The sequence below is a fragment of the Manacus candei genome, unplaced genomic scaffold (assembly GCF_025592945.1).
Source record: "Manacus candei isolate 608988 ecotype Guabito, Panama unplaced genomic scaffold, ASM2559294v1 h1tg000014l, whole genome shotgun sequence".
In the NCBI taxonomy this organism is placed as follows: domain Eukaryota; kingdom Metazoa; phylum Chordata; class Aves; order Passeriformes; family Pipridae; genus Manacus; species Manacus candei.
The window spans coordinates 82,792,033-83,067,030 of NW_026138062.1; the positions used below are offsets into that span (position 1 = coordinate 82,792,033).

General features: G+C 52.1%; 2 protein-coding genes and 4 long non-coding RNA genes across 18 annotated transcripts; 5 read left to right on the top strand and 1 right to left on the bottom strand.

Moving 5' to 3' along the window:
* Window positions 1–42,372: 42,372 nt before the first annotated feature.
* LOC127467794 (GPN-loop GTPase 1-like) lies at window positions 42,373–119,322 on the top strand. 5 transcript variants are annotated; one of them, XM_051780163.1, is made up of 10 exons: window positions 111,354–111,942; window positions 112,454–112,492; window positions 113,037–113,110; window positions 113,215–113,316; window positions 115,073–115,173; window positions 116,126–116,161; window positions 116,662–116,734; window positions 117,801–117,918; window positions 118,366–118,473; window positions 119,025–119,322. In XM_051780163.1, exons 4-10 carry the CDS (start codon window positions 113,284–113,286, stop codon window positions 119,051–119,053), a joined length of 498 nt encoding a protein of 165 aa, XP_051636123.1. In that variant the 5' UTR covers window positions 111,354–111,942; window positions 112,454–112,492; window positions 113,037–113,110; window positions 113,215–113,283; the 3' UTR covers window positions 119,054–119,322. The 5 variants fall into 5 exon arrangements, 1 of the variants encoding a protein (XP_051636123.1); XR_007903301.1 differs by lacking the exons at window positions 111,354–111,942; window positions 112,454–112,492; window positions 113,037–113,110; ... (5 more) ...; window positions 118,366–118,473; window positions 119,025–119,322 and adding exons at window positions 42,373–43,083; window positions 43,596–43,634; window positions 44,179–44,252; ... (2 more) ...; window positions 47,805–47,876; window positions 49,163–49,416; XR_007903298.1 differs by lacking the exons at window positions 111,354–111,942; window positions 112,454–112,492; window positions 113,037–113,110; ... (4 more) ...; window positions 117,801–117,918; window positions 119,025–119,322 and adding exons at window positions 42,374–43,083; window positions 43,596–43,634; window positions 44,179–44,252; ... (1 more) ...; window positions 46,215–47,350; window positions 47,805–47,876 and having other exon boundaries at window positions 118,366–118,790.
* Window positions 104,164–111,112, top strand: LOC127467797 (uncharacterized). Its single transcript, XR_007903311.1, has 3 exons — window positions 104,164–105,843; window positions 108,316–109,462; window positions 109,683–111,112. It is a non-coding gene; the product is annotated as an uncharacterized LOC127467797 (long non-coding RNA).
* On the bottom strand, window positions 119,147–160,390 carry LOC127467436 (basic proline-rich protein-like). Its single transcript, XM_051779382.1, has 5 exons — window positions 160,284–160,390; window positions 159,025–159,223; window positions 120,071–121,081; window positions 119,300–119,721; window positions 119,147–119,224 (listed from the first exon to the last, which is right to left on the bottom strand). Exons 2-5 carry the CDS (start codon window positions 159,173–159,175, stop codon window positions 119,147–119,149), a joined length of 1,662 nt encoding a protein of 553 aa, XP_051635342.1. The 5' UTR covers window positions 159,176–159,223; window positions 160,284–160,390.
* A 35,991-nt stretch (window positions 160,391–196,381) lies between these two features.
* LOC127467796 (uncharacterized) lies at window positions 196,382–204,774 on the top strand. Of its 9 annotated transcripts, XR_007903303.1 has the most exons (11): window positions 196,382–196,594; window positions 197,106–197,144; window positions 197,689–197,762; window positions 197,867–197,960; window positions 198,516–198,814; window positions 198,919–199,020; window positions 199,576–199,874; window positions 199,979–200,080; window positions 200,636–200,934; window positions 201,039–201,140; window positions 204,090–204,774. It is a non-coding gene; the product is annotated as an uncharacterized LOC127467796 (long non-coding RNA). The 9 variants fall into 9 exon arrangements; XR_007903307.1 differs by lacking the exons at window positions 200,636–200,934; window positions 201,039–201,140; XR_007903308.1 differs by lacking the exons at window positions 199,576–199,874; window positions 199,979–200,080.
* A 47,798-nt stretch (window positions 204,775–252,572) lies between these two features.
* On the top strand, window positions 252,573–256,320 carry LOC127467800 (uncharacterized). Its single transcript, XR_007903315.1, has 3 exons — window positions 252,573–253,004; window positions 253,474–255,381; window positions 255,883–256,320. It is a non-coding gene; the product is annotated as an uncharacterized LOC127467800 (long non-coding RNA).
* Window positions 256,321–268,143: 11,823 nt separating this feature from the next.
* Window positions 268,144–271,891, top strand: LOC127467799 (uncharacterized). Its single transcript, XR_007903314.1, has 3 exons — window positions 268,144–268,872; window positions 269,045–270,952; window positions 271,454–271,891. It is a non-coding gene; the product is annotated as an uncharacterized LOC127467799 (long non-coding RNA).
* Window positions 271,892–274,998: the final 3,107 nt, after the last annotated feature.

Sequence of the window (274,998 nt, forward strand, 5' to 3'; positions counted from 1 at the left end):
GCTCGGGGTCCCTCTCGTGGCTCGGGGTCCCTCTCCTGGCTCGGGGTCCCTCTCCTGGCTCGGGGTCCCTCTCCCTGCCGGCACAGGAGCTGCTGCCGCCCCAGCAAGAGGCAGAGGAGTCGCTGCCCAGAAGCAAGAACTCACTGAGAGCTGAACTGGGGCCGTGTGGGCAGGGCCAGAGGGGAGCAAAGGAAGGGATTTGTTGCTAAGAAAAGAAATAAAGTTTGGGTCATTTGTTGGGGAGATTTGTGTCAGTTTCTGATCATTTTTGGGGGTTATTTTTAGTGAGTTTCTGGTCATTTTTGGGGGAGATTTGGGTCAGTTTCTGGTCATTTTTGGGGGAGAATTGGCTGACGGATCATTTTTTAGGGGAGATTTGGGTCAGTTTTGGGTCATTTTTTTGTGTTATTTTTGGTAAGTTTCTGGTCATTCTTTGGGGAGATTTGGGTGAGTTCTGGGTCATTTTTGGGGGTTATTTGGGTCAGTTTCTGACCATTTTTTGGGGTGATTTGGCTGACTTGTGGGTGATTTTTTGGGGAGATTTGGGTGAGTTTCTGGCCATGTTTTTGGGGAGATTTGGGTGAGTTTCTGGCCATGTTTTTGGGGAGATTTGGGTGAGTTTCTGGCCATTTTTTTGGGAAGATTTGGCGAGTTTCTGGATATATATTTGGGGAGATTTGGGTGAGTTTCTTGCCATTTTTGGGGGGAGATTTGGGTGAGTTTCTGGCTGTTTTTTTGGGAAGATTTGGGTGAGTTTCTGTCCATGTTTTTGGGGAGTTTTGGGTGAGTTTCTGGCCATTTTTTTGGGAAGATTTGGGTGAGTTTCTGACCATTTTTGGGGGGAGATTTGGGTGAGTTTCTGGCCATTTTTCGGGGGAGATTTATATGAGTTTCTGGCCATTTCTTTGGGGAGATTTGGGTGAGTTTCTGGCCATTTCTTTGGGGAGATTTGGGTGAGTTTCTGACGATGTTTTTGGGGAGATTTGGGAGAGCTTCTGGCCATTATTGGGGGGAGATTTGGGTGAGTTTCTGGCCATGTTTTTGGGGAGATTTGGGAGAGTTTCTGGCTATTTTTTTGGGGAGATATGGGTGAGTTTCTGACCACGTTTTTGGGGAGATTTGGGTGAGTTTCTGACCATTTTTTTGGAGATTTGGGTGAGTTTCTGGCCATTTTTGGGGGGAGATTTGGGTGAGTTTCTGACCATGTTTTTGGGGTGATTTGGGAGAGTTTCTGGCTATTTTTTTGGGGAGATTTGAGTGAGTTTCTGGCCATGTTTTTAGGGAGATTTGGGAGATTTTCTGGCCTTTTTTGGGCAGAGATTTGGGTGAGTTTCTGGCCATGTTTTTGGGGAGATTTGGGTGAGTTTCTGGCCATTTTTGGGGGGAGATTTGGGTGAGTTTCTGGCCATGTTTTTGGGGAGATTTGGGTGAGTTTCTGACCATTTTTTTGGGGAGGTTTTGGTGAGTTTCTGTCCGCGTTTTTGGGGAGATTTTGGTGAGTTTCTGACCATGTTTTTGGGGAGATTTGGGTGAGTTTCTGGCCATTTTTTTGGGGAGATTTGGGAGAGTTTCTGGCCATTTTTTTGGGGAGATTTGGGAGAGTTTCTGGCCATTTTTTGGGGAGATTTGGGTGAGTTTCTGACCATTTTTTTGGGGAGATTTGGGTGAGTTTCTGGCCATTTTTTGGGGGAGCTTTGCGTGAGTTTCTGGCCATTTTTTTGGGGAGATTTGGGTGAGTTTCTGGCTATTTTTTTGGGGAGATTTGGGTAAGTTTCTGACCATGTTTTTGGGGAGATTTGGGTGAGTTTCTGACCATGTTTTGGGGGAGATTTGGTGAGTTTCTGGCCATGTTTTTGGGGAGATTTTGGTGAGTTTCTGGCTATTTTTTGGGGGGAGATTTTGGTGAGTTTCTGGCCATTTTTGGGGAGAGATTTTGGTGAGTTTCTGACCGTTTTTGGGGAGAGATTTTGGTGAGTTTCTGACCATTTTTGGGGGGAGATTTGGGTGAGTTTCTGGCCATGTTTTTGGGGAGATTTGGGTGAGTTTCTGTCCATGTTTCTGGGGAGATTTGGGTGAGTTTCTGCCCTTTTTTTTGGGGAGATTTGGGTGAGTTTCTGGCCATTTTTTGGGGAGATTTGGGTGAGTTTCTGGCCATTTTTTTGGGGAGATTTGGGTGAGTTTCTGGCCATGTTTTTGGGGAGATTTGGGTGAGTTTCTGGCCATGTTTTTGGGGAGATTTGGGTGAGTTTCTGACCATTTTTGGGGGGAGATTTGGGTGAGTTTCTGACCATTTTGGGGGAGATTTGGGTGAGTTTCTGTCCATGTTTTTGGGGAGATTTGGGTGAGTTTCTGACCATGTTTTTGGGGAGATTTGGGTGAGTTTCTGGCCATTTTTGGGGGGAGATTTGGGTGAGTTTCTGACCATTTTTGGGGGGAGATTTGGGTGAGTTTCTGACCATGTTTTTGGGGAGATTTGGGTGAGTTTCTGTCCATGTTTTTGGGGAGATTTTGGTGAGTTTCTGGCCATGTTTTTGGGGAGATTTGGGTGAGTTTCTGACCATGTTTTTGGGGAGTTTTGGGTGAGTTTTTGACCATTTTTGGGGAGAGATTTGGGTGAGTTTCTGGCTATTTTTTTGGGGAGATTTGGGTGAGTTTCTGGCCATTTTTGGGGGGAGATTTGGGTGAGTTTCTGGCCATTTTTTTGAGGAGATTTGGGTGAGTTTCTGACCATGTTTTTGGGGAGATTTGGGTGAGTTTCTGGCCATGTTTTTGGGGAGATTTGGGTGAGTTTCTGGCCATGTTTTTGGGGAGATTTGGGTGAGTTTCTGACCATTTTTTTGGGGAGATTTGGGTGAGTTTCTGGCTATTTTTTTGGGGAGATTTGGGTGAGTTCCTGGCCTTTTTTTAGGGGAGATTTGGGTGAGTTTCTGACCATTTTTGAGGGGAGATTTGGGTGAATTTCTGTCCATTTTTTTGGGGAGATTTGGGTGAGTTTCTGACCATTTTTGGGGGGAGATTTGGGTGAGTTTCTGACCATTTTTTTGGGGAGATTTGGGTGAGTTTCTGGCTATTTTTTGGGGGGAGATTTGGGTGAGTTTCTGACCATGTTTTTGGGGAGATTTGGGTGAGTTTCTGGCCATTCTTGGGGGGAGATTTGGGTGAGTTTCTGGCCATGTTTTTGGGGAGATTTGGATGAGTTTCTGACCATTTTTGGGGAGAGATTTTGGTGAGTTTCTGACCATTTTTGGGGAGAGATTTGGGTGAGTTTCTGACCATTTTTTGGGGGAGATTTGGGTGAGTTTCTGGCTATATTTTTGGGGAGATTTGGCTGAGTTTCTGACCATTTTTTTGGCCAGATTTTGGTGAGTTTCTGGCTATTTTTTGGGGGGAGATTTTGGTGAGTTTCTGGCCATGTTTTTGGGGAGATTTGGGTGAGTTTCTGGCCATGTTTTTGGGGAGATTTGGGTGAGTTTCTGACCATTTTTTGGGTGAGATTTGGGTGAGTTTCTCACCATTTTTTTGAGGAGATTTGGGTGAAATTCTGGCCATTTTTTTGGGGAGATTTGGGTGAGTTTCTGACCATTTTTGAGGGGAGATTTGGGTGAATTTCTGACCATTTTTTGGGGGAGATTTGGGTGAGTTTCTGGCCATTTTTGGGGGGAGATTTGGGTGAGTTTCTGGCTGTTTTTTTGGGAAGATTTGGGTGAGTTTCTGTCCATGTTTTTGGGGAGTTTTGGGTGAGTTTCTGGCCATTTTTTTGGGGTGATTTGGGTGAGTTTCTGACCATTTTTGGGGGGAGATTTGGGTGAGTTTCTGGCCATTTTTCGGGGGAGATTTATATGAGTTTCTGGCCATTTCTTTGGGGAGATTTGGGTGAGTTTCTGGCCATTTCTTTGGGGAGATTTGGGTGAGTTTCTGACGATGTTTTTGGGGAGATTTGGGAGAGCTTCTGGCCATTACTGGGGGGAGATTTGGGTGAGTTTCTGACCATGTTTTTGGGGAGATTTGGGAGAGTTTCTGGCTATTTTTTTGGGGAGATATGGGTGAGTTTCTGACCATGTTTTTGGGGAGATTTGGGTGAGTTTCTGACCATTTTTTTGGAGATTTGGGTGAGTTTCTGACCATTTTTGGGGGGAGATTTGGGTGAGTTTCTGACCATGTTTTTGGGGTGATTTGGGAGAGTTTCTGGCTATTTTTTTGGGGAGATTTGAGTGAGTTTCTGGCCATGTTTTTAGGGAGATTTGGGAGATTTTCTGGCCTTTTTTGGGCAGAGATTTGGGTGAGTTTCTGGCCATGTTTTTGGGGAGATTTGGGTGAGTTTCTGGCCATTTTTGGGGGGAGATTTGGGTGAGTTTCTGACCATGTTTTTGGGGAGATTTGGGTGAGTTTCTGACCATTTTTTTGGGGAGGTTTTGGTGAGTTTCTGTCCGCGTTTTTGGGGAGATTTTGGTGAGTTTCTGACCATGTTTTTGGGGAGATTTGGGTGAGTTTCTGGCCATTTTTTTGGGGAGATTTGGGAGAGTTTCTGGCCATTTTTTTGGGGAGATTTGGGAGAGTTTCTGGCCATTTTTTGGGGAGATTTGGGTGAGTTTCTGACCATTTTTTTGGGGAGATTTGGGTGAGTTTCTGGCCACTTTTTTGGGGAGATTTGGGTGAGTTTCTGGCCATTTTTTTGGGGAGATTTGGGTGAGTTTCTGGCTATTTTTTTGGGGAGATTTGGGTGAGTTTCTGACCATGTTTTTGGGGAGATTTGGGTGAGTTTCTGGCCATTTTTGGGGAGATTTGGGTGAGTTTATAGCCATTTTTGGGGGGAGATTTGGGTGAGATTCTGGCCATGTTTTTGGGGAGATTTGGGTGAGTTTCTGACCATGTTTTGGGGGAGATTTGGTGAGTTTCTGGCCATGTTTTTGGGGAGATTTTGGTGAGTTTCTGGCCATTTTTGGGGAGAGATTTTGGTGAGTTTCTGACCATTTTTGGGGAGAGATTTTGGTGAGTTTCTGACCGTTTTTGGGGAGAGATTTTGGTGAGTTTCTGACCATTTTTGGGGGGAGATTTGGGTGAGTTTCTGACCATGTTTTTGGGGAGATTTGGGTGAGTTTCTGTCCATGTTTTTGGGGAGATTTGGGTGAGTTTCTGCCCTTTTTTTTGGGGAGATTTGGGTGAGTTTCTGGCCATTTTTTGGGGAGATTTGGGTGAGTTTCTGGCCATTTTTTTGGGGAGATTTGGGTGAGTTTCTGGCCATGTTTTTGGGGAGATTTGGGTGAGTTTCTGGCCATGTTTTTGGGGAGATTTGGGTGAGTTTCTGACCATTTTTGGGGGGAGATTTGGGTGAGTTTCTGACCATTTTTTTGGGGATATTTGGGTGAGTTTCTGTCCATGTTTTTGGGGAGATTTGGGTGAGTTTCTGACCATGTTTTTGGGGAGATTTGGGTGAGTTTCTGGCCATTTTTGGGGGGAGATTTGGGTGAGTTTCTGACCATGTTTTTGGGGAGATTTGGGTGAGTTTCTGTCCATGTTTTTGGGGAGATTTTGGTGAGTTTCTGTCCATGTTTTTGGGGAGATTTGGGTGAGTTTCTGACCATGTTTTTGGGGAGTTTTGGGTGAGTTTCTGACCATTTTTGGGGAGAGATTTGGGTGAGTTTCTGGCTATTTTTTTGGGGAGATTTGGGTGAGTTTCTGGCCATTTTTGGGGGGAGATTTGTGTGAGTTTCTGGCCATTTTTTTGAGGAGATTTGGGTGAGTTTCTGACCATGTTTTTGGGGAGATTTGGGTGAGTTTCTGGCCATGTTTTTGGGGAGATTTGGGTGAGTTTCAGACCATTTTTTTGAGGAGATTTGGGTGAGTTTCTGACCATTTTTTTGGGGAGATTTGGGTGAGTTTCTGGCAATTTTTTTGGGGAGATTTGGAGGAGTTCCTGGCCTTTTTTTAGGGGAGATTTGGGTGTGTTTCTGACCATTTTTGAGGGGAGATTTGGGTGAATTTCTGTCCATTTTTTTGGGGAGATTTGGGTGAGTTTCTGACCATTTTTGGGGGGAGATTTGGGTGAGTTTCTGACCATTTTTTTGGGGAGATTTGGGTGAGTTTCTGGCTATTTTTTGGGGGGAGATTTGGGTGAGTTTCTGGCCATGTGTTTGGGGAGATTTTGGTGAGTTTCTGGCCATTTTTGGGGGGAGATTTGGGTGAGTTTCTGGCCATGTTTTTGGGGAGATTTGGGTGAGTTTCTGACCATTTTTGGGGAGAGATTTTGGTGAGTTTCTGACCATTTTTGGGGAGAGATTTGGGTGAGTTTCTGACCATTTTTTTGGGGAGATTTGGGTGAGTTTCTGGCTATATTTTTGGGGAGATTTGGCTGAGTTTCTGACCATTTTTTTGGCCAGATTTTGGTGAGTTTCTGGCTATTTTTTGGGGGGAGATTTTGGTGAGTTTCTGGCCATGTTTTTGGGGAGATTTGGGTGAGTTTCTGGCCATGTTTTTGGGGAGATTTGGGTGAGTTTCTGACCATTTTTTGGGTGAGATTTGGGTGAGTTTCTCACCATTTTTTTGAGGAGATTTGGGTGAGTTTCTGGCCATGTGTTTGGGGAGATTTTGGTGAGTTTCTGGCCATTTTTGGGGGGAGATTTGGGTGAGTTTCTGGCCATGTTTTTGGGGAGATTTGGGTGAGTTTCTGCCCTTTTTTTGGGGGAGATTTGGGTGAGTTTCTGGCCATTTTTTTGGGGAGATTTGGGTGAGTTTCTGGCCATTTTTGGGGGGAGATTTTGGAGAATTTCTGTCCAAGTTTTTGGGGAGATTTGGGTGAAATTCTGGCCATTTTTTTGGGGAGATTTGGGTGAGTTTCTGACCATTTTTGAGGGGAGATTTGGGTGAATTTCTGACCATTTTTTGGGGGAGATTTGGGTGAGTTTCTGGCCATTTTTGGGGGGAGATTTGGGTGAGTTTCTGGCCATGTTTTTGGGGAGATTTGGGTGAGTTTCTGGCCATGTTTTTGGGGAGATTTGGGTGAGTTTCTGGCCATGTTTTTGGGGGGAGATTTGAGTGAGTTTCTGACCATTTTTGGGGAGATTTGGGTGAGTTTCTGTCCATGTTTTTGGGGAGATTTGGGTGAGTTTCTGGCCATTTTTTTGGGGAGATTTTGGTGAGTTTCTGACCATTTTTGGGGGGAGATTTGGGTGAGTTTCTGACCATTTTTGGGGGGAGACTTCGGTGAGTTTCTGACCATGTTTTTGGGGACATTTTGGTGAGTTTCTGACCATGTTTTTGGGGACATTTTGGTGAGTTTCTGGCCATGTTTTTGGGGAGTTTTTTGTGAATTTCTCTCCATGTTTTTGGGGAGATTTTGGTGAGTTTCTGACCATGTTTTTGGGGAGATTTTGGTGAGTTTCTGGCCATTTTTGGAGGGAGATTTGGATGAGTTTCTGGCCATGTTTTTGGCGAGATTTGGGTGAGTTTCTGACCATTTTTGGGGGGAGATTTGGGTGAGTTTCTGGCTATTTTTTAGGGGAGATTTTGGTGAGTTTCTGTCCATGTTTTTGGGGAGATTTTGGTGAGTTTCTGACCAATTTTTGGGGGAGATTTGGGTGAGTTTCTGGCCATGTTTTTGGGGAGATTTGGGTGAGTTTCTGGCCATGTTTTTGGGGAGATTTGGGTGAGTTTCTGGCTGTATTTTTGGGGTGATTTGGGTGAGTTTCTGACCATTTTTGGGGGGAGCTTTGGGTGAATTTCTGACCATTTTTTTGGGGAGATTTGGGTGAGTTTCTGACCATTTTTCGGGGGAGATTTGGGTGAGTTTCTGACCATTTTTGGGGGGAGATTTGGGTGAGTTTCTGGCTATTTTTTTGGGGAGATTTGGGTGAGTTTCTGACCGTTTTTTTCAGGAGATTTTGGTGAGTTTCTGACCATTTTTTTGGGGAGATTTCGGTGAGTTTCTGGCAATTTTTTTGGGGAGATTTCGGTGAGTTTCTATCCATGTTTTTGCGGAGATTTGGGTGAGTTTCTGTCTATTTTTTTGGGGAGATTTGGGTGAGTTTCTGGCCATTTTTGGGGGGAGATTTGGGTGAGTTTCTGACCATTTTTGGGGGGAGATTTGGGTGAGTTTCTGACCATGTTTTTGGGGAGATTTGGGTGAGTTTCTGGCTATTTTTTTGGGGACATTTTGGTGAGTTTCTGGCCATGTTTTTGGGGAGTTTTTTGTGAGTTTCTCTCCATGTTTTTGGGGAGATTTTGGTGAGTTTCTGACCATGTTTTTGGGGAGATTTTGGTGAGTTTCTGGCCATTTTTGGGGGGAGATTTGGGTGAGTTTCTGGCCATGTTATTGGGGAGATTTGGTTGAGTTTCTGTCCATGTTTTTGGGGAGATTTGGGTTAGTTTCTGGCTATTTTTTTGGGGAGATTTGGATGAGTTTCTGGCCATTTTTTTGGGGAGATTTGGGTGAGTTTCTGTCCATGTTTTTGGGGAGATTTGGGTGAGTTTCTGACCATTTTTGGGGGGAGATTTGGGTGAGTTTCTGACCTTTTTTTTGGGGAGCTTTGCGTGAGTTTCTGGCCATGTTTTTGGGGAGATTTGGATGAGTTTCTGACCATTTTTTTGGGGAGATTTCGGTGAGTTTCTGGCAATTTTTTTGAGGAGATTTGGGTGAATTTCTGGCTATTTTTGGGGGAGATTTGGGTGAGTTTCTGACCATTTTTGGGGGGATATTTGGGTGAGTTTCTGACCATTTTTTTGGAGATTTGGGTGAGTTTCTGGCCATGTTTTTGCGGAGTTTTTTGTGAGTTTCTCTCCATGTTTTTGGGGAGATTTTGGTGAGTTTCTGACCATGTTTTTGGGGAGATTTGGGTGAGTTTCTGGCCATTTTTGGGGGGAGATATGGGTGAGTTTCTGGCCATGTTTTTGGGTGAGATTTGGGTGAGTTTCTGACCATTTTTGGGGGGAGATTTGGGTGAGTTTCTGGCTATTTTTTAGGGGAGATTTGGGTGAGTTTCTGTCCATGTTTTTGGGGAGATTTTGGTGAGTTTCTGACCATTTTTGGGGGGAGATTTGGGAGAGTTTCTGGCCATGTTTTTGGGGAGATTTGGGTGAGTTTCTGGCCATTTTTTGGGGAGATTTGGGTGAGTTTCTGGCCATTTTTTTGGGGAGATTTGGGTGAGTTTCTGGCCATTTTTTTGGGGATATTTGGGTGAGTTTCTGGCTATTTTTTTGGGGAGATTTGGGTAAGTTTCTGACCATGTTTTTGGGGAGATTTGGGTGAGTTTCTGGCCATTTTTGGGGAGATTTGGGTGAGTTTATAGCCATTTTTGGGGGGAGATTTGGGTGAGATTCTGGCCATGTTTTTGGGGAGATTTGGGTGAGTTTCTGACCATGTTTTGGGGGAGATTTGGTGAGTTTCTGGCCATGTTTTTGGGGAGAGATTTTGGTGAGTTTCTGGCTATTTTTTGGGGGGAGATTTTGGTGAGTTTCTGGCCATTTTTGGGGAGAGATTTTGGTGAGTTTCTGACCATTTTGGGGAGAGATTTGGGTGAGTTTCTGACCATTTTTGGGGGGAGATTTGGGTGAGTTTCTGACCATGTTTTTGGGGAGATTTTGGTGAGTTTCTGTCCATGTTTTTGGGGAGATTTTGGTGAGTTTCTGACCATGATTTTGGGGAGATTTGGGTGAGTTTCTGGCCATTTTTTGGGGAGATTTGGGTGAGTTTCTGGCCATTTTTTTTGGGAGATTTTGGTGAGTTTCTGGCCATTTTTTGGGGGACATTTCGGTGAGTTTCTGGCCATGTTTTTGGGGAGATTTGGGTGAGTTTCTGTCCATGTTTTTGGGGAGATTTTGGTGAGTTTCTGACCATTTTTGGGGGGAGATTTGGGTGAGTTTCTCACCATTTTTGGGGAGATTTGGGTGAGTTTCTGTCCATGTTTTTGGGGAGATTTGGGTGAGTTTCTGACCATGTTTTTGGGGAGATTTGGGTGAGTTTCTGACCATGTTTTTGGGGAGTTTTGGGTGAGTTTCTGACCATTTTTAGGGAGAGATTTGGGTGAGTTTCTGGCTATTTTTTTGGGGAGATTTGGGTGAGTTTCTGGCCATTTTTGGGGGGAGATTTGTGTGAGTTTCTGGCCATTTTTTTGAGGAGATTTGGGTGAGTTTCTGACCATTTTTTTGGGGAGATTTGGGTGAGTTTCTGACCATTTTTGGGGGGAGATTTGGGTGAGTTTCTGACCATTTTTTTGGGGAGATTTGGGTGAGTTTCTGGCTATTTTTTTGGGGGAGATTTGGGTGAGTTTCTGACCATGTTTTTGGGGAGATTTGGGTGAGTTTCTGGCCATTTTTGGGGGGAGATTTGGGTGAGTTTCTGGCCATGTTTTTGGGGAGATTTGGATGAGTTTCTGACCATTTTTGGGGAGAGATTTTGGTGAGTTTCTGACCATTTTTGGGGAGAGATTTGGGTGAGTTTCTGACCATTTTTTTGGGGAGATTTGGGTGAGTTTCTGGCTATATTTTTGGGGAGATTTGGCTGAGTTTCTGACCATTTTTTTGGCCAGATTTTGGTGAGTTTCTGGCTATTTTTTGGGGGGAGATTTTGGTGAGTTTCTGGCCATGTTTTTGGGGAGATTTGGGTGAGTTTCTGGCCATGTTTTTGGGGAGATTTGGGTGAGTTTCTGACCATTTTTTGGGTGAGATTTGGGTTAGTTTCTCACCATTTTTTTGAGGAGATTTGGGTGAGTTTCTGGCCATGTTTTTGGGGAGATTTTGGTGAGTTTCTGGCCATTTTTGGGGGGAGATTTGGGTGAGTTTCTGACCATTTTTTTCAGGAGATTTGGGTGAGTTTCTGTCCATGTTTTTGGGGAGATTTGGGTGAGTTTCTGCCCTTTTTTTTGGGGAGATTTGGGTGAGTTTCTGGCCATTTTTTTGGGGAGATTTGGGTGAGTTTCTGACCATTTTTGGGGGGAGATTTGGGTGAGTTTCTGGCCATTTTTGGTCGGAGATTTTGGAGAATTTCTGTCCAAGTTTTTGGGGAGATTTGGGTGAAATTCTGGCCATTTTTTTGGGGAGATTTGGGTGAGTTTCTGACCATTTTTGAGGGGAGATTTGGGTGAATTTCTGACCATTTTTGGGGGGAGATTTGGGTGAGTTTCTGGCCATGTTTTTGGGGAGATTTGGGTGAGTTTCTGGCCATGTTTTTGGGGAGATTTGGGTGAGTTTCTGACCATTTTTGGGGGGAGATTTGGGTGAGTTTCTGACCATTTTTGGGGAGATTTGGGTGAGTTTCTGTCCATGTTTTTGGGGAGATTTGGGTGAGTTTCTGACCATTTTTTTGGGGAGATTTTGGTGAGTTTCTGGCCATTTTTGGGGGGAGATTTGGGTGAGTTTCTGACCATTTTTGGGGGGAGATTTGGGTGAGTTTCTGACCATGTTTTTGGGGAGATTTGGGTGAGTTTCTGGCTATTTTTTTGGGGACATTTTAGTGAGTTTCTGGCCATGTTTTTGGGGCGTTTCTTGTGAGTTTCTCTCCATGTTTTTGGGGAGATTTTGGTGAGTTTCTGTCCATGTTTTTGGGGAGATTTTGGTGAGTTTCTGGCCATTTTTGGGGGGAGATTTGGGTGAGTTTCTGTCCATGTTTTTGGGGAGATTTGGGTGAGTTTCTGACCATTTTTGGGGGGAGATTTGGGTGAGTTTCTGGCCATGTTTTTGGGGAGATTTGGGTGAGTTTCTGGCCATTTTTTTGGGGAGATTTTGGTGAGTTTCTGACCATTTTTGGGGGGAGATTTGGGTGAGTTTCTGGCTGTATTTTTGGGGTGATTTGGGTGAGTTTCTGACCATTTTTGGGGGGAGCTTTGGGTGAACTTCTGACCATTTTTTTGGGGAGATTTGGGTGAGTTTCTGACCATTTTTGGGGGGAGATTTGGGTGAGTTTCTGACCATTTTTGGGGGGAGATTTGGGTGAGTTTCTGGCTATTTTTTTGGGGAGATTTGGGTGAGTTTCTGACCATTTTTTTCAGGAGATTTTGTTGAGTTTCTGACCATTTTTTTGGGGAGATTTCGGTGAGTTTCTGGCAATTTTTTTGGGGAGATTTGGGTGAGTTTCTATCCATGTTTTTGGGGAGATTTGGGTGAGTTTCTGGCCATTTTTTGGGGAGATTTGGGTGAGTTTCTGACCATGTTTTTGGGGAGATTTGGGTGAGTTTCCGGCTGTATTTTTGGGGTGATTTGGGTGAGTTTCTGACCATTTTTGGGGGGAGCTTTGGGTGAATTTCTGACCATTTTTTTGGGGAGATTTGGGTGAGTTTCTGACCATTTTGGGGGGGAGATTTGGGTGAGTTTCTGACCATTTTTGGGGGGAGATTTGGGTGAGTTTCTGGCTATTTTTGGGGGAGATTTGGGTGAGTTTCTGACCATTTTTTTCAGGAGATTTTGGTGAGTTTCTGACCATTTTTTTGGGGAGATTTCGGTGAGTTTCTGGCAATTTTTTTGGGGAGATTTGGGTGAGTTTCTATCCATGTTTTTGGGGAGATTTGGGTGAGTTTCTGTCCATTTTTTTGGGGAGATTTGGGTGAGTTTCTGGCCATATTTTTGGGGAGATTTGGGTGAGTTTCTGGCCATGTTTTTGGGGAGATTTGGGTGAGTTTCTGTCCATGTTTTTGGGGAGATTTGGGTGAGTTTCTGGCCATTTTTTGGTGAGATTTGGGTGAGTTTCTGGCCATGTTTTTGGGGAGATTTGGGTGAGTTTCTGACCATTTTTTGGGGAGATTTGGGTGAGTTTCTGGCCATGTTTTTGGGGAGATTTGGGTTAGTTTCTGTCCAGGTTTTTGGGAGATTTTGGTGAGTTTCTGACCATGTTTTTGGGGAGATTTGGGTGAGTTTCTGACCATATTTGGGGGGAGATTTGGGTGAGTTTCTTACCTTTTTTTGGGGAGATTTGGGTGAGTTTCTGGCTATATTTTTGGGGGAGATTTGGGTGAGTTTCTGACTATTTTTGGGGGGAGATTTGGGTGAGTTTCTGACCATTTTTTTGGCCAGATTTTGGTGAGTTTCTGGTAATTTTTTTGGGGAGATTTGGATGAGTTTCTGACCATTTTTTTGGGGAAATTTGGGTGAGTTTCTGGCTATTTTTTTGGGGGAGATTTGGGTGAGTTTCTGACCATTTTTTTGGGGAGCTTTGGGTGAGTTTCTCACCATTTTTTTCAGGAGATTTTGGTGAGATTCTGACCATGTTATTGGGGAGATTTGGGTGAGTTTCTGTCCATGTTTTTGGGGAGATTTGGGTTAGTTTCTGGCTATTTTTTTGGGGAGATTTGGATGAGTTTCTGGCCATTTTTGGGGGGAGATTTGGGTGAGTTTCTGTTCATGTTTTTGGGGAGATTTGGGTGAGTTTCTGACCATTTTTGGGGGGAGATTTGGGTGAGTTTCTGACCTTTTTTTTGGGGAGCTTTGGGTGAGTTTCTGGCCATGTTTTTGGGGAGATTTGGATGAGTTTCTGACCATTTTTTTGGGGAGATTTCGGTGAGTTTCTGGCAATTTTTTTGAGGAGATTTGGGTGAATTTCTGGCTATTTTTTGGGGGAGATTTGGGTGAGTTTCTGACCATTTTTGGGGGGATATTTGGGTGAGTTTCTGACCATTTTTTTGGAGATTTGGGTGAGTTTCTGGCCATGTTTTTGCGGAGTTTTTTGTGAGTTTCTCTCCATGTTTTTGGGGAGATTTTGGTGAGTTTCTGACCATGTTTTTGGGGAGATTTGGGTGAGTTTCTGGCCATTTTTGGGGGGAGATTTGGGTGAGTTTCTGGCCATGTTTTTGGGGAGATTTGGGTGAGTTTCTGACCATTTTTGGGAAGAGATTTGGGTGAGTTTCTGGCTATTTTTTAGGAGAGATTTGGGTGAGTTTCTGTCCATGTTTTTGGGGAGATTTTGGTGAGTTTCTGACCATTTTTGGGGAGAGATTTGGGAGAGTTTCTGGCCATGTTTTTGGGGAGATTTGGGTGAGTTTCTGGCCATTTTTTGGGGAGATTTGGGTGAGTTTCTGACCATGTTTTTGGGGAGATTTGGGTGAGTTTCTGACCATGTTTTTGGGGAGATTTGGGTGAGTTTCTGGCTATATTTTTGGGGTGATTTGGGTGAGTTTCTGACCATTTTTGGGGGGAGATTTGGGTGAGTTTCTGACCATTTTTGGGGGGAGATTTGGGTGAGTTTCTGGCCATTTTTGGGGGGAGATTTGGGTGAGTCTCTGGCTATATTTTTGGGGAGATTTGGGTGAGTTTCTGACCATTTTTTTCAGGAGATTTTGGTGAGTTTCTGACCATTTTTTTGGGGCGATTTCGGTGAGTTTCTGGCAATTTTTTTGGGGAGATTTGGGTGAGTTTCTGGCTATTTTTTGGGGGAGATTTGGGTGAGTTTCTGACCATGTTTTTGGGGAGATTTGGGTGAGTTTCTGGCTACATTTTTGGGGAGATTTGGGTGAGTTTCTGACCATTTTTGGGGGGAGATTTGGGTGAGTTTCTGGCTACATTTTTGGGGAGATTTGGGTGAGTTTCTGGCAATTTTTTTGGGGAGATTTGGATGAGTTTCTGGCCATTTTTGGGGGGAGATTTGGGTGAGTTTCTGTTCATGTTTTTGGGGAGATTTGGGTGAGTTTCTGACCATTTTTGGGGGGAGATTTGGGTGAGTTTCTGACCTTTTTTTTGGGGAGCTTTGGGTGAGTTTCTGGCCATGTTTTTGGGGAGATTTGGATGAGTTTCTGACCATTTTTTTGGGGAGATTTCGGTGAGTTTCTGGCAATTTTTTTGAGGAGATTTGGGTGAATTTCTGGCTATTTTTTGGGGGAGATTTGGGTGAGTTTCTGACCATTTTTGGGGGGATATTTGGGTGAGTTTCTGACCATTTTTTTGGAGATTTGGGTGAGTTTCTGGCCATGTTTTTGCGGAGTTTTTTGTGAGTTTCTCTCCATGTTTTTGGGGAGATTTTGGTGAGTTTCTGACCATGTTTTTGGGGAGATTTGGGTGAGTTTCTGGCCATTTTTGGGGGGAGATTTGGGTGAGTTTCTGGCCATGTTTTTGGGGAGATTTGGGTGAGTTTCTGACCATTTTTGGGGGGAGATTTGGGTGAGTTTCTGGCTATTTTTTAGGGGAGATTTGGGTGAGTTTCTGTCCATGTTTTTGGGGAGATTTTGGTGAGTTTCTGACCATTTTTGGGGAGAGATTTGGGAGAGTTTCTGGCCATGTTTTTGGGGAGATTTGGGTGAGTTTCTGGCCATTTTTTGGGGAGATTTGGGTGAGTTTCTGACCATGTTTTTGGGGAGATTTGGGTGAGTTTCTGACCATGTTTTTGGGGAGATTTGGGTGAGTTTCTGGCTATATTTTTGGGGTGATTTGGGTGAGTTTCTGACCATTTTTGGGGGGAGATTTGGGTGAGTTTCTGACCATTTTTGGGGGGAGATTTGGGTGAGTTTCTGGCCATTTTTGGGGGGAGATTTGGGTGAGTCTCTGGCTATATTTTTGGGGAGATTTGGGTGAGTTTCTGACCATTTTTTTCAGGAGATTTTGGTGAGTTTCTGACCATTTTTTTGGGGCGATTTCGGTGAGTTTCTGGCAATTTTTTTGGGGAGATTTGGGTGAGTTTCTGGCTATTTTTTGGGGGAGATTTGGGTGAGTTTCTGACCATGTTTTTGGGGAGATTTGGGTGAGTTTCTGGCTACATTTTTGGGGAGATTTGGGTGAGTTTCTGACCATTTTTGGGGGGAGATTTGGGTGAGTTTCTGGCTACATTTTTGGGGAGATTTGGGTGAGTTTCTGGCAATTTTTTTGGGGAGATTTGGGTGAGTTTCTGTCCATGTTTTTGGGGAGATTTGGATGAGTTTCTGACTATTTTTGGGGAAATTTGGGTGAGTTTCTGGCTATTTTTTTTGGAAGATTTGGGTGAGTTTCTGTCCATGTTTTTGGGGAGATTTGGGTGAGTTTCTGACCTTTTTTGGGGGGAGATTTGGGTGAGTTTCTGGCCATTTTTTTGGGGAGATTTGGGTGAGTTTCTGGCCATTTTTTGGGGAGATTTGGGTGAGTTTCTGTCCATGTTTTTGGGGAGATTTGGGTGAGTTTCTGGCAATTTTTTGGGGAGATTTGGGTGAGTTTCTGACCTTTTTTTGGGGAGATTTGGGTGAGTTTCTGGCCATGTTTTTGGGGAGATTTGGGTGAGTTTCTGTCCAGGTTTTTGGGGAGATTTGGGTGAGTTTCTGACCATGTTTTTGGGGAGGTTTTGGTGAGTTTCTGGCCATATTTGGGGGGAGATTTTGGTGAGTTTCTGGCCATGTTTTTGGGGAGATTTGGGTGAGTTTCTGACCTTTTTTGGGGGGAGATTTGGGTGAGTTTCTGACCATTTTTGGGGAGAGATTTGGGTGAGTTTCTGACCAGTTTTTTTGGGGAGATTTGGGTGAGATACTTGCTATTTTTTGGGGGAGATTTGGGTGAGTTTCTGTCCATGTTTTTGGGGAGATTTTGGTGAGTTTCTGGCCATGTTTTTGGGGAGATTTGGGTGAGTTTCTGGCCATGTTTTTGGGGAGATTTGGGTGAGTTTCTGGCAATTTTTTGGGGAGATTTGGGTGAGTTTCTGGCCATTTTTTGGGGAGATTTGGGTGAGTTTCTGACCATTTTTTTGGGGAGATTTTTGTGAGTTTCTGACCATGTTTTTGGGGAGATTTTGGTGAGTTTCTGGCCATGTTTTTGGGGAGATTTGGGTGAGTTTCTGGCCATGTTTTTGGGGAGATTTGGGTTAGTTTCTGGCTATTTTTTTGGGGAGATTTGGATGAGTTTCTTACCATTTTTGGGGGGAGATTTGAGTGAGTTTCTTGCTATTTTTTAGGGGAGATTTGGGTGAGTTTCTGTCCATGTTTTTGGGGAGATTTTCGTGAGTTTCTGCCCATTTTTGGGGGGAGATTTGGGTGAGTTTCTGGCCATGTTTTTGGGGAGATTTGGGTGAGTTTCTGACCATGTTTTGGGGAGATTTGGGTGAGTTTCTGACCATGTTTTTGGGAGATTTGGGTGAGTTTCTGGCTATATTTTTGGGGTGATTTGGGTGAGTTTCTGACCATTTTTGGGGGGAGCTTTGGGTGAATTTCTGACCATTTTTTTGGGGAGATTTGGGTGAGTTTCTGACCATTTTTGGGGGGAGATTTGGGTGAGTTTCTGTTTATTTTTTTGGGGAGATTTGGGTGAGTTTCTGACCATTTTTTTCAGGAGATTTTGGTGAGTTTCTGACCATTTTTTTGGGGAGATTTCGGTGAGTTTCTGGCAATTTTTTTGGGGAGATTTGGGTGAGTTTCTATCCATGTTTTTGGGGAGATTTGGATGCGTTTCTGACCATGTTTTTGGGGAGATTTGGGTGAGTTTCTGTCCATTTTTTTGGGGAGATTTGGGTGAGTTTCTGGCTATTTTTTTGGGGAGATTTGGGTGAGTTTCTGGCCATGTTTTTGGGGAGATTTGGGTGAGTTTCTGGCCATGTTTTTGGGGAGATTTGGGTGAGTTTCTGGCAATTTTTTTGGGGAGATTTGGGTGAGTTTCTGGCTATTTTTTGGGGGAGATTTGGGTGAGTTTCTGGCTATATTTTTGGGGGAGATTTGGGTGAGTTTCTGACCATTTTTGGGGGGAGATTTGGGTGAGTTTCTGGCCATTTTTTTGGGGAGATTTGGGTGAGTTTCTGACCATTTTTGGGGGGAGATTTGGGTGAGTTTCTGGCTACATTTTTGGGGAGATTTGGGTGAGTTTCTGGCAATTTTTTTGGGGAGATTTGGGTGAGTTTCTGGCCATGTTTTTGGGGAGATTTGGATGAGTTTCTGACTATTTTTGGGGAAATTTGGGTGAGTTTCTGGCTATTTTTTTTGGTAGATTTGGGTGAGTTTCTGTCCATGTTTTTGGGGAGATTTGGGTGAGTTTCTGACCATTTTTGGGGGGAGATTTGGGTGAGTTTCTGACCATTTTTGGGGGGAGATTTGGGTGAGTTTCTGGCCATTTTTTTGGGGAGATTTGGGTGAGTTTCTGGCCATTTTTTGGGGAGATTTGGGTGAGTTTCTGTCCATGTTTTTGGGGAGATTTGGGTGAGTTTCTGTCCATGTTTTTGGGGAGATTTGGGTGAGTTTCTGACCTTTTTTTGGGGGAGATTTGGGTGAGTTTCTGGCCCTGTTTTTGGGGAGATTTGGGTGAGTTTCTGTCCAGGTTTTTGGGGAGATTTGGGTGAGTTTCTGACCATGTTTTTGGGGCGGTTTTGGTGAGTTTCTGGCCATATTTGGGGGGAGATTTGGGTGAGTTTCTGGCCATGTTTTTGGGGAGATTTGGGTGAGTTTCTGACTTTTTTTTGGGGGAGATTTGGGTGAGTTTCTGGCTATATTTTTGGGGGAGATTTGGGTGAGTTTCTGACCATTTTTGGGGGGAGATTTGGGTGAGTTTCTGACCATTTTTTTGGGGAGATTTGGGGGAGTTACTTGCTATTTTTTGGGGGAGATTTGGGTGAGTTTCTGTCCATGTTTTTGGGGAGATTTTGGTGAGTTTCTGGCCATGTTTTGGGGAGATTTTGGTGAGTTTCTGGCCATGTTTTTGGGGAGATTTGGGTGAGTTTCTGGCCATGTTTTTGGGGAGATTTGGGTGAGTTTCTGGCCATGTTTTTGGGGAGATTTGGGTTAGTTTCTGGCTATTTTTTTGGGGAGATTTGGATGAGTTTCTGACCATTTTTGGGGGGAGATTTGGGTGAGTTTCTTGCTATTTTTTAGGGGAGATTTGGGTGAGTTTCTGTCCATGTTTTTGGGGAGATTTTCGTGAGTTTCTGCCCATTTTTGGGGGGAGATTTGGGTGAGTTTCTGGCCATGTTTTTGGGGAGATTTGGGTGAGTTTCTGACCATTTTTGGGGGGAGATTTGGGTGAGTTTCTGGCCATGTTTTTGGGGAGATTTGGGTGAGTTTCTGATCATGTTTTGGGGAGATTTGGGTGAGTTTCTGACCATGTTTTTGGGAGATTTGGGTGAGTTTCTGGCTATATTTTTGGGGTGATTTGGGTGAGTTTCTGACCATTTTTGGGGGGAGCTTTGGGTGAATTTCTGACCATTTTTTTGGGGAGATTTGGGTGAGTTTCTGACCATTTTTGGGGGGAGATTTGGGTGAGTTTCTGGCTATTTTTTTGGGGAGATTTGGGTGAGTTTCTGACCATTTTTTTCAGGAGATTTTGGTGAGTTTCTGACCATTTTTTGGGGAGATTTCGGTGAGTTTCTGGCAATTTTTTTGGGGAGATTTGGATGCGTTTCTGACCATGTTTTTGGGGAGATTTGGGTGAGTTTCTGTCCATTTTTTTGGGGAGATTTGGGTGAGTTTCTGGCTATTTTTTTGGGGAAATTTGGGTGAGTTTCTGACCATTTTTTTCAGGAGATTTTGGTGAGTTTCTGGCCATGTTTTTGGGGAGATTTGGGTGAGTTTCTGGCCATTTTTGGGGGGAGATTTGGGTGAGTTTCTGGCCATTTTTTTGGGGAGATTTGGGTGAGTTTCTGGCCATTTTTTGGGGAGATTTGGGTGAGTTTCTGTCCATGTTTTTGGGGAGATTTGGGTGAGTTTCTGTCCATGTTTTTGGGGAGATTTGGGTGAGTTTCTGACCTTTTTTTGGGGGAGATTTGGGTGAGTTTCTGGCCATGTTTTTGGGGAGATTTGGGTGAGTTTCTGTCCAGGTTTTTGGGGAGATTTGGGTGAGTTTCTGACCATGTTTTTGGGGCGGTTTTGGTGAGTTTCTGGCCATATTTGGGGGGAGATTTGGGTGAGTTTCTGGCCATGTTTTTGGGGAGATTTGGGTGAGTTTCTGACTTTTTTTTGGGGGAGATTTGGGTGAGTTTCTGGCTATATTTTTGGGGGAGATTTGGGTGAGTTTCTGACCATTTTTGGGGGGAGATTTGGGTGAGTTTCTGACCATTTTTTTGGGGAGATTTGGGGGAGTTACTTGCTATTTTTTGGGGGAGATTTGGGTGAGTTTCTGTCCATGTTTTTGGGGAGATTTTGGTGAGTTTCTGGCCATGTTTTGGGGAGATTTTGGTGAGTTTCTGGCCATGTTTTTGGGGAGATTTGGGTGAGTTTCTGGCCATGTTTTTGGGGAGATTTGGGTGAGTTTCTGGCCATGTTTTTGGGGAGATTTGGGTTAGTTTCTGGCTATTTTTTTGGGGAGATTTGGATGAGTTTCTGACCATTTTTGGGGGGAGATTTGGGTGAGTTTCTTGCTATTTTTTAGGGGAGATTTGGGTGAGTTTCTGTCCATGTTTTTGGGGAGATTTTCGTGAGTTTCTGCCCATTTTTGGGGGGAGATTTGGGTGAGTTTCTGGCCATGTTTTTGGGGAGATTTGGGTGAGTTTCTGACCATTTTTGGGGGGAGATTTGGGTGAGTTTCTGGCCATGTTTTTGGGGAGATTTGGGTGAGTTTCTGATCATGTTTTGGGGAGATTTGGGTGAGTTTCTGACCATGTTTTTGGGAGATTTGGGTGAGTTTCTGGCTATATTTTTGGGGTGATTTGGGTGAGTTTCTGACCATTTTTGGGGGGAGCTTTGGGTGAATTTCTGACCATTTTTTTGGGGAGATTTGGGTGAGTTTCTGACCATTTTTGGGGGGAGATTTGGGTGAGTTTCTGGCTATTTTTTTGGGGAGATTTGGGTGAGTTTCTGACCATTTTTTTCAGGAGATTTTGGTGAGTTTCTGACCATTTTTTGGGGAGATTTCGGTGAGTTTCTGGCAATTTTTTTGGGGAGATTTGGGTGAGTTTCTATCCATGTTTTTGGGGAGATTTGGATGCGTTTCTGACCATGTTTTTGGGGAGATTTGGGTGAGTTTCTGTCCATTTTTTTGGGGAGATTTGGGTGAGTTTCTGGCTATTTTTTTGGGGAAATTTGGGTGAGTTTCTGGCCATGTTTTTGGGGAGATTTGGGTGAGTTTCTGGCCATGTTTTTGGGGAGATTTGGGTGAGTTTCTGGCCATGTTTTTGGGGAGATTTGGGTGAGTTTCTGGCCATTTTTTTGGGGAGATTTGGGTGAGTTTCTGGCCATTTTTTTGGGGAGATTTGGGTAAGTTTCTGGCTATTTTTTGGGGGAGATTTGGGTGAGTTTCTGGCTATATTTTTGGGGGAGATTTGGGTGAGTTTCTGGCTACATTTTTGGGGAGATTTGGGTGAGTTTCTGACCATTTTTGGGGGGAGATTTGGGTGAGTTTCTGGCCATGTTTTTGGGGAGATTTTGGTGAGTTTCTGTCCAGGTTTTTGGGGAGATTTTGGTGAGTTTCTGACCATGTTTTTGGGGAGATTTGGGTGAGTTTCTGGCCATATTTGGGGGGAGATTTGGGTGAGTTTCTGGCAATGTTTTTGGGGAGATTTGGGTGAGTTTCTGACCTTTTTTTGGGGGAGATTTGGGTGAGTTTCTGGCTATATTTTTGGGGGAGATTTGGGTGAGTTTCTGACCATTTTTTGGGGGAGATTTGGGTGAGTTTCTGGCTATTTTTTAGGGGAGATTTGGGTGAGTTTCTGTCCATGTTTTTGGGGAGATTTTGGTGAGTTTCTGACCAATTTTGGGGGGAGATTTGGGTGAGTTTCTGGCCATGTTTTTGGGGAGATTTGGGTGAGTTTCTGGCCATTTTTGGGGGGAGATTTGGGTGAGTTTCTGGCCATTTTTTTGGGGAGATTTGGGTGAGTTTCTGGCCATTTTTTGGGGAGATTTGGGTGAGTTTCTGACCATGTTTTTGGGGAGATTTCGGTGAGTTTCTGGCTATATTTTTGGGGTGATTTGGATGAGTTTCTGACCATTTTTGGGGGGAGCTTTGGGTGAATTTCTGACCATTTTTTTGGGGAGATTTGGGTGAGTTTCTGACCATTTTGGGGGGGAGATTTGGGTGAGTTTCTGACCATTTTTGGGGGGAGATTTGGGTGAGTTTCTGGCTATTTTTTTGGGGAGATTTGGGTGAGTTTCTGACCATTTTTTTCAGGAGATTTTGGTGAGTTTCTGACCATTTTTTTGGGGAGATTTCGGTGAGTTTCTGGCAATTTTTTTGGGGAGATTTGGGTGAGTTTCTATCCATGTTTTTGGGGAGATTTGGGTGAGTTTCTGACCATTTTTGGGGGGAGATTTGGGTGAGTTTCTTGCTATTTTTTAGGGGAGATTTGGGTGAGTTTCTGTCCATGTTTTTGGGGAGATTTTCGTGAGTTTCTGCCCATTTTTGGGGGGAGATTTGGGTGAGTTTCTGGCCATGTTTTTGGGGAGATTTGGGTGAGTTTCTGATCATGTTTTGGGGAGATTTGGGTGAGTTTCTGACCATGTTTTTGGGAGATTTGGGTGAGTTTCTGACTATATTTTTGGGGTGATTTGGGTGAGTTTCTGACCATTTTTGGGGGGAGCTTTGGGTGAATTTCTGACCATTTTTGGGGGGAGCTTTGGGTGAATTTCTGACCATTTTTTTGGGGAGATTTGGGTGAGTTTCTGACCATTTTTGGGGGGAGATTTGGGTGAGTTTCTGGCTATTTTTTTGGGGAGATTTGGGTGAGTTTCTGACCATTTTTTTCAGGAGATTTTGGTGAGTTTCTGACCATTTTTTTGGGGAGATTTCGGTGAGTTTCTGGCAATTTTTTTGGGGAGATTTGGGTGAGTTTCTATCCGTGTTTTTGGGGAGATTTGGATGCGTTTCTGACCATGTTTTTGGGGAGATTTGGGTGAGTTTCTGTCCATTTTTTTGGGGAGATTTGGGTGAGTTTCTGGCTATTTTTTTGGGGAAATTTGGGTGAGTTTCTGGCCATGTTTTTGGGGAGATTTGGGTGAGTTTCTGGCCATGTTTTTGGGGAGATTTGGGTGAGTTTCTGGCCATGTTTTTGGGGAGATTTGGGTGAGTTTCTGGCCATGTTTTTGGGGAGATTTGGGTGAGTTTCTGGCCATTTTTTTGGGGAGATTTGGGTGAGTTTCTGGCCATTTTTTTGGGGAGATTTGGGTGAGTTTCTGGCTATTTTTTGGGGAGATTTGGGTGAGTTTCTGGCTATATTTTTGGGGGAGATTTGGGTGAGTTTCTGGCTACATTTTTGGGGAGATTTGGGTGAGTTTCTGACCATTTTTGGGGGGAGATTTGGGTGAGTTTCTGTCCATGTTTTTGGGGAGATTTTGGTGAGTTTCTGTCCAGGTTTTTGGGGAGATTTGGGTGAGTTTCTGACCATGTTTTTGGGGAGATTTGGGTGAGTTTCTGGCCATATTTGGGGGGAGATTTGGGTGAGTTTCTGGCAATGTTTTTGGGGAGATTTAGGTGAGTTTCTGACCTTTTTTGGGGGGAGATTTGGGTGAGTTTCTGGCTATATTTTTGGGGGAGATTTGGGTGAGTTTCTGACCATTTTTTTGGAGATTTGGGTGAGTTACTTGCTATTTTTGGGGGGAGATTTGGGTGAGTTTCTGTCCATGTTTTTGGGGAGATTTTGGTGAGTTTCTGGCCATGTTTTTGGGGAGATTTGGGTGAGTTTCTGGCCATGTTTTTGGGGAGATTTAGGTGAGTTTCTAGCCATTTTTTGGGGAGATTTGGGTGAGTTTCTGGCCATTTTTTGGGGAGATTTGGGTGAGTTTCTGACCATTTTTTTGGGGAGATTTTGGTGAGTTTCTGGCTATATTTTTGGGGAGATTTGGGTGAGTTTCTGACCATTTTTGGGGGGAGCTTTGGGTGAATTTCTGATGATTTTTTTGGAGATTTGGGTGAGTTTCTGGCTATTTTTTTGGGGACATTTTGGTGAGTTTCTGGCCATGTTTTTGGGGAGTTTTTTGTGAGTTTCTCTCCATGTTTTTGGGGAGATTTTGGTGAGTTTCTGACCATGTTTTTGGGGAGATTTTGGTGAGTTTCTGTCCATGTTTTTGGGGAGATTTGGGTGAGTTTCTGGCCATGTTTTTGGGGAGATTTGGGTGAGTTTCTGACCATTTTTGGGGGGAGATTTGGGTGAGTTTCTGGCTATTTTTTAGGGGAGATTTGGGTGAGTTTCTGTCCATGTTTTTGGGGAGATTTTGGTGAGTTTCTGACCAATTTTGGGGGGAGATTTGGGTGAGTTTCTGGCCATGTTTTTGGGGAGATTTGGGTGAGTTTCTGGCCATTTTTTGGGGAGATTTGGGTGAGTTTCTGACCATGTTTTTGGGGAGATTTGGGTGAGTTTCTGGCTATATTTTTGGGGTGATTTGGATGAGTTTCTGACCATTTTTGGGGGGAGCTTTGGGTGAATTTCTGACCATTTTTTTGGGGAGATTTGGGTGAGTTTCTGACCATTTTTGGGGGGAGATTTGGGTGAGTTTCTGACCATTTTTGGGGGGAGATTTGGGTGAGTTTCTGGCTATTTTTTTGGGGAGATTTGGGTGAGTTTCTGACCATTTTTTTCAGGAGATTTTGGTGAGTTTCTGACCATTTTTTTGGGGAGATTTCGGTGAGTTTCTGGCAATTTTTTTGGGGAGATTTGGGTGAGTTTCTATCCATGTTTTTGGGGAGATTTGGGTGAGTTTCTATCCATGTTTTTGGGGAGATTTGGGTGAGTTTCTGTCCATGTTTTTGGGGAGATTTGGGTGAGTTTCTGGCCATGTTTTTGGGGAGATTTGGGTGAGTTTCTGGCCATATTTTTGGGGAGATTTGGGTGAGTTTCTGGCCATGTTTTTGGGGAGATTTGGGTGAGTTTCTGGCCATGTTTTTGGGGAGATTTGGGTGAGTTTCTGGCTATTTTTTGGGGGAGATTTGGGTGAGTTTCTGGCTATATTTTTGGGGGAGATTTGGGTGAGTTTCTGGCTACATTTTTGGGGAGATTTGGGTGAGTTTCTGACCATTTTTGGGGGGAGATTTGGGTGAGTTTCTGGCCATGTTTTTGGGGAGATTTTGGTGAGTTTCTGTCCAGGTTTTTGGGGAGATTTTGGTGAGTTTCTGACCATGTTTTTGGGGAGATTTGGGTGAGTTTCTGGCCATATTTGGGGGGAGATTTGGGTGAGTTTCTGGCAATGTTTTTGGGGAGATTTGGGTGAGTTTCTGACCTTTTTTGGGGGGAGATTTGGGTGAGTTTCTGGCTATATTTTTGGGGGAGATTTGGGTGAGTTTCTGACCATTTTTTTGGAGATTTGGGTGAGTTACTTGCTATTTTTTGGGGGAGATTTGGGTGAGTTTCTGTCCATGTTTTTGGGGAGATTTTGGTGAGTTTCTGGCCATGTTTTTGGGGAGATTTGGGTGAGTTTCTGGCCATGTTTTTGGGGAGATTTAGGTGAGTTTCTAGCCATTTTTTGGGGAGATTTGGGTGAGTTTCTGGCCATTTTTTGGGGAGATTTGGGTGAGTTTCTGACCATTTTTTTGGGGAGATTTTGGTGAGTTTCTGGCTATATTTTTGGGGAGATTTGGGTGAGTTTCTGACCATTTTTGGGGGGAGATTTGGGTGAGTTTCTGATGATTTTTTTGGAGATTTGGGTGAGTTTCTGGCTATTTTTTTGGGGACATTTTGGTGAGTTTCTGGCCATGTTTTTGGGGAGTTTTTTGTGAGTTTCTCTCCATGTTTTTGGGGAGATTTTGGTGAGTTTCTGACCATGTTTTTGGGGAGATTTTGGTGAGTTTCTGTCCATTTTTGGGGGGAGATTTGGGTGAGTTTCTGGCCATGTTTTTGGGGAGATTTGGGTGAGTTTCTGACCATTTTTGGGGGGAGATTTGGGTGCGTTTCTGGCTATTTTTTAGGGGAGATTTGGGTGAGTTTCTGTCCATGTTTTTGGGGAGATTTTGGTGAGTTTCTGACCAATTTTGGGGGGAGATTTGGGTGAGTTTCTGGCCATGTTTTTGGGGAGATTTGGGTGAGTTTCTGGCCATTTTTTGGGGAGATTTGGGTGAGTTTCTGACCATGTTTTTGGGGAGATTTGGGTGAGTTTCTGGCTATATTTTTGGGGTGATTTGGATGAGTTTCTGACCATTTTTGGGGGGAGCTTTGGGTGAATTTCTGACCATTTTTTTGGGGAGATTTGGGTGAGTTTCTGACCATTTTTGGGGGGAGATTTGGGTGAGTTTCTGACCATTTTTGGGGGGAGATTTGGGTGAGTTTCTGGCTATTTTTTTGGGGAGATTTGGGTGAGTTTCTGACCATTTTTTTCAGGAGATTTTGGTGAGTTTCTGACCATTTTTTTGGGGAGATTTCGGTGAGTTTCTGGCAATTTTTTTGGGGAGATTTGGGTGAGTTTCTATCCATGTTTTTGGGGAGATTTGGGTGAGTTTCTATCCATGTTTTTGGGGAGATTTGGGTGAGTTTCTGTCCATGTTTTTGGGGAGATTTGGGTGAGTTTCTGGCCATGTTTTTGGGGAGATTTGGGTGAGTTTCTGGCCATATTTTTGGGGAGATTTGGGTGAGTTTCTGGCCATGTTTTTGGGGAGATTTGGGTGAGTTTCTGGCCATGTTTTTGGGGAGATTTGGGTGAGTTTCTGGCCATTTTTTGGGGAGATTTGGGTTAGTTTCTGGCTATTTTTTTGGGGAGATTTGGATGAGTTTCTGGCCATGTTTTTGGGGAGAGATTTTGGTGAGTTTCTGTCCATGTTTTTGGGGAGATTTGGGTGAGTTTCTGACCATTTTTGGGGGGAGATTTGGGTGAGTTTCTGACCTTTTTTTTGGGGAGATTTGGGTGAGTTTCTGACCATTTTTGGGGGGAGATTTGGGTGAGTTTCTGGCTATTTTTTTGGGGAGATTTGGGTGAGTTTCTGACCATTTTTTTCAGGAGATTTTGGTGAGTTTCTGACCATTTTTTTGGGGAGATTTCGGTGAGTTTCTGGCAATTTTTTTGGGGAGATTTGGGTGAGTTTCTATCCATGTTTTTGGGGAGATTTGGATGCGTTTCTGACCATGTTTTTGGGGAGATTTGGGTGAGTTTCTGTCCATTTTTTTGGGGAGATTTGGGTGAGTTTCTGGCTATTTTTTTGGGGAAATTTGGGTGAGTTTCTGGCCATGTTTTTGGGGAGATTTGGGTGAGTTTCTGGCCATGTTTTTGGGGAGATTTGGGTGAGTTTCTGGCCATGTTTTTGGGGAGATTTGGGTGAGTTTCTGGCCATTTTTTTTGGAGATTTGGGTGAGTTTCTGGCAATTTTTTTGGGGGAGATTTGGGTGAGTTTCTGGCTACATTTTTGGGGAGATTTGGGTGAGTTTCTGTCCATGTTTTTGGGGAGATTTTGGTGAGTTTCTGTCCAGGTTTTTGGGGAGATTTTGGTGAGTTTCTGACCATGTTTTTGGGGAGATTTGGGTGAGTTTCTGGCCATATTTGGGGGGAGATTTGGGTGAGTTTCTGGCCATGTTTTTGGGGAGCTTTGGGTGAGTTTCTGACCTTTTTTTGGGGGAGATTTGGGTGAGTTTCTGGCTATATTTTTGGGGGAGATTTGGGTGAGTTTCTGACCATTTTTTTGGAGATTTGGGTGAGTTACTTGCTATTTTTTGGGGGAGATTTGGGTGAGTTTCTGTCCATGTTTTTGGGGAGATTTTGGTGAGTTTCTGGCCATGTTTTTGGGGAGATTTGGGTGAGTTTCTGGCCATGTTTTTGGGGAGATTTAGGTAAGTTTCTGGCCATTTTTTGGGGAGATTTGGGTGAGTTTCTGGCCATTTTTTGGGGAGATTTGGGTGAGTTTCTGACCATTTTTTTGGGGAGATTTTGGTGAGTTTCTGGCTATATTTTTGGGGAGATTTGGGTGAGTTTCTGACCATTTTTGGGGGGAGCTTTGGGTGAATTTCTGACCATTTTTTTGGGGAGATTTGGGTGAGTTTCTGACCATTTTTCGGGGGAGATTTGGGTGAGTTTCTGACCATTTTTGGGGGGAGATTTGGGTGAGTTTCTGGCTATTTTTTTGGGGAGATTTGGGTGAGTTTCTGACCATTTTTTTCAGGAGATTTTGGTGAGTTTCTGACCATTTTTTTGGGGAGATTTCGGTGAGTTTCTGGCAATTTTTTTGGGGAGATTTGGGTGAGTTTCTATCCATGTTTTTGGGGAGATTTGGGTGAGTTTCTGTCCATGTTTTTGGGGAGATTTGGGTGAGTTTCTGTCCATGTTTTTGGGGAGATTTGGGTGAGTTTCTGGCCATGTTTTTGGGGAGATTTGGGTGAGTTTCTGGCCATTTTTTGGGGAGATTTGGGTGAGTTTCTGGCCATGTTTTTGGGGAGAGATTTTGGTGAGTTTCTGGCCATGTTTTTGGGGAGATTTGGGTGAGTTTCTGTCCATGTTTTTGGGGAGATTTTGGTGAGATTCTGACTATGTTTTTGGGGAGATTTGGGTGAGTTTCTGGCCATGTTTTTGGGGAGATTTGGGTGAGTTTCTGGCCATTTTTTGGGGGAGATTTGGGTGAGTTTCTGGCCATTTTTTGGGGAGATTTGGGTGAGTTTCTGGCCATGTTTTTGGGGAGATTTTTGTGAGTTTCTGTCCAGGTTTTTGGGAGATTTTGGTGAGTTTCTGACCATGTTTTTGGGGAGATTTGGGTGAGTTTCTGGCCATATTTGGGGGGAGATTTTGGTGAGTTTCTGACCTTTTTTTGGGGAGATTTGGGTGAGTTTCTGGCTATATTTTTGGGGGAGATTTGGGTGAGTTTCTGACTCTTTTTGGGGGGAGATTTGGGTGAGTTTCTGACCATTTTTTGGAGATTTGGGTGAGTTTCTGGTAATTTTTTTGGGGAGATTTGGATGAGTTTCTGACCATTTTTTTGGGGAAATTTGGGTGAGTTTCTGGCTATTTTTTTGGGGGAGATTTGTGTGAGTTTCTGACCATTTTTTTGGGGAGCTTTGGGTGAGTTTCTCACCATTTTTTTCAGGAGATTTTGGTGAGTTTCTGACCATGTTATTGGGGAGATTTGGTTGAGTTTCTGTCCATGTTTTTGGGGAGATTTGGGTTAGTTTCTGGCTATTTTTTTGGGGAGATTTGGATGAGTTTCTGGCCATTTTTGGGGGGAGATTTGGGTGAGTTTCTGTCCATGTTTTTGGGGAGATTTGGGTGAGTTTCTGACCATTTTTGGGGGGAGATTTGGGTGAGTTTCTGACCTTTTTTTTGGGGAGCTTTGGGTGAGTTTCTGACCATGTTTTTGGGGAGATTTGGATGAGTTTCTGACCATTTTTGGGGGGAGATTTGGGTGAGTTTCTGGCAATTTTTTTGAGGAGATTTTGGTGAGATTCTGACTATGTTTTTGGGGAGATTTGGGTGAGTTTCTGTCCATTTTTTTCAGGAGATTTTGGTGAGTTTCTGACCAGGTTTTTGGGGAGATTTGGGTGAGTTTCTGGCTATTTTTTTGGGGAGATTTGGATGAGTTTCTGACCATTTTTTTGGGGAGATTTCGGTGAGTTTCTGGCTATTTTTTTGGGGAGATTTGGGTGAGTTTCTGACCATTTTTTTGGGGAGCTTTGGGTGAGTTTCTCACCATTTTCTTCTGGAGATTTTGGTGAGTTTCTGACCATGTTTTTGGGGAGATTTGGGTGAGTTTCTGTCTATGTTTTTGGGGGAGATTTGGGTTAGTTTCTGGCTATTTTTTTGGGGAGATTTGGATGAGTTTCTGACCATTTTTTGGGGGAGATTTGGGTGAGTTTCTGACCTTTTTTTGGGGAGATTTTGGTGAGTTTCAGACCGTGTTTTTGGGGAGATTAGGGTGACTTTCTGGCCATTTTTGGGGGGAGATTTGGGTGAGTTTCTGGCTATTTTTTTGGGGAGATTTAGGTGAGTTTCTGTCCATGTTTTTGGGGAGATTTTGGTGAGATTCTGATTAAGTTTTTGGGGAGATTTGGGTGAGTTTCTGGCCATGTTTTTGGGGAGATTTGGGTGAGTTTCTGGCCATGTTTTTGGGGAAATTTGGATGAGTTTCTGACTATTATTTTGGGGAGATTTGGGTGAGTTTCTGGCCATTTTTGGGGGGAGATTTGGGTGAGTTTCTGGCCATGTTTTTGGGGAGATTTGGGTGAGTTTCTGACCATTTTTGGGGGGAGATTTGGGTGAGTTTCTGGCCATGTTTTTGGGGAGCTTTGGGTGAGTTTCTGACCATTTTTGGGGGGAGATTTGGGTGAGTTTCTGACCATTTTTGGGGGGAGATTTGGGTGAGTTTCTGTCCATTTTTTGGGGGAGATTTGGGTGAGTTTCTGGCCATTTTTTGGGGAGATTTGGGTGAGTTTCTGGCAATGTTTTTGGGGAGATTTGGGTGAGTTTCTGGCAATTTTTTGGGGAGATTTGGGTGAGTTTCTGACCTTTTTTTGGGGGAGATTTGGGTGAGTTTCTGTCCATGTTTTTGGGGAGATTTGGGTGAGTTTCTGACCATATTTGGGGGGAGATTTGGGTGAGTTTCTGGCAATGTTTTTGGGGAGATTTGGGTGAGTTTCTGACCTTTTTTTGGGGGAGATTTGGGTGAGTTTCTGACCATTTTTGGGGGGAGATTTGGGTGAGTTTCTGACCATTTTTTTGGAGATTTGGGTGAGTTACTTTTTTTTTTTTTGGGGAGATTTGGGTGAGTTTCTGGCCATGTTTTTGGGGAGATTTGGGTGAGTTTCTGGCCATTTTTTGGGGAGATTTGGGTGAGTTTCTGACCATTTTTGGGGGGAGATTTGGGTGAGTTTCTGACCATTTTTGGGGGGAGATTTGGGTGAGTTTCTGGCTATTTTTTTGGGGAGATTTGGGTGAGTTTCTGGCCATGTTTTTGGGGAGTTTTTTGTGAGTTTCTCTCCATGTTTTTGGGGAGATTTTGGTGAGTTTCTGACCATTTTTTTGGGGAGATTTGGGTGAGTTTCTGGCAATTTTTTTGGGGAGATTTGGGTGAGTTTCTATCCATGTTTTTGGGGAGATTTGGGTGAGTTTCTGTCCATTTTTTGGGGGAGATTTGGGTGAGTTTCTGACCATTTTTTTGGGGAGATTTGGGTGAGTTTCTGGCCATATTTTTGGGGAGATTTGGGTGAGTTTCTGGCCATGTTTTTGGGGAGATTTGGGTGAGTTTCTGGCCATGTTTTTGGGGAGATTTGGGTGAGTTTCTGGCCATTTTTTGGGGAGATTTGGGTGAGTTTCTGGCCATGTTTTTGGGGAGATTTGGGTGAGTTTCTGGCCATTTTTGGGGGGAGATTTTGGTGAGTTTCCGGCCATGTTTTTGGGGAGATTTTGGTGAGTTTCTGGCCATGTTTTTGGGGAGATTTTGGTGAGATTCTGACTATGTTTTTGGGGAGATTTGGGTGAGTTTCTGGCCATGTTTTTGGGGAGATTTGGGTGAGTTTCTGGCCATTTTTTTGGGGAGATTTTGGTGAGTTTCCGGCCATGTTTTTGGGGAGATTTTGGTGAGTTTCTGGCCATGTTTTTGGGGAGATTTTGGTGAGATTCTGACTATGTTTTTGGGGAGATTTGGGTGAGTTTCTGGCCATGTTTTTGGGGAGATTTGGGTGAGTTTCTGGCTATTTTTTTGGGGAGATTTGGATGAGTTTCTGACCATTTTTTGGGGGAGATTTGGGTGAGTTTCTGACCTTTTTTTGGGGAGATTTTGGTGAGTTTCAGACCGTGTTTTTGGGGAGATTAGGGTGACTTTCTGGCCATTTTTGGGGGGAGATTTGGGTGAGTTTCTGGCTATTTTTTTGGGGAGATTTAGGTGAGTTTCTGTCCATGTTTTTGGGGAGATTTTGGTGAGATTCTGATTAAGTTTTTGGGGAGATTTGGGTGAGTTTCTGGCCATGTTTTTGGGGAGATTTGGGTGAGTTTCTGGCCATGTTTTTGGGGAAATTTGGATGAGTTTCTGACTATTATTTTGGGGAGATTTGGGTGAGTTTCTGACCATTTTTGGGGGGAGCTTTGGGTGAGTTTCTGGCCATGTTTTTGGGGAGATTTGGGTGAGTTTCTGACCATTTTTGGGGGGAGATTTGGGTGAGTTTCTGGCCATGTTTTTGGGGAGCTTTGGGTGAGTTTCTGACCATTTTTGGGGGGAGATTTGGGTGAGTTTCTGACCATTTTTGGGGGGAGATTTGGGTGAGTTTCTGGCAATTTTTTTGGGGGAGATTTGGGTGAGTTTCTGGCCATTTTTTGGGGAGATTTGGGTGAGTTTCTGTCCATGTTTTTGGGGAGATTTGGGTGAGTTTCTGGCAATTTTTTGGGGAGATTTGGGTGAGTTTCTGACCTTTTTTTGGGGGAGATTTGGGTGAGTTTCTGTCCATGTTTTTGGGGAGATTTGGGTGAGTTTCTGACCATATTTGGGGGGAGATTTGGGTGAGTTTCTGGCTATTTTTTTGGGGAGATTTGGGTGAGTTTCTGGCCATGTTTTTGGGGAGTTTTTTGTGAGTTTCTCTCCATGTTTTTGGGGAGATTTTGGTGAGTTTCTGACCATTTTTTTGGGGAGATTTGGGTGAGTTTCTGGCAATTTTTTTGGGGAGATTTGGGTGAGTTTCTATCGTTTTTGGGGAGATTTGGGTGAGTTTCTGTCCATTTTTTGGGGGAGATTTGGGTGAGTTTCTGACCATTTTTTTGGGGAGATTTGGGTGAGTTTCTGGCCATATTTTTGGGGAGATTTGGGTGAGTTTCTGGCCATGTTTTTGGGGAGATTTGGGTGAGTTTCTGGCCATGTTTTTGGGGAGATTTGGGTGAGTTTCTGGCCATTTTTTGGGGAGATTTGGGTGAGTTTCTGGCCATGTTTTTGGGGAGATTTGGGTGAGTTTCTGGCCATTTTTGGGGGGAGATTTTGGTGAGTTTCCGGCCATGTTTTTGGGGAGATTTTGGTGAGTTTCTGGCCATGTTTTTGGGGAGATTTTGGTGAGATTCTGACTATGTTTTTGGGGAGATTTGGGTGAGTTTCTGGCCATGTTTTTGGGGAGATTTGGGTGAGTTTCTGACCATTTTTGGGGGGAGATTTGGGTTAGTTTCTGGCCATTTTTTGGGGAGATTTTGGAGAGTTTCTGGCCATGTTTTTGGGGAGATTTTGGTGAGTTTCTGTCCATTTTTTTGGGAAGATTTTGGTGAGTTTCTGTCCAGGTTTTTGGGAAGATTTTGGTGAGTTTCTGACCATTTTTGGGGAGAGATTTTGGTGAGTTTCTGACCATTTTTGGGGGGAGATTTGGGTGAGTTTCTGACCTTTTTTTGGGGAGATTTGGGTGAGTTTCTGGCTATATTTTGGGGGGAGATTTGGGTGAGTTTCTGACCATTTTTTTGGGGAGATTTGGGTGAGTTTCTGACCTTTTTCTGGAGATTTGGGTGAGTTTCTGGCTATATTTTGGGGGGAGATTTGGGTGAGTTTCTGTCCATTTTTTTGGGGAGATTTGGGTGAGTTTCTGACCTTTTTTTGGGGGAGATTTGGGTGAGTTTCTGTCCATGTTTTTGGGGAGATTTGGGTGAGTTTCTGGCCATATTTGGGGGGAGATTTGGGTGAGTTTCTGGCAATGTTTTTGGGGAGATTTGGGTGAGTTTCTGACCTTTTTTTGGGGGAGATTTGGGTGAGTTTCTGACCATTTTTGGGGGGAGATTTGGGTGAGTTTCTGACCATTTTTTTGGAGATTTGGGTGAGTTACTTTTTTTTTTTTTGGGGAGATTTGGGTGAGTTTCTGGCCATGTTTTTGGGGAGATTTGGGTGAGTTTCTGGCCATTTTTTGGGGAGATTTGGGTGAGTTTCTGACCATTTTTGGGGGGAGATTTGGGTGAGTTTCTGACCATTTTTGGGGGGAGATTTGGGTGAGTTTCTGGCTATTTTTTTGGGGAGATTTGGGTGAGTTTCTGGCCATGTTTTTGGGGAGTTTTTTATGAGATTCTCTCCATGTTTTTGGGGAGATTTTGGTGAGTTTCTGACCATTTTTTTGGGGAGATTTCGGTGAGTTTCTGGCAATTTTTTTGGGGAGATTTGGGTGAGTTTCTATCCATGTTTTTGGGGAGATTTGGGTGAGTTTCTGTCCATTTTTTGGGGGAGATTTGGGTGAGTTTCTGACCATTTTTTTGGGGAGATTTGGGTGAGTTTCTGGCCATATTTTTGGGGAGATTTGGGTGAGTTTCTGGCCATGTTTTTGGGGAGATTTGGGTGAGTTTCTGGCCATGTTTTTGGGGAGATTTGGGTGAGTTTCTGGCCATTTTTTGGGGAGATTTGGGTGAGTTTCTGGCCATGTTTTTGGGGAGATTTGGGTGAGTTTCTGGCCATTTTTGGGGGGAGATTTTGGTGAGTTTCCGGCCATGTTTTTGGGGAGATTTTGGTGAGTTTCTGTCCATGTTTTTGGGGAGATTTTGGTGAGATTCTGACTATGTTTTTGGGGAGATTTGGGTGAGTTTCTGGCCATGTTTTTGGGGAGATTTGGGTGAGTTTCTGACCATTTTTGGGGGGAGATTTGGGTTAGTTTCTGGCCATTTTTTGGGGAGATTTTGGAGAGTTTCTGGCCATGTTTTTGGGGAGATTTTGGTGAGTTTCTGTCCATTTTTTTGGGGAGATTTTGGTGAGTTTCTGTCCAGGTTTTTGGGGAGACTTTGGTGAGTTTCTGACCATTTTTGGGGAGAGATTTTGGTGAGTTTCTGACCATTTTTGGGGGGAGATTTGGGTGAGTTTCTGGCTATTTTTTTGGGGAGATTTGGGTGAGTTTCTGGCTATATTTTGGGGGGAGATTTGGGTGAGTTTCTGACCATTTTTTTGGGGAGATTTGGGTGAGTTTCTGACCTTTTTCTGGAGATTTGGGTGAGTTTCTGGCTATTTTTTTGGGGGAGATTTGGATGAGTTTCTGACCATGTTTTTGGAGAGATTTGGGTGAGTTTCTGACCATTTTTTTGGGGAGCTTTGGGTGAGTTTCTCACCATTTTTTTCAGGAGATTTTGGTGAGTTTCTGACCATGTTATTGGGGAGATTTGGGTGAGTTTCTGTCCATGTTTTTGGGGAGATTTGGGTTAGTTTCTGGCTATTTTTTTGGGGAGATTTGGATGAGTTTCTGGCCATTTTTGGGGGGAGATTTGGGTGAGTTTCTGTCCATGTTTTTGGGGAGATTTGGGTGAGTTTCTGACCATTTTTGGGGGGAGATTTGGGTGAGTTTCTGACCTTTTTTTTGGGGAGCTTTGGGTGAGTTTCTGGCCATGTTTTTGGGGAGATTTGGGTGAGTTTCTGTCCATGTTTTTGGGGGAGATTTGGGTTAGTTTCTGGCTATTTTTTTGGGGAGATTTGGATGAGTTTCTGGCCATGTTTTTGGGGAGATTTCGGTGAGTTTCTGGCAATTTTTTGGGGGAGATTTGGGTGAATTTCTGGCTATTTTTTGGGGGAGATTTGGGTGAGTTTCTCACCATTTTTTTCAGGAGATTTTGGTGAGTTTCTGACCATGTTTTTGGGGAGATTTTGGTGAGTTTCTGTCCATGTTTTTGGGGAGATTTGGGTGAGTTTCTGACCATGTTTTTGGGGAGATTTGGGTGAGTTTCTGACCATGTTTTTGGGGAGATTTGGGTGAGTTTCTGACCTTTTTTTGGGGAGATTTTGGTGAGTTTCAGACCATGTTTTTGGGGAGATTTGGGTGAGTTTCTGGCCATTTTTGGGGGGAGATTTGGGTGAGTTTCTGGCTATTTTTTTGGGAAGATTTTGGTGAGTTTCTGTCCATGTTTTTGGGGAGATTTGGGTGACTTTCTGGCCATGTTTTTGGGGAGATTTGGGTGAGTTTCTGACCATTTTTGGGGGGAGATTTGGGTGAGTTTCTGGCCATGTTTTTGGGGAGCTTTGGGTGAGTTTCTGACCATTTTTGGGGGGAGATTTGGGTGAGTTTCTGGCCATGTTTTTGGGGAGATTTGGGTGAGTTTCTGGCCATTTTTGGGGGGAGATTTTGGTGAGTTTCCGGCCATGTTTTTGGGGAGATTTTGGTGAGTTTCAGACAATGTTTTTGGGGAGATTTGGGTGACTTTCTGGCCATTTTTGGGGGGAGATTTGGGTGAGTTTCTGGCTATTTTTTTGGGGAGATTTTGGTGAGATTCTGACTATGTTTTTGGGGAGATTTGGGTGAGTTTCTGGCCATGTTTTTGGGGAGATTTTGGTGAGTTTCTGGCCATTTTTGGGGGGAGATTTGGGTGAGTTTCTGGCCATTTTTTTGGGGAGATTTTGGTGAGTTTCTGGCTATTTTTTGGGGGAGATTTGGGTGAGTTTCTGGCTATATTTTTTGGGGAGATTTGGGTGAGTTTCTGACTACATTTTTGGGGAGATTTGGGTGAGTTTCTGACCATTTTTGGGGGGAGATTTTGGTGAGTTTCTGTCCATGTTTTTGGGGAGATTTGGGTGAGTTTCTGGCCATGTTTTTGGGGAGATTTGGGTGAGTTTCTGGCCATGTTTTTGGGGAAATTTGGATGAGTTTCTGACTATTATTTTGGGGAGATTTGGGTGAGTTTCTGGCTATTTTTTTGGGAGATTTGGGTGAGTTTCTGTCCATGTTTTTGGGGAGATTTGGGTGAGTTTCTGACCATTTTTGGGGAGAGATTTTGGTGAGTTTCTGACCATTTTTGGGGGGAGATTTGGGTGAGTTTCTGACCTTTTTTTGGGGAGATTTGGGTGAGTTTCTGGCTATATTTTGGGGGGAGATTTGGGTGAGTTTCTGACCATTTTTTTGGGGAGATTTGGGTGAGTTTCTGACCTTTTTCTGGAGATTTGGGTGAGTTTCTGTCCATGTTTTTGGGGAGAGATTTGGGTGATTTTCTGGCAATTTTTTGAGGAGATTTGGGTGAGTTTCTGACCTTTTTTTGGGGGAGATTTGGGTGAGTTTCTGGCCATGTTTTTGGGGAGATTTTGGTTAGTTTCTGTCCAGGTTTTTGGGGAGATTTTGGTGAGTTTCTGACCATGTTTTTGGGGAGATTTGGGTGAGTTTCTGGCCATATTTGGGGGGAATTTTGGGTGAGTTTCTGGCAATGTTTTTGGGGAGATTTGGGTGAGTTTCTGACCTTTTTTTGGGGGAGATTTGGGTGAGTTTCTGGCTATATTTTTGGGGGAGATTTGGGTGAGTTTCTGACCATTTTTGGGGGGACATTTGGGTGAGTTTCTGACCATTTTTTTGGAGATTTGGGTGAGTTACTTGCTATTTTTTGGGGGAGATTTGGGTGAGTTTCTGACCATTTTTTTGGAGATTTGGGTGAGTTTCTGGCTATTTTTTTGGGGACATTTTGGTGAGTTTCTGGCCATGTTTTTGGATAGATTTGGGTGAGTTTCTGACCTTTTTTTGGGGAGATTTTGGTGAGTTTCAGACCATGTTTTTGGGGAGATTTGGGTGACTTTCTGGCCATTTTTGGGGGGAGATTTGGGTGAGTTTCTGGCCATGTTTTTGGGGAGATTTGGGTGAGTTCCTGGCTATTTTTTTGGGGAGATTTTGGTGAGTTTCTGTCCATGTTTTTGGGGAGATTTTGGTGAGATTCTGATTATGTTTTTGGGGGGATTTGGGTGACTTTCTGGCCATTTTTTTGGGGAGATTTGGGTGAGTTTCTGGCCATGTTTTTGGGGAGATTTGGGTGAGTTTCTGGCCATGTTTTTGGGGAGATTTGGGTGAGTTTCTGGCCATTTTTTGGGGAGATTTGGGTGAGTTTCTGGCCATTTTTTGGGGAGATTTGGGTGAGTTTCTGGCCATTTTTGGGGGGAGATTTTGGTGAGTTTCTGGCCATGTTTTTGGGGAGATTTGGGTGAGTTTCTGTCCATGTTTTTGGGGAGATTTTGGTGAGATTCTGACTATGTTTTTGGGGAGATTTGGGTGAGTTTCTGGCTATATTTTTGGGGAGATTTGGGTGAGTTTCTGACCATTTTTGGGGGTGATTTGGGTGAGTTTCTGGCCATTTTTTTGGGGAGATTTGGGTGAGATTCTGGCCATTTTTTCGGGAGATTTGGGTGAGTTTCTGTCCATGTTTTTGGGGAGATTTTTGTGAGTTTCTGTCCAGGTTTTTGGGGAGATTTTGGTGAGATTCTGACCATGTTTTTGGGGAGATTTGGGTGAGTTTCTGGCCATATTTGGGGGGTGATTTGGGTGAGTTTCTGGCCATGTTTTTCGGGAGATTTGGGTGAGTTTCTGACCTTTTTTTGGGGGAGATTTGGGTGAGTTTCTGGCCATTTTTGGGGGGAGATTTGGGTGAGTTTCTGGCCATGTTTTTGGATAGATTTGGGTGAGTTTCTGGCTATTTTTTTGGGGAGATTTTGGTGAGATTCTGATTATGTTTTTGGGGAGATTTGGGTGAGTTTCTGGCCATGTTTTTGGGGAGATTTGGGTGAGTTTCTGGCCATTTTTTTGGGGAGATTTGGGTGAGTTTCTGGCCATGTTTTTGGGGAGATTTGGGTGAGTTTCTGTCCATGTTTTTGGGGAGATTTTGGTGAGTTTCTGACCATGTTTTTGGGGAGATTTGGGTGAGTTTCTGACCTTTTTTTGGGGGAGATTTGGGTGAGTTTCTGACCATTTTTTTTGAGATTTGGGTGAGTTACTTGCTATTTTTTGGGGGAGATTTGGGTGAGTTTCTGACCATTTTTGGGGTAGATTTGGGTGAGTTTCTGGCTATATTTTTGGGGGAGATTTGGGTGAGTTTCTGACCATTTTTGGGGGGAGATTTGGGTGAGTTTCTGACCATTTTTTTGGAGATTTGGGTGAGTTCCTTGCTATTTTTTGGGGGAATTTGGGTGAGTTTCTGTCCATGTTTTTGGGGAGATTTGGGTGAGTTTCTGACCATGTTTTTGGGGAGATTTGGATTAGTCTCTGACCATTTTTTTGGGGAGATTTGGGTGAGTTTCTGGCTATTTTTTTGGGGAGATTTGGGTGAGTTTCTGGCCATGTTTTTGGGGAGATTTGGGTGAGTTTCTGACCATTTTTGGGGGGAGATTTGGGTGAGTTTCTGACCATTTTTTGGGCAGATTTTGGTGTGTTTCTGGCTATTTTTTTGGGGAGATTTGGGTGAGTTTCTGGCTATTTTTTTAGGGAGATTTGGGTGAGTTTCTGGCTATATTTTTGGGGGAGATTTTGGTGAGTTTCTGTCCATGTTTTTGGGGAGATTTTGGTGAGATTCTGACTATGTTTTTGGGGAGATTTGGGTGAGGTTCTGGCCATGTTTTTTGGGAGATTTGGGTGAGTTTCTGGCCATTTTTGGGGGTGATTTGGGTGAGTTTCTGGCCATGTTTTTGGGGAGATTTGGGTGAGTTTCTGGGGAGATTTGGGAGAATTTCTGGCCAATTTTGGGGCGAGATTTGGGTGAGTTTCTGACCATCTTTGGGGGGAGTTTTGGGTGAGTTTCTGACCATTTTTGGGGGGAGATTTGGGTGAGTTTCTGACCATGTTTTTGGGGAGATTTGGGTGAGTTTCTGGCTGTTTTTGGGGGAGATTTGGGTGAGTTTCTGGCCATGTTTTTGGGGAGATTTGGGTGAGTTTCTGACCATTTTTGGGGGGAGATTTGGGTGAGTTTCTGACCATGTTTTTGGGGAGATTTGGGTGAGTTTCTGGCCATATTTTTGGGGAGATTTGGGTGAGTTTCTGGCTATGTTTTTTGGGAGATTTTGGTGATTTTCTGACCATGTTTTTGGGGAGATTTGGGTGAGTTTCTGGCCATTTTTTTGGGGAGATTTGGGTGAGTTTCTGGCAATTTTTTTGGGGAGATTTGGGTGAGTTTCTGACCATTTTTTTGGGGAGATTTGGGTGAGTTTATGGCCATTTTTTTGGGGAGATTTGGGTGAGTTTCTGACCATTTTTTTGGGGAGATTTGGGTGAGTTTCTTGCCATGTTTTCTGGGAGATTTTGGAGAGTTTCTGGCTGTTTTTGGGGGAGATTTGGGTGAGTTTCTGACCATTTTTGGGGGAGAGATTTGGGTGAGTTTCTGGCCATTTTTTTTTGGAGATTTGGGTGAGTTTCTGGCTATATTTTTGGGGAGATTTGGGTGAGTTTCTGACCATTTTTGGGGGAAATTTGGGTGAGTTTCTGACCATGTTTTTGGGGAGATTTGGGTGATTTTCTGACCATGTTTTTGGGGAGATTTGGGTGAGTTTCTGACCATTTTTGGGGAGAATTTGGTGAGTTTCTGACCATTTTTGGGGGGAGATTTGGGTGAGTTTCTGGCCATTTTTTTGGGGAGATTTGGTTGAGTTTCTGGCTATATTTTTGGGGAGATTTGGTTGATTTTCTGACCATTTTTTTGGGGAGATTTGGGTGAGTTTCTGGCCATGTTTTTGGGGAGATTTGGGTGAGTTTCTGACCATGTTTTGGGGGAGATTTGGGTGAGTTTCTTGCCAATTTTTTAGGGGAGATTTGGGAGAGTTTCTGGCCATTTTTTGGGGGAGATTTGGGTGAGTTTCTGACTATATTTTTGGGGAGATTTTGGTGAGTTTCTGACTGTTTTAGAGAGATTTGGGTGAGTTTCTGTCCATTTTTTTGGGGAGATTTGGGTGAGTTTCTGGCCATTTTTGGGGGAAGATTTGGGTGAGTTTCTGGCCATTTTTTTGGGGAGATTTGGGTGAGTTTCTGGCTTGTTTTTTGGGGAGATTTGGGTGAGTTTCTGGCCATTTTTTTGGGGAGATTTGGGTGAGTTTCTGGCCATGTTTTTGGGGAGATTTGGGTGAGTTTCTGACCATTTTTGGGGTAGATTTTGGTGAGTTTCTGTCCAGGTTTTTGGGGAGATTTGGGTGAGTTTCTGGCCATGTTTTTGGGGAGATTTGGGTGAGTTTCTGGCCATTTTTTGGGGAGATTTGGGTGAGTTTCTGGCCATGGTTTTGGGGAGATTTGGGTGATTTTCTGGCCCATTTTTGGGGGTAGATTTGGGTGACTTTCTGGCCATTTTTGGGGGGAGATTTAGGTTAGTTTCTTGCCATTTTTGGGGGGAGATTTGGGTGAATTTCTGACCATTTTTTTGGGGAGATTTGGGTGAGTTTCTGGCCATTTTTGGGGGGAGATTTGGGTGAGTTTCTGGCCATGTTTTTGGGGAGATTTGGGAGAGTTTCTGGCCATTTTTGGCTGATTTTGTATCATTTTTGGGTCAGTTTTGGGGGGGGTTTTTTGCATTTTTAGGTCAGGTTTTGGGCCAATTTGGAGTTAGTTTTTGAGGTGATTTGGGCCAGTTTTGTGTCAGTTCTGGATCAATTTTTGGAGTGAATTGGATCAGTTTCTGGTCAATTTTTGGGGAGATTTGGGTGAGTTCTGGGTCATTTTTGGTGAGATTTGAATCAGTTTCTGGTAGTTTTTGGGGAGGCTTGGGTGAGTTCTGGGTCTCTCCTGATTGTAATTTTTTCAGGTTCATCTCCTGTTTTTAATTTTTTTAGGCTCCTCTCCTGATTTTTATTTTATTCGTCCCCTCTCCTGATTTTAATTTTTTAGGCTCCTGTCCTGATTTTAATTTTTTCAGGCTCCTCTCCTGATTTTTATTGTGTTAGTCCCCTGTCCTGATTGTAATTTTTTTAGGCTCCTCTCCTGATTTTAATTTTTTCAGGCTCCCCTCCTGATTGTAATTTTTTTAGGCTCCTCTCCTGATTTTAATTTTTTAAGGCTCCTCTCCTGGTTTTTATTGTATTAGTCCCCTGTCCTGATTTTAATTTTTTCAGGCTCCTCTCCTGATTTTAATTTTTTCAGGCTCCTCTTCTGATTGTAATTTTATCAGGCTCCTATCCTGATTTTAATTTTTTTAAGGCTCTTGTCCTGATTTTAATTTTTTGAAGGCTCTTGTCCTGATTTTAATTTTTTGAAGGCTCTTGTCCTGATTTTAATTTTTTGAAGGCTCTTGTCCTGATTTTAATTTTTTGAAGGCTCTTGTCCTGATTGTAATTTTTTGAAGGCTCTTCTCCTGATTTTAATTCTCTTGGTCTCTTGTCCTGATTTTATTTTTTTTAAGGCTCTTCTCCTAAATTTAATTTTTTAAATGCTCTTGTCCTGATTTTAATATTTTGAAGGCTCTTGTCCTGATTTGAATTCTCTTGGGCTCTTCTCCTGATCTAATTTTTTAAAGGCTCTTGTCCTGATTTTAATTCTCTTAGGTTCTTCTCCTGATTTTAATTCTCTTGGGCTCTCCTCCTGATTTTTATATTTTTAGGCTCTTCTCCTGATTTTCATTTTTTTAGGCTCTTCCCCTGATTTTCATTTTTTTTTTAGGCTCTTCTCCTGATTTTAATTCTCTTAGGAGAAGAACCTAGAGAATTAAAACCAGGAGAAGAGCCTAATTACACAAGTAAATTTTCAAACCACCAGCAATCACAAGCCAATTATCCGATTTCCCAAAAGAACTACATGAACAAATACGGTTATAAAACAAAAAAAAAAATGCCATAAGTAAAAAATCGCATAGCAACACTGCCCCCTGGTGACAGAGAAAAGGAATTGCACATAAATTTGAGATGAAATACTGCCACCTGCTGACGGAAAACAGGAACTGCATTGAAAAAATTTTGAACAGCGCATGCGCAGTCGTTGGCAAAACGCCGGCGATCACGTGGTAAGTAAGGGCAGGCAGGAGAGGAACCGGCGACGCATGCGCAGTGGCTCTCGTGCCGGTGCAGCGCTCCCTGCTCGAGTTAAGGGCCGGTTCCGGCGGCAGGGCGGGACTCGCGGTCTCCCGTCTGTCCCGGGGTGTGCGGGGGGGGAATAACGTGAAGATTTCTTGGGGTGAAAGCGCAGAAATTAGCGAGGAGGGACGCTAATTTGGGTAAACTCGGTCACCAGAAGTAGTGAGCGACCGGAAGTCCTCCAAGGCCCCGGCCCGGAAGTCCGCCAAGCCCATAGTAAAGATGGCGCCGCCAGGACCGGAACGACCACACTAAAGATGGCGGCCCCTGCCCGGAAGTTCGCCAAGCCCACAGTAAAGATGGCGCCGCCAGGACCGGAACGACCACACTAAAGATGGCGGCGAGAGGCTTCCGCCGCGACCCGGACCCCCACCCCGCGCCCGCAGCGCCGTCTCGCCGCGCTGCTTCCCGCTGCGGGGACAGGGCGGGGCGCTCGGCGGCGCCGGGCGCGGGCGGCAGGTTCGTGGGCGGCGGCAGGCACCGGCGCCGGCAGCCCCCGTCTCGGGGCCGCGGCGCGCGAGGACCGCATGGCGCGCACGTCGCGCCGCCCTCTCGCCCCGCTCCGCTCCCGCTCCCGCCCCTGCCCCCGCTTCTGCCCCGCTCGCTCCCGCCGTGCCCTGGAGATGCTATCGGGGCTGCGCCGCCGCCTTCCCCCCCCGGAAGCGACCCACGGCGGCAGATTCGACGGAGATCGACCCCGGGGTAAGCTGGGCGCGTCCAAAGGCGCCGCGGGTCTCGCCAAGGAGGGGAGGGGGGGGGGGGAGGCGCGCGGCTGCAGTACCGCTCCCGGCCGTGTCCGCCAGGCGGCGACTGTGAGGCAGGGCCCGGCGCTCGGCGGCGCTCTTGCAAGCGACGCCCCTGGCAAAGCGGCGCTGCTTGGGCACTGCCGGCCTTCCCCCGGAGTGCCCGGGCTGGCCCAGCACCTGGCCGAACCTCTTAGGGAAGAGGCAAGGAACAACTGCGCTTCTTCTGCCCTTTCTTTAGCCCGGGACTGGAACACAGACAAAATCAAGGGGCTCTTGGACCTGTGCAGGCTCCGAGCAGTTTTCAGCCTTCCTTAGCAGGGCATTCTCACCCTCCGAAAAGCTGAAAGGCTTTAACAGCTGGAGACGCGCCTGCAGCTGTGCAGTTTAATGTAGTTTCTTTTAGGAAATGAAGGGGAAGTTTTCCTGTTGGGAGCCTAAATACCGAGTCTACTCTGCTTTTTCAATCAGGTGACGAAGCTTAGGGAAGAAAAGACCAAAGGCCTCCAGGTGAGTACATTCTACCGAGTTCTGCTTTTCTGGCATCGGTTTGGGAAAATCACGTGAAATTCTAAAAAGCTTCTCTCCGTGTTTTCTAGTTGTTTTTTCAGCCTTGCTCTAAGTTTCATGTAGAAAAGGGCATAGAATTATTAGAACAGACAAACTAGACTTCCTCGGGAGAGATGGAAGAAAAGTCTGCTGATTCCAGTTCTGCTTTTCTTGTCTTCCCTTCGACTGTCGTTTTCTCTCCCCTGCTGTTCAAATAGGCTGCAGTTAATTGCTCTGCTGAAGAGTTTGCTGTCCTAAGTGTCTGTCAAATTGATGCCTTCAACTCAAGACAGCACCTGCTCCTTAGTTACAAAAAGTTCCTCACAGGAAATGTTCAGGCGTGCCCATAAATCTCCTCGCTGTTTGTTTGGGAGAACAGGCTTTTCTCGTCTGTAACAGAACAGTCGTGTCATCTGCTCTGGAATGCTGGTGGCAATCTAGTCAGAAGAGGACCCCGTGCTTCACTAATTTTCCCTTTTTGTTGTTGGGGGTGACTTCTTCCCAGGCATGTTATTCTTGACCCCCCGGGGCAAACGGAGGTGTCAGCGTCAGGAGCCATCCTAACTGAGGCCCTGGGAGGTCAGTGCTTTTTGTGGGACTGGACGGTGAAGCTGTCTGTGGGAATGACCTGGCTATGGCTCAGTGTAGTCCTAATTAAGGTGTCTTTTACTCCGTGTTCCCAGGCTGCCTCTTTCCCTTCGGTCGCCGTGGGTGTGCCGGACGCCTCTGGCAGGACTAACCCTGTGGCTTTTATGTCCAGCGTGCTGTGCTGTGTGTGCCTGCAGGTAAGAAAAGCTGGGAGTGCAGTCCCTCTGCTTTGGTTGCTGTGTCTCTTTGGGAGTGATTTTGGAGGGGAATCCCAGAGCGATTTGGTTTGAAGGGGACCTTCAAAGGCCAGCCTGTCTTCCGTGGGCAGGGACACCTTCCACTGTCCCCGGTTGCTGCGAGTCCCGTCCAGCCTGGCCTGGAACACTTGCAGGGATGGGGCAGGCTCAGCTTCCCTGTGCAGTGTGCTCTGATATCTCTCCACTGGCATCGTGAAAAATGTTGTCAGCGTGTTTTGTTGGACGACGGTAAGCAGGACCTGGGTGAAAAGGACATTCTCTGAGGTGCTGGGAGAAGGAGGACTCGTGCGGGCACCTGCAGAGACAGCGGGAACGGGAGCGTGCTGCGGAGGAGGGAAATTCCAGGGGGTGGGTGCCGAGAAATTTGTCCTTCCCTCGCCCTGTGCTCTGCACTTAGCAGTGGGTCAAGTGCAGAAGTTTCCTGGGGACCCTGGGAAATGATGCCGGGACTGCCAAGAAAAGTGGGGCCAAAGGAGCAGGACCTGGGTCTGCCAGCGTGGGAGAAACAAGGGACGGGTCATCCTCTGCCTCCAGGAGGGAGGGCAGCAGGAAAGGCCACGGACTAAAGCACTGAAGTGCCGTTCCCCAGGGAGCCCCTGCCCAGACCTGAACTTGCTTCTGCACTTGCTGTCCCTTTCCCAGCGGAGCCGAAGCGTCGGGTGCGGCTGCCGGGGGGATGGAGCTGCCAAGGACAAGCTGGGAGGGTGTTTGCGAGGGAAGGGGGGAGAAGGAGCTCTTGATGTGCTTTGTTTACTTCTTCATCCCACAGAATTGCCACGAGAGGAAATACTTCAGAGGGGCTTCCCTCCAGATAAGGCCTGAAGATGCCAGGAGGTTTCAGCCGGGAGGAAAGGAGCTGTGGAAGAAAAGCAGCCTAAAAACAGCCAGTGGGGATCATCAGGTTTTCCAGCCAAGAAGAACAAGGAGAGAGATGAGGGAATCGGGTTCCAATTCCTAATGCTTTGGTGGGTGCAGGAATGATTTCTGTGTGTTTTCCAGTCCCTTTGGATTCCTGAGATGATTTTAAAATGATGGCTTTAGCAATCAACTAAATCGCAGATGTTGTTCTTGAGAGGAAATGATGCCAAAGAAATGCAGAGTTTTGGGTCAGTTTTGGGGATGACTTGGGTCAGTTTTTGGGGTCAGTTTTGGGTCAGCTTTTGGGGTGATTTGGGTCGGTTTTGGGTCAATTTTGGGGAGCACTGGGTGTTACTGAGGGTTGTTGGGGAGCACTGGGAGAGAAAATGGAAAATAAAGAGAATAAAAAATAAACGAAATAAAAAAGGATATATAAAAAACAAAAGAAATCTCAAAAACAAATAAATGAACAAAAAAACCCTTTATATTTGCTTGTACAAGAAGAAGATTGTTCTTCCACTCAACCAGGTTTTGAGAGGACAAATTAATTGTTTCTCTGACAACACTATCCATTGGAGGCTGTTAATGATCCCATAGTCTGTGCTAAAGGTTTTAGCTGATTGTGTTTGTCATCAGCTTTTACTAAAGGAAAAGCAAGCCTTCTCGGCTGCGTGGATATTACAGGAACGAAATGATTCCATTCATGTAGATAATGATAAGAGCCAAAACAAAAATATTGTAAGTGTCCTGTGTGGAACAACATACAGAATTTCAAAAGGGATTGTAGTGGTCCCATATACAGAACTAACATACTTCCTGTTCCTTATTTGCTGATCAGGTCATATTTATCTGCCTGTCAGGACTGTTGGAGCACTGGATGGAGAGCAGGTCATATGAAGAGGATTACGGAGTAAAAGGCAGCTTGTACTGAAGTGCAGGGAAAGTATAAATATTTATATATATTGGCACAGCGCCTGGCCTTAATGCTTAAAATCCTTTGGAGAGCTGTCTGCATATTTACTGTATTAATGATCAATGCAAGGCTGTGTTGGGAAAGGTCTTCCATTTGGAAGTCAGTAGTTGAGACTGTCTTGCCTATGAAAAAGAGGGAGAATTTTCGTTAGAGGATGTAGGATTCTGGCTGGTAATAGTCTTAATTCAAGGTATTTTTAGAGAATTGATTTAATACAAGCAGAACAAATGGCCAGAAGTGTAATGAGAGACAAGTTGAAATTAGAAAGTAGATGTGCATTTTGAATGTATTGTCATAGCAACTGATTAAATTCTCCCTCTCTTGCTGTTCTGGGGACCTTTTAAATGTGCTTTGGCTAAATAAAAAGTATTAGACTATTTCAGAGCCAAAAGGTCAGTTCTTGTTGTCTCTTTTGCACTTTAATTCTAGTACACTGATACTTGCTAACCACTTAAAACCCTAGATGCAGAATGAGAACTTGGGTTATTAACAATAAACAAGTAAACAGCAGAAAGACTTGACCTTTCTTTTGAATTACCCTACAGTGATAAAAAATACCAAACAAACCTCCTTCCCCAAAGAAACACCCCCCAAAATACCCCAACAACTCACCAAACAGAAAATCACCGACAACCAAAAAGCAGAAGTAACAAACATGAACAGCAAGTGGAGGAAGAGTTTGAAAGCGGGCTGGACAGAAGCAGAAGTGTTACTGCCCACTCTTAGGCCACTGTGCTGATTAAATGGCTGTTGTTAGGTTTAGATTAATAGTTTGTTGTTGTTGGGTTTTTCGGTGGTGTTGATTTTTTTGTTGTCGTTGTGGGGGATTGTTTGTTTGTTTGTTTTTATTTTGGTTTTTTTTCTGTATTAAGAATCTGGCTCAGTTACTCTCTAGTTCTGGTGTGTTTTCTTTTCCAGGTGGTTGGTGTTTCTGCAGTGTTTGGCACAGGACTGGGGGAGTTTTTTACCCAGCTTTCTAAAGCTGTAGATGAATAGGAGAGGTAAGGGGATAACTTCTGGTCTGCGACCCAGTGACCACTTCCTGAAGGTCCTGATTCATGAGTCTGTTCCTTTGATTTGAAGGAGTGCACAGTTGCCATAGCCAAGGTAGCTTAGGGTGTCCAGTATCAGCATAAAAAGCAGCAGTAAAAAGGAACTATTCAGAGATGAATTTTTGTGCTGTTCCGTGAAAAAGTAAAAGCTATCTGTGCCAGCAAGTCTGTGAAGTAATTTTTTTCTTGTAATTCCATACCAAGTTTTGAATTGTTGCTGTTTTAATGAAGTATGTTCATTGATTTTGCATCCATTGGTTTCAGAATCCAAATCTGGGGAAAAAAGTACTGTTAGTCTTTCTGAAATGTCTCTCAAACATGAAAGCCTAGAGAAAACTTTTTTTTTGAGTAAAACGAAGCCTCCAGGATGATCCTTCTGCAATACAAATCATGTGTTTTTCAGACTGAATGCACTCCCTTTGTTCACCTTTTCAGAGAGTATCGGCCAGAATACGAGCGCCTGAGAAAAACACTGGTAAGTGTTTTTAGCTGTTTTACACCTGAACAGTGTGTCTTGGGTCACTTTTATGCACACAATTGCCTTTATGTTGAGAGGGTCTAACATTTCATTTACTAGTCGTACTCACTGTGGGAAAACTCCTGTCCTGAAGGAGTCCACCATTTGCCTTTTTTTTCCTAGATGTGGTGGAGCATATCTTTACAAAAATAAAGATTTTGCAAAACAGATGTTGCTCACTGGTTTAGTGCTAATATTTGAGCTAATTGTGTGAAAATGATTGGGAAATAAGATTGTGTCTTCCATTCAGATGGATAGAGAGTTCTTAAAAATAAATTTCCAAAGGGATTTGTTGAGACTATCCCTGTATCTTCCTGCACCAGTGAAGAGCACTAGTTTGCCTTAGTAAGAAAGACTGAATTGCAGTGCCAAAATCAGTAGCTCTGCTCACCTTGAGTTCTGGCTGTCCAAAGGACAGTTCTCTGCAGGCACAGCTACACAGAGTTTGGCTTCCCGGTGCTGCTTAAAATCCCACCTAGATGTCCTAGAAAATGTCCTAGAATCCCACCTGACTGGAGGTTGCTTTCCATGCTTAGTCAGAAGTTCTGTGTAACCTGAGTTGAAATGTAAGACCTGCATAGTGACTTCTGCTCTCTGACTGGGGGACAGGCTGCTGGGTTTGGGTGAGGTTTCTCTTCTCCTGATGTTTTAAATGTTCTCAGAATCCACATGGAAATCTTTGTCTACGGGAGAAAGCTCAAAATAAGCAAAAGAGAGAGCAGCTGGAACACTTGTGGAAGGACATGGGCAGCGTGTGTGTGCAGGGCAGCACACTGGCAGGTACCTCCCCAGGAGGATAAAGGTTACTGCAGAAGTTTTCTGAAGAGTTTGCCTTCTGAAGTAGTACAGTGCTTCTTTATCCTCACAGCAGACGTGTGAAAGCAGCTCCATGTTAGAGGAGTGGGGCTTTAGTTCCTGTGGGATTGGTCACACTCAGCTCTTCTGTGTCAGTCACAGGTTTGGAAGAAACCCCACTGTGTAGCTAAAGCAGGGGACCTACTAGAAATAATGCAATACTTTAGAAAAGGCGAAACAGTCAGATCAGAATGTGAGAAAGCTCTGCTGTTGGCTGCACTGTTCCTTAGATGAGGCGAGTAGGTGCTGATGGAGTCTGTCCTGTGTCTGGGATCCACAAGCAGCTTTCTGTCCCCTTAGAGCAGGTGTTCATTGCTGGGTTTCTGTGCAGACAGAAACCTTACCTTTAGCAAGCTGGTTTGTGTACAGCCGTTTCTGTTCCCTTCAAGGACCTGATGCTTCTGCAATGGGTCCCTCTGAGCTAATACTAACACGAGGAACTCTCGATGAAGAGCAAGAAGAGAGGGAGAGTGACACTGATGGCATTGACCATGAAGGTAAGGGAATGAGGTCTAAAAGCTGCCTCTCAAGAAATCCCCTCTGTATTTCATGACCTGGATGGACTGTAAGGAGAGCCTAGAAAACAAGCAAACATTCAGTCACCTGACGTGTCAGAATGTGTAGCAGAAGCTCAGCTGCAATGGTCAGTAATCAGATATCACTCTGTAACCTTTGTGAAAGTTCAATTGTAAATTTTCTATTCAAGTAATTAATAGGTGTATAACACACATAAACCAGAGAACTCGTTAGGCTTGGGGCATGCAGTGACCTCTGAACCTGATTGATGCACAGACGTGTCCATCATCTTTTTGGCCTTACAGTTTCTGCCCCTGGCTCTCTTCCCTTTTCCTGTGACTGTGGTCTTGGAGCAATCTTCTAAGTTGTTACAGTGTGATTTTTCTCTTCTATAGCTCACAGACTTAATCTTCATTCTTCCCCTGTTCCACTGATGGGTAGGATCACTTATTTCCTTTGCCCTGTAATGTAGTTGAAGATGGAATAGACTTTCTATGTTGCTTTGGCTATCCTGATTCTAGCTTTTTTTCAGAAGCACAAGTAGAACAAGTACTGAAATAGCGCTGAACTTCAGCAGCAGCAGGGACTGCGCAGGAGAAGGAGGGTGGGCAGCGGGCCTGGGGCGGGGAGGGGGATGGGGGGGGGGGCGGGCACTTAAAAGATTTCGGCCAGGGAGCTGATCTCAGCCAGCACCCAGTCGGGGCAGTTTAAGTCCCCGTAGAAGCAGAACTGCTGCGGGGGGAGAGGCGGTCAGAGGCGCACTGCCGCTCTGCGTCCTCCCCGCTCCCCGCCGCCGACTCCCGGCCCACCACGTCGCCGCTGCTCCCCGGTCCCCCATGCCGCACAGTCCGCCTTCGCGACCCGGAACCGCCCCGTGTGCCGGTGGGGGGCTCCCCGAGGGGCTCTGCAGGGGCCTTGGGGCCGGGCCCCCGGGGGTGCAGCCCGACCAAGGGGCGGGGCAGGGGACGGGGTCCCGGGGGCGGGACCCGGGGCGGCCACGGACCCGCGGGAAGGGCCCCTCCGACACGGCCCTCGTCCCTCCGCCCGACCACCCGAGCACCTCCCGCCACCCGGGGCCGCGGCCCCGCGGGCTCCAAGCCCCGCCAATCCGGGCCCGAGGCAGCGTCTGGCCCGCCAATCCCGGCCCGCCTTTCTCGGCGGCGTCCAATCACAGCCCGCCTTTTCAATCCGGCCGCGGTCCCGCAAGCTCTGCCCGCTCAGCCGCGGCGCGGCCCCTCCGCGCGGCACCGTCTCCCCGTTCCCCACAGGCGCTGCTGGGACCACGGAAGGGCGGTGGGAGCTCCGCGGTCACGTCCCGTCCGGGAGCTCTCCCAGGAGAAGGGGAGGGAGGCGGGGAGCGGGCGGGAGGGGCTCCGGGAGCGGGGCCTGCGGGGCCAGCGGCGTTCTCGGGAACGGGCGGGCGGGGATTGGCGGGGCTGGCACGGGGGGGCGGGGCTATGCGGGCCGCGGTCTATAAATAGCGGGGGAGGGGGCGCGGGGGGGGCAGTTCGGCGGCGGAGGTGGAAGCGGCGGCGGAGGTGGAAGCGGCGGCGCAGGTGGAAGCGGCGCTGGAGCGGCGGGAGCCGGGGCGAGATCGGCGGTGAGCTGGGGCGGGACTCCCGCGGCTGCCGCTCCAGGCACGTGGCCTGTCTTGGGCAGAGGGGCCGCTCTCTCCGGGAGGTTGTGGCTCCCGACGTGCAGGTCCGATCCCGGCCCGCCACTCCCAGCCCGCTTTTCTCCGCTCCGTCCAATCGTAGCCCGCCCTTTCAATGAGGCCGCGGTCCCGTAAGCTGTGCCCGCTCAGCCGCGTCGCGGCGCCGCCCCCCTTCCTCACGTTCCCCTCAGGCGCTGTAGATGCCGGCGCCTTTGCTTCCGGAGCCGCGCCTGCGCTGCCGCAGCCCCCGACAGGCCCTGTTGGGACCAGGGAGGGCGGGTGGCACAGCTCCGCGCTCACGTCCCGTCTGGGAGTTCTTCCGGGAGGCGGGGAGGGGGCGGGAGCGACGGCGGCCCTTTCAATGGGGCCGCGGTCGAACAAGCTCTGCCCGCTCAGCCGCGGCGCGGAGCCCCCCCCTCTCCACCTCGCCCCCCGCGTTCCCCTCAGGCGCCGCTCTCGGCGCCTTTGCTTCGGGATCCGGCGGAGCCGCGCCTGCGCTGCCGCGGCACCCGCAGGCGCTGTTGGAAGGGCGGGCGGGAGGTCCGCGGTCCCGTCCCGTCCCGTAGTTCTCCTGGGAGAAGGGGAGGGAGGCGGGCAGCGGGCGGGAGCGGAGCAGCCCCTGGGAGCGGGGCCTGAGGGGACAGCGGCGTTCTTGGGGACGGGCAGGGCGGGAACGGGCAGGCGGGGATTGGCGGGGCCGGACGCTGCCGGACGCTGGGATTGGCTGGGCTGGCACGAGGGGGGCGGGGCTGTGCGGGCCGCGGCTATAAAGGGCGTGGGCGGGGGGCGCTGGGGGCAGTTCGGCGGCGGGGCTGGGGCGGCGCCGGAGCGGCGGGAGCGGCCCGGGAGCGGCGCGGCCGCTGGGCCGAGGAGCGGCGGTGAGCCAGGGTGGGACCCTCGCGGCTGCCGCTCCAGGGAGCGGTGGGGAGCCATGGGGCAGCACCCCCTCGGCTGCCGATCCAGGGGGAGCCGGGGTCGGTCCCCCACAGCTGCCGAGGCAGGGCGTTGGGCAGGCGGTGTCCCGGGCAGCTGTGCCGGCCAGCTTTGGTCAGTGCTCAGTGGGGGAGCGACCCGTGCTCAGGGGTGCTCCCCCGAACCAGAAGGACTAGGATGCAGCCTCTCAGTGCGGCTGGTATTGAAAGTATTATTACAAAGAAAAGTAATAAAAGATGTTTCATTCTATTATAATTTTATTTTACTTTTATTTTCATCTTTGACTACTTGATTGTTTATTCTATTGTTTTGTTGCTCTTCCCGTTGGGATGGGTGGGACAGCTCCTAGAGATATTTAAGTGAACGACAAAGACTGATTTGTGACCTTGTCAACAGCCCCGGGCTGCAGAGACACCCAGGAGAAGATTTAGGCAGAGGCAGCAGAAAGCTGAGGCAGAGGCAGCAGAAAGCTGAGGCAGAACCTGGAGCTGAGGCAGCAGAACTGGTGGAGACATAAAGACGGTAGGACTGTGGGCAGAACAAGAGTGGGGCTGGCTTAGGGAGCATGGACCTGGCATAAATACTGCAGGGATGGAGCTGGGATAAAAATAGTCAGGCCTGGCCTGGAATGTGGGCTTGAGAGCTGGGGTGGAAAACTCAGACCTTTAACAAAAGAAAGATGCTAGGATTGGAATGTGCGGCAGCTTTACCAGGAGGTGACAGCAGGGCTGGCAGAGAAATAAAGGTTGTGGGTCTGGGTATGGGATAGGGAGAGTGGTGCTCGGAAAGGGACTGTGGAGTACGGAGAGGGACTGAGGCACTGCAGCAGATATCACTGTAGGATTGAGACAGGGACTGGCACCGTCGCTGAAACATCTGTGTGTCTGTGGAATAGGGATTGATGGGTAGAAACGTGCACTAAGGGGAAAGAGCTGAAATCAGTCTAGGGCAGGGATCTGGACTTTAGAGTTGGGATCGGGTTTCTGGGGCTGGAGGAGCACCTGGGGAACTGGGATTGGGAATGTGAAGTTGGAGCTGGAAAATCCCAGAGCTGGAGCCAAGCTGAAGATCCTGCAGCGAGAACCTGGAGCAGCTTCCCGTGGCGGCGCTGGCAAGATGCAGAGCTACTGCTGAGAGAGCAGAGCTGGCAGTGCAATAAAGCTTGTGGGTCTCGAGCTGAAATCACTGAGGGGCTGGGGTAGGGCTGGGTTCTGGGCTTGGGACTGTAACACTTGGGGCAGTAATTATATCAAGTAGTGTGAGATAGGGCCTGTGGCACTGTCGCTGAAATCTCTGTGTGTTTGGAATTGGGATTATAATTGGGAATGTGGAGTGAGAGGCTGGGGCTGAAATCAGTATAGGGCTGGGACTGAGAGTTTGCAGTTGGGCTAGGAGTTATGGGGTAGGAGGAGTAGCTGGGGGACTGGGATTGGAATGTGAGGGTGGAGCTGGAAAGTGGCAGAGCTGGAGCCAAGCTGAAGATCCTGCAGCGAGAACCTGGAGCAGCTTCCCGTGGCGGCGCTGGCAAGATGCAGAGCTACTGCTGAGAGAGCAGAGCTGGCAGTGCAATAAAGCTTGTGGGTCTCGAGCTGAAATCACTGAGGGGCTGGGGTAGGGCTGGGTTCTGGGCTCGGGACTGTAACACCTGGGCAGGAATCAGTGTGGGGCAGAGATAGGGCCTGTGGCACCGTCGCTGAAATCCCTGTGTGTCTGTGGAATTGGGATTATAATTGGGAATGTGGAGTGAGAGGCTGGGGCTGAAATCAGTATAGGGCTGGGACTGAGAGTTTGCAGTTGGGCTAGGAGTTCTGGGGTAAGAGGAGTAGCTGGGGGAGTGGGATTGGGAGTGTGAGGGTGGAGCTGGAAAATCCCAGAGCTGGAGCCAAGCTGAAGATCCTGCAGCGAGAACCTGGAGCAGCTTCCCGTGGCGGCGCTGGCAAGATGCAGAGCTACTGCTGAGAGAGCAGAGCTGGCAGTGCAATAAAGCTTGTGGGTCTCGAGCTGAAATCACTGAGGGACTGGGATAGGGATGGGTTCTGGGCTTGGGACTGTAACACTTGGGGCAGGAATGACAGCAATCCTGTGAGATAGGGCCTGTGGCACTGTCGCTGAAATCCCTGTGTGTCTGTGGAATTGGGATTCTAATTGGGAATGTGGAGTGAGAGGCTGGGGCTGAAATCCATATAGGGCTGGGATTGCGTCTCTGGAGCTGGGAGGGTGTCTGGAGCTCAGATGAGGACTGTGGCAGCGTCACTGAAATCCCTGTGTGTCTGTGGAATTGGGATTATAATTGGGAATGTGGAGTGAGAGGCTGGGGCTGAAATCAGTATAGGGCTGGGATTGAGAGTTTGCAGTTGGGCTAGGAGTTCTGGGGTAAGAGGAGTAGCTGGGGGAGTGGGATTGGGAGTGTGAGGGTGGAGCTGGAAAATCCCAGAGCTGGAGCCAAGCTGAAGATCCTGCAGCGAGAACCTGGAGCAGCTTCCCGTGGCGGCGCTGGCAAGATGCAGAGCTACTGCTGAGAGAGCAGAGCTGGCAGTGCAATAAAGCTTGTGGGTCTCGAGCTGAAATCACTGAGGGGCTGGGGTAGGGCTGGGTTCTGGGCTCGGGACTGTAACACCTGGGCAGGAATCAGTATGGGGCAGAGATAGGGCCTGTGGCACCGTCGCTGAAATCCCTGTGTGTCTGTGGAATTGGGATTATAATTGGGAATGTGGAGTGAGAGGCTGGGGCTGAAATCAGTATAGGGCTGGGATTGAGAGTTTGCAGTTGGGCTAGGAGTTCTGGGGTAAGAGGAGTAGCTGGGGGAGTGGGATTGGGAGTGTGAGGGTGGAGCTGGAAAATCCCAGAGCTGGAGCCAAGCTGAAGATCCTGCAGCGAGAACCTGGAGCAGCTTCCCGTGGCGGCGCTGGCAAGATGCAGAGCTACTGCTGAGAGAGCAGAGCTGGCAGTGCAATAAAGCTTGTGGGTCTCGAGCTGAAATCACTGAGGGGCTGGGATAGGGACAGGGTTTGGGCTTGGGACTGTAACACTTGGGGCAGGAATGACAGCAATCCCTGTGAGATAGGGCCTGTGGCACTGTCGCTGAAATCTGTGTGTGTTTGGACTCGGGATTCTAATTGGGAATGTGGAGTGAGAGGCTGGGGCTGAAATCCATATAGGGCTGGGATTGCGTCTCTGGAGCTGGGAGGGTGTCTGGAGCTCAGATGAGGACTGTGGCAGCGTCACTGAAATCCCTGTGTGTCTGTGGAATAAGGATTGATGAGCAGGAACGTGGGCTGGGTGGGTAGGGCTGAAATGAGTCTAGAGCTGGGGTTTTGACTTTGGAGTTGGGCTAGGAGTTCTGGGGTAGGAGGAGTACCTGGTGGACGGGAATTGGGAGGGTGAGGAATTGGGAAGTGGGAGACTGGGATTGGAATGTGAGGGTGGAGCTGGAAAATCCCAGAGCTGGAGCCAAGCTGAAGATCCTGCAGCGAGAACCTGGAGCAGCTTCCCGTGGCGGCGCTGGCAAGATGCAGAGCTACTGCTGAGAGAGCAGAGCTGGCAGTGCAATAAAGCTTGTGGGTCTCGAGCTGAAATCACTGAGGGGCTGGGGTAGGGCTGGGTTCTGGGCTCGGGACTGTAACACCTGGGCAGGAATCAGTGTGGGGCAGAGATAGGGCCTGTGGCACCAACGCTGAAATCCCTGTGTGTCTGTGGAATTGGGATTATAATTGGGAATGTGGAGTGAGAGGCTGGGGCTGAAATCAGTATAGGGCTGGGACTGAGAGTTTGCAGTTGGGCTAGGAGTTCTGGGGTAAGAGGAGTAGCTGGGGGAGTGGGATTGGGAGTGTGAGGGTGGAGCTGGAAAATCCCAGAGCTGGAGCCAAGCTGAAGATCCTGCAGCGAGAACCTGGAGCAGCTTCCCGTGGCGGCGCTGGCAAGATGCAGAGCTACTGCTGAGAGAGCAGAGCTGGCAGTGCAATAAAGCTTGTGGGTCTCGAGCTGAAATCACTGAGGGGCTGGGATAGGGCTGGGTTCTGGGCTTGGGACTGTAACACTTGGGGCAGGAATGACAGCAATCCCTGTGAGATAGGGCCTGTGGCACTGTCGCTGAAATCTGTGTGTGTTTGGACTCGGGATTCTAATTGGGAATGTGGAGTGAGAGGCTGGGGCTGAAATCCATATAGGGCTGGGATTGCGTCTCTGGAGCTGGGAGGGTGTCTGGAGCTCAGATGAGGACTGTGGCAGCGTCACTGAAATCCCTGTGTGTCTGTGGAATAAGGATTGATGAGCAGGAACGTGGGCTGGGTGGGTAGGGCTGAAATGAGTCTAGAGCTGGGGTTTTGACTTTGGAGTTGGGCTAGGAGTTCTGGGGTAGGAGGAGTACCTGGTGGACTGGAATTGGGAGGGTGAGGAATTGGGAAGTGGGAGACTGGGATTGGAATGTGAGGGTGGAGCTGGAAAGTGGCAGAGCTGGAGCCAAGCTGAAGATCCTGCAGCGAGAACCTGGAGCAGCTTCCCGTGGCGGCGCTGGCAAGATGCAGAGCTACTGCTGAGAGAGCAGAGCTGGCAGTGCAATAAAGCTTGTGGGTCTCGAGCTGAAATCACTGAGGGGCTGGGGTAGGGCTGGGTTCTGGGCTTGGGACTGTAACACTTGGGGCAGGAATGACAGCAATCCCTGTGAGATAGGGCCTGTGGCACTGTCGCTGAAATCTGTGTGTGTTTGGACTCGGGATTCTAATTGGGAATGTGGAGTGAGAGGCTGGGGCTGAAATCCATATAGGGCTGGGATTGCGTCTCTGGAGCTGGGAGGGTGTCTAGAGCTCAGATGAGGACTGTGGCAGCGTCACTGAAATCCCTGTGTGTCTGTGGAATTGGGATTATAATTGGGAATGTGGAGTGAGAGGCTGGGGCTGAAATCAGTATAGGGCTGGGATTGAGAGTTTGCAGTTGGGCTAGGAGTTCTGGGGTAAGAGGAGTAGCTGGGGGAGTGGGATTGGGAGTGTGAGGGTGGAGCTGGAAAATCCCAGAGCTGGAGCCAAGCTGAAGATCCTGCAGCGAGAACCTGGAGCAGCTTCCCGTGGCGGCGCTGGCAAGATGCAGAGCTACTGCTGAGAGAGCAGAGCTGGCAGTGCAATAAAGCTTGTGGGTCTCGAGCTGAAATCACTGAGGGGCTGGGATAGGGACAGGGTTTGGGCTTGGGACTGTAACACTTGGGGCAGGAATGACAGCAATCCCTGTGAGATAGGGCCTGTGGCACTGTCGCTGAAATCTGTGTGTGTTTGGACTCGGGATTCTAATTGGGAATGTGGAGTGAGAGGCTGGGGCTGAAATCCATATAGGGCTGGGATTGCGTCTCTGGAGCTGGGAGGGTGTCTGGAGCTCAGATGAGGACTGTGGCAGCGTCACTGAAATCCCTGTGTGTCTGTGGAATAAGGATTGATGAGCAGGAACGTGGGCTGGGTGGGTAGGGCTGAAATGAGTCTAGAGCTGGGGTTTTGACTTTGGAGTTGGGCTAGGAGTTCTGGGGTAGGAGGAGTACCTGGTGGACGGGAATTGGGAGGGTGAGGAATTGGGAAGTGGGAGACTGGGATTGGAATGTGAGGGTGGAGCTGGAAAGTGGCAGAGCTGGAGCCAAGCTGAAGATCCTGCAGCGAGAACCTGGAGCAGCTTCCCGTGGCGGCGCTGGCAAGATGCAGAGCTACTGCTGAGAGAGCAGAGCTGGCAGTGCAATAAAGCTTGTGGGTCTCGAGCTGAAATCACTGAGGGGCTGGGGTAGGGCTGGGTTCTGGGCTCGGGACTGTAACACCTGGGCAGGAATCAGTATGGGGCAGAGATAGGGCCTGTGGCACCGTCGCTGAAATCCCTGTGTGTCTGTGGAATTGGGATTATAATTGGGAATGTGGAGTGAGAGGCTGGGGCTGAAATCAGTATAGGGCTGGGATTGAGAGTTTGCAGTTGGGCTAGGAGTTCTGGGGTAAGAGGAGTAGCTGGGGGAGTGGGATTGGGAGTGTGAGGGTGGAGCTGGAAAATCCCAGAGCTGGAGCCAAGCTGAAGATCCTGCAGCGAGAACCTGGAGCAGCTTCCCGTGGCGGCGCTGGCAAGATGCAGAGCTACTGCTGAGAGAGCAGAGCTGGCAGTGCAATAAAGCTTGTGGGTCTCGAGCTGAAATCACTGAGGGGCTGGGATAGGGACAGGGTTTGGGCTTGGGACTGTAACACTTGGGGCAGGAATGACAGCAATCCCTGTGAGATAGGGCCTGTGGCACTGTCGCTGAAATCTGTGTGTGTTTGGACTCGGGATTCTAATTGGGAATGTGGAGTGAGAGGCTGGGGCTGAAATCCATATAGGGCTGGGATTGCGTCTCTGGAGCTGGGAGGGTGTCTGGAGCTGAGATGAGGACTGTGGCAGCGTCACTGAAATCCCTGTGTGTCTGTGGAATAAGGATTGATGAGCAGGAACGTGGGCTGGGTGGGTAGGGCTGAAATGAGTCTAGAGCTGGGGTTTTGACTTTGGAGTTGGGCTAGGAGTTCTGGGGTAGGAGGAGTACCTGGTGGACGGGAATTGGGAGGGTGAGGAATTGGGAAGTGGGAGACTGGGATTGGAATGTGAGGGTGGAGCTGGAAAGTGGCAGAGCTGGAGCCAAGCTGAAGATCCTGCAGCGAGAACCTGGAGCAGCTTCCCGTGGCGGCGCTGGCAAGATGCAGAGCTACTGCTGAGAGAGCAGAGCTGGCAGTGCAATAAAGCTTGTGGGTCTCGAGCTGAAATCACTGAGGGGCTGGGGTAGGGCTGGGTTCTGGGCTCGGGACTGTAACACCTGGGCAGGAATCAGTGTGGGGCAGAGATAGGGCCTGTGGCACCGTCGCTGAAATCCCTGTGTGTCTGTGGAATTGGGATTATAATTGGGAATGTGGAGTGAGAGGCTGGGGCTGAAATCAGTATAGGGCTGGGACTGAGAGTTTGCAGTTGGGCTAGGAGTTCTGGGGTAAGAGGAGTAGCTGGGGGAGTGGGATTGGGAGTGTGAGGGTGGAGCTGGAAAATCCCAGAGCTGGAGCCAAGCTGAAGATCCTGCAGCGAGAACCTGGAGCAGCTTCCCGTGGCGGCGCTGGCAAGATGCAGAGCTACTGCTGAGAGAGCAGAGCTGGCAGTGCAATAAAGCTTGTGGGTCTCGAGCTGAAATCACTGAGGGGCTGGGATAGGGCTGGGTTCTGGGCTTGGGACTGTAACACTTGGGGCAGGAATGACAGCAATCCCTGTGAGATAGGGCCTGTGGCACTGTCGCTGAAATCCCTGTGTGTCTGTGGAATTGGGATTCTAATTGGGAATGTGGAGTGAGAGGCTGGGGCTGAAATCCATATAGGGCTGGGATTGCGTCTCTGGAGCTGGGAGGGTGTCTGGAGCTCAGATGAGGACTGTGGCAGCGTCACTGAAATCCCTGTGTGTCTGTGGAATTGGGATTATAATTGGGAATGTGGAGTGAGAGGCTGGGGCTGAAATCAGTATAGGGCTGGGATTGAGAGTTTGCAGTTGGGCTAGGAGTTCTGGGGTAAGAGGAGTAGCTGGGGGAGTGGGATTGGGAGTGTGAGGGTGGAGCTGGAAAATCCCAGAGCTGGAGCCAAGCTGAAGATCCTGCAGCGAGAACCTGGAGCAGCTTCCCGTGGCGGCGCTGGCAAGATGCAGAGCTACTGCTGAGAGAGCAGAGCTGGCAGTGCAATAAAGCTTGTGGGTCTCGAGCTGAAATCACTGAGGGGCTGGGATAGGGCTGGGTTCTGGGCTTGGGACTGTAACACTTGGGGCAGGAATGACAGCAATCCCTGTGAGATAGGGCCTGTGGCACTGTCGCTGAAATCTGTGTGTGTTTGGACTCGGGATTCTAATTGGGAATGTGGAGTGAGAGGCTGGGGCTGAAATCCATATAGGGCTGGGATTGCGTCTCTGGAGCTGGGAGGGTGTCTGGAGCTCAGATGAGGACTGTGGCAGCGTCACTGAAATCCCTGTGTGTCTGTGGAATTGGGATTATAATTGGGAATGTGGAGTGAGAGGCTGGGGCTGAAATCAGTATAGGGCTGGGATTGAGAGTTTGCAGTTGGGCTAGGAGTTCTGGGGTAAGAGGAGTAGCTGGGGGAGTGGGATTGGGAGTGTGAGGGTGGAGCTGGAAAATCCCAGAGCTGGAGCCAAGCTGAAGATCCTGCAGCGAGAACCTGGAGCAGCTTCCCGTGGCGGCGCTGGCAAGATGCAGAGCTACTGCTGAGAGAGCAGAGCTGGCAGTGCAATAAAGCTTGTGGGTCTCGAGCTGAAATCACTGAGGGGCTGGGGTAGGGCTGGGTTCTGGGCTCGGGACTGTAACACCTGGGCAGGAATCAGTATGGGGCAGAGATAGGGCCTGTGGCACCGTCGCTGAAATCCCTGTGTGTCTGTGGAATTGGGATTATAATTGGGAATGTGGAGTGAGAGGCTGGGGCTGAAATCAGTATAGGGCTGGGATTGAGAGTTTGCAGTTGGGCTAGGAGTTCTGGGGTAAGAGGAGTAGCTGGGGGAGTGGGATTGGGAGTGTGAGGGTGGAGCTGGAAAATCCCAGAGCTGGAGCCAAGCTGAAGATCCTGCAGCGAGAACCTGGAGCAGCTTCCCGTGGCGGCGCTGGCAAGATGCAGAGCTACTGCTGAGAGAGCAGAGCTGGCAGTGCAATAAAGCTTGTGGGTCTCGAGCTGAAATCACTGAGGGGCTGGGATAGGGACAGGGTTTGGGCTTGGGACTGTAACACTTGGGGCAGGAATGACAGCAATCCCTGTGAGATAGGGCCTGTGGCACTGTCGCTGAAATCTGTGTGTGTTTGGACTCGGGATTCTAATTGGGAATGTGGAGTGAGAGGCTGGGGCTGAAATCCATATAGGGCTGGGATTGCGTCTCTGGAGCTGGGAGGGTGTCTGGAGCTGAGATGAGGACTGTGGCAGCGTCACTGAAATCCCTGTGTGTCTGTGGAATAAGGATTGATGAGCAGGAACGTGGGCTGGGTGGGTAGGGCTGAAATGAGTCTAGAGCTGGGGTTTTGACTTTGGAGTTGGGCTAGGAGTTCTGGGGTAGGAGGAGTACCTGGTGGACGGGAATTGGGAGGGTGAGGAATTGGGAAGTGGGAGACTGGGATTGGAATGTGAGGGTGGAGCTGGAAAGTGGCAGAGCTGGAGCCAAGCTGAAGATCCTGCAGCGAGAACCTGGAGCAGCTTCCCGTGGCGGCGCTGGCAAGATGCAGAGCTACTGCTGAGAGAGCAGAGCTGGCAGTGCAATAAAGCTTGTGGGTCTCGAGCTGAAATCACTGAGGGGCTGGGGTAGGGCTGGGTTCTGGGCTCGGGACTGTAACACCTGGGCAGGAATCAGTGTGGGGCAGAGATAGGGCCTGTGGCACCGTCGCTGAAATCCCTGTGTGTCTGTGGAATTGGGATTATAATTGGGAATGTGGAGTGAGAGGCTGGGGCTGAAATCAGTATAGGGCTGGGACTGAGAGTTTGCAGTTGGGCTAGGAGTTCTGGGGTAAGAGGAGTAGCTGGGGGAGTGGGATTGGGAGTGTGAGGGTGGAGCTGGAAAATCCCAGAGCTGGAGCCAAGCTGAAGATCCTGCAGCGAGAACCTGGAGCAGCTTCCCGTGGCGGCGCTGGCAAGATGCAGAGCTACTGCTGAGAGAGCAGAGCTGGCAGTGCAATAAAGCTTGTGGGTCTCGAGCTGAAATCACTGAGGGGCTGGGATAGGGCTGGGTTCTGGGCTTGGGACTGTAACACTTGGGGCAGGAATGACAGCAATCCCTGTGAGATAGGGCCTGTGGCACTGTCGCTGAAATCCCTGTGTGTCTGTGGAATTGGGATTCTAATTGGGAATGTGGAGTGAGAGGCTGGGGCTGAAATCCATATAGGGCTGGGATTGCGTCTCTGGAGCTGGGAGCGTGTCTGGAGCTCAGATGAGGACTGTGGCAGCGTCACTGAAATCCCTGTGTGTCTGTGGAATTGGGATTATAATTGGGAATGTGGAGTGAGAGGCTGGGGCTGAAATCAGTATAGGGCTGGGATTGAGAGTTTGCAGTTGGGCTAGGAGTTCTGGGGTAAGAGGAGTAGCTGGGGGAGTGGGATTGGGAGTGTGAGGGTGGAGCTGGAAAATCCCAGAGCTGGAGCCAAGCTGAAGATCCTGCAGCGAGAACCTGGAGCAGCTTCCCGTGGCGGCGCTGGCAAGATGCAGAGCTACTGCTGAGAGAGCAGAGCTGGCAGTGCAATAAAGCTTGTGGGTCTCGAGCTGAAATCACTGAGGGGCTGGGGTAGGGCTGGGTTCTGGGCTCGGGACTGTAACACTTGGGGCAGGAATGACAGCAATCCCTGTGAGATAGGGCCTGTGGCACTGTCGCTGAAATCTGTGTGTGTTTGGACTCGGGATTCTAATTGGGAATGTGGAGTGAGAGGCTGGGGCTGAAATCCATATAGGGCTGGGATTGCGTCTCTGGAGCTGGGAGGGTGTCTGGAGCTCAGATGAGGACTGTGGCAGCGTCACTGAAATCCCTGTGTGTCTGTGGAATTGGGATTATAATTGGGAATGTGGAGTGAGAGGCTGGGGCTGAAATCAGTATAGGGCTGGGATTGAGAGTTTGCAGTTGGGCTAGGAGTTCTGGGGTAAGAGGAGTAGCTGGGGGAGTGGGATTGGGAGTGTGAGGGTGGAGCTGGAAAATCCCAGAGCTGGAGCCAAGCTGAAGATCCTGCAGCGAGAACCTGGAGCAGCTTCCCGTGGCGGCGCTGGCAAGATGCAGAGCTACTGCTGAGAGAGCAGAGCTGGCAGTGCAATAAAGCTTGTGGGTCTCGAGCTGAAATCACTGAGGGGCTGGGATAGGGCTGGGTTCTGGGCTTGGGACTGTAACACTTGGGGCAGGAATGACAGCAATCCCTGTGAGATAGGGCCTGTGGCACTGTCGCTGAAATCTGTGTGTGTTTGGACTCGGGATTCTAATTGGGAATGTGGAGTGAGAGGCTGGGGCTGAAATCCATATAGGGCTGGGATTGCGTCTCTGGAGCTGGGAGGGTGTCTGGAGCTGAGATGAGGACTGTGGCAGCGTCACTGAAATCCCTGTGTGTCTGTGGAATTGGGATTATAATTGGGAATGTGGAGTGAGAGGCTGGGGCTGAAATCAGTATAGGGCTGGGATTGAGAGTTTGCAGTTGGGCTAGGAGTTCTGGGGTAAGAGGAGTAGCTGGGGGAGTGGGATTGGGAGTGTGAGGGTGGAGCTGGAAAATCCCAGAGCTGGAGCCAAGCTGAAGATCCTGCAGCGAGAACCTGGAGCAGCTTCCCGTGGCGGCGCTGGCAAGATGCAGAGCTACTGCTGAGAGAGCAGAGCTGGCAGTGCAATAAAGCTTGTGGGTCTCGAGCTGAAATCACTGAGGGGCTGGGGTAGGGCTGGGTTCTGGGCTCGGGACTGTAACACCTGGGCAGGAATCAGTGTGGGGCAGAGATAGGGCCTGTGGCACCGTCGCTGAAATCCCTGTGTGTCTGTGGAATTGGGATTATAATTGGGAATGTGGAGTGAGAGGCTGGGGCTGAAATCAGTATAGGGCTGGGACTGAGAGTTTGCAGTTGGGCTAGGAGTTCTGGGGTAAGAGGAGTAGCTGGGGGAGTGGGATTGGGAGTGTGAGGGTGGAGCTGGAAAATCCCAGAGCTGGAGCCAAGCTGAAGATCCTGCAGCGAGAACCTGGAGCAGCTTCCCGTGGCGGCGCTGGCAAGATGCAGAGCTACTGCTGAGAGAGCAGAGCTGGCAGTGCAATAAAGCTTGTGGGTCTCGAGCTGAAATCACTGAGGGGCTGGGATAGGGCTGGGTTCTGGGCTTGGGACTGTAACACTTGGGGCAGGAATGACAGCAATCCCTGTGAGATAGGGCCTGTGGCACTGTCGCTGAAATCCCTGTGTGTCTGTGGAATTGGGATTCTAATTGGGAATGTGGAGTGAGAGGCTGGGGCTGAAATCCATATAGGGCTGGGATTGCGTCTCTGGAGCTGGGAGGGTGTCTGGAGCTCAGATGAGGACTGTGGCAGCGTCACTGAAATCCCTGTGTGTCTGTGGAATTGGGATTATAATTGGGAATGTGGAGTGAGAGGCTGGGGCTGAAATCAGTATAGGGCTGGGATTGAGAGTTTGCAGTTGGGCTAGGAGTTCTGGGGTAAGAGGAGTAGCTGGGGGAGTGGGATTGGGAGTGTGAGGGTGGAGCTGGAAAATCCCAGAGCTGGAGCCAAGCTGAAGATCCTGCAGCGAGAACCTGGAGCAGCTTCCCGTGGCGGCGCTGGCAAGATGCAGAGCTACTGCTGAGAGAGCAGAGCTGGCAGTGCAATAAAGCTTGTGGGTCTCGAGCTGAAATCACTGAGGGGCTGGGATAGGGCTGGGTTCTGGGCTTGGGACTGTAACACTTGGGGCAGGAATGACAGCAATCCCTGTGAGATAGGGCCTGTGGCACTGTCGCTGAAATCTGTGTGTGTTTGGACTCGGGATTCTAATTGGGAATGTGGAGTGAGAGGCTGGGGCTGAAATCCATATAGGGCTGGGATTGCGTCTCTGGAGCTGGGAGGGTGTCTGGAGCTCAGATGAGGACTGTGGCAGCGTCACTGAAATCCCTGTGTGTCTGTGGAATTGGGATTATAATTGGGAATGTGGAGTGAGAGGCTGGGGCTGAAATCAGTATAGGGCTGGGATTGAGAGTTTGCAGTTGGGCTAGGAGTTCTGGGGTAAGAGGAGTAGCTGGGGGAGTGGGATTGGGAGTGTGAGGGTGGAGCTGGAAAATCCCAGAGCTGGAGCCAAGCTGAAGATCCTGCAGCGAGAACCTGGAGCAGCTTCCCGTGGCGGCGCTGGCAAGATGCAGAGCTACTGCTGAGAGAGCAGAGCTGGCAGTGCAATAAAGCTTGTGGGTCTCGAGCTGAAATCACTGAGGGGCTGGGGTAGGGCTGGGTTCTGGGCTCGGGACTGTAACACCTGGGCAGGAATCAGTATGGGGCAGAGATAGGGCCTGTGGCACCGTCGCTGAAATCCCTGTGTGTCTGTGGAATTGGGATTATAATTGGGAATGTGGAGTGAGAGGCTGGGGCTGAAATCAGTATAGGGCTGGGATTGAGAGTTTGCAGTTGGGCTAGGAGTTCTGGGGTAAGAGGAGTAGCTGGGGGAGTGGGATTGGGAGTGTGAGGGTGGAGCTGGAAAATCCCAGAGCTGGAGCCAAGCTGAAGATCCTGCAGCGAGAACCTGGAGCAGCTTCCCGTGGCGGCGCTGGCAAGATGCAGAGCTACTGCTGAGAGAGCAGAGCTGGCAGTGCAATAAAGCTTGTGGGTCTCGAGCTGAAATCACTGAGGGGCTGGGATAGGGACAGGGTTTGGGCTTGGGACTGTAACACTTGGGGCAGGAATGACAGCAATCCCTGTGAGATAGGGCCTGTGGCACTGTCGCTGAAATCTGTGTGTGTTTGGACTCGGGATTCTAATTGGGAATGTGGAGTGAGAGGCTGGGGCTGAAATCCATATAGGGCTGGGATTGCGTCTCTGGAGCTGGGAGGGTGTCTGGAGCTGAGATGAGGACTGTGGCAGCGTCACTGAAATCCCTGTGTGTCTGTGGAATAAGGATTGATGAGCAGGAACGTGGGCTGGGTGGGTAGGGCTGAAATGAGTCTAGAGCTGGGGTTTTGACTTTGGAGTTGGGCTAGGAGTTCTGGGGTAGGAGGAGTACCTGGTGGACGGGAATTGGGAGGGTGAGGAATTGGGAAGTGGGAGACTGGGATTGGAATGTGAGGGTGGAGCTGGAAAGTGGCAGAGCTGGAGCCAAGCTGAAGATCCTGCAGCGAGAACCTGGAGCAGCTTCCCGTGGCGGCGCTGGCAAGATGCAGAGCTACTGCTGAGAGAGCAGAGCTGGCAGTGCAATAAAGCTTGTGGGTCTCGAGCTGAAATCACTGAGGGGCTGGGGTAGGGCTGGGTTCTGGGCTCGGGACTGTAACACCTGGGCAGGAATCAGTGTGGGGCAGAGATAGGGCCTGTGGCACCGTCGCTGAAATCCCTGTGTGTCTGTGGAATTGGGATTATAATTGGGAATGTGGAGTGAGAGGCTGGGGCTGAAATCAGTATAGGGCTGGGACTGAGAGTTTGCAGTTGGGCTAGGAGTTCTGGGGTAAGAGGAGTAGCTGGGGGAGTGGGATTGGGAGTGTGAGGGTGGAGCTGGAAAATCCCAGAGCTGGAGCCAAGCTGAAGATCCTGCAGCGAGAACCTGGAGCAGCTTCCCGTGGCGGCGCTGGCAAGATGCAGAGCTACTGCTGAGAGAGCAGAGCTGGCAGTGCAATAAAGCTTGTGGGTCTCGAGCTGAAATCACTGAGGGGCTGGGATAGGGCTGGGTTCTGGGCTTGGGACTGTAACACTTGGGGCAGGAATGACAGCAATCCCTGTGAGATAGGGCCTGTGGCACTGTCGCTGAAATCCCTGTGTGTCTGTGGAATTGGGATTATAATTGGGAATGTGGAGTGAGAGGCTGGGGCTGAAATCCATATAGGGCTGGGATTGCGTCTCTGGAGCTGGGAGGGTGTCTGGAGCTCAGATGAGGACTGTGGCAGCGTCACTGAAATCCCTGTGTGTCTGTGGAATTGGGATTATAATTGGGAATGTGGAGTGAGAGGCTGGGGCTGAAATCAGTATAGGGCTGGGATTGAGAGTTTGCAGTTGGGCTAGGAGTTCTGGGGTAAGAGGAGTAGCTGGGGGAGTGGGATTGGGAGTGTGAGGGTGGAGCTGGAAAATCCCAGAGCTGGAGCCAAGCTGAAGATCCTGCAGCGAGAACCTGGAGCAGCTTCCCGTGGCGGCGCTGGCAAGATGCAGAGCTACTGCTGAGAGAGCAGAGCTGGCAGTGCAATAAAGCTTGTGGGTCTCGAGCTGAAATCACTGAGGGGCTGGGGTAGGGCTGGGTTCTGGGCTCGGGACTGTAACACTTGGGGCAGGAATGACAGCAATCCCTGTGAGATAGGGCCTGTGGCACTGTCGCTGAAATCTGTGTGTGTTTGGACTCGGGATTCTAATTGGGAATGTGGAGTGAGAGGCTGGGGCTGAAATCCATATAGGGCTGGGATTGCGTCTCTGGAGCTGGGAGGGTGTCTGGAGCTCAGATGAGGACTGTGGCAGCGTCACTGAAATCCCTGTGTGTCTGTGGAATTGGGATTATAATTGGGAATGTGGAGTGAGAGGCTGGGGCTGAAATCAGTATAGGGCTGGGATTGAGAGTTTGCAGTTGGGCTAGGAGTTCTGGGGTAAGAGGAGTAGCTGGGGGAGTGGGATTGGGAGTGTGAGGGTGGAGCTGGAAAATCCCAGAGCTGGAGCCAAGCTGAAGATCCTGCAGCGAGAACCTGGAGCAGCTTCCCGTGGCGGCGCTGGCAAGATGCAGAGCTACTGCTGAGAGAGCAGAGCTGGCAGTGCAATAAAGCTTGTGGGTCTCGAGCTGAAATCACTGAGGGGCTGGGGTAGGGCTGGGTTCTGGGCTCGGGACTGTAACACCTGGGCAGGAATCAGTATGGGGCAGAGATAGGGCCTGTGGCACCGTCGCTGAAATCCCTGTGTGTCTGTGGAATTGGGATTATAATTGGGAATGTGGAGTGAGAGGCTGGGGCTGAAATCAGTATAGGGCTGGGATTGAGAGTTTGCAGTTGGGCTAGGAGTTATGGGGTAAGAGGAGTAGCTGGGGGAGTGGGATTGGGAGTGTGAGGGTGGAGCTGGAAAATCCCAGAGCTGGAGCCAAGCTGAAGATCCTGCAGCGAGAACCTGGAGCAGCTTCCCGTGGCGGCGCTGGCAAGATGCAGAGCTACTGCTGAGAGAGCAGAGCTGGCAGTGCAATAAAGCTTGTGGGTCTCGAGCTGAAATCACTGAGGGGCTGGGGTAGGGCTGGGTTCTGGGCTCGGGACTGTAACACTTGGGGCAGGAATGACAGCAATCTCTGTGAGATAGGGCCTGTGGCACTGTCGCTGAAATCTGTGTGTGTTTGGACTCGGGATTCTAATTGGGAATGTGGAGTGAGAGGCTGGGGCTGAAATCCATATAGGGCTGGGATTGCGTCTCTGGAGCTGGGAGGGTGTCTGGAGCTCAGATGAGGACTGTGGCAGCGTCACTGAAATCCCTGTGTGTCTGTGGAATTGGGATTATAATTGGGAATGTGGAGTGAGAGGCTGGGGCTGAAATCAGTATAGGGCTGGGATTGAGAGTTTGCAGTTGGGCTAGGAGTTCTGGGGTAAGAGGAGTAGCTGGGGGAGTGGGATTGGGAGTGTGAGGGTGGAGCTGGAAAATCCCAGAGCTGGAGCCAAGCTGAAGATCCTGCAGCGAGAACCTGGAGCAGCTTCCCGTGGCGGCGCTGGCAAGATGCAGAGCTACTGCTGAGAGAGCAGAGCTGGCAGTGCAATAAAGCTTGTGGGTCTCGAGCTGAAATCACTGAGGGGCTGGGATAGGGACAGGGTTTGGGCTTGGGACTGTAACACTTGGGGCAGGAATGACAGCAATCCCTGTGAGATAGGGCCTGTGGCACTGTCGCTGAAATCTGTGTGTGTTTGGACTCGGGATTCTAATTGGGAATGTGGAGTGAGAGGCTGGGGCTGAAATCCATATAGGGCTGGGATTGCGTCTCTGGAGCTGGGAGGGTGTCTGGAGCTCAGATGAGGACTGTGGCAGCGTCACTGAAATCCCTGTGTGTCTGTGGAATAAGGATTGATGAGCAGGAACGTGGGCTGGGTGGGTAGGGCTGAAATGAGTCTAGAGCTGGGGTTTTGACTTTGGAGTTGGGCTAGGAGTTCTGGGGTAGGAGGAGTACCTGGTGGACGGGAATTGGGAGGGTGAGGAATTGGGAAGTGGGAGACTGGGATTGGAATGTGAGGGTGGAGCTGGAAAGTGGCAGAGCTGGAGCCAAGCTGAAGATCCTGCAGCGAGAACCTGGAGCAGCTTCCCGTGGCGGCGCTGGCAAGATGCAGAGCTACTGCTGAGAGAGCAGAGCTGGCAGTGCAATAAAGCTTGTGGGTCTCGAGCTGAAATCACTGAGGGGCTGGGGTAGGGCTGGGTTCTGGGCTCGGGACTGTAACACCTGGGCAGGAATCAGTGTGGGGCAGAGATAGGGCCTGTGGCACCGTCGCTGAAATCCCTGTGTGTCTGTGGAATTGGGATTATAATTGGGAATGTGGAGTGAGAGGCTGGGGCTGAAGTCAGTATAGGGCTGGGACTGAGAGTTTGCAGTTGGGCTAGGAGTTCTGGGGTAAGAGGAGTAGCTGGGGGAGTGGGATTGGGAGTGTGAGGGTGGAGCTGGAAAATCCCAGAGCTGGAGCCAAGCTGAAGATCCTGCAGCGAGAACCTGGAGCAGCTTCCCGTGGCGGCGCTGGCAAGATGCAGAGCTACTGCTGAGAGAGCAGAGCTGGCAGTGCAATAAAGCTTGTGGGTCTCGAGCTGAAATCACTGAGGGGCTGGGATAGGGCTGGGTTCTGGGCTTGGGACTGTAACACTTGGGGCAGGAATGACAGCAATCCCTGTGAGATAGGGCCTGTGGCACTGTCGCTGAAATCTGTGTGATTTTGGACTCGGGATTCTAATTGGGAATGTGGAGTGAGAGGCTGGGGCTGAAATCCATATAGGGCTGGGATTGCGTCTCTGGAGCTGGGAGGGTGTCTGGAGCTCAGATGAGGACTGTGGCAGCGTCACTGAAATCCCTGTGTGTCTGTGGAATAAGGATTGATGAGCAGAAACGTGGGCTGGGTGGGTAGGGCTGAAATGAGTCTAGAGCTGGGGTTTTGACTTTGGAGTTGGGCTAGGAGTTCTGGGGTAGGAGGAGTACCTGGTGGACGGGAATTGGGAGGGTGAGGAATTGGGAAGTGGGAGACTGGGATTGGAATGTGAGGGTGGAGCTGGAAAGTGGCAGAGCTGGAGCCAAGCTGAAGATCCTGCAGCGAGAACCTGGAGCAGCTTCCCGTGGCGGCGCTGGCAAGATGCAGAGCTACTGCTGAGAGAGCAGAGCTGGCAGTGCAATAAAGCTTGTGGGTCTCGAGCTGAAATCACTGAGGGGCTGGGGTAGGGCTGGGTTCTGGGCTTGGGACTGTAATACTTGGGGCAGGAATGACAGCAATCCCTGTGAGATAGGGCCTGTGGCACTGTCGCTGAAATCTGTGTGTGTTTGGACTCGGGATTCTAATTGGGAATGTGGAGTGAGAGGCTGGGGCTGAAATCCATATAGGGCTGGGATTGCGTCTCTGGAGCTGGGAGGGTGTCTGGAGCTCAGATGAGGACTGTGGCAGCGTCACTGAAATCCCTGTGTGTCTGTGGAATTGGGATTATAATTGGGAATGTGGAGTGAGAGGCTGGGGCTGAAATCAGTATAGGGCTGGGATTGAGAGTTTGCAGTTGGGCTAGGAGTTCTGGGGTAAGAGGAGTAGCTGGGGGAGTGGGATTGGGAGTGTGAGGGTGGAGCTGGAAAATCCCAGAGCTGGAGCCAAGCTGAAGATCCTGCAGCGAGAACCTGGAGCAGCTTCCCGTGGCGGCGCTGGCAAGATGCAGAGCTACTGCTGAGAGAGCAGAGCTGGCAGTGCAATAAAGCTTGTGGGTCTCGAGCTGAAATCACTGAGGGGCTTGAGTAGGGCTGGGTTCTGGGCTTGGGACTGTAACACTTGGGGCAGTAATTATATCAAGTAGTGTGAGATAGGGCCTGTGGCACTGTCGCTGAAATCTCTGTGTGTTTGGAATTGGGATTCTAATTGGGAATGTGGAGTGAGAGGCTGGGGCTGAAATCAGTATAGGGCTGGGACTGAGAGTTTGCAGTTGGGCTAGGAGTTATGGGGTAGGAGGAGTAGCTGGGGGACTGGGATTGGGAGTGTGAGGGTGGAGCTGGAAAATCCCAGAGCTGGAGCCAAGCTGAAGATCCTGCAGCGAGAACCTGGAGCAGCTTCCCGTGGCGGCGCTGGCAAGATGCAGAGCTACTGCTGAGAGAGCAGAGCTGGCAGTGCAATAAAGCTTGTGGGTCTCGAGCTGAAATCACTGAGGGGCTGGGATAGGGACAGGGTTTGGGCTTGGGACTGTAACACTTGGGGCAGGAATGACAGCAATCCCTGTGAGATAGGGCCTGTGGCACTGTCGCTGAAATCTGTGTGTGTTTGGACTCGGGATTATAATTGGGAATGTGGAGTGAGAGGCTGGGGCTGAAATCCATATAGGGCTGGGATTGCGTCTCTGGAGCTGGGAGGGTGTCTGGAGCTCAGATGAGGACTGTGGCAGCGTCACTGAAATCCCTGTGTGTCTGTGGAATTGGGATTATAATTGGGAATGTGGAGTGAGAGGCTGGGGCTGAAATCAGTATAGGGCTGGGACTGAGAGTTTGCAGTTGGGCTAGGAGTTCTGGGGTAAGAGGAGTAGCTGGGGGAGTGGGATTGGGAGTGTGAGGGTGGAGCTGGAAAATCCCAGAGCTGGAGCCAAGCTGAAGATCCTGCAGCGAGAACCTGGAGCAGCTTCCCGTGGCGGCGCTGGCAAGATGCAGAGCTACTGCTGAGAGAGCAGAGCTGGCAGTGCAATAAAGCTTGTGGGTCTCGAGCTGAAATCACTGAGGGGCTGGGATAGGGCTGGGTTCTGGGCTTGGGACTGTAACACTTGGGGCAGGAATGACAGCAATCCCTGTGAGATAGGGCCTGTGGCACTGTCGCTGAAATCCCTGTGTGTCTGTGGAATTGGGATTCTAATTGGGAATGTGGAGTGAGAGGCTGGGGCTGAAATCCATATAGGGCTGGGATTGCGTCTCTGGAGCTGGGAGGGTGTCTGGAGCTCAGATGAGGACTGTGGCAGCGTCACTGAAATCCCTGTGTGTCTGTGGAATTGGGATTATAATTGGGAATGTGGAGTGAGAGGCTGGGGCTGAAATCAGTATAGGGCTGGGATTGAGAGTTTGCAGTTGGGCTAGGAGTTCTGGGGTAAGAGGAGTAGCTGGGGGAGTGGGATTGGGAGTGTGAGGGTGGAGCTGGAAAATCCCAGAGCTGGAGCCAAGCTGAAGATCCTGCAGCGAGAACCTGGAGCAGCTTCCCGTGGCGGCGCTGGCAAGATGCAGAGCTACTGCTGAGAGAGCAGAGCTGGCAGTGCAATAAAGCTTGTGGGTCTCGAGCTGAAATCACTGAGGGGCTGGGGTAGGGCTGGGTTCTGGGCTCGGGACTGTAACACCTGGGCAGGAATCAGTGTGGGGCAGAGATAGGGCCTGTGGCACCGTCGCTGAAATCCCTGTGTGTCTGTGGAATTGGGATTATAATTGGGAATGTGGAGTGAGAGGCTGGGGCTGAAATCAGTATAGGGCTGGGACTGAGAGTTTGCAGTTGGGCTAGGAGTTCTGGGGTAAGAGGAGTAGCTGGGGGAGTGGGATTGGGAGTGTGAGGGTGGAGCTGGAAAATCCCAGAGCTGGAGCCAAGCTGAAGATCCTGCAGCGAGAACCTGGAGCAGCTTCCCGTGGCGGCGCTGGCAAGATGCAGAGCTACTGCTGAGAGAGCAGAGCTGGCAGTGCAATAAAGCTTGTGGGTCTCGAGCTGAAATCACTGAGGGGCTGGGATAGGGATGGGTTCTGGGCTTGGGACTGTAACACTTGGGGCAGGAATGACAGCAATCCCTGTGAGATAGGGCCTGTGGCACTGTCGCTGAAATCCCTGTGTGTCTGTGGAATTGGGATTCTAATTGGGAATGTGGAGTGAGAGGCTGGGGCTGAAATCCATATAGGGCTGGGATTGCGTCTCTGGAGCTGGGAGGGTGTCTGGAGCTCAGATGAGGACTGTGGCAGCGTCACTGAAATCCCTGTGTGTCTGTGGAATTGGGATTATAATTGGGAATGTGGAGTGAGAGGCTGGGGCTGAAATCAGTATAGGGCTGGGATTGAGAGTTTGCAGTTGGGCTAGGAGTTCTGGGGTAAGAGGAGTAGCTGGGGGAGTGGGATTGGGAGTGTGAGGGTGGAGCTGGAAAATCCCAGAGCTGGAGCCAAGCTGAAGATCCTGCAGCGAGAACCTGGAGCAGCTTCCCGTGGCGGCGCTGGCAAGATGCAGAGCTACTGCTGAGAGAGCAGAGCTGGCAGTGCAATAAAGCTTGTGGGTCTCGAGCTGAAATCACTGAGGGGCTGGGGTAGGGCTGGGTTCTGGGCTCGGGACTGTAACACTTGGGGCAGGAATGACAGCAATCCCTGTGAGATAGGGCCTGTGGCACTGTCGCTGAAATCTGTGTGTGTTTGGACTCGGGATTCTAATTGGGAATGTGGAGTGAGAGGCTGGGGCTGAAATCCATATAGGGCTGGGATTGCGTCTCTGGAGCTGGGAGGGTGTCTGGAGCTCAGATGAGGACTGTGGCAGCGTCACTGAAATCCCTGTGTGTCTGTGGAATTGGGATTATAATTGGGAATGTGGAGTGAGAGGCTGGGGCTGAAATCAGTATAGGGCTGGGATTGAGAGTTTGCAGTTGGGCTAGGAGTTCTGGGGTAAGAGGAGTAGCTGGGGGAGTGGGATTGGGAGTGTGAGGGTGGAGCTGGAAAATCCCAGAGCTGGAGCCAAGCTGAAGATCCTGCAGCGAGAACCTGGAGCAGCTTCCCGTGGCGGCGCTGGCAAGATGCAGAGCTACTGCTGAGAGAGCAGAGCTGGCAGTGCAATAAAGCTTGTGGGTCTCGAGCTGAAATCACTGAGGGGCTGGGGTAGGGCTGGGTTCTGGGCTCGGGACTGTAACACCTGGGCAGGAATCAGTATGGGGCAGAGATAGGGCCTGTGGCACCGTCGCTGAAATCCCTGTGTGTCTGTGGAATTGGGATTATAATTGGGAATGTGGAGTGAGAGGCTGGGGCTGAAATCAGTATAGGGCTGGGATTGAGAGTTTGCAGTTGGGCTAGGAGTTCTGGGGTAAGAGGAGTAGCTGGGGGAGTGGGATTGGGAGTGTGAGGGTGGAGCTGGAAAATCCCAGAGCTGGAGCCAAGCTGAAGATCCTGCAGCGAGAACCTGGAGCAGCTTCCCGTGGCGGCGCTGGCAAGATGCAGAGCTACTGCTGAGAGAGCAGAGCTGGCAGTGCAATAAAGCTTGTGGGTCTCGAGCTGAAATCACTGAGGGGCTGGGGTAGGGCTGGGTTCTGGGCTCGGGACTGTAACACTTGGGGCAGGAATGACAGCAATCCCTGTGAGATAGGGCCTGTGGCACTGTCGCTGAAATCTGTGCGTGTTTGGACTCGGGATTCTAATTGGGAATGTGGAGTGAGAGGCTGTGGCTGAAATCCATATAGGGCTGGGATTGCGTCTCTGGAGCTGGGAGGGTGTCTGGAGCTCAGATGAGGACTGTGGCAGCGTCACTGAAATCCCTGTGTGTCTGTGGAATTGGGATTATAATTGGGAATGTGGAGTGAGAGGCTGGGGCTGAAATCAGTATAGGGCTGGGATTGAGAGTTTGCAGTTGGGCTAGGAGTTCTGGGGTAAGAGGAGTAGCTGGGGGAGTGGGATTGGGAGTGTGAGGGTGGAGCTGGAAAATCCCAGAGCTGGAGCCAAGCTGAAGATCCTGCAGCGAGAACCTGGAGCAGCTTCCCGTGGCGGCGCTGGCAAGATGCAGAGCTACTGCTGAGAGAGCAGAGCTGGCAGTGCAATAAAGCTTGTGGGTCTCGAGCTGAAATCACTGAGGGGCTGGGGTAGGGCTGGGTTCTGGGCTCGGGACTGTAACACCTGGGCAGGAATCAGTATGGGGCAGAGATAGAGCCTGTGGCACCGTCGCTGAAATCCCTGTGTGTCTGTGGAATTGGGATTATAATTGGGAATGTGGAGTGAGAGGCTGGGGCTGAAATCAGTATAGGGCTGGGATTGAGAGTTTGCAGTTGGGCTAGGAGTTCTGGGGTAAGAGGAGTAGCTGGGGGAGTGGGATTGGGAGTGTGAGGGTGGAGCTGGAAAATCCCAGAGCTGGAGCCAAGCTGAAGATCCTGCAGCGAGAACCTGGAGCAGCTTCCCGTGGCGGCGCTGGCAAGATGCAGAGCTACTGCTGAGAGAGCAGAGCTGGCAGTGCAATAAAGCTTGTGGGTCTCGAGCTGAAATCACTGAGGGGCTGGGATAGGGACAGGGTTTGGGCTTGGGACTGTAACACTTGGGGCAGGAATGACAGCAATCCCTGTGAGATAGGGCCTGTGGCACTGTCGCTGAAATCTGTGTGTGTTTGGACTCGGGATTCTAATTGGGAATGTGGAGTGAGAGGCTGGGGCTGAAATCCATATAGGGCTGGGATTGCGTCTCTGGAGCTGGGAGGGTGTCTGGAGCTGAGATGAGGACTGTGGCAGCGTCACTGAAATCCCTGTGTGTCTGTGGAATAAGGATTGATGAGCAGGAACGTGGGCTGGGTGGGTAGGGCTGAAATGAGTCTAGAGCTGGGGTTTTGACTTTGGAGTTGGGCTAGGAGTTCTGGGGTAGGAGGAGTACCTGGTGGACGGGAATTGGGAGGGTGAGGAATTGGGAAGTGGGAGACTGGGATTGGAATGTGAGGGTGGAGCTGGAAAGTGGCAGAGCTGGAGCCAAGCTGAAGATCCTGCAGCGAGAACCTGGAGCAGCTTCCCGTGGCGGCGCTGGCAAGATGCAGAGCTACTGCTGAGAGAGCAGAGCTGGCAGTGCAATAAAGCTTGTGGGTCTCGAGCTGAAATCACTGAGGGGCTGGGGTAGGGCTGGGTTCTGGGCTCGGGACTGTAACACCTGGGCAGGAATCAGTGTGGGGCAGAGATAGGGCCTGTGGCACCGTCGCTGAAATCCCTGTGTGTCTGTGGAATTGGGATTATAATTGGGAATGTGGAGTGAGAGGCTGGGGCTGAAATCAGTATAGGGCTGGGACTGAGAGTTTGCAGTTGGGCTAGGAGTTCTGGGGTAAGAGGAGTAGCTGGGGGAGTGGGATTGGGAGTGTGAGGGTGGAGCTGGAAAATCCCAGAGCTGGAGCCAAGCTGAAGATCCTGCAGCGAGAACCTGGAGCAGCTTCCCGTGGCGGCGCTGGCAAGATGCAGAGCTACTGCTGAGAGAGCAGAGCTGGCAGTGCAATAAAGCTTGTGGGTCTCGAGCTGAAATCACTGAGGGGCTGGGATAGGGCTGGGTTCTGGGCTTGGGACTGTAACACTTGGGGCAGGAATGACAGCAATCCCTGTGAGATAGGGCCTGTGGCACTGTCGCTGAAATCCCTGTGTGTCTGTGGAATTGGGATTCTAATTGGGAATGTGGAGTGAGAGGCTGGGGCTGAAATCCATATAGGGCTGGGATTGCGTCTCTGGAGCTGGGAGGTTGTCTGGAGCTCAGATGAGGACTGTGGCAGCGTCACTGAAATCCCTGTGTGTCTGTGGAATTGGGATTATAATTGGGAATGTGGAGTGAGAGGCTGGGGCTGAAATCAGTATAGGGCTGGGATTGAGAGTTTGCAGTTGGGCTAGGAGTTCTGGGGTAAGAGGAGTAGCTGGGGGAGTGGGATTGGGAGTGTGAGGGTGGAGCTGGAAAATCCCAGAGCTGGAGCCAAGCTGAAGATCCTGCAGCGAGAACCTGGAGCAGCTTCCCGTGGCGGCGCTGGCAAGATGCAGAGCTACTGCTGAGAGAGCAGAGCTGGCAGTGCAATAAAGCTTGTGGGTCTCGAGCTGAAATCACTGAGGGGCTGGGGTAGGGCTGGGTTCTGGGCTCGGGACTGTAACACCTGGGCAGGAATCAGTATGGGGCAGAGATAGGGCCTGTGGCACCGTCGCTGAAATCCCTGTGTGTCTGTGGAATTGGGATTATAATTGGGAATGTGGAGTGAGAGGCTGGGGCTGAAATCAGTATAGGGCTGGGATTGAGAGTTTGCAGTTGGGCTAGGAGTTCTGGGGTAAGAGGAGTAGCTGGGGGAGTGGGATTGGGAGTGTGAGGGTGGAGCTGGAAAATCCCAGAGCTGGAGCCAAGCTGAAGATCCTGCAGCGAGAACCTGGAGCAGCTTCCCGTGGCGGCGCTGGCAAGATGCAGAGCTACTGCTGAGAGAGCAGAGCTGGCAGTGCAATAAAGCTTGTGGGTCTCGAGCTGAAATCACTGAGGGGCTGGGATAGGGACAGGGTTTGGGCTTGGGACTGTAACACTTGGGGCAGGAATGACAGCAATCCCTGTGAGATAGGGCCTGTGGCACTGTCGCTGAAATCTGTGTGTGTTTGGACTCGGGATTCTAATTGGGAATGTGGAGTGAGAGGCTGGGGCTGAAATCCATATAGGGCTGGGATTGCGTCTCTGGAGCTGGGAGGGTGTCTGGAGCTCAGATGAGGACTGTGGCAGCGTCACTGAAATCCCTGTGTGTCTGTGGAATAAGGATTGATGAGCAGGAACGTGGGCTGGGTGGGTAGGGCTGAAATGAGTCTAGAGCTGGGGTTTTGACTTTGGAGTTGGGCTAGGAGTTCTGGGGTAGGAGGAGTACCTGGTGGACGGGAATTGGGAGGGTGAGGAATTGGGAAGTGGGAGACTGGGATTGGAATGTGAGGGTGGAGCTGGAAAGTGGCAGAGCTGGAGCCAAGCTGAAGATCCTGCAGCGAGAACCTGGAGCAGCTTCCCGTGGCGGCGCTGGCAAGATGCAGAGCTACTGCTGAGAGAGCAGAGCTGGCAGTGCAATAAAGCTTGTGGGTCTCGAGCTGAAATCACTGAGGGGCTGGGGTAGGGCTGGGTTCTGGGCTCGGGACTGTAACACCTGGGCAGGAATCAGTGTGGGGCAGAGATAGGGCCTGTGGCACCGTCGCTGAAATCCCTGTGTGTCTGTGGAATTGGGATTATAATTGGGAATGTGGAGTGAGAGGCTGGGGCTGAAATCAGTATAGGGCTGGGACTGAGAGTTTGCAGTTGGGCTAGGAGTTCTGGGGTAAGAGGAGTAGCTGGGGGAGTGGGATTGGGAGTGTGAGGGTGGAGCTGGAAAATCCCAGAGCTGGAGCCAAGCTGAAGATCCTGCAGCGAGAACCTGGAGCAGCTTCCCGTGGCGGCGCTGGCAAGATGCAGAGCTACTGCTGAGAGAGCAGAGCTGGCAGTGCAATAAAGCTTGTGGGTCTCGAGCTGAAATCACTGAGGGGCTGGGATAGGGATGGGTTCTGGGCTTGGGACTGTAACACTTGGGGCAGGAATGACAGCAATCCCTGTGAGATAGGGCCTGTGGCACTGTCGCTGAAATCCCTGTGTGTCTGTGGAATTGGGATTCTAATTGGGAATGTGGAGTGAGAGGCTGGGGCTGAAATCCATATAGGGCTGGGATTGCGTCTCTGGAGCTGGGAGGGTGTCTGGAGCTCAGATGAGGACTGTGGCAGCGTCACTGAAATCCCTGTGTGTCTGTGGAATTGGGATTATAATTGGGAATGTGGAGTGAGAGGCTGGGGCTGAAATCAGTATAGGGCTGGGATTGAGAGTTTGCAGTTGGGCTAGGAGTTCTGGGGTAAGAGGAGTAGCTGGGGGAGTGGGATTGGGAGTGTGAGGGTGGAGCTGGAAAATCCCAGAGCTGGAGCCAAGCTGAAGATCCTGCAGCGAGAACCTGGAGCAGCTTCCCGTGGCGGCGCTGGCAAGATGCAGAGCTACTGCTGAGAGAGCAGAGCTGGCAGTGCAATAAAGCTTGTGGGTCTCGAGCTGAAATCACTGAGGGGCTGGGGTAGGGCTGGGTTCTGGGCTCGGGACTGTAACACCTGGGCAGGAATCAGTATGGGGCAGAGATAGGGCCTGTGGCACCGTCGCTGAAATCCCTGTGTGTCTGTGGAATTGGGATTATAATTGGGAATGTGGAGTGAGAGGCTGGGGCTGAAATCAGTATAGGGCTGGGATTGAGAGTTTGCAGTTGGGCTAGGAGTTCTGGGGTAAGAGGAGTAGCTGGGGGAGTGGGATTGGGAGTGTGAGGGTGGAGCTGGAAAATCCCAGAGCTGGAGCCAAGCTGAAGATCCTGCAGCGAGAACCTGGAGCAGCTTCCCGTGGCGGCGCTGGCAAGATGCAGAGCTACTGCTGAGAGAGCAGAGCTGGCAGTGCAATAAAGCTTGTGGGTCTCGAGCTGAAATCACTGAGGGGCTGGGATAGGGACAGGGTTTGGGCTTGGGACTGTAACACTTGGGGCAGGAATGACAGCAATCCCTGTGAGATAGGGCCTGTGGCACTGTCGCTGAAATCTGTGTGTGTTTGGACTCGGGATTCTAATTGGGAATGTGGAGTGAGAGGCTGGGGCTGAAATCCATATAGGGCTGGGATTGCGTCTCTGGAGCTGGGAGGGTGTCTGGAGCTCAGATGAGGACTGTGGCAGCGTCACTGAAATCCCTGTGTGTCTGTGGAATTGGGATTATAATTGGGAATGTGGAGTGAGAGGCTGGGGCTGAAATCAGTATAGGGCTGGGATTGAGAGTTTGCAGTTGGGCTAGGAGTTCTGGGGTAAGAGGAGTAGCTGGGGGAGTGGGATTGGGAGTGTGAGGGTGGAGCTGGAAAATCCCAGAGCTGGAGCCAAGCTGAAGATCCTGCAGCGAGAACCTGGAGCAGCTTCCCGTGGCGGCGCTGGCAAGATGCAGAGCTACTGCTGAGAGAGCAGAGCTGGCAGTGCAATAAAGCTTGTGGGTCTCGAGCTGAAATCACTGAGGGGCTGGGATAGGGACAGGGTTTGGGCTTGGGACTGTAACACTTGGGGCAGGAATGACAGCAATCCCTGTGAGATAGGGCCTGTGGCACTGTCGCTGAAATCTGTGTGTGTTTGGACTCGGGATTCTAATTGGGAATGTGGAGTGAGAGGCTGGGGCTGAAATCCATATAGGGCTGGGATTGCGTCTCTGGAGCTGGGAGGGTGTCTGGAGCTGAGATGAGGACTGTGGCAGCGTCACTGAAATCCCTGTGTGTCTGTGGAATAAGGATTGATGAGCAGGAACGTGGGCTGGGTGGGTAGGGCTGAAATGAGTCTAGAGCTGGGGTTTTGACTTTGGAGTTGGGCTAGGAGTTCTGGGGTAGGAGGAGTACCTGGTGGACGGGAATTGGGAGGGTGAGGAATTGGGATGTGGGAGACTGGGATTGGAATGTGAGGGTGGAGCTGGAAAGTGGCAGAGCTGGAGCCAAGCTGAAGATCCTGCAGCGAGAACCTGGAGCAGCTTCCCGTGGCGGCGCTGGCAAGATGCAGAGCTACTGCTGAGAGAGCAGAGCTGGCAGTGCAATAAAGCTTGTGGGTCTCGAGCTGAAATCACTGAGGGGCTGGGGTAGGGCTGGGTTCTGGGCTCGGGACTGTAACACCTGGGCAGGAATCAGTGTGGGGCAGAGATAGGGCCTGTGGCACCGTCGCTGAAATCCCTGTGTGTCTGTGGAATTGGGATTATAATTGGGAATGTGGAGTGAGAGGCTGGGGCTGAAATCAGTATAGGGCTGGGACTGAGAGTTTGCAGTTGGGCTAGGAGTTCTGGGGTAAGAGGAGTAGCTGGGGGAGTGGGATTGGGAGTGTGAGGGTGGAGCTGGAAAATCCCAGAGCTGGAGCCAAGCTGAAGATCCTGCAGCGAGAACCTGGAGCAGCTTCCCGTGGCGGCGCTGGCAAGATGCAGAGCTACTGCTGAGAGAGCAGAGCTGGCAGTGCAATAAAGCTTGTGGGTCTCGAGCTGAAATCACTGAGGGGCTGGGATAGGGCTGGGTTCTGGGCTTGGGACTGTAACACTTGGGGCAGGAATGACAGCAATCCCTGTGAGATAGGGCCTGTGGCACTGTCGCTGAAATCCCTGTGTGTCTGTGGAATTGGGATTCTAATTGGGAATGTGGAGTGAGAGGCTGGGGCTGAAATCCATATAGGGCTGGGATTGCGTCTCTGGAGCTGGGAGGGTGTCTGGAGCTCAGATGAGGACTGTGGCAGCGTCACTGAAATCCCTGTGTGTCTGTGGAATTGGGATTATAATTGGGAATGTGGAGTGAGAGGCTGGGGCTGAAATCAGTATAGGGCTGGGATTGAGAGTTTGCAGTTGGGCTAGGAGTTCTGGGGTAAGAGGAGTAGCTGGGGGAGTGGGATTGGGAGTGTGAGGGTGGAGCTGGAAAATCCCAGAGCTGGAGCCAAGCTGAAGATCCTGCAGCGAGAACCTGGAGCAGCTTCCCGTGGCGGCGCTGGCAAGATGCAGAGCTACTGCTGAGAGAGCAGAGCTGGCAGTGCAATAAAGCTTGTGGGTCTCGAGCTGAAATCACTGAGGGGCTGGGGTAGGGCTGGGTTCTAGGCTCGGGACTGTAACACCTGGGCAGGAATCAGTATGGGGCAGAGATAGGGCCTGTGGCACCGTCGCTGAAATCCCTGTGTGTCTGTGGAATTGGGATTATAATTGGGAATGTGGAGTGAGAGGCTGGGGCTGAAATCAGTATAGGGCTGGGATTGAGAGTTTGCAGTTGGGCTAGGAGTTATGGGGTAAGAGGAGTAGCTGGGGGAGTGGGATTGGGAGTGTGAGGGTGGAGCTGGAAAATCCCAGAGCTGGAGCCAAGCTGAAGATCCTGCAGCGAGAACCTGGAGCAGCTTCCCGTGGCGGCGCTGGCAAGATGCAGAGCTACTGCTGAGAGAGCAGAGCTGGCAGTGCAATAAAGCTTGTGGGTCTCGAGCTGAAATCACTGAGGGGCTGGGATAGGGACAGGGTTTGGGCTTGGGACTGTAACACTTGGGGCAGGAATGACAGCAATCCCTGTGAGATAGGGCCTGTGGCACTGTCGCTGAAATCTGTGTGTGTTTGGACTCGGGATTCTAATTGGGAATGTGGAGTGAGAGGCTGGGGCTGAAATCCATATAGGGCTGGGATTGCGTCTCTGGAGCTGGGAGGGTGTCTGGAGCTCAGATGAGGACTGTGGCAGCGTCACTGAAATCCCTGTGTGTCTGTGGAATTGGGATTATAATTGGGAATGTGGAGTGAGAGGCTGGGGCTGAAATCAGTATAGGGCTGGGATTGAGAGTTTGCAGTTGGGCTAGGAGTTCTGGGGTAAGAGGAGTAGCTGGGGGAGTGGGATTGGGAGTGTGAGGGTGGAGCTGGAAAATCCCAGAGCTGGAGCCAAGCTGAAGATCCTGCAGCGAGAACCTGGAGCAGCTTCCCGTGGCGGCGCTGGCAAGATGCAGAGCTACTGCTGAGAGAGCAGAGCTGGCAGTGCAATAAACCTTGTGGGTCTCGAGCTGAAATCACTGAGGGGCTGGGGTAGGGCTGGGTTCTGGGCTCGGGACTGTAACACCTGGGCAGGAATCAGTATGGGGCAGAGATAGGGCCTGTGGCACCGTCGCTGAAATCCCTGTGTGTCTGTGGAATTGGGATTATAATTGGGAATGTGGAGTGAGAGGCTGGGGCTGAAATCAGTATAGGGCTGGGATTGAGAGTTTGCAGTTGGGCTAGGAGTTATGGGGTAAGAGGAGTAGCTGGGGGAGTGGGATTGGGAGTGTGAGGGTGGAGCTGGAAAATCCCAGAGCTGGAGCCAAGCTGAAGATCCTGCAGCGAGAACCTGGAGCAGCTTCCCGTGGCGGCGCTGGCAAGATGCAGAGCTACTGCTGAGAGAGCAGAGCTGGCAGTGCAATAAAGCTTGTGGGTCTCGAGCTGAAATCACTGAGGGGCTGGGGTAGGGCTGGGTTCTGGGCTCGGGACTGTAACACCTGGGCAGGAATCAGTATGGGGCAGAGATAGGGCCTGTGGCACCGTCGCTGAAATCCCTGTGTGTCTGTGGAATTGGGATTATAATTGGGAATGTGGAGTGAGAGGCTGGGGCTGAAATCAGTATAGGGCTGGGATTGAGAGTTTGCAGTTGGGCTAGGAGTTCTGGGGTAAGAGGAGTAGCTGGGGGAGTGGGATTGGGAGTGTGAGGGTGGAGCTGGAAAATCCCAGAGCTGGAGCCAAGCTGAAGATCCTGCAGCGAGAACCTGGAGCAGCTTCCCGTGGCGGCGCTGGCAAGATGCAGAGCTACTGCTGAGAGAGCAGAGCTGGCAGTGCAATAAAGCTTGTGGGTCTCGAGCTGAAATCACTGAGGGGCTGGGATAGGGACAGGGTTTGGGCTTGGGACTGTAACACTTGGGGCAGGAATGACAGCAATCCCTGTGAGATAGGGCCTGTGGCACTGTCGCTGAAATCTGTGTGTGTTTGGACTCGGGATTCTAATTGGGAATGTGGAGTGAGAGGCTGGGGCTGAAATCCATATAGGGCTGGGATTGCGTCTCTGGAGCTGGGAGGGTGTCTGGAGCTCAGATGAGGACTGTGGCAGCGTCACTGAAATCCCTGTGTGTCTGTGGAATTGGGATTATAATTGGGAATGTGGAGTGAGAGGCTGGGGCTGAAATCAGTATAGGGCTGGGATTGAGAGTTTGCAGTTGGGCTAGGAGTTCTGGGGTAAGAGGAGTAGCTGGGGGAGTGGGATTGGGAGTGTGAGGGTGGAGCTGGAAAATCCCAGAGCTGGAGCCAAGCTGAAGATCCTGCAGCGAGAACCTGGAGCAGCTTCCCGTGGCGGCGCTGGCAAGATGCAGAGCTACTGCTGAGAGAGCAGAGCTGGCAGTGCAATAAAGCTTGTGGGTCTCGAGCTGAAATCACTGAGGGGCTGGGGTAGGGCTGGGTTCTAGGCTCGGGACTGTAACACCTGGGCAGGAATCAGTATGGGGCAGAGATAGGGCCTGTGGCACCGTCGCTGAAATCCCTGTGTGTCTGTGGAATTGGGATTATAATTGGGAATGTGGAGTGAGAGGCTGGGGCTGAAATCAGTATAGGGCTGGGATTGAGAGTTTGCAGTTGGGCTAGGAGTTATGGGGTAAGAGGAGTAGCTGGGGGAGTGGGATTGGGAGTGTGAGGGTGGAGCTGGAAAATCCCAGAGCTGGAGCCAAGCTGAAGATCCTGCAGCGAGAACCTGGAGCAGCTTCCCGTGGCGGCGCTGGCAAGATGCAGAGCTACTGCTGAGAGAGCAGAGCTGGCAGTGCAATAAAGCTTGTGGGTCTCGAGCTGAAATCACTGAGGGGCTGGGATAGGGACAGGGTTTGGGCTTGGGACTGTAACACTTGGGGCAGGAATGACAGCAATCCCTGTGAGATAGGGCCTGTGGCACTGTCGCTGAAATCTGTGTGTGTTTGGACTCGGGATTCTAATTGGGAATGTGGAGTGAGAGGCTGGGGCTGAAATCCATATAGGGCTGGGATTGCGTCTCTGGAGCTGGGAGGGTGTCTGGAGCTCAGATGAGGACTGTGGCAGCGTCACTGAAATCCCTGTGTGTCTGTGGAATTGGGATTATAATTGGGAATGTGGAGTGAGAGGCTGGGGCTGAAATCAGTATAGGGCTGGGATTGAGAGTTTGCAGTTGGGCTAGGAGTTCTGGGGTAAGAGGAGTAGCTGGGGGAGTGGGATTGGGAGTGTGAGGGTGGAGCTGGAAAATCCCAGAGCTGGAGCCAAGCTGAAGATCCTGCAGCGAGAACCTGGAGCAGCTTCCCGTGGCGGCGCTGGCAAGATGCAGAGCTACTGCTGAGAGAGCAGAGCTGGCAGTGCAATAAAGCTTGTGGGTCTCGAGCTGAAATCACTGAGGGGCTGGGGTAGGGCTGGGTTCTGGGCTCGGGACTGTAACACCTGGGCAGGAATCAGTATGGGGCAGAGATAGGGCCTGTGGCACCGTCGCTGAAATCCCTGTGTGTCTGTGGAATTGGGATTATAATTGGGAATGTGGAGTGAGAGGCTGGGGCTGAAATCAGTATAGGGCTGGGATTGAGAGTTTGCAGTTGGGCTAGGAGTTCTGGGGTAAGAGGAGTAGCTGGGGGAGTGGGATTGGGAGTGTGAGGGTGGAGCTGGAAAATCCCAGAGCTGGAGCCAAGCTGAAGATCCTGCAGCGAGAACCTGGAGCAGCTTCCCGTGGCGGCGCTGGCAAGATGCAGAGCTACTGCTGAGAGAGCAGAGCTGGCAGTGCAATAAAGCTTGTGGGTCTCGAGCTGAAATCACTGAGGGGCTGGGGTAGGGCTGGGTTCTGGGCTCGGGACTGTAACACCTGGGCAGGAATCAGTATGGGGCAGAGATAGGGCCTGTGGCACCGTCGCTGAAATCCCTGTGTGTCTGTGGAATTGGGATTATAATTGGGAATGTGGAGTGAGAGGCTGGGGCTGAAATCAGTATAGGGCTGGGATTGAGAGTTTGCAGTTGGGCTAGGAGTTCTGGGGTAAGAGGAGTAGCTGGGGGAGTGGGATTGGGAGTGTGAGGGTGGAGCTGGAAAATCCCAGAGCTGGAGCCAAGCTGAAGATCCTGCAGCGAGAACCTGGAGCAGCTTCCCGTGGTGGCGCTGGCAAGATGCAGAGCTACTGCTGAGAGAGCAGAGCTGGCAGTGCAATAAAGCTTGTGGGTCTCGAGCTGAAATCACTGAGGGGCTGGGATAGGGACAGGGTTTGGGCTTGGGACTGTAACACTTGGGGCAGGAATGACAGCAATCCCTGTGAGATAGGGCCTGTGGCACTGTCGCTGAAATCTGTGTGTGTTTGGACTCGGGATTCTAATTGGGAATGTGGAGTGAGAGGCTGGGGCTGAAATCCATATAGGGCTGGGATTGCGTCTCTGGAGCTGGGAGGGTGTCTGGAGCTCAGATGAGGACTGTGGCAGCGTCACTGAAATCCCTGTGTGTCTGTGGAATTGGGATTATAATTGGGAATGTGGAGTGAGAGGCTGGGGCTGAAATCAGTATAGGGCTGGGATTGAGAGTTTGCAGTTGGGCTAGGAGTTCTGGGGTAAGAGGAGTAGCTGGGGGAGTGGGATTGGGAGTGTGAGGGTGGAGCTGGAAAATCCCAGAGCTGGAGCCAAGCTGAAGATCCTGCAGCGAGAACCTGGAGCAGCTTCCCGTGGCGGCGCTGGCAAGATGCAGAGCTACTGCTGAGAGAGCAGAGCTGGCAGTGCAATAAAGCTTGTGGGTCTCGAGCTGAAATCACTGAGGGGCTGGGGTAGGGCTGGGTTCTGGGCTCGGGACTGTAACACCTGGGCAGGAATCAGTATGGGGCAGAGATAGGGCCTGTGGCACCGTCGCTGAAATCCCTGTGTGTCTGTGGAATTGGGATTATAATTGGGAATGTGGAGTGAGAGGCTGGGGCTGAAATCAGTATAGGGCTGGGATTGAGAGTTTGCAGTTGGGCTAGGAGTTCTGGGGTAAGAGGAGTAGCTGGGGGAGTGGGATTGGGAGTGTGAGGGTGGAGCTGGAAAATCCCAGAGCTGGAGCCAAGCTGAAGATCCTGCAGCGAGAACCTGGAGCAGCTTCCCGTGGCGGCGCTGGCAAGATGCAGAGCTACTGCTGAGAGAGCAGAGCTGGCAGTGCAATAAAGCTTGTGGGTCTCGAGCTGAAATCACTGAGGGGCTGGGATAGGGACAGGGTTTGGGCTTGGGACTGTAACACTTGGGGCAGGAATGACAGCAATCCCTGTGAGATAGGGCCTGTGGCACTGTCGCTGAAATCTGTGTGTGTTTGGACTCGGGATTCTAATTGGGAATGTGGAGTGAGAGGCTGGGGCTGAAATCCATATAGGGCTGGGATTGCGTCTCTGGAGCTGGGAGGGTGTCTGGAGCTCAGATGAGGACTGTGGCAGCGTCACTGAAATCCCTGTGTGTCTGTGGAATAAGGATTGATGAGCAGGAACGTGGGCTGGGTGGGTAGGGCTGAAATGAGTCTAGAGCTGGGGTTTTGACTTTGGAGTTGGGCTAGGAGTTCTGGGGTAGGAGGAGTACCTGGTGGACGGGAATTGGGAGGGTGAGGAATTGGGAAGTGGGAGACTGGGATTGGAATGTGAGGGTGGAGCTGGAAAATCCCAGAGCTGGAGCCAAGCTGAAGATCCTGCAGCGAGAACCTGGAGCAGCTTCCCGTGGCGGCGCTGGCAAGATGCAGAGCTACTGCTGAGAGAGCAGAGCTGGCAGTGCAATAAAGCTTGTGGGTCTCGAGCTGAAATCACTGAGGGGCTGGGGTAGGGCTGGGTTCTGGGCTCGGGACTGTAACACCTGGGCAGGAATCAGTGTGGGGCAGAGATAGGGCCTGTGGCACCGTCGCTGAAATCCCTGTGTGTCTGTGGAATTGGGATTATAATTGGGAATGTGGAGTGAGAGGCTGGGGCTGAAATCAGTATAGGGCTGGGACTGAGAGTTTGCAGTTGGGCTAGGAGTTCTGGGGTAAGAGGAGTAGCTGGGGGAGTGGGATTGGGAGTGTGAGGGTGGAGCTGGAAAATCCCAGAGCTGGAGCCAAGCTGAAGATCCTGCAGCGAGAACCTGGAGCAGCTTCCCGTGGTGGCGCTGGCAAGATGCAGAGCTACTGCTGAGAGAGCAGAGCTGGCAGTGCAATAAAGCTTGTGGGTCTCGAGCTGAAATCACTGAGGGGCTGGGATAGGGCTGGGTTCTGGGCTTGGGACTGTAACACTTGGGGCAGGAATGACAGCAATCCCTGTGAGATAGGGCCTGTGGCACTGTCGCTGAAATCTGTGTGTGTTTGGACTCGGGATTCTAATTGGGAATGTGGAGTGAGAGGCTGGGGCTGAAATCCATATAGGGCTGGGATTGCGTCTCTGGAGCTGGGAGGGTGTCTGGAGCTCAGATGAGGACTGTGGCAGCGTCACTGAAATCCCTGTGTGTCTGTGGAATTGGGATTATAATTGGGAATGTGGAGTGAGAGGCTGGGGCTGAAATCAGTATAGAGCTGGGATTGAGAGTTTGCAGTTGGGCTAGGAGTTATGGGGTAAGAGGAGTAGCTGGGGGAGTGGGATTGGGAGTGTGAGGGTGGAGCTGGAAAATCCCAGAGCTGGAGCCAAGCTGAAGATCCTGCAGCGAGAACCTGGAGCAGCTTCCCGTGGCGGCGCTGGCAAGATGCAGAGCTACTGCTGAGAGAGCAGAGCTGGCAGTGCAATAAAGCTTGTGGGTCTCGAGCTGAAATCACTGAGGGGCTGGGGTAGGGCTGGGTTCTGGGCTCGGGACTGTAACACCTGGGCAGGAATCAGTATGGGGCAGAGATAGGGCCTGTGGCACCGTCGCTGAAATCCCTGTGTGTCTGTGGAATTGGGATTATAATTGGGAATGTGGAGTGAGAGGCTGGGGCTGAAATCAGTATAGGGCTGGGATTGAGAGTTTGCAGTTGGGCTAGGAGTTCTGGGGTAAGAGGAGTAGCTGGGGGAGTGGGATTGGGAGTGTGAGGGTGGAGCTGGAAAATCCCAGAGCTGGAGCCAAGCTGAAGATCCTGCAGCGAGAACCTGGAGCAGCTTCCCGTGGCGGCGCTGGCAAGATGCAGAGCTACTGCTGAGAGAGCAGAGCTGGCAGTGCAATAAAGCTTGTGGGTCTCGAGCTGAAATCACTGAGGGGCTGGGATAGGGACAGGGTTTGGGCTTGGGACTGTAACACTTGGGGCAGGAATGACAGCAATCCCTGTGAGATAGGGCCTGTGGCACTGTCGCTGAAATCTGTGTGTCTGTGGAATTGGGATTATAATTGGGAATGTGGAGTGAGAGGCTGGGGCTGAAATCCATATAGGGCTGGGATTGCGTCTCTGGAGCTGGGAGGGTGTCTGGAGCTCAGATGAGGACTGTGGCAGCGTCACTGAAATCCCTGTGTGTCTGTGGAATTGGGATTATAATTGGGAATGTGGAGTGAGAGGCTGGGGCTGAAATCAGTATAGGGCTGGGATTGAGAGTTTGCAGTTGGGCTAGGAGTTCTGGGGTAAGAGGAGTAGCTGGGGGAGTGGGATTGGGAGTGTGAGGGTGGAGCTGGAAAATCCCAGAGCTGGAGCCAAGCTGAAGATCCTGCAGCGAGAACCTGGAGCAGCTTCCCGTGGCGGCGCTGGCAAGATGCAGAGCTACTGCTGAGAGAGCAGAGCTGGCAGTGCAATAAAGCTTGTGGGTCTCGAGCTGAAATCACTGAGGGGCTGGGATAGGGACAGGGTTTGGGCTTGGGACTGTAACACTTGGGGCAGGAATGACAGCAATCCCTGTGAGATAGGGCCTGTGGCACTGTCGCTGAAATCCCTGTGTGTCTGTGGAATTGGGATTATAATTGGGAATGTGGAGTGAGAGGCTGGGGCTGAAATCCATATAGGGCTGGGATTGCGTCTCTGGAGCTGGGAGGGTGTCTGGAGCTCAGATGAGGACTGTGGCAGCGTCACTGAAATCCCTGTGTGTCTGTGGAATTGGGATTATAATTGGGAATGTGGAGTGAGAGGCTGGGGCTGAAATCAGTATAGGGCTGGGACTGAGAGTTTGCAGTTGGGCTAGGAGTAATGGGGTAAGAGGAGTAGCTGGGGGAGTGGGATTGGGAGTGTGAGGGTGGAGCTGGAAAATCCCAGAGCTGGAGCCAAGCTGAAGATCCTGCAGCGAGAACCTGGAGCAGCTTCCCGTGGTGGCGCTGGCAAGATGCAGAGCTACTGCTGAGAGAGCAGAGCTGGCAGTGCAATAAAGCTTGTGGGTCTCGAGCTGAAATCACTGAGGGGCTGGGATAGGGCTGGGTTCTGGGCTTGGGACTGTAACACTTGGGGCAGGAATGACAGCAATCCCTGTGAGATAGGGCCTGTGGCACTGTCGCTGAAATCTGTGTGTGTTTGGACTCGGGATTCTAATTGGGAATGTGGAGTGAGAGGCTGTGGCTGAAATCCATATAGGGCTGGGATTGCGTCTCTGGAGCTGGGAGGGTGTCTGGAGCTCAGATGACGACTGTGGCAGCGTCACTGAAATCCCTGTGTGTCTGTGGAATTGGGATTATAATTGGGAATGTGGAGTGAGAGGCTGGGGCTGAAATCAGTATAGGGCTGGGATTGAGAGTTTGCAGTTGGGCTAGGAGTTCTGGGGTAAGAGGAGTAGCTGGGGGAGTGGGATTGGGAGTGTGAGGGTGGAGCTGGAAAATCCCAGAGCTGGAGCCAAGCTGAAGATCCTGCAGCGAGAACCTGGAGCAGCTTCCCGTGGCGGCGCTGGCAAGATGCAGAGCTACTGCTGAGAGAGCAGAGCTGGCAGTGCAATAAAGCTTGTGGGTCTCGAGCTGAAATCACTGAGGGGCTGGGGTAGGGCTGGGTTCTGGGCTCGGGACTGTAACACCTGGGCAGGAATCAGTATGGGGCAGAGATAGGGCCTGTGGCACCGTCGCTGAAATCCCTGTGTGTCTGTGGAATTGGGATTATAATTGGGAATGTGGAGTGAGAGGCTGGGGCTGAAATCAGTATAGGGCTGGGATTGAGAGTTTGCAGTTGGGCTAGGAGTTCTGGGGTAAGAGGAGTAGCTGGGGGAGTGGGATTGGGAGTGTGAGGGTGGAGCTGGAAAATCCCAGAGCTGGAGCCAAGCTGAAGATCCTGCAGCGAGAACCTGGAGCAGCTTCCCGTGGCGGCGCTGGCAAGATGCAGAGCTACTGCTGAGAGAGCAGAGCTGGCAGTGCAATAAAGCTTGTGGGTCTCGAGCTGAAATCACTGAGGGGCTGGGATAGGGACAGGGTTTGGGCTTGGGACTGTAACACTTGGGGCAGGAATGACAGCAATCCCTGTGAGATAGGGCCTGTGGCACTGTCGCTGAAATCTGTGTGTCTGTGGAATTGGGATTATAATTGGGAATGTGGAGTGAGAGGCTGGGGCTGAAATCCATATAGGGCTGGGATTGCGTCTCTGGAGCTGGGAGGGTGTCTGGAGCTCAGATGAGGACTGTGGCAGCGTCACTGAAATCCCTGTGTGTCTGTGGAATTGGGATTATAATTGGGAATGTGGAGTGAGAGGCTGGGGCTGAAATCAGTATAGGGCTGGGATTGAGAGTTTGCAGTTGGGCTAGGAGTTCTGGGGTAAGAGGAGTAGCTGGGGGAGTGGGATTGGGAGTGTGAGGGTGGAGCTGGAAAATCCCAGAGCTGGAGCCAAGCTGAAGATCCTGCAGCGAGAACCTGGAGCAGCTTCCCGTGGCGGCGCTGGCAAGATGCAGAGCTACTGCTGAGAGAGCAGAGCTGGCAGTGCAATAAAGCTTGTGGGTCTCGAGCTGAAATCACTGAGGGGCTGGGGTAGGGCTGGGTTCTGGGCTCGGGACTGTAACACCTGGGCAGGAATCAGTATGGGGCAGAGATAGGGCCTGTGGCACCGTCGCTGAAATCCCTGTGTGTCTGTGGAATTGGGATTATAATTGGGAATGTGGAGTGAGAGGCTGGGGCTGAAATCAGTATAGGGCTGGGATTGAGAGTTTGCAGTTGGGCTAGGAGTTCTGGGGTAAGAGGAGTAGCTGGGGGAGTGGGATTGGGAGTGTGAGGGTGGAGCTGGAAAATCCCAGAGCTGGAGCCAAGCTGAAGATCCTGCAGCGAGAACCTGGAGCAGCTTCCCGTGGCGGCGCTGGCAAGATGCAGAGCTACTGCTGAGAGAGCAGAGCTGGCAGTGCAATAAAGCTTGTGGGTCTCGAGCTGAAATCACTGAGGGGCTGGGATAGGGACAGGGTTTGGGCTTGGGACTGTAACACTTGGGGCAGGAATGACAGCAATCCCTGTGAGATAGGGCCTGTGGCACTGTCGCTGAAATCTGTGTGTGTTTGGACTCGGGATTCTAATTGGGAATGTGGAGTGAGAGGCTGGGGCTGAAATCCATATAGGGCTGGGATTGCGTCTCTGGAGCTGGGAGGGTGTCTGGAGCTCAGATGAGGACTGTGGCAGCGTCACTGAAATCCCTGTGTGTCTGTGGAATAAGGATTGATGAGCAGGAACGTGGGCTGGGTGGGTAGGGCTGAAATGAGTCTAGAGCTGGGGTTTTGACTTTGGAGTTGGGCTAGGAGTTCTGGGGTAGGAGGAGTACCTGGTGGACGGGAATTGGGAGGGTGAGGAATTGGGAAGTGGGAGACTGGGATTGGAATGTGAGGGTGGAGCTGGAAAGTGGCAGAGCTGGAGCCAAGCTGAAGATCCTGCAGCGAGAACCTGGAGCAGCTTCCCGTGGCGGCGCTGGCAAGATGCAGAGCTACTGCTGAGAGAGCAGAGCTGGCAGTGCAATAAAGCTTGTGGGTCTCGAGCTGAAATCACTGAGGGGCTGGGGTAGGGCTGGGTTCTGGGCTCGGGACTGTAACACCTGGGCAGGAATCAGTGTGGGGCAGAGATAGGGCCTGTGGCACCGTCGCTGAAATCCCTGTGTGTCTGTGGAATTGGGATTATAATTGGGAATGTGGAGTGAGAGGCTGGGGCTGAAATCAGTATAGGGCTGGGACTGAGAGTTTGCAGTTGGGCTAGGAGTTCTGGGGTAAGAGGAGTAGCTGGGGGAGTGGGATTGGGAGTGTGAGGGTGGAGCTGGAAAATCCCAGAGCTGGAGCCAAGCTGAAGATCCTGCAGCGAGAACCTGGAGCAGCTTCCCGTGGCGGCGCTGGCAAGATGCAGAGCTACTGCTGAGAGAGCAGAGCTGGCAGTGCAATAAAGCTTGTGGGTCTCGAGCTGAAATCACTGAGGGGCTGGGATAGGGATGGGTTCTGGGCTTGGGACTGTAACACTTGGGGCAGGAATGACAGCAATCCCTGTGAGATAGGGCCTGTGGCACTGTCGCTGAAATCCCTGTGTGTCTGTGGAATTGGGATTATAATTGGGAATGTGGAGTGAGAGGCTGGGGCTGAAATCCATATAGGGCTGGGATTGCGTCTCTGGAGCTGGGAGGGTGTCTGGAGCTCAGATGAGGACTGTGGCAGCGTCACTGAAATCCCTGTGTGTCTGTGGAATTGGGATTATAATTGGGAATGTGGAGTGAGAGGCTGGGGCTGAAATCAGTATAGGGCTGGGACTGAGAGTTTGCAGTTGGGCTAGGAGTAATGGGGTAAGAGGAGTAGCTGGGGGAGTGGGATTGGGAGTGTGAGGGTGGAGCTGGAAAATCCCAGAGCTGGAGCCAAGCTGAAGATCCTGCAGCGAGAACCTGGAGCAGCTTCCCGTGGTGGCGCTGGCAAGATGCAGAGCTACTGCTGAGAGAGCAGAGCTGGCAGTGCAATAAAGCTTGTGGGTCTCGAGCTGAAATCACTGAGGGGCTGGGATAGGGCTGGGTTCTGGGCTTGGGACTGTAACACTTGGGGCAGGAATGACAGCAATCCCTGTGAGATAGGGCCTGTGGCACTGTCGCTGAAATCTGTGTGTGTTTGGACTCGGGATTCTAATTGGGAATGTGGAGTGAGAGGCTGTGGCTGAAATCCATATAGGGCTGGGATTGCGTCTCTGGAGCTGGGAGGGTGTCTGGAGCTCAGATGAGGACTGTGGCAGCGTCACTGAAATCCCTGTGTGTCTGTGGAATTGGGATTATAATTGGGAATGTGGAGTGAGAGGCTGGGGCTGAAATCAGTATAGGGCTGGGATTGAGAGTTTGCAGTTGGGCTAGGAGTTCTGGGGTAAGAGGAGTAGCTGGGGGAGTGGGATTGGGAGTGTGAGGGTGGAGCTGGAAAATCCCAGAGCTGGAGCCAAGCTGAAGATCCTGCAGCGAGAACCTGGAGCAGCTTCCCGTGGCGGCGCTGGCAAGATGCAGAGCTACTGCTGAGAGAGCAGAGCTGGCAGTGCAATAAAGCTTGTGGGTCTCGAGCTGAAATCACTGAGGGGCTGGGGTAGGGCTGGGTTCTGGGCTCGGGACTGTAACACCTGGGCAGGAATCAGTATGGGGCAGAGATAGGGCCTGTGGCACCGTCGCTGAAATCCCTGTGTGTCTGTGGAATTGGGATTATAATTGGGAATGTGGAGTGAGAGGCTGGGGCTGAAATCAGTATAGGGCTGGGATTGAGAGTTTGCAGTTGGGCTAGGAGTTCTGGGGTAAGAGGAGTAGCTGGGGGAGTGGGATTGGGAGTGTGAGGGTGGAGCTGGAAAATCCCAGAGCTGGAGCCAAGCTGAAGATCCTGCAGCGAGAACCTGGAGCAGCTTCCCGTGGCGGCGCTGGCAAGATGCAGAGCTACTGCTGAGAGAGCAGAGCTGGCAGTGCAATAAAGCTTGTGGGTCTCGAGCTGAAATCACTGAGGGGCTGGGATAGGGACAGGGTTTGGGCTTGGGACTGTAACACTTGGGGCAGGAATGACAGCAATCCCTGTGAGATAGGGCCTGTGGCACTGTCGCTGAAATCTGTGTGTCTGTGGAATTGGGATTATAATTGGGAATGTGGAGTGAGAGGCTGGGGCTGAAATCCATATAGGGCTGGGATTGCGTCTCTGGAGCTGGGAGGGTGTCTGGAGCTCAGATGAGGACTGTGGCAGCGTCACTGAAATCCCTGTGTGTCTGTGGAATTGGGATTATAATTGGGAATGTGGAGTGAGAGGCTGGGGCTGAAATCAGTATAGGGCTGGGATTGAGAGTTTGCAGTTGGGCTAGGAGTTCTGGGGTAAGAGGAGTAGCTGGGGGAGTGGGATTGGGAGTGTGAGGGTGGAGCTGGAAAATCCCAGAGCTGGAGCCAAGCTGAAGATCCTGCAGCGAGAACCTGGAGCAGCTTCCCGTGGCGGCGCTGGCAAGATGCAGAGCTACTGCTGAGAGAGCAGAGCTGGCAGTGCAATAAAGCTTGTGGGTCTCGAGCTGAAATCACTGAGGGGCTGGGATAGGGACAGGGTTTGGGCTTGGGACTGTAACACTTGGGGCAGGAATGACAGCAATCCCTGTGAGATAGGGCCTGTGGCACTGTCGCTGAAATCCCTGTGTGTCTGTGGAATTGGGATTATAATTGGGAATGTGGAGTGAGAGGCTGGGGCTGAAATCCATATAGGGCTGGGATTGCGTCTCTGGAGCTGGGAGGGTGTCTGGAGCTCAGATGAGGACTGTGGCAGCGTCACTGAAATCCCTGTGTGTCTGTGGAATTGGGATTATAATTGGGAATGTGGAGTGAGAGGCTGGGGCTGAAATCAGTATAGGGCTGGGACTGAGAGTTTGCAGTTGGGCTAGGAGTAATGGGGTAAGAGGAGTAGCTGGGGGAGTGGGATTGGGAGTGTGAGGGTGGAGCTGGAAAATCCCAGAGCTGGAGCCAAGCTGAAGATCCTGCAGCGAGAACCTGGAGCAGCTTCCCGTGGTGGCGCTGGCAAGATGCAGAGCTACTGCTGAGAGAGCAGAGCTGGCAGTGCAATAAAGCTTGTGGGTCTCGAGCTGAAATCACTGAGGGGCTGGGATAGGGCTGGGTTCTGGGCTTGGGACTGTAACACTTGGGGCAGGAATGACAGCAATCCCTGTGAGATAGGGCCTGTGGCACTGTCGCTGAAATCTGTGTGTGTTTGGACTCGGGATTCTAATTGGGAATGTGGAGTGAGAGGCTGTGGCTGAAATCCATATAGGGCTGGGATTGCGTCTCTGGAGCTGGGAGGGTGTCTGGAGCTCAGATGAGGACTGTGGCAGCGTCACTGAAATCCCTGTGTGTCTGTGGAATTGGGATTATAATTGGGAATGTGGAGTGAGAGGCTGGGGCTGAAATCAGTATAGGGCTGGGATTGAGAGTTTGCAGTTGGGCTAGGAGTTCTGGGGTAAGAGGAGTAGCTGGGGGAGTGGGATTGGGAGTGTGAGGGTGGAGCTGGAAAATCCCAGAGCTGGAGCCAAGCTGAAGATCCTGCAGCGAGAACCTGGAGCAGCTTCCCGTGGCGGCGCTGGCAAGATGCAGAGCTACTGCTGAGAGAGCAGAGCTGGCAGTGCAATAAAGCTTGTGGGTCTCGAGCTGAAATCACTGAGGGGCTGGGGTAGGGCTGGGTTCTGGGCTCGGGACTGTAACACCTGGGCAGGAATCAGTATGGGGCAGAGATAGGGCCTGTGGCACCGTCGCTGAAATCCCTGTGTGTCTGTGGAATTGGGATTATAATTGGGAATGTGGAGTGAGAGGCTGGGGCTGAAATCAGTATAGGGCTGGGATTGAGAGTTTGCAGTTGGGCTAGGAGTTCTGGGGTAAGAGGAGTAGCTGGGGGAGTGGGATTGGGAGTGTGAGGGTGGAGCTGGAAAATCCCAGAGCTGGAGCCAAGCTGAAGATCCTGCAGCGAGAACCTGGAGCAGCTTCCCGTGGCGGCGCTGGCAAGATGCAGAGCTACTGCTGAGAGAGCAGAGCTGGCAGTGCAATAAAGCTTGTGGGTCTCGAGCTGAAATCACTGAGGGGCTGGGATAGGGACAGGGTTTGGGCTTGGGACTGTAACACTTGGGGCAGGAATGACAGCAATCCCTGTGAGATAGGGCCTGTGGCACTGTCGCTGAAATCTGTGTGTCTGTGGAATTGGGATTCTAATTGGGAATGTGGAGTGAGAGGCTGGGGCTGAAATCCATATAGGGCTGGGATTGCGTCTCTGGAGCTGGGAGGGTGTCTGGAGCTCAGATGAGGACTGTGGCAGCGTCACTGAAATCCCTGTGTGTCTGTGGAATTGGGATTATAATTGGGAATGTGGAGTGAGAGGCTGGGGCTGAAATCAGTATAGGGCTGGGATTGAGAGTTTGCAGTTGGGCTAGGAGTTCTGGGGTAAGAGGAGTAGCTGGGGGAGTGGGATTGGGAGTGTGAGGGTGGAGCTGGAAAATCCCAGAGCTGGAGCCAAGCTGAAGATCCTGCAGCGAGAACCTGGAGCAGCTTCCCGTGGCGGCGCTGGCAAGATGCAGAGCTACTGCTGAGAGAGCAGAGCTGGCAGTGCAATAAAGCTTGTGGGTCTCGAGCTGAAATCACTGAGGGGCTGGGATAGGGATGGGTTCTGGGCTTGGGACTGTAACACTTGGGGCAGGAATGACAGCAATCCCTGTGAGATAGGGCCTGTGGCACTGTCGCTGAAATCTGTGTGTGTTTGGACTCGGGATTCTAATTGGGAATGTGGAGTGAGAGGCTGGGGCTGAAATCCATATAGGGCTGGGATTGCGTCTCTGGAGCTGGGAGGGTGTCTGGAGCTCAGATGAGGACTGTGGCAGCGTCACTGAAATCCCTGTGTGTCTGTGGAATAAGGATTGATGAGCAGGAACGTGGGCTGGGTGGGTAGGGCTGAAATGAGTCTAGAGCTGGGGTTTTGACTTTGGAGTTGGGCTAGGAGTTCTGGGGTAGGAGGAGTACCTGGTGGACGGGAATTGGGAGGGTGAGGAATTGGGAAGTGGGAGACTGGGATTGGAATGTGAGGGTGGAGCTGGAAAATCCCAGAGCTGGAGCCAAGCTGAAGATCCTGCAGCGAGAACCTGGAGCAGCTTCCCGTGGCGGCGCTGGCAAGATGCAGAGCTACTGCTGAGAGAGCAGAGCTGGCAGTGCAATAAAGCTTGTGGGTCTCGAGCTGAAATCACTGAGGGGCTTGGGTAGGGCTGGGTTCTGGGCTTGGGACTGTAACACTTGGGGCAGTAATTATATCAAGTAGTGTGAGATAGGGCCTGTGGCACTGTCGCTGAAATCTCTGTGTGTTTGGAATTGGGATTATAATTGGGAATGGGGAGTGAGAGTCTGGGGCTGAAATCAGTGTAGGGCTGGGACTGAGAGTTTGGAGTTGCGCTAGGAGTTATGGGGCAGGAGGAGTAGCTGGGGAGTGGGATTGGGAGTGTGAGGGTGGAGCTGGAAAATCCCAGAGCTGGAGCCAAGCTGAAGATCCTGCAGCGAGAACCTGGAGCAGCTTCCCGTGGCGGCGCTGGCAAGATGCAGAGCTACTGCTGAGAGAGCAGAGCTGGCAGTGCAATAAAGCTTGTGGGTCTTGAGCTGAAATCACGGGGGGCTGGGGTAGATATTGAGGCTAGAATATTAACTGGATGCTTTGGTCAGGGACTGTTTTTTTTTAGTAGAAATTACTGTGGGTTTAGGATTGTATTTTTGGAGCACTCTAGGGAGTCTCTTATTTCTGTTGCAAGCCACTGTAGAGAACTGGGAGTACTGGGTAGAGTCAGCTGTTCTATGGAGAAGGCCCAGGTGTTAACAATGAGAAGGCCCAGGTGTTAACAATGAGGGGGAGGAGGGACCAGGGCTGGGGCTGAGTCCCCTTGGCTGTTGTTCAGGCTCAGGAGCTGGAGCTGGACTTCTTAGATGGCGACTCAGGTGAGTCTGTTTCAATTTCAGCTTTCCAGTCCCCTCCCACTGTCCCCAGTCTCTCCTCAGTCCATCCCAGTTTCTCCTAAGTGCCCCAAACCCCAGCCCAGTTCAGCGAGTGCCATCCCCGTTCCTTCCCCAGTGCCTCCACTCCTTCCCAGTTGCCCCCAGTGCACCCCAGTCCCATCCCACTCCGTCTCCAGTACCCTCAGTCCCATTTCAATCCATCCCTAGTACCCTCAGTCCCAACCCAGCTCCCTGCACAGTTCCCTCCAGAACCTCCCCAGTGCTCCCAGTCCTTCCAAATTTGCCTCAAACCCATTGCAGTCCCTCCCCAGTGCCCCCAGTCCAATCCCAGTCTACCCTAGTGCCATTCCAAGTGCCACCAATCCCATCCCCATCCCTCCCCACTGCCCCCAGTCCCTCCCAGTGCATCCCACTCCCTCCCCAGAACATCTCAGTCCCATCCCAGTCCCTCCCCAGTGCATCTCAGCCCATCCCTGTGCCTGTAGTCCCACTGTCCCCAATCCCTCCCCTATGGCCCCTGTCCCATCCCAGTTCCCCCAGTCCCTCCCCTGAGAATCCCATACCAGTGGATGGCAGTGCAGTGCCCCCACTCCCAGTCCAGTCCCCCAAGCCCCTCTCCATTGCCCTCAGTCCCATCCCCATCCCTCCGCACTGCCCCCAGTCCCTCCCAGTGCATCCCAGTCCTTTTCCCCGATGCAAGATACACTGGGGGCATGAAATCCCAGGGCAGCTGCACTGAGGTTCTACAATTCAGTTGTTCTAAATTAGGTCATTTTCTTAGTGAGCAATTTGAGTTGTTTGACAGCGCGGACTGCAGAAGGATTTTTCGGTAAACTGATTGTTTTTTAGTTTATTTTAAAGCTCTCTTAAAAACTCCACACCGGTGTGCGTTCGCTGCACCTGCCGTGGGGGCTGCAGGGAGAAGCAGCTGGAGGCGTTTGCTCTCTGCTCGTTCACCACCTTCCCCTCGGTTCCCTGGGACTCCAGGGAATCCCAGCTCCCCTTGGCTTCTCTGGGGGCCTCGCGGCAGGGTTTCGAAGTGTGGCCCTGAGATTTTCTGGCCTTGGAACTGATGGCTGTTTCGGGGCACGTCTCACCGGGCAGTCTGTCTTTTAACGCTTGCGGGGGCAGGAGAATTGCGGCGCAAGAAAGCAAAGGAAGCCCAGAGCCTGGAGTAGGCAGGCCTGGGCCTCTGGCGAGCCCAGGCCTTGCTGCTCGGTGCCGATTGTGCCCGGGGCTTGTTCCTCACCGTTCGGTTCCAAATGAGAGGGGAGCAAGAGGCAGAACAGCTGCTGCTGCTGCTGCTGCTGCTGCTGCTGGGGCTGAACTGTCTGCGGTGCCCGGGGTCCGGGCAAGACTTGGCCCCGATGCCTGCATTGCTCTGCAGCGGCCAGGGAGGGGTCCCAAAAGTCATCCCCCCGCCTGCTGTGCTGCACAGCAGGGGCTGGCTGGGCCGGTTCCCGGCCGGGGGAGCCCGGGGGAGGCCGTGCTGGGGCTGAGGGGCTGCTGCTCTCTGGGCCTCTCGGGGTTTGCCTTGGAATCCCAAAGCCTGGGCCTGCACGGGGGGGGAGGAGGCAAAGGTGACTGTAAATTGGTCTGTTGTGGAGTGTTTTGGGGCCGAGTTAATGCTCTTGGCTTGTTGTGTGTCAGTTCCCAGCCTCGGTCAGGGCTTCCCAGGGAGCGTTGCTGCCGCCGCCGCCGCCGGGAGAGAGAAGTCCTTTGGGAAGCCGGGATAAAAACAGCAACTCTGTGAATTGCTCAGCTTTTCCTAGGGAAGGGCAGGTTTTAGGGAAGAAAGGCCCGTCCTCGCGAAAGGCGCCGCGGGTCTCGCAAGGGGGGGGCGCGGCTGCAGTGCCGTTCCCGGCCGTGTCCGCCAGGCGGCGACCGCGAGGCAGCGCCCGGCGGTCGGGGCGGGCCGGGAAGCGGCGCCTGCGCAGAGCGAGGCGTTGGCCGGGCCGGGCCTGAAGCGCTCGGGGCCGCCGGGCAGGGCAGTGGCGGCGACCGGCCGGGGCGGGGGGTGCGGGGTAAGAGCAGGTTTTAGGGAAGAAACGCCTGTGGTGAGTAATCAGAAGAGAAGGGTGAAAGCCAAGGGCCTTTGACTTCCCCGGTGCACTTAATTTTCTTGTTCTCCTCTCTTTCAGGACAGGGAAAATCGTTGACTTGGGTCCAGCAATGCCGAATGTGTTGGGGTGTGAGCAGCCAAAGGCAACAGGCTCCAGCCCCACCGACCGGCGCTGGGGGCACCTGGTGCAGCCCGTGGGGTGAGGTAAGTCAGAGGGACACGTTTCTCTCCTCCTGCCTGTTGGCATTTGCTCCCTGGGCACTGGCTCTGTTTCCACTGCAGGTTGGTCCTTGCTGTGCTGGGAAGGGTGGAGAGGAAGGGGTGAAGGGCTGGGTGAGCGTGGGGTCCCCGAGCTGTGGGGTTGGGCTGTGCTGAGAGGGGCAGGTGGGTCCCCGTTGGTGAGCCCGAGCCTTGGCTTGGGGGTTCAGGAGCCCGGGGGGCCGAGCTGGGGGCTGTTTGCAGCTCTGCCAGGGCTGGGGCTGACACAGTGCTGGGGGAGAGCCTGGAGCTGGGCTGGGCCGGGGGACAGACGCAGGGGAGCTGGGGGAGGGTTTGGGACTCCCTGGGGGAAAAGGAGGGATGGATGGGCTGGATGGAGCCACAGGCACGTGCTCGTGGGAACACACTTATCCAGGGTGCTGGGATCCGGGTCAAACTCCAGTTCCCCTCGTGTCCAGGGATGCAGGGTCTGAGGGATTGGATTTCCCTGGGGGTTTACAGGAGATCAGGAATGAGAGGAAACATGGTGCCAGAGCAGGCTGTGCTTGCCTCTGAGGACAGAGAGCCTGTGGGCTGAGGTGAGATTGCTGTGAGTGTTGGGATGAGCATTCCAGCAAACAGGGAGCTTGGAATTCCAGGTGCTGATGGAACCATCACCTTAGGTGTGTTTAGTTTGTGTCTGTGGGAGCTGGGATTCGGGCTGGAGAGCTGTTGCTGGGAACAAAGGGTGGAGAAAACCTGCTCCACGCATGTGTAAGGAAGGATGGAGTAGCAGAGAAGGGGAGTATTTCCATACAGTATCAATATTCTCCATGTGGGATGGAGCAGCAATGGGGGTGGTTGGGTTTGGCCTGGGCCGGTCAGGATCTGCCATAAACAACCCCCCAGACCCTGAACCCTCACTGGACATGTCCAGCCCCTCAGCAGAAACCCAAGTTGTTCATTTGTTACAGAGGAAAAATGATTGGTAATTGCTTCTGATCTGTGGAGAATTCCCTTTGGAATGGTCAAACAGAGAGCGTATCAAGGCAGGCAGAGCATTTCTTTTGGCTCTTTTTTTCTTCTGGTTTGTCATTTTCTCTTTGGCTTCAATGCATTTTGTGTGCTCCTGTTCAGGAAGCAGCGTATTTTTACCTGAAATTCAGGGTGGTTTTGTTTGTTTGTTTAGGATTTTTTTCTTTCCCAGTTGAATCAGGCCTAGTCCAGTGTTGTCCTACAGGACTGCTTTGGTGCTGGGTCAGAGAGAGAGAAGGGGAATGACTTTTCATTCTCTTCCAAGCACAAGTGGAAGGTTGTCTTGTCCCTCCCCAAAGCACTGCAGGCACATGGGAGTAGCTCAGTGCTGGCCCAGTTCTCTGAGAAACACCCGTGGGGGAGAGGTTTAAGTCTTAATGACAACGCTCTGGTCTCTTGATGGCAAAGACTGGGTCCTCCAGTCCCAGCCTGATGAGGGAGAACAGGAACCTCTGTTCTTCATGGCAAACCTTCTGTTACTCCTTGTGCAGTCTTTTCTTTCCGTTGTATGTGTTACTGTCCAGAATCTCTCCAAGGAAAGCTGTTACAAATTTAGAGGTAGGACTGGAATTTGGGGCTGTTCCCTACAAACTCCTGCAAAGCCTGAAGGACCGGGCTGATGACTGCTCTTAACAAAGGTGGTTTATTAATATTCCGTCAGATTTCCCTCAGCTCTGGGCAGGACAGGCAAGGGTTAGGGTGGGGAATTGTGCAAGCAAGACTTGTTATTTCTCCTGTGTGTGTGTCAGTTTGGCAGGGCTGGGAGAAGGAGGACTCGTGTGGGCACCTCCAGAGACAGCGGGAACGGGAGCGTGCTGCGGAGGAGGGAAATTCCAGGGGGTGGGTGCCGAGAAATTTGTCCTTCCCTCGCCCTGTGCTCTGCACTTAGCAGTGGGTCAAGTGCAGAAGTTTCCTGGGGACCCTGGGAAATGATGCCGGGACTGCCAAGAAAAGTGGGGCCAAAGGAGCAGGACCTGGGTCTGCCAGCGTGGGAGAAACAAGGGACGGGTCATCCTCTGCCTCCAGGAGGGAGGGCAGCAGGAAAGGCCACGGACTAAAGCACTGAAGTGCCGTTCCCCAGGGAGCCCCTGCCCAGACCTGAACTTGCTTCTGCACTTGCTGTCCCTTTCCCAGCGGAGCCGAAGCGTCGGGTGCCGCTGCCGGGGGGATGGAGCTGCCAAGGACAAGCTGGGAGGGTGTTTGCCAGGGAAGGGGGTAGAAGGAGCTCTTGATGTGCTTTTTTTACTTCTTCATCCCACAGAATTGCCACGAGAGGAAATACTTCAGAGGGGCTTCCCTCCAGATAAGGCCTGAAGATGCCAGGAGGTTTCAGCCGGGAGGAAAGGAGCTGTGGAAGAAAAGCAGCCTAAAAACAGCCAGTGGGGATCATCAGGTTTTCCAGCCAAGAAGAACAAGGAGAGAGATGAGGGAATCGGGTTCCAATTCCTAATGCTTTGGTGGGTGCAGGAATGATTTCTGTGTGTTTTCCAGTCCCTTTGGATTCCTGAGATGATTTTAAAATGATGGCTTTAGCAATCAACTAAATCGCAGATGTTGTTTTTGAGAGGAAATGATGCCAAAGAAATGCAGAGTTTTGGGTCAGTTTTGGGGATGATTTGGGTCAGTTTTTGGGGTCAGTTTGGGGTCATTGTTTGGGGTGATTTGGGTCAGCTTTTGGGATGATTGGGGTCAGTTTTGGGTCAGCTTTTGGGATGATTGGGGTCAGGTTTTGGGGTCAGTTTTGGGTCAGCTTTTGGGGTGATTTGGGTCGGTTTTGGGTCAATTTTTGGGGAGCACTGGGTGTTACTGGGGGTTGTTGAGGAGCACTGGGTGTTACTGGGGTGTACTGGGGAGCACTGGGTGTTACTGAGGGTTGTTGAGGAGCACTGGGTGTTACTGGGGAGCACTGGGAGAGAAAATGAAAAATAAAGAGAATAAAAAATAAACGAAGTAAAGAAGGAAATATAAAAAAGAAAATTTAAAAAAAAGGCAAAAAAACTAAAAAGGAAATAAAATGAAAATGAAATAAAAGAGAGAAAAAAAAAAAAGAAACCCCTTCTTGGGCCCCCCGTTTCCTCTCCTCCCCCCCCCCCCGAACCGTAAATTGCGGGGTCATCACCCCTAAAATGTGAGAAGGGGACCCCGAAATGTGGGTGAGGGAACCCCAGGGAGCCGGAAAAGTGGAGGGGGAGCCGCAGTAAGAAAGCGAAGCCGGGCGGTCGGGCGGCGGGGTGGGGGGGGGCGCATGCGCAGTCGTTGGCAAGACGCCGGCGATCACGTGGTAAGTAAGGGCAGGCAGGAGAGGGACCGGCGACGCATGCGCAGTGGCTCTCGTGCCGGTGCAGCGCGCCCTGCTCGAGTTAAGGGCCGGTTCCGGCGGCAGGGCGGGACTCGCGGCCTCCCGTCTGTCCCGGGGTGTGCGGGGGGGGAATAACGTGAATTTCTCCTGATTTTAATTCTCTTGGGCTCTTGTCCTCATTTTAATTTTTTGAAGGCTCTTGTCCTGATTTTAATTTTTTGAAGGCTCTTGTCCTGATTTTAATTTTTTTAAGGCTCTTCTCCTAAATTTAATTTTTTTAAGGCTCTTCTCCTAAATTTAATTTTTTTAAGGCTCTTGTCCTGATTTTAATTCTCTTGGTTCAAACCATTTCCTAATAAGTCAGTTTTAATGAAGTGTTAAAAGGAGAACTTAAATAAGGGTAATTTCTGATGGAGAATAATGGGAAGAAGTGGTTTAAGTTAACTAAACATGTTTTATATCAGTCCATGGTTATTTAATTGAGCATTGTTTGGAATTTTTCTTTTTGCATTGTTCCTGGTGTGCTTTTCTCTATCTAAGGAATGTTTGGAGGTCATTTTGGTTGGTTGAAGGTTTTTAATGTCAGTGCTGGATTGGGGTGGACAGTCATTGTAACATGATTTAGAGTTCGATGCATTTTATTCTGTGTGCCCTGTTTGATGTCTCGTGTTCAGCGAGTGACTGGTCAGAGTTTGGCCCAAGCCTTTGTTTTTCAGGTGAAAAACCCGAAGGGGGAATTGTAGTTGCAGCTTTGCCCTTGAGCTGCAGCTGGAGCCTGGCCAAAGAACAAGGCAAAGCTCCCTGGGGAAGGAAGGGGGAGCCAGAGAAGAAAAGCAGCTGCAGCCAGAAAGGTGGGTTTGGGCGGGAGAAGAGGGGCTGTGACCCAGCAAGGGGCTCTGGAGGGCTCTGGGGTCCCTGTAATGGCTCTGGGGTCCCTGTAATGGCTCTGGGGTCCCTGTAATGGCTCTGGGGTCCCTGTAATGGCTCTGGGGTCTCTATAGGGGCTCTGGGGTCTCTATAGGGGCTCTGGAGGGCTCTGGGGTCCCTATAATGGCTCTGGGGTCTCTGTAGGGACTCTGGGGTTTCTATCGTGGCTCTGGGGTCTCTGTAGGGGCTCTGGGGTCTCTGTAGGGGCTCTGGGGTCCCTATAATGGCTCTGGGGTCCCTGTAATGGCTCTGGGGTCTCTGTAGGGACTCTGGGGTTTCTATCGTGGCTCTGGGGTCTCTGTAGGGGCTCTGGGGTCTCTGTAGGGGCTCTGGGGTCCCTATAATGGCTCTGGGGTCCCTGTAATGGCTCTGGGGTCCCTCTCCTGGTTCTGGGGTCCCTCTCCTGGCTCGGGGTCCCTCTCCTGGCTCGGGGTCCCTCTCCCTGCCGGCACAGGAGCTGCTGCCGCCCCAGCAAGAGGCAGAGGAGTCGCTGCCCAGAAGCAAGAACTCACTGAGAGCTGAACTGGGGCCGTGTGGGCAGGGCCAGAGGGGAGCAAAGGAAGGGATTTGTTGCTAAGAAAAGAAATAAAGTTTGGGTCATTTGTTGGGGAGATTTGTGTCAGTTTCTGATCATTTTTGGGGGTGATTGGGCTGACTTGGGTCATTTTTTGGGGATATTTGGGTGAGTCTTGGTGTCAGTGTTTTGGGGTTTTGGGGTCAGTTTCTGGTCATATCTGGGGCTGATTTTGTATCATTTTGGGTCAGTTTTGGGGGGTGGGGTTTGCATTTTTAGGTCAGGTTTTGGGCCAATTTGGAGTTAGTTTTTGAGGTGATTTGGGCCAGTTTTGGGTCAGTTCTGGATCAATTTTTGGGGTGAATTGGATCAGTTTTTGTGTCTTTTTTGGGGAGATTTGAATCAGTTTCTAGTCATTTTTTGGGGAGATTTGGGTGAGTTCTGGGTCATTTTTGGGGAGATTTGAATCAGTTTCTGGTAGTTTTTTGGGGAGACTTGGGTGAGTTCTGGGTCTCTCCTGATTTTAATTTTTTCAGGCTCCCCTCCTGATTTTAATTTTTTCAGGCTCCCCTCCTGATTTTAATTTTTTCAGGCTCCCCTCCTGTTTTTAATTTTTTTAAGCTCCTCTCCTGATTTTTATTGTATTAGTCCCCTGTCCTGATTTTAATTTTTTCAGGCTCCTCTTCTGATTTTAATTTTTTCAGGCTCTTTTCCTGTTTTTAATATTTTTAGGCTCCTCTTCTGATTGTAATTCTTTTAGGCTCGTCTCCTGATTTTTAGATTTTTAGTCTCCTCTCCTGATTTTTATTCTCCCACCCGCCCTTCCCCGGCCCCAGCAGCGCTGTCAGTTGTTGTCACTGAGGAGTCAAACTATGCTTTAAATAATGAGACCCTGGCCTGATGGCCCAGTGTCAAGGCAAAAGGTGGAATGCTCTCTGAGTGTTGAGATGTAACAAGGGCTAATCCTTTTTGCAGTGGGATGGAGCCTGGAAAGTGCACAGAGCTGAGCCCAGGGATTGAAAGGGACCAAGCAAGGGAGGTGAAGAAAGAAGGAAGAAGGGAAGTGAGGCAGCAGGCAAGCAGCACCAAGTTGCTGTGTAAGCAGGTGAGTTGTGTTGAGGTTCCTCAGGCAGGCACTGAGGACTTGGAGGGCTCCAGACAGAGCAGACCTGGGAAGGCCCTCGGTGAAGCCCCTTGGAAACCTTCTAAGGGTAGTTGTGTATGGTGATAAGTGTTGGGAAATGTCCTGAATGTGGAACAGGAATGCAGGGAAGGAAAATGAGCCCTCCTGTAATGCTGACCCCTCCCATCAGCTGCAGTGGAGACCCCTCCGCGTGCCCTTTGGGAGCGGATTGCCAGGACCCCCGTGGGGCTGGGATCATGGCAGGGTGTTGTAAGCAAGGAATGCCTGGCTTCTAAAAGTCACCAGCTGAGTCTTAGAGGCTCCTTTGAAGAGCTGTTTTCAGGCAGGCAAATTGCCCCCCAGGAGGGACTCTGTGCCTGCTCTCCCGTGGCTCCAAGGGATCTCTGGCCCTTCACGCCGGCACCGAGATTTTCTCGGGAAGGGCCTCAGATCTCCGGACCAGTCTGGGACACAGGCAAGATCCCCCTGCAGTTTAGGACCAAATTGGCCCCCTGGAGGGACAGTGCTGTTGGTGCCCCCCGGGTTGGGGCACCCCGAGGACTCCAGCGCGCACCGAAAGGATTATTCGGGGAGATCCTCGGGGTGCCCGGCCCTGGGGAGCTCAAAGCAAGGTCCCTGCCATGGATTCAGGCATTGCTGAGAGTATCCCAGGGGTCCCTGTCCCTGCTAGACAGGGAGCTCTCTAATGGGCTGTAATTGGGTTCTAAAAGCGGTGCTCCAAGTGCCAAACAAGTGTGGGATTGGGATTAAGAAATGAGCAGTGAGGGTGCAATTGGCTGTTTTCTCTGGAATGTGACTGTGAGAGCTGCAGGAGTGCCAGGTGTGTGTTCCAGTCCCCAGCATTTGGTTTGCACATGTCCTGCTCAGACACAGGTCCAACTTGCTCAGTCCTTAACCCAAGAGAGGGAGAATTATGGACTGGCAGTGTTAAGGTGATTGGTGTGACAGGGGTCAAACTGGGAAAACATTGGGGAATTCCTCAGTTGGTCTGTTTGCCAAACTAACCCAAACCTGTGCTAGGAAGAGATGGACTGGGGTCTCTGATCTCCTGGGCAGTTGTTTTGCATGACCCTGGGAGCCTCTGGGATTAGACTGGCCTGGGCAGACAGGGAGCAGTTTGTCCTGTGGAGCTGGGCTGGGTTTGTTGAGGATGCCTTGGGAGGCAGGGCTGGAGAGGCTCCTCTGTTGGCTGTAGTGGTGGAAGGTTGTAGCAGCAGGGCTGGAGCCTTCGCCCTCCTGCTCCCCCCGTGAGCCCCGACGGGCCCGTGCCCTTGGCAATGGAGGGCCCCCCATTGCTGAGTCAGCGGTTCCGGGGGCCAGGAGGGATGGGATCAGGATGCCGAGCTCCGCCCAGGGCCAGGGCTGCCAGTGTTCAACCATGCAGGGAACTGAAAGCACAGGGAGATGGAGGCCAAGCTGCAGCACAGGGATGGGTGAGAAAAGACCCTAGTCCTCAGGTGGAGCTTTGAATTCCCTGGAAAAATGGATCCTGTCAGATGGATCAGGCCCTTGTGGGTGCTGGAGCAGAGGCCTCTGTCATTTATGGTCACCCTGAAAGGTTGCAAGGACAGCAAGTTCTGACTGCAGGATGAGGTGGCAAACAAAGTGAAGTGGTCCAGAGAAAAGCTGAGGCTAAAATTGGCCCTGTGCCAGAGCAGCCTCGTGCAGTGCTTGTTGCTGTCCCTGAGTGTCCCATTGCAGTGGATATTTCCAAGGGTGCCTTGTGCTGGGGAGCACTGGGGCAGTTCCCTTTCCCTGGGCAGGGCAGGCAGGGCACGTTTCCCCCCTCGAGGGTGGCTCCACAGTCCCCCCCTGTGCCCTGGGAGCGTGGCAGAACACCTGGACCCACTGTCCTTGTCAGAGAGGGCACAAGGGATGGTTGGATGGGGGAGGGAATGGCTCAGGGAGTACAAGCACCATTACAATGAGTAGGGCAGCACCTGGAAAGGAAGAAGGGGAGTTAATCCAGACAAAATCCAAGCACCTGCCCAAGCTGTGATATTTTTAGGAACTCAGTGGTGCTGTGGTCCCCAGGAAGTATTGCCCAGGACTAGGCAGGAGACTTCAGGCTCTGTCACCCCCAGAGCAAGTGTCCAGGGGCAGGCAGTGGGGAGGCAGCTCTGTTGTTGAGGATGGGGTTATTTTCTCTGCTTTATTTTGTCTCCAGAGATGTTCTTCCCATTAATCCAAACTGACTCCATCTCCTAACTCTCTGAAGAGGTTTTCTGCTTTTTGTGGGAGGGTAAGGTTTGGGTTCTAACTATAGAAGAGCCAACAAAATAAAGGCTTCGTGGCAAACAAATGGTGTCTCCCAAACTCTTTGTACTTCAAATAGATGCCTTTATTCTTAGTTTTTTCTTATTGGTATTCTCAAGGTACTTGATACCCTGTCTACAGTTATTTATTTTGGCTTCTCTTTTTTATTTATTACAGAGTTGATGTGACTGACTTCTTTTTGAAATGCAGCAGTGCTCTCAAGGATATTTCCCCCCCACTCCTGGGCTTGTGCAGGGCTGTTGAGTCCGTGTGTGCCACTGTTCTTGTCCCAGGGGGACCGAGTGACATTTGGAACCAAACCTGGGGACTTGAACTCTAGGAATGTTTCTGTGTCTTTGAATTTTAAATTGCACATGAAGCAGAAATATGTTTGTGTTTTCCAGGTTATATTGTCATGAAAATAGAAATGCATCATTGGATCTTACTCCTCTGAGGGCAAACCACCAGACTGATCATTTCTTAGTCCATCAGACCCAGTGCCAGGAACTCAGAGGGCTGTTTGTGTGCAAATGTGCTGAGTGGTGGTGGCACCCGTGAGACTGTGACCAGCTGGAAATGTGTGTGTGTGTGTGTGTGCAGAGCTGGGCTGGATCCCTTGGGATTTGGCTCCCAGATCCCCCCCAGCCTTCAGGAAAACCAGAGGCCACCGAACCCTGAGGGAAGGGAGTCCCATTTGCAGAAGGGTTTGTAGATTGGGGAAAAGCTCTCCAGAACAAAGCCTGTGTTCCAAACCCCTTCAGGCCAAAGTCAAGGAGCACAAACCCTGGAGTCATCAAGTTATGAAGTTTGGTTCAAACCATTTCCTAATAAGTCAGTTTTAATGAAGTGTTAAAAGGAGAACTTAAATAAGGGTAATTTCTGATGGAGAATAATGGGAAGAAGTGGTTTAAGTTCCCTAAACATGTTTTATATCAGTCCATGGTTATTTAATTGAGCATTGTTTGGAATTTTTCTTTTTGCATTCGTTCCTGGTGTGCTTTTCTCTATCTAAGGGATGTTTGGAGGTCTTTTTGATTGCTTGAAGGTTTTTAATGTCAGTGCTGGATTGGGGTGGACAGTCATTGTAACATGATTTAGAGTTGGATGCATTTTATCCTGTGTGCCCTGTTTGATGTCTCGTGTTCAGCGAGTGACTGGTCAGAGTTTGGCCCAAGCCTTTGTTTTTCAGGTGAAAAACCCGAAGGGGGAATTGTAGTTGCAGCTTTGCCCTTGAGCTGCAGCTGGAGCCTGGCCAAAGAACAAGGCAAAGCTCCCTGGGGAAGGAAGGGGGAGCCAGAGAAGAAAAGCAGCTGCAGCCAGAAAGGTGGGTTTGGGCGGGAGAAGAGGGGCTGTGACCCAGCAAGGGGCTCTGGAGGGCTCTGGGGTCCCTGTAATGGCTCTGGGGTCTCTGTAGGGGCTCTGGGGTCTCTATAGGGGCTCTGGAGGCCTCTGGGGTCCCTATAATGGCTCTGGGGTCTCTGTAGGGACTCTGGGGTTTCTATCGTGGCTCTGGGGTCCCTATAATGGCTCTGGGGTCTCTGTAGGGGCTCTGGGGTCCCTCTCCTGGCTCGGGGTCCCTCTCCTGGCTCGGGGTCCCTCTCCTGGCTCGGGGTCCCTCTCCCTGCCGGCACAGGAGCTGCTGCCGCCCCAGCAAGAGGCAGAGGAGTCGCTGCCCAGAAGCAAGAACTCACTGAGAGCTGAACTGGGGCCATGTGGGCAGGGCCAGAGGGGAGCAAAGGAAGGGATTTGTTGCTAAGAAAAGAAATAAAGTTTGGGTCATTTGTTGGGGAGATTTGTGTCAGTTTCTGATCATTTTTGGGGGTTATTTTTAGTGAGTTTCTGGTCATTTTTGGGGGAGATTTGGGTCAGTTTCTGGTCATTTTTCGGGATGATTTGGGTGAGTTTTGGGTTTATTTTTGTGGTAATTTTGGGTCAGTTTCTGGTCATTTTTTGGGGTGATTGGGCTGACTTTTTGGTCATTTTTTTGGGGAGATTTGGGTGAGTCTTGGTATCAGTGTTTTGGGATTTTGGGGTCAGTTTCTGGTCATATCTGGGGCTGATTTTGTATCATTTTGGGTCAGTTTGGGGGGGGGTTCTTGCATTTTTAGGTCAGGTTTTGGGCCAATTTGGAGTTAGTTTTTGAGGTGATTTGGGCCAGTTTTGGGTCAGTTCTGGATCAATTTTTGGAGTGAATTGGATCAGTTTTTGTGTCACTTTTTGGGGAGATTTGGGTGAGTTCTGGGTCATTTTTGGGGAGATTTGAATCAGTTTCTGGTAGTTTTTTGGGGAGACTTGGGTGAGTTCTGGGTCTCTCCTGATTGTAATTCCTTCAGGCTCCTCTCCTGATTTTAATTTTTTTAGTCCCCTCTCCTGATTTTAATTTTTTTAGTCCCCTCTCCTGATTTTAATTTTTTTAGGCTCCTCTCCTGATTTTTATTGTATTAGTCCCGTGTCCTGATTTTAATTTTTTCAGGCTCTTCTCCTGATTGTAATTTTTTTAGGCTCTTCTCTTGATTTTAATTCTCTTAGGTTCTTCTCCTGATTTTAATTCTCTTGGGCTCTCCTCCTGATTTTTATATTTTTAGACTCTTCCCCTGATTTTCATTTTTTTTTTAGGCTCTTCTCCTGATTTTAATTCTCTTAGGAGAAGAGCCTAGAGAATTAAAACCAGGAGAAGAGCCTAATTACACAAGTAAATTTTCAAACCACCAGCAATCACAAGCCAATTATCCGATTTCCCAAAAGAACTACACGAACAAATACGGTTATAAAACAAAAAAAAAATGCCATAAGTAAAAAATCGCATAGCAACAGTGCCCCCTGGTGACAGAGAAAAGGAATTGCACATATATTTGAGATGAAATACTGCCACCTGCTGACGGAAAACAGGAACTGCATTGAAAAAATTTTGAACAGCGCATGCGCAGTCGTTGGCAAAACGCCGGCGATCACGTGGTAAGTAAGGGCAGGCAGGAGAGGGACCGGCGACGCATGCGCAGTGGCTCCCGTGCCGGTGCAGCGCTCCCTGCTCGAGTTAAGGGCCGGTTCCGGCGGCAGGGCGGGACTCGCGGTCTCCCGTCTGTCCCGGGGTGTGCGGGGGGGGAATAACGTGAAGATTTCTTGGGGTGAAAGCGCAGAAATTAGCGAGGAGGGACGCTAATTTGGGTAAACTCGGTCACCAGAAGTAGTGAGCGACCGGAAGCCCTCCAAGGCCCCGGCCCGGAAGTCCGCCAAGCCCATAGTAAAGATGGCGCCGCCAGGACCGGAACGACCACACTAAAGATGGCGGCCCCTGCCCGGAAGTTCGCCAAGCCCACAGTAAAGATGGCGCCGCCAGGACCGGAACGACCACACTAAAGATGGCGGCCCCGGCCCGGAAGTTCGCCAAGCCCACAGTAAAGATGGCGCCGCCAGGACCGGAACGACCACACTAAAGATGGCGGCGAGAGGCTTCCGCCGCGACCCGGACCCCCACCCCGCGCCCGCAGCGCCGTCTCGCCGCGCTGCTTCCCGCTGCGGGGACAGGGCGGGGCGCTCGGCGGCGCCGGGCGCGGGCGGCAGGTTCGTGGGCGGCGGCAGGCACCGGCGCCGGCAGCCCCCGTCTCGGGGCCGCGGCGCGCGAGGACCGCATGGCGCGCACGTCGCGCCGCCCTCTCGCCCCGCTCCGCTCCCGCTCCCGCCCCTGCCCCCGCTTCTGCCCCGCTCGCTCCCGCCGTGCCCTGGAGATGCTATCGGGGCTGCGCCGCCGCCTTCCCCCCCCGGAAGCGACCCACGGCGGCAGATTCGACGGAGATCGACCCCGGGGTAAGCTGGGCGCGTCCAAAGGCGCCGCGGGTCTCGCCAAGGAGGGGAGGGGGGGGGGGAGGCGCGCGGCTGCAGTGCCGCTCCCGGCCGTGTCCGCCAGGCGGCGACTGTGAGGCAGGGCCCGGCGCTCGGCGGCGCTCTTGCAAGCGACGCCCCTGGCAAAGCGGCGCTGCTTGGGCACTGCCGGCCTTCCCCCGGAGTGCCCGGGCTGGCCCAGCACCTGGCCGAACCTCTTAGGGAAGAGGCAAGGAACAACTGCGCTTCTTCTGCCCTTTCTTTAGCCCGGGACTGGAACACAGACAAAATCAAGGGGCTCTTGGACCTGTGCAGGCTCCGAGCAGTTTTCAGCCTTCCTTAGCAGGGCATTCTCACCCTCCGAAAAGCTGAAAGGCTTTAACAGCTGGACACGCGCCTGCAGCTGTGCAGATTAATGTAGTTTCTTTTAGGAAATGAAGGGGAAGTTTTCCTGTTGGGAGCCTAAATACCGAGTCTACTCTGCTTTTTCAATCAGGTGACGAAGCTTAGGGAAGAAAAGACCAAAGGCCTCCAGGTGAGTACATTCTACCGAGTTCTGCTTTTCTGGCATCGGTTTGGGAAAATCACGTGAAATTCTAAAAAGCTTCTCTCCGTGTTTTCTAGTTGTTTTTTCAGCCTTGCTCTAAGTTTCATGTAGAAAAGGGCATAGAATTATTAGAACAGACAAACTAGACTTCCTCGGGAGAGATGGAAGAAAAGTCTGCTGATTCCAGTTCTGCTTTTCTTGTCTTCCCTTCGACTGTCGTTTTCTCTCCCCTGCTGTTCAAATAGGCTGCAGTTAATTGCTCTGCTGAAGAGTTTGCTGTCCTAAGTGTCTGTCAAATTGATGCCTTCAACTCAAGACAGCACCTGCTCCTTAGTTACAAAAAGTTCCTCACAGGAAATTTTCAGGCGTGCCCATAAATCTCCTCGCTGTTTGTTCGGGAGAACAGGCTTTTCTCGTCTGTAACAGAACAGTCGTGTCATCTGCTCTGGAATGCTGGTGGCAATCTAGTCAGAAGAGGACCCCGTGCTTCACTAATTTTCCCTTTTTGTTGTTGGGGGTGACTTCTTCCCAGGCATGTTATTCTTGACCCCCCGGGGCAAACGGAGGTGTCAGCGTCAGGAGCCATCCTAACTGAGGCCCTGGGAGGTCAGTGCTTTTTGTGGGACTGGACGGTGAAGCTGTCTGTGGGAATGACCTGGCTATGGCTCAGGGTAGTCCTAATTAAGGTGTCTTTTACTCCGTGTTCCCAGGCTGCCTCTTTCCCTTCGGTCGCCGTGGGTGTGCCGGACGCCTCTGGCAGGACTAACCCTGTGGCTTTTATGTCCAGCGTGCTGTGCTGTGTGTGCCTGCAGGTAAGAAAAGCTGGGAGTGCAGTCCCTCTGCTTTGGTTGCTGTGTCTCTTTGGGAGTGATTTTGGAGGGGAATCCCAGAGCGATTTGGTTTGAAGGGGACCTTCAAAGGCCAGCCTGTCTTCCGTGGGCAGGGACACCTTCCACTGTCCCCGGTTGCTGCGAGTCCCGTCCAGCCTGGCCTGGAACACTTGCAGGGATGGGGCAGGCTCAGCTTCCCTGTGCAGTGTGCTCTGATAGCTCTCCACTGGCATCGTGAAAAATGTTGTCAGCGTGTTTTGTTGGACGACGGTAAGCAGGACCTGGGTGAAAAGGACATTCTCTGAGGTGCTGGGAGAAGGAGGACTCGTGCGGGCACCTGCAGAGACAGCGGGAACGGGAGCGTGCTGCGGAGGAGGGAAATTCCAGGGGGTGGGTGCCGAGAAATTTGGCCTTCCCTCGCCCTGTGCTCTGCACTTAGCAGTGGGTCAAGTGCAGAAGTTTCCTGGGGACCCTGGGAAATGATGCCGGGTCTGCCAAGAAAAGTGGGGCCAAAGGAGCAGGACCTGGGTCTGCCAGCGTGGGAGAAACAAGGGACGGGTCATCCTCTGCCTCCAGGAGGGAGGGCAGCAGGAAAGGCCACGGACTAAAGCACTGAAGTGCCGTTCCCCAGGGAGCCCCTGCCCAGACCTGAACTTGCTTCTGCACTTGCTGTCCCTTTCCCAGCGGAGCCGAAGCGTCGGGTGCCGCTGCCGGGGGGATGGAGCTGCCAAGGACAAGCTGGGAGGGTGTTTGCCAGGGAAGGGGGTAGAAGGAGCTCTTGATGTGCTTTTTTTACTTCTTCATCCCACAGAATTGCCACGAGAGGAAATACTTCAGAGGGGCTTCCCTCCAGATAAGGCCTGAAGATGCCAGGAGGTTTCAGCCGGGAGGAAAGGAGCTGTGGAAGAAAAGCAGCCTAAAAACAGCCAGTGGGGATCATCAGGTTTTCCAGCCAAGAAGAACAAGGAGAGAGATGAGGGAATCGGGTTCCAATTCCTAATGCTTTGGTGGGTGCAGGAATGATTTCTGTGTGTTTTCCAGTCCCTTTGGATTCCTGAGATGATTTTAAAATGATGGCTTTAGCAATCAACTAAATCGCAGATGTTGTTTTTGAGAGGAAATGATGCCAAAGAAATGCAGAGTTTTGGGTCAGTTTTGGGGATGACTTGGGTCAGTTTTTGGGGTCAGTTTTGGGTCAGCTTTTGGGGTGATTTGGGTCGGTTTTGGGTCAATTTTGGGGAGCACTGGGTGTTACTGAGGGTTGTTGGGGAGCACTGGGAGAGAAAATGGAAAATAAAGAGAATAAAAAATAAACGAAATAAAAAAGGATATATAAAAAACAAAAGAAATCTCAAAAACAAATAAATGAACAAAAAAACCCTTTATATTTGCTTGTACAAGAAGAAGATTGTTCTTCCACTCAACCAGGTTTTGAGAGGACAAATTAATTGTTTCTCTGACAACACTATCCATTGGAGGCTGTTAATGATCCCATAGTCTGTGCTAAAGGTTTTAGCTGATTGTGTTTGTCATCAGCTTTTACTAAAGGAAAAGCAAGCCTTCTCGGCTGCGTGGATATTACAGGAACGAAATGATTCCATTCATGTAGATAATGATAAGAGCCAAAACAAAAATATTGTAAGTGTCCTATGTGGAACAATATACAGAATTTCAAAAGGGATTGTAGTGGTCCCATATACAGAACTAACATACTTCCTGTTCCTTATTTGCTGATCAGGTCATATTTATCTGCCTGTCAGGACTGTTGGAGCACTGGATGGAGAGCAGGTCATATGAAGAGGATTACGGAGTAAAAGGCAGCTTGTACTTAAGTGCAGGGTAAGTATAAATATTTATATATATTGGCACAGCGCCTGGCCTTAATGCTTAAAATCCTTTGGAGAGCTGTCTGCATATTTACTGTATTAATGATCAATGCAAGGCTGTGTTGGGAAAGGTCTTCCATTTGGAAGTCAGTAGTTGAGACTGTCTTGCCTATGAAAAAGAGGGAGAATTTTCGTTAGAGGATGTAGGATTCTGGCTGGTAATAGTCTTAATTCAAGGTATTTTTAGAGAATTGATTTAATACAAGCAGAACAAATGGCCAGAAGTGTAATGAGAGACAAGTTGAAATTAGAAAGTAGATGTGCATTTTGAATGTATTGTCATAGCAACTGATTAAATTCTTCCTCTCTTGCTGTTCTGGGGACCTTTTAAATGTGCTTTGGCTAAATAAAAAGTATTAGACTATTTCAGAGCCAAAAGGTCAGTTCTTGTTGTCTCTTTTGCACTTTAATTCTACTACACTGATACTTGCTAACCACTTAAAACCCTAGATGCAGAATGAGAACTTGGGTTATTAACAATAAACAAGTAAACAGCAGAAAGACTTGACCTTTCTTTTGAATTACCCTACAGTGATAAAAAATACCAAACAAACCTCCTTCCCCAAAGAAACACCCCCCAAAATACCCCAACAACTCACCAAACAGAAAATCACCGACAACCAAAAAGCAGAAGTAACAAACATGAACAGCAAGTGGAGGAAGAGTTTGAAAGCGGGCTGGACAGAAGCAGAAGTGTTACTGCCCACTCTTAGGCCACTGTGCTGATTAAATGGCTGTTGTTAGGTTTAGATTAATAGTTTGTTGTTGTTGGGTTTTTCGGTGGTGTTGATTTTTTTGTTGTCGTTGTGGGGGATTGTTTGTTTGTTTGTTTTTATTTTGGTTTTTTTTCTGTATTAAGAATCTGGCTCAGTTACTCTCTAGTTCTGGTGTGTTTTCTTTTCCAGGTGGTTGGTGTTTCTGCAGTGTTTGGCACAGGACTGGGGGAGTTTTTTACCCAGCTTTCTAAAGCTGTAGATGAATAGGAGAGGTAAGGGGATAACTTCTGGTCCGCGACCCAGTGACCACTTCCTGAAGGTCCTGATTCATGAGTCTGCTCCTTTGATTTGAAGGAGTGCACAGTTGCCATAGCCAAGGTAGCTTAGGGTGTCCAGTATCAGCATAAAAAGCAGCAGTAAAAAGGAACTATTCGGAGATGAATTTTTGTGCTGTTCCGTGAAAAAGTAAAAGCTATCTGTGCCAGCAAGTCTGTGAAGTAATTTTTTTCTTGTAATTCCATACCAAGTTTTGAATTGTTGCTGTTTTAATGAAGTATGTTCATTGATTTTGCATCCATTGGTTTCAGAATCCAAATCTGGGGAAAAAAGTACTGTTAGTCTTTCTGAAATGTCTCTCAAACATGAAAGCCTAGAGAAAACTTTTTTTTTGAGTAAAACGAAGCCTCCAGGATGATCCTTCTGCAATACAAATCATGTGTTTTTCAGACTGAATGCACTCCCTTTGTTCACCTTTTCAGAGAGTATCGGCCAGAATACGAGCGCCTGAGAAGAACACTGGTAAGTGTTTTTAGCTGTTTTACACCTGAACAGTGTGTCTTGGGTCACTTTTATGCACACAATTGCCTTTATGTTGAGAGGGTCTAACATTTCATTTACTAGTCTCTTGATGGAAGGGTATTGACAGATTGCTCCAGGATCAATATGATCAGGCAAATGTCGGATTTATTAGGAGAAAGACAGATTATATAGTGGTAATGACGCTCAGCTTCTTGTTCACACAACATTGGTTACATAAGGAAAACATGCTCTGCTGTTCCCTGCTAATTGGACCACAACAGGTGGTCATAGGAGATGAGAAAACTTTATTCACCTCCCAAAACTCCTCCTTGGCATCTTGGCACAAGGCCTGCAGCCATATTAGTGGCGCAGCATTTTTTACTATCAGCACCCATCCATGCCAGGGGAGAAATCACAGAAATGCAACAGAAACTGTTCACACAATTTCTGTCCTGCGACACTAGTCGTACTCACTGTGGGAGAACTCCTGTCCTGAAGGAGTCCACCATTTGCCTTTTTTTTCCTAGATGTGGTGGAGCATATCTTTACAAAAATAAAGATTTTGTAAAACAGATGTTGCTCACTGGTTTAGTGCTAATATTTGAGCTAATTGTGTGAAAATGATTGGGAAATAAGATTGTGTCTTCCATTCAGATGGATAGAGAGTTCTTAAAAATAAATTTCCAAAGGGATTTGTTGAGACTATCCCTGTATCTTCCTGCACCAGTGAAGAGCACTAGTTTGCCTTAGTAAGAAAGACTGAATTGCAGTGCCAAAATCAGTAGCTCTGCTCACCTTGAGTTCTGGCTGTCCAAAGGACAGTTCTCTGCAGGCACAGCTACACAGAGTTTGGCTTCCCGGTGCTGCTTAAAATCCCACCTAGATGTCCTAGAAAATGTCCTAGAATCCCACCTGACTGGAGGTTGCTTTCCATGCTTAGTCAGAAGTTCTGTGTAACCTGAGTTGAAATGTAAGACCTGCATAGTGACTTCTGCTCTCTGACTTGGGGACAGGCTGCTGGGTTTGGGTGAGGTTTCTCTTCTCCTGATGTTTTAAATGTTCTCAGAATCCACATGGAAATCTTTGTCTACGGGAGAAAGCTCAAAATAAGCAAAAGAGAGAGCAGCTGGAACACTTGTGGAAGGATATGGGCAGTGTGTGTGTGCAGGGCAGCACACTGGCAGGTACCTCCCCAGGAGGATAAAGGTTACTGCAGAAGTTTTCTGAAGAGTTTGCCTTCTGAAGTAGTACAGTGCTTCTTTGTCCTCACAGCAGAAGTGTGAAAGCAGCTCCATGTTAGAGGAGTGGGGCTTTAGTTCCTGTGGGATTGGTCACACTCAGCTCTTCTGTGTCAGTCACAGGTTTGTAGCTAAAGCAGGGGACCTACTAGAAATAATGAAATACTTTAGAAAAGGCGAAACAGTCAGATCAGAATGTGAGAAAGCTCTGCTGTTGGCTGCACTGTTCCTTAGATGAGGCGAGTAGGTGCTGATGGAGTCTGTCCTGTGTCTGGGATCCACAAGCAGCTTTCTGTCCCCTTAGAGCAGGTGTTCATTGCTGGGTTTCTGTGCAGACAGAAACCTTACCTTTAGCAAGCTGGTTTGTGTACAGCCGTTTCTGTTCCCTTCAAGGACCTGATGCTTCTGCAATGGGTCCCTCTGAGCTAATACTAACACGAGGAACTCTCGATGAAGAGCAAGAAGAGAGGGAGAGTGACGCTGATGGCATTGACCATGAAGGTAAGGGAATGAGGTCTAAAAGCTGCCTCTCAAGAAATCCCCTCTGTATTTCATGACCTGGATGGACTGTAAGGAGAGCCTAGAAAACAAGCAAACATTCAGTCACCTGACGTGTCAGAATGTGTAGCAGAAGCTCAGCTGCAATGGTCAGTGCAGGGATATCACTCTGTAACCTTTGTGAAAGTTCAATTGTAAATTTTCTATTCAAGTAATTAATAGGTGTATAACACACATAAACCAGAGAACTCGTTAGGCTTGGGGCATGCAGTGACCTCTGAACCTGATTGATGCACAGACGTGTCCATCATCTTTTTGGCCTTACAGTTTCTGCCCCTGGCTCTCTTCCCTTTTCCTGTGACTGTGGTCTTGGAGCAATCTTCTAAGTTGTTACAGTGTGATTTTTCTCTTCTATAGCTCACAGACTTAATCTTCATTCTTCCCCTGTTCCACTGATGGGTAGGATCACTTATTTCCTTTGCCCTGTAATGTAGTTGAAGATGGAATAGACTTCCTATGTTGCTTTGGCTATCCTGATTCTAGCTTTTTTTCAGAAGCACAAGTAGAACAAGTACTGAAATAGCGCTGAACTTCAGCAGCAGCGGGGACTGCGCAGGAGAAGGAGGGTGGGCAGCGGGCCTGGGGCGGGCAGGGGGATGGGGGTGGGGGCGGGCACTTAAAAGATTTCGGCCAGGGAGCTGATCTCAGCCAGCACCCAGTCGGGGCAGTCTAAGTCCCCGTAGAAGCAGAACTGCTGCGTGGGGAGAGGCGGTCAGAGGCGCACTGCCGCTCTGCGTCCTCCGCTGCTCCCCGGTCCCCCATGCCGCACAGTCCGCCTTCGCGACCCGGAACCGCCCCGTGTGCCGGTGGGGGGCTCCCCGAGGGGCTCTGCAGGGGCCTTGGGGCCGGGACCCCGGGGCTGCAGCCCGACCAAGGGGCGGGGCAGGGGACGGGGTCCCGGGGGCGGGACCCGGGGCGGCCACGGACCCGCGGGAAGGGCCCCTCCGACACGGCCCTCGTCCCTCCGCCCGACCACCCGAGCACCACCCGCGGCCGCGGCCCCGCGGGCTCCAAGCCCCGCCAATCCGGGCCCGAGGCAGCGGCTGGCCCGCCAATCCCGGCCCGCCTTTCTCGGCGGCGTCCAATCACAGCCCGCCTTTTCAATCCGGCCGCGGTCCCGCAAGCTCTGCCCGCTCAGCCGCGGCGCGGCCCCTCCGCGCGGCACCGTCTCCCCGTTCCCCACAGGCGCTGCTGGGACCACGGAAGGGCGGTGGGAGCTCCGCGGTCACGTCCCGTCCGGGAGCTCTCCCAGGAGAAGGGGAGGGAGGCGGGGAGCGGGCGGGAGGGGCTCCGGGAGCGGGGCCTGCGGGGCCAGCGGCGTTCTCGGGAACGGGCGGGCGGGGATTGGCGGGGCTGGCACGGGGGGGCGGGGCTATGCGGGCCGCGGTCTATAAATAGCGGGGGAGGGGGCGCGGGGGGGGCAGTTCGGCGGCGGAGGTGGAAGCGGCGGCGGAGGTGGAAGCGGCGCTGGAGCGGCGGGAGCCGGGGCGAGATCGGCGGTGAGCTGGGGCGGGACTCCCGCGGCTGCCGCTCCAGGCACGTGGCCTGTCTTGGGCAGAGGGGCCGCTCTCTCCGGGAGGTTGTGGCTCCCGACGTGCAGGTCCGATCCCGGCCCGCCACTCCCAGCCCGCTTTTCTCCGCTCCGTCCAATCGTAGCCCACCCTTTCAATGGGGCCGCGGTCCCGTAAGCTGTGCCCGCTCAGCCGCGTCGCGGCGCCGCCCCCCTTCCCCACGTTCCCCTCAGGCGCTGTAGGTGCCGGCGCCTTTGCTTCCGGAGCCGCGCCTGCGCTGCCGCAGCCCCCGACAGGCCCTGTTGGGACCAGGGAGGGCGGGTGGCACAGCTCCGCGCTCACGTCCCGTCTGAGAGTTCTTCCGGGAGGCGGGGAGGGGGCGGGAGCGGCGGCGGCCCTTTCAATGGGGCCGCGGTCGAGCAAGTTCTGCCCGCTCAGCCGCGGCGCGGAGCCCCCCCCTCTCCACCTCGCCCCCCGCGTTCCCCTCAGGCGCCGCTCTCGGCGCCTTTGCTTCGGGATCCGGCGGAGCCGCGCCTGCGCTGCCGCGGCACCCGCAGGCGCTGTTGGAAGGGCGGGCGGGCGGTCCGCGGTCCCGTCCCGTCCCGTCCCGGAGTTCTCCCGGGAGAAGGGGAGGGAGGCGGGCAGCGGGCGGGAGCGGAGCGGCCCCTGGGAGCGGGGCCTGAGGGGACAGCGGGGTTCTTGGGGACGGGCAGGGCGGGAACGGGCAGGCGGGGATTGGCGGGGCCGGACGCTGCCGGACGCTGGGATTGGCTGGGCTGGCACGAGGGGGGCGGGGCTGTGCGGGCCGCGGCTATAAAGGGCGTGGGCGGGGGGCGCTGGGGGCAGTTCGGCGACGGGGCTGGGGCGGCGCTGGAGCGGCGGGAGCGGCCCGGGAGCGGCGCGGCCGCTGGGCCGAGGAGCGGCGGTGAGCCAGGGTGGGACCCTCGCGGCTGCCGCTCCAGGGAGCGGTGGGGAGCCATGGGGCAGCACCCCCTCGGCTGCCGATCCAGGGGGAGCCGGGGTCGGTCCCCCACAGCTGTCTTCAAAGGCCAGCCTGTCTTCCGTGGGCAGGGACACCTTCCACTGTCCCCGGTTGCTGCGAGTCCCGTCCAGCCTGGCCTGGAACACTTGCAGGGATGGGGCAGGCTCAGCTTCCCTGTGCAGTGTGCTCTGATAGCTCTCCACTGGCATCCTGAAAAATTTTGTCAGCACGTTTTGTGTGACAATGGTAAGCGGGACCTGGGTGAAAATTGGGGTTCTCGGAGGTGCAGAGGGAAAGAATTCTCCTTTGAAGTCCAATGTAATTCAGTTTTGCACGAGTCTTGTCTGACTTATGTTTGAATTGCTTTCTATTCTAGGCAGTTCTTTTAAATTAAACTTTTGTGTCTCCCCCCCAGTATCTTGTACAAGACAAAGCTACCTTTCCTCGTGGGAACGGACTGGCCGGGCTTTGGCAATCTGGCCCCTCGAAAGACTAAGTGACCTCTTCCAACAGGGGAAGACTTTCTGGCAAGCGGTGCCAGGAAGAACTGGAGTTTCTGGAGAATAAAAGCTGGAAGCGTGCCCCTGAAAATCCCCAGCCCTGGGTGGTCAGTGGTCTGACTTGCACGGACCGGTGGCCTTGGCCAGGAGCGGTCCTGCGGGAAGCGCCTTTGCCCAGGCTGTAATTTTAATTTCCCTTGGATGCTTGGCAAAGCCCCTCTGGGTGAGCCCCAGTGCCTGGCAGGAGCAGAGCGGGCTTCCAGGGAGGTATTCACCTGGTCAGCGTCAGGAGCCATCCTACCTGAGGCCTCGGTGAGTGCTTTTTGTGTGACTGGACGGTGAAGCTGTCTGTGGGAATGACCTGGCTATGGCTCAGGGTAGTCCTAATTAAGGTGTCTTTTACTCCGTGTTCCCAGGCTGCCTCTTTCCCTTCGGTCGCCGTGGGTGTGCCGGACGCCTCTGGCAGGACTAACCCTGTGGCTTTTATGTCCAGCGTGCTGTGCTGTGTGTGCCTGCAGGTAAGAAAAGCTGGGAGTGCAGTCCCTCTGCTTTGGTTGCTGTGTCTCTTTGGGAGTGATTTTGGAGGGGAATGCCAGAGCGATTTGGTTTGAAGGGGACCTTCAAAGGCCAGCCTGTCTTCCGTGGGCAGGGACACCTTCCACTGTCCCCGGTTGCTGCGAGTCCCGTCCAGCCTGGCCTGGAACACTTGCAGGGATGGGGCAGGCTCAGCTTCCCTGTGCAGTGTGCTCTAATAGCTCTCCACTGGCATCGTGAAAAATGTTGTCAGCGTGTTTTGTTGGACGACGGTAAGCAGGACCTGGGTGAAAAGGACATTCTCTGAGGTGCTGGGAGAAGGAGGACTCGTGCGGGCACCTGCAGAGACAGCGGGAACGGGAGCGTGCTGCGGAGGAGGGAAATTCCAGGGGGTGGGTGCCGAGAAATTTGGCCTTCCCTCGCCCTGTGCTCTGCACTTAGCAGTGGGTCAAGTGCAGAAGTTTCCTGGGGACCCTGGGAAATGATGCCGGGTCTGCCAAGAAAAGTGGGGCCAAAGGAGCAGGACCTGGGTCTGCCAGCGTGGGAGAAACAAGGGACGGGTCATCCTCTGCCTCCAGGAGGGAGGGCAGCAGGAAAAGCCACGGACTAAAGCACTGAAGTGCCGTTCCCCAGGGAGCCCCTGCCCAGACCTGAACTTGCTTCTGCACTTGCTGTCCCTTTCCCAGCGGAGCCGAAGCGTCGGGTGCCGCTGCCGGGGGGATGGAGCTGCCAAGGACAAGCTGGGAGGGTGTTTGCCAGGGAAGGGGGTAGAAGGAGCTCTTGATGTGCTTTTTTTACTTCTTCATCCCACAGAATTGCCACGAGAGGAAATACTTCAGAGGGGCTTCCCTCCAGATAAGGCCTGAAGATGCCAGGAGGTTTCAGCCGGGAGGAAAGGAGCTGTGGAAGAAAAGCAGCCTAAAAACAGCCAGTGGGGATCATCAGGTTTTCCAGCCAAGAAGAACAAGGAGAGAGATGAGGGAATCGGGTTCCAATTCCTAATGCTTTGGTGGGTGCAGGAATGATTTCTGTGTGTTTTCCAGTCCCTTTGGATTCCTGAGATGATTTTAAAATGATGGCTTTAGCAATCAACTAAATCGCAGATGTTGTTTTTGAGAGGAAATGATGCCAAAGAAATGCAGAGTTTTGGGTCAGTTTTGGGGATGATTTGGGTCAGTTTTTGGGGTCAGTTTGGGGTCATTGTTTGGGGTGATTTGGGTCAGCTTTTGGGATGATTTGGGTCAGTTTTGGGTCAGCTTTTGGGATGATTGGGGTCAGGTTTTGGGGTCAGTTTTGGGTCAGCTTTTGGGGTGATTTGGGTCGGTTTTGGGTCAATTTTTGGGGAGCACTGGGTGTTACTGGGGGTTGTTGAGGAGCACTGGGTGTTACTGGGGTGTACTGGGGAGCACTGGGTGTTACTGAGGGTTGTTGGGGAGCACTGGGTGTTACTGGGGAGCACTGGGAGAGAAAATGAAAAATAAAGAGAATAAAAAATAAACGAAGTAAAGAAGGAAATATAAAAAAGAAAATTTAAAAAAAAGGCAAAAAAACTAAAAAGGAAATAAAATGAAAATGAAATAAAAGAGAGAAAAAAAAAAAAAGAAACCCCTTCTTGGGCCCCCCGTTTCCTCTCCTCTCCCCCCCCCCCCGAACCGTAAATTGCGGGGTCATCACCCCTAAAATGTGAGAAGGGGACCCCGAAATGTGGGTGAGGGAACCCCAGGGAGCCGGAAAAGTGGAGGGGGAGCCGCAGTAAGAAAGCGAAGCCGGGCGGTCGGGCGGCGGGGTGGGGGGGGGGGGCGCATGCGCAGTCGTTGGCAAGACGCCGGCGATCACGTGGTAAGTAAGGGCAGGCAGGAGAGGGACCGGCGACGCATGCGCAGTGGCTCTCGTGCCGGTGCAGCGCGCCCTGCTCGAGTTAAGGGCCGGTTCCGGCGGCAGGGCGGGACTCGCGGCCTCCCGTCTGTCCCGGGGTGTGCGGGGGGGGAATAACGTGAATTTCTCCTGATTTTAATTCTCTTGGGCTCTTGTCCTCATTTTAATTTTTTGAAGGCTCTTGTCCTGATTTTAATTTTTTGAAGGCTCTTGTCCTGATTTTAATTTTTTTAAGGCTCTTCTCCTAAATTTAATTTTTTTAAGGCTCTTCTCCTAAATTTAATTTTTTTAAGGCTCTTCTCCTAAATTTAATTTTTTTAAGGCTCTTGTCCTGATTTTAATTCTCTTGGTTCAAACCATTTCCTAATAAGTCAGTTTTAATGAAGTGTTAAAAGGAGAACTTAAATAAGGGTAATTTCTGATGGAGAATAATGGGAAGAAGTGGTTTAAGTTAACTAAACATGTTTTATATCAGTCCATGGTTATTTAATTGAACATTGTTTGGAATTTTTCTTTTTGCATTGTTCCTGGTGTGCTTTTCTCTATCTAAGGGATGTTTGGAGGTCATTTTGGTTGGTTGAAGGTTTTTAATGTCAGTGCTGGATTGGGGTGGACAGTCATTGTAACATGATTTAGAGTTGGATGCATTTTATTCTGTGTGCCCTGTTTGATGTCTCGTGTTCAGCGAGTGACTGGTCAGAGTTTGGCCCAAGCCTTTGTTTTTCAGGTGAAAAACCCGAAGGGGGAATTGTAGTTGCAGCTTTGCCCTTGAGCTGCAGCTGGAGCCTGGCCAAAGAACAAGGCAAAGCTCCCTGGGGAAGGAAGGGGGAGCCAGAGAAGAAAAGCAGCTGCAGCCAGAAAGGTGGGTTTGGGCGGGAGAAGAGGGGCTGTGACCCAGCAAGGGGCTCTGGAGGGCTCTGGGGTCCCTATAATGGCTCTGGGGTCCCTATAATGGCTCTGGGGTCCCTATAATGGCTCTGGGGTCTCTATAATGGCTCTGGGGTCCCTATAATGGCTCTGGGGTCTCTGTAGGGGCTCTGGGGTCCCTCTCCTGGCTCGGGGTCCCTCTCCTGGCTCGGGGTCCCTCTCCCTGCCGGCACAGGAGCTGCTGCCGCCCCAGCAAGAGGCAGAGGAGTCGCTGCCCAGAAGCAAGAACTCACTGAGAGCTGAACTGGGGCCGTGTGGGCAGGGCCAGAGGGGAGCAAAGGAAGGGATTTGTTGCTAAGAAAAGAAATAAAGTTTGGGTCATTTGTTGGGGAGATTTGTGTCAGTTTCTGATCATTTTTGGGGGTGATTGGGCTGACTTGGGTCATTTTTTGGGGATATTTGGGTGAGTCTTGGTGTCAGTGTTTTGGGGTTTTGGGGTCAGTTTCTGGTCATATCTGGGGCTGATTTTGTATCATTTTGGGTCAGTTTTGGGGGGGGGGGTTTGCATTTTTAGGTCAGGTTTTGGGCCAATTTGGAGTTAGTTTTTGAGGTGATTTGGGCCAGTTTTGGGTCAGTTCTGGATCAATTTTTGGGGTGAATTGGATCAGTTTTTGTGTCTTTTTTGGGGAGATTTGAATCAGTTTCTAGTCATTTTTTGGGGAGATTTGGGTGAGTTCTGGGTCATTTTTGGGGAGATTTGAATCAGTTTCTGGTAGTTTTTTGGGGAGACTTGGGTGAGTTCTGGGTCTCTCCTGATTTTAATTTTTTCAGGCTCCCCTCCTGATTTTAATTTTTTCAGGCTCCCCTCCTGATTTTAATTTTTTCAGGCTCCCCTCCTGTTTTTAATTTTTTTAAGCTCCTCTCCTGATTTTTATTGTATTAGTCCCCTGTCCTGATTTTAATTTTTTCAGGCTCCTCTTCTTATTTTAATTTTTTCAGGCTCTTTTCCTGTTTTTAATATTTTTAGGCTCCTCTTCTGATTGTAATTCTTTTAGGCTCGTCTCCTGATTTTTAGATTTTTAGTCTCCTCTCCTGATTTTTATTCTCCCACCCGCCCTTCCCCGGCCCCAGCAGCGCTGTCAGTTGTTGTCACTGAGGAGTCAAACTATGCTTTAAATAATGAGACCCTGGCCTGATGGCCCAGTGTCAAGGCAAAAGGTGGAATGCTCTCTGAGTGTTGAGATGTAACAAGGGCTAATCCTTTTTGCAGTGGGATGGAGCCTGGAAAGTGCACAGAGCTGAGCCCAGGGACTGAAAGGGACCAAGCAAGGGAGGTGAAGAAAGAAGGAAGAAGGGAAGTGAGGCAGCAGGCAAGCAGCACCAAGTTGCTGTGTAAGCAGGTGAGTTGTGTTGAGGTTCCTCAGGCAGGCACTGAGGACTTGGAGGGCTCCAGACAGAGCAGACCTGGGAAGGCCCTCGGTGAAGCCCCTCAGAAACCTGAAGCCCCTGGGCCTTTTGGGGAGCCTGAGCTATTGCAGCCCTGGGGATGGCTTTGGTTTCCTTCTCTCCTCAGAGTAAAACTCTGTGGGGGAGTCTGTGATCTCCCTGACTTTTGTGTCATAACTGAAACTTGGAAGGAAGTTGACCTTGTGTAGTTTCCCAACTGACTTGGCCGGGTTGAACCAGCAGTGCCAGATTGTTGTAGTGTGCAGGGTGTTGTTTGTGTCTGAGCAGTTTGGGGTTGATTTGCCAAGGGGAGCCATGGAATGTTATGGTGTTTTTGTCCCAATATTTGGAGGCAGTGCCCTGGATGAGTTGATTTCTGCCTCACTCCCTGATATCTGAGTTAGGAGATGTACCAAGAACTGGTAGTTTTTGCAGTGGGATGTTCCCTAGAAAGTGCATGGAGCTGAGCCAAGGAACTTAAAGGGACTGAGCAAGCAAAGTCAAGAAAGAATGAAGAAGGGAACTGAGGCAGCAGCCAAGCAGCACCAAGCTCCTCTACAACCAGGTGAGTTGTCTTGAAGTTGATAAGGTGGTCACTGAGAACTTTGGGGTCTGCAGGCACAGGTGACCACCAGAGACCCCCAATGGAGCCCCTCAGAGAACTTATAAGGGTTTGTGTAGATGGGAACAGGTGTTGGGAGTGTCCTGAATGTGCAACAGGAATGCAGGGAAGGAAAATGAACCCTCCTGTCATGCTGACCCCTCCCATCAGCTGCAGTGGAGACCCCTCCGTGTGCCCTTTGGGAGCGGATTGCCAGGACCCCCGTGGGGCTGGGATCATGGCAGGGTGTTGTAAGCAAGGAATGCCTGGCTTCTAAAAGTCACCAGCTGAGTCTTAGAGGCTCCTTTGAAGAGCTGTTTTCAGGCAGGCAAATTGCCCCCCAGGAGGGACTCTGTGCCTGCTCTCCCGTGGCTCCAAGGGATCTCTGGCCCTTCACGCCGGCACCGAGATTTTCTCGGGAAGGGCCTCAGATCCCCGGACCAGTCTGGGACACAGGCAAGATCCCCCTGCAGTTTAGGACCAAATTGGCCCCCTGGAGGGACAGTGCTGTTGGTGCCCCCCGGGTTGGGGCACCCCGAGGACTCCAGCGCGCACCGAAAGGATTATTCGGGGAGATCCTCGGGGTGCCCGGCCCTGGGGAGCTCAAAGCAAGGTCCCTGCCATGGATTCAGGCATTGCTGAGAGTATCCCAGGGGTCCCTGTCCCTGCTAGACAGGGAGCTCTCTAATGGGCTGTAATTGGGTTCTAAAAGCGGTGCTCCAAGTGCCAAACAAGTGTGGGATTGGGATTAAGAAATGAGCAGTGAGGGTGCAATTGGCTGTTTTCTCTGGAATGTGACTGTGAGAGCTGCAGGAGTGCCAGGTGTGTGTTCCAGTCCCCAGCATTTGGTTTGCACATGTCCTGCTCAGACACAAGTACAATTTCCTCAGTCCTGAACACAGCAGAATGAGAATTATGGACTGGCAGTGTTAAGGTGATTGGTGTGACAGGGGTCAAACTGGGAAAACATTGGGGAATTCCTCAGTTTGTGTTTTTGCCAAACTCACCCAAACCTCTGCTAGGAAGTGATGGGCTGGAAAAGTTGAGGCAGAAATGGAATTGAAAACTGGGGCTCTTGACGCTGTAATTGCTGAAACTAAATGTGTCCAAGCAGCAGCTCTTGTTGTGCAGGGAATAACTCCTGTCAGCAGCAAGGCCCTGACTGAAGTGGCAGCTGCAGTTGTTCCTGTGGTGTGGGCCAGTGGAGCTGCAGGAGAGTGGAAGAGGGCAGAACCTGTAGGTATTACCCCTGATGTGGGATCTCTATGGGTAAGGCCAACCCAGTATCCTTTAAAATCAGAATGCCAGACTGGATTGGTTGCAGGAACAGCTAAATTGGCTCCTCCTGGTTTGCTTGTAGGACGTGAATGCAAGAACCTGCCAAGAAAACCAGTGGACAAGATGATTGATTAGTGCAGGACCTGAGAGAAGCACCTTGAATGACAACCTGGAGGAGTTTCCAGTATTGGATTTAAAAGATGGCCTTTGCATCTCCTTGAGCAAGGAAAGCCAAGAAAGCTTTGCTTTTGCAGGAGAAAATGGGGCAAGCAGGCAGGAAGAAGAGAAGCCCCGTGACTCCTCCCTGAGCCCCAGACAGCCCATGAACTGCCTTGCTGGGAATGGTGGGACAGGCTGGACTCTGCATTGCTCCCTCGGGATGTGTGGTAAGACTGTTATGGCGACTTTTTGAATAGATGGTGCAAGGGCAGCCTTTAAGCAGCTGAAGCATTCCCTGAGGAGAGCTCTGGGTCTGCCAGATGTGTCAGAACTGTTGGAAGCATCTTTGGTGGGGAGGGCAAACAAAGGCCAAGGTGTGCAGTGACCCCCCCTGAGAAGGGACATTCAGTTAATGGCATCCCTGATGGTGAACTTTGTGGGCTGTTCCCCCTGTAGGGCAGGTGATAGTCCCAGCTCCAGTTATGGGAAAAATGGTTAAAAGGGAGCCCCAAAAGCTGGAAGTCCTCCTGGAGGCTCCTGGCAAAGAGAGTTTGCTGCGTTCCCCCTGACAGAAGGACAGTGATAGCTTTTGAGTGCTGGTAGATCCTTTTAATAGATAGCCTTGAGTGTGTCCTTGTTGCACCAGTAGGACTTATCAAAGTCCCCATATTCCAGGAGATAGACACATTGAAGTTTAAAATATTCTTCCTAATCCTTTGTTGGCTTGAGGCTCTCCCCTCAGGAACTGCAGGAACTCCTGGTGCCGCCTGGGCCGATGGATTGGACGCCCCAGCCCCTCCGTTCCTGCCCAGCCACTGGGGCCGTGTCCAGTGGTGGCACTGCCAGCCCTGCAGGTGAAGTGGGAAGGGCCTTTGCAGGTCTGGTGGGTCACATTTATAGCAGGTAAAGTTGCAGTAAAAGGACCTGGGGTCTGTTATTCTTGAGTTCAGAAAGCTCCTTTTGATTGGTGAGCAGGACAAAGTGGATCCTTAAGAGTTCCCATCCGTGTTTGTGTCTCAGCCTGTGTTAGGATTCAGGGCTGTAGCTGTTGTTGTCACTGAGGAGTCAAACTGTGCTTTAAATAATGAGACCCTGGCCTGATGGCCCAGTGTTAAGAAAAAAGGGGGAATGCTCTCTGAGTGTTGAGATGTAACAAGGGCTAATCCTTTTTGCAGTGGGATGGAGCCTGGAAAGTGCACAGAGCTGAGCCCAGGGATTGAAAGGGACCAAGCAAGGGAGGTGAAGAAAGAAGGAAGAAGGGAAGTGAGGCAGCAGGCAAGCAGCACCAAGTTGCTGTGTAAGCAGGTGAGTTGTGTTGAGGTTCCTCAGGCAGGCACTGAGGACTTGGAGGGCTCCAGACAGAGCAGACCTGGGAAGGCCCTCGGTGAAGCCCCTTGGAAACCTTCTAAGGGTAGTTGTGTATGGTGATAAGTGTTGGGAAATGTCCTGAATGTGGAACAGGAATGCAGGGAAGGAAAATGAGCCCTCCTGTAATGCTGACCCCTCCCATCAGCTGCAGTGGAGACCCCTCCGTGTGCCCTTTGGGAGCGGATTGCCAGGACCCCCGTGGGGCTGGGATCATGGCAGGGTGTTGTAAGCAAGGAATGCCTGGCTTCTAAAAGTCACCAGCTGAGTCTTAGAGGCTCCTTTGAAGAGCTGTTTTCAGGCAGGCAAATTGCCCCCCAGGAGGGACTCTGTGCCTGCTCTCCCGTGGCTCCAAGGGATCTCTGGCCCTTCACGCCGGCACCGAGATTTTCTCGGGAAGGGCCTCAGATCCCCGGACCAGTCTGGGACACAGGCAAGATCCCCCTGCAGTTTAGGACCAAATTGGCCCCCTGGAGGGACAGTGCTGTTGGTGCCCCCCGGGTTGGGGCACCCCGAGGACTCCAGCGCGCACCGAAAGGATTATTCGGGGAGATCCTCGGGGTGCCCGGCCCTGGGGAGCTCAAAGCAAGGTCCCTGCCATGGATTCAGGCATTGCTGAGAGTATCCCAGGGGTCCCTGTCCCTGCTAGACAGGGAGCTCTCTAATGGGCTGTAATTGGGTTCTAAAAGCGGTGCTCCAAGTGCCAAACAAGTGTGGGATTGGGATTAAGAAATGAGCAGTGAGGGTGCAATTGGCTGTTTTCTCTGGAATGTGACTGTGAGAGCTGCAGGAGTGCCAGGTGTGTGTTCCAGTCCCCAGCATTTGGTTTGCACATGTCCTGCTCAGACACAAGTACAATTTCCTCAGTCCTGAACACAGCAGAATGAGAATTATGGACTGGCAGTGTTAAGGTGATTGGTGTGACAGGGGTCAAACTGGGAAAACATTGGGGAATTCCTCAGTTTGTGTTTTTGCCAAACTCACCCAAACCTCTGCTAGGAAGTGATGGGCTGGAAAAGTTGAGGCAGAAATGGAATTGAAAACTGGGGCTCTTGACGCTGTAATTGCTGAAACTAAATGTGTCCAAGCAGCAGCTCTTGTTGTGCAGGGAATAACTCCTGTCAGCAGCAAGGCCCTGACTGAAGTGGCAGCTGCAGTTGTTCCTGTGGTGTGGGCCAGTGGAGCTGCAGGAGAGTGGAAGAGGGCAGAACCTGTAGGTATTACCCCTGATGTGGGATCTCTATGGGTAAGGCCAACCCAGTATCCTTTAAAATCAGAATGCCAGACTGGATTGGTTGCAGGAACAGCTAAATTGGCTCCTCCTGGTTTGCTTGTAGGACGTGAATGCAAGAACCTGCCAAGAAAACCAGTGGACAAGATGATTGATTAGTGCAGGACCTGAGAGAAGCACCTTGAATGACAACCTGGAGGAGTTTCCAGTATTGGATTTAAAAGATGGCCTTTGCATCTCCTTGAGCAAGGAAAGCCAAGAAAGCTTTGCTTTTGCAGGAGAAAATGGGGCAAGCAGGCAGGAAGAAGAGAAGCCCCGTGACTCCTCCCTGAGCCCCAGACAGCCCATGAACTGCCTTGCTGAGAATGGTGGGACGGGCTGGACTCTGCATTGCTCCCTCGGGATGTGTGGTAAGACTGTTATGGCGACTTTTTGAATAGATGGTGCAAGGGCAGCCTTTAAGCAGCTGAAGCATTCCCTGAGGAGAGCTCTGGGTCTGCCAGATGTGTCAGAACTGTTGGAAGCATCTTTGGTGGGGAGGGCAAACAAAGGCCAAGGTGTGCAGTGACCCCCCTGAGAAGGGACTTTCAGTTAATGGCATCCCTGATGGTGAACTTTGTGGGCTGTTCCCCCTGTAGGGCAGGTGATAGTCCCAGCTCCAGTTATGGGAAAAATGGTTAAAAGGGAGCCCCAAAAGCTGGAAGTCCTCCTGGAGGCTCCTGGCAAAGAGAGTTTGCTGCGTTCCCCCTGACAGAAGGACAGTGATAGCTTTTGAGTGCTGGTAGATCCTTTTAATAGATAGCCTTGAGTGTGTCCTTGTTGCACCAGTAGGACTTATCAAAGTCCCCATATTCCAGGAGATAGACACATTGAAGTTTAAAATATTCTTCCTAATCCTTTGTTGGCTTGAGGCTCTCCCCTCAGGAACTGCAGGAACTCCTGGTGCCGCCTGGGCCGATGGATTGGACGCCCCAGCCCCTCTGTTCCTGCCCAGCCACTGGGGCCGTGTCCAGTGGTGGCACTGCCAGCCCTGCAGGTGAAGTGGGAAGGGCCTTTGCAGGTCTTGTGGGTCACATTTATAGCAGGTAAAGTTGCAGTAAAAGGACCTGGGGTCTGTTATTCTTGAGTTCAGAAAGCTCCTTTTGATTGGTGAGCAGGACAAAGTGGATCCTTAAGAGTTCCCATCCGTGTTTGTGTCTCAGCCTGTGTTAGGATTCAGGGCTGTAGCTGTTGTTGTCACTGAGGAGTCAAACTATGCTTTAAATAATGAGACCCTGGCCTGATGGCCCAGTGTCAAGGCAAAAGGTGGAATGCTCTCTGAGTGTTGAGATGTAACAAGGGCTAATCCTTTTTGCAGTGGGATGGAGCCTGGAAAGTGCACAGAGCTGAGCCCAGGGATTGAAAGGGACCAAGCAAGGGAGGTGAAGAAAGAAGGAAGAAGGGAAGTGAGGCAGCAGGCAAGCAGCACCAAGTTGCTGTGTAAGCAGGTGAGTTGTGTTGAGGTTCCTCAGGCAGGCACTGAGGACTTGGAGGGCTCCAGACAGAGCAGACCTGGGAAGGCCCTCGGTGAAGCCCCTTGGAAACCTTCTAAGGGTAGTTGTGTATGGTGATAAGTGTTGGGAAATGTCCTGAATGTGGAACAGGAATGCAGGGAAGGAAAATGAGCCCTCCTGTAATGCTGACCCCTCCCATCAGCTGCAGTGGAGACCCCTCCGTGTGCCCTTTGGGAGCGGATTGCCAGGACCCCCGTGGGGCTGGGATCATGGCAGGGTGTTGTAAGCAAGGAATGCCTGGCTTCTAAAAGTCACCAGCTGAGTCTTAGAGGCTCCTTTGAAGAGCTGAGTTCAGGCAGGCAAATTGCCCCCCAGGAGGGACTCTGTGCCTGCTCTCCCGTGGCTCCAAGGGATCTCTGGCCCTTCACGCCGGCACCGAGATTTTCTCGGGAAGGGCCTCAGATCTCCGGACCAGTCTGGGACACAGGCAAGATCCCCCTGCAGTTTAGGACCAAATTGGCCCCCTGGAGGGACAGTGCTGTTGGTGCCCCCCGGGTTGGGGCACCCCGAGGACTCCAGCGCGCACCGAAAGGATTATTCGGGGAGATCCTCGGGGTGCCCGGCCCTGGGGAGCTCAAAGCAAGGTCCCTGCCATGGATTCAGGCATTGCTGAGAGTATCCCAGGGGTCCCTGTCCCTGCTAGACAGGGAGCTCTCTAATGGGCTGTAATTGGGTTCTAAAAGCGGTGCTCCAAGTGCCAAACAAGTGTGGGATTGGGATTAAGAAATGAGCAGTGAGGGTGCAATTGGCTGTTTTCTCTGGAATGTGACTGTGAGAGCTGCAGGAGTGCCAGGTGTGTGTTCCAGTCCCCAGCATTTGGTTTGCACATGTCCTGCTCAGACACAGGTCCAACTTGCTCAGTCCTTAACCCAAGAGAGGGAGAATTAAGGACTGGCACTGTTAAGGTGATTGGTGTGACAGGGGTCAAACTGGGAAAACATGGGGTAATTCCTGAGTCTCTCTCTTTGCCAAACTAACCCAAACCTGTGCTAGGAAGAGATGGACTGGAGTCTCTGATCTCCTGGGCAGTTGTTTTGCATGACCCTGGGAGCCTCTGGGATTAGACTGGCCTGGGCAGACAGGGAGCAGTTTGTCCTGTGGAGCTGGGCTGGGTTTGTTGAGGATGCCTTGGGAGGCAGGGCTGGAGAGGCTCCTCTGTTGGCTGTAGTGGTGGAAGGTTGTAGCAGCAGGGCTGGAGCCTTCGCCCTCCTGCTCCCCCCGTGAGCCCCGACGGGCCCGTGCCCTTGGCAATGGAGGGCCCCCCATTGCTGAGTCAGCGGTTCCGGGGGCCAGGAGGGATGGGATCAGGATGCCGAGCTCCGCCCAGGGCCAGGGCTGCCAGTGTTCAACCATGCAGGGAACTGAAAGCACAGTGAGATGGAGGCCAAGCTGCAGCACAGGGATGGGTGAGAAAAGACCCTGGTCCTCAGGTGGAGCTTTGAATTCCCTGGAAAAATGGATCCTGTCAGATGGATCAGGCCCTTGTGGGTGCTGGAGCAGAGGCCTCTCTCATTTTTGGTCACCCTGAAAGGTTGCAAGGACAGCAAGTTCTGACTGCAGGATGAGGTGGCAAACAAAGTGAAGTGGTCCAGAGAAAAGCTGAGGCTAAAATTGGCCCTGTGCCAGAGCAGCCTCGTGCAGTGCTTGTTGCTGTCCCTGAGTGTCCCATTGCAGTGGATATTTCCAAGGGTGCCTTGTGCTGGGGAGCACTGGGGCAGTTCCCTTTCCCTGGGCAGGGCAGGCAGGGCACGTTTCCCCCCTCGAGGGTGGCTCCACAGTCCCCCCCTGTGCCCTGGGAGCGTGGCAGAACACCTGGACCCACTGTCCTTGTCAGAGAGGGCACAAGGGATGGTTGGATGGGGGAGGGAATGGCTCAGGGAGTACAAGCACCATTACAATGAGTAGGGCAGCACCTGGAAAGGAAGAAGGGGAGTTAATCCAGACAAAATCCAAGCACCTGCCCAACCTGTGATATTTTTAGGAACTCAGTGGTGCTGTGGTCCCCAGGAAGTATTGCCCAGGACTAGGCAGGAGACTTCAGGCTCTGTCACCCCCAGAGCAAGTGTCCAGGGGCAGGCAGTGGGGAGGCAGCTCTGTTGTTGAGGATGGGGTTATTTTCTCTGCTTTATTTTGTCTCCAGAGATGTTCTTCCCGTTAATCCAAACTGACTCCATCTCCTAACTCTCTGAAGAGGTTTTCTGCTTTTTGTGGGAGGGTAAGGTTTGGGTTCTAACTATAGAAGAGCCAACAAAATAAAGGCTTTGTGGCAAACAAATGGTGTCTCCCAAACTCTTTGTACTTCAAATAGATGCCTTTATTCTTAGTTTTTTCTTATTGGTATTCTCAAGGTACTTGATACCCTGTCTACAGTTATTTATTTTGGCTTCTCTTTTTTATTTGTTACAGAGTTGATGTGACTGACTTCTTTTTGAAATGCAGCAGTGCTCTCAAGGATATTTCCCCCCCACTCCTGGGCTTGTGCAGGGCTGTTGAGTCCGTGTGTGCCACTGTTCTTGTCCCAGGGGGACCGAGTGACATTTGGAACCAAACCTGGGGACTTGAACTCTAGGAATGTTTCTGTGTCTTTGAATTTTAAATTGCACATGAAGCAGAAATATGTTTGTGTTTTCCAGGTTATATTGTCATGAAAATAGAAATGCATCATTGGATCTTACTCCTCTGAGGGCAAACCACCAGACTGATCATTTCTTAGTCCATCAGACCCAGTGCCAGGAACTCAGAGGGGTGTTTGTGTGCAAATGTGCTGAGTGGTGGTGGCCCCCGTGAGACTGTGACCAGCTGGAAATGTGTGTGTGTGTGTGCAGAGCTGGGCTGGATCCCTTGGGATTTGGCTCCCAGATCCCCCCCAGCCTTCAGGAAAACCAGAGGCCACCGAACCCTGAGGGAAGGGAGTCCCATTTGCAGAAGGGTTTGTAGATTGGGGAAAAGCTCTCCAGAACAAAGCCTGTCTTCCAAACCCCTTCAGGCCAAAGTCAAGGAGCACAAACCCTGGAGTCATCAAGTTATGAAGTTTGGTTCAAACCATTTCCTAATAAGTCAGTTTTAATGAAGTGTTAAAAGGAGAACTTAAATAAGGGTAATTTCTGATGGAGAATAATGGGAAGAAGTGGTTTAAGTTCCCTAAACATGTTTTATATCAGTCCATGGTTATTTAATTGAACATTGTTTGGAATTTTTCTTTTTGCATTCGTTCCTGGTGTGCTTTTCTCTATCTAAGGGATGTTTGGAGGTCTTTTTGATTGCTTGAAGGTTTTTAATGTCAGTGCTGGATTGGGGTGGACAGTCATTGTAACATGATTTAGAGTTGGATGCATTTTATTCTGTGTGCCCTGTTTGATGTCTCGTGTTCAGCGAGTGACTGGTCAGAGTTTGGCCCAAGCCTTTGTTTTTCAGGTGAAAAACCCGAAGGGGGAATTGTAGTTGCAGCTTTGCCCTTGAGCTGCAGCTGGAGCCTGGCCAAAGAACAAGGCAAAGCTCCCTGGGGAAGGAAGGGGGAGCCAGAGAAGAAAAGCAGCTGCAGCCAGAAAGGTGGGTTTGGGCGGGAGAAGAGGGGCTGTGACCCAGCAAGGGGCTCTGGAGGGCTCTGGGGTCCCTGTAATGGCTCTGGGGTCTCTATAGGGGCTCTGGAGGGCTCTGGGGTCCCTATAATGGCTCTGGGGTCTCTGTAGGGACTCTGGGGTTTCTATCGTGGCTCTGGGGTCCCTATAATGACTCTGGGGTCTCTGTAGGGACTCTGGGGTTTCTATCGTGGCTCTGGGGTCCCTATAATGGCTCTGGGGTCTCTTTAGGGGCTCTGGGGTCCCTCTCCTGGCTCGGGGTCCCTCTCGTGGCTCGGGGTCCCTCTCGTGGCTCGGGGTCCCTCTCGTGGCTCGGGGTCCCTCTCGTGGCTCGGGGTCCCTCTCCTGGCTCGGGGTCCCTCTCCTGGCTCGGGGTCCCTCTCCTGGCTCGGGGTCCCTCTCCCTGCCGGCACAGGAGCTGCTGCCGCCCCAGCAAGAGGCAGAGGAGTCGCTGCCCAGAAGCAAGAACTCACTGAGAGCTGAACTGGGGCCGTGTGGGCAGGGCCAGAGGGGAGCAAAGGAAGGGATTTGTTGCTAAGAAAAGAAATAAAGTTTGGGTCATTTGTTGGGGAGATTTGTGTCAGTTTCTGATCATTTTTGGGGGTTATTTTTAGTGAGTTTCTGGTCATTTTTGGGGGAGATTTGGGTCAGTTTCTGGTCATTTTTCGGGATGATTTGGGTGAGTTTTGGGTTTATTTTTGTGGTAATTTTGGGTCAGTTTCTGGTCATTTTTTGGGGTGATTGGGCTGACTTTTGGGTCATTTTTTTGGGGAGATTTGGGTGAGTCTTGGTGTCAGTGTTTTGGGGTTTTGGGGTCAGTTTCTGGTCATATCTGGGGCTGATTTTGTATCATTTTGGGTCAGTTTTGGGGGGGGTTTTTTGCATTTTTAGGTCAGGTTTTGGGCCAATTTGGAGTTAGTTTTTGAGGTGATTTGGGCCAGTTTTGGGTCAGTTCTGGATCAATTTTTGGAGTGAATTGGATCAGTTTTTGTGTCACTTTTTGGGGAGATTTGGGTGAGTTCTGGGTCATTTTTGGGGAGATTTGAATCAGTTTCTGGTAGTTTTTTGGGGAGACTTGGGTGAGTTCTGGGTCTCTCCTGATTGTAATTCCTTCAGGCTCCTCTCCTGATTTTAATTTTTTTAGGCTCTTCTCCTCATTTTAATTTTTTAGGCTCCTCTCCTGATTTTAATTTTTTTAGTCCCCTCTCCTGATTTTAATTTTTTTAGTCCCCTCTCCTGATTTTAATTTTTTTAGTCCCCTCTCCTGATTTTAATTTTTTCAGGCTCCTCTCCTGATTTTAATTTTTTTAGGCTCCTCTCCTGATTTTAATTTTTTTAGGCTCCTCTCCTGATTTTTATTGTATTAGTCCCATGTCCTGATTTTAATTTTTTCAGGCTCCTCTCCTGTTTTTAATTTTTTTAGGCTCTTCTCCTGATTGTAATTTTTTTAGGCTCTTCTCTTGATTTTAATTCTCTTAGGTTCTTCTCCTGATTTTAATTCTCTTGGGCTCTCCTCCTGATTTTTATATTTTTAGACTCTTCTCCTGATTTTCATTTTTTTTAGGCTCTTCCCCTGATTTTCATTTTTTTTTAGGCTCTTCTCCTGATTTTAATTCTCTTAGGAGAAGAGCCTAGAGAATTAAAACCAGGAGAAGAGCCTAATTACACAAGTAAATTTTCAAACCACCAGCAATCACAAGCCAATTATCCGATTTCCCAAAAGAACTACACGAACAAATACGGTTATAAAACAAAAAAAAAATGCCATAAGTAAAAAATCGCATAGCAACAGTGCCCCCTGGTGACAGAGAAAAAGAATTGCACATATATTTGAGATGAAATACTGCCACCTGCTGACGGAAAACAGGAACTGCATTGAAAAAATTTTGAACAGCGCATGCGCAGTCGTTGGCAAAACGCCGGCGATCACGTGGTAAGTAAGGGCAGGCAGGAGAGGGACCGGCGACGCATGCGCAGTGGCTCTCGTGCCGGTGCAGCGCTCCCTGCTCGAGTTAAGGGCCGGTTCCGGCGGCAGGGCGGGACTCGCGGCCTCCCGTCTGTCCCGGGGTGTGCGGGGGGGGAATAACGTGAAGATTTCTTGGGGTGAAAGCGCAGAAATTAGCGAGGAGGGACGCTAATTTGGGTAAACTCGGTCACCGGAAGTAGTGAGCGACCGGAAGTCCTCCAAGGCCCCGGCCCGGAAGTCCGCCAAGCCCATAGCAAAGATGGCGCCACCAGGACCGGAACGACCACACTAAAGATGGCGGCCCCGGCCCGGAAGTTCGCCAAGCCCACAGTAAAGATGGCGCCGCCAGGACCGGAACGACCACACTAAAGATGGCGGCCCCGGCCCGGAAGTTCGCCAAGCCCACAGTAAAGATGGCGCCGCCAGGACCGGAACGACCACACTAAAGATGGCGGCGAGAGGCTTCCGCCGCGACCCGGACCCCCACCCCGCGCCCGCAGCGCCGTCTCGCCGCGCTGCTTCCCGCTGCGGGGACAGGGCGGGGCGCTCGGCGGCGCCGGGCGCGGGCGGCAGGTTCGTGGGCGGCGGCAGGCACCGGCGCCGGCAGCCCCCGTCTCGGGGCCGCGGCGCGCGAGGACCGCATGGCGCGCACGTCGCGCCGCCCTCTCGCCCCGCTCCGCTCCCGCTCCCGCCCCTGCCCCCGCTTCTGCCCCGCTCGCTCCCGCCGTGCCCTGGAGATGCTATCGGGGCTGCGCCGCCGCCTTCCCCCCCCGGAAGCGACCCACGGCGGCAGATTCGACGGAGATCGACCCCGGGGTAAGCTGGGCGCGTCCAAAGGCGCCGCGGGTCTCGCCAAGGAGGGGAGGGGGGGGGGAGGCGCGCGGCTGCAGTGCCGCTCCCGGCCGTGTCCGCCAGGCGGCGACTGTGAGGCAGGGCCCGGCGCTCGGCGGCGCTCTTGCAAGCGACGCCCCTGGCAAAGCGGCGCTGCTTGGGCACTGCCGGCCTTCCCCCGGAGTGCCCGGGCTGGCCCAGCACCTGGCCGAACCTCTTAGGGAAGAGGCAAGGAACAACTGCGCTTCTTCTGCCCTTTCTTTAGCCCGGGACTGGAACACAGACAAAATCAAGGGGCTCTTGGACCTGTGCAGGCTCCGAGCAGTTTTCAGCCTTCCTTAGCAGGGCATTCTCACCCTCCGAAAAGCTGAAAGGCTTTAACAGCTGGACACGCGCCTGCAGCTGTGCAGATTAATGTAGTTTCTTTTAGGAAATGAAGGGGAAGTTTTCCTGTTGGGAGCCTAAATACCGAGTCTACTCTGCTTTTTCAATCAGGTGACGAAGCTTAGGGAAGAAAAGACCAAAGGCCTCAAGGTGAGTACATTCTACCGAGTTCTGCTTTTCTGGCATCGGTTTGGGAAAATCACGTGAAATTCTAAAAAGCTTCTCTCCGTGTTTTCTAGTTGTTTTTTCAGCCTTGCTCTAAGTTTCATGTAGAAAAGGGCATAGAATTATTAGAACAGACAAACTAGACTTCCTCGGGAGAGATGGAAGAAAAGTCTGCTGATTCCAGTTCTGCTTTTCTTGTCTTCCCTTCGACTGTCGTTTTCTCTCCCCTGCTGTTCAAATAGGCTGCAGTTAATTGCTCTGCTGAAGAGTTTGCTGTCCTAAGTGTCTGTCAAATTGATGCCTTCAACTCAAGACAGCACCTGCTCCTTAGTTACAAAAAGTTCCTCACAGGAAATGTTCAGGCGTGCCCATAAATCTCCTCGCTGTTTGTTTGGGAGAACAGGCTTTTCTCGTCTGTAACAGAACAGTCGTGTCATCTGCTCTGGAATGCTGGTGGCAATCTAGTCAGAAGAGGACCCCGTGCTTCACTAATTTTCCCTTTTTGTTGTTGGGGGTGACTTCTTCCCAGGCATGTTATTCTTGACCCCCCGGGGCAAACGGAGGTGTCAGCGTCAGGAGCCATCCTAACTGAGGCCCTGGGAGGTCAGTGCTTTTTGTGGGACTGGACGGTGAAGCTGTCTGTGGGAATGACCTGGCTATGGCTCAGGGTAGTCCTAATTAAGGTGTCTTTTACTCCGTGTTCCCAGGCTGCCTCTTTCCCTTTGGTCGCCGTGGGACGCCTCTGGCAGGACTAACCCTGTGGCTTTTATGTCCAACGTGCTGTGCTGTGTGTGCCTGCAGGTAAGAAAAGCTGGGAGTGCAGTCCCTCTGCTTTGGTTGCTGTGTCTCTTTGGGAGTGATTTTGGAGGGGAATCCCAGAGCGATTTGGTTTGAAGGGGACCTTCAAAGGCCAGCCTGTCTTCCGTGGGCAGGGACACCTTCCACTGTCCCCGGTTGCTGCGAGTCCCGTCCAGCCTGGCCTGGAACACTTGCAGGGATGGGGCAGGCTCAGCTTCCCTGTGCAGTGTGCTCTGATATCTCTCCACTGGCATCCTGAAAAATTTTGTCAGCACGTTTTGTGTGACAATGGTAAGCGGGACCTGGGTGAAAATTGGGGTTCTCTGAGGTGCAGAGGGAAAGAATTCTCCTTTGAAGTCCAATGTAATTCAGTTTTGCACGAGTCTTGTCTGACTTATGTTTGAATTGCTTTCTATTCTAGGCAGTTCTTTTAAATTAAACTTTTGTGTCTCCCCCCCAGTATCTTGTACAAGACAAAGCTACCTTTCCTCGTGGGAACGGACTGGCCGGGCTTTGGCAATCTGGCCCCTCGAAAGACTAAGTGACCTCTTCCAACAGGGGAAGACTTTCTGGCAAGCGGTGCCAGGAAGAACTGGAGTTTCTGGAGAATAAAAGCTGGAAGCGTGCCCCTGAAAATCCCCAGCCCTGGGTGGTCAGTGGTCTGACTTGCACGGACCGGTGGCCTTGGCCAGGAGCGGTCCTGCGGGAAGCGCCTTTGCCCAGGCTGTAATTTTAATTTCCCTTGGATGCTTGGCAAAGCCCCTCTGGGTGAGCCCCAGTGCCTGGCAGGAGCAGAGCGGGCTTCCAGGGAGGTATTCACCTGGTCAGCGTCAGGAACCATCCTACCTGAGGCCTCGGTGAGTGCTTTTTGGACGACTGGACGGTGAAGCTGTCTGTGGGAATGACCTGGCTATGGCTCAGGGTAGTCCTAATTAAGGTGTCTTTTACTCCGTGTTCCCAGGCTGCCTCTTTCCCTTCGGTCGCCGTGGGTGTGCCGGACGCCTCTGGCAGGACTAACCCTGTGGCTTTTATGTCCAACGTGCTGTGCTGTGTGTGCCTGCAGGTAAGAAAAGCTGGGAGTGCAGTCCCTCTGCTTTGGTTGCTGTGTCTCTTTGGGAGTGATTTTGGAGGGGAATCCCAGAGCGATTTGGTTTGAAGGGGACCTTCAAAGGCCAGCCTGTCTTCCGTGGGCAGGGACACCTTCCACTGTCCCCGGTTGCTGCGAGTCCCGTCCAGCCTGGCCTGGAACACTTGCAGGGATGGGGCAGGCTCAGCTTCCCTGTGCAGTGTGCTCTGATATCTCTCCACTGGCATCCTGAAAAATTTTGTCAGCACGTTTTGTGTGACAATGGTAAGCGGGACCTGGGTGAAAATTGGGGTTCTCTGAGGTGCAGAGGGAAAGAATTCTCCTTTGAAGTCCAATGTAATTCAGTTTTGCACGAGTCTTGTCTGACTTATGTTTGAATTGCTTTCTATTCTAGGCAGTTCTTTTAAATTAAACTTTTGTGTCTCCCCCCCAGTATCTTGTACAAGACAAAGCTACCTTTCCTCGTGGGAACGGACTGGCCGGGCTTTGGCAATCTGGCCCCTCGAAAGACTAAGTGACCTCTTCCAACAGGGGAAGACTTTCTGGCAAGCGGTGCCAGGAAGAACTGGAGTTTCTGGAGAATAAAAGCTGGAAGCGTGCCCCTGAAAATCCCCAGCCCTGGGTGGTCAGTGGTCTGACTTGCACGGACCGGTGGCCTTGGCCAGGAGCGGTCCTGCGGGAAGCGCCTTTGCCCAGGCTGTAATTTTAATTTCCCTTGGATGCTTGGCAAAGCCCCTCTGGGTGAGCCCCAGTGCCTGGCAGGAGCAGAGCGGGCTTCCAGGGAGGTATTCACCTGGTCAGCGTCAGGAACCATCCTACCTGAGGCCTCGGTGAGTGCTTTTTGGACGACTGGACGGTGAAGCTGTCTGTGGGAATGACCTGGCTATGGCTCAGGGTAGTCCTAATTAAGGTGTCTTTTACTCCGTGTTCCCAGGCTGCCTCTTTCCCTTCGGTCGCCGTGGGTGTGCCGGACGCCTCTGGCAGGACTAACCCTGTGGCTTTTATGTCCAACGTGCTGTGCTGTGTGTGCCTGCAGGTAAGAAAAGCTGGGAGTGCAGTCCCTCTGCTTTGGTTGCTGTGTCTCTTTGGGAGTGATTTTGGAGGGGAATCCCAGAGCGATTTGGTTTGAAGGGGACCTTCAAAGGCCAGCCTGTCTTCCGTGGGCAGGGACACCTTCCACTGTCCCCGGTTGCTGCGAGTCCCGTCCAGCCTGGCCTGGAACACTTGCAGGGATGGGGCAGGCTCAGCTTCCCTGTGCAGTGTGCTCTAATAGCTCTCCACTGGCATCGTGAAAAATGTTGTCAGCGTGTTTTGTTGGACGACGGTAAGCAGGACCTGGGTGAAAAGGACATTCTCTGAGGTGCTGGGAGAAGGAGGACTCGTGCGGGCACCTCCAGAGACAGCGGGAACAGGAGCGTGCTGCGGAGGAGGGAAATTCCAGGGGGTGGGTGCCGAGAAATTTGGCCTTCCCTCGCCCTGTGCTCTGCACTTAGCAGTGGGTCAAGTGCAGAAGTTTCCTGGGGACCCTGGGAAATGATGCCGGGTCTGCCAAGAAAAGTGGGGCCAAAGGAGCAGGACCTGGGTCTGCCAGCGTGGGAGAAACAAGGGACGGGTCATCCTCTGCCTCCAGGAGGGAGGGCAGCAGGAAAGGCCACGGACTAAAGCACTGAAGTGCCGTTCCCCAGGGAGCCCCTGCCCAGACCTGAACTTGCTTCTGCACTTGCTGTCCCTTTCCCAGCGGAGCCGAAGCGTCGGGTGCCGCTGCCGGGGGGATGGAGCTGCCAAGGACAAGCTGGGAGGGTGTTTGCCAGGGAAGGGGGTAGAAGGAGCTCTTGATGTGCTTTTTTTACTTCTTCATCCCACAGAATTGCCACGAGAGGAAATACTTCAGAGGGGCTTCCCTCCAGATAAGGCCTGAAGATGCCAGGAGGTTTCAGCCGGGAGGAAAGGAGCTGTGGAAGAAAAGCAGCCTAAAAACAGCCAGTGGGGATCATCAGGTTTTCCAGCCAAGAAGAACAAGGAGAGAGATGAGGGAATCGGGTTCCAATTCCTAATGCTTTGGTGGGTGCAGGAATGATTTCTGTGTGTTTTCCAGTCCCTTTGGATTCCTGGGATGATTTTAAAATGATGGCTTTAGCAATCAACTAAATCGCAGATGTTGTTTTTGAGAGGAAATGATGCCAAAGAAATGCAGAGTTTTGGGTCAGTTTTGGGGATGATTTGGGTCAGTTTTTGGGGTCAGTTTGGGGTCATTGTTTGGGGTGATTTGGGTCAGCTTTTGGGATGATTGGGGTCAGTTTTGGGTCAGCTTTTGGGATGATTGGGGTCAGGTTTTGGGGTCAGTTTTGGGTCAGCTTTTGGGGTGATTTGGGTCGGTTTTGGGTCAATTTTTGGGGAGCACTGGGTGTTACTGGGGGTTGTTGAGGAGCACTGGGTGTTACTGGGGTGTACTGGGGAGCACTGGGTGTTACTGAGGGTTGTTGGGGAGCACTGGGTGTTACTGGGGAGCACTGGGAGAGAAAATGAAAAATAAAGAGAATAAAAAATAAACGAAGTAAAGAAGGAAATATAAAAAAGAAAATTTAAAAAAAAGGCAAAAAAACTAAAAAGGAAATAAAATGAAAATGAAATAAGAGAGAAAAAAAAAAAAAAGAAACCCCTTCTTGGGCACCCCGTTTCCTCTCCTCCCCCCCCCCCCCGAACCGTAAATTGCGGGGTCATCACCCCTAAAATGTGAGAAGGGGACCCCGAAATGTGGGTGAGGGAACCCCAGGGAGCCGGAAAAGTGGAGGGGGAGCCGCAGTAAGAAAGCGAAGCCGGGCGGTCGGGCGGCGGGGTGGGGGGGGGGCGCATGCGCAGTCGTTGGCAAGACGCCGGCGATCACGTGGTAAGTAAGGGCAGGCAGGAGAGGGACCGGCGACGCATGCGCAGTGGCTCTCGTGCCGGTGCAGCGCGCCCTGCTCGAGTTAAGGGCCGGTTCCGGCGGCAGGGCGGGACTCGCGGCCTCCCGTCTGTCCCGGGGTGTGCGGGGGGGGAATAACGTGAATTTCTCCTGATTTTAATTCTCTTGGGCTCTTGTCCTCATTTTAATTTTTTTAAGGCTCTTGTCCTGATTTTAATTCTCTTGGTTCAAACCATTTCCTAATAAGTCAGTTTTAATGAAGTGTTTTCCAGTCCCTTTGGATTCCTGAGATGATTTTAAAATGATGGCTTTAGCAATCAACTAAATCGCAGATGTTGTTTTTGAGAGGAAATGATGCCAAAGAAATGCAGAGAGAGAGCATGGAATCATCCTGGGATCCTGGAGTGGTTTGGGTTGGAAAGGATCTCAGGGATCATCTCCTTCCACCCCCTGCCACAGGCAGGGACACCTTCTAATAGACCTCCAGCCTGGCCTTGGCCACTTGCAGGGATGGGGCAGCCACAACTTCTCTGTGCCAGGCCACCTCCCCACCCTCCCAGGGAAGAATGTCTCCCTTCTGTGCAATCTTTCCCTTTCTTCTCTGCAGGAAGTGGGCTGGGACAAGGGAATTGGCTCCCACGAGGCCGAGGATCAGAGCGGGCTGTGCACAGGGGACAACTTCCACTTCCGAACGGGGAAGGGCCCCTTCGTGCCCACCCCTGGCAAACTGGGACAGAGTAACATCTGCCTGCAGCTGGCTGGAGTTCCCGTTGGCTCTGGGCTTTCAGCCCGCCGGGGCTGCGGCGGGAGCCGCACGGAGGGAACGGGGGCCGGGGCCGCGCCGAGGGCCGGGGCCGGGCTGAGCGGGCGGGGCGGGGCCGCAGGGCCAGGCGGGCTGGGATTGGGCGGAGGCGCTCGAGTGCTGATTGGGCAGCGCTGCCAGCCCGCGGTATAAAGGGCCGGCGGGGCAGGTGGGGGCGGTTGTGTGTGGGGGCTGAGGGTGTGGCCCCGCTGCTGCCCGGGCTGCGGAGGGGAGAGCGCCTTGGCCGCTGGGTTTGTGCACCGGGGCAGCCGGGGGCGTTTAGGGGCGCCTTGTGCTGGGCGGCGGGGCCCGGGTAAGCCCCTTACCTGCCGGGTGCCCCCGGGGAGAGCCGTGGCATGGCTGTGGGTCCTGTGCTCTCTGGGTGTCTGAGGGTTTGCTTTGGGATCCCAAACCCTTTCCCCGTGCAGGGTTATGAGGCAAAGACTGCTTTAACTTGGTTTTTTGGTGCTGCGTTAATGCTTTTTGCTCGTTCTGTGTCCATTTGCAGCCTCGCTCGTGGTTTCCCCTGGTGTGGAGGCGAGTTGTGCTTCCTGCTGGGAGAGAGAACGGCCTTGGGAAGCTGCTCCATGAGCCACAGCTGTGCCGAGCCCGGCAGTCTGTCCAGGTAAGAGCAGGGCTTCTACTGCCCGTGAGGAGCTGGGTTTGCTGTTGGAAGATAGAATGTGCCTATGCCTTTAAATGCAAGGACAGGCAGAAGCCGGGAGGGACCCTGAGCAGGTTTGGTGGCACGACAGCAGTTTGAAAAGACCTTGACTGTGGGAGAAATGTCCAGGAAAACGATTCCTTTTTTGCAGGGAGGCAGTTTGCGAGGACAGGGGGGTTGCTGTGCTCTCTAGCAAAACTACTGCCCTTGGGATGTCCAGGGTGGGGAGATGTTGGCCACGTGTGGGCTGGAGCAAAGGTGTGTGGGTGCCTGTGTGTGACAGCCGTGGGTGTGCAGGAAGGGGGGTTCTGGTGCCATTGGAGCTGCCAGGGAGCCAAAAGGGGCACGGTTGTCTGAAAAAGGCAAAAAGTCTCAGTCTCTGTTGACACGTGTACCAAAGGAGATGCAAATTTTCCCTTTCTCGTTGCAGACTTCGCAAAGCTCCCCAGGAAAGGAAGCTTTATATTCCTCCCCAGCTTTATGCTAAAGGTTTCCTTCCTCCTGTCTCAGCACCCTTTCTGCTGTTGGGAGAGCACGAGGTGGATGGAGAGGATCCCCAGGCATCTGCAGGCACAAGGGACTCATACAACTGCGATTTTCCTCCAGCCCTCGTGAAAGGGACTTCCAGGATACTCTTGGGAATGTACCAGCTCTCCTGCTGGAGCTTTTCTATGGAATATTTGAACACAAAGGGTAAAACTAAAGTCAGGTCTGTTCTGGAGTATGTTACACTTGTGCAAAACTCCGTTCTTCTGTTTATTTTCTGTTCTGGAAAGAACAGTCTGGGGTTCCTGGGCACTTCCTATTGAGTGATTCCATGAAAATAATTTTGTACTGAAAGGGGAAAGGAGCTGTCTGTGGGAGGTCAGGTGTCCATGATAAAAGCTTTATGCTTTTCAGTCAGATAAGCCTTAAAATATCTCACAGTGTATAGGAATGCCTGGCTTCTAAAAGTCACCAGCTGAGTCTTAGAGGCTCCTTTGAAGAGCTGTTTTCAGGCAGGCAAATTGCCCCACAGGAGGGACTCTGTGCCTGCTCTCCCGTGGCTCCAAGGGATCTCTGGCCCTTCACGCCGGCACCGAGATTTTCTCGGGAAGGGCCTCAGATCCCCGGACCAGTCTGGGACACAGGCAAGATCCCCCTGCATTTTGGGACCAAATTGGCCCCCTGGAGGGACAGTGCTGTTGGTGCCCCCCGGGTTGGGGCACCCCGAGGACTCCAGCGCGCACCGAAAGGATTATTCGGGGAGATCCTCGGGGTGCCCGGCCCTGGGGAGCTCAAAGCAAGGTCCCTGCCATGGATTCAGGCATTGCTGAGAGTATCCCAGGGGTCCCTGTCCCTGCTAGACAGGGAGCTCTCTAATGGGCTGTAATTGGGTTCTAAAAGTGGTGCTCCAAGTGCCAAAGAAGTGTGGGATTGGGATTAAGAAATGAGCAGTGAGGGTGCAGTTGGCTGTTTTCTCTGGAATGTGACTGTGAGAGCTGCAGGAGTGCCAGGTGTGTGTTCCAGTCCCCAGCATTTGGTTTGCACATGTCCTGCTCAGACACAAGTACAATTTCCTCAGTCCTGAACACAGCAGAATGAGAATTATGGACTGGCAGTGTTAAGGTGATTGGTGTGACAGGGGTCAAACTGGGAAAACATTGGGGAATTCCTCAGTTTGTGTTTTTGCCAAACTCACCCAAACCTCTGCTAGGAAGTGATGGGCTGGAAAAGTTGAGGCAGAAATGGAATTGAAAACTGGGGCTCTTGACACTGTAATTGCTGAAACTAAATGTGTCCAAGCAGCAGCTCTTGTTGTGCAGGGAATAACTCCTGTCAGCAGCAAGGCCCTGACTGAAGTGGCAGCTGCAGTTGTTCCTGTGGTGTGGGCCAGTGGAGCTGCAGGAGAGTGGAAGAGGGCAGAACCTGTAGGTATTACCCCTGATGTGGGATCTCTATGGGTAAGGCCAACCCAGTATCCTTTAAAATCAGAATGCCAGACTGGATTGGTTGCAGGAACAGCTAAATTGGCTCCTCCTGGTTTGCTTGTAGGACGTGAATGCAAGAACCTGCCAAGAAAACCAGTGGACAAGATGATTGATTAGTGCAGGACCTGAGAGAAGCACCTTGAATGACAACCTGGAGGAGTTTCCAGTATTGGATTTAAAAGATGGCCTTTGCATCTCCTTGAGCAAGGAAAGCCAAGAAAGCTTTGCTTTTGCAGGAGAAAATGGGGCAAGCAGGCAGGAAGAAGAGAAGCCCCGTGACTCCTCCCTGAGCCCCAGACAGCCCATGAACTGCCTTGCTGGGAATGGTGGGACGGGCTGGACTCTGCATTGCTCCCTCGGGATGTGTGGTAAGACTGTTATGGCGACTTTTTGAATAGATGGTGCAAGGGCAGCCTTTAAGCAGCTGAAGCATTCCCTGAGGAGAGCTCTGGGTCTGCCAGATGTGTCAGAACTGTTGGAAGCATCTTTGGTGGGGAGGGCAAACAAAGGCCAAGGTGTGCAGTGACCCCCCTGAGAAGGGACTTTCAGTTAATGGCATCCCTGATGGTGAACTTTGTGGGCTGTTCCCCCTGTAGGGCAGGTGATAGTCCCAGCTCCAGTTATGGGAAAAATGGTTAAAAGGGAGCCCCAAAAGCTGGAAGTCCTCCTGGAGGCTCCTGGCAAAGAGAGTTTGCTGCGTTCCCCCTGACAGAAGGACAGTGATAGCTTTTGAGTGCTGGTAGATCCTTTTAATAGATAGCCTTGAGTGTGTCCTTGTTGCACCAGTAGGACTTATCAAAGTCCCCATATTCCAGGAGATAGACACATTGAAGTTTAAAATATTCTTCCTAATCCTTTGTTGGCTTGAGGCTCTCCCCTCAGGAACTGCAGGAACTCCTGGTGCCGCCTGGGCCGATGGATTGGACGCCCCAGCCCCTCCGTTCCTGCCCGGCCACTGGGGCCGTGTCCAGTGGTGGCACTGCCAGCCCTGCAGGTGAAGTGGGAAGGGCCTTTGCAGGTCTGGTGGGTCACATTTATAGCAGGTAAAGTTGCAGTAAAAGGACCTGGGGTCTGTTATTCTTGAGTTCAGAAAGCTCCTTTTGATTGGTGAGCAGGACAAAGTGGATCCTTAAGAGTTCCCATCCGTGTTTGTGTCTCAGCCTGTGTTAGGATTCAGGGCTGTAGCTGTTGTTGTCACTGAGGAGTCAAACTGTGCTTTAAATAATGAGACCCTGGCCTGATGGCCCAGTGTTAAGAAAAAAGGGGGAATGCTCTCTGAGTGTTGAGATGTAACAAGGGCTAATCCTTTTTGCAGTGGGATGGAGCCTGGAAAGTGCACAGAGCTGAGCCCAGGGATTGAAAGGGACCAAGCAAGGGAGGTGAAGAAAGAAGGAAGAAGGGAAGTGAGGCAGCAGGCAAGCAGCACCAAGTTGCTGTGTAAGCAGGTGAGTTGTGTTGAGGTTCCTCAGGCAGGCACTGAGGACTTGGAGGGCTCCAGACAGAGCAGACCTGGGAAGGCCCTCGGTGAAGCCCCTTGGAAACCTTCTAAGGGTAGTTGTGTATGGTGATAAGTGTTGGGAAATGTCCTGAATGTGGAACAGGAATGCAGGGAAGGAAAATGAGCCCTCCTGTAATGCTGACCCCTCCCATCAGCTGCAGTGGAGACCCCTCCGTGTGCCCTTTGGGAGCGGATTGCCAGGACCCCCGTGGGGCTGGGATCATGGCAGGGTGTTGTAAGCAAGGAATGCCTGGCTTCTAAAAGTCACCAGCTGAGTCTTAGAGGCTCCTTTGAAGAGCTGTTTTCAGGCAGGCAAATTGCCCCCCAGGAGGGACTCTGTGCCTGCTCTCCCGTGGCTCCAAGGGATCTCTGGCCCTTCACGCCGGCACCGAGATTTTCTCGGGAAGGGCCTCAGATCTCCGGACCAGTCTGGGACACAGGCAAGATCCCCCTGCAGTTTAGGACCAAATTGGCCCCCTGGAGGGACAGTGCTGTTGGTGCCCCCCGGGTTGGGGCACCCCGAGGACTCCAGCGCGCACCGAAAGGATTATTCGGGGAGATCCTCGGGGTGCCCGGCCCTGGGGAGCTCAAAGCAAGGTCCCTGCCATGGATTCAGGCATTGCTGAGAGTATCCCAGGGGTCCCTGTCCCTGCTAGACAGGGAGCTCTCTAATGGGCTGTAATTGGGTTCTAAAAGCGGTGCTCCAAGTGCCAAACAAGTGTGGGATTGGGATTAAGAAATGAGCAGTGAGGGTGCAATTGGCTGTTTTCTCTGGAATGTGACTGTGAGAGCTGCAGGAGTGCCAGGTGTGTGTTCCAGTCCCCAGCATTTGGTTTGCACATGTCCTGCTCAGACACAGGTCCAACTTGCTCAGTCCTTAACCCAAGAGAGGGAGAATTATGGACTGGCAGTGTTAAGGTGATTGGTGTGACAGGGGTCAAACTGGGAAAACATTGGGGAATTCCTCAGTTGGTCTGTTTGCCAAACTAACCCAAACCTGTGCTAGGAAGAGATGGACTGGGGTCTCTGATCTCCTGGGCAGTTGTTTTGCATGACCCTGGGAGCCTCTGGGATTAGACTGGCCTGGGCAGACAGGGAGCAGTTTGTCCTGTGGAGCTGGGCTGGGTTTGTTGAGGATGCCTTGGGAGGCAGGGCTGGAGAGGCTCCTCTGTTGGCTGTAGTGGTGGAAGGTTGTAGCAGCAGGGCTGGAGCCTTCGCCCTCCTGCTCCCCCCGTGAGCCCCGACGGGCCCGTGCCCTTGGCAATGGAGGGCCCCCCATTGCTGAGTCAGCGGTTCCGGGGGCCAGGAGGGATGGGATCAGGATGCCGAGCTCCGCCCAGGGCCAGGGCTGCCAGTGTTCAACCATGGAGGGAACTGAAAGCACAGTGAGATGGAGGCCAAGCTGCAGCACAGGGATGGGTGAGAAAAGACCCTAGTCCTCAGGTGGAGCTTTGAATTCCCTGGAAAAATGGATCCTGTCAGATGGATCAGGCCCTTGTGGGTGCTGGAGCAGAGGCCTCTCTCATTTTTGGTCACCCTGAAAGGTTGCAAGGACAGCAAGTTCTGACTGCAGGATGAGGTGGCAAACAAAGTGAAGTGGTCCAGAGAAAAGCTGAGGCTAAAATTGGCCCTGTGCCAGAGCAGCCTCGTGCAGTGCTTGTTGCTGTCCCTGAGTGTCCCATTGCAGTGGACATTTCCAAGGGTGCCTTGTGCTGGGGAGCACTGGGGCAGTTCCCTTTCCCTGGGCAGGGCAGGCAGGGCACGTTTCCCCCCTCGAGGGTGGCTCCACAGTCCCCCCCTGTGCCCTGGGAGCGTGGCAGAACACCTGGACCCACTGTCCTTGTCAGAGAGGGCACAAGGGATGGTTGGATGGGGGAGGGAATGGCTCAGGGAGTACAAGCACCATTACAATGAGTAGGGCAGCACCTGGAAAGGAAGAAGGGGAGTTAATCCAGACAAAATCCAAGCACCTGCCCAACCTGTGATATTTTTAGGAACTCAGTGGTGCTGTGGTCCCCAGGAAGTATTGCCCAGGACTAGGCAGGAGACTTCAGGCTCTGTCACCCCCAGAGCAAGTGTCCAGGGGCAGGCAGTGGGGAGGCAGCTCTGTTGTTGAGGATGGGGTTATTTTCTCTGCTTTATTTTGTCTCCAGAGATGTTCTTCCCATTAATCCAAACTGACTCCATCTCCTAACTCTCTGAAGAGGTTTTCTGCTTTTTGTGGGAGGGTAAGGTTTGGGTTCTAACTATAGAAGAGCCAACAAAATAAAGGCTTTGTGGCAAACAAATGGTGTCTCCCAAACTCTTTGTACTTCAAATAGATGCCTTTATTCTTAGTTTTTTCTTATTGGTATTCTCAAGGTACTTGATACCCTGTCTACAGTTATTTATTTTGGCTTCTCTTTTTTATTTGTTACAGAGTTGATGTGACTGACTTCTTTTTGAAATGCAGCAGTGCTCTCAAGGATATTTCCCCCCCACTCCTGGGCTTGTGCAGGGCTGTTGAGTCCGTGTGTGCCACTGTTCTTGTCCCAGGGGGACCGAGTGACATTTGGAACCAAACCTGGGGACTTGAACTCTAGGAATGTTTCTGTGTCTTTGAATTTTAAATTGCACATGAAGCAGAAATATGTTTGTGTTTTCCAGGTTATATTGTCATGAAAATAGAAATGCATCATTGGATCTTACTCCTCTGAGGGCAAACCACCAGACTGATCATTTCTTAGTCCATCAGACCCAGTGCCAGGAACTCAGAGGGGTGTTTGTGTGCAAATGTGCTGAGTGGTGGTGGCCCCCGTGAGACTGTGACCAGCTGGAAATGTGTGTGTGTGTGTGTGCAGAGCTGGGCTGGATCCCTTGGGATTTGGCTCCCAGATCCCCCCCAGCCTTCAGGAAAACCAGAGGCCACCGAACCCTGAGGGAAGGGAGTCCCATTTGCAGAAGGGTTTGTAGATTGGGGAAAAGCTCTCCAGAACAAAGCCTGTGTTCCAAACCCCTTCAGGCCAAAGTCAAGGAGCACAAACCCTGGAGTCATCAAGTTATGAAGTTTGGTTCAAACCATTTCCTAATAAGTCAGTTTTAATGAAGTGTTAAAAGGAGAACTTAAATAAGGGTAATTTCTGATGGAGAATAATGGGAAGAAGTGGTTTAAGTTCCCTAAACATGTTTTATATCAGTCCATGGTTATTTAATTGAGCATTGTTTGGAATTTTTCTTTTTGCATTCGTTCCTGGTGTGCTTTTCTCTATCTAAGGGATGTTTGGAGGTCTTTTTGATTGCTTGAAGGTTTTTAATGTCAGTGCTGGATTGGGGTGGACAGTCATTGTAACATGATTTAGAGTTGGATGCATTTTATCCTGTGTGCCCTCTTTGATGTCTCGTGTTCAGCGAGTGACTGGTCAGAGTTTGGCCCAAGCCTTTGTTTTTCAGGTGAAAAACCCGAAGGGGGAATTGTAGTTGCAGCTTTGCCCTTGAGCTGCAGCTGGAGCCTGGCCAAAGAACAAGGCAAAGCTCCCTGGGGAAGGAAGGGGGAGCCAGAGAAGAAAAGCAGCTGCAGCCAGAAAGGTGGGTTTGGGCGGGAGAAGAGGGGCTGTGACCCAGCAAGGGGCTCTGGAGGGCTCTGGGGTCCCTGTAATGGCTCTGGGGTCTCTATAGGGGCTCTGGGGTCTCTATAGGGGCTCTGGAGGGCTCTGGGGTCCCTATAATGGCTCTGGGGTCTCTGTAGGGACTCTGGGGTTTCTATCGTGGCTCTGGGGTCCCTATAATGGCTCTGGGGTCTCTGTAGGGACTCTGGGGTTTCTATCGTGGCTCTGGGGTCCCTATAATGGCTCTGGGGTCTCTGTAGGGGCTCTGGGGTCCCTCTCGTGGCTCGGGGTCCCTCTCGTGGCTCGGGGTCCCTCTCGTGGCTCGGGGTCCCTCTCCTGGCTCGGGGTCCCTCTCCTGGCTCGGGGTCCCTCTCCTGGCTCGGGGTCCCTCTCCCTGCCGGCACAGGAGCTGCTGCCGCCCCAGCAAGAGGCAGAGGAGTCGCTGCCCAGAAGCAAGAACTCACTGAGAGCTGAACTGGGGCCGTGTGGGCAGGGCCAGAGGGGAGCAAAGGAAGGGATTTGTTGCTAAGAAAAGAAATAAAGTTTGGGTCATTTGTTGGGGAGATTTGTGTCAGTTTCTGATCATTTTTGGGGGTTATTTTTAGTGAGTTTCTGGTCATTTTTGGGGGAGATTTGGGTCAGTTTCTGGTCATTTTTCGGGATGATTTGGGTGAGTTTTGGGTTTATTTTTGTGGTAATTTTGGGTCAGTTTCTGGTCATTTTTTGGGGTGATTGGGCTGACTTTTGGGTCATTTTTTTGGGGAGATTTGGGTGAGTCTTGGTGTCAGTGTTTTGGGGTTTTGGGGTCAGTTTCTGGTCATATCTGGGGCTGATTTTGTATCATTTTGGGTCAGTTTTGGGGGGGGTTTTTTGCATTTTTAGGTCAGGTTTTGGGCCAATTTGGAGTTAGTTTTTGAGGTGATTTGGGCCAGTTTTGGGTCAGTTCTGGATCAATTTTTGGAGTGAATTGGATCAGTTTTTGTGTCACTTTTTGGGGAGATTTGGGTGAGTTCTGGGTCATTTTTGGGGAGATTTGAATCAGTTTCTGGTAGTTTTTTGGGGAGACTTGGGTGAGTTCTGGGTCTCTCCTGATTGTAATTCCTTCAGGCTCCTCTCCTGATTTTAATTTTTTTAGGCTCTTCTCCTCATTTTAATTTTTTAGGCTCCTCTCCTGATTTTAATTTTTTTAGTCCCCTCTCCTGATTTTAATTTTTTTAGTCCCCTCTCCTGATTTTAATTTTTTTAGTCCCCTCTCCTGATTTTAATTTTTTTAGTCCCCTCTCCTGATTTTAATTTTTTCAGGCTCCTCTCCTGATTTTAATTTTTTTAGGCTCCTCTCCTGATTTTTATTGTATTAGTCCCGTGTCCTGATTTTAATTTTTTCAGGCTCCTCTCCTGTTTTTAATTTTTTTAGGCTCTTCTCCTGATTGTAATTTTTTTAGGCTCTTCTCTTGATTTTAATTCTCTTAGGTTCTTCTCCTGATTTTAATTCTCTTGGGCTCTCCTCCTGATTTTTATATTTTTAGACTCTTCTCCTGATTTTCATTTTTTTTAGGCTCTTCCCCTGATTTTCATTTTTTTTTTAGGCTCTTCTCCTGATTTTAATTCTCTTAGGAGAAGAGCCTAGAGAATTAAAACCAGGAGAAGAGCCTAATTACACAAGTAAATTTTCAAACCACCAGCAATCACAAGCCAATTATCCGATTTCCCAAAAGAACTACACGAACAAATACGGTTATAAAACAAAAAAAAAATGCCATAAGTAAAAAATCGCATAGCAACAGTGCCCCCTGGTGACAGAGAAAAAGAATTGCACATATATTTGAGATGAAATACTGCCACCTGCTGACGGAAAACAGGAACTGCATTGAAAAAATTTTGAACAGCGCATGCGCAGTCGTTGGCAAAACGCCGGCGATCACGTGGTAAGTAAGGGCAGGCAGGAGAGGGACCGGCGACGCATGCGCAGTGGCTCTCGTGCCGGTGCAGCGCTCCCTGCTCGAGTTAAGGGCCGGTTCCGGCGGCAGGGCGGGACTCGCGGCCTCCCGTCTGTCCCGGGGTGTGCGGGGGGGGGAATAACGTGAAGATTTCTTGGGGTGAAAGCGCAGAAATTAGCGAGGAGGGACGCTAATTTGGGTTAGGGTTAGGAGTTTCGGTCACCGGAAGTAGTGAGCGACCGGAAGTCCTCCAAGGCCCCGGCCCGGAAGTCCGCCAAGCCCATAGCAAAGATGGCGCCACCAGGACCGGAACGACCACACTAAAGATGGCGGCCCCGGCCCGGAAGTTCGCCAAGCCCACAGTAAAGATGGCGCCGCCAGGACCGGAACGACCACACTAAAGATGGCGGCCCCGGCCCGGAAGTTCGCCAAGCCCACAGTAAAGATGGCGCCGCCAGGACCGGAACGACCACACTAAAGATGGCGGCGAGAGGCTTCCGCCGCGACCCGGACCCCCACCCCGCGCCCGCAGCGCCGTCTCGCCGCGCTGCTTCCCGCTGCGGGGACAGGGCGGGGCGCTCGGCGGCGCCGGGCGCGGGCGGCAGGTTCGTGGGCGGCGGCAGGCACCGGCGCCGGCAGCCCCCGTCTCGGGGCCGCGGCGCGCGAGGACCGCATGGCGCGCACGTCGCGCCGCCCTCTCGCCCCGCTCCGCTCCCGCTCCCGCCCCTGCCCCCGCTTCTGCCCCGCTCGCTCCCGCCGTGCCCTGGAGATGCTATCGGGGCTGCGCCGCCGCCTTCCCCCCCCGGAAGCGACCCACGGCGGCAGATTCGACGGAGATCGACCCCGGGGTAAGCTGGGCGCGTCCAAAGGCGCCGCGGGTCTCGCCAAGGAGGGGAGGGGGGGGGGGAGGCGCGCGGCTGCAGTACCGCTCCCGGCCGTGTCCGCCAGGCGGCGACTGTGAGGCAGGGCCCGGCGCTCGGCGGCGCTCTTGCAAGCGACGCCCCTGGCAAAGCGGCGCTGCTTGGGCACTGCCGGCCTTCCCCCGGAGTGCCCGGGCTGGCCCAGCACCTGGCCGAACCTCTTAGGGAAGAGGCAAGGAACAACTGCGCTTCTTCTGCCCTTTCTTTAGCCCGGGACTGGAACACAGACAAAATCAAGGGGCTCTTGGACCTGTGCAGGCTCCGAGCAGTTTTCAGCCTTCCTTAGCAGGGCATTCTCACCCTCCGAAAAGCTGAAAGGCTTTAACAGCTGGACACGCGCCTGCAGCTGTGCAGATTAATGTAGTTTCTTTTAGGAAATGAAGGGGAAGTTTTCCTGTTGGGAGCCTAAATACCGAGTCTACTCTGCTTTTTCAATCAGGTGACGAAGCTTAGGGAAGAAAAGACCAAAGGCCTCGAGGTGAGTACATTCTACCGAGTTCTGCTTTTCTGGCATCGGTTTGGGAAAATCACGTGAAATTCTAAAAAGCTTCTCTCCGTGTTTTCTAGTTGTTTTTTCAGCCTTGCTCTAAGTTTCATGTAGAAAAGGGCATAGAATTATTAGAACAGACAAACTAGACTTCCTCGGGAGAGATGGAAGAAAAGTCTGCTGATTCCAGTTCTGCTTTTCTTGTCTTCCCTTCGACTGTCGTTTTCTCTCCCCTGCTGTTCAAATAGGCTGCAGTTAATTGCTCTGCTGAAGAGTTTGCTGTCCTAAGTGTCTGTCAAATTGATGCCTTCAACTCAAGACAGCACCTGCTCCTTAGTTACAAAAAGTTCCTCACAGGAAATGTTCAGGCGTGCCCATAAATCTCCTCGCTGTTTGTTTGGGAGAACAGGCTTTTCTCGTCTGTAACAGAACAGTCGTGTCATCTGCTCTGGAATGCTGGTGGCAATCTAGTCAGAAGAGGACCCCGTGCTTCACTAATTTTCCCTTTTTGTTGTTGGGGGTGACTTCTTCCCAGGCATGTTATTCTTGACCCCCCGGGGCAAACGGAGGTGTCAGCGTCAGGAGCCATCCTAACTGAGGCCCTGGGAGGTCAGTGCTTTTTGTGGGACTGGACGGTGAAGCTGTCTGTGGGAATGACCTGGCTATGGCTCAGGGTAGTCCTAATTAAGGTGTCTTTTACTCCGTGTTCCCAGGCTGCCTCTTTCCCTTCGGTCGCCGTGGGACGCCTCTGGCAGGACTAACCCTGTGGCTTTTATGTCCAACGTGCTGTGCTGTGTGTGCCTGCAGGTAAGAAAAGCTGGGAGTGCAGTCCCTCTGCTTTGGTTGCTGTGTCTCTTTGGGAGTGATTTTGGAGGGGAATCCCAGAGCGATTTGGTTTGAAGGGGACCTTCAAAGGCCAGCCTGTCTTCCGTGGGCAGGGACACCTTCCACTGTCCCCGGTTGCTGCGAGTCCCGTCCAGCCTGGCCTGGAACACTTGCAGGGATGGGGCAGGCTCAGCTTCCCTGTGCAGTGTGCTCTGATATCTCTCCACTGGCATCCTGAAAAATTTTGTCAGCACGTTTTGTGTGACAATGGTAAGCGGGACCTGGGTGAAAATTGGGGTTCTCTGAGGTGCAGAGGGAAAGAATTCTCCTTTGAAGTCCAATGTAATTCAGTTTTGCACGAGTCTTGTCTGACTTATGTTTGAATTGCTTTCTATTCTAGGCAGTTCTTTTAAATTAAACTTTTGTGTCTCCCCCCCAGTATCTTGTACAAGACAAAGCTACCTTTCCTCGTGGGAACGGACTGGCCGGGCTTTGGCAATCTGGCCCCTCGAAAGACTAAGTGACCTCTTCCAACAGGGGAAGACTTTCTGGCAAGCGGTGCCAGGAAGAACTGGAGTTTCTGGAGAATAAAAGCTGGAAGCGTGCCCCTGAAAATCCCCAGCCCTGGGTGGTCAGTGGTCTGACTTGCACGGACCGGTGGCCTTGGCCAGGAGCGGTCCTGCGGGAAGCGCCTTTGCCCAGGCTGTAATTTTAATTTCCCTTGGATGCTTGGCAAAGCCCCTCTGGGTGAGCCCCAGTGCCTGGCAGGAGCAGAGCGGGCTTCCAGGGAGGTATTCACCTGGTCAGCGTCAGGAACCATCCTACCTGAGGCCTCGGTGAGTGCTTTTTGGACGACTGGACGGTGAAGCTGTCTGTGGGAATGACCTGGCTATGGCTCAGGGTAGTCCTAATTAAGGTGTCTTTTACTCCGTGTTCCCAGGCTGCCTCTTTCCCTTCGGTCGCCGTGGGACGCCTCTGGCAGGACTAACCCTGTGGCTTTTATGTCCAACGTGCTGTGCTGTGTGTGCCTGCAGGTAAGAAAAGCTGGGAGTGCAGTCCCTCTGCTTTGGTTGCTGTGTCTCTTTGGGAGTGATTTTGGAGGGGAATCCCAGAGCGATTTGGTTTGAAGGGGACCTTCAAAGGCCAGCCTGTCTTCCGTGGGCAGGGACACCTTCCACTGTCCCCGGTTGCTGCGAGTCCCGTCCAGCCTGGCCTGGAACACTTGCAGGGATGGGGCAGGCTCAGCTTCCCTGTGCAGTGTGCTCTGATATCTCTCCACTGGCATCCTGAAAAATTTTGTCAGCACGTTTTGTGTGACAATGGTAAGCGGGACCTGGGTGAAAATTGGGGTTCTCTGAGGTGCAGAGGGAAAGAATTCTCCTTTGAAGTCCAATGTAATTCAGTTTTGCACGAGTCTTGTCTGACTTATGTTTGAATTGCTTTCTATTCTAGGCAGTTCTTTTAAATTAAACTTTTGTGTCTCCCCCCCAGTATCTTGTACAAGACAAAGCTACCTTTCCTCGTGGGAACGGACTGGCCGGGCTTTGGCAATCTGGCCCCTCGAAAGACTAAGTGACCTCTTCCAACAGGGGAAGACTTTCTGGCAAGCGGTGCCAGGAAGAACTGGAGTTTCTGGAGAATAAAAGCTGGAAGCGTGCCCCTGAAAATCCCCAGCCCTGGGTGGTCAGTGGTCTGACTTGCACGGACCGGTGGCCTTGGCCAGGAGCGGTCCTGCGGGAAGCGCCTTTGCCCAGGCTGTAATTTTAATTTCCCTTGGATGCTTGGCAAAGCCCCTCTGGGTGAGCCCCAGTGCCTGGCAGGAGCAGAGCGGGCTTCCAGGGAGGTATTCACCTGGTCAGCGTCAGGAACCATCCTACCTGAGGCCTCGGTGAGTGCTTTTTGGACGACTGGACGGTGAAGCTGTCTGTGGGAATGACCTGGCTATGGCTCAGGGTAGTCCTAATTAAGGTGTCTTTTACTCCGTGTTCCCAGGCTGCCTCTTTCCCTTCGGTCGCCGTGGGTGTGCCGGACGCCTCTGGCAGGACTAACCCTGTGGCTTTTATGTCCAACGTGCTGTGCTGTGTGTGCCTGCAGGTAAGAAAAGCTGGGAGTGCAGTCCCTCTGCTTTGGTTGCTGTGTCTCTTTGGGAGTGATTTTGGAGGGGAATCCCAGAGCGATTTGGTTTGAAGGGGACCTTCAAAGGCCAGCCTGTCTTCCGTGGGCAGGGACACCTTCCACTGTCCCCGGTTGCTGCGAGTCCCGTCCAGCCTGGCCTGGAACACTTGCAGGGATGGGGCAGGCTCAGCTTCCCTGTGCAGTGTGCTCTGATATCTCTCCACTGGCATCCTGAAAAATTTTGTCAGCACGTTTTGTGTGACAATGGTAAGCGGGACCTGGGTGAAAATTGGGGTTCTCGGAGGTGCAGAGGGAAAGAATTCTCCTTTGAAGTCCAATGTAATTCAGTTTTGCACGAGTCTTGTCTGACTTATGTTTGAATTGCTTTCTATTCTAGGCAGTTCTTTTAAATTAAACTTTTGTGTCTCCCCCCCAGTATCTTGTACAAGACAAAGCTACCTTTCCTCGTGGGAACGGACTGGCCGGGCTTTGGCAATCTGGCCCCTCGAAAGACTAAGTGACCTCTTCCAACAGGGGAAGACTTTCTGGCAAGCGGTGCCAGGAAGAACTGGAGTTTCTGGAGAATAAAAGCTGGAAGCGTGCCCCTGAAAATCCCCAGCCCTGGGTGGTCAGTGGTCTGACTTGCACGGACCGGTGGCCTTGGCCAGGAGCGGTCCTGCGGGAAGCGCCTTTGCCCAGGCTGTAATTTTAATTTCCCTTGGATGCTTGGCAAAGCCCCTCTGGGTGAGCCCCAGTGCCTGGCAGGAGCAGAGCGGGCTTCCAGGGAGGTATTCACCTGGTCAGCGTCAGGAACCATCCTACCTGAGGCCTCGGTGAGTGCTTTTTGGACGACTGGACGGTGAAGCTGTCTGTGGGAATGACCTGGCTATGGCTCAGGGTAGTCCTAATTAAGGTGTCTTTTACTCCGTGTTCCCAGGCTGCCTCTTTCCCTTCGGTCGCCGTGGGTGTGCCGGACGCCTCTGGCAGGACTAACCCTGTGGCTTTTATGTCCAACGTGCTGTGCTGTGTGTGCCTGCAGGTAAGAAAAGCTGGGAGTGCAGTCCCTCTGCTTTGGTTGCTGTGTCTCTTTGGGAGTGATTTTGGAGGGGAATCCCAGAGCGATTTGGTTTGAAGGGGACCTTCAAAGGCCAGCCTGTCTTCCGTGGGCAGGGACACCTTCCGCTGTCCCCGGTTGCTGCGAGTCCCGTCCAGCCTGGCCTGGAACACTTGCAGGGATGGGGCAGGCTCAGCTTCCCTGTGCAGTGTGCTCTAATAGCTCTCCACTGGCATCGTGAAAAATGTTGTCAGCGTGTTTTGTTGGACGACGGTAAGCAGGACCTGGGTGAAAAGGACATTCTCTGAGGTGCTGGGAGAAGGAGGACTCGTGCGGGCACCTCCAGAGACAGCGGGAACAGGAGCGTGCTGCGGAGGAGGGAAATTCCAGGGGGTGGGTGCCGAGAAATTTGGCCTTCCCTCGCCCTGTGCTCTGCACTTAGCAGTGGGTCAAGTGCAGAAGTTTCCTGGGGACCCTGGGAAATGATGCCGGGTCTGCCAAGAAAAGTGGGGCCAAAGGAGCAGGACCTGGGTCTGCCAGCGTGGGAGAAACAAGGGACGGGTCATCCTCTGCCTCCAGGAGGGAGGGCAGCAGGAAAGGCCACGGACTAAAGCACTGAAGTGCCGTTCCCCAGGGAGCCCCTGCCCAGACCTGAACTTGCTTCTGCACTTGCTGTCCCTTTCCCAGCGGAGCCGAAGCGTCGGGTGCCGCTGCCGGGGGGATGGAGCTGCCAAGGACAAGCTGGGAGGGTGTTTGCCAGGGAAGGGGGTAGAAGGAGCTCTTGATGTGCTTTTTTTACTTCTTCATCCCACAGAATTGCCACGAGAGGAAATACTTCAGAGGGGCTTCCCTCCAGATAAGGCCTGAAGATGCCAGGAGGTTTCAGCCGGGAGGAAAGGAGCTGTGGAAGAAAAGCAGCCTAAAAACAGCCAGTGGGGATCATCAGGTTTTCCAGCCAAGAAGAACAAGGAGAGAGATGAGGGAATCGGGTTCCAATTCCTAATGCTTTGGTGGGTGCAGGAATGATTTCTGTGTGTTTTCCAGTCCCTTTGGATTCCTGGGATGATTTTAAAATGATGGCTTTAGCAATCAACTAAATCGCAGATGTTGTTTTTGAGAGGAAATGATGCCAAAGAAATGCAGAGTTTTGGGTCAGTTTTGGGGATGATTTGGGTCAGTTTTTGGGGTCAGTTTGGGGTCATTGTTTGGGGTGATTTGGGTCAGCTTTTGGGATGATTGGGGTCAGTTTTGGGTCAGCTTTTGGGATGATTGGGGTCAGGTTTTGGGGTCAGTTTTGGGTCAGCTTTTGGGGTGATTTGGGTCGGTTTTGGGTCAATTTTTGGGGAGCACTGGGTGTTACTGGGGGTTGTTGAGGAGCACTGGGTGTTACTGGGGTGTACTGGGGAGCACTGGGTGTTACTGAGGGTTGTTGGGGAGCACTGGGTGTTACTGGGGAGCACTGGGAGAGAAAATGAAAAATAAAGAGAATAAAAAATAAACGAAGTAAAGAAGGAAATATAAAAAAGAAAATTTAAAAAAAAGGCAAAAAAACTAAAAAGGAAATAAAATGAAAATGAAATAAGAGAGAAAAAAAAAAAAAAGAAACCCCTTCTTGGGCACCCCGTTTCCTCTCCTCCCCCCCCCCCCCGAACCGTAAATTGCGGGGTCATCACCCCTAAAATGTGAGAAGGGGACCCCGAAATGTGGGTGAGGGAACCCCAGGGAGCCGGAAAAGTGGAGGGGGAGCCGCAGTAAGAAAGCGAAGCCGGGCGGTCGGGCGGCGGGGTGGGGTGGGGCGCATGCGCAGTCGTTGGCAAGACGCCGGCGATCACGTGGTAAGTAAGGGCAGGCAGGAGAGGGACCGGCGACGCATGCGCAGTGGCTCTCGTGCCGGTGCAGCGCGCCCTGCTCGAGTTAAGGGCCGGTTCCGGCGGCAGGGCGGGACTCGCGGCCTCCCGTCTGTCCCGGGGTGTGCGGGGGGGGAATAACGTGAATTTCTCCTGATTTTAATTCTCTTGGGCTCTTGTCCTCATTTTAATTTTTTTAAGGCTCTTGTCCTGATTTTAATTCTCTTGGTTCAAACCATTTCCTAATAAGTCAGTTTTAATGAAGTGTTTTCCAGTCCCTTTGGATTCCTGAGATGATTTTAAAATGATGGCTTTAGCAATCAACTAAATCGCAGATGTTGTTTTTGAGAGGAAATGATGCCAAAGAAATGCAGAGAGAGAGCATGGAATCATCCTGGGATCCTGGAGTGGTTTGGGTTGGAAAGGATCTCAGGGATCATCTCCTTCCACCCCCTGCCACAGGCAGGGACACCTTCTAATAGACCTCCAGCCTGGCCTTGGCCACTTGCAGGGATGGGGCAGCCACAACTTCTCTGTGCCAGGCCACCTCCCCACCCTCCCAGGGAAGAATGTCTCCCTTCTGTGCAATCTTTCCCTTTCTTCTCTGCAGGAAGTGGGCTGGGACAAGGGAATTGGCTCCCACGAGGCCGAGGATCAGAGCGGGCTGTGCACAGGGGACAACTTCCACTTCCGAACGGGGAAGGGCCCCTTCGTGCCCACCCCTGGCAAACTGGGACAGAGTAACATCTGCCTGCAGCTGGCTGGAGTTCCCGTTGGCTCTGGGCTTTCAGCCCGCCGGGGCTGCGGCGGGAGCCGCGCGGAGGGAACGGGGGCCGGGGCCGCGCCGAGGGCCGGGGCCGGGCTGAGCGGGCGGGGCGGGGCCGCAGGGCCAGGCGGGCTGGGATTGGGCGGAGGCGCTCGAGTGCTGATTGGGCAGCGCTGCCAGCCCGCGGTATAAAGGGCCGGCGGGGCAGGTGGGGGCGGTTGTGTGTGGGGGCTGAGGGTGTGGCCCCGCTGCTGCCCGGGCTGCGGAGGGGAGAGCGCCTTGGCCGCTGGGTTTGTGCACCGGGGCAGCCGGGGGCGTTTAGGGGCGCCTTGTGCTGGGCGGCGGGGCCCGGGTAAGCCCCTTACCTGCCGGGTGCCCCCGGGGAGAGCCGTGGCATGGCTGTGGGTCCTGTGCTCTCTGGGTGTCTGAGGGTTTGCTTTGGGATCCCAAACCCTTTCCCCGTGCAGGGTTATGAGGCAAAGACTGCTTTAACTTGGTTTTTTGGTGCTGCGTTAATGCTTTTTGCTCGTTCTGTGTCCATTTGCAGCCTCGCTCGTGGTTTCCCCTGGTGTGGAGGCGAGTTGTGCTTCCTGCTGGGAGAGAGAACGGCCTTGGGAAGCTGCTCCATGAGCCACAGCTGTGCCGAGCCCGGCAGTCTGTCCAGGTAAGAGCAGGGCTTCTACTGCCCGTGAGGAGCTGGGTTTGCTGTTGGAAGATAGAATGTGCCTATGCCTTTAAATGCAAGGACAGGCAGAAGCCGGGAGGGACCCTGAGCAGGTTTGGTGGCACGACAGCAGTTTGAAAAGACCTTGACTGTGGGAGAAATGTCCAGGAAAACGATTCCTTTTTTGCAGGGAGGCAGTTTGCGAGGACAGGGGGGTTGCTGTGCTCTCTAGCAAAACTACTGACCTTGGGATGTCTAGGGTGGGGAGATGTTGGCCACGTGTGGGCTGGAGCAAAGGTGTGTGGGTGCCTGTGTGTGACAGCCGTGGGTGTGCAGGAAGGGGGGTTCTGGTGCCATTGGAGCTGCCAGGGAGCCAAAAGGGGCACGGTTGTCTGAAAAAGGCAAAAAGTCTCAGTCTCTGTTGACACGTGTACCAAAGGAGATGCAAATTTTCCCTTTCTCGTTGCAGACTTCGCAAAGCTCCCCAGGAAAGGAAGCTTTATATTCCTCCCCAGCTTTATGCTAAAGGTTTCCTTCCTCCTGTCTCAGCACCCTTTCTGCTGTTGGGAGAGCACGAGGTGGATGGAGAGGATCCCCAGGCATCTGCAGGCACAAGGGACTCATACAACTGCGATTTTCCTCCAGCCCTCGTGAAAGGGACTTCCAGGATACTCTTGGGAATGTACCAGCTCTCCTGCTGGAGCTTTTCTATGGAATATTTGAACACAAAGGGTAAAACTAAAGTCAGGTCTGTTCTGGAGTATGTTACACTTGTGCAAAACTCCGTTCTTCTGTTTATTTTCTGTTCTGGAAAGAACAGTCTGGGGTTCCTGGGCACTTCCTATTGAGTGATTCCATGAAAATAATTTTGTACTGAAAGGGGAAAGGAGCTGTCTGTGGGAGGTCAGGTGTCCATGATAAAAGCTTTATGCTTTTCAGTCAGATAAGCCTTAAAATATCTCACAGTGTATAGGAATGCCTGGCTTCTAAAAGTCACCAGCTGAGTCTTAGAGGCTCCTTTGAAGAGCTGTTTTCAGGCAGGCAAATTGCCCCCCAGGAGGGACTCTGTGCCTGCTCTCCCGTGGCTCCAAGGGATCTCTGGCCCTTCACGCCGGCACCGAGATTTTCTCGGGAAGGGCCTCAGATCCCCGGACCAGTCTGGGACACAGGCAAGATCCCCCTGCATTTTGGGACCAAATTGGCCCCCTGGAGGGACAGTGCTGTTGGTGCCCCCCGGGTTGGGGCACCCCGAGGACTCCAGCGCGCACCGAAAGGATTATTCGGGGAGATCCTCGGGGTGCCCGGCCCTGGGGAGCTCAAAGCAAGGTCCCTGCCATGGATTCAGGCATTGCTGAGAGTATCCCAGGGGTCCCTGTCCCTGCTAGACAGGGAGCTCTCTAATGGGCTGTAATTGGGTTCTAAAAGCGGTGCTCCAAGTGCCAAACAAGTGTGGGATTGGGATTAAGAAATGAGCAGTGAGGGTGCAATTGGCTGTTTTCTCTGGAATGTGACTGTGAGAGCTGCAGGAGTGCCAGGTGTGTGTTCCAGTCCCCAGCATTTGGTTTGCACATGTCCTGCTCAGACACAAGTACAATTTCCTCAGTCCTGAACACAGCAGAATGAGAATTATGGACTGGCAGTGTTAAGGTGATTGGTGTGACAGGGGTCAAACTGGGAAAACATTGGGGAATTCCTCAGTTTGTGTTTTTGCCAAACTCACCCAAACCTCTGCTAGGAAGTGATGGGCTGGAAAAGTTGAGGCAGAAATGGAATTGAAAACTGGGGCTCTTGACACTGTAATTGCTGAAACTAAATGTGTCCAAGCAGCAGCTCTTGTTGTGCAGGGAATAACTCCTGTCAGCAGCAAGGCCCTGACTGAAGTGGCAGCTGCAGTTGTTCCTGTGGTGTGGGCCAGTGGAGCTGCAGGAGAGTGGAAGAGGGCAGAACCTGTAGGTATTACCCCTGATGTGGGATCTCTATGGGTAAGGCCAACCCAGTATCCTTTAAAATCAGAATGCCAGACTGGATTGGTTGCAGGAACAGCTAAATTGGCTCCTCCTGGTTTGCTTGTAGGACGTGAATGCAAGAACCTGCCAAGAAAACCAGTGGACAAGATGATTGATTAGTGCAGGACCTGAGAGAAGCACCTTGAATGACAACCTGGAGGAGTTTCCAGTATTGGATTTAAAAGATGGCCTTTGCATCTCCTTGAGCAAGGAAAGCCAAGAAAGCTTTGCTTTTGCAGGAGAAAATGGGGCAAGCAGGCAGGAAGAAGAGAAGCCCCGTGACTCCTCCCTGAGCCCCAGACAGCCCATGAACTGCCTTGCTGGGAATGGTGGGACGGGCTGGACTCTGCATTGCTCCCTCGGGATGTGTGGTAAGACTGTTATGGCGACTTTTTGAATAGATGGTGCAAGGGCAGCCTTTAAGCAGCTGAAGCATTCCCTGAGGAGAGCTCTGGGTCTGCCAGATGTGTCAGAACTGTTGGAAGCATCTTTGGTGGGGAGGGCAAACAAAGGCCAAGGTGTGCAGTGACCCCCCTGAGAAGGGACTTTCAGTTAATGGCATCCCTGATGGTGAACTTTGTGGGCTGTTCCCCCTGTAGGGCAGGTGATAGTCCCAGCTCCAGTTATGGGAAAAATGGTTAAAAGGGAGCCCCAAAAGCTGGAAGTCCTCCTGGAGGCTCCTGGCAAAGAGAGTTTGCTGCGTTCCCCCTGACAGAAGGACAGTGATAGCTTTTGAGTGCTGGTAGATCCTTTTAATAGATAGCCTTGAGTGTGTCCTTGTTGCACCAGTAGGACTTATCAAAGTCCCCATATTCCAGGAGATAGACACATTGAAGTTTAAATATTCTTCCTAATCCTTTGTTGGCTTGAGGCTCTCCCCTCAGGAACTGCAGGAACTCCTGGTGCCGCCTGGGCCGATGGATTGGACGCCCCAGCCCCTCCGTTCCTGCCCGGCCACTGGGGCCGTGTCCAGTGGTGGCACTGCCAGCCCTGCAGGTGAAGTGGGAAGGGCCTTTGCAGGTCTGGTGGGTCACATTTATAGCAGGTAAAGTTGCAGTAAAAGGACCTGGGGTCTGTTATTCTTGAGTTCAGAAAGCTCCTTTTGATTGGTGAGCAGGACAAAGTGGATCCTTAAGAGTTCCCATCCGTGTTTGTGTCTCAGCCTGTGTTAGGATTCAGGGCTGTAGCTGTTGTTGTCACTGAGGAGTCAAACTGTGCTTTAAATAATGAGACCCTGGCCTGATGGCCCAGTGTTAAGAAAAAAGGGGGAATGCTCTCTGAGTGTTGAGATGTAACAAGGGCTAATCCTTTTTGCAGTGGGATGGAGCCTGGAAAGTGCACAGAGCTGAGCCCAGGGATTGAAAGGGACCAAGCAAGGGAGGTGAAGAAAGAAGGAAGAAGGGAAGTGAGGCAGCAGGCAAGCAGCACCAAGTTGCTGTGTAAGCAGGTGAGTTGTGTTGAGGTTCCTCAGGCAGGCACTGAGGACTTGGAGGGCTCCAGACAGAGCAGACCTGGGAAGGCCCTCGGTGAAGCCCCTCAGAAACCTGAAGCCCCTGGGCCTTTTGGGGAGCCTGAGCTATTGCAGCCCTGGGGATGGCTTTGGTTTCCTTCTCTCCTCAGAGTAAAACTCTGTGGGGGAGTCTGTGATCTCCCTGACTTTTGTGTCATAACTGAAACTTGGAAGGAAGTTGACCTTGTGTAGTTTCCCAACTGACTTGGCCGGGTTGAACCAGCAGTGCCAGATTGTTGTAGTGTGCAGGGTGTTGTTTGTGTCTGAGCAGTTTGGGGTTGATTTGCCAAGGGGAGCCATGGAATGTTATGGTGTTTTTGTCCCAATATTTGGAGGCAGTGCCCTGGATGAGTTGATTTCTGCCTCACTCCCTGATATCTGAGTTAGGAGATGTACCAAGAACTGGTAGTTTTTGCAGTGGGATGTTCCCTAGAAAGTGCATGGAGCTGAGCCAAGGAACTTAAAGGGACTGAGCAAGCAAAGTCAAGAAAGAATGAAGAAGGGAACTGAGGCAGCAGCCAAGCAGCACCAAGCTCCTCTACAACCAGGTGAGTTGTCTTGAAGTTGATAAGGTGGTCACTGAGAACTTTGGGGTCTGCAGGCACAGGTGACCACCAGAGACCCCCAATGGAGCCCCTCAGAGAACTTATAAGGGTTTGTGTAGATGGGAACAGGTGTTGGGAGTGTCCTGAATGTGCAACAGGAATGCAGGGAAGGAAAATGAACCCTCCTGTCATGCTGACCCCTCCCATCAGCTGCAGTGGAGACCCCTCCGTGTGCCCTTTGGGAGCGGATTGCCAGGACCCCCGTGGGGCTGGGATCATGGCAGGGTGTTGTAAGCAAGGAATGCCTGGCTTCTAAAAGTCACCAGCTGAGTCTTAGAGGCTCCTTTGAAGAGCTGAGTTCAGGCAGCAGAATTGCCCCCCAGGAGGGACTCTGTGCCTGCTCTCCCGTGGCTCCAAGGGATCTCTGGCCCTTCACGCCGGCACCGAGATTTTCTCGGGAAGGGCCTCAGATCTCCGGACCAGTCTGGGACACAGGCAAGATCCCCCTGCATTTTGGGACCAAATTGGCCCCTGGAGGGACAGTGCTGTTGGTGCCCCCCGGGTTGGGGCACCCCGAGGACTCCAGCGCGCACCGAAAGGATTATTCGGGGAGATCCTCGGGGTGCCCGGCCCTGGGGAGCTCAAAGCAAGGTCCCTGCCATGGATTCAGGCATTGCTGAGAGTATCCCAGGGGTCCCTGTCCCTGCTAGACAGGGAGCTCTCTAATGGGCTGTAATTGGGTTCTAAAAGTGGTGCTCCAAGTGCCAAAGAAGTGTGGGATTGGGATTAAGAAATGAGCAGTGAGGGTGCAATTGGCTGTTTTCTCTGGAATGTGACTGTGAGAGCTGCAGGAGTGCCAGGTGTGTGTTCCAGTCCCCAGCATTTGGTTTGCACATGTCCTGCTCAGACACAAGTACAATTTCCTCAGTCCTGAACACAGCAGAATGAGAATTATGGACTGGCAGTGTTAAGGTGATTGGTGTGACAGGGGTCAAACTGGGAAAACATTGGGGAATTCCTCAGTTTGTGTTTTTGCCAAACTCACCCAAACCTCTGCTAGGAAGTGATGGGCTGGAAAAGTTGAGGCAGAAATGGAATTGAAAACTGGGGCTCTTGACACTGTAATTGCTGAAACTAAATGTGTCCAAGCAGCAGCTCTTGTTGTGCAGGGAATAACTCCTGTCAGCAGCAAGGCCCTGACTGAAGTGGCAGCTGCAGTTGTTCCTGTGGTGTGGGCCAGTGGAGCTGCAGGAGAGTGGAAGAGGGCAGAACCTGTAGGTATTACCCCTGATGTGGGATCTCTATGGGTAAGGCCAACCCAGTATCCTTTAAAATCAGAATGCCAGACTGGATTGGTTGCAGGAACAGCTAAATTGGCTCCTCCTGGTTTGCTTGTAGGACGTGAATGCAAGAACCTGCCAAGAAAACCAGTGGACAAGATGATTGATTAGTGCAGGACCTGAGAGAAGCACCTTGAATGACAACCTGGAGGAGTTTCCAGTATTGGATTTAAAAGATGGCCTTTGCATCTCCTTGAGCAAGGAAAGCCAAGAAAGCTTTGCTTTTGCAGGAGAAAATGGGGCAAGCAGGCAGGAAGAAGAGAAGCCCCGTGACTCCTCCCTGAGCCCCAGACAGCCCATGAACTGCCTTGCTGGGAATGGTGGGACGGGCTGGACTCTGCATTGCTCCCTCGGGATGTGTGGTAAGACTGTTATGGCGACTTTTTGAATAGATGGTGCAAGGGCAGCCTTTAAGCAGCTGAAGCATTCCCTGAGGAGAGCTCTGGGTCTGCCAGATGTGTCAGAACTGTTGGAAGCATCTTTGGTGGGGAGGGCAAACAAAGGCCAAGGTGTGCAGTGACCCCCCTGAGAAGGGACTTTCAGTTAATGGCATCCCTGATGGTGAACTTTGTGGGCTGTTCCCCCTGTAGGGCAGGTGATAGTCCCAGCTCCAGTTATGGGAAAAATGGTTAAAAGGGAGCCCCAAAAGCTGGAAGTCCTCCTGGAGGCTCCTGGCAAAGAGAGTTTGCTGCGTTCCCCCTGACAGAAGGACAGTGATAGCTTTTGAGTGCTGGTAGATCCTTTTAATAGATAGCCTTGAGTGTGTCCTTGTTGCACCAGTAGGACTTATCAAAGTCCCCATATTCCAGGAGATAGACACATTGAAGTTTAAAATATTCTTCCTAATCCTTTGTTGGCTTGAGGCTCTCCCCTCAGGAACTGCAGGAACTCCTGGTGCCGCCTGGGCCGATGGATTGGACGCCCCAGCCCCTCCGTTCCTGCCCGGCCACTGGGGCCGTGTCCAGTGGTGGCACTGCCAGCCCTGCAGGTGAAGTGGGAAGGGCCTTTGCAGGTCTGGTGGGTCACATTTATAGCAGGTAAAGTTGCAGTAAAAGGACCTGGGGTCTGTTATTCTTGAGTTCAGAAAGCTCCTTTTGATTGGTGAGCAGGACAAAGTGGATCCTTAAGAGTTCCCATCCGTGTTTGTGTCTCAGCCTGTGTTAGGATTCAGGGCTGTAGCTGTTGTTGTCACTGAGGAGTCAAACTGTGCTTTAAATAATGAGACCCTGGCCTGATGGCCCAGTGTTAAGAAAAAAGGGGGAATGCTCTCTGAGTGTTGAGATGTAACAAGGGCTAATCCTTTTTGCAGTGGGATGGAGCCTGGAAAGTGCACAGAGCTGAGCCCAGGGATTGAAAGGGACCAAGCAAGGGAGGTGAAGAAAGAAGGAAGAAGGGAAGTGAGGCAGCAGGCAAGCAGCACCAAGTTGCTGTGTAAGCAGGTGAGTTGTGTTGAGGTTCCTCAGGCAGGCACTGAGGACTTGGAGGGCTCCAGACAGAGCAGACCTGGGAAGGCCCTCGGTGAAGCCCCTTGGAAACCTTCTAAGGGTAGTTGTGTATGGTGATAAGTGTTGGGAAATGTCCTGAATGTGGAACAGGAATGCAGGGAAGGAAAATGAGCCCTCCTGTAATGCTGACCCCTCCCATCAGCTGCAGTGGAGACCCCTCCGTGTGCCCTTTGGGAGCGGATTGCCAGGACCCCCGTGGGGCTGGGATCATGGCAGGGTGTTGTAAGCAAGGAATGCCTGGCTTCTAAAAGTCACCAGCTGAGTCTTAGAGGCTCCTTTGAAGAGCTGTTTTCAGGCAGGCAAATTGCCCCCCAGGAGGGACTCTGTGCCTGCTCTCCCGTGGCTCCAAGGGATCTCTGGCCCTTCACGCCGGCACCGAGATTTTCTCGGGAAGGGCCTCAGATCTCCGGACCAGTCTGGGACACAGGCAAGATCCCCCTGCAGTTTAGGACCAAATTGGCCCCCTGGAGGGACAGTGCTGTTGGTGCCCCCCGGGTTGGGGCACCCCGAGGACTCCAGCGCGCACCGAAAGGATTATTCGGGGAGATCCTCGGGGTGCCCGGCCCTGGGGAGCTCAAAGCAAGGTCCCTGCCATGGATTCAGGCATTGCTGAGAGTATCCCAGGGGTCCCTGTCCCTGCTAGACAGGGAGCTCTCTAATGGGCTGTAATTGGGTTCTAAAAGCGGTGCTCCAAGTGCCAAACAAGTGTGGGATTGGGATTAAGAAATGAGCAGTGAGGGTGCAATTGGCTGTTTTCTCTGGAATGTGACTGTGAGAGCTGCAGGAGTGCCAGGTGTGTGTTCCAGTCCCCAGCATTTGGTTTGCACATGTCCTGCTCAGACACAGGTCCAACTTGCTCAGTCCTTAACCCAAGAGAGGGAGAATTATGGACTGGCAGTGTTAAGGTGATTGGTGTGACAGGGGTCAAACTGGGAAAACATTGGGGAATTCCTCAGTTGGTCTGTTTGCCAAACTAACCCAAACCTGTGCTAGGAAGAGATGGACTGGGGTCTCTGATCTCCTGGGCAGTTGTTTTGCATGACCCTGGGAGCCTCTGGGATTAGACTGGCCTGGGCAGACAGGGAGCAGTTTGTCCTGTGGAGCTGGGCTGGGTTTGTTGAGGATGCCTTGGGAGGCAGGGCTGGAGAGGCTCCTCTGTTGGCTGTAGTGGTGGAAGGTTGTAGCAGCAGGGCTGGAGCCTTCGCCCTCCTGCTCCCCCCGTGAGCCCCGACGGGCCCGTGCCCTTGGCAATGGAGGGCCCCCCATTGCTGAGTCAGCGGTTCCGGGGGCCAGGAGGGATGGGATCAGGATGCCGAGCTCCGCCCAGGGCCAGGGCTGCCAGTGTTCAACCATGGAGGGAACTGAAAGCACAGTGAGATGGAGGCCAAGCTGCAGCACAGGGATGGGTGAGAAAAGACCCTAGTCCTCAGGTGGAGCTTTGAATTCCCTGGAAAAATGGATCCTGTCAGATGGATCAGGCCCTTGTGGGTGCTGGAGCAGAGGCCTCTCTCATTTTTGGTCACCCTGAAAGGTTGCAAGGACAGCAAGTTCTGACTGCAGGATGAGGTGGCAAACAAAGTGAAGTGGTCCAGAGAAAAGCTGAGGCTAAAATTGGCCCTGTGCCAGAGCAGCCTCGTGCAGTGCTTGTTGCTGTCCCTGAGTGTCCCATTGCAGTGGACATTTCCAAGGGTGCCTTGTGCTGGGGAGCACTGGGGCAGTTCCCTTTCCCTGGGCAGGGCAGGCAGGGCACGTTTCCCCCCTCGAGGGTGGCTCCACAGTCCCCCCCTGTGCCCTGGGAGCGTGGCAGAACACCTGGACCCACTGTCCTTGTCAGAGAGGGCACAAGGGATGGTTGGATGGGGGAGGGAATGGCTCAGGGAGTACAAGCACCATTACAATGAGTAGGGCAGCACCTGGAAAGGAAGAAGGGGAGTTAATCCAGACAAAATCCAAGCACCTGCCCAACCTGTGATATTTTTAGGAACTCAGTGGTGCTGTGGTCCCCAGGAAGTATTGCCCAGGACTAGGCAGGAGACTTCAGGCTCTGTCACCCCCAGAGCAAGTGTCCAGGGGCAGGCAGTGGGGAGGCAGCTCTGTTGTTGAGGATGGGGTTATTTTCTCTGCTTTATTTTGTCTCCAGAGATGTTCTTCCCATTAATCCAAACTGACTCCATCTCCTAACTCTCTGAAGAGGTTTTCTGCTTTTTGTGGGAGGGTAAGGTTTGGGTTCTAACTATAGAAGAGCCAACAAAATAAAGGCTTTGTGGCAAACAAATGGTGTCTCCCAAACTCTTTGTACTTCAAATAGATGCCTTTATTCTTAGTTTTTTCTTATTGGTATTCTCAAGGTACTTGATACCCTGTCTACAGTTATTTATTTTGGCTTCTCTTTTTTATTTGTTACAGAGTTGATGTGACTGACTTCTTTTTGAAATGCAGCAGTGCTCTCAAGGATATTTCCCCCCCACTCCTGGGCTTGTGCAGGGCTGTTGAGTCCGTGTGTGCCACTGTTCTTGTCCCAGGGGGACCGAGTGACATTTGGAACCAAACCTGGGGACTTGAACTCTAGGAATGTTTCTGTGTCTTTGAATTTTAAATTGCACATGAAGCAGAAATATGTTTGTGTTTTCCAGGTTATATTGTCATGAAAATAGAAATGCATCATTGGATCTTACTCCTCTGAGGGCAAACCACCAGACTGATCATTTCTTAGTCCATCAGACCCAGTGCCAGGAACTCAGAGGGGTGTTTGTGTGCAAATGTGCTGAGTGGTGGTGGCCCCCGTGAGACTGTGACCAGCTGGAAATGTGTGTGTGTGTGTGTGCAGAGCTGGGCTGGATCCCTTGGGATTTGGCTCCCAGATCCCCCCCAGCCTTCAGGAAAACCAGAGGCCACCGAACCCTGAGGGAAGGGAGTCCCATTTGCAGAAGGGTTTGTAGATTGGGGAAAAGCTCTCCAGAACAAAGCCTGTGTTCCAAACCCCTTCAGGCCAAAGTCAAGGAGCACAAACCCTGGAGTCATCAAGTTATGAAGTTTGGTTCAAACCATTTCCTAATAAGTCAGTTTTAATGAAGTGTTAAAAGGAGAACTTAAATAAGGGTAATTTCTGATGGAGAATAATGGGAAGAAGTGGTTTAAGTTCCCTAAACATGTTTTATATCAGTCCATGGTTATTTAATTGAGCATTGTTTGGAATTTTTCTTTTTGCATTCGTTCCTGGTGTGCTTTTCTCTATCTAAGGGATGTTTGGAGGTCTTTTTGATTGCTTGAAGGTTTTTAATGTCAGTGCTGGATTGGGGTGGACAGTCATTGTAACATGATTTAGAGTTGGATGCATTTTATCCTGTGTGCCCTCTTTGATGTCTCGTGTTCAGCGAGTGACTGGTCAGAGTTTGGCCCAAGCCTTTGTTTTTCAGGTGAAAAACCCGAAGGGGGAATTGTAGTTGCAGCTTTGCCCTTGAGCTGCAGCTGGAGCCTGGCCAAAGAACAAGGCAAAGCTCCCTGGGGAAGGAAGGGGGAGCCAGAGAAGAAAAGCAGCTGCAGCCAGAAAGGTGGGTTTGGGCGGGAGAAGAGGGGCTGTGACCCAGCAAGGGGCTCTGGAGGGCTCTGGGGTCCCTGTAATGGCTCTGGGGTCTCTATAGGGGCTCTGGGGTCTCTATAGGGGCTCTGGAGGGCTCTGGGGTCCCTATAATGGCTCTGGGGTCTCTGTAGGGACTCTGGGGTTTCTATCGTGGCTCTGGGGTCCCTATAATGGCTCTGGGGTCTCTGTAGGGACTCTGGGGTTTCTATCGTGGCTCTGGGGTCCCTATAATGGCTCTGGGGTCTCTGTAGGGGCTCTGGGGTCCCTCTCGTGGCTCGGGGTCCCTCTCGTGGCTCGGGGTCCCTCTCGTGGCTCGGGGTCCCTCTCCTGGCTCGGGGTCCCTCTCCTGGCTCGGGGTCCCTCTCCTGGCTCGGGGTCCCTCTCCCTGCCGGCACAGGAGCTGCTGCCGCCCCAGCAAGAGGCAGAGGAGTCGCTGCCCAGAAGCAAGAACTCACTGAGAGCTGAACTGGGGCCGTGTGGGCAGGGCCAGAGGGGAGCAAAGGAAGGGATTTGTTGCTAAGAAAAGAAATAAAGTTTGGGTCATTTGTTGGGGAGATTTGTGTCAGTTTCTGATCATTTTTGGGGGTTATTTTTAGTGAGTTTCTGGTCATTTTTGGGGGAGATTTGGGTCAGTTTCTGGTCATTTTTCGGGATGATTTGGGTGAGTTTTGGGTTTATTTTTGTGGTAATTTTGGGTCAGTTTCTGGTCATTTTTTGGGGTGATTGGGCTGACTTTTGGGTCATTTTTTTGGGGAGATTTGGGTGAGTCTTGGTGTCAGTGTTTTGGGGTTTTGGGGTCAGTTTCTGGTCATATCTGGGGCTGATTTTGTATCATTTTGGGTCAGTTTTGGGGGGGGTTTTTTGCATTTTTAGGTCAGGTTTTGGGCCAATTTGGAGTTAGTTTTTGAGGTGATTTGGGCCAGTTTTGGGTCAGTTCTGGATCAATTTTTGGAGTGAATTGGATCAGTTTTTGTGTCACTTTTTGGGGAGATTTGGGTGAGTTCTGGGTCATTTTTGGGGAGATTTGAATCAGTTTCTGGTAGTTTTTTGGGGAGACTTGGGTGAGTTCTGGGTCTCTCCTGATTGTAATTCCTTCAGGCTCCTCTCCTGATTTTAATTTTTTTAGGCTCTTCTCCTCATTTTAATTTTTTAGGCTCCTCTCCTGATTTTAATTTTTTTAGTCCCCTCTCCTGATTTTAATTTTTTTAGTCCCCTCTCCTGATTTTAATTTTTTTAGTCCCCTCTCCTGATTTTAATTTTTTCAGGCTCCTCTCCTGATTTTAATTTTTTTAGGCTCCTCTCCTGATTTTAATTTTTTTAGGCTCCTCTCCTGATTTTTATTGTATTAGTCCCATGTCCTGATTTTAATTTTTTCAGGCTCCTCTCCTGTTTTTAATTTTTTTAGGCTCTTCTCCTGATTGTAATTTTTTTAGGCTCTTCTCTTGATTTTAATTCTCTTAGGTTCTTCTCCTGATTTTAATTCTCTTGGGCTCTCCTCCTGATTTTTATATTTTTAGACTCTTCTCCTGATTTTCATTTTTTTTAGGCTCTTCCCCTGATTTTCATTTTTTTTTTAGGCTCTTCTCCTGATTTTAATTCTCTTAGGAGAAGAGCCTAGAGAATTAAAACCAGGAGAAGAGCCTAATTACACAAGTAAATTTTCAAACCACCAGCAATCACAAGCCAATTATCCGATTTCCCAAAAGAACTACACGAACAAATACGGTTATAAAACAAAAAAAAAATGCCATAAGTAAAAAATCGCATAGCAACAGTGCCCCCTGGTGACAGAGAAAAAGAATTGCACATATATTTGAGATGAAATACTGCCACCTGCTGACGGAAAACAGGAACTGCATTGAAAAAATTTTGAACAGCGCATGCGCAGTCGTTGGCAAAACGCCGGCGATCACGTGGTAAGTAAGGGCAGGCAGGAGAGGGACCGGCGACGCATGCGCAGTGGCTCTCGTGCCGGTGCAGCGCTCCCTGCTCGAGTTAAGGGCCGGTTCCGGCGGCAGGGCGGGACTCGCGGCCTCCCGTCTGTCCCGGGGTGTGCGGGGGGGGGAATAACGTGAAGATTTCTTGGGGTGAAAGCGCAGAAATTAGCGAGGAGGGACGCTAATTTGGGTTAGGGTTAGGAGTTTCGGTCACCGGAAGTAGTGAGCGACCGGAAGTCCTCCAAGGCCCCGGCCCGGAAGTCCGCCAAGCCCATAGCAAAGATGGCGCCACCAGGACCGGAACGACCACACTAAAGATGGCGGCCCCGGCCCGGAAGTTCGCCAAGCCCACAGTAAAGATGGCGCCGCCAGGACCGGAACGACCACACTAAAGATGGCGGCCCCGGCCCGGAAGTTCGCCAAGCCCACAGTAAAGATGGCGCCGCCAGGACCGGAACGACCACACTAAAGATGGCGGCGAGAGGCTTCCGCCGCGACCCGGACCCCCACCCCGCGCCCGCAGCGCCGTCTCGCCGCGCTGCTTCCCGCTGCGGGGACAGGGCGGGGCGCTCGGCGGCGCCGGGCGCGGGCGGCAGGTTCGTGGGCGGCGGCAGGCACCGGCGCCGGCAGCCCCCGTCTCGGGGCCGCGGCGCGCGAGGACCGCATGGCGCGCACGTCGCGCCGCCCTCTCGCCCCGCTCCGCTCCCGCTCCCGCCCCTGCCCCCGCTTCTGCCCCGCTCGCTCCCGCCGTGCCCTGGAGATGCTATCGGGGCTGCGCCGCCGCCTTCCCCCCCCGGAAGCGACCCACGGCGGCAGATTCGACGGAGATCGACCCCGGGGTAAGCTGGGCGCGTCCAAAGGCGCCGCGGGTCTCGCCAAGGAGGGGAGGGGGGGGGGAGGCGCGCGGCTGCAGTGCCGCTCCCGGCCGTGTCCGCCAGGCGGCGACTGTGAGGCAGGGCCCGGCGCTCGGCGGCGCTCTTGCAAGCGACGCCCCTGGCAAAGCGGCGCTGCTTGGGCACTGCCGGCCTTCCCCCGGAGTGCCCGGGCTGGCCCAGCACCTGGCCGAACCTCTTAGGGAAGAGGCAAGGAACAACTGCGCTTCTTCTGCCCTTTCTTTAGCCCGGGACTGGAACACAGACAAAATCAAGGGGCTCTTGGACCTGGGCAGGCTCCGAGCAGTTTTCAGCCTTCCTTAGCAGGGCATTCTCACCCTCCGAAAAGCTGAAAGGCTTTAACAGCTGGACACGCGCCTGCAGCTGTGCAGATTAATGTAGTTTCTTTTAGGAAATGAAGGGGAAGTTTTCCTGTTGGGAGCCTAAATACCGAGTCTACTCTGCTTTTTCAATCAGGTGACGAAGCTTAGGGAAGAAAAGACCAAAGGCCTCGAGGTGAGTACATTCTACCGAGTTCTGCTTTTCTGGCATCGGTTTGGGAAAATCACGTGAAATTCTAAAAAGCTTCTCTCCGTGTTTTCTAGTTGTTTTTTCAGCCTTGCTCTAAGTTTCATGTAGAAAAGGGCATAGAATTATTAGAACAGACAAACTAGACTTCCTCGGGAGAGATGGAAGAAAAGTCTGCTGATTCCAGTTCTGCTTTTCTTGTCTTCCCTTCGACTGTCGTTTTCTCTCCCCTGCTGTTCAAATAGGCTGCAGTTAATTGCTCTGCTGAAGAGTTTGCTGTCCTAAGTGTCTGTCAAATTGATGCCTTCAACTCAAGACAGCACCTGCTCCTTAGTTACAAAAAGTTCCTCACAGGAAATGTTCAGGCGTGCCCATAAATCTCCTCGCTGTTTGTTTGGGAGAACAGGCTTTTCTCGTCTGTAACAGAACAGTCGTGTCATCTGCTCTGGAATGCTGGTGGCAATCTAGTCAGAAGAGGACCCCGTGCTTCACTAATTTTCCCTTTTTGTTGTTGGGGGTGACTTCTTCCCAGGCATGTTATTCTTGACCCCCCGGGGCAAACGGAGGTGTCAGCGTCAGGAGCCATCCTAACTGAGGCCCTGGGAGGTCAGTGCTTTTTGTGGGACTGGACGGTGAAGCTGTCTGTGGGAATGACCTGGCTATGGCTCAGGGTAGTCCTAATTAAGGTGTCTTTTACTCCGTGTTCCCAGGCTGCCTCTTTCCCTTCGGTCGCCGTGGGACGCCTCTGGCAGGACTAACCCTGTGGCTTTTATGTCCAACGTGCTGTGCTGTGTGTGCCTGCAGGTAAGAAAAGCTGGGAGTGCAGTCCCTCTGCTTTGGTTGCTGTGTCTCTTTGGGAGTGATTTTGGAGGGGAATCCCAGAGCGATTTGGTTTGAAGGGGACCTTCAAAGGCCAGCCTGTCTTCCGTGGGCAGGGACACCTTCCACTGTCCCCGGTTGCTGCGAGTCCCGTCCAGCCTGGCCTGGAACACTTGCAGGGATGGGGCAGGCTCAGCTTCCCTGTGCAGTGTGCTCTGATATCTCTCCACTGGCATCCTGAAAAATTTTGTCAGCACGTTTTGTGTGACAATGGTAAGCGGGACCTGGGTGAAAATTGGGGTTCTCTGAGGTGCAGAGGGAAAGAATTCTCCTTTGAAGTCCAATGTAATTCAGTTTTGCACGAGTCTTGTCTGACTTATGTTTGAATTGCTTTCTATTCTAGGCAGTTCTTTTAAATTAAACTTTTGTGTCTCCCCCCCAGTATCTTGTACAAGACAAAGCTACCTTTCCTCGTGGGAACGGACTGGCCGGGCTTTGGCAATCTGGCCCCTCGAAAGACTAAGTGACCTCTTCCAACAGGGGAAGACTTTCTGGCAAGCGGTGCCAGGAAGAACTGGAGTTTCTGGAGAATAAAAGCTGGAAGCGTGCCCCTGAAAATCCCCAGCCCTGGGTGGTCAGTGGTCTGACTTGCACGGACCGGTGGCCTTGGCCAGGAGCGGTCCTGCGGGAAGCGCCTTTGCCCAGGCTGTAATTTTAATTTCCCTTGGATGCTTGGCAAAGCCCCTCTGGGTGAGCCCCAGTGCCTGGCAGGAGCAGAGCGGGCTTCCAGGGAGGTATTCACCTGGTCAGCGTCAGGAACCATCCTACCTGAGGCCTCGGTGAGTGCTTTTTGGACGACTGGACGGTGAAGCTGTCTGTGGGAATGACCTGGCTATGGCTCAGGGTAGTCCTAATTAAGGTGTCTTTTACTCCGTGTTCCCAGGCTGCCTCTTTCCCTTCGGTCGCCGTGGGTGTGCCGGACGCCTCTGGCAGGACTAACCCTGTGGCTTTTATGTCCAACGTGCTGTGCTGTGTGTGCCTGCAGGTAAGAAAAGCTGGGAGTGCAGTCCCTCTGCTTTGGTTGCTGTGTCTCTTTGGGAGTGATTTTGGAGGGGAATCCCAGAGCGATTTGGTTTGAAGGGGACCTTCAAAGGCCAGCCTGTCTTCCGTGGGCAGGGACACCTTCCACTGTCCCCGGTTGCTGCGAGTCCCGTCCAGCCTGGCCTGGAACACTTGCAGGGATGGGGCAGGCTCAGCTTCCCTGTGCAGTGTGCTCTGATATCTCTCCACTGGCATCCTGAAAAATTTTGTCAGCACGTTTTGTGTGACAATGGTAAGCGGGACCTGGGTGAAAATTGGGGTTCTCGGAGGTGCAGAGGGAAAGAATTCTCCTTTGAAGTCCAATGTAATTCAGTTTTGCACGAGTCTTGTCTGACTTATGTTTGAATTGCTTTCTATTCTAGGCAGTTCTTTTAAATTAAACTTTTGTGTCTCCCCCCCAGTATCTTGTACAAGACAAAGCTACCTTTCCTCGTGGGAACGGACTGGCCGGGCTTTGGCAATCTGGCCCCTCGAAAGACTAAGTGACCTCTTCCAACAGGGGAAGACTTTCTGGCAAGCGGTGCCAGGAAGAGCTGGAGTTTCTGGAGAATAAAAGCTGGAAGCGTGCCCCTGAAAATCCCCAGCCCTGGGTGGTCAGTGGTCTGACTTGCACGGACCGGTGGCCTTGGCCAGGAGCGGTCCTGCGGGAAGCGCCTTTGCCCAGGCTGTAATTTTAATTTCCCTTGGATGCTTGGCAAAGCCCCTCTGGGTGAGCCCCAGTGCCTGGCAGGAGCAGAGCGGGCTTCCAGGGAGGTATTCACCTGGTCAGCGTCAGGAACCATCCTACCTGAGGCCTCGGTGAGTGCTTTTTGGACGACTGGACGGTGAAGCTGTCTGTGGGAATGACCTGGCTATGGCTCAGGGTAGTCCTAATTAAGGTGTCTTTTACTCCGTGTTCCCAGGCTGCCTCTTTCCCTTCGGTCGCCGTGGGTGTGCCGGACGCCTCTGGCAGGACTAACCCTGTGGCTTTTATGTCCAACGTGCTGTGCTGTGTGTGCCTGCAGGTAAGAAAAGCTGGGAGTGCAGTCCCTCTGCTTTGGTTGCTGTGTCTCTTTGGGAGTGATTTTGGAGGGGAATCCCAGAGCGATTTGGTTTGAAGGGGACCTTCAAAGGCCAGCCTGTCTTCCGTGGGCAGGGACACCTTCCGCTGTCCCCGGTTGCTGCGAGTCCCGTCCAGCCTGGCCTGGAACACTTGCAGGGATGGGGCAGGCTCAGCTTCCCTGTGCAGTGTGCTCTAATAGCTCTCCACTGGCATCGTGAAAAATGTTGTCAGCGTGTTTTGTTGGACGACGGTAAGCAGGACCTGGGTGAAAAGGACATTCTCTGAGGTGCTGGGAGAAGGAGGACTCGTGCGGGCACCTCCAGAGACAGCGGGAACAGGAGCGTGCTGCGGAGGAGGGAAATTCCAGGGGGTGGGTGCCGAGAAATTTGGCCTTCCCTCGCCCTGTGCTCTGCACTTAGCAGTGGGTCAAGTGCAGAAGTTTCCTGGGGACCCTGGGAAATGATGCCGGGTCTGCCAAGAAAAGTGGGGCCAAAGGAGCAGGACCTGGGTCTGCCAGCGTGGGAGAAACAAGGGACGGGTCATCCTCTGCCTCCAGGAGGGAGGGCAGCAGGAAAGGCCACGGACTAAAGCACTGAAGTGCCGTTCCCCAGGGAGCCCCTGCCCAGACCTGAACTTGCTTCTGCACTTGCTGTCCCTTTCCCAGCGGAGCCGAAGCGTCGGGTGCCGCTGCCGGGGGGATGGAGCTGCCAAGGACAAGCTGGGAGGGTGTTTGCCAGGGAAGGGGGTAGAAGGAGCTCTTGATGTGCTTTTTTTACTTCTTCATCCCACAGAATTGCCACGAGAGGAAATACTTCAGAGGGGCTTCCCTCCAGATAAGGCCTGAAGATGCCAGGAGGTTTCAGCCGGGAGGAAAGGAGCTGTGGAAGAAAAGCAGCCTAAAAACAGCCAGTGGGGATCATCAGGTTTTCCAGCCAAGAAGAACAAGGAGAGAGATGAGGGAATCGGGTTCCAATTCCTAATGCTTTGGTGGGTGCAGGAATGATTTCTGTGTGTTTTCCAGTCCCTTTGGATTCCTGGGATGATTTTAAAATGATGGCTTTAGCAATCAACTAAATCGCAGATGTTGTTTTTGAGAGGAAATGATGCCAAAGAAATGCAGAGTTTTGGGTCAGTTTTGGGGATGATTTGGGTCAGTTTTTGGGGTCAGTTTGGGGTCATTGTTTGGGGTGATTTGGGTCAGCTTTTGGGATGATTGGGGTCAGTTTTGGGTCAGCTTTTGGGATGATTGGGGTCAGTTTTGGGTCAGCTTTTGGGATGATTGGGGTCAGGTTTTGGGGTCAGTTTTGGGTCAGCTTTTGGGGTGATTTGGGTCGGTTTTGGGTCAATTTTTGGGGAGCACTGGGTGTTACTGGGGGTTGTTGAGGAGCACTGGGTGTTACTGGGGTGTACTGGGGAGCACTGGGTGTTACTGGGGAGCACTGGGAGAGAAAATGAAAAATAAAGAGAATAAAAAATAAACGAAGTAAAGAAGGAAATATAAAAAAGAAAATTTAAAAAAAAGGCAAAAAAACTAAAAAGGAAATAAAATGAAAATGAAATAAGAGAGAAAAAAAAAAAAAAGAAACCCCTTCTTGGGCACCCCGTTTCCTCTCCTCCCCCCCCCCCCGAACCGTAAATTGCGGGGTCATCACCCCTAAAATGTGAGAAGGGGACCCCGAAATGTGGGTGAGGGAACCCCAGGGAGCCGGAAAAGTGGAGGGGGAGCCGCAGTAAGAAAGCGAAGCCGGGCGGTCGGGCGGCGGGGTGGGGGGGGGGCGCATGCGCAGTCGTTGGCAAGACGCCGGCGATCACGTGGTAAGTAAGGGCAGGCAGGAGAGGGACCGGCGACGCATGCGCAGTGGCTCTCGTGCCGGTGCAGCGCGCCCTGCTCGAGTTAAGGGCCGGTTCCGGCGGCAGGGCGGGACTCGCGGCCTCCCGTCTGTCCCGGGGTGTGCGGGGGGGGAATAACGTGAATTTCTCCTGATTTTAATTCTCTTGGGCTCTTGTCCTCATTTTAATTTTTTTAAGGCTCTTGTCCTGATTTTAATTCTCTTGGTTCAAACCATTTCCTAATAAGTCAGTTTTAATGAAGTGTTTTCCAGTCCCTTTGGATTCCTGAGATGATTTTAAAATGATGGCTTTAGCAATCAACTAAATCGCAGATGTTGTTTTTGAGAGGAAATGATGCCAAAGAAATGCAGAGAGAGAGCATGGAATCATCCTGGGATCCTGGAGTGGTTTGGGTTGGAAAGGATCTCAGGGATCATCTCCTTCCACCCCCTGCCACAGGCAGGGACACCTTCTAATAGACCTCCAGCCTGGCCTTGGCCACTTGCAGGGATGGGGCAGCCACAACTTCTCTGTGCCAGGCCACCTCCCCACCCTCCCAGGGAAGAATGTCTCCCTTCTGTGCAATCTTTCCCTTTCTTCTCTGCAGGAAGTGGGCTGGGACAAGGGAATTGGCTCCCACGAGGCCGAGGATCAGAGCGGGCTGTGCACAGGGGACAACTTCCACTTCCGAACGGGGAAGGGCCCCTTCGTGCCCACCCCTGGCAAACTGGGACAGAGTAACATCTGCCTGCAGCTGGCTGGAGTTCCCGTTGGCTCTGGGCTTTCAGCCCGCCGGGGCTGCGGCGGGAGCCGCGCGGAGGGAACGGGGGCCGGGGCCGCGCCGAGGGCCGGGGCCGGGCTGAGCGGGCGGGGCGGGGCCGCAGGGCCAGGCGGGCTGGGATTGGGCGGAGGCGCTCGAGTGCTGATTGGGCAGCGCTGCCAGCCCGCGGTATAAAGGGCCGGCGGGGCAGGTGGGGGCGGTTGTGTGTGGGGGCTGAGGGTGTGGCCCCGCTGCTGCCCGGGCTGCGGAGGGGAGAGCGCCTTGGCCGCTGGGTTTGTGCACCGGGGCAGCCGGGGGCGTTTAGGGGCGCCTTGTGCTGGGCGGCGGGGCCCGGGTAAGCCCCTTACCTGCCGGGTGCCCCCGGGGAGAGCCGTGGCATGGCTGTGGGTCCTGTGCTCTCTGGGTGTCTGAGGGTTTGCTTTGGGATCCCAAACCCTTTCCCCGTGCAGGGTTATGAGGCAAAGACTGCTTTAACTTGGTTTTTTGGTGCTGCGTTAATGCTTTTTGCTCGTTCTGTGTCCATTTGCAGCCTCGCTCGTGGTTTCCCCTGGTGTGGAGGCGAGTTGTGCTTCCTGCTGGGAGAGAGAACGGCCTTGGGAAGCTGCTCCATGAGCCACAGCTGTGCCGAGCCCGGCAGTCTGTCCAGGTAAGAGCAGGGCTTCTACTGCCCGTGAGGAGCTGGGTTTGCTGTTGGAAGATAGAATGTGCCTATGCCTTTAAATGCAAGGACAGGCAGAAGCCGGGAGGGACCCTGAGCAGGTTTGGTGGCACGACAGCAGTTTGAAAAGACCTTGACTGTGGGAGAAATGTCCAGGAAAACGATTCCTTTTTTGCAGGGAGGCAGTTTGCGAGGACAGGGGGGTTGCTGTGCTCTCTAGCAAAACTACTGACCTTGGGATGTCTAGGGTGGGGAGATGTTGGCCACGTGTGGGCTGGAGCAAAGGTGTGTGGGTGCCTGTGTGTGACAGCCGTGGGTGTGCAGGAAGGGGGGTTCTGGTGCCATTGGAGCTGCCAGGGAGCCAAAAGGGGCACGGTTGTCTGAAAAAGGCAAAAAGTCTCAGTCTCTGTTGACACGTGTACCAAAGGAGATGCAAATTTTCCCTTTCTCGTTGCAGACTTCGCAAAGCTCCCCAGGAAAGGAAGCTTTATATTCCTCCCCAGCTTTATGCTAAAGGTTTCCTTCCTCCTGTCTCAGCACCCTTTCTGCTGTTGGGAGAGCACGAGGTGGATGGAGAGGATCCCCAGGCATCTGCAGGCACAAGGGACTCATACAACTGCGATTTTCCTCCAGCCCTCGTGAAAGGGACTTCCAGGATACTCTTGGGAATGTACCAGCTCTCCTGCTGGAGCTTTTCTATGGAATATTTGAACACAAAGGGTAAAACTAAAGTCAGGTCTGTTCTGGAGTATGTTACACTTGTGCAAAACTCCGTTCTTCTGTTTATTTTCTGTTCTGGAAAGAACAGTCTGGGGTTCCTGGGCACTTCCTATTGAGTGATTCCATGAAAATAATTTTGTACTGAAAGGGGAAAGGAGCTGTCTGTGGGAGGTCAGGTGTCCATGATAAAAGCTTTATGCTTTTCAGTCAGATAAGCCTTAAAATATCTCACAGTGTATAGGAATGCCTGGCTTCTAAAAGTCACCAGCTGAGTCTTAGAGGCTCCTTTGAAGAGCTGTTTTCAGGCAGGCAAATTGCCCCCCAGGAGGGACTCTGTGCCTGCTCTCCCGTGGCTCCAAGGGATCTCTGGCCCTTCACGCCGGCACCGAGATTTTCTCGGGAAGGGCCTCAGATCTCCGGACCAGTCTGGGACACAGGCAAGATCCCCCTGCAGTTTAGGACCAAATTGGCCCCCTGGAGGGACAGTGCTGTTGGTGCCCCCCGGGTTGGGGCACCCCGAGGACTCCAGCGCGCACCGAAAGGATTATTCGGGGAGATCCTCGGGGTGCCCGGCCCTGGGGAGCTCAAAGCAAGGTCCCTGCCATGGATTCAGGCATTGCTGAGAGTATCCCAGGGGTCCCTGTCCCTGCTAGACAGGGAGCTCTCTAATGGGCTGTAATTGGGTTCTAAAAGCGGTGCTCCAAGTGCCAAACAAGTGTGGGATTGGGATTAAGAAATGAGCAGTGAGGGTGCAATTGGCTGTTTTCTCTGGAATGTGACTGTGAGAGCTGCAGGAGTGCCAGGTGTGTGTTCCAGTCCCCAGCATTTGGTTTGCACATGTCCTGCTCAGACACAAGTACAATTTCCTCAGTCCTGAACACAGCAGAATGAGAATTATGGACTGGCAGTGTTAAGGTGATTGGTGTGACAGGGGTCAAACTGGGAAAACATTGGGGAATTCCTCAGTTTGTGTTTTTGCCAAACTCACCCAAACCTCTGCTAGGAAGTGATGGGCTGGAAAAGTTGAGGCAGAAATGGAATTGAAAACTGGGGCTCTTGACACTGTAATTGCTGAAACTAAATGTGTCCAAGCAGCAGCTCTTGTTGTGCAGGGAATAACTCCTGTCAGCAGCAAGGCCCTGACTGAAGTGGCAGCTGCAGTTGTTCCTGTGGTGTGGGCCAGTGGAGCTGCAGGAGAGTGGAAGAGGGCAGAACCTGTAGGTATTACCCCTGATGTGGGATCTCTATGGGTAAGGCCAACCCAGTATCCTTTAAAATCAGAATGCCAGACTGGATTGGTTGCAGGAACAGCTAAATTGGCTCCTCCTGGTTTGCTTGTAGGACGTGAATGCAAGAACCTGCCAAGAAAACCAGTGGACAAGATGATTGATTAGTGCAGGACCTGAGAGAAGCACCTTGAATGACAACCTGGAGGAGTTTCCAGTATTGGATTTAAAAGATGGCCTTTGCATCTCCTTGAGCAAGGAAAGCCAAGAAAGCTTTGCTTTTGCAGGAGAAAATGGGGCAAGCAGGCAGGAAGAAGAGAAGCCCCGTGACTCCTCCCTGAGCCCCAGACAGCCCATGAACTGCCTTGCTGGGAATGGTGGGACGGGCTGGACTCTGCATTGCTCCCTCGGGATGTGTGGTAAGACTGTTATGGCGACTTTTTGAATAGATGGTGCAAGGGCAGCCTTTAAGCAGCTGAAGCATTCCCTGAGGAGAGCTCTGGGTCTGCCAGATGTGTCAGAACTGTTGGAAGCATCTTTGGTGGGGAGGGCAAACAAAGGCCAAGGTGTGCAGTGACCCCCCTGAGAAGGGACTTTCAGTTAATGGCATCCCTGATGGTGAACTTTGTGGGCTGTTCCCCCTGTAGGGCAGGTGATAGTCCCAGCTCCAGTTATGGGAAAAATGGTTAAAAGGGAGCCCCAAAAGCTGGAAGTCCTCCTGGAGGCTCCTGGCAAAGAGAGTTTGCTGCGTTCCCCCTGACAGAAGGACAGTGATAGCTTTTGAGTGCTGGTAGATCCTTTTAATAGATAGCCTTGAGTGTGTCCTTGTTGCACCAGTAGGACTTATCAAAGTCCCCATATTCCAGGAGATAGACACATTGAAGTTTAAAATATTCTTCCTAATCCTTTGTTGGCTTGAGGCTCTCCCCTCAGGAACTGCAGGAACTCCTGGTGCCGCCTGGGCCGATGGATTGGACGCCCCAGCCCCTCCGTTCCTGCCCGGCCACTGGGGCCGTGTCCAGTGGTGGCACTGCCAGCCCTGCAGGTGAAGTGGGAAGGGCCTTTGCAGGTCTTGTGGGTCACATTTATAGCAGGTAAAGTTGCAGTAAAAGGACCTGGGGTCTGTTATTCTTGAGTTCAGAAAGCTCCTTTTGATTGGTGAGCAGGACAAAGTGGATCCTTAAGAGTTCCCATCCGTGTTTGTGTCTCAGCCTGTGTTAGGATTCAGGGCTGTAGCTGTTGTTGTCACTGAGGAGTCAAACTATGCTTTAAATAATGAGACCCTGGCCTGATGGCCCAGTGTCAAGGCAAAAGGTGGAATGCTCTCTGAGTGTTGAGATGTAACAAGGGCTCATCCTTTTTGCAGTGGGATGGAGCCTGGAAAGTGCACAGAGCTGAGCCCAGGGATTGAAAGGGACCAAGCAAGGGAGGTGAAGAAAGAAGGAAGAAGGGAAGTGAGGCAGCAGGCAAGCAGCACCAAGTTGCTGTGTAAGCAGGTGAGTTGTGTTGAGGTTCCTCAGGCAGGCACTGAGGACTTGGAGGGCTCCAGACAGAGCAGACCTGGGAAGGCCCTCGGTGAAGCCCCTCAGAAACCTGAAGCCCCTGGGCCTTTTGGGGAGCCTGAGCTATTGCAGCCCTGGGGATGGCTTTGGTTTCCTTCTCTCCTCAGAGTAAAACTCTGTGGGGGAGTCTGTGATCTCCCTGACTTTTGTGTCATAACTGAAACTTGGAAGGAAGTTGACCTTGTGTAGTTTCCTAACTGACTTGGCCGGGTTGAACCAGCAGTGCCAGATTGTTGTAGTGTGCAGGGTGTTGTTTGTGTCTGAGCAGTTTGGGGTTGATTTGCCAAGGGGAGCCATGGAATGTTATGGTGTTTTTGTCCCAATATTTGGAGGCAGTGCCCTGGATGAGTTGATTTCTGCCTCACTCCCTGATATCTGAGTTAGGAGATGTACCAAGAACTGGTAGTTTTTGCAGTGGGATGTTCCCTAGAAAGTGCATGGAGCTGAGCCAAGGAACTTAAAGGGACTGAGCAAGCAAAGTCAAGAAAGAATGAAGAAGGGAACTGAGGCAGCAGCCAAGCAGCACCAAGCTCCTCTACAACCAGGTGAGTTGTCTTGAAGTTGATAAGGTGGTCACTGAGAACTTTGGGGTCTGCAGGCACAGGTGACCACCAGAGACCCCCAATGGAGCCCCTCAGAGAACTTATAAGGGTTTGTGTAGATGGGAACAGGTGTTGGGAGTGTCCTGAATGTGCAACAGGAATGCAGGGAAGGAAAATGAACCCTCCTGTCATGCTGACCCCTCCCATCAGCTGCAGTGGAGACCCCTCCGTGTGCCCTTTGGGAGCGGATTGCCAGGACCCCCGTGGGGCTGGGATCATGGCAGGGTGTTGTAAGCAAGGAATGCCTGGCTTCTAAAAGTCACCAGCTGAGTCTTAGAGGCTCCTTTGAAGAGCTGAGTTCAGGCAGCAGAATTGCCCCCCAGGAGGGACTCTGTGCCTGCTCTCCCGTGGCTCCAAGGGATCTCTGGCCCTTCACGCCGGCACCGAGATTTTCTCGGGAAGGGCCTCAGATCTCCGGACCAGTCTGGGACACAGGCAAGATCCCCCTGCATTTTGGGACCAAATTGGCCCCTGGAGGGACAGTGCTGTTGGTGCCCCCCGGGTTGGGGCACCCCGAGGACTCCAGCGCGCACCGAAAGGATTATTCGGGGAGATCCTCGGGGTGCCCGGCCCTGGGGAGCTCAAAGCAAGGTCCCTGCCATGGATTCAGGCATTGCTGAGAGTATCCCAGGGGTCCCTGTCCCTGCTAGACAGGGAGCTCTCTAATGGGCTGTAATTGGGTTCTAAAAGTGGTGCTCCAAGTGCCAAACAAGTGTGGGATTGGGATTAAGAAATGAGCAGTGAGGGTGCAATTGGCTGTTTTCTCTGGAATGTGACTGTGAGAGCTGCAGGAGTGCCAGGTGTGTGTTCCAGTCCCCAGCATTTGGTTTGCACATGTCCTGCTCAGACACAAGTACAATTTCCTCAGTCCTGAACACAGCAGAATGAGAATTATGGACTGGCAGTGTTAAGGTGATTGGTGTGACAGGGGTCAAACTGGGAAAACATTGGGGAATTCCTCAGTTTGTGTTTTTGCCAAACTCACCCAAACCTCTGCTAGGAAGTGATGGGCTGGAAAAGTTGAGGCAGAAATGGAATTGAAAACTGGGGCTCTTGACACTGTAATTGCTGAAACTAAATGTGTCCAAGCAGCAGCTCTTGTTGTGCAGGGAATAACTCCTGTCAGCAGCAAGGCCCTGACTGAAGTGGCAGCTGCAGTTGTTCCTGTGGTGTGGGCCAGTGGAGCTGCAGGAGAGTGGAAGAGGGCAGAACCTGTAGGTATTACCCCTGATGTGGGATCTCTATGGGTAAGGCCAACCCAGTATCCTTTAAAATCAGAATGCCAGACTGGATTGGTTGCAGGAACAGCTAAATTGGCTCCTCCTGGTTTGCTTGTAGGACGTGAATGCAAGAACCTGCCAAGAAAACCAGTGGACAAGATGATTGATTAGTGCAGGACCTGAGAGAAGCACCTTGAATGACAACCTGGAGGAGTTTCCAGTATTGGATTTAAAAGATGGCCTTTGCATCTCCTTGAGCAAGGAAAGCCAAGAAAGCTTTGCTTTTGCAGGAGAAAATGGGGCAAGCAGGCAGGAAGAAGAGAAGCCCCGTGACTCCTCCCTGAGCCCCAGACAGCCCATGAACTGCCTTGCTGGGAATGGTGGGACGGGCTGGACTCTGCATTGCTCCCTCGGGATGTGTGGTAAGACTGTTATGGCGACTTTTTGAATAGATGGTGCAAGGGCAGCCTTTAAGCAGCTGAAGCATTCCCTGAGGAGAGCTCTGGGTCTGCCAGATGTGTCAGAACTGTTGGAAGCATCTTTGGTGGGGAGGGCAAACAAAGGCCAAGGTGTGCAGTGACCCCCCTGAGAAGGGACTTTCAGTTAATGGCATCCCTGATGGTGAACTTTGTGGGCTGTTCCCCCTGTAGGGCAGGTGATAGTCCCAGCTCCAGTTATGGGAAAAATGGTTAAAAGGGAGCCCCAAAAGCTGGAAGTCCTCCTGGAGGCTCCTGGCAAAGAGAGTTTGCTGCGTTCCCCCTGACAGAAGGACAGTGATAGCTTTTGAGTGCTGGTAGATCCTTTTAATAGATAGCCTTGAGTGTGTCCTTGTTGCACCAGTAGGACTTATCAAAGTCCCCATATTCCAGGAGATAGACACATTGAAGTTTAAAATATTCTTCCTAATCCTTTGTTGGCTTGAGGCTCTCCCCTCAGGAACTGCAGGAACTCCTGGTGCCGCCTGGGCCGATGGATTGGACGCCCCAGCCCCTCCGTTCCTGCCCGGCCACTGGGGCCGTGTCCAGTGGTGGCACTGCCAGCCCTGCAGGTGAAGTGGGAAGGGCCTTTGCAGGTCTTGTGGGTCACATTTATAGCAGGTAAAGTTGCAGTAAAAGGACCTGGGGTCTGTTATTCTTGAGTTCAGAAAGCTCCTTTTGATTGGTGAGCAGGACAAAGTGGATCCTTAAGAGTTCCCATCCGTGTTTGTGTCTCAGCCTGTGTTAGGATTCAGGGCTGTAGCTGTTGTTGTCACTGAGGAGTCAAACTATGCTTTAAATAATGAGACCCTGGCCTGATGGCCCAGTGTCAAGGCAAAAGGTGGAATGCTCTCTGAGTGTTGAGATGTAACAAGGGCTAATCCTTTTTGCAGTGGGATGGAGCCTGGAAAGTGCACAGAGCTGAGCCCAGGGATTGAAAGGGACCAAGCAAGGGAGGTGAAGAAAGAAGGAAGAAGGGAAGTGAGGCAGCAGGCAAGCAGCACCAAGTTGCTGTGTAAGCAGGTGAGTTGTGTTGAGGTTCCTCAGGCAGGCACTGAGGACTTGGAGGGCTCCAGACAGAGCAGACCTGGGAAGGCCCTCGGTGAAGCCCCTTGGAAACCTTCTAAGGGTAGTTGTGTATGGTGATAAGTGTTGGGAAATGTCCTGAATGTGGAACAGGAATGCAGGGAAGGAAAATGAGCCCTCCTGTAATGCTGACCCCTCCCATCAGCTGCAGTGGAGACCCCTCCGTGTGCCCTTTGGGAGCGGATTGCCAGGACCCCCGTGGGGCTGGGATCATGGCAGGGTGTTGTAAGCAAGGAATGCCTGGCTTCTAAAAGTCACCAGCTGAGTCTTAGAGGCTCCTTTGAAGAGCTGTTTTCAGGCAGGCAAATTGCCCCCCAGGAGGGACTCTGTGCCTGCTCTCCCGTGGCTCCAAGGGATCTCTGGCCCTTCACGCCGGCACCGAGATTTTCTCGGGAAGGGCCTCAGATCTCCGGACCAGTCTGGGACACAGGCAAGATCCCCCTGCAGTTTAGGACCAAATTGGCCCCCTGGAGGGACAGTGCTGTTGGTGCCCCCCGGGTTGGGGCACCCCGAGGACTCCAGCGCGCACCGAAAGGATTATTCGGGGAGATCCTCGGGGTGCCCGGCCCTGGGGAGCTCAAAGCAAGGTCCCTGCCATGGATTCAGGCATTGCTGAGAGTATCCCAGGGGTCCCTGTCCCTGCTAGACAGGGAGCTCTCTAATGGGCTGTAATTGGGTTCTAAAAGCGGTGCTCCAAGTGCCAAACAAGTGTGGGATTGGGATTAAGAAATGAGCAGTGAGGGTGCAATTGGCTGTTTTCTCTGGAATGTGACTGTGAGAGCTGCAGGAGTGCCAGGTGTGTGTTCCAGTCCCCAGCATTTGGTTTGCACATGTCCTGCTCAGACACAGGTCCAACTTGCTCAGTCCTTAACCCAAGAGAGGGAGAATTATGGACTGGCAGTGTTAAGGTGATTGGTGTGACAGGGGTCAAACTGGGAAAACATTGGGGAATTCCTCAGTTGGTCTGTTTGCCAAACTAACCCAAACCTGTGCTAGGAAGAGATGGACTGGGGTCTCTGATCTCCTGGGCAGTTGTTTTGCATGACCCTGGGAGCCTCTGGGATTAGACTGGCCTGGGCAGACAGGGAGCAGTTTGTCCTGTGGAGCTGGGCTGGGTTTGTTGAGGATGCCTTGGGAGGCAGGGCTGGAGAGGCTCCTCTGTTGGCTGTAGTGGTGGAAGGTTGTAGCAGCAGGGCTGGAGCCTTCGCCCTCCTGCTCCCCCCGTGAGCCCCGACGGGCCCGTGCCCTTGGCAATGGAGGGCCCCCCATTGCTGAGTCAGCGGTTCCGGGGGCCAGGAGGGATGGGATCAGGATGCCGAGCTCCGCCCAGGGCCAGGGCTGCCAGTGTTCAACCATGGAGGGAACTGAAAGCACAGTGAGATGGAGGCCAAGCTGCAGCACAGGGATGGGTGAGAAAAGACCCTAGTCCTCAGGTGGAGCTTTGAATTCCCTGGAAAAATGGATCCTGTCAGATGGATCAGGCCCTTGTGGGTGCTGGAGCAGAGGCCTCTCTCATTTTTGGTCACCCTGAAAGGTTGCAAGGACAGCAAGTTCTGACTGCAGGATGAGGTGGCAAACAAAGTGAAGTGGTCCAGAGAAAAGCTGAGGCTAAAATTGGTCCTGTGCCAGAGCAGCCTCGTGCAGTGCTTGTTGCTGTCCCTGAGTGTCCCATTGCAGTGGATATTTCCAAGGGTGCCTTGTGCTGGGGAGCACTGGGGCAGTTCCCTTTCCCTGGGCAGGGCAGGCAGGGCACGTTTCCCCCCTCGAGGGTGGCTCCACAGTCCCCCCCTGTGCCCTGGGAGCGTGGCAGAACACCTGGACCCACTGTCCTTGTCAGAGAGGGCACAAGGGATGGTTGGATGGGGGAGGGAATGGCTCAGGGAGTACAAGCACCATTACAATGAGTAGGGCAGCACCTGGAAAGGAAGAAGGGGAGTTAATCCAGACAAAATCCAAGCACCTGCCCAACCTGTGATATTTTTAGGAACTCAGTGGTGCTGTGGTCCCCAGGAAGTATTGCCCAGGACTAGGCAGGAGACTTCAGGCTCTGTCACCCCCAGAGCAAGTGTCCAGGGGCAGGCAGTGGGGAGGCAGCTCTGTTGTTGAGGATGGGGTTATTTTCTCTGCTTTATTTTGTCTCCAGAGATGTTCTTCCCATTAATCCAAACTGACTCCATCTCCTAACTCTCTGAAGAGGTTTTCTGCTTTTTGTGGGAGGGTAAGGTTTGGGTTCTAACTATAGAAGAGCCAACAAAATAAAGGCTTTGTGGCAAACAAATGGTGTCTCCCAAACTCTTTGTACTTCAAATAGATGCCTTTATTCTTAGTTTTTTCTTATTGGTATTCTCAAGGTACTTGATACCCTGTCTACAGTTATTTATTTTGGCTTCTCTTTTTTATTTGTTACAGAGTTGATGTGACTGACTTCTTTTTGAAATGCAGCAGTGCTCTCAAGGATATTTCCCCCCCACTCCTGGGCTTGTGCAGGGCTGTTGAGTCCGTGTGTGCCACTGTTCTTGTCCCAGGGGGACCGAGTGACATTTGGAACCAAACCTGGGGACTTGAACTCTAGGAATGTTTCTGTGTCTTTGAATTTTAAATTGCACATGAAGCAGAAATATGTTTGTGTTTTCCAGGTTATATTGTCATGAAAATAGAAATGCATCATTGGATCTTACTCCTCTGAGGGCAAACCACCAGACTGATCATTTCTTAGTCCATCAGACCCAGTGCCAGGAACTCAGAGGGGTGTTTGTGTGCAAATGTGCTGAGTGGTGGTGGCCCCCGTGAGACTGTGACCAGCTGGAAATGTGTGTGTGTGTGTGTGCAGAGCTGGGCTGGATCCCTTGGGATTTGGCTCCCAGATCCCCCCCAGCCTTCAGGAAAACCAGAGGCCACCGAACCCTGAGGGAAGGGAGTCCCATTTGCAGAAGGGTTTGTAGATTGGGGAAAAGCTCTCCAGAACAAAGCCTGTGTTCCAAACCCCTTCAGGCCAAAGTCAAGGAGCACAAACCCTGGAGTCATCAAGTTATGAAGTTTGGTTCAAACCATTTCCTAATAAGTCAGTTTTAATGAAGTGTTAAAAGGAGAACTTAAATAAGGGTAATTTCTGATGGAGAATAATGGGAAGAAGTGGTTTAAGTTCCCTAAACATGTTTTATATCAGTCCATGGTTATTTAATTGAGCATTGTTTGGAATTTTTCTTTTTGCATTCGTTCCTGGTGTGCTTTTCTCTATCTAAGGGATGTTTGGAGGTCTTTTTGATTGCTTGAAGGTTTTTAATGTCAGTGCTGGATTGGGGTGGACAGTCATTGTAACATGATTTAGAGTTGGATGCATTTTATCCTGTGTGCCCTCTTTGATGTCTCGTGTTCAGCGAGTGACTGGTCAGAGTTTGGCCCAAGCCTTTGTTTTTCAGGTGAAAAACCCGAAGGGGGAATTGTAGTTGCAGCTTTGCCCTTGAGCTGCAGCTGGAGCCTGGCCAAAGAACAAGGCAAAGCTCCCTGGGGAAGGAAGGGGGAGCCAGAGAAGAAAAGCAGCTGCAGCCAGAAAGGTGGGTTTGGGCGGGAGAAGAGGGGCTGTGACCCAGCAAGGGGCTCTGGAGGGCTCTGGGGTCCCTGTAATGGCTCTGGGGTCTCTATAGGGGCTCTGGGGTCTCTATAGGGGCTCTGGAGGGCTCTGGGGTCCCTATAATGGCTCTGGGGTCTCTGTAGGGACTCTGGGGTTTCTATCGTGGCTCTGGGGTCCCTATAATGGCTCTGGGGTCTCTGTAGGGACTCTGGGGTTTCTATCGTGGCTCTGGGGTCCCTATAATGGCTCTGGGGTCTCTGTAGGGGCTCTGGGGTCCCTCTCCTGGCTCGGGGTCCCTCTCCTGGCTCGGGGTCCCTCTCGTGGCTCGGGGTCCCTCTCGTGGCTCGGGGTCCCTCTCGTGGCTCGGGGTCCCTCTCCTGGCTCGGGGTCCCTCTCCTGGCTCGGGGTCCCTCTCCCTGCCGGCACAGGAGCTGCTGCCGCCCCAGCAAGAGGCAGAGGAGTCGCTGCCCAGAAGCAAGAACTCACTGAGAGCTGAACTGGGGCCGTGTGGGCAGGGCCAGAGGGGAGCAAAGGAAGGGATTTGTTGCTAAGAAAAGAAATAAAGTTTGGGTCATTTGTTGGGGAGATTTGTGTCAGTTTCTGATCATTTTTGGGGGTTATTTTTAGTGAGTTTCTGGTCATTTTTGGGGGAGATTTGGGTCAGTTTCTGGTCATTTTTCGGGATGATTTGGGTGAGTTTTGGGTTTATTTTTGTGGTAATTTTGGGTCAGTTTCTGGTCATTTTTTGGGGTGATTGGGCTGACTTTTGGGTCATTTTTTTGGGGAGATTTGGGTGAGTCTTGGTGTCAGTGTTTTGGGGTTTTGGGGTCAGTTTCTGGTCATATCTGGGGCTGATTTTGTATCATTTTGGGTCAGTTTTGGGGGGGGTTTTTTGCATTTTTAGGTCAGGTTTTGGGCCAATTTGGAGTTAGTTTTTGAGGTGATTTGGGCCAGTTTTGGGTCAGTTCTGGATCAATTTTTGGAGTGAATTGGATCAGTTTTTGTGTCACTTTTTGGGGAGATTTGGGTGAGTTCTGGGTCATTTTTGGGGAGATTTGAATCAGTTTCTGGTAGTTTTTTGGGGAGACTTGGGTGAGTTCTGGGTCTCTCCTGATTGTAATTCCTTCAGGCTCCTCTCCTGATTTTAATTTTTTTAGGCTCTTCTCCTCATTTTAATTTTTTAGGCTCCTCTCCTGATTTTAATTTTTTTAGTCCCCTCTCCTGATTTTAATTTTTTTAGTCCCCTCTCCTGATTTTAATTTTTTTAGTCCCCTCTCCTGATTTTAATTTTTTTAGTCCCCTCTCCTGATTTTAATTTTTTCAGGCTCCTCTCCTGATTTTAATTTTTTTAGGCTCCTCTCCTGATTTTTATTGTATTAGTCCCGTGTCCTGATTTTAATTTTTTCAGGCTCCTCTCCTGTTTTTAATTTTTTTAGGCTCTTCTCCTGATTGTAATTTTTTTAGGCTCTTCTCTTGATTTTAATTCTCTTAGGTTCTTCTCCTGATTTTAATTCTCTTGGGCTCTCCTCCTGATTTTTATATTTTTAGACTCTTCTCCTGATTTTCATTTTTTTTAGGCTCTTCCCCTGATTTTCATTTTTTTTTTAGGCTCTTCTCCTGATTTTAATTCTCTTAGGAGAAGAGCCTAGAGAATTAAAACCAGGAGAAGAGCCTAATTACACAAGTAAATTTTCAAACCACCAGCAATCACAAGCCAATTATCCGATTTCCCAAAAGAACTACACGAACAAATACGGTTATAAAACAAAAAAAAAATGCCATAAGTAAAAAATCGCATAGCAACAGTGCCCCCTGGTGACAGAGAAAAAGAATTGCACATATATTTGAGATGAAATACTGCCACCTGCTGACGGAAAACAGGAACTGCATTGAAAAAATTTTGAACAGCGCATGCGCAGTCGTTGGCAAAACGCCGGCGATCACGTGGTAAGTAAGGGCAGGCAGGAGAGGGACCGGCGACGCATGCGCAGTGGCTCTCGTGCCGGTGCAGCGCTCCCTGCTCGAGTTAAGGGCCGGTTCCGGCGGCAGGGCGGGACTCGCGGCCTCCCGTCTGTCCCGGGGTGTGCGGGGGGGGGAATAACGTGAAGATTTCTTGGGGTGAAAGCGCAGAAATTAGCGAGGAGGGACGCTAATTTGGGTTAGGGTTAGGAGTTTCGGTCACCGGAAGTAGTGAGCGACCGGAAGTCCTCCAAGGCCCCGGCCCGGAAGTCCGCCAAGCCCATAGCAAAGATGGCGCCACCAGGACCGGAACGACCACACTAAAGATGGCGGCCCCGGCCCGGAAGTTCGCCAAGCCCACAGTAAAGATGGCGCCGCCAGGACCGGAACGACCACACTAAAGATGGCGGCCCCGGCCCGGAAGTTCGCCAAGCCCACAGTAAAGATGGCGCCGCCAGGACCGGAACGACCACACTAAAGATGGCGGCGAGAGGCTTCCGCCGCGACCCGGACCCCCACCCCGCGCCCGCAGCGCCGTCTCGCCGCGCTGCTTCCCGCTGCGGGGACAGGGCGGGGCGCTCGGCGGCGCCGGGCGCGGGCGGCAGGTTCGTGGGCGGCGGCAGGCACCGGCAGCCCCCGTCTCGGGGCCGCGGCGCGCGAGGACCGCATGGCGCGCACGTCGCGCCGCCCTCTCGCCCCGCTCCGCTCCCGCTCCCGCCCCTGCCCCCGCTTCTGCCCCGCTCGCTCCCGCCGTGCCCTGGAGATGCTATCGGGGCTGCGCCGCCGCCTTCCCCCCCCGGAAGCGACCCACGGCGGCAGATTCGACGGAGATCGACCCCGGGGTAAGCTGGGCGCGTCCAAAGGCGCCGCGGGTCTCGCCAAGGAGGGGAGGGGGGGGGGGAGGCGCGCGGCTGCAGTACCGCTCCCGGCCGTGTCCGCCAGGCGGCGACTGTGAGGCAGGGCCCGGCGCTCGGCGGCGCTCTTGCAAGCGACGCCCCTGGCAAAGCGGCGCTGCTTGGGCACTGCCGGCCTTCCCCCGGAGTGCCCGGGCTGGCCCAGCACCTGGCCGAACCTCTTAGGGAAGAGGCAAGGAACAACTGCGCTTCTTCTGCCCTTTCTTTAGCCCGGGACTGGAACACAGACAAAATCAAGGGGCTCTTGGACCTGTGCAGGCTCCGAGCAGTTTTCAGCCTTCCTTAGCAGGGCATTCTCACCCTCCGAAAAGCTGAAAGGCTTTAACAGCTGGACACGCGCCTGCAGCTGTGCAGATTAATGTAGTTTCTTTTAGGAAATGAAGGGGAAGTTTTCCTGTTGGGAGCCTAAATACCGAGTCTACTCTGCTTTTTCAATCAGGTGACGAAGCTTAGGGAAGAAAAGACCAAAGGCCTCGAGGTGAGTACATTCTACCGAGTTCTGCTTTTCTGGCATCGGTTTGGGAAAATCACGTGAAATTCTAAAAAGCTTCTCTCCGTGTTTTCTAGTTGTTTTTTCAGCCTTGCTCTAAGTTTCACGTAGAAAAGGGCATAGAATTATTAGAACAGACAAACTAGACTTCCTCGGGAGAGATGGAAGAAAAGTCTGCTGATTCCAGTTCTGCTTTTCTTGTCTTCCCTTCGACTGTCGTTTTCTCTCCCCTGCTGTTCAAATAGGCTGCAGTTAATTGCTCTGCTGAAGAGTTTGCTGTCCTAAGTGTCTGTCAAATTGATGCCTTCAACTCAAGACAGCACCTGCTCCTTAGTTACAAAAAGTTCCTCACAGGAAATGTTCAGGCGTGCCCATAAATCTCCTCGCTGTTTGTTTGGGAGAACAGGCTTTTCTCGTCTGTAACAGAACAGTCGTGTCATCTGCTCTGGAATGCTGGTGGCAATCTAGTCAGAAGAGGACCCCGTGCTTCACTAATTTTCCCTTTTTGTTGTTGGGGGTGACTTCTTCCCAGGCATGTTATTCTTGACCCCCCGGGGCAAACGGAGGTGTCAGCGTCAGGAGCCATCCTAACTGAGGCCCTGGGAGGTCAGTGCTTTTTGTGGGACTGGACGGTGAAGCTGTCTGTGGGAATGACCTGGCTATGGCTCAGGGTAGTCCTAATTAAGGTGTCTTTTACTCCGTGTTCCCAGGCTGCCTCTTTCCCTTCGGTCGCCGTGGGACGCCTCTGGCAGGACTAACCCTGTGGCTTTTATGTCCAACGTGCTGTGCTGTGTGTGCCTGCAGGTAAGAAAAGCTGGGAGTGCAGTCCCTCTGCTTTGGTTGCTGTGTCTCTTTGGGAGTGATTTTGGAGGGGAATCCCAGAGCGATTTGGTTTGAAGGGGACCTTCAAAGGCCAGCCTGTCTTCCGTGGGCAGGGACACCTTCCACTGTCCCCGGTTGCTGCGAGTCCCGTCCAGCCTGGCCTGGAACACTTGCAGGGATGGGGCAGGCTCAGCTTCCCTGTGCAGTGTGCTCTGATATCTCTCCACTGGCATCCTGAAAAATTTTGTCAGCACGTTTTGTGTGACAATGGTAAGCGGGACCTGGGTGAAAATTGGGGTTCTCTGAGGTGCAGAGGGAAAGAATTCTCCTTTGAAGTCCAATGTAATTCAGTTTTGCACGAGTCTTGTCTGACTTATGTTTGAATTGCTTTCTATTCTAGGCAGTTCTTTTAAATTAAACTTTTGTGTCTCCCCCCCAGTATCTTGTACAAGACAAAGCTACCTTTCCTCGTGGGAACGGACTGGCCGGGCTTTGGCAATCTGGCCCCTCGAAAGACTAAGTGACCTCTTCCAACAGGGGAAGACTTTCTGGCAAGCGGTGCCAGGAAGAACTGGAGTTTCTGGAGAATAAAAGCTGGAAGCGTGCCCCTGAAAATCCCCAGCCCTGGGTGGTCAGTGGTCTGACTTGCACGGACCGGTGACCTTGGCCAGGAGCGGTCCTGCGGGAAGCGCCTTTGCCCAGGCTGTAATTTTAATTTCCCTTGGATGCTTGGCAAAGCCCCTCTGGGTGAGCCCCAGTGCCTGGCAGGAGCAGAGCGGGCTTCCAGGGAGGTATTCACCTGGTCAGCGTCAGGAACCATCCTACCTGAGGCCTCGGTGAGTGCTTTTTGGACGACTGGACGGTGAAGCTGTCTGTGGGAATGACCTGGCTATGGCTCAGGGTAGTCCTAATTAAGGTGTCTTTTACTCCGTGTTCCCAGGCTGCCTCTTTCCCTTCGGTCGCCGTGGGTGTGCCGGACGCCTCTGGCAGGACTAACCCTGTGGCTTTTATGTCCAACGTGCTGTGCTGTGTGTGCCTGCAGGTAAGAAAAGCTGGGAGTGCAGTCCCTCTGCTTTGGTTGCTGTGTCTCTTTGGGAGTGATTTTGGAGGGGAATCCCAGAGCGATTTGGTTTGAAGGGGACCTTCAAAGGCCAGCCTGTCTTCCGTGGGCAGGGACACCTTCCACTGTCCCCGGTTGCTGCGAGTCCCGTCCAGCCTGGCCTGGAACACTTGCAGGGATGGGGCAGGCTCAGCTTCCCTGTGCAGTGTGCTCTGATATCTCTCCACTGGCATCCTGAAAAATTTTGTCAGCACGTTTTGTGTGACAATGGTAAGCGGGACCTGGGTGAAAATTGGGGTTCTCTGAGGTGCAGAGGGAAAGAATTCTCCTTTGAAGTCCAATGTAATTCAGTTTTGCACGAGTCTTGTCTGACTTATGTTTGAATTGCTTTCTATTCTAGGCAGTTCTTTTAAATTAAACTTTTGTGTCTCCCCCCCAGTATCTTGTACAAGACAAAGCTACCTTTCCTCGTGGGAACGGACTGGCCGGGCTTTGGCAATCTGGCCCCTCGAAAGACTAAGTGACCTCTTCCAACAGGGGAAGACTTTCTGGCAAGCGGTGCCAGGAAGAACTGGAGTTTCTGGAGAATAAAAGCTGGAAGCGTGCCCCTGAAAATCCCCAGCCCTGGGTGGTCAGTGGTCTGACTTGCACGGACCGGTGGCCTTGGCCAGGAGCGGTCCTGCGGGAAGCGCCTTTGCCCAGGCTGTAATTTTAATTTCCCTTGGATGCTTGGCAAAGCCCCTCTGGGTGAGCCCCAGTGCCTGGCAGGAGCAGAGCGGGCTTCCAGGGAGGTATTCACCTGGTCAGCGTCAGGAACCATCCTACCTGAGGCCTCGGTGAGTGCTTTTTGGACGACTGGACGGTGAAGCTGTCTGTGGGAATGACCTGGCTATGGCTCAGGGTAGTCCTAATTAAGGTGTCTTTTACTCCGTGTTCCCAGGCTGCCTCTTTCCCTTCGGTCGCCGTGGGTGTGCCGGACGCCTCTGGCAGGACTAACCCTGTGGCTTTTATGTCCAACGTGCTGTGCTGTGTGTGCCTGCAGGTAAGAAAAGCTGGGAGTGCAGTCCCTCTGCTTTGGTTGCTGTGTCTCTTTGGGAGTGATTTTGGAGGGGAATCCCAGAGCGATTTGGTTTGAAGGGGACCTTCAAAGGCCAGCCTGTCTTCCGTGGGCAGGGACACCTTCCACTGTCCCCGGTTGCTGCGAGTCCCGTCCAGCCTGGCCTGGAACACTTGCAGGGATGGGGCAGGCTCAGCTTCCCTGTGCAGTGTGCTCTGATATCTCTCCACTGGCATCCTGAAAAATTTTGTCAGCACGTTTTGTGTGACAATGGTAAGCGGGACCTGGGTGAAAATTGGGGTTCTCTGAGGTGCAGAGGGAAAGAATTCTCCTTTGAAGTCCAATGTAATTCAGTTTTGCACGAGTCTTGTCTGACTTATGTTTGAATTGCTTTCTATTCTAGGCAGTTCTTTTAAATTAAACTTTTGTGTCTCCCCCCCAGTATCTTGTACAAGACAAAGCTACCTTTCCTCGTGGGAACGGACTGGCCGGGCTTTGGCAATCTGGCCCCTCGAAAGACTAAGTGACCTCTTCCAACAGGGGAAGACTTTCTGGCAAGCGGTGCCAGGAAGAACTGGAGTTTCTGGAGAATAAAAGCTGGAAGCGTGCCCCTGAAAATCCCCAGCCCTGGGTGGTCAGTGGTCTGACTTGCACGGACCGGTGGCCTTGGCCAGGAGCGGTCCTGCGGGAAGCGCCTTTGCCCAGGCTGTAATTTTAATTTCCCTTGGATGCTTGGCAAAGCCCCTCTGGGTGAGCCCCAGTGCCTGGCAGGAGCAGAGCGGGCTTCCAGGGAGGTATTCACCTGGTCAGCGTCAGGAACCATCCTACCTGAGGCCTCGGTGAGTGCTTTTTGGACGACTGGACGGTGAAGCTGTCTGTGGGAATGACCTGGCTATGGCTCAGGGTAGTCCTAATTAAGGTGTCTTTTACTCCGTGTTCCCAGGCTGCCTCTTTCCCTTCGGTCGCCGTGGGTGTGCCGGACGCCTCTGGCAGGACTAACCCTGTGGCTTTTATGTCCAACGTGCTGTGCTGTGTGTGCCTGCAGGTAAGAAAAGCTGGGAGTGCAGTCCCTCTGCTTTGGTTGCTGTGTCTCTTTGGGAGTGATTTTGGAGGGGAATCCCAGAGCGATTTGGTTTGAAGGGGACCTTCAAAGGCCAGCCTGTCTTCCGTGGGCAGGGACACCTTCCACTGTCCCCGGTTGCTGCGAGTCCCGTCCAGCCTGGCCTGGAACACTTGCAGGGATGGGGCAGGCTCAGCTTCCCTGTGCAGTGTGCTCTGATATCTCTCCACTGGCATCCTGAAAAATTTTGTCAGCACGTTTTGTGTGACAATGGTAAGCGGGACCTGGGTGAAAATTGGGGTTCTCTGAGGTGCAGAGGGAAAGAATTCTCCTTTGAAGTCCAATGTAATTCAGTTTTGCACGAGTCTTGTCTGACTTATGTTTGAATTGCTTTCTATTCTAGGCAGTTCTTTTAAATTAAACTTTTGTGTCTCCCCCCCAGTATCTTGTACAAGACAAAGCTACCTTTCCTCGTGGGAACGGACTGGCCGGGCTTTGGCAATCTGGCCCCTCGAAAGACTAAGTGACCTCTTCCAACAGGGGAAGACTTTCTGGCAAGCGGTGCCAGGAAGAACTGGAGTTTCTGGAGAATAAAAGCTGGAAGCGAGCCCCTGAAAATCCCCAGCCCTGGGTGGTCAGTGGTCTGACTTGCACGGACCGGTGGCCTTGGCCAGGAGCGGTCCTGCGGGAAGCGCCTTTGCCCAGGCTGTAATTTTAATTTCCCTTGGATGCTTGGCAAAGCCCCTCTGGGTGAGCCCCAGTGCCTGGCAGGAGCAGAGCGGGCTTCCAGGGAGGTATTCACCTGGTCAGCGTCAGGAACCATCCTACCTGAGGCCTCGGTGAGTGCTTTTTGGACGACTGGACGGTGAAGCTGTCTGTGGGAATGACCTGGCTATGGCTCAGGGTAGTCCTAATTAAGGTGTCTTTTACTCCGTGTTCCCAGGCTGCCTCTTTCCCTTCGGTCGCCGTGGGTGTGCCGGACGCCTCTGGCAGGACTAACCCTGTGGCTTTTATGTCCAACGTGCTGTGCTGTGTGTGCCTGCAGGTAAGAAAAGCTGGGAGTGCAGTCCCTCTGCTTTGGTTGCTGTGTCTCTTTGGGAGTGATTTTGGAGGGGAATCCCAGAGCGATTTGGTTTGAAGGGGACCTTCAAAGGCCAGCCTGTCTTCCGTGGGCAGGGACACCTTCCACTGTCCCCGGTTGCTGCGAGTCCCGTCCAGCCTGGCCTGGAACACTTGCAGGGATGGGGCAGGCTCAGCTTCCCTGTGCAGTGTGCTCTGATATCTCTCCACTGGCATCCTGAAAAATTTTGTCAGCACGTTTTGTGTGACAATGGTAAGCGGGACCTGGGTGAAAATTGGGGTTCTCTGAGGTGCAGAGGGAAAGAATTCTCCTTTGAAGTCCAATGTAATTCAGTTTTGCACGAGTCTTGTCTGACTTATGTTTGAATTGCTTTCTATTCTAGGCAGTTCTTTTAAATTAAACTTTTGTGTCTCCCCCCCAGTATCTTGTACAAGACAAAGCTACCTTTCCTCGTGGGAACGGACTGGCCGGGCTTTGGCAATCTGGCCCCTCGAAAGACTAAGTGACCTCTTCCAACAGGGGAAGACTTTCTGGCAAGCGGTGCCAGGAAGAACTGGAGTTTCTGGAGAATAAAAGCTGGAAGCGAGCCCCTGAAAATCCCCAGCCCTGGGTGGTCAGTGGTCTGACTTGCACGGACCGGTGGCCTTGGCCAGGAGCGGTCCTGCGGGAAGCGCCTTTGCCCAGGCTGTAATTTTAATTTCCCTTGGATGCTTGGCAAAGCCCCTCTGGGTGAGCCCCAGTGCCTGGCAGGAGCAGAGCGGGCTTCCAGGGAGGTATTCACCTGGTCAGCGTCAGGAACCATCCTACCTGAGGCCTCGGTGAGTGCTTTTTGGACGACTGGACGGTGAAGCTGTCTGTGGGAATGACCTGGCTATGGCTCAGGGTAGTCCTAATTAAGGTGTCTTTTACTCCGTGTTCCCAGGCTGCCTCTTTCCCTTCGGTCGCCGTGGGTGTGCCGGACGCCTCTGGCAGGACTAACCCTGTGGCTTTTATGTCCAACGTGCTGTGCTGTGTGTGCCTGCAGGTAAGAAAAGCTGGGAGTGCAGTCCCTCTGCTTTGGTTGCTGTGTCTCTTTGGGAGTGATTTTGGAGGGGAATCCCAGAGCGATTTGGTTTGAAGGGGACCTTCAAAGGCCAGCCTGTCTTCCGTGGGCAGGGACACCTTCCGCTGTCCCCGGTTGCTGCGAGTCCCGTCCAGCCTGGCCTGGAACACTTGCAGGGATGGGGCAGGCTCAGCTTCCCTGTGCAGTGTGCTCTAATGGCTCTCCACTGGCATCGTGAAAAATGTTGTCAGCGTGTTTTGTTGGACGACGGTAAGCAGGACCTGGGTGAAAAGGACATTCTCTGAGGTGCTGGGAGAAGGAGGACTCGTGCGGGCACCTCCAGAGACAGCGGGAACAGGAGCGTGCTGCGGAGGAGGGAAATTCCAGGGGGTGGGTGCCGAGAAATTTGGCCTTCCCTCGCCCTGTGCTCTGCACTTAGCAGTGGGTCAAGTGCAGAAGTTTCCTGGGGACCCTGGGAAATGATGCCGGGTCTGCCAAGAAAAGTGGGGCCAAAGGAGCAGGACCTGGGTCTGCCAGCGTGGGAGAAACAAGGGACGGGTCATCCTCTGCCTCCAGGAGGGAGGGCAGCAGGAAAGGCCACGGACTAAAGCACTGAAGTGCCGTTCCCCAGGGAGCCCCTGCCCAGACCTGAACTTGCTTCTGCACTTGCTGTCCCTTTCCCAGCGGAGCCGAAGCGTCGGGTGCCGCTGCCGGGGGGATGGAGCTGCCAAGGACAAGCTGGGAGGGTGTTTGCCAGGGAAGGGGGTAGAAGGAGCTCTTGATGTGCTTTTTTTACTTCTTCATCCCACAGAATTGCCACGAGAGGAAATACTTCAGAGGGGCTTCCCTCCAGATAAGGCCTGAAGATGCCAGGAGGTTTCAGCCGGGAGGAAAGGAGCTGTGGAAGAAAAGCAGCCTAAAAACAGCCAGTGGGGATCATCAGGTTTTCCAGCCAAGAAGAACAAGGAGAGAGATGAGGGAATCGGGTTCCAATTCCTAATGCTTTGGTGGGTGCAGGAATGATTTCTGTGTGTTTTCCAGTCCCTTTGGATTCCTGGGATGATTTTAAAATGATGGCTTTAGCAATCAACTAAATCGCAGATGTTGTTTTTGAGAGGAAATGATGCCAAAGAAATGCAGAGTTTTGGGTCAGTTTTGGGGATGATTTGGGTCAGTTTTTGGGGTCAGTTTGGGGTCATTGTTTGGGGTGATTTGGGTCAGCTTTTGGGATGATTGGGGTCAGTTTTGGGTCAGCTTTTGGGATGATTGGGGTCAGGTTTTGGGGTCAGTTTTGGGTCAGCTTTTGGGGTGATTTGGGTCGGTTTTGGGTCAATTTTTGGGGAGCACTGGGTGTTACTGGGGGTTGTTGAGGAGCACTGGGTGTTACTGGGGTGTACTGGGGAGCACTGGGTGTTACTGAGGGTTGTTGGGGAGCACTGGGTGTTACTGGGGAGCACTGGGAGAGAAAATGAAAAATAAAGAGAATAAAAAATAAACGAAGTAAAGAAGGAAATATAAAAAAGAAAATTTAAAAAAAAAGGCAAAAAAACTAAAAAGGAAATAAAATGAAAATGAAATAAGAGAGAAAAAAAAAAAAAAGAAACCCCTTCTTGGGCACCCCGTTTCCTCTCCTCCCCCCCCCCCCCGAACCGTAAATTGCGGGGTCATCACCCCTAAAATGTGAGAAGGGGACCCCGAAATGTGGGTGAGGGAACCCCAGGGAGCCGGAAAAGTGGAGGGGGAGCCGCAGTAAGAAAGCGAAGCCGGGCGGTCGGGCGGCGGGGTGGGGGGGGGCGCATGCGCAGTCGTTGGCAAGACGCCGGCGATCACGTGGTAAGTAAGGGCAGGCAGGAGAGGGACCGGCGACGCATGCGCAGTGGCTCTCGTGCCGGTGCAGCGCGCCCTGCTCGAGTTAAGGGCCGGTTCCGGCGGCAGGGCGGGACTCGCGGCCTCCCGTCTGTCCCGGGGTGTGCGGGGGGGGAATAACGTGAATTTCTCCTGATTTTAATTCTCTTGGGCTCTTGTCCTCATTTTAATTTTTTTAAGGCTCTTGTCCTGATTTTAATTCTCTTGGTTCAAACCATTTCCTAATAAGTCAGTTTTAATGAAGTGTTTTCCAGTCCCTTTGGATTCCTGAGATGATTTTAAAATGATGGCTTTAGCAATCAACTAAATCGCAGATGTTGTTTTTGAGAGGAAATGATGCCAAAGAAATGCAGAGAGAGAGCATGGAATCATCCTGGGATCCTGGAGTGGTTTGGGTTGGAAAGGATCTCAGGGATCATCTCCTTCCACCCCCTGCCACAGGCAGGGACACCTTCTAATAGACCTCCAGCCTGGCCTTGGCCACTTGCAGGGATGGGGCAGCCACAACTTCTCTGTGCCAGGCCACCTCCCCACCCTCCCAGGGAAGAATGTCTCCCTTCTGTGCAATCTTTCCCTTTCTTCTCTGCAGGAAGTGGGCTGGGACAAGGGAATTGGCTCCCACGAGGCCGAGGATCAGAGCGGGCTGTGCACAGGGGACAACTTCCACTTCCGAACGGGGAAGGGCCCCTTCGTGCCCACCCCTGGCAAACTGGGACAGAGTAACATCTGCCTGCAGCTGGCTGGAGTTCCCGTTGGCTCTGGGCTTTCAGCCCGCCGGGGCTGCGGCGGGAGCCGCGCGGAGGGAACGGGGGCCGGGGCCGCGCCGAGGGCCGGGGCCGGGCTGAGCGGGCGGGGCGGGGCCGCAGGGCCAGGCGGGCTGGGATTGGGCGGAGGCGCTCGAGTGCTGATTGGGCAGCGCTGCCAGCCCGCGGTATAAAGGGCCGGCGGGGCAGGTGGGGGCGGTTGTGTGTGGGGGCTGAGGGTGTGGCCCCGCTGCTGCCCGGGCTGCGGAGGGGAGAGCGCCTTGGCCGCTGGGTTTGTGCACCGGGGCAGCCGGGGGCGTTTAGGGGCGCCTTGTGCTGGGCGGCGGGGCCCGGGTAAGCCCCTTACCTGCCGGGTGCCCCCGGGGAGAGCCGTGGCATGGCTGTGGGTCCTGTGCTCTCTGGGTGTCTGAGGGTTTGCTTTGGGATCCCAAACCCTTTCCCCGTGCAGGGTTATGAGGCAAAGACTGCTTTAACTTGGTTTTTTGGTGCTGCGTTAATGCTTTTTGCTCGTTCTGTGTCCATTTGCAGCCTCGCTCGTGGTTTCCCCTGGTGTGGAGGCGAGTTGTGCTTCCTGCTGGGAGAGAGAACGGCCTTGGGAAGCTGCTCCATGAGCCACAGCTGTGCCGAGCCCGGCAGTCTGTCCAGGTAAGAGCAGGGCTTCTACTGCCCGTGAGGAGCTGGGTTTGCTGTTGGAAGATAGAATGTGCCTATGCCTTTAAATGCAAGGACAGGCAGAAGCCGGGAGGGACCCTGAGCAGGTTTGGTGGCACGACAGCAGTTTGAAAAGACCTTGACTGTGGGAGAAATGTCCAGGAAAACGATTCCTTTTTTGCAGGGAGGCAGTTTGCGAGGACAGGGGGGTTGCTGTGCTCTCTAGCAAAACTACTGACCTTGGGATGTCTAGGGTGGGGAGATGTTGGCCACGTGTGGGCTGGAGCAAAGGTGTGTGGGTGCCTGTGTGTGACAGCCGTGGGTGTGCAGGAAGGGGGGTTCTGGTGCCATTGGAGCTGCCAGGGAGCCAAAAGGGGCACGGTTGTCTGAAAAAGGCAAAAAGTCTCAGTCTCTGTTGACACGTGTACCAAAGGAGATGCAAATTTTCCCTTTCTCGTTGCAGACTTCGCAAAGCTCCCCAGGAAAGGAAGCTTTATATTCCTCCCCAGCTTTATGCTAAAGGTTTCCTTCCTCCTGTCTCAGCACCCTTTCTGCTGTTGGGAGAGCACGAGGTGGATGGAGAGGATCCCCAGGCATCTGCAGGCACAAGGGACTCATACAACTGCGATTTTCCTCCAGCCCTCGTGAAAGGGACTTCCAGGATACTCTTGGGAATGTACCAGCTCTCCTGCTGGAGCTTTTCTATGGAATATTTGAACACAAAGGGTAAAACTAAAGTCAGGTCTGTTCTGGAGTATGTTACACTTGTGCAAAACTCCGTTCTTCTGTTTATTTTCTGTTCTGGAAAGAACAGTCTGGGGTTCCTGGGCACTTCCTATTGAGTGATTCCATGAAAATAATTTTGTACTGAAAGGGGAAAGGAGCTGTCTGTGGGAGGTCAGGTGTCCATGATAAAAGCTTTATGCTTTTCAGTCAGATAAGCCTTAAAATATCTCACAGTGTATAGGAATGCCTGGCTTCTAAAAGTCACCAGCTGAGTCTTAGAGGCTCCTTTGAAGAGCTGTTTTCAGGCAGGCAAATTGCCCCCCAGGAGGGACTCTGTGCCTGCTCTCCCGTGGCTCCAAGGGATCTCTGGCCCTTCACGCCGGCACCGAGATTTTCTCGGGAAGGGCCTCAGATCTCCGGACCAGTCTGGGACACAGGCAAGATCCCCCTGCAGTTTAGGACCAAATTGGCCCCCTGGAGGGACAGTGCTGTTGGTGCCCCCCGGGTTGGGGCACCCCGAGGACTCCAGCGCGCACCGAAAGGATTATTCGGGGAGATCCTCGGGGTGCCCGGCCCTGGGGAGCTCAAAGCAAGGTCCCTGCCATGGATTCAGGCATTGCTGAGAGTATCCCAGGGGTCCCTGTCCCTGCTAGACAGGGAGCTCTCTAATGGGCTGTAATTGGGTTCTAAAAGCGGTGCTCCAAGTGCCAAACAAGTGTGGGATTGGGATTAAGAAATGAGCAGTGAGGGTGCAATTGGCTGTTTTCTCTGGAATGTGACTGTGAGAGCTGCAGGAGTGCCAGGTGTGTGTTCCAGTCCCCAGCATTTGGTTTGCACATGTCCTGCTCAGACACAAGTACAATTTCCTCAGTCCTGAACACAGCAGAATGAGAATTATGGACTGGCAGTGTTAAGGTGATTGGTGTGACAGGGGTCAAACTGGGAAAACATTGGGGAATTCCTCAGTTTGTGTTTTTGCCAAACTCACCCAAACCTCTGCTAGGAAGTGATGGGCTGGAAAAGTTGAGGCAGAAATGGAATTGAAAACTGGGGCTCTTGACACTGTAATTGCTGAAACTAAATGTGTCCAAGCAGCAGCTCTTGTTGTGCAGGGAATAACTCCTGTCAGCAGCAAGGCCCTGACTGAAGTGGCAGCTGCAGTTGTTCCTGTGGTGTGGGCCAGTGGAGCTGCAGGAGAGTGGAAGAGGGCAGAACCTGTAGGTATTACCCCTGATGTGGGATCTCTATGGGTAAGGCCAACCCAGTATCCTTTAAAATCAGAATGCCAGACTGGATTGGTTGCAGGAACAGCTAAATTGGCTCCTCCTGGTTTGCTTGTAGGACGTGAATGCAAGAACCTGCCAAGAAAACCAGTGGACAAGATGATTGATTAGTGCAGGACCTGAGAGAAGCACCTTGAATGACAACCTGGAGGAGTTTCCAGTATTGGATTTAAAAGATGGCCTTTGCATCTCCTTGAGCAAGGAAAGCCAAGAAAGCTTTGCTTTTGCAGGAGAAAATGGGGCAAGCAGGCAGGAAGAAGAGAAGCCCCGTGACTCCTCCCTGAGCCCCAGACAGCCCATGAACTGCCTTGCTGGGAATGGTGGGACGGGCTGGACTCTGCATTGCTCCCTCGGGATGTGTGGTAAGACTGTTATGGCGACTTTTTGAATAGATGGTGCAAGGGCAGCCTTTAAGCAGCTGAAGCATTCCCTGAGGAGAGCTCTGGGTCTGCCAGATGTGTCAGAACTGTTGGAAGCATCTTTGGTGGGGAGGGCAAACAAAGGCCAAGGTGTGCAGTGACCCCCCTGAGAAGGGACTTTCAGTTAATGGCATCCCTGATGGTGAACTTTGTGGGCTGTTCCCCCTGTAGGGCAGGTGATAGTCCCAGCTCCAGTTATGGGAAAAATGGTTAAAAGGGAGCCCCAAAAGCTGGAAGTCCTCCTGGAGGCTCCTGGCAAAGAGAGTTTGCTGCGTTCCCCCTGACAGAAGGACAGTGATAGCTTTTGAGTGCTGGTAGATCCTTTTAATAGATAGCCTTGAGTGTGTCCTTGTTGCACCAGTAGGACTTATCAAAGTCCCCATATTCCAGGAGATAGACACATTGAAGTTTAAAATATTCTTCCTAATCCTTTGTTGGCTTGAGGCTCTCCCCTCAGGAACTGCAGGAACTCCTGGTGCCGCCTGGGCCGATGGATTGGACGCCCCAGCCCCTCCGTTCCTGCCCGGCCACTGGGGCCGTGTCCAGTGGTGGCACTGCCAGCCCTGCAGGTGAAGTGGGAAGGGCCTTTGCAGGTCTTGTGGGTCACATTTATAGCAGGTAAAGTTGCAGTAAAAGGACCTGGGGTCTGTTATTCTTGAGTTCAGAAAGCTCCTTTTGATTGGTGAGCAGGACAAAGTGGATCCTTAAGAGTTCCCATCCGTGTTTGTGTCTCAGCCTGTGTTAGGATTCAGGGCTGTAGCTGTTGTTGTCACTGAGGAGTCAAACTATGCTTTAAATAATGAGACCCTGGCCTGATGGCCCAGTGTCAAGGCAAAAGGTGGAATGCTCTCTGAGTGTTGAGATGTAACAAGGGCTCATCCTTTTTGCAGTGGGATGGAGCCTGGAAAGTGCACAGAGCTGAGCCCAGGGATTGAAAGGGACCAAGCAAGGGAGGTGAAGAAAGAAGGAAGAAGGGAAGTGAGGCAGCAGGCAAGCAGCACCAAGTTGCTGTGTAAGCAGGTGAGTTGTGTTGAGGTTCCTCAGGCAGGCACTGAGGACTTGGAGGGCTCCAGACAGAGCAGACCTGGGAAGGCCCTCGGTGAAGCCCCTCAGAAACCTGAAGCCCCTGGGCCTTTTGGGGAGCCTGAGCTATTGCAGCCCTGGGGATGGCTTTGGTTTCCTTCTCTCCTCAGAGTAAAACTCTGTGGGGGAGTCTGTGATCTCCCTGACTTTTGTGTCATAACTGAAACTTGGAAGGAAGTTGACCTTGTGTAGTTTCCCAACTGACTTGGCCGGGTTGAACCAGCAGTGCCAGATTGTTGTAGTGTGCAGGGTGTTGTTTGTGTCTGAGCAGTTTGGGGTTGATTTGCCAAGGGGAGCCATGGAATGTTATGGTGTTTTTGTCCCAATATTTGGAGGCAGTGCCCTGGATGAGTTGATTTCTGCCTCACTCCCTGATATCTGAGTTAGGAGATGTACCAAGAACTGGTAGTTTTTGCAGTGGGATGTTCCCTAGAAAGTGCATGGAGCTGAGCCAAGGAACTTAAAGGGACTGAGCAAGCAAAGTCAAGAAAGAATGAAGAAGGGAACTGAGGCAGCAGCCAAGCAGCACCAAGCTCCTCTACAACCAGGTGAGTTGTCTTGAAGTTGATAAGGTGGTCACTGAGAACTTTGGGGTCTGCAGGCACAGGTGACCACCAGAGACCCCCAATGGAGCCCCTCAGAGAACTTATAAGGGTTTGTGTAGATGGGAACAGGTGTTGGGAGTGTCCTGAATGTGCAACAGGAATGCAGGGAAGGAAAATGAACCCTCCTGTCATGCTGACCCCTCCCATCAGCTGCAGTGGAGACCCCTCCGTGTGCCCTTTGGGAGCGGATTGCCAGGACCCCCGTGGGGCTGGGATCATGGCAGGGTGTTGTAAGCAAGGAATGCCTGGCTTCTAAAAGTCACCAGCTGAGTCTTAGAGGCTCCTTTGAAGAGCTGAGTTCAGGCAGCAGAATTGCCCCCCAGGAGGGACTCTGTGCCTGCTCTCCCGTGGCTCCAAGGGATCTCTGGCCCTTCACGCCGGCACCGAGATTTTCTCGGGAAGGGCCTCAGATCTCCGGACCAGTCTGGGACACAGGCAAGATCCCCCTGCATTTTGGGACCAAATTGGCCCCTGGAGGGACAGTGCTGTTGGTGCCCCCCGGGTTGGGGCACCCCGAGGACTCCAGCGCGCACCGAAAGGATTATTCGGGGAGATCCTCGGGGTGCCCGGCCCTGGGGAGCTCAAAGCAAGGTCCCTGCCATGGATTCAGGCATTGCTGAGAGTATCCCAGGGGTCCCTGTCCCTGCTAGACAGGGAGCTCTCTAATGGGCTGTAATTGGGTTCTAAAAGTGGTGCTCCAAGTGCCAAACAAGTGTGGGATTGGGATTAAGAAATGAGCAGTGAGGGTGCAATTGGCTGTTTTCTCTGGAATGTGACTGTGAGAGCTGCAGGAGTGCCAGGTGTGTGTTCCAGTCCCCAGCATTTGGTTTGCACATGTCCTGCTCAGACACAAGTACAATTTCCTCAGTCCTGAACACAGCAGAATGAGAATTATGGACTGGCAGTGTTAAGGTGATTGGTGTGACAGGGGTCAAACTGGGAAAACATTGGGGAATTCCTCAGTTTGTGTTTTTGCCAAACTCACCCAAACCTCTGCTAGGAAGTGATGGGCTGGAAAAGTTGAGGCAGAAATGGAATTGAAAACTGGGGCTCTTGACACTGTAATTGCTGAAACTAAATGTGTCCAAGCAGCAGCTCTTGTTGTGCAGGGAATAACTCCTGTCAGCAGCAAGGCCCTGACTGAAGTGGCAGCTGCAGTTGTTCCTGTGGTGTGGGCCAGTGGAGCTGCAGGAGAGTGGAAGAGGGCAGAACCTGTAGGTATTACCCCTGATGTGGGATCTCTATGGGTAAGGCCAACCCAGTATCCTTTAAAATCAGAATGCCAGACTGGATTGGTTGCAGGAACAGCTAAATTGGCTCCTCCTGGTTTGCTTGTAGGACGTGAATGCAAGAACCTGCCAAGAAAACCAGTGGACAAGATGATTGATTAGTGCAGGACCTGAGAGAAGCACCTTGAATGACAACCTGGAGGAGTTTCCAGTATTGGATTTAAAAGATGGCCTTTGCATCTCCTTGAGCAAGGAAAGCCAAGAAAGCTTTGCTTTTGCAGGAGAAAATGGGGCAAGCAGGCAGGAAGAAGAGAAGCCCCGTGACTCCTCCCTGAGCCCCAGACAGCCCATGAACTGCCTTGCTGGGAATGGTGGGACGGGCTGGACTCTGCATTGCTCCCTCGGGATGTGTGGTAAGACTGTTATGGCGACTTTTTGAATAGATGGTGCAAGGGCAGCCTTTAAGCAGCTGAAGCATTCCCTGAGGAGAGCTCTGGGTCTGCCAGATGTGTCAGAACTGTTGGAAGCATCTTTGGTGGGGAGGGCAAACAAAGGCCAAGGTGTGCAGTGACCCCCCTGAGAAGGGACTTTCAGTTAATGGCATCCCTGATGGTGAACTTTGTGGGCTGTTCCCCCTGTAGGGCAGGTGATAGTCCCAGCTCCAGTTATGGGAAAAATGGTTAAAAGGGAGCCCCAAAAGCTGGAAGTCCTCCTGGAGGCTCCTGGCAAAGAGAGTTTGCTGCGTTCCCCCTGACAGAAGGACAGTGATAGCTTTTGAGTGCTGGTAGATCCTTTTAATAGATAGCCTTGAGTGTGTCCTTGTTGCACCAGTAGGACTTATCAAAGTCCCCATATTCCAGGAGATAGACACATTGAAGTTTAAAATATTCTTCCTAATCCTTTGTTGGCTTGAGGCTCTCCCCTCAGGAACTGCAGGAACTCCTGGTGCCGCCTGGGCCGATGGATTGGACGCCCCAGCCCCTCCGTTCCTGCCCGGCCACTGGGGCCGTGTCCAGTGGTGGCACTGCCAGCCCTGCAGGTGAAGTGGGAAGGGCCTTTGCAGGTCTGGTGGGTCACATTTATAGCAGGTAAAGTTGCAGTAAAAGGACCTGGGGTCTGTTATTCTTGAGTTCAGAAAGCTCCTTTTGATTGGTGAGCAGGACAAAGTGGATCCTTAAGAGTTCCCATCCGTGTTTGTGTCTCAGCCTGTGTTAGGATTCAGGGCTGTAGCTGTTGTTGTCACTGAGGAGTCAAACTATGCTTTAAATAATGAGACCCTGGCCTGATGGCCCAGTGTCAAGGCAAAAGGTGGAATGCTCTCTGAGTGTTGAGATGTAACAAGGGCTAATCCTTTTTGCAGTGGGATGGAGCCTGGAAAGTGCACAGAGCTGAGCCCAGGGATTGAAAGGGACCAAGCAAGGGAGGTGAAGAAAGAAGGAAGAAGGGAAGTGAGGCAGCAGGCAAGCAGCACCAAGTTGCTGTGTAAGCAGGTGAGTTGTGTTGAGGTTCCTCAGGCAGGCACTGAGGACTTGGAGGGCTCCAGACAGAGCAGACCTGGGAAGGCCCTCGGTGAAGCCCCTTGGAAACCTTCTAAGGGTAGTTGTGTATGGTGATAAGTGTTGGGAAATGTCCTGAATGTGGAACAGGAATGCAGGGAAGGAAAATGAGCCCTCCTGTAATGCTGACCCCTCCCATCAGCTGCAGTGGAGACCCCTCCGTGTGCCCTTTGGGAGCGGATTGCCAGGACCCCCGTGGGGCTGGGATCATGGCAGGGTGTTGTAAGCAAGGAATGCCTGGCTTCTAAAAGTCACCAGCTGAGTCTTAGAGGCTCCTTTGAAGAGCTGAGTTCAGGCAGCAGAATTGCCCCCCAGGAGGGACTCTGTGCCTGCTCTCCCGTGGCTCCAAGGGATCTCTGGCCCTTCACGCCGGCACCGAGATTTTCTCGGGAAGGGCCTCAGATCTCCGGACCAGTCTGGGACACAGGCAAGATCCCCCTGCAGTTTAGGACCAAATTGGCCCCCTGGAGGGACAGTGCTGTTGGTGCCCCCCGGGTTGGGGCACCCCGAGGACTCCAGCGCGCACCGAAAGGATTATTCGGGGAGATCCTCGGGGTGCCCGGCCCTGGGGAGCTCAAAGCAAGGTCCCTGCCATGGATTCAGGCATTGCTGAGAGTATCCCAGGGGTCCCTGTCCCTGCTAGACAGGGAGCTCTCTAATGGGCTGTAATTGGGTTCTAAAAGCGGTGCTCCAAGTGCCAAACAAGTGTGGGATTGGGATTAAGAAATGAGCAGTGAGGGTGCAATTGGCTGTTTTCTCTGGAATGTGACTGTGAGAGCTGCAGGAGTGCCAGGTGTGTGTTCCAGTCCCCAGCATTTGGTTTGCACATGTCCTGCTCAGACACAGGTCCAACTTGCTCAGTCCTTAACCCAAGAGAGGGAGAATTATGGACTGGCAGTGTTAAGGTGATTGGTGTGACAGGGGTCAAACTGGGAAAACATTGGGGAATTCCTCAGTTGGTCTGTTTGCCAAACTAACCCAAACCTGTGCTAGGAAGAGATGGACTGGGGTCTCTGATCTCCTGGGCAGTTGTTTTGCATGACCCTGGGAGCCTCTGGGATTAGACTGGCCTGGGCAGACAGGGAGCAGTTTGTCCTGTGGAGCTGGGCTGGGTTTGTTGAGGATGCCTTGGGAGGCAGGGCTGGAGAGGCTCCTCTGTTGGCTGTAGTGGTGGAAGGTTGTAGCAGCAGGGCTGGAGCCTTCGCCCTCCTGCTCCCCCCGTGAGCCCCGACGGGCCCGTGCCCTTGGCAATGGAGGGCCCCCCATTGCTGAGTCAGCGGTTCCGGGGGCCAGGAGGGATGGGATCAGGATGCCGAGCTCCGCCCAGGGCCAGGGCTGCCAGTGTTCAACCATGGAGGGAACTGAAAGCACAGTGAGATGGAGGCCAAGCTGCAGCACAGGGATGGGTGAGAAAAGACCCTAGTCCTCAGGTGGAGCTTTGAATTCCCTGGAAAAATGGATCCTGTCAGATGGATCAGGCCCTTGTGGGTGCTGGAGCAGAGGCCTCTCTCATTTTTGGTCACCCTGAAAGGTTGCAAGGACAGCAAGTTCTGACTGCAGGATGAGGTGGCAAACAAAGTGAAGTGGTCCAGAGAAAAGCTGAGGCTAAAATTGGTCCTGTGCCAGAGCAGCCTCGTGCAGTGCTTGTTGCTGTCCCTGAGTGTCCCATTGCAGTGGATATTTCCAAGGGTGCCTTGTGCTGGGGAGCACTGGGGCAGTTCCCTTTCCCTGGGCAGGGCAGGCAGGGCACGTTTCCCCCCTCGAGGGTGGCTCCACAGTCCCCCCCTGTGCCCTGGGAGCGTGGCAGAACACCTGGACCCACTGTCCTTGTCAGAGAGGGCACAAGGGATGGTTGGATGGGGGAGGGAATGGCTCAGGGAGTACAAGCACCATTACAATGAGTAGGGCAGCACCTGGAAAGGAAGAAGGGGAGTTAATCCAGACAAAATCCAAGCACCTGCCCAACCTGTGATATTTTTAGGAACTCAGTGGTGCTGTGGTCCCCAGGAAGTATTGCCCAGGACTAGGCAGGAGACTTCAGGCTCTGTCACCCCCAGAGCAAGTGTCCAGGGGCAGGCAGTGGGGAGGCAGCTCTGTTGTTGAGGATGGGGTTATTTTCTCTGCTTTATTTTGTCTCCAGAGATGTTCTTCCCATTAATCCAAACTGACTCCATCTCCTAACTCTCTGAAGAGGTTTTCTGCTTTTTGTGGGAGGGTAAGGTTTGGGTTCTAACTATAGAAGAGCCAACAAAATAAAGGCTTTGTGGCAAACAAATGGTGTCTCCCAAACTCTTTGTACTTCAAATAGATGCCTTTATTCTTAGTTTTTTCTTATTGGTATTCTCAAGGTACTTGATACCCTGTCTACAGTTATTTATTTTGGCTTCTCTTTTTTATTTGTTACAGAGTTGATGTGACTGACTTCTTTTTGAAATGCAGCAGTGCTCTCAAGGATATTTCCCCCCCACTCCTGGGCTTGTGCAGGGCTGTTGAGTCCGTGTGTGCCACTGTTCTTGTCCCAGGGGGACCGAGTGACATTTGGAACCAAACCTGGGGACTTGAACTCTAGGAATGTTTCTGTGTCTTTGAATTTTAAATTGCACATGAAGCAGAAATATGTTTGTGTTTTCCAGGTTATATTGTCATGAAAATAGAAATGCATCATTGGATCTTACTCCTCTGAGGGCAAACCACCAGACTGATCATTTCTTAGTCCATCAGACCCAGTGCCAGGAACTCAGAGGGGTGTTTGTGTGCAAATGTGCTGAGTGGTGGTGGCCCCCGTGAGACTGTGACCAGCTGGAAATGTGTGTGTGTGTGTGTGCAGAGCTGGGCTGGATCCCTTGGGATTTGGCTCCCAGATCCCCCCCAGCCTTCAGGAAAACCAGAGGCCACCGAACCCTGAGGGAAGGGAGTCCCATTTGCAGAAGGGTTTGTAGATTGGGGAAAAGCTCTCCAGAACAAAGCCTGTGTTCCAAACCCCTTCAGGCCAAAGTCAAGGAGCACAAACCCTGGAGTCATCAAGTTATGAAGTTTGGTTCAAACCATTTCCTAATAAGTCAGTTTTAATGAAGTGTTAAAAGGAGAACTTAAATAAGGGTAATTTCTGATGGAGAATAATGGGAAGAAGTGGTTTAAGTTCCCTAAACATGTTTTATATCAGTCCATGGTTATTTAATTGAGCATTGTTTGGAATTTTTCTTTTTGCATTCGTTCCTGGTGTGCTTTTCTCTATCTAAGGGATGTTTGGAGGTCTTTTTGATTGCTTGAAGGTTTTTAATGTCAGTGCTGGATTGGGGTGGACAGTCATTGTAACATGATTTAGAGTTGGATGCATTTTATCCTGTGTGCCCTCTTTGATGTCTCGTGTTCAGCGAGTGACTGGTCAGAGTTTGGCCCAAGCCTTTGTTTTTCAGGTGAAAAACCCGAAGGGGGAATTGTAGTTGCAGCTTTGCCCTTGAGCTGCAGCTGGAGCCTGGCCAAAGAACAAGGCAAAGCTCCCTGGGGAAGGAAGGGGGAGCCAGAGAAGAAAAGCAGCTGCAGCCAGAAAGGTGGGTTTGGGCGGGAGAAGAGGGGCTGTGACCCAGCAAGGGGCTCTGGAGGGCTCTGGGGTCCCTGTAATGGCTCTGGGGTCTCTATAGGGGCTCTGGGGTCTCTATAGGGGCTCTGGAGGGCTCTGGGGTCCCTATAATGGCTCTGGGGTCTCTGTAGGGACTCTGGGGTTTCTATCGTGGCTCTGGGGTCCCTATAATGGCTCTGGGGTCTCTGTAGGGACTCTGGGGTTTCTATCGTGGCTCTGGGGTCCCTATAATGGCTCTGGGGTCTCTGTAGGGGCTCTGGGGTCCCTCTCCTGGCTCGGGGTCCCTCTCCTGGCTCGGGGTCCCTCTCGTGGCTCGGGGTCCCTCTCGTGGCTCGGGGTCCCTCTCGTGGCTCGGGGTCCCTCTCCTGGCTCGGGGTCCCTCTCCTGGCTCGGGGTCCCTCTCCCTGCCGGCACAGGAGCTGCTGCCGCCCCAGCAAGAGGCAGAGGAGTCGCTGCCCAGAAGCAAGAACTCACTGAGAGCTGAACTGGGGCCGTGTGGGCAGGGCCAGAGGGGAGCAAAGGAAGGGATTTGTTGCTAAGAAAAGAAATAAAGTTTGGGTCATTTGTTGGGGAGATTTGTGTCAGTTTCTGATCATTTTTGGGGGTTATTTTTAGTGAGTTTCTGGTCATTTTTGGGGGAGATTTGGGTCAGTTTCTGGTCATTTTTCGGGATGATTTGGGTGAGTTTTGGGTTTATTTTTGTGGTAATTTTGGGTCAGTTTCTGGTCATTTTTTGGGGTGATTGGGCTGACTTTTGGGTCATTTTTTTGGGGAGATTTGGGTGAGTCTTGGTGTCAGTGTTTTGGGGTTTTGGGGTCAGTTTCTGGTCATATCTGGGGCTGATTTTGTATCATTTTGGGTCAGTTTTGGGGGGGGTTTTTTGCATTTTTAGGTCAGGTTTTGGGCCAATTTGGAGTTAGTTTTTGAGGTGATTTGGGCCAGTTTTGGGTCAGTTCTGGATCAATTTTTGGAGTGAATTGGATCAGTTTTTGTGTCACTTTTTGGGGAGATTTGGGTGAGTTCTGGGTCATTTTTGGGGAGATTTGAATCAGTTTCTGGTAGTTTTTTGGGGAGACTTGGGTGAGTTCTGGGTCTCTCCTGATTGTAATTCCTTCAGGCTCCTCTCCTGATTTTAATTTTTTTAGGCTCTTCTCCTCATTTTAATTTTTTAGGCTCCTCTCCTGATTTTAATTTTTTTAGTCCCCTCTCCTGATTTTAATTTTTTTAGTCCCCTCTCCTGATTTTAATTTTTTTAGTCCCCTCTCCTGATTTTAATTTTTTTAGTCCCCTCTCCTGATTTTAATTTTTTCAGGCTCCTCTCCTGATTTTAATTTTTTTAGGCTCCTCTCCTGATTTTTATTGTATTAGTCCCGTGTCCTGATTTTAATTTTTTCAGGCTCCTCTCCTGTTTTTAATTTTTTTAGGCTCTTCTCCTGATTGTAATTTTTTTAGGCTCTTCTCTTGATTTTAATTCTCTTAGGTTCTTCTCCTGATTTTAATTCTCTTGGGCTCTCCTCCTGATTTTTATATTTTTAGACTCTTCTCCTGATTTTCATTTTTTTTAGGCTCTTCCCCTGATTTTCATTTTTTTTTTAGGCTCTTCTCCTGATTTTAATTCTCTTAGGAGAAGAGCCTAGAGAATTAAAACCAGGAGAAGAGCCTAATTACACAAGTAAATTTTCAAACCACCAGCAATCACAAGCCAATTATCCGATTTCCCAAAAGAACTACACGAACAAATACGGTTATAAAACAAAAAAAAAATGCCATAAGTAAAAAATCGCATAGCAACAGTGCCCCCTGGTGACAGAGAAAAAGAATTGCACATATATTTGAGATGAAATACTGCCACCTGCTGACGGAAAACAGGAACTGCATTGAAAAAATTTTGAACAGCGCATGCGCAGTCGTTGGCAAAACGCCGGCGATCACGTGGTAAGTAAGGGCAGGCAGGAGAGGGACCGGCGACGCATGCGCAGTGGCTCTCGTGCCGGTGCAGCGCTCCCTGCTCGAGTTAAGGGCCGGTTCCGGCGGCAGGGCGGGACTCGCGGCCTCCCGTCTGTCCCGGGGTGTGCGGGGGGGGGAATAACGTGAAGATTTCTTGGGGTGAAAGCGCAGAAATTAGCGAGGAGGGACGCTAATTTGGGTTAGGGTTAGGAGTTTCGGTCACCGGAAGTAGTGAGCGACCGGAAGTCCTCCAAGGCCCCGGCCCGGAAGTCCGCCAAGCCCATAGCAAAGATGGCGCCACCAGGACCGGAACGACCACACTAAAGATGGCGGCCCCGGCCCGGAAGTTCGCCAAGCCCACAGTAAAGATGGCGCCGCCAGGACCGGAACGACCACACTAAAGATGGCGGCCCCGGCCCGGAAGTTCGCCAAGCCCACAGTAAAGATGGCGCCGCCAGGACCGGAACGACCACACTAAAGATGGCGGCGAGAGGCTTCCGCCGCGACCCGGACCCCCACCCCGCGCCCGCAGCGCCGTCTCGCCGCGCTGCTTCCCGCTGCGGGGACAGGGCGGGGCGCTCGGCGGCGCCGGGCGCGGGCGGCAGGTTCGTGGGCGGCGGCAGGCACCGGCAGCCCCCGTCTCGGGGCCGCGGCGCGCGAGGACCGCATGGCGCGCACGTCGCGCCGCCCTCTCGCCCCGCTCCGCTCCCGCTCCCGCCCCTGCCCCCGCTTCTGCCCCGCTCGCTCCCGCCGTGCCCTGGAGATGCTATCGGGGCTGCGCCGCCGCCTTCCCCCCCCGGAAGCGACCCACGGCGGCAGATTCGACGGAGATCGACCCCGGGGTAAGCTGGGCGCGTCCAAAGGCGCCGCGGGTCTCGCCAAGGAGGGGAGGGGGGGGGGGAGGCGCGCGGCTGCAGTACCGCTCCCGGCCGTGTCCGCCAGGCGGCGACTGTGAGGCAGGGCCCGGCGCTCGGCGGCGCTCTTGCAAGCGACGCCCCTGGCAAAGCGGCGCTGCTTGGGCACTGCCGGCCTTCCCCCGGAGTGCCCGGGCTGGCCCAGCACCTGGCCGAACCTCTTAGGGAAGAGGCAAGGAACAACTGCGCTTCTTCTGCCCTTTCTTTAGCCCGGGACTGGAACACAGACAAAATCAAGGGGCTCTTGGACCTGTGCAGGCTCCGAGCAGTTTTCAGCCTTCCTTAGCAGGGCATTCTCACCCTCCGAAAAGCTGAAAGGCTTTAACAGCTGGACACGCGCCTGCAGCTGTGCAGATTAATGTAGTTTCTTTTAGGAAATGAAGGGGAAGTTTTCCTGTTGGGAGCCTAAATACCGAGTCTACTCTGCTTTTTCAATCAGGTGACGAAGCTTAGGGAAGAAAAGACCAAAGGCCTCGAGGTGAGTACATTCTACCGAGTTCTGCTTTTCTGGCATCGGTTTGGGAAAATCACGTGAAATTCTAAAAAGCTTCTCTCCGTGTTTTCTAGTTGTTTTTTCAGCCTTGCTCTAAGTTTCACGTAGAAAAGGGCATAGAATTATTAGAACAGACAAACTAGACTTCCTCGGGAGAGATGGAAGAAAAGTCTGCTGATTCCAGTTCTGCTTTTCTTGTCTTCCCTTCGACTGTCGTTTTCTCTCCCCTGCTGTTCAAATAGGCTGCAGTTAATTGCTCTGCTGAAGAGTTTGCTGTCCTAAGTGTCTGTCAAATTGATGCCTTCAACTCAAGACAGCACCTGCTCCTTAGTTACAAAAAGTTCCTCACAGGAAATGTTCAGGCGTGCCCATAAATCTCCTCGCTGTTTGTTTGGGAGAACAGGCTTTTCTCGTCTGTAACAGAACAGTCGTGTCATCTGCTCTGGAATGCTGGTGGCAATCTAGTCAGAAGAGGACCCCGTGCTTCACTAATTTTCCCTTTTTGTTGTTGGGGGTGACTTCTTCCCAGGCATGTTATTCTTGACCCCCCGGGGCAAACGGAGGTGTCAGCGTCAGGAGCCATCCTAACTGAGGCCCTGGGAGGTCAGTGCTTTTTGTGGGACTGGACGGTGAAGCTGTCTGTGGGAATGACCTGGCTATGGCTCAGGGTAGTCCTAATTAAGGTGTCTTTTACTCCGTGTTCCCAGGCTGCCTCTTTCCCTTCGGTCGCCGTGGGACGCCTCTGGCAGGACTAACCCTGTGGCTTTTATGTCCAACGTGCTGTGCTGTGTGTGCCTGCAGGTAAGAAAAGCTGGGAGTGCAGTCCCTCTGCTTTGGTTGCTGTGTCTCTTTGGGAGTGATTTTGGAGGGGAATCCCAGAGCGATTTGGTTTGAAGGGGACCTTCAAAGGCCAGCCTGTCTTCCGTGGGCAGGGACACCTTCCACTGTCCCCGGTTGCTGCGAGTCCCGTCCAGCCTGGCCTGGAACACTTGCAGGGATGGGGCAGGCTCAGCTTCCCTGTGCAGTGTGCTCTGATATCTCTCCACTGGCATCCTGAAAAATTTTGTCAGCACGTTTTGTGTGACAATGGTAAGCGGGACCTGGGTGAAAATTGGGGTTCTCTGAGGTGCAGAGGGAAAGAATTCTCCTTTGAAGTCCAATGTAATTCAGTTTTGCACGAGTCTTGTCTGACTTATGTTTGAATTGCTTTCTATTCTAGGCAGTTCTTTTAAATTAAACTTTTGTGTCTCCCCCCCAGTATCTTGTACAAGACAAAGCTACCTTTCCTCGTGGGAACGGACTGGCCGGGCTTTGGCAATCTGGCCCCTCGAAAGACTAAGTGACCTCTTCCAACAGGGGAAGACTTTCTGGCAAGCGGTGCCAGGAAGAACTGGAGTTTCTGGAGAATAAAAGCTGGAAGCGTGCCCCTGAAAATCCCCAGCCCTGGGTGGTCAGTGGTCTGACTTGCACGGACCGGTGACCTTGGCCAGGAGCGGTCCTGCGGGAAGCGCCTTTGCCCAGGCTGTAATTTTAATTTCCCTTGGATGCTTGGCAAAGCCCCTCTGGGTGAGCCCCAGTGCCTGGCAGGAGCAGAGCGGGCTTCCAGGGAGGTATTCACCTGGTCAGCGTCAGGAACCATCCTACCTGAGGCCTCGGTGAGTGCTTTTTGGACGACTGGACGGTGAAGCTGTCTGTGGGAATGACCTGGCTATGGCTCAGGGTAGTCCTAATTAAGGTGTCTTTTACTCCGTGTTCCCAGGCTGCCTCTTTCCCTTCGGTCGCCGTGGGTGTGCCGGACGCCTCTGGCAGGACTAACCCTGTGGCTTTTATGTCCAACGTGCTGTGCTGTGTGTGCCTGCAGGTAAGAAAAGCTGGGAGTGCAGTCCCTCTGCTTTGGTTGCTGTGTCTCTTTGGGAGTGATTTTGGAGGGGAATCCCAGAGCGATTTGGTTTGAAGGGGACCTTCAAAGGCCAGCCTGTCTTCCGTGGGCAGGGACACCTTCCACTGTCCCCGGTTGCTGCGAGTCCCGTCCAGCCTGGCCTGGAACACTTGCAGGGATGGGGCAGGCTCAGCTTCCCTGTGCAGTGTGCTCTGATATCTCTCCACTGGCATCCTGAAAAATTTTGTCAGCACGTTTTGTGTGACAATGGTAAGCGGGACCTGGGTGAAAATTGGGGTTCTCTGAGGTGCAGAGGGAAAGAATTCTCCTTTGAAGTCCAATGTAATTCAGTTTTGCACGAGTCTTGTCTGACTTATGTTTGAATTGCTTTCTATTCTAGGCAGTTCTTTTAAATTAAACTTTTGTGTCTCCCCCCCAGTATCTTGTACAAGACAAAGCTACCTTTCCTCGTGGGAACGGACTGGCCGGGCTTTGGCAATCTGGCCCCTCGAAAGACTAAGTGACCTCTTCCAACAGGGGAAGACTTTCTGGCAAGCGGTGCCAGGAAGAACTGGAGTTTCTGGAGAATAAAAGCTGGAAGCGTGCCCCTGAAAATCCCCAGCCCTGGGTGGTCAGTGGTCTGACTTGCACGGACCGGTGGCCTTGGCCAGGAGCGGTCCTGCGGGAAGCGCCTTTGCCCAGGCTGTAATTTTAATTTCCCTTGGATGCTTGGCAAAGCCCCTCTGGGTGAGCCCCAGTGCCTGGCAGGAGCAGAGCGGGCTTCCAGGGAGGTATTCACCTGGTCAGCGTCAGGAACCATCCTACCTGAGGCCTCGGTGAGTGCTTTTTGGACGACTGGACGGTGAAGCTGTCTGTGGGAATGACCTGGCTATGGCTCAGGGTAGTCCTAATTAAGGTGTCTTTTACTCCGTGTTCCCAGGCTGCCTCTTTCCCTTCGGTCGCCGTGGGTGTGCCGGACGCCTCTGGCAGGACTAACCCTGTGGCTTTTATGTCCAACGTGCTGTGCTGTGTGTGCCTGCAGGTAAGAAAAGCTGGGAGTGCAGTCCCTCTGCTTTGGTTGCTGTGTCTCTTTGGGAGTGATTTTGGAGGGGAATCCCAGAGCGATTTGGTTTGAAGGGGACCTTCAAAGGCCAGCCTGTCTTCCGTGGGCAGGGACACCTTCCACTGTCCCCGGTTGCTGCGAGTCCCGTCCAGCCTGGCCTGGAACACTTGCAGGGATGGGGCAGGCTCAGCTTCCCTGTGCAGTGTGCTCTGATATCTCTCCACTGGCATCCTGAAAAATTTTGTCAGCACGTTTTGTGTGACAATGGTAAGCGGGACCTGGGTGAAAATTGGGGTTCTCTGAGGTGCAGAGGGAAAGAATTCTCCTTTGAAGTCCAATGTAATTCAGTTTTGCACGAGTCTTGTCTGACTTATGTTTGAATTGCTTTCTATTCTAGGCAGTTCTTTTAAATTAAACTTTTGTGTCTCCCCCCCAGTATCTTGTACAAGACAAAGCTACCTTTCCTCGTGGGAACGGACTGGCCGGGCTTTGGCAATCTGGCCCCTCGAAAGACTAAGTGACCTCTTCCAACAGGGGAAGACTTTCTGGCAAGCGGTGCCAGGAAGAACTGGAGTTTCTGGAGAATAAAAGCTGGAAGCGTGCCCCTGAAAATCCCCAGCCCTGGGTGGTCAGTGGTCTGACTTGCACGGACCGGTGGCCTTGGCCAGGAGCGGTCCTGCGGGAAGCGCCTTTGCCCAGGCTGTAATTTTAATTTCCCTTGGATGCTTGGCAAAGCCCCTCTGGGTGAGCCCCAGTGCCTGGCAGGAGCAGAGCGGGCTTCCAGGGAGGTATTCACCTGGTCAGCGTCAGGAACCATCCTACCTGAGGCCTCGGTGAGTGCTTTTTGGACGACTGGACGGTGAAGCTGTCTGTGGGAATGACCTGGCTATGGCTCAGGGTAGTCCTAATTAAGGTGTCTTTTACTCCGTGTTCCCAGGCTGCCTCTTTCCCTTCGGTCGCCGTGGGTGTGCCGGACGCCTCTGGCAGGACTAACCCTGTGGCTTTTATGTCCAACGTGCTGTGCTGTGTGTGCCTGCAGGTAAGAAAAGCTGGGAGTGCAGTCCCTCTGCTTTGGTTGCTGTGTCTCTTTGGGAGTGATTTTGGAGGGGAATCCCAGAGCGATTTGGTTTGAAGGGGACCTTCAAAGGCCAGCCTGTCTTCCGTGGGCAGGGACACCTTCCACTGTCCCCGGTTGCTGCGAGTCCCGTCCAGCCTGGCCTGGAACACTTGCAGGGATGGGGCAGGCTCAGCTTCCCTGTGCAGTGTGCTCTGATATCTCTCCACTGGCATCCTGAAAAATTTTGTCAGCACGTTTTGTGTGACAATGGTAAGCGGGACCTGGGTGAAAATTGGGGTTCTCTGAGGTGCAGAGGGAAAGAATTCTCCTTTGAAGTCCAATGTAATTCAGTTTTGCACGAGTCTTGTCTGACTTATGTTTGAATTGCTTTCTATTCTAGGCAGTTCTTTTAAATTAAACTTTTGTGTCTCCCCCCCAGTATCTTGTACAAGACAAAGCTACCTTTCCTCGTGGGAACGGACTGGCCGGGCTTTGGCAATCTGGCCCCTCGAAAGACTAAGTGACCTCTTCCAACAGGGGAAGACTTTCTGGCAAGCGGTGCCAGGAAGAACTGGAGTTTCTGGAGAATAAAAGCTGGAAGCGAGCCCCTGAAAATCCCCAGCCCTGGGTGGTCAGTGGTCTGACTTGCACGGACCGGTGGCCTTGGCCAGGAGCGGTCCTGCGGGAAGCGCCTTTGCCCAGGCTGTAATTTTAATTTCCCTTGGATGCTTGGCAAAGCCCCTCTGGGTGAGCCCCAGTGCCTGGCAGGAGCAGAGCGGGCTTCCAGGGAGGTATTCACCTGGTCAGCGTCAGGAACCATCCTACCTGAGGCCTCGGTGAGTGCTTTTTGGACGACTGGACGGTGAAGCTGTCTGTGGGAATGACCTGGCTATGGCTCAGGGTAGTCCTAATTAAGGTGTCTTTTACTCCGTGTTCCCAGGCTGCCTCTTTCCCTTCGGTCGCCGTGGGTGTGCCGGACGCCTCTGGCAGGACTAACCCTGTGGCTTTTATGTCCAACGTGCTGTGCTGTGTGTGCCTGCAGGTAAGAAAAGCTGGGAGTGCAGTCCCTCTGCTTTGGTTGCTGTGTCTCTTTGGGAGTGATTTTGGAGGGGAATCCCAGAGCGATTTGGTTTGAAGGGGACCTTCAAAGGCCAGCCTGTCTTCCGTGGGCAGGGACACCTTCCACTGTCCCCGGTTGCTGCGAGTCCCGTCCAGCCTGGCCTGGAACACTTGCAGGGATGGGGCAGGCTCAGCTTCCCTGTGCAGTGTGCTCTGATATCTCTCCACTGGCATCCTGAAAAATTTTGTCAGCACGTTTTGTGTGACAATGGTAAGCGGGACCTGGGTGAAAATTGGGGTTCTCTGAGGTGCAGAGGGAAAGAATTCTCCTTTGAAGTCCAATGTAATTCAGTTTTGCACGAGTCTTGTCTGACTTATGTTTGAATTGCTTTCTATTCTAGGCAGTTCTTTTAAATTAAACTTTTGTGTCTCCCCCCCAGTATCTTGTACAAGACAAAGCTACCTTTCCTCGTGGGAACGGACTGGCCGGGCTTTGGCAATCTGGCCCCTCGAAAGACTAAGTGACCTCTTCCAACAGGGGAAGACTTTCTGGCAAGCGGTGCCAGGAAGAACTGGAGTTTCTGGAGAATAAAAGCTGGAAGCGAGCCCCTGAAAATCCCCAGCCCTGGGTGGTCAGTGGTCTGACTTGCACGGACCGGTGGCCTTGGCCAGGAGCGGTCCTGCGGGAAGCGCCTTTGCCCAGGCTGTAATTTTAATTTCCCTTGGATGCTTGGCAAAGCCCCTCTGGGTGAGCCCCAGTGCCTGGCAGGAGCAGAGCGGGCTTCCAGGGAGGTATTCACCTGGTCAGCGTCAGGAACCATCCTACCTGAGGCCTCGGTGAGTGCTTTTTGGACGACTGGACGGTGAAGCTGTCTGTGGGAATGACCTGGCTATGGCTCAGGGTAGTCCTAATTAAGGTGTCTTTTACTCCGTGTTCCCAGGCTGCCTCTTTCCCTTCGGTCGCCGTGGGTGTGCCGGACGCCTCTGGCAGGACTAACCCTGTGGCTTTTATGTCCAACGTGCTGTGCTGTGTGTGCCTGCAGGTAAGAAAAGCTGGGAGTGCAGTCCCTCTGCTTTGGTTGCTGTGTCTCTTTGGGAGTGATTTTGGAGGGGAATCCCAGAGCGATTTGGTTTGAAGGGGACCTTCAAAGGCCAGCCTGTCTTCCGTGGGCAGGGACACCTTCCGCTGTCCCCGGTTGCTGCGAGTCCCGTCCAGCCTGGCCTGGAACACTTGCAGGGATGGGGCAGGCTCAGCTTCCCTGTGCAGTGTGCTCTAATGGCTCTCCACTGGCATCGTGAAAAATGTTGTCAGCGTGTTTTGTTGGACGACGGTAAGCAGGACCTGGGTGAAAAGGACATTCTCTGAGGTGCTGGGAGAAGGAGGACTCGTGCGGGCACCTCCAGAGACAGCGGGAACAGGAGCGTGCTGCGGAGGAGGGAAATTCCAGGGGGTGGGTGCCGAGAAATTTGGCCTTCCCTCGCCCTGTGCTCTGCACTTAGCAGTGGGTCAAGTGCAGAAGTTTCCTGGGGACCCTGGGAAATGATGCCGGGTCTGCCAAGAAAAGTGGGGCCAAAGGAGCAGGACCTGGGTCTGCCAGCGTGGGAGAAACAAGGGACGGGTCATCCTCTGCCTCCAGGAGGGAGGGCAGCAGGAAAGGCCACGGACTAAAGCACTGAAGTGCCGTTCCCCAGGGAGCCCCTGCCCAGACCTGAACTTGCTTCTGCACTTGCTGTCCCTTTCCCAGCGGAGCCGAAGCGTCGGGTGCCGCTGCCGGGGGGATGGAGCTGCCAAGGACAAGCTGGGAGGGTGTTTGCCAGGGAAGGGGGTAGAAGGAGCTCTTGATGTGCTTTTTTTACTTCTTCATCCCACAGAATTGCCACGAGAGGAAATACTTCAGAGGGGCTTCCCTCCAGATAAGGCCTGAAGATGCCAGGAGGTTTCAGCCGGGAGGAAAGGAGCTGTGGAAGAAAAGCAGCCTAAAAACAGCCAGTGGGGATCATCAGGTTTTCCAGCCAAGAAGAACAAGGAGAGAGATGAGGGAATCGGGTTCCAATTCCTAATGCTTTGGTGGGTGCAGGAATGATTTCTGTGTGTTTTCCAGTCCCTTTGGATTCCTGGGATGATTTTAAAATGATGGCTTTAGCAATCAACTAAATCGCAGATGTTGTTTTTGAGAGGAAATGATGCCAAAGAAATGCAGAGTTTTGGGTCAGTTTTGGGGATGATTTGGGTCAGTTTTTGGGGTCAGTTTGGGGTCATTGTTTGGGGTGATTTGGGTCAGCTTTTGGGATGATTGGGGTCAGTTTTGGGTCAGCTTTTGGGATGATTGGGGTCAGGTTTTGGGGTCAGTTTTGGGTCAGCTTTTGGGGTGATTTGGGTCGGTTTTGGGTCAATTTTTGGGGAGCACTGGGTGTTACTGGGGGTTGTTGAGGAGCACTGGGTGTTACTGGGGTGTACTGGGGAGCACTGGGTGTTACTGAGGGTTGTTGGGGAGCACTGGGTGTTACTGGGGAGCACTGGGAGAGAAAATGAAAAATAAAGAGAATAAAAAATAAACGAAGTAAAGAAGGAAATATAAAAAAGAAAATTTAAAAAAAAAGGCAAAAAAACTAAAAAGGAAATAAAATGAAAATGAAATAAGAGAGAAAAAAAAAAAAAAGAAACCCCTTCTTGGGCACCCCGTTTCCTCTCCTCCCCCCCCCCCCCGAACCGTAAATTGCGGGGTCATCACCCCTAAAATGTGAGAAGGGGACCCCGAAATGTGGGTGAGGGAACCCCAGGGAGCCGGAAAAGTGGAGGGGGAGCCGCAGTAAGAAAGCGAAGCCGGGCGGTCGGGCGGCGGGGTGGGGGGGGGCGCATGCGCAGTCGTTGGCAAGACGCCGGCGATCACGTGGTAAGTAAGGGCAGGCAGGAGAGGGACCGGCGACGCATGCGCAGTGGCTCTCGTGCCGGTGCAGCGCGCCCTGCTCGAGTTAAGGGCCGGTTCCGGCGGCAGGGCGGGACTCGCGGCCTCCCGTCTGTCCCGGGGTGTGCGGGGGGGGAATAACGTGAATTTCTCCTGATTTTAATTCTCTTGGGCTCTTGTCCTCATTTTAATTTTTTTAAGGCTCTTGTCCTGATTTTAATTCTCTTGGTTCAAACCATTTCCTAATAAGTCAGTTTTAATGAAGTGTTTTCCAGTCCCTTTGGATTCCTGAGATGATTTTAAAATGATGGCTTTAGCAATCAACTAAATCGCAGATGTTGTTTTTGAGAGGAAATGATGCCAAAGAAATGCAGAGAGAGAGCATGGAATCATCCTGGGATCCTGGAGTGGTTTGGGTTGGAAAGGATCTCAGGGATCATCTCCTTCCACCCCCTGCCACAGGCAGGGACACCTTCTAATAGACCTCCAGCCTGGCCTTGGCCACTTGCAGGGATGGGGCAGCCACAACTTCTCTGTGCCAGGCCACCTCCCCACCCTCCCAGGGAAGAATGTCTCCCTTCTGTGCAATCTTTCCCTTTCTTCTCTGCAGGAAGTGGGCTGGGACAAGGGAATTGGCTCCCACGAGGCCGAGGATCAGAGCGGGCTGTGCACAGGGGACAACTTCCACTTCCGAACGGGGAAGGGCCCCTTCGTGCCCACCCCTGGCAAACTGGGACAGAGTAACATCTGCCTGCAGCTGGCTGGAGTTCCCGTTGGCTCTGGGCTTTCAGCCCGCCGGGGCTGCGGCGGGAGCCGCACGGAGGGAACGGGGGCCGGGGCCGCGCCGAGGGCCGGGGCCGGGCTGAGCGGGCGGGGCGGGGCCGCAGGGCCAGGCGGGCTGGGATTGGGCGGAGGCGCTCGAGTGCTGATTGGGCAGCGCTGCCAGCCCGCGGTATAAAGGGCCGGCGGGGCAGGTGGGGGCGGTTGTGTGTGGGGGCTGAGGGTGTGGCCCCGCTGCTGCCCGGGCTGCGGAGGGGAGAGCGCCTTGGCCGCTGGGTTTGTGCACCGGGGCAGCCGGGGGCGTTTAGGGGCGCCTTGTGCTGGGCGGCGGGGCCCGGGTAAGCCCCTTACCTGCCGGGTGCCCCCGGGGAGAGCCGTGGCATGGCTGTGGGTCCTGTGCTCTCTGGGTGTCTGAGGGTTTGCTTTGGGATCCCAAACCCTTTCCCCGTGCAGGGTTATGAGGCAAAGACTGCTTTAACTTGGTTTTTTGGTGCTGCGTTAATGCTTTTTGCTCGTTCTGTGTCCATTTGCAGCCTCGCTCGTGGTTTCCCCTGGTGTGGAGGCGAGTTGTGCTTCCTGCTGGGAGAGAGAACGGCCTTGGGAAGCTGCTCCATGAGCCACAGCTGTGCCGAGCCCGGCAGTCTGTCCAGGTAAGAGCAGGGCTTCTACTGCCCGTGAGGAGCTGGGTTTGCTGTTGGAAGATAGAATGTGCCTATGCCTTTAAATGCAAGGACAGGCAGAAGCCGGGAGGGACCCTGAGCAGGTTTGGTGGCACGACAGCAGTTTGAAAAGACCTTGACTGTGGGAGAAATGTCCAGGAAAACGATTCCTTTTTTGCAGGGAGGCAGTTTGCGAGGACAGGGGGGTTGCTGTGCTCTCTAGCAAAACTACTGACCTTGGGATGTCTAGGGTGGGGAGATGTTGGCCACGTGTGGGCTGGAGCAAAGGTGTGTGGGTGCCTGTGTGTGACAGCCGTGGGTGTGCAGGAAGGGGGGTTCTGGTGCCATTGGAGCTGCCAGGGAGCCAAAAGGGGCACGGTTGTCTGAAAAAGGCAAAAAGTCTCAGTCTCTGTTGACACGTGTACCAAAGGAGATGCAAATTTTCCCTTTCTCGTTGCAGACTTCGCAAAGCTCCCCAGGAAAGGAAGCTTTATATTCCTCCCCAGCTTTATGCTAAAGGTTTCCTTCCTCCTGTCTCAGCACCCTTTCTGCTGTTGGGAGAGCACGAGGTGGATGGAGAGGATCCCCAGGCATCTGCAGGCACAAGGGACTCATACAACTGCGATTTTCCTCCAGCCCTCGTGAAAGGGACTTCCAGGATACTCTTGGGAATGTACCAGCTCTCCTGCTGGAGCTTTTCTATGGAATATTTGAACACAAAGGGTAAAACTAAAGTCAGGTCTGTTCTGGAGTATGTTACACTTGTGCAAAACTCCGTTCTTCTGTTTATTTTCTGTTCTGGAAAGAACAGTCTGGGGTTCCTGGGCACTTCCTATTGAGTGATTCCATGAAAATAATTTTGTACTGAAAGGGGAAAGGAGCTGTCTGTGGGAGGTCAGGTGTCCATGATAAAAGCTTTATGCTTTTCAGTCAGATAAGCCTTAAAATATCTCACAGTGTATAGGAATGCCTGGCTTCTAAAAGTCACCAGCTGAGTCTTAGAGGCTCCTTTGAAGAGCTGTTTTCAGGCAGGCAAATTGCCCCCCAGGAGGGACTCTGTGCCTGCTCTCCCGTGGCTCCAAGGGATCTCTGGCCCTTCACGCCGGCACCGAGATTTTCTCGGGAAGGGCCTCAGATCTCCGGACCAGTCTGGGACACAGGCAAGATCCCCCTGCAGTTTAGGACCAAATTGGCCCCCTGGAGGGACAGTGCTGTTGGTGCCCCCCGGGTTGGGGCACCCCGAGGACTCCAGCGCGCACCGAAAGGATTATTCGGGGAGATCCTCGGGGTGCCCGGCCCTGGGGAGCTCAAAGCAAGGTCCCTGCCATGGATTCAGGCATTGCTGAGAGTATCCCAGGGGTCCCTGTCCCTGCTAGACAGGGAGCTCTCTAATGGGCTGTAATTGGGTTCTAAAAGCGGTGCTCCAAGTGCCAAACAAGTGTGGGATTGGGATTAAGAAATGAGCAGTGAGGGTGCAATTGGCTGTTTTCTCTGGAATGTGACTGTGAGAGCTGCAGGAGTGCCAGGTGTGTGTTCCAGTCCCCAGCATTTGGTTTGCACATGTCCTGCTCAGACACAAGTACAATTTCCTCAGTCCTGAACACAGCAGAATGAGAATTATGGACTGGCAGTGTTAAGGTGATTGGTGTGACAGGGGTCAAACTGGGAAAACATTGGGGAATTCCTCAGTTTGTGTTTTTGCCAAACTCACCCAAACCTCTGCTAGGAAGTGATGGGCTGGAAAAGTTGAGGCAGAAATGGAATTGAAAACTGGGGCTCTTGACACTGTAATTGCTGAAACTAAATGTGTCCAAGCAGCAGCTCTTGTTGTGCAGGGAATAACTCCTGTCAGCAGCAAGGCCCTGACTGAAGTGGCAGCTGCAGTTGTTCCTGTGGTGTGGGCCAGTGGAGCTGCAGGAGAGTGGAAGAGGGCAGAACCTGTAGGTATTACCCCTGATGTGGGATCTCTATGGGTAAGGCCAACCCAGTATCCTTTAAAATCAGAATGCCAGACTGGATTGGTTGCAGGAACAGCTAAATTGGCTCCTCCTGGTTTGCTTGTAGGACGTGAATGCAAGAACCTGCCAAGAAAACCAGTGGACAAGATGATTGATTAGTGCAGGACCTGAGAGAAGCACCTTGAATGACAACCTGGAGGAGTTTCCAGTATTGGATTTAAAAGATGGCCTTTGCATCTCCTTGAGCAAGGAAAGCCAAGAAAGCTTTGCTTTTGCAGGAGAAAATGGGGCAAGCAGGCAGGAAGAAGAGAAGCCCCGTGACTCCTCCCTGAGCCCCAGACAGCCCATGAACTGCCTTGCTGGGAATGGTGGGACGGGCTGGACTCTGCATTGCTCCCTCGGGATGTGTGGTAAGACTGTTATGGCGACTTTTTGAATAGATGGTGCAAGGGCAGCCTTTAAGCAGCTGAAGCATTCCCTGAGGAGAGCTCTGGGTCTGCCAGATGTGTCAGAACTGTTGGAAGCATCTTTGGTGGGGAGGGCAAACAAAGGCCAAGGTGTGCAGTGACCCCCCTGAGAAGGGACTTTCAGTTAATGGCATCCCTGATGGTGAACTTTGTGGGCTGTTCCCCCTGTAGGGCAGGTGATAGTCCCAGCTCCAGTTATGGGAAAAATGGTTAAAAGGGAGCCCCAAAAGCTGGAAGTCCTCCTGGAGGCTCCTGGCAAAGAGAGTTTGCTGCGTTCCCCCTGACAGAAGGACAGTGATAGCTTTTGAGTGCTGGTAGATCCTTTTAATAGATAGCCTTGAGTGTGTCCTTGTTGCACCAGTAGGACTTATCAAAGTCCCCATATTCCAGGAGATAGACACATTGAAGTTTAAAATATTCTTCCTAATCCTTTGTTGGCTTGAGGCTCTCCCCTCAGGAACTGCAGGAACTCCTGGTGCCGCCTGGGCCGATGGATTGGACGCCCCAGCCCCTCCGTTCCTGCCCGGCCACTGGGGCCGTGTCCAGTGGTGGCACTGCCAGCCCTGCAGGTGAAGTGGGAAGGGCCTTTGCAGGTCTTGTGGGTCACATTTATAGCAGGTAAAGTTGCAGTAAAAGGACCTGGGGTCTGTTATTCTTGAGTTCAGAAAGCTCCTTTTGATTGGTGAGCAGGACAAAGTGGATCCTTAAGAGTTCCCATCCGTGTTTGTGTCTCAGCCTGTGTTAGGATTCAGGGCTGTAGCTGTTGTTGTCACTGAGGAGTCAAACTATGCTTTAAATAATGAGACCCTGGCCTGATGGCCCAGTGTCAAGGCAAAAGGTGGAATGCTCTCTGAGTGTTGAGATGTAACAAGGGCTCATCCTTTTTGCAGTGGGATGGAGCCTGGAAAGTGCACAGAGCTGAGCCCAGGGATTGAAAGGGACCAAGCAAGGGAGGTGAAGAAAGAAGGAAGAAGGGAAGTGAGGCAGCAGGCAAGCAGCACCAAGTTGCTGTGTAAGCAGGTGAGTTGTGTTGAGGTTCCTCAGGCAGGCACTGAGGACTTGGAGGGCTCCAGACAGAGCAGACCTGGGAAGGCCCTCGGTGAAGCCCCTCAGAAACCTGAAGCCCCTGGGCCTTTTGGGGAGCCTGAGCTATTGCAGCCCTGGGGATGGCTTTGGTTTCCTTCTCTCCTCAGAGTAAAACTCTGTGGGGGAGTCTGTGATCTCCCTGACTTTTGTGTCATAACTGAAACTTGGAAGGAAGTTGACCTTGTGTAGTTTCCCAACTGACTTGGCCGGGTTGAACCAGCAGTGCCAGATTGTTGTAGTGTGCAGGGTGTTGTTTGTGTCTGAGCAGTTTGGGGTTGATTTGCCAAGGGGAGCCATGGAATGTTATGGTGTTTTTGTCCCAATATTTGGAGGCAGTGCCCTGGATGAGTTGATTTCTGCCTCACTCCCTGATATCTGAGTTAGGAGATGTACCAAGAACTGGTAGTTTTTGCAGTGGGATGTTCCCTAGAAAGTGCATGGAGCTGAGCCAAGGAACTTAAAGGGACTGAGCAAGCAAAGTCAAGAAAGAATGAAGAAGGGAACTGAGGCAGCAGCCAAGCAGCACCAAGCTCCTCTACAACCAGGTGAGTTGTCTTGAAGTTGATAAGGTGGTCACTGAGAACTTTGGGGTCTGCAGGCACAGGTGACCACCAGAGACCCCCAATGGAGCCCCTCAGAGAACTTATAAGGGTTTGTGTAGATGGGAACAGGTGTTGGGAGTGTCCTGAATGTGCAACAGGAATGCAGGGAAGGAAAATGAACCCTCCTGTCATGCTGACCCCTCCCATCAGCTGCAGTGGAGACCCCTCCGTGTGCCCTTTGGGAGCGGATTGCCAGGACCCCCGTGGGGCTGGGATCATGGCAGGGTGTTGTAAGCAAGGAATGCCTGGCTTCTAAAAGTCACCAGCTGAGTCTTAGAGGCTCCTTTGAAGAGCTGAGTTCAGGCAGCAGAATTGCCCCCCAGGAGGGACTCTGTGCCTGCTCTCCCGTGGCTCCAAGGGATCTCTGGCCCTTCACGCCGGCACCGAGATTTTCTCGGGAAGGGCCTCAGATCTCCGGACCAGTCTGGGACACAGGCAAGATCCCCCTGCATTTTGGGACCAAATTGGCCCCTGGAGGGACAGTGCTGTTGGTGCCCCCCGGGTTGGGGCACCCCGAGGACTCCAGCGCGCACCGAAAGGATTATTCGGGGAGATCCTCGGGGTGCCCGGCCCTGGGGAGCTCAAAGCAAGGTCCCTGCCATGGATTCAGGCATTGCTGAGAGTATCCCAGGGGTCCCTGTCCCTGCTAGACAGGGAGCTCTCTAATGGGCTGTAATTGGGTTCTAAAAGTGGTGCTCCAAGTGCCAAACAAGTGTGGGATTGGGATTAAGAAATGAGCAGTGAGGGTGCAATTGGCTGTTTTCTCTGGAATGTGACTGTGAGAGCTGCAGGAGTGCCAGGTGTGTGTTCCAGTCCCCAGCATTTGGTTTGCACATGTCCTGCTCAGACACAAGTACAATTTCCTCAGTCCTGAACACAGCAGAATGAGAATTATGGACTGGCAGTGTTAAGGTGATTGGTGTGACAGGGGTCAAACTGGGAAAACATTGGGGAATTCCTCAGTTTGTGTTTTTGCCAAACTCACCCAAACCTCTGCTAGGAAGTGATGGGCTGGAAAAGTTGAGGCAGAAATGGAATTGAAAACTGGGGCTCTTGACACTGTAATTGCTGAAACTAAATGTGTCCAAGCAGCAGCTCTTGTTGTGCAGGGAATAACTCCTGTCAGCAGCAAGGCCCTGACTGAAGTGGCAGCTGCAGTTGTTCCTGTGGTGTGGGCCAGTGGAGCTGCAGGAGAGTGGAAGAGGGCAGAACCTGTAGGTATTACCCCTGATGTGGGATCTCTATGGGTAAGGCCAACCCAGTATCCTTTAAAATCAGAATGCCAGACTGGATTGGTTGCAGGAACAGCTAAATTGGCTCCTCCTGGTTTGCTTGTAGGACGTGAATGCAAGAACCTGCCAAGAAAACCAGTGGACAAGATGATTGATTAGTGCAGGACCTGAGAGAAGCACCTTGAATGACAACCTGGAGGAGTTTCCAGTATTGGATTTAAAAGATGGCCTTTGCATCTCCTTGAGCAAGGAAAGCCAAGAAAGCTTTGCTTTTGCAGGAGAAAATGGGGCAAGCAGGCAGGAAGAAGAGAAGCCCCGTGACTCCTCCCTGAGCCCCAGACAGCCCATGAACTGCCTTGCTGGGAATGGTGGGACGGGCTGGACTCTGCATTGCTCCCTCGGGATGTGTGGTAAGACTGTTATGGCGACTTTTTGAATAGATGGTGCAAGGGCAGCCTTTAAGCAGCTGAAGCATTCCCTGAGGAGAGCTCTGGGTCTGCCAGATGTGTCAGAACTGTTGGAAGCATCTTTGGTGGGGAGGGCAAACAAAGGCCAAGGTGTGCAGTGACCCCCCTGAGAAGGGACTTTCAGTTAATGGCATCCCTGATGGTGAACTTTGTGGGCTGTTCCCCCTGTAGGGCAGGTGATAGTCCCAGCTCCAGTTATGGGAAAAATGGTTAAAAGGGAGCCCCAAAAGCTGGAAGTCCTCCTGGAGGCTCCTGGCAAAGAGAGTTTGCTGCGTTCCCCCTGACAGAAGGACAGTGATAGCTTTTGAGTGCTGGTAGATCCTTTTAATAGATAGCCTTGAGTGTGTCCTTGTTGCACCAGTAGGACTTATCAAAGTCCCCATATTCCAGGAGATAGACACATTGAAGTTTAAAATATTCTTCCTAATCCTTTGTTGGCTTGAGGCTCTCCCCTCAGGAACTGCAGGAACTCCTGGTGCCGCCTGGGCCGATGGATTGGACGCCCCAGCCCCTCCGTTCCTGCCCGGCCACTGGGGCCGTGTCCAGTGGTGGCACTGCCAGCCCTGCAGGTGAAGTGGGAAGGGCCTTTGCAGGTCTTGTGGGTCACATTTATAGCAGGTAAAGTTGCAGTAAAAGGACCTGGGGTCTGTTATTCTTGAGTTCAGAAAGCTCCTTTTGATTGGTGAGCAGGACAAAGTGGATCCTTAAGAGTTCCCATCCGTGTTTGTGTCTCAGCCTGTGTTAGGATTCAGGGCTGTAGCTGTTGTTGTCACTGAGGAGTCAAACTATGCTTTAAATAATGAGACCCTGGCCTGATGGCCCAGTGTCAAGGCAAAAGGTGGAATGCTCTCTGAGTGTTGAGATGTAACAAGGGCTAATCCTTTTTGCAGTGGGATGGAGCCTGGAAAGTGCACAGAGCTGAGCCCAGGGATTGAAAGGGACCAAGCAAGGGAGGTGAAGAAAGAAGGAAGAAGGGAAGTGAGGCAGCAGGCAAGCAGCACCAAGTTGCTGTGTAAGCAGGTGAGTTGTGTTGAGGTTCCTCAGGCAGGCACTGAGGACTTGGAGGGCTCCAGACAGAGCAGACCTGGGAAGGCCCTCGGTGAAGCCCCTTGGAAACCTTCTAAGGGTAGTTGTGTATGGTGATAAGTGTTGGGAAATGTCCTGAATGTGGAACAGGAATGCAGGGAAGGAAAATGAGCCCTCCTGTAATGCTGACCCCTCCCATCAGCTGCAGTGGAGACCCCTCCGTGTGCCCTTTGGGAGCGGATTGCCAGGACCCCCGTGGGGCTGGGATCATGGCAGGGTGTTGTAAGCAAGGAATGCCTGGCTTCTAAAAGTCACCAGCTGAGTCTTAGAGGCTCCTTTGAAGAGCTGTTTTCAGGCAGGCAAATTGCCCCCCAGGAGGGACTCTGTGCCTGCTCTCCCGTGGCTCCAAGGGATCTCTGGCCCTTCACGCCGGCACCGAGATTTTCTCGGGAAGGGCCTCAGATCTCCGGACCAGTCTGGGACACAGGCAAGATCCCCCTGCAGTTTAGGACCAAATTGGCCCCCTGGAGGGACAGTGCTGTTGGTGCCCCCCGGGTTGGGGCACCCCGAGGACTCCAGCGCGCACCGAAAGGATTATTCGGGGAGATCCTCGGGGTGCCCGGCCCTGGGGAGCTCAAAGCAAGGTCCCTGCCATGGATTCAGGCATTGCTGAGAGTATCCCAGGGGTCCCTGTCCCTGCTAGACAGGGAGCTCTCTAATGGGCTGTAATTGGGTTCTAAAAGCGGTGCTCCAAGTGCCAAACAAGTGTGGGATTGGGATTAAGAAATGAGCAGTGAGGGTGCAATTGGCTGTTTTCTCTGGAATGTGACTGTGAGAGCTGCAGGAGTGCCAGGTGTGTGTTCCAGTCCCCAGCATTTGGTTTGCACATGTCCTGCTCAGACACAGGTCCAACTTGCTCAGTCCTTAACCCAAGAGAGGGAGAATTATGGACTGGCAGTGTTAAGGTGATTGGTGTGACAGGGGTCAAACTGGGAAAACATTGGGGAATTCCTCAGTTGGTCTGTTTGCCAAACTAACCCAAACCTGTGCTAGGAAGAGATGGACTGGGGTCTCTGATCTCCTGGGCAGTTGTTTTGCATGACCCTGGGAGCCTCTGGGATTAGACTGGCCTGGGCAGACAGGGAGCAGTTTGTCCTGTGGAGCTGGGCTGGGTTTGTTGAGGATGCCTTGGGAGGCAGGGCTGGAGAGGCTCCTCTGTTGGCTGTAGTGGTGGAAGGTTGTAGCAGCAGGGCTGGAGCCTTCGCCCTCCTGCTCCCCCCGTGAGCCCCGACGGGCCCGTGCCCTTGGCAATGGAGGGCCCCCCATTGCTGAGTCAGCGGTTCCGGGGGCCAGGAGGGATGGGATCAGGATGCCGAGCTCCGCCCAGGGCCAGGGCTGCCAGTGTTCAACCATGGAGGGAACTGAAAGCACAGTGAGATGGAGGCCAAGCTGCAGCACAGGGATGGGTGAGAAAAGACCCTAGTCCTCAGGTGGAGCTTTGAATTCCCTGGAAAAATGGATCCTGTCAGATGGATCAGGCCCTTGTGGGTGCTGGAGCAGAGGCCTCTCTCATTTTTGGTCACCCTGAAAGGTTGCAAGGACAGCAAGTTCTGACTGCAGGATGAGGTGGCAAACAAAGTGAAGTGGTCCAGAGAAAAGCTGAGGCTAAAATTGGTCCTGTGCCAGAGCAGCCTCGTGCAGTGCTTGTTGCTGTCCCTGAGTGTCCCATTGCAGTGGATATTTCCAAGGGTGCCTTGTGCTGGGGAGCACTGGGGCAGTTCCCTTTCCCTGGGCAGGGCAGGCAGGGCACGTTTCCCCCCTCGAGGGTGGCTCCACAGTCCCCCCCTGTGCCCTGGGAGCGTGGCAGAACACCTGGACCCACTGTCCTTGTCAGAGAGGGCACAAGGGATGGTTGGATGGGGGAGGGAATGGCTCAGGGAGTACAAGCACCATTACAATGAGTAGGGCAGCACCTGGAAAGGAAGAAGGGGAGTTAATCCAGACAAAATCCAAGCACCTGCCCAACCTGTGATATTTTTAGGAACTCAGTGGTGCTGTGGTCCCCAGGAAGTATTGCCCAGGACTAGGCAGGAGACTTCAGGCTCTGTCACCCCCAGAGCAAGTGTCCAGGGGCAGGCAGTGGGGAGGCAGCTCTGTTGTTGAGGATGGGGTTATTTTCTCTGCTTTATTTTGTCTCCAGAGATGTTCTTCCCATTAATCCAAACTGACTCCATCTCCTAACTCTCTGAAGAGGTTTTCTGCTTTTTGTGGGAGGGTAAGGTTTGGGTTCTAACTATAGAAGAGCCAACAAAATAAAGGCTTTGTGGCAAACAAATGGTGTCTCCCAAACTCTTTGTACTTCAAATAGATGCCTTTATTCTTAGTTTTTTCTTATTGGTATTCTCAAGGTACTTGATACCCTGTCTACAGTTATTTATTTTGGCTTCTCTTTTTTATTTGTTACAGAGTTGATGTGACTGACTTCTTTTTGAAATGCAGCAGTGCTCTCAAGGATATTTCCCCCCCACTCCTGGGCTTGTGCAGGGCTGTTGAGTCCGTGTGTGCCACTGTTCTTGTCCCAGGGGGACCGAGTGACATTTGGAACCAAACCTGGGGACTTGAACTCTAGGAATGTTTCTGTGTCTTTGAATTTTAAATTGCACATGAAGCAGAAATATGTTTGTGTTTTCCAGGTTATATTGTCATGAAAATAGAAATGCATCATTGGATCTTACTCCTCTGAGGGCAAACCACCAGACTGATCATTTCTTAGTCCATCAGACCCAGTGCCAGGAACTCAGAGGGGTGTTTGTGTGCAAATGTGCTGAGTGGTGGTGGCCCCCGTGAGACTGTGACCAGCTGGAAATGTGTGTGTGTGTGTGTGCAGAGCTGGGCTGGATCCCTTGGGATTTGGCTCCCAGATCCCCCCCAGCCTTCAGGAAAACCAGAGGCCACCGAACCCTGAGGGAAGGGAGTCCCATTTGCAGAAGGGTTTGTAGATTGGGGAAAAGCTCTCCAGAACAAAGCCTGTGTTCCAAACCCCTTCAGGCCAAAGTCAAGGAGCACAAACCCTGGAGTCATCAAGTTATGAAGTTTGGTTCAAACCATTTCCTAATAAGTCAGTTTTAATGAAGTGTTAAAAGGAGAACTTAAATAAGGGTAATTTCTGATGGAGAATAATGGGAAGAAGTGGTTTAAGTTCCCTAAACATGTTTTATATCAGTCCATGGTTATTTAATTGAGCATTGTTTGGAATTTTTCTTTTTGCATTCGTTCCTGGTGTGCTTTTCTCTATCTAAGGGATGTTTGGAGGTCTTTTTGATTGCTTGAAGGTTTTTAATGTCAGTGCTGGATTGGGGTGGACAGTCATTGTAACATGATTTAGAGTTGGATGCATTTTATCCTGTGTGCCCTCTTTGATGTCTCGTGTTCAGCGAGTGACTGGTCAGAGTTTGGCCCAAGCCTTTGTTTTTCAGGTGAAAAACCCGAAGGGGGAATTGTAGTTGCAGCTTTGCCCTTGAGCTGCAGCTGGAGCCTGGCCAAAGAACAAGGCAAAGCTCCCTGGGGAAGGAAGGGGGAGCCAGAGAAGAAAAGCAGCTGCAGCCAGAAAGGTGGGTTTGGGCGGGAGAAGAGGGGCTGTGACCCAGCAAGGGGCTCTGGAGGGCTCTGGGGTCTCTATAGGGGCTCTGGGGTCTCTATAGGGGCTCTGGGGTCTCTATAGGGGCTCTGGAGGGCTCTGGGGTCCCTATAATGGCTCTGGGGTCTCTGTAGGGACTCTGGGGTTTCTATCGTGGCTCTGGGGTCCCTATAATGGCTCTGGGGTCTCTGTAGGGACTCTGGGGTTTCTATCGTGGCTCTGGGGTCCCTATAATGGCTCTGGGGTCTCTGTAGGGGCTCTGGGGTCCCTCTCCTGGCTCGGGGTCCCTCTCCTGGCTCGGGGTCCCTCTCGTGGCTCGGGGTCCCTCTCGTGGCTCGGGGTCCCTCTCCTGGCTCGGGGTCCCTCTCCTGGCTCGGGGTCCCTCTCCCTGCCGGCACAGGAGCTGCTGCCGCCCCAGCAAGAGGCAGAGGAGTCGCTGCCCAGAAGCAAGAACTCACTGAGAGCTGAACTGGGGCCGTGTGGGCAGGGCCAGAGGGGAGCAAAGGAAGGGATTTGTTGCTAAGAAAAGAAATAAAGTTTGGGTCATTTGTTGGGGAGATTTGTGTCAGTTTCTGATCATTTTTGGGGGTTATTTTTAGTGAGTTTCTGGTCATTTTTGGGGGAGATTTGGGTCAGTTTCTGGTCATTTTTCGGGATGATTTGGGTGAGTTTTGGGTTTATTTTTGTGGTAATTTTGGGTCAGTTTCTGGTCATTTTTTGGGGTGATTGGGCTGACTTTTGGGTCATTTTTTTGGGGAGATTTGGGTGAGTCTTGGTGTCAGTGTTTTGGGGTTTTGGGGTCAGTTTCTGGTCATATCTGGGGCTGATTTTGTATCATTTTGGGTCAGTTTTGGGGGGGGTTTTTTGCATTTTTAGGTCAGGTTTTGGGCCAATTTGGAGTTAGTTTTTGAGGTGATTTGGGCCAGTTTTGGGTCAGTTCTGGATCAATTTTTGGAGTGAATTGGATCAGTTTTTGTGTCACTTTTTGGGGAGATTTGGGTGAGTTCTGGGTCATTTTTGGGGAGATTTGAATCAGTTTCTGGTAGTTTTTTGGGGAGACTTGGGTGAGTTCTGGGTCTCTCCTGATTGTAATTCCTTCAGGCTCCTCTCCTGATTTTAATTTTTTTAGGCTCTTCTCCTCATTTTAATTTTTTAGGCTCCTCTCCTGATTTTAATTTTTTTAGTCCCCTCTCCTGATTTTAATTTTTTTAGTCCCCTCTCCTGATTTTAATTTTTTTAGTCCCCTCTCCTGATTTTAATTTTTTTAGTCCCCTCTCCTGATTTTAATTTTTTCAGGCTCCTCTCCTGATTTTAATTTTTTTAGGCTCCTCTCCTGATTTTTATTGTATTAGTCCCGTGTCCTGATTTTAATTTTTTCAGGCTCCTCTCCTGTTTTTAATTTTTTTAGGCTCTTCTCCTGATTGTAATTTTTTTAGGCTCTTCTCTTGATTTTAATTCTCTTAGGTTCTTCTCCTGATTTTAATTCTCTTGGGCTCTCCTCCTGATTTTTATATTTTTAGACTCTTCTCCTGATTTTCATTTTTTTTAGGCTCTTCCCCTGATTTTCATTTTTTTTTTAGGCTCTTCTCCTGATTTTAATTCTCTTAGGAGAAGAGCCTAGAGAATTAAAACCAGGAGAAGAGCCTAATTACACAAGTAAATTTTCAAACCACCAGCAATCACAAGCCAATTATCCGATTTCCCAAAAGAACTACACGAACAAATACGGTTATAAAACAAAAAAAAAATGCCATAAGTAAAAAATCGCATAGCAACAGTGCCCCCTGGTGACAGAGAAAAAGAATTGCACATATATTTGAGATGAAATACTGCCACCTGCTGACGGAAAACAGGAACTGCATTGAAAAAATTTTGAACAGCGCATGCGCAGTCGTTGGCAAAACGCCGGCGATCACGTGGTAAGTAAGGGCAGGCAGGAGAGGGACCGGCGACGCATGCGCAGTGGCTCTCGTGCCGGTGCAGCGCTCCCTGCTCGAGTTAAGGGCCGGTTCCGGCGGCAGGGCGGGACTCGCGGCCTCCCGTCTGTCCCGGGGTGTGCGGGGGGGGGAATAACGTGAAGATTTCTTGGGGTGAAAGCGCAGAAATTAGCGAGGAGGGACGCTAATTTGGGTTAGGGTTAGGAGTTTCGGTCACCGGAAGTAGTGAGCGACCGGAAGTCCTCCAAGGCCCCGGCCCGGAAGTCCGCCAAGCCCATAGCAAAGATGGCGCCACCAGGACCGGAACGACCACACTAAAGATGGCGGCCCCGGCCCGGAAGTTCGCCAAGCCCACAGTAAAGATGGCGCCGCCAGGACCGGAACGACCACACTAAAGATGGCGGCCCCGGCCCGGAAGTTCGCCAAGCCCACAGTAAAGATGGCGCCGCCAGGACCGGAACGACCACACTAAAGATGGCGGCGAGAGGCTTCCGCCGCGACCCGGACCCCCACCCCGCGCCCGCAGCGCCGTCTCGCCGCGCTGCTTCCCGCTGCGGGGACAGGGCGGGGCGCTCGGCGGCGCCGGGCGCGGGCGGCAGGTTCGTGGGCGGCGGCAGGCACCGGCAGCCCCCGTCTCGGGGCCGCGGCGCGCGAGGACCGCATGGCGCGCACGTCGCGCCGCCCTCTCGCCCCGCTCCGCTCCCGCTCCCGCCCCTGCCCCCGCTTCTGCCCCGCTCGCTCCCGCCGTGCCCTGGAGATGCTATCGGGGCTGCGCCGCCGCCTTCCCCCCCCGGAAGCGACCCACGGCGGCAGATTCGACGGAGATCGACCCCGGGGTAAGCTGGGCGCGTCCAAAGGCGCCGCGGGTCTCGCCAAGGAGGGGAGGGGGGGGGGGAGGCGCGCGGCTGCAGTACCGCTCCCGGCCGTGTCCGCCAGGCGGCGACTGTGAGGCAGGGCCCGGCGCTCGGCGGCGCTCTTGCAAGCGACGCCCCTGGCAAAGCGGCGCTGCTTGGGCACTGCCGGCCTTCCCCCGGAGTGCCCGGGCTGGCCCAGCACCTGGCCGAACCTCTTAGGGAAGAGGCAAGGAACAACTGCGCTTCTTCTGCCCTTTCTTTAGCCCGGGACTGGAACACAGACAAAATCAAGGGGCTCTTGGACCTGTGCAGGCTCCGAGCAGTTTTCAGCCTTCCTTAGCAGGGCATTCTCACCCTCCGAAAAGCTGAAAGGCTTTAACAGCTGGACACGCGCCTGCAGCTGTGCAGATTAATGTAGTTTCTTTTAGGAAATGAAGGGGAAGTTTTCCTGTTGGGAGCCTAAATACCGAGTCTACTCTGCTTTTTCAATCAGGTGACGAAGCTTAGGGAAGAAAAGACCAAAGGCCTCGAGGTGAGTACATTCTACCGAGTTCTGCTTTTCTGGCATCGGTTTGGGAAAATCACGTGAAATTCTAAAAAGCTTCTCTCCGTGTTTTCTAGTTGTTTTTTCAGCCTTGCTCTAAGTTTCACGTAGAAAAGGGCATAGAATTATTAGAACAGACAAACTAGACTTCCTCGGGAGAGATGGAAGAAAAGTCTGCTGATTCCAGTTCTGCTTTTCTTGTCTTCCCTTCGACTGTCGTTTTCTCTCCCCTGCTGTTCAAATAGGCTGCAGTTAATTGCTCTGCTGAAGAGTTTGCTGTCCTAAGTGTCTGTCAAATTGATGCCTTCAACTCAAGACAGCACCTGCTCCTTAGTTACAAAAAGTTCCTCACAGGAAATGTTCAGGCGTGCCCATAAATCTCCTCGCTGTTTGTTTGGGAGAACAGGCTTTTCTCGTCTGTAACAGAACAGTCGTGTCATCTGCTCTGGAATGCTGGTGGCAATCTAGTCAGAAGAGGACCCCGTGCTTCACTAATTTTCCCTTTTTGTTGTTGGGGGTGACTTCTTCCCAGGCATGTTATTCTTGACCCCCCGGGGCAAACGGAGGTGTCAGCGTCAGGAGCCATCCTAACTGAGGCCCTGGGAGGTCAGTGCTTTTTGTGGGACTGGACGGTGAAGCTGTCTGTGGGAATGACCTGGCTATGGCTCAGGGTAGTCCTAATTAAGGTGTCTTTTACTCCGTGTTCCCAGGCTGCCTCTTTCCCTTCGGTCGCCGTGGGACGCCTCTGGCAGGACTAACCCTGTGGCTTTTATGTCCAACGTGCTGTGCTGTGTGTGCCTGCAGGTAAGAAAAGCTGGGAGTGCAGTCCCTCTGCTTTGGTTGCTGTGTCTCTTTGGGAGTGATTTTGGAGGGGAATCCCAGAGCGATTTGGTTTGAAGGGGACCTTCAAAGGCCAGCCTGTCTTCCGTGGGCAGGGACACCTTCCACTGTCCCCGGTTGCTGCGAGTCCCGTCCAGCCTGGCCTGGAACACTTGCAGGGATGGGGCAGGCTCAGCTTCCCTGTGCAGTGTGCTCTGATATCTCTCCACTGGCATCCTGAAAAATTTTGTCAGCACGTTTTGTGTGACAATGGTAAGCGGGACCTGGGTGAAAATTGGGGTTCTCTGAGGTGCAGAGGGAAAGAATTCTCCTTTGAAGTCCAATGTAATTCAGTTTTGCACGAGTCTTGTCTGACTTATGTTTGAATTGCTTTCTATTCTAGGCAGTTCTTTTAAATTAAACTTTTGTGTCTCCCCCCCAGTATCTTGTACAAGACAAAGCTACCTTTCCTCGTGGGAACGGACTGGCCGGGCTTTGGCAATCTGGCCCCTCGAAAGACTAAGTGACCTCTTCCAACAGGGGAAGACTTTCTGGCAAGCGGTGCCAGGAAGAACTGGAGTTTCTGGAGAATAAAAGCTGGAAGCGTGCCCCTGAAAATCCCCAGCCCTGGGTGGTCAGTGGTCTGACTTGCACGGACCGGTGACCTTGGCCAGGAGCGGTCCTGCGGGAAGCGCCTTTGCCCAGGCTGTAATTTTAATTTCCCTTGGATGCTTGGCAAAGCCCCTCTGGGTGAGCCCCAGTGCCTGGCAGGAGCAGAGCGGGCTTCCAGGGAGGTATTCACCTGGTCAGCGTCAGGAACCATCCTACCTGAGGCCTCGGTGAGTGCTTTTTGGACGACTGGACGGTGAAGCTGTCTGTGGGAATGACCTGGCTATGGCTCAGGGTAGTCCTAATTAAGGTGTCTTTTACTCCGTGTTCCCAGGCTGCCTCTTTCCCTTCGGTCGCCGTGGGTGTGCCGGACGCCTCTGGCAGGACTAACCCTGTGGCTTTTATGTCCAACGTGCTGTGCTGTGTGTGCCTGCAGGTAAGAAAAGCTGGGAGTGCAGTCCCTCTGCTTTGGTTGCTGTGTCTCTTTGGGAGTGATTTTGGAGGGGAATCCCAGAGCGATTTGGTTTGAAGGGGACCTTCAAAGGCCAGCCTGTCTTCCGTGGGCAGGGACACCTTCCACTGTCCCCGGTTGCTGCGAGTCCCGTCCAGCCTGGCCTGGAACACTTGCAGGGATGGGGCAGGCTCAGCTTCCCTGTGCAGTGTGCTCTGATATCTCTCCACTGGCATCCTGAAAAATTTTGTCAGCACGTTTTGTGTGACAATGGTAAGCGGGACCTGGGTGAAAATTGGGGTTCTCTGAGGTGCAGAGGGAAAGAATTCTCCTTTGAAGTCCAATGTAATTCAGTTTTGCACGAGTCTTGTCTGACTTATGTTTGAATTGCTTTCTATTCTAGGCAGTTCTTTTAAATTAAACTTTTGTGTCTCCCCCCCAGTATCTTGTACAAGACAAAGCTACCTTTCCTCGTGGGAACGGACTGGCCGGGCTTTGGCAATCTGGCCCCTCGAAAGACTAAGTGACCTCTTCCAACAGGGGAAGACTTTCTGGCAAGCGGTGCCAGGAAGAACTGGAGTTTCTGGAGAATAAAAGCTGGAAGCGTGCCCCTGAAAATCCCCAGCCCTGGGTGGTCAGTGGTCTGACTTGCACGGACCGGTGGCCTTGGCCAGGAGCGGTCCTGCGGGAAGCGCCTTTGCCCAGGCTGTAATTTTAATTTCCCTTGGATGCTTGGCAAAGCCCCTCTGGGTGAGCCCCAGTGCCTGGCAGGAGCAGAGCGGGCTTCCAGGGAGGTATTCACCTGGTCAGCGTCAGGAACCATCCTACCTGAGGCCTCGGTGAGTGCTTTTTGGACGACTGGACGGTGAAGCTGTCTGTGGGAATGACCTGGCTATGGCTCAGGGTAGTCCTAATTAAGGTGTCTTTTACTCCGTGTTCCCAGGCTGCCTCTTTCCCTTCGGTCGCCGTGGGTGTGCCGGACGCCTCTGGCAGGACTAACCCTGTGGCTTTTATGTCCAACGTGCTGTGCTGTGTGTGCCTGCAGGTAAGAAAAGCTGGGAGTGCAGTCCCTCTGCTTTGGTTGCTGTGTCTCTTTGGGAGTGATTTTGGAGGGGAATCCCAGAGCGATTTGGTTTGAAGGGGACCTTCAAAGGCCAGCCTGTCTTCCGTGGGCAGGGACACCTTCCACTGTCCCCGGTTGCTGCGAGTCCCGTCCAGCCTGGCCTGGAACACTTGCAGGGATGGGGCAGGCTCAGCTTCCCTGTGCAGTGTGCTCTGATATCTCTCCACTGGCATCCTGAAAAATTTTGTCAGCACGTTTTGTGTGACAATGGTAAGCGGGACCTGGGTGAAAATTGGGGTTCTCTGAGGTGCAGAGGGAAAGAATTCTCCTTTGAAGTCCAATGTAATTCAGTTTTGCACGAGTCTTGTCTGACTTATGTTTGAATTGCTTTCTATTCTAGGCAGTTCTTTTAAATTAAACTTTTGTGTCTCCCCCCCAGTATCTTGTACAAGACAAAGCTACCTTTCCTCGTGGGAACGGACTGGCCGGGCTTTGGCAATCTGGCCCCTCGAAAGACTAAGTGACCTCTTCCAACAGGGGAAGACTTTCTGGCAAGCGGTGCCAGGAAGAACTGGAGTTTCTGGAGAATAAAAGCTGGAAGCGTGCCCCTGAAAATCCCCAGCCCTGGGTGGTCAGTGGTCTGACTTGCACGGACCGGTGGCCTTGGCCAGGAGCGGTCCTGCGGGAAGCGCCTTTGCCCAGGCTGTAATTTTAATTTCCCTTGGATGCTTGGCAAAGCCCCTCTGGGTGAGCCCCAGTGCCTGGCAGGAGCAGAGCGGGCTTCCAGGGAGGTATTCACCTGGTCAGCGTCAGGAACCATCCTACCTGAGGCCTCGGTGAGTGCTTTTTGGACGACTGGACGGTGAAGCTGTCTGTGGGAATGACCTGGCTATGGCTCAGGGTAGTCCTAATTAAGGTGTCTTTTACTCCGTGTTCCCAGGCTGCCTCTTTCCCTTCGGTCGCCGTGGGTGTGCCGGACGCCTCTGGCAGGACTAACCCTGTGGCTTTTATGTCCAACGTGCTGTGCTGTGTGTGCCTGCAGGTAAGAAAAGCTGGGAGTGCAGTCCCTCTGCTTTGGTTGCTGTGTCTCTTTGGGAGTGATTTTGGAGGGGAATCCCAGAGCGATTTGGTTTGAAGGGGACCTTCAAAGGCCAGCCTGTCTTCCGTGGGCAGGGACACCTTCCACTGTCCCCGGTTGCTGCGAGTCCCGTCCAGCCTGGCCTGGAACACTTGCAGGGATGGGGCAGGCTCAGCTTCCCTGTGCAGTGTGCTCTGATATCTCTCCACTGGCATCCTGAAAAATTTTGTCAGCACGTTTTGTGTGACAATGGTAAGCGGGACCTGGGTGAAAATTGGGGTTCTCTGAGGTGCAGAGGGAAAGAATTCTCCTTTGAAGTCCAATGTAATTCAGTTTTGCACGAGTCTTGTCTGACTTATGTTTGAATTGCTTTCTATTCTAGGCAGTTCTTTTAAATTAAACTTTTGTGTCTCCCCCCCAGTATCTTGTACAAGACAAAGCTACCTTTCCTCGTGGGAACGGACTGGCCGGGCTTTGGCAATCTGGCCCCTCGAAAGACTAAGTGACCTCTTCCAACAGGGGAAGACTTTCTGGCAAGCGGTGCCAGGAAGAACTGGAGTTTCTGGAGAATAAAAGCTGGAAGCGAGCCCCTGAAAATCCCCAGCCCTGGGTGGTCAGTGGTCTGACTTGCACGGACCGGTGGCCTTGGCCAGGAGCGGTCCTGCGGGAAGCGCCTTTGCCCAGGCTGTAATTTTAATTTCCCTTGGATGCTTGGCAAAGCCCCTCTGGGTGAGCCCCAGTGCCTGGCAGGAGCAGAGCGGGCTTCCAGGGAGGTATTCACCTGGTCAGCGTCAGGAACCATCCTACCTGAGGCCTCGGTGAGTGCTTTTTGGACGACTGGACGGTGAAGCTGTCTGTGGGAATGACCTGGCTATGGCTCAGGGTAGTCCTAATTAAGGTGTCTTTTACTCCGTGTTCCCAGGCTGCCTCTTTCCCTTCGGTCGCCGTGGGTGTGCCGGACGCCTCTGGCAGGACTAACCCTGTGGCTTTTATGTCCAACGTGCTGTGCTGTGTGTGCCTGCAGGTAAGAAAAGCTGGGAGTGCAGTCCCTCTGCTTTGGTTGCTGTGTCTCTTTGGGAGTGATTTTGGAGGGGAATCCCAGAGCGATTTGGTTTGAAGGGGACCTTCAAAGGCCAGCCTGTCTTCCGTGGGCAGGGACACCTTCCACTGTCCCCGGTTGCTGCGAGTCCCGTCCAGCCTGGCCTGGAACACTTGCAGGGATGGGGCAGGCTCAGCTTCCCTGTGCAGTGTGCTCTGATATCTCTCCACTGGCATCCTGAAAAATTTTGTCAGCACGTTTTGTGTGACAATGGTAAGCGGGACCTGGGTGAAAATTGGGGTTCTCTGAGGTGCAGAGGGAAAGAATTCTCCTTTGAAGTCCAATGTAATTCAGTTTTGCACGAGTCTTGTCTGACTTATGTTTGAATTGCTTTCTATTCTAGGCAGTTCTTTTAAATTAAACTTTTGTGTCTCCCCCCCAGTATCTTGTACAAGACAAAGCTACCTTTCCTCGTGGGAACGGACTGGCCGGGCTTTGGCAATCTGGCCCCTCGAAAGACTAAGTGACCTCTTCCAACAGGGGAAGACTTTCTGGCAAGCGGTGCCAGGAAGAACTGGAGTTTCTGGAGAATAAAAGCTGGAAGCGAGCCCCTGAAAATCCCCAGCCCTGGGTGGTCAGTGGTCTGACTTGCACGGACCGGTGGCCTTGGCCAGGAGCGGTCCTGCGGGAAGCGCCTTTGCCCAGGCTGTAATTTTAATTTCCCTTGGATGCTTGGCAAAGCCCCTCTGGGTGAGCCCCAGTGCCTGGCAGGAGCAGAGCGGGCTTCCAGGGAGGTATTCACCTGGTCAGCGTCAGGAACCATCCTACCTGAGGCCTCGGTGAGTGCTTTTTGGACGACTGGACGGTGAAGCTGTCTGTGGGAATGACCTGGCTATGGCTCAGGGTAGTCCTAATTAAGGTGTCTTTTACTCCGTGTTCCCAGGCTGCCTCTTTCCCTTCGGTCGCCGTGGGTGTGCCGGACGCCTCTGGCAGGACTAACCCTGTGGCTTTTATGTCCAACGTGCTGTGCTGTGTGTGCCTGCAGGTAAGAAAAGCTGGGAGTGCAGTCCCTCTGCTTTGGTTGCTGTGTCTCTTTGGGAGTGATTTTGGAGGGGAATCCCAGAGCGATTTGGTTTGAAGGGGACCTTCAAAGGCCAGCCTGTCTTCCGTGGGCAGGGACACCTTCCGCTGTCCCCGGTTGCTGCGAGTCCCGTCCAGCCTGGCCTGGAACACTTGCAGGGATGGGGCAGGCTCAGCTTCCCTGTGCAGTGTGCTCTAATAGCTCTCCACTGGCATCGTGAAAAATGTTGTCAGCGTGTTTTGTTGGACGACGGTAAGCAGGACCTGGGTGAAAAGGACATTCTCTGAGGTGCTGGGAGAAGGAGGACTCGTGCGGGCACCTCCAGAGACAGCGGGAACGGGAGCGTGCTGCGGAGGAGGGAAATTCCAGGGGGTGGGTGCCGAGAAATTTGGCCTTCCCTCGCCCTGTGCTCTGCACTTAGCAGTGGGTCAAGTGCAGAAGTTTCCTGGGGACCCTGGGAAATGATGCCGGGTCTGCCAAGAAAAGTGGGGCCAAAGGAGCAGGACCTGGGTCTGCCAGCGTGGGAGAAACAAGGGACGGGTCATCCTCTGCCTCCAGGAGGGAGGGCAGCAGGAAAGGCCACGGACTAAAGCACTGAAGTGCCGTTCCCCAGGGAGCCCCTGCCCAGACCTGAACTTGCTTCTGCACTTGCTGTCCCTTTCCCAGCGGAGCCGAAGCGTCGGGTGCCGCTGCCGGGGGGATGGAGCTGCCAAGGACAAGCTGGGAGGGTGTTTGCCAGGGAAGGGGGTAGAAGGAGCTCTTGATGTGCTTTTTTTACTTCTTCATCCCACAGAATTGCCACGAGAGGAAATACTTCAGAGGGGCTTCCCTCCAGATAAGGCCTGAAGATGCCAGGAGGTTTCAGCCGGGAGGAAAGGAGCTGTGGAAGAAAAGCAGCCTAAAAACAGCCAGTGGGGATCATCAGGTTTTCCAGCCAAGAAGAACAAGGAGAGAGATGAGGGAATCGGGTTCCAATTCCTAATGCTTTGGTGGGTGCAGGAATGATTTCTGTGTGTTTTCCAGTCCCTTTGGATTCCTGGGATGATTTTAAAATGATGGCTTTAGCAATCAACTAAATCGCAGATGTTGTTTTTGAGAGGAAATGATGCCAAAGAAATGCAGAGTTTTGGGTCAGTTTTGGGGATGATTTGGGTCAGTTTTTGGGGTCAGTTTGGGGTCATTGTTTGGGGTGATTTGGGTCAGCTTTTGGGATGATTGGGGTCAGTTTTGGGTCAGCTTTTGGGATGATTGGGGTCAGGTTTTGGGGTCAGTTTTGGGTCAGCTTTTGGGGTGATTTGGGTCGGTTTTGGGTCAATTTTTGGGGAGCACTGGGTGTTACTGGGGGTTGTTGAGGAGCACTGGGTGTTACTGGGGTGTACTGGGGAGCACTGGGTGTTACTGAGGGTTGTTGGGGAGCACTGGGTGTTACTGGGGAGCACTGGGAGAGAAAATGAAAAATAAAGAGAATAAAAAATAAACGAAGTAAAGAAGGAAATATAAAAAAGAAAATTTAAAAAAAAAGGCAAAAAAACTAAAAAGGAAATAAAATGAAAATGAAATAAGAGAGAAAAAAAAAAAAAAGAAACCCCTTCTTGGGCACCCCGTTTCCTCTCCTCCCCCCCCCCCCCGAACCGTAAATTGCGGGGTCATCACCCCTAAAATGTGAGAAGGGGACCCCGAAATGTGGGTGAGGGAACCCCAGGGAGCCGGAAAAGTGGAGGGGGAGCCGCAGTAAGAAAGCGAAGCCGGGCGGTCGGGCGGCGGGGTGGGGGGGGGCGCATGCGCAGTCGTTGGCAAGACGCCGGCGATCACGTGGTAAGTAAGGGCAGGCAGGAGAGGGACCGGCGACGCATGCGCAGTGGCTCTCGTGCCGGTGCAGCGCGCCCTGCTCGAGTTAAGGGCCGGTTCCGGCGGCAGGGCGGGACTCGCGGCCTCCCGTCTGTCCCGGGGTGTGCGGGGGGGGAATAACGTGAATTTCTCCTGATTTTAATTCTCTTGGGCTCTTGTCCTCATTTTAATTTTTTTAAGGCTCTTGTCCTGATTTTAATTCTCTTGGTTCAAACCATTTCCTAATAAGTCAGTTTTAATGAAGTGTTTTCCAGTCCCTTTGGATTCCTGAGATGATTTTAAAATGATGGCTTTAGCAATCAACTAAATCGCAGATGTTGTTTTTGAGAGGAAATGATGCCAAAGAAATGCAGAGAGAGAGCATGGAATCATCCTGGGATCCTGGAGTGGTTTGGGTTGGAAAGGATCTCAGGGATCATCTCCTTCCACCCCCTGCCACAGGCAGGGACACCTTCTAATAGACCTCCAGCCTGGCCTTGGCCACTTGCAGGGATGGGGCAGCCACAACTTCTCTGTGCCAGGCCACCTCCCCACCCTCCCAGGGAAGAATGTCTCCCTTCTGTGCAATCTTTCCCTTTCTTCTCTGCAGGAAGTGGGCTGGGACAAGGGAATTGGCTCCCACGAGGCCGAGGATCAGAGCGGGCTGTGCACAGGGGACAACTTCCACTTCCGAACGGGGAAGGGCCCCTTCGTGCCCACCCCTGGCAAACTGGGACAGAGTAACATCTGCCTGCAGCTGGCTGGAGTTCCCGTTGGCTCTGGGCTTTCAGCCCGCCGGGGCTGCGGCGGGAGCCGCACGGAGGGAACGGGGGCCGGGGCCGCGCCGAGGGCCGGGGCCGGGCTGAGCGGGCGGGGCGGGGCCGCAGGGCCAGGCGGGCTGGGATTGGGCGGAGGCGCTCGAGTGCTGATTGGGCAGCGCTGCCAGCCCGCGGTATAAAGGGCCGGCGGGGCAGGTGGGGGCGGTTGTGTGTGGGGGCTGAGGGTGTGGCCCCGCTGCTGCCCGGGCTGCGGAGGGGAGAGCGCCTTGGCCGCTGGGTTTGTGCACCGGGGCAGCCGGGGGCGTTTAGGGGCGCCTTGTGCTGGGCGGCGGGGCCCGGGTAAGCCCCTTACCTGCCGGGTGCCCCCGGGGAGAGCCGTGGCATGGCTGTGGGTCCTGTGCTCTCTGGGTGTCTGAGGGTTTGCTTTGGGATCCCAAACCCTTTCCCCGTGCAGGGTTATGAGGCAAAGACTGCTTTAACTTGGTTTTTTGGTGCTGCGTTAATGCTTTTTGCTCGTTCTGTGTCCATTTGCAGCCTCGCTCGTGGTTTCCCCTGGTGTGGAGGCGAGTTGTGCTTCCTGCTGGGAGAGAGAACGGCCTTGGGAAGCTGCTCCATGAGCCACAGCTGTGCCGAGCCCGGCAGTCTGTCCAGGTAAGAGCAGGGCTTCTACTGCCCGTGAGGAGCTGGGTTTGCTGTTGGAAGATAGAATGTGCCTATGCCTTTAAATGCAAGGACAGGCAGAAGCCGGGAGGGACCCTGAGCAGGTTTGGTGGCACGACAGCAGTTTGAAAAGACCTTGACTGTGGGAGAAATGTCCAGGAAAACGATTCCTTTTTTGCAGGGAGGCAGTTTGCGAGGACAGGGGGGTTGCTGTGCTCTCTAGCAAAACTACTGACCTTGGGATGTCTAGGGTGGGGAGATGTTGGCCACGTGTGGGCTGGAGCAAAGGTGTGTGGGTGCCTGTGTGTGACAGCCGTGGGTGTGCAGGAAGGGGGGTTCTGGTGCCATTGGAGCTGCCAGGGAGCCAAAAGGGGCACGGTTGTCTGAAAAAGGCAAAAAGTCTCAGTCTCTGTTGACACGTGTACCAAAGGAGATGCAAATTTTCCCTTTCTCGTTGCAGACTTCGCAAAGCTCCCCAGGAAAGGAAGCTTTATATTCCTCCCCAGCTTTATGCTAAAGGTTTCCTTCCTCCTGTCTCAGCACCCTTTCTGCTGTTGGGAGAGCACGAGGTGGATGGAGAGGATCCCCAGGCATCTGCAGGCACAAGGGACTCATACAACTGCGATTTTCCTCCAGCCCTCGTGAAAGGGACTTCCAGGATACTCTTGGGAATGTACCAGCTCTCCTGCTGGAGCTTTTCTATGGAATATTTGAACACAAAGGGTAAAACTAAAGTCAGGTCTGTTCTGGAGTATGTTACACTTGTGCAAAACTCCGTTCTTCTGTTTATTTTCTGTTCTGGAAAGAACAGTCTGGGGTTCCTGGGCACTTCCTATTGAGTGATTCCATGAAAATAATTTTGTACTGAAAGGGGAAAGGAGCTGTCTGTGGGAGGTCAGGTGTCCATGATAAAAGCTTTATGCTTTTCAGTCAGATAAGCCTTAAAATATCTCACAGTGTATAGGAATGCCTGGCTTCTAAAAGTCACCAGCTGAGTCTTAGAGGCTCCTTTGAAGAGCTGTTTTCAGGCAGGCAAATTGCCCCCCAGGAGGGACTCTGTGCCTGCTCTCCCGTGGCTCCAAGGGATCTCTGGCCCTTCACGCCGGCACCGAGATTTTCTCGGGAAGGGCCTCAGATCTCCGGACCAGTCTGGGACACAGGCAAGATCCCCCTGCAGTTTAGGACCAAATTGGCCCCCTGGAGGGACAGTGCTGTTGGTGCCCCCCGGGTTGGGGCACCCCGAGGACTCCAGCGCGCACCGAAAGGATTATTCGGGGAGATCCTCGGGGTGCCCGGCCCTGGGGAGCTCAAAGCAAGGTCCCTGCCATGGATTCAGGCATTGCTGAGAGTATCCCAGGGGTCCCTGTCCCTGCTAGACAGGGAGCTCTCTAATGGGCTGTAATTGGGTTCTAAAAGCGGTGCTCCAAGTGCCAAACAAGTGTGGGATTGGGATTAAGAAATGAGCAGTGAGGGTGCAATTGGCTGTTTTCTCTGGAATGTGACTGTGAGAGCTGCAGGAGTGCCAGGTGTGTGTTCCAGTCCCCAGCATTTGGTTTGCACATGTCCTGCTCAGACACAAGTACAATTTCCTCAGTCCTGAACACAGCAGAATGAGAATTATGGACTGGCAGTGTTAAGGTGATTGGTGTGACAGGGGTCAAACTGGGAAAACATTGGGGAATTCCTCAGTTTGTGTTTTTGCCAAACTCACCCAAACCTCTGCTAGGAAGTGATGGGCTGGAAAAGTTGAGGCAGAAATGGAATTGAAAACTGGGGCTCTTGACACTGTAATTGCTGAAACTAAATGTGTCCAAGCAGCAGCTCTTGTTGTGCAGGGAATAACTCCTGTCAGCAGCAAGGCCCTGACTGAAGTGGCAGCTGCAGTTGTTCCTGTGGTGTGGGCCAGTGGAGCTGCAGGAGAGTGGAAGAGGGCAGAACCTGTAGGTATTACCCCTGATGTGGGATCTCTATGGGTAAGGCCAACCCAGTATCCTTTAAAATCAGAATGCCAGACTGGATTGGTTGCAGGAACAGCTAAATTGGCTCCTCCTGGTTTGCTTGTAGGACGTGAATGCAAGAACCTGCCAAGAAAACCAGTGGACAAGATGATTGATTAGTGCAGGACCTGAGAGAAGCACCTTGAATGACAACCTGGAGGAGTTTCCAGTATTGGATTTAAAAGATGGCCTTTGCATCTCCTTGAGCAAGGAAAGCCAAGAAAGCTTTGCTTTTGCAGGAGAAAATGGGGCAAGCAGGCAGGAAGAAGAGAAGCCCCGTGACTCCTCCCTGAGCCCCAGACAGCCCATGAACTGCCTTGCTGGGAATGGTGGGACGGGCTGGACTCTGCATTGCTCCCTCGGGATGTGTGGTAAGACTGTTATGGCGACTTTTTGAATAGATGGTGCAAGGGCAGCCTTTAAGCAGCTGAAGCATTCCCTGAGGAGAGCTCTGGGTCTGCCAGATGTGTCAGAACTGTTGGAAGCATCTTTGGTGGGGAGGGCAAACAAAGGCCAAGGTGTGCAGTGACCCCCCTGAGAAGGGACTTTCAGTTAATGGCATCCCTGATGGTGAACTTTGTGGGCTGTTCCCCCTGTAGGGCAGGTGATAGTCCCAGCTCCAGTTATGGGAAAAATGGTTAAAAGGGAGCCCCAAAAGCTGGAAGTCCTCCTGGAGGCTCCTGGCAAAGAGAGTTTGCTGCGTTCCCCCTGACAGAAGGACAGTGATAGCTTTTGAGTGCTGGTAGATCCTTTTAATAGATAGCCTTGAGTGTGTCCTTGTTGCACCAGTAGGACTTATCAAAGTCCCCATATTCCAGGAGATAGACACATTGAAGTTTAAAATATTCTTCCTAATCCTTTGTTGGCTTGAGGCTCTCCCCTCAGGAACTGCAGGAACTCCTGGTGCCGCCTGGGCCGATGGATTGGACGCCCCAGCCCCTCCGTTCCTGCCCGGCCACTGGGGCCGTGTCCAGTGGTGGCACTGCCAGCCCTGCAGGTGAAGTGGGAAGGGCCTTTGCAGGTCTGGTGGGTCACATTTATAGCAGGTAAAGTTGCAGTAAAAGGACCTGGGGTCTGTTATTCTTGAGTTCAGAAAGCTCCTTTTGATTGGTGAGCAGGACAAAGTGGATCCTTAAGAGTTCCCATCCGTGTTTGTGTCTCAGCCTGTGTTAGGATTCAGGGCTGTAGCTGTTGTTGTCACTGAGGAGTCAAACTGTGCTTTAAATAATGAGACCCTGGCCTGATGGCCCAGTGTTAAGAAAAAAGGGGGAATGCTCTCTGAGTGTTGAGATGTAACAAGGGCTAATCCTTTTTGCAGTGGGATGGAGCCTGGAAAGTGCACAGAGCTGAGCCCAGGGATTGAAAGGGACCAAGCAAGGGAGGTGAAGAAAGAAGGAAGAAGGGAAGTGAGGCAGCAGGCAAGCAGCACCAAGTTGCTGTGTAAGCAGGTGAGTTGTGTTGAGGTTCCTCAGGCAGGCACTGAGGACTTGGAGGGCTCCAGACAGAGCAGACCTGGGAAGGCCCTCGGTGAAGCCCCTTGGAAACCTTCTAAGGGTAGTTGTGTATGGTGATAAGTGTTGGGAAATGTCCTGAATGTGGAACAGGAATGCAGGGAAGGAAAATGAGCCCTCCTGTAATGCTGACCCCTCCCATCAGCTGCAGTGGAGACCCCTCCGTGTGCCCTTTGGGAGCGGATTGCCAGGACCCCCGTGGGGCTGGGATCATGGCAGGGTGTTGTAAGCAAGGAATGCCTGGCTTCTAAAAGTCACCAGCTGAGTCTTAGAGGCTCCTTTGAAGAGCTGTTTTCAGGCAGGCAAATTGCCCCCCAGGAGGGACTCTGTGCCTGCTCTCCCGTGGCTCCAAGGGATCTCTGGCCCTTCACGCCGGCACCGAGATTTTCTCGGGAAGGGCCTCAGATCTCCGGACCAGTCTGGGACACAGGCAAGATCCCCCTGCAGTTTAGGACCAAATTGGCCCCCTGGAGGGACAGTGCTGTTGGTGCCCCCCGGGTTGGGGCACCCCGAGGACTCCAGCGCGCACCGAAAGGATTATTCGGGGAGATCCTCGGGGTGCCCGGCCCTGGGGAGCTCAAAGCAAGGTCCCTGCCATGGATTCAGGCATTGCTGAGAGTATCCCAGGGGTCCCTGTCCCTGCTAGACAGGGAGCTCTCTAATGGGCTGTAATTGGGTTCTAAAAGCGGTGCTCCAAGTGCCAAACAAGTGTGGGATTGGGATTAAGAAATGAGCAGTGAGGGTGCAATTGGCTGTTTTCTCTGGAATGTGACTGTGAGAGCTGCAGGAGTGCCAGGTGTGTGTTCCAGTCCCCAGCATTTGGTTTGCACATGTCCTGCTCAGACACAGGTCCAACTTGCTCAGTCCTTAACCCAAGAGAGGGAGAATTATGGACTGGCAGTGTTAAGGTGATTGGTGTGACAGGGGTCAAACTGGGAAAACATTGGGGAATTCCTCAGTTGGTCTGTTTGCCAAACTAACCCAAACCTGTGCTAGGAAGAGATGGACTGGGGTCTCTGATCTCCTGGGCAGTTGTTTTGCATGACCCTGGGAGCCTCTGGGATTAGACTGGCCTGGGCAGACAGGGAGCAGTTTGTCCTGTGGAGCTGGGCTGGGTTTGTTGAGGATGCCTTGGGAGGCAGGGCTGGAGAGGCTCCTCTGTTGGCTGTAGTGGTGGAAGGTTGTAGCAGCAGGGCTGGAGCCTTCGCCCTCCTGCTCCCCCCGTGAGCCCCGACGGGCCCGTGCCCTTGGCAATGGAGGGCCCCCCATTGCTGAGTCAGCGGTTCCGGGGGCCAGGAGGGATGGGATCAGGATGCCGAGCTCCGCCCAGGGCCAGGGCTGCCAGTGTTCAACCATGGAGGGAACTGAAAGCACAGTGAGATGGAGGCCAAGCTGCAGCACAGGGATGGGTGAGAAAAGACCCTAGTCCTCAGGTGGAGCTTTGAATTCCCTGGAAAAATGGATCCTGTCAGATGGATCAGGCCCTTGTGGGTGCTGGAGCAGAGGCCTCTCTCATTTTTGGTCACCCTGAAAGGTTGCAAGGACAGCAAGTTCTGACTGCAGGATGAGGTGGCAAACAAAGTGAAGTGGTCCAGAGAAAAGCTGAGGCTAAAATTGGTCCTGTGCCAGAGCAGCCTCGTGCAGTGCTTGTTGCTGTCCCTGAGTGTCCCATTGCAGTGGATATTTCCAAGGGTGCCTTGTGCTGGGGAGCACTGGGGCAGTTCCCTTTCCCTGGGCAGGGCAGGCAGGGCACGTTTCCCCCCTCGAGGGTGGCTCCACAGTCCCCCCCTGTGCCCTGGGAGCGTGGCAGAACACCTGGACCCACTGTCCTTGTCAGAGAGGGCACAAGGGATGGTTGGATGGGGGAGGGAATGGCTCAGGGAGTACAAGCACCATTACAATGAGTAGGGCAGCACCTGGAAAGGAAGAAGGGGAGTTAATCCAGACAAAATCCAAGCACCTGCCCAACCTGTGATATTTTTAGGAACTCAGTGGTGCTGTGGTCCCCAGGAAGTATTGCCCAGGACTAGGCAGGAGACTTCAGGCTCTGTCACCCCCAGAGCAAGTGTCCAGGGGCAGGCAGTGGGGAGGCAGCTCTGTTGTTGAGGATGGGGTTATTTTCTCTGCTTTATTTTGTCTCCAGAGATGTTCTTCCCATTAATCCAAACTGACTCCATCTCCTAACTCTCTGAAGAGGTTTTCTGCTTTTTGTGGGAGGGTAAGGTTTGGGTTCTAACTATAGAAGAGCCAACAAAATAAAGGCTTTGTGGCAAACAAATGGTGTCTCCCAAACTCTTTGTACTTCAAATAGATGCCTTTATTCTTAGTTTTTTCTTATTGGTATTCTCAAGGTACTTGATACCCTGTCTACAGTTATTTATTTTGGCTTCTCTTTTTTATTTGTTACAGAGTTGATGTGACTGACTTCTTTTTGAAATGCAGCAGTGCTCTCAAGGATATTTCCCCCCCACTCCTGGGCTTGTGCAGGGCTGTTGAGTCCGTGTGTGCCACTGTTCTTGTCCCAGGGGGACCGAGTGACATTTGGAACCAAACCTGGGGACTTGAACTCTAGGAATGTTTCTGTGTCTTTGAATTTTAAATTGCACATGAAGCAGAAATATGTTTGTGTTTTCCAGGTTATATTGTCATGAAAATAGAAATGCATCATTGGATCTTACTCCTCTGAGGGCAAACCACCAGACTGATCATTTCTTGGTCCATCAGACCCAGTGCCAGGAACTCAGAGGGGTGTTTGTGTGCAAATGTGCTGAGTGGTGGTGGCCCCCGTGAGACTGTGACCAGCTGGAAATGTGTGTGTGTGTGTGTGCAGAGCTGGGCTGGATCCCTTGGGATTTGGCTCCCAGATCCCCCCCAGCCTTCAGGAAAACCAGAGGCCACCGAACCCTGAGGGAAGGGAGTCCCATTTGCAGAAGGGTTTGTAGATTGGGGAAAAGCTCTCCAGAACAAAGCCTGTGTTCCAAACCCCTTCAGGCCAAAGTCAAGGAGCACAAACCCTGGAGTCATCAAGTTATGAAGTTTGGTTCAAACCATTTCCTAATAAGTCAGTTTTAATGAAGTGTTAAAAGGAGAACTTAAATAAGGGTAATTTCTGATGGAGAATAATGGGAAGAAGTGGTTTAAGTTCCCTAAACATGTTTTATATCAGTCCATGGTTATTTAATTGAGCATTGTTTGGAATTTTTCTTTTTGCATTCGTTCCTGGTGTGCTTTTCTCTATCTAAGGGATGTTTGGAGGTCTTTTTGATTGCTTGAAGGTTTTTAATGTCAGTGCTGGATTGGGGTGGACAGTCATTGTAACATGATTTAGAGTTGGATGCATTTTATCCTGTGTGCCCTCTTTGATGTCTCGTGTTCAGCGAGTGACTGGTCAGAGTTTGGCCCAAGCCTTTGTTTTTCAGGTGAAAAACCCGAAGGGGGAATTGTAGTTGCAGCTTTGCCCTTGAGCTGCAGCTGGAGCCTGGCCAAAGAACAAGGCAAAGCTCCCTGGGGAAGGAAGGGGGAGCCAGAGAAGAAAAGCAGCTGCAGCCAGAAAGGTGGGTTTGGGCGGGAGAAGAGGGGCTGTGACCCAGCAAGGGGCTCTGGAGGGCTCTGGGGTCCCTGTAATGGCTCTGGGGTCTCTATAGGGGCTCTGGGGTCTCTATAGGGGCTCTGGAGGGCTCTGGGGTCCCTATAATGGCTCTGGGGTCTCTGTAGGGACTCTGGGGTTTCTATCGTGGCTCTGGGGTCCCTATAATGGCTCTGGGGTCTCTGTAGGGACTCTGGGGTTTCTATCGTGGCTCTGGGGTCCCTATAATGGCTCTGGGGTCTCTGTAGGGGCTCTGGGGTCCCTCTCCTGGCTCGGGGTCCCTCTCCTGGCTCGGGGTCCCTCTCGTGGCTCGGGGTCCCTCTCGTGGCTCGGGGTCCCTCTCGTGGCTCGGGGTCCCTCTCCTGGCTCGGGGTCCCTCTCCCTGCCGGCACAGGAGCTGCTGCCGCCCCAGCAAGAGGCAGAGGAGTCGCTGCCCAGAAGCAAGAACTCACTGAGAGCTGAACTGGGGCCGTGTGGGCAGGGCCAGAGGGGAGCAAAGGAAGGGATTTGTTGCTAAGAAAAGAAATAAAGTTTGGGTCATTTGTTGGGGAGATTTGTGTCAGTTTCTGATCATTTTTGGGGGTTATTTTTAGTGAGTTTCTGGTCATTTTTGGGGGAGATTTGGGTCAGTTTCTGGTCATTTTTCGGGATGATTTGGGTGAGTTTTGGGTTTATTTTTGTGGTAATTTTGGGTCAGTTTCTGGTCATTTTTTGGGGTGATTGGGCTGACTTTTGGGTCATTTTTTTGGGGAGATTTGGGTGAGTCTTGGTGTCAGTGTTTTGGGGTTTTGGGGTCAGTTTCTGGTCATATCTGGGGCTGATTTTGTATCATTTTGGGTCAGTTTTGGGGGGGGTTTTTTGCATTTTTAGGTCAGGTTTTGGGCCAATTTGGAGTTAGTTTTTGAGGTGATTTGGGCCAGTTTTGGGTCAGTTCTGGATCAATTTTTGGAGTGAATTGGATCAGTTTTTGTGTCACTTTTTGGGGAGATTTGGGTGAGTTCTGGGTCATTTTTGGGGAGATTTGAATCAGTTTCTGGTAGTTTTTTGGGGAGACTTGGGTGAGTTCTGGGTCTCTCCTGATTGTAATTCCTTCAGGCTCCTCTCCTGATTTTAATTTTTTTAGGCTCTTCTCCTCATTTTAATTTTTTAGGCTCCTCTCCTGATTTTAATTTTTTTAGTCCCCTCTCCTGATTTTAATTTTTTTAGTCCCCTCTCCTGATTTTAATTTTTTTAGTCCCCTCTCCTGATTTTAATTTTTTCAGGCTCCTCTCCTGATTTTAATTTTTTTAGGCTCCTCTCCTGATTTTTATTGTATTAGTCCCGTGTCCTGATTTTAATTTTTTCAGGCTCCTCTCCTGTTTTTAATTTTTTTAGGCTCTTCTCCTGATTGTAATTTTTTTAGGCTCTTCTCTTGATTTTAATTCTCTTAGGTTCTTCTCCTGATTTTAATTCTCTTGGGCTCTCCTCCTGATTTTTATATTTTTAGACTCTTCTCCTGATTTTCATTTTTTTTAGGCTCTTCCCCTGATTTTCATTTTTTTTTTAGGCTCTTCTCCTGATTTTAATTCTCTTAGGAGAAGAGCCTAGAGAATTAAAACCAGGAGAAGAGCCTAATTACACAAGTAAATTTTCAAACCACCAGCAATCACAAGCCAATTATCCGATTTCCCAAAAGAACTACACGAACAAATACGGTTATAAAACAAAAAAAAAATGCCATAAGTAAAAAATCGCATAGCAACAGTGCCCCCTGGTGACAGAGAAAAAGAATTGCACATATATTTGAGATGAAATACTGCCACCTGCTGACGGAAAACAGGAACTGCATTGAAAAAATTTTGAACAGCGCATGCGCAGTCGTTGGCAAAACGCCGGCGATCACGTGGTAAGTAAGGGCAGGCAGGAGAGGGACCGGCGACGCATGCGCAGTGGCTCTCGTGCCGGTGCAGCGCTCCCTGCTCGAGTTAAGGGCCGGTTCCGGCGGCAGGGCGGGACTCGCGGCCTCCCGTCTGTCCCGGGGTGTGCGGGGGGGGGAATAACGTGAAGATTTCTTGGGGTGAAAGCGCAGAAATTAGCGAGGAGGGACGCTAATTTGGGTTAGGGTTAGGAGTTTCGGTCACCGGAAGTAGTGAGCGACCGGAAGTCCTCCAAGGCCCCGGCCCGGAAGTCCGCCAAGCCCATAGCAAAGATGGCGCCACCAGGACCGGAACGACCACACTAAAGATGGCGGCCCCGGCCCGGAAGTTCGCCAAGCCCACAGTAAAGATGGCGCCGCCAGGACCGGAACGACCACACTAAAGATGGCGGCCCCGGCCCGGAAGTTCGCCAAGCCCACAGTAAAGATGGCGCCGCCAGGACCGGAACGACCACACTAAAGATGGCGGCGAGAGGCTTCCGCCGCGACCCGGACCCCCACCCCGCGCCCGCAGCGCCGTCTCGCCGCGCTGCTTCCCGCTGCGGGGACAGGGCGGGGCGCTCGGCGGCGCCGGGCGCGGGCGGCAGGTTCGTGGGCGGCGGCAGGCACCGGCGCCGGCAGCCCCCGTCTCGGGGCCGCGGCGCGCGAGGACCGCATGGCGCGCACGTCGCGCCGCCCTCTCGCCCCGCTCCGCTCCCGCTCCCGCCCCTGCCCCCGCTTCTGCCCCGCTCGCTCCCGCCGTGCCCTGGAGATGCTATCGGGGCTGCGCCGCCGCCTTCCCCCCCCGGAAGCGACCCACGGCGGCAGATTCGACGGAGATCGACCCCGGGGTAAGCTGGGCGCGTCCAAAGGCGCCGCGGGTCTCGCCAAGGAGGGGAGGGGGGGGGGGAGGCGCGCGGCTGCAGTACCGCTCCCGGCCGTGTCCGCCAGGCGGCGACTGTGAGGCAGGGCCCGGCGCTCGGCGGCGCTCTTGCAAGCGACGCCCCTGGCAAAGCGGCGCTGCTTGGGCACTGCCGGCCTTCCCCCGGAGTGCCCGGGCTGGCCCAGCACCTGGCCGAACCTCTTAGGGAAGAGGCAAGGAACAACTGCGCTTCTTCTGCCCTTTCTTTAGCCCGGGACTGGAACACAGACAAAATCAAGGGGCTCTTGGACCTGTGCAGGCTCCGAGCAGTTTTCAGCCTTCCTTAGCAGGGCATTCTCACCCTCCGAAAAGCTGAAAGGCTTTAACAGCTGGAGACGCGCCTGCAGCTGTGCAGATTAGTGTAGTTTCTTTTAGGAAATGAAGGGGAAGTTTTCCTGTTGGGAGCCTAAATACCGAGTCTACTCTGCTTTTTCAATCAGGTGACGAAGCTTAGGGAAGAAAAGACCAAAGGCCTCGAGGTGAGTACATTCTACCGAGTTCTGCTTTTCTGGCATCGGTTTGGGAAAATCACGTGAAATTCTAAAAAGCTTCTCTCCGTGTTTTCTAGTTGTTTTTTCAGCCTTGCTCTAAGTTTCACGTAGAAAAGGGCATAGAATTATTAGAACAGACAAACTAGACTTCCTCGGGAGAGATGGAAGAAAAGTCTGCTGATTCCAGTTCTGCTTTTCTTGTCTTCCCTTCGACTGTCGTTTTCTCTCCCCTGCTGTTCAAATAGGCTGCAGTTAATTGCTCTGCTGAAGAGTTTGCTGTCCTAAGTGTCTGTCAAATTGATGCCTTCAACTCAAGACAGCACCTGCTCCTTAGTTACAAAAAGTTCCTCACAGGAAATGTTCAGGCGTGCCCATAAATCTCCTCGCTGTTTGTTTGGGAGAACAGGCTTTTCTCGTCTGTAACAGAACAGTCGTGTCATCTGCTCTGGAATGCTGGTGGCAATCTAGTCAGAAGAGGACCCCGTGCTTCACTAATTTTCCCTTTTTGTTGTTGGGGGTGACTTCTTCCCAGGCATGTTATTCTTGACCCCCCGGGGCAAACGGAGGTGTCAGCGTCAGGAGCCATCCTAACTGAGGCCCTGGGAGGTCAGTGCTTTTTGTGGGACTGGACGGTGAAGCTGTCTGTGGGAATGACCTGGCTATGGCTCAGGGTAGTCCTAATTAAGGTGTCTTTTACTCCGTGTTCCCAGGCTGCCTCTTTCCCTTCGGTCGCCGTGGGACGCCTCTGGCAGGACTAACCCTGTGGCTTTTATGTCCAACGTGCTGTGCTGTGTGTGCCTGCAGGTAAGAAAAGCTGGGAGTGCAGTCCCTCTGCTTTGGTTGCTGTGTCTCTTTGGGAGTGATTTTGGAGGGGAATCCCAGAGCGATTTGGTTTGAAGGGGACCTTCAAAGGCCAGCCTGTCTTCCGTGGGCAGGGACACCTTCCACTGTCCCCGGTTGCTGCGAGTCCCGTCCAGCCTGGCCTGGAACACTTGCAGGGATGGGGCAGGCTCAGCTTCCCTGTGCAGTGTGCTCTGATATCTCTCCACTGGCATCCTGAAAAATTTTGTCAGCACGTTTTGTGTGACAATGGTAAGCGGGACCTGGGTGAAAATTGGGGTTCTCTGAGGTGCAGAGGGAAAGAATTCTCCTTTGAAGTCCAATGTAATTCAGTTTTGCACGAGTCTTGTCTGACTTATGTTTGAATTGCTTTCTATTCTAGGCAGTTCTTTTAAATTAAACTTTTGTGTCTCCCCCCCAGTATCTTGTACAAGACAAAGCTACCTTTCCTCGTGGGAACGGACTGGCCGGGCTTTGGCAATCTGGCCCCTCGAAAGACTAAGTGACCTCTTCCAACAGGGGAAGACTTTCTGGCAAGCGGTGCCAGGAAGAACTGGAGTTTCTGGAGAATAAAAGCTGGAAGCGTGCCCCTGAAAATCCCCAGCCCTGGGTGGTCAGTGGTCTGACTTGCACGGACCGGTGGCCTTGGCCAGGAGCGGTCCTGCGGGAAGCGCCTTTGCCCAGGCTGTAATTTTAATTTCCCTTGGATGCTTGGCAAAGCCCCTCTGGGTGAGCCCCAGTGCCTGGCAGGAGCAGAGCGGGCTTCCAGGGAGGTATTCACCTGGTCAGCGTCAGGAACCATCCTACCTGAGGCCTCGGTGAGTGCTTTTTGGACGACTGGACGGTGAAGCTGTCTGTGGGAATGACCTGGCTATGGCTCAGGGTAGTCCTAATTAAGGTGTCTTTTACTCCGTGTTCCCAGGCTGCCTCTTTCCCTTCGGTCGCCGTGGGTGTGCCGGACGCCTCTGGCAGGACTAACCCTGTGGCTTTTATGTCCAACGTGCTGTGCTGTGTGTGCCTGCAGGTAAGAAAAGCTGGGAGTGCAGTCCCTCTGCTTTGGTTGCTGTGTCTCTTTGGGAGTGATTTTGGAGGGGAATCCCAGAGCGATTTGGTTTGAAGGGGACCTTCAAAGGCCAGCCTGTCTTCCGTGGGCAGGGACACCTTCCGCTGTCCCCGGTTGCTGCGAGTCCCGTCCAGCCTGGCCTGGAACACTTGCAGGGATGGGGCAGGCTCAGCTTCCCTGTGCAGTGTGCTCTAATAGCTCTCCACTGGCATCGTGAAAAATGTTGTCAGCGTGTTTTGTTGGACGACGGTAAGCAGGACCTGGGTGAAAAGGACATTCTCTGAGGTGCTGGGAGAAGGAGGACTCGTGCGGGCACCTCCAGAGACAGCGGGAACGGGAGCGTGCTGCGGAGGAGGGAAATTCCAGGGGGTGGGTGCCGAGAAATTTGGCCTTCCCTCGCCCTGTGCTCTGCACTTAGCAGTGGGTCAAGTGCAGAAGTTTCCTGGGGACCCTGGGAAATGATGCCGGGTCTGCCAAGAAAAGTGGGGCCAAAGGAGCAGGACCTGGGTCTGCCAGCGTGGGAGAAACAAGGGACGGGTCATCCTCTGCCTCCAGGAGGGAGGGCAGCAGGAAAGGCCACGGACTAAAGCACTGAAGTGCCGTTCCCCAGGGAGCCCCTGCCCAGACCTGAACTTGCTTCTGCACTTGCTGTCCCTTTCCCAGCGGAGCCGAAGCGTCGGGTGCCGCTGCCGGGGGGATGGAGCTGCCAAGGACAAGCTGGGAGGGTGTTTGCCAGGGAAGGGGGTAGAAGGAGCTCTTGATGTGCTTTTTTTACTTCTTCATCCCACAGAATTGCCACGAGAGGAAATACTTCAGAGGGGCTTCCCTCCAGATAAGGCCTGAAGATGCCAGGAGGTTTCAGCCGGGAGGAAAGGAGCTGTGGAAGAAAAGCAGCCTAAAAACAGCCAGTGGGGATCATCAGGTTTTCCAGCCAAGAAGAACAAGGAGAGAGATGAGGGAATCGGGTTCCAATTCCTAATGCTTTGGTGGGTGCAGGAATGATTTCTGTGTGTTTTCCAGTCCCTTTGGATTCCTGGGATGATTTTAAAATGATGGCTTTAGCAATCAACTAAATCGCAGATGTTGTTTTTGAGAGGAAATGATGCCAAAGAAATGCAGAGTTTTGGGTCAGTTTTGGGGATGATTTGGGTCAGTTTTTGGGGTCAGTTTGGGGTCATTGTTTGGGGTGATTTGGGTCAGCTTTTGGGATGATTGGGGTCAGTTTTGGGTCAGCTTTTGGGATGATTGGGGTCAGGTTTTGGGGTCAGTTTTGGGTCAGCTTTTGGGGTGATTTGGGTCGGTTTTGGGTCAATTTTTGGGGAGCACTGGGTGTTACTGGGGGTTGTTGAGGAGCACTGGGTGTTACTGGGGTGTACTGGGGAGCACTGGGTGTTACTGAGGGTTGTTGGGGAGCACTGGGTGTTACTGGGGAGCACTGGGAGAGAAAATGAAAAATAAAGAGAATAAAAAATAAACGAAGTAAAGAAGGAAATATAAAAAAGAAAATTTAAAAAAAAAGGCAAAAAAACTAAAAAGGAAATAAAATGAAAATGAAATAAGAGAGAAAAAAAAAAAAAAGAAACCCCTTCTTGGGCACCCCGTTTCCTCTCCTCCCCCCCCCCCCCGAACCGTAAATTGCGGGGTCATCACCCCTAAAATGTGAGAAGGGGACCCCGAAATGTGGGTGAGGGAACCCCAGGGAGCCGGAAAAGTGGAGGGGGAGCCGCAGTAAGAAAGCGAAGCCGGGCGGTCGGGCGGCGGGGTGGGGGGGGGCGCATGCGCAGTCGTTGGCAAGACGCCGGCGATCACGTGGTAAGTAAGGGCAGGCAGGAGAGGGACCGGCGACGCATGCGCAGTGGCTCTCGTGCCGGTGCAGCGCGCCCTGCTCGAGTTAAGGGCCGGTTCCGGCGGCAGGGCGGGACTCGCGGCCTCCCGTCTGTCCCGGGGTGTGCGGGGGGGGAATAACGTGAATTTCTCCTGATTTTAATTCTCTTGGGCTCTTGTCCTCATTTTAATTTTTTTAAGGCTCTTGTCCTGATTTTAATTCTCTTGGTTCAAACCATTTCCTAATAAGTCAGTTTTAATGAAGTGTTTTCCAGTCCCTTTGGATTCCTGAGATGATTTTAAAATGATGGCTTTAGCAATCAACTAAATCGCAGATGTTGTTTTTGAGAGGAAATGATGCCAAAGAAATGCAGAGAGAGAGCATGGAATCATCCTGGGATCCTGGAGTGGTTTGGGTTGGAAAGGATCTCAGGGATCATCTCCTTCCACCCCCTGCCACAGGCAGGGACACCTTCTAATAGACCTCCAGCCTGGCCTTGGCCACTTGCAGGGATGGGGCAGCCACAACTTCTCTGTGCCAGGCCACCTCCCCACCCTCCCAGGGAAGAATGTCTCCCTTCTGTGCAATCTTTCCCTTTCTTCTCTGCAGGAAGTGGGCTGGGACAAGGGAATTGGCTCCCACGAGGCCGAGGATCAGAGCGGGCTGTGCACAGGGGACAACTTCCACTTCCGAACGGGGAAGGGCCCCTTCGTGCCCACCCCTGGCAAACTGGGACAGAGTAACATCTGCCTGCAGCTGGCTGGAGTTCCCGTTGGCTCTGGGCTTTCAGCCCGCCGGGGCTGCGGCGGGAGCCGCGCGGAGGGAACGGGGGCCGGGGCCGCGCCGAACGAGGGCCGGGGCCGGGCTGAGCGGGCGGGGCGGGGCCGCGGGGCCAGGCGGGCTGGGATTGGGCGGAGGCGCTCGAGTGCTGATTGGGCAGCGCTGCCAGCCCGCGGTATAAAGGGCCGGCGGGGCAGGTGGGGGCGGTTGTGTGTGGGGGCTGAGGGTGTGGCCCCGCTGCTGCCCGGGCTGCGGAGGGGAGAGCGCCTTGGCCGCTGGGTTTGTGCACCGGGGCAGCCGGGGGCGTTTAGGGGCGCCTTGTGCTGGGCGGCGGGGCCCGGGTAAGCCCCTTACCTGCCGGGTGCCCCCGGGGAGAGCCGTGGCATGGCTGTGGGTCCTGTGCTCTCTGGGTGTCTGAGGGTTTGCTTTGGGATCCCAAACCCTTTCCCCGTGCAGGGTTATGAGGCAAAGACTGCTTTAACTTGGTTTTTTGGTGCTGCGTTAATGCTTTTTGCTCGTTCTGTGTCCATTTGCAGCCTCGCTCGTGGTTTCCCCTGGTGTGGAGGCGAGTTGTGCTTCCTGCTGGGAGAGAGAACGGCCTTGGGAAGCTGCTCCATGAGCCACAGCTGTGCCGAGCCCGGCAGTCTGTCCAGGTAAGAGCAGGGCTTCTACTGCCCGTGAGGAGCTGGGTTTGCTGTTGGAAGATAGAATGTGCCTATGCCTTTAAATGCAAGGACAGGCAGAAGCCGGGAGGGACCCTGAGCAGGTTTGGTGGCACGACAGCAGTTTGAAAAGACCTTGACTGTGGGAGAAATGTCCAGGAAAACGATTCCTTTTTTGCAGGGAGGCAGTTTGCGAGGACAGGGGGGTTGCTGTGCTCTCTAGCAAAACTACTGACCTTGGGATGTCTAGGGTGGGGAGATGTTGGCCACGTGTGGGCTGGAGCAAAGGTGTGTGGGTGCCTGTGTGTGACAGCCGTGGGTGTGCAGGAAGGGGGGTTCTGGTGCCATTGGAGCTGCCAGGGAGCCAAAAGGGGCACGGTTGTCTGAAAAAGGCAAAAAGTCTCAGTCTCTGTTGACACGTGTACCAAAGGAGATGCAAATTTTCCCTTTCTCGTTGCAGACTTCGCAAAGCTCCCCAGGAAAGGAAGCTTTATATTCCTCCCCAGCTTTATGCTAAAGGTTTCCTTCCTCCTGTCTCAGCACCCTTTCTGCTGTTGGGAGAGCACGAGGTGGATGGAGAGGATCCCCAGGCATCTGCAGGCACAAGGGACTCATACAACTGCGATTTTCCTCCAGCCCTCGTGAAAGGGACTTCCAGGATACTCTTGGGAATGTACCAGCTCTCCTGCTGGAGCTTTTCTATGGAATATTTGAACACAAAGGGTAAAACTAAAGTCAGGTCTGTTCTGGAGTATGTTACACTTGTGCAAAACTCCGTTCTTCTGTTTATTTTCTGTTCTGGAAAGAACAGTCTGGGGTTCCTGGGCACTTCCTATTGAGTGATTCCATGAAAATAATTTTGTACTGAAAGGGGAAAGGAGCTGTCTGTGGGAGGTCAGGTGTCCATGATAAAAGCTTTATGCTTTTCAGTCAGATAAGCCTTAAAATATCTCACAGTGTATAGGAATGCCTGGCTTCTAAAAGTCACCAGCTGAGTCTTAGAGGCTCCTTTGAAGAGCTGTTTTCAGGCAGGCAAATTGCCCCCCAGGAGGGACTCTGTGCCTGCTCTCCCGTGGCTCCAAGGGATCTCTGGCCCTTCACGCCGGCACCGAGATTTTCTCGGGAAGGGCCTCAGATCCCCGGACCAGTCTGGGACACAGGCAAGATCCCCCTGCATTTTGGGACCAAATTGGCCCCCTGGAGGGACAGTGCTGTTGGTGCCCCCCGGGTTGGGGCACCCCGAGGACTCCAGCGCGCACCGAAAGGATTATTCGGGGAGATCCTCGGGGTGCCCGGCCCTGGGGAGCTCAAAGCAAGGTCCCTGCCATGGATTCAGGCATTGCTGAGAGTATCCCAGGGGTCCCTGTCCCTGCTAGACAGGGAGCTCTCTAATGGGCTGTAATTGGGTTCTAAAAGCGGTGCTCCAAGTGCCAAACAAGTGTGGGATTGGGATTAAGAAATGAGCAGTGAGGGTGCAATTGGCTGTTTTCTCTGGAATGTGACTGTGAGAGCTGCAGGAGTGCCAGGTGTGTGTTCCAGTCCCCAGCATTTGGTTTGCACATGTCCTGCTCAGACACAAGTACAATTTCCTCAGTCCTGAACACAGCAGAATGAGAATTATGGACTGGCAGTGTTAAGGTGATTGGTGTGACAGGGGTCAAACTGGGAAAACATTGGGGAATTCCTCAGTTTGTGTTTTTGCCAAACTCACCCAAACCTCTGCTAGGAAGTGATGGGCTGGAAAAGTTGAGGCAGAAATGGAATTGAAAACTGGGGCTCTTGACACTGTAATTGCTGAAACTAAATGTGTCCAAGCAGCAGCTCTTGTTGTGCAGGGAATAACTCCTGTCAGCAGCAAGGCCCTGACTGAAGTGGCAGCTGCAGTTGTTCCTGTGGTGTGGGCCAGTGGAGCTGCAGGAGAGTGGAAGAGGGCAGAACCTGTAGGTATTACCCCTGATGTGGGATCTCTATGGGTAAGGCCAACCCAGTATCCTTTAAAATCAGAATGCCAGACTGGATTGGTTGCAGGAACAGCTAAATTGGCTCCTCCTGGTTTGCTTGTAGGACGTGAATGCAAGAACCTGCCAAGAAAACCAGTGGACAAGATGATTGATTAGTGCAGGACCTGAGAGAAGCACCTTGAATGACAACCTGGAGGAGTTTCCAGTATTGGATTTAAAAGATGGCCTTTGCATCTCCTTGAGCAAGGAAAGCCAAGAAAGCTTTGCTTTTGCAGGAGAAAATGGGGCAAGCAGGCAGGAAGAAGAGAAGCCCCGTGACTCCTCCCTGAGCCCCAGACAGCCCATGAACTGCCTTGCTGGGAATGGTGGGACGGGCTGGACTCTGCATTGCTCCCTCGGGATGTGTGGTAAGACTGTTATGGCGACTTTTTGAATAGATGGTGCAAGGGCAGCCTTTAAGCAGCTGAAGCATTCCCTGAGGAGAGCTCTGGGTCTGCCAGATGTGTCAGAACTGTTGGAAGCATCTTTGGTGGGGAGGGCAAACAAAGGCCAAGGTGTGCAGTGACCCCCCTGAGAAGGGACTTTCAGTTAATGGCATCCCTGATGGTGAACTTTGTGGGCTGTTCCCCCTGTAGGGCAGGTGATAGTCCCAGCTCCAGTTATGGGAAAAATGGTTAAAAGGGAGCCCCAAAAGCTGGAAGTCCTCCTGGAGGCTCCTGGCAAAGAGAGTTTGCTGCGTTCCCCCTGACAGAAGGACAGTGATAGCTTTTGAGTGCTGGTAGATCCTTTTAATAGATAGCCTTGAGTGTGTCCTTGTTGCACCAGTAGGACTTATCAAAGTCCCCATATTCCAGGAGATAGACACATTGAAGTTTAAAATATTCTTCCTAATCCTTTGTTGGCTTGAGGCTCTCCCCTCAGGAACTGCAGGAACTCCTGGTGCCGCCTGGGCCGATGGATTGGACGCCCCAGCCCCTCCGTTCCTGCCCGGCCACTGGGGCCGTGTCCAGTGGTGGCACTGCCAGCCCTGCAGGTGAAGTGGGAAGGGCCTTTGCAGGTCTGGTGGGTCACATTTATAGCAGGTAAAGTTGCAGTAAAAGGACCTGGGGTCTGTTATTCTTGAGTTCAGAAAGCTCCTTTTGATTGGTGAGCAGGACAAAGTGGATCCTTAAGAGTTCCCATCCGTGTTTGTGTCTCAGCCTGTGTTAGGATTCAGGGCTGTAGCTGTTGTTGTCACTGAGGAGTCAAACTGTGCTTTAAATAATGAGACCCTGGCCTGATGGCCCAGTGTTAAGAAAAAAGGGGGAATGCTCTCTGAGTGTTGAGATGTAACAAGGGCTAATCCTTTTTGCAGTGGGATGGAGCCTGGAAAGTGCACAGAGCTGAGCCCAGGGATTGAAAGGGACCAAGCAAGGGAGGTGAAGAAAGAAGGAAGAAGGGAAGTGAGGCAGCAGGCAAGCAGCACCAAGTTGCTGTGTAAGCAGGTGAGTTGTGTTGAGGTTCCTCAGGCAGGCACTGAGGACTTGGAGGGCTCCAGACAGAGCAGACCTGGGAAGGCCCTCGGTGAAGCCCCTTGGAAACCTTCTAAGGGTAGTTGTGTATGGTGATAAGTGTTGGGAAATGTCCTGAATGTGGAACAGGAATGCAGGGAAGGAAAATGAGCCCTCCTGTAATGCTGACCCCTCCCATCAGCTGCAGTGGAGACCCCTCCGTGTGCCCTTTGGGAGCGGATTGCCAGGACCCCCGTGGGGCTGGGATCATGGCAGGGTGTTGTAAGCAAGGAATGCCTGGCTTCTAAAAGTCACCAGCTGAGTCTTAGAGGCTCCTTTGAAGAGCTGTTTTCAGGCAGGCAAATTGCCCCCCAGGAGGGACTCTGTGCCTGCTCTCCCGTGGCTCCAAGGGATCTCTGGCCCTTCACGCCGGCACCGAGATTTTCTCGGGAAGGGCCTCAGATCTCCGGACCAGTCTGGGACACAGGCAAGATCCCCCTGCAGTTTAGGACCAAATTGGCCCCCTGGAGGGACAGTGCTGTTGGTGCCCCCCGGGTTGGGGCACCCCGAGGACTCCAGCGCGCACCGAAAGGATTATTCGGGGAGATCCTCGGGGTGCCCGGCCCTGGGGAGCTCAAAGCAAGGTCCCTGCCATGGATTCAGGCATTGCTGAGAGTATCCCAGGGGTCCCTGTCCCTGCTAGACAGGGAGCTCTCTAATGGGCTGTAATTGGGTTCTAAAAGCGGTGCTCCAAGTGCCAAACAAGTGTGGGATTGGGATTAAGAAATGAGCAGTGAGGGTGCAATTGGCTGTTTTCTCTGGAATGTGACTGTGAGAGCTGCAGGAGTGCCAGGTGTGTGTTCCAGTCCCCAGCATTTGGTTTGCACATGTCCTGCTCAGACACAGGTCCAACTTGCTCAGTCCTTAACCCAAGAGAGGGAGAATTATGGACTGGCAGTGTTAAGGTGATTGGTGTGACAGGGGTCAAACTGGGAAAACATTGGGGAATTCCTCAGTTGGTCTGTTTGCCAAACTAACCCAAACCTGTGCTAGGAAGAGATGGACTGGGGTCTCTGATCTCCTGGGCAGTTGTTTTGCATGACCCTGGGAGCCTCTGGGATTAGACTGGCCTGGGCAGACAGGGAGCAGTTTGTCCTGTGGAGCTGGGCTGGGTTTGTTGAGGATGCCTTGGGAGGCAGGGCTGGAGAGGCTCCTCTGTTGGCTGTAGTGGTGGAAGGTTGTAGCAGCAGGGCTGGAGCCTTCGCCCTCCTGCTCCCCCCGTGAGCCCCGACGGGCCCGTGCCCTTGGCAATGGAGGGCCCCCCATTGCTGAGTCAGCGGTTCCGGGGGCCAGGAGGGATGGGATCAGGATGCCGAGCTCCGCCCAGGGCCAGGGCTGCCAGTGTTCAACCATGGAGGGAACTGAAAGCACAGTGAGATGGAGGCCAAGCTGCAGCACAGGGATGGGTGAGAAAAGACCCTAGTCCTCAGGTGGAGCTTTGAATTCCCTGGAAAAATGGATCCTGTCAGATGGATCAGGCCCTTGTGGGTGCTGGAGCAGAGGCCTCTCTCATTTTTGGTCACCCTGAAAGGTTGCAAGGACAGCAAGTTCTGACTGCAGGATGAGGTGGCAAACAAAGTGAAGTGGTCCAGAGAAAAGCTGAGGCTAAAATTGGTCCTGTGCCAGAGCAGCCTCGTGCAGTGCTTGTTGCTGTCCCTGAGTGTCCCATTGCAGTGGATATTTCCAAGGGTGCCTTGTGCTGGGGAGCACTGGGGCAGTTCCCTTTCCCTGGGCAGGGCAGGCAGGGCACGTTTCCCCCCTCGAGGGTGGCTCCACAGTCCCCCCCTGTGCCCTGGGAGCGTGGCAGAACACCTGGACCCACTGTCCTTGTCAGAGAGGGCACAAGGGATGGTTGGATGGGGGAGGGAATGGCTCAGGGAGTACAAGCACCATTACAATGAGTAGGGCAGCACCTGGAAAGGAAGAAGGGGAGTTAATCCAGACAAAATCCAAGCACCTGCCCAACCTGTGATATTTTTAGGAACTCAGTGGTGCTGTGGTCCCCAGGAAGTATTGCCCAGGACTAGGCAGGAGACTTCAGGCTCTGTCACCCCCAGAGCAAGTGTCCAGGGGCAGGCAGTGGGGAGGCAGCTCTGTTGTTGAGGATGGGGTTATTTTCTCTGCTTTATTTTGTCTCCAGAGATGTTCTTCCCATTAATCCAAACTGACTCCATCTCCTAACTCTCTGAAGAGGTTTTCTGCTTTTTGTGGGAGGGTAAGGTTTGGGTTCTAACTATAGAAGAGCCAACAAAATAAAGGCTTTGTGGCAAACAAATGGTGTCTCCCAAACTCTTTGTACTTCAAATAGATGCCTTTATTCTTAGTTTTTTCTTATTGGTATTCTCAAGGTACTTGATACCCTGTCTACAGTTATTTATTTTGGCTTCTCTTTTTTATTTGTTACAGAGTTGATGTGACTGACTTCTTTTTGAAATGCAGCAGTGCTCTCAAGGATATTTCCCCCCCACTCCTGGGCTTGTGCAGGGCTGTTGAGTCCGTGTGTGCCACTGTTCTTGTCCCAGGGGGACCGAGTGACATTTGGAACCAAACCTGGGGACTTGAACTCTAGGAATGTTTCTGTGTCTTTGAATTTTAAATTGCACATGAAGCAGAAATATGTTTGTGTTTTCCAGGTTATATTGTCATGAAAATAGAAATGCATCATTGGATCTTACTCCTCTGAGGGCAAACCACCAGACTGATCATTTCTTGGTCCATCAGACCCAGTGCCAGGAACTCAGAGGGGTGTTTGTGTGCAAATGTGCTGAGTGGTGGTGGCCCCCGTGAGACTGTGACCAGCTGGAAATGTGTGTGTGTGTGTGTGCAGAGCTGGGCTGGATCCCTTGGGATTTGGCTCCCAGATCCCCCCCAGCCTTCAGGAAAACCAGAGGCCACCGAACCCT

Excerpts from the sequence above, each read along its gene's own strand:
- LOC127467794 (XM_051780163.1), top strand. The coding sequence starts at position 113,284 with ATGTCCAGCGTGCTGTGCTGTGTGTGCCTGCAG. Across the intron at positions 115,174-116,125 it reads AGCTTGTACTTAAGTGCAGG|GTGGTTGGTGTTTCTGCAGT; the intron begins GTAAGTATAAAT and ends TTTCTTTTCCAG. Across the intron at positions 118,474-119,024 it reads TGATGGCATTGACCATGAAG|AAGCACAAGTAGAACAAGTA; the intron begins GTAAGGGAATGA and ends GCTTTTTTTCAG.
- LOC127467436 (XM_051779382.1), bottom strand. The coding sequence starts at position 159,175 with ATGCCAGTGGAGAGATATCAGAGCACACTGCACAGGGAAGCTGAGCCT. Across the intron at positions 121,082-159,024 it reads AGACAGGCTGGCCTTTGAAG|ACAGCTGTGGGGGACCGACC; the intron begins GTCCCCTTCAAA and ends TGGCCTTTGAAG. Across the intron at positions 119,722-120,070 it reads CTCTGCCCAAGACAGGCCAC|CAGCGCCTGTGGGGAACGGG; the intron begins GTGCCTGGAGCG and ends CCGTGGTCCCAG.